Source organism: Salmo salar, chromosome ssa15 (genome assembly GCF_905237065.1).
Source record: "Salmo salar chromosome ssa15, Ssal_v3.1, whole genome shotgun sequence".
Classification (NCBI taxonomy): domain Eukaryota; kingdom Metazoa; phylum Chordata; class Actinopteri; order Salmoniformes; family Salmonidae; genus Salmo; species Salmo salar.
This window is the reverse complement of record NC_059456.1, coordinates 83894094-84117684: the sequence shown is the minus strand read 5'-3', so window position 1 is coordinate 84117684 and position 223591 is coordinate 83894094. Positions and strand designations below refer to the sequence as shown.

At 43.2% G+C, this 223591-nt stretch overlaps 6 protein-coding genes and 1 pseudogene across 15 annotated transcripts; 5 read left to right on the top strand and 2 right to left on the bottom strand.

The window, feature by feature from the left end:
- Nucleotides 1–6927: 6927 nt before the first annotated feature.
- On the bottom strand, nt 6928–13356 carry ilrun (inflammation and lipid regulator with UBA-like and NBR1-like domains). Its single transcript, XM_014146393.2, has 5 exons — nt 12964–13356; nt 11406–11560; nt 10990–11187; nt 9315–9628; nt 6928–9170 (listed from the first exon to the last, which is right to left on the bottom strand). Exons 1-5 carry the CDS (start codon nt 13119–13121, stop codon nt 9135–9137), a joined length of 861 nt encoding a protein of 286 aa, XP_014001868.1. The 5' UTR covers nt 13122–13356; the 3' UTR covers nt 6928–9134.
- A 1453-nt stretch (nt 13357–14809) lies between these two features.
- LOC106572348 (U1 small nuclear ribonucleoprotein C) lies at nt 14810–18232 on the top strand. Its single transcript, XM_014146394.2, has 6 exons — nt 14810–15098; nt 15774–15816; nt 15962–16070; nt 16198–16287; nt 17161–17268; nt 17452–18232. Exons 1-6 carry the CDS (start codon nt 15091–15093, stop codon nt 17562–17564), a joined length of 471 nt encoding a protein of 156 aa, XP_014001869.1. The 5' UTR covers nt 14810–15090; the 3' UTR covers nt 17565–18232.
- A 167-nt stretch (nt 18233–18399) lies between these two features.
- LOC106572346 (UHRF1-binding protein 1) lies at nt 18400–80161 on the top strand. Its single transcript, XM_014146391.2, has 21 exons — nt 18400–18598; nt 42316–42478; nt 44706–44744; nt 44922–45013; nt 45190–45379; nt 50219–50359; nt 50571–50741; nt 55237–55420; nt 55764–55850; nt 61922–62092; nt 62309–62445; nt 63532–63673; nt 63876–64069; nt 64415–65688; nt 65838–66001; nt 66295–66443; nt 73603–73753; nt 75577–75833; nt 76020–76128; nt 76265–76353; nt 76959–80161. Exons 1-21 carry the CDS (start codon nt 18555–18557, stop codon nt 77073–77075), a joined length of 4065 nt encoding a protein of 1354 aa, XP_014001866.2. The 5' UTR covers nt 18400–18554; the 3' UTR covers nt 77076–80161.
- Nucleotides 80162–80329: 168 nt separating this feature from the next.
- On the bottom strand, nt 80330–82152 carry taf11 (TAF11 RNA polymerase II, TATA box binding protein (TBP)-associated factor). The gene is given in 5 exon segments (NM_001141392.2): nt 80330–80877; nt 81014–81110; nt 81225–81312; nt 81418–81548; nt 81686–82152. Coding segments are annotated over 5 exon segments (612 nt in total). The 5' UTR covers nt 81851–82152; the 3' UTR covers nt 80330–80746.
- Nucleotides 82153–83375: 1223 nt separating this feature from the next.
- On the top strand, nt 83376–201996 carry LOC106572349 (ankyrin repeat and SAM domain-containing protein 1A). Of its 10 annotated transcripts, none has more exons than XM_014146400.2 (26): nt 83378–83836; nt 121063–121143; nt 121323–121479; nt 122516–122581; nt 132259–132555; nt 133525–133600; nt 133747–133848; nt 133989–134075; nt 134238–134407; nt 136658–136720; nt 137081–137207; nt 138479–138525; nt 139738–139855; nt 145966–146492; nt 169731–169775; nt 172056–172125; nt 176612–176727; nt 191202–191300; nt 191434–191580; nt 191753–192169; nt 192305–192376; nt 192507–192593; nt 193054–193191; nt 195910–196092; nt 197562–197662; nt 197817–198605. In XM_014146400.2, the coding sequence occupies exons 1-26, from the start codon at nt 83661–83663 to the stop codon at nt 197887–197889; spliced, it is 3642 nt and encodes a 1213-aa protein (XP_014001875.1). In that variant the 5' UTR covers nt 83378–83660; the 3' UTR covers nt 197890–198605. The 10 variants fall into 10 exon arrangements, with proteins under 10 accessions (XP_045552126.1, XP_014001872.1, XP_014001871.1 ...); XM_045696171.1 differs by lacking the exon at nt 197817–198605 and adding an exon at nt 198612–201996 and having other exon boundaries at nt 83379–83836; XM_014146404.2 differs by lacking the exon at nt 197817–198605 and adding an exon at nt 200090–201996 and having other exon boundaries at nt 83380–83836.
- A 300-nt stretch (nt 201997–202296) lies between these two features.
- LOC106572370 (major histocompatibility complex class I-related gene protein-like) lies at nt 202297–206945 on the top strand (annotated as a pseudogene).
- A 2210-nt stretch (nt 206946–209155) lies between these two features.
- Nucleotides 209156–219615, top strand: LOC106572351 (specifically androgen-regulated gene protein). Its single transcript, XM_014146407.2, has 4 exons — nt 209156–209330; nt 215674–215859; nt 217130–217307; nt 217481–219615. Exons 2-4 carry the CDS (start codon nt 215755–215757, stop codon nt 219115–219117), a joined length of 1920 nt encoding a protein of 639 aa, XP_014001882.1. The 5' UTR covers nt 209156–209330; nt 215674–215754; the 3' UTR covers nt 219118–219615.
- The last annotated feature ends 3976 nt before the right edge of the window (nt 219616–223591 follow it).

Sequence of the window (223591 nt, the reverse complement as noted above, 5' to 3'; positions counted from 1 at the left end):
GGCTAGTGACTTCTCCAAAAGCTAATTAGAGTCAGGAGTCAGCTAACCTGGAGTCCAATCAATGAGATGATATGGGGATGTTGGTTAAAGCTGCCTTGCCCCATCAAAAACACTCGCAAAATTTGAGTTTGCTATTCACAAGAAGCATTGCCTGATGTGAACCATGCCTCGAACAAAAGAGATCTCAGAAGACCTGAGATTAAGAATTGTTGACTTGCATAAAGCTGGAAAGGGTTACACAAGTATCTCTAAAAGCCTTAATGTTCATCAGTCCATGGTAAGACAAATTGAATATAAAAAAGTTCAGCACTGTTGCTACTCTGCCTAGGAGTGGCCGTCCTGCACAGATGACTGCAAGAGCACAGCGCAGAATGCTCAATGAGGTTAAGAGGAATCCTAGAATGTCAGCTAAAGACTTACAGAAATCTCTGGAACATGCTAAAATCTCTGTTGGCGAGTCTACAATACGTAAAACACTAAGCAAGAATGGTGTTCATGGGAGGACACCACGGAAGAAGCCACTGCTGTCCAAAAAAACCCATTGCTGCACATCTGAAGTTTGCAAAAATGCACCTGGATGTTCCACAGCGCTACTGGCAAAATATTCTGTGGACAGATTCAACTATAGTTGAGTTATTTGGAAGGAACACAGAACACAATGTGAGGAGAAATAAAACGCACAGCACACCAGCATCAAAACCTCATTCCAACTGTAAAGTATGGTGGAGGGAGCATCATGGTTTGGGGCTGCTTTGCTGCCTCAGGGCCTGGACAGCTTGCTATGTGTCAGCATGTGTAAAAGAGGCGAAGTCAGGTGCAGGAGAGTAGCGTGATGTATACAGGCGCACTTTATTAAAGTTCCAAAACGAGAGCACAACATAAATCAAATGTGCTCAAAAACACGGAACATAACAAAAGTAAAGGGCGTAAAAAGACACCACAGCAACATAAAACAATTACATACAAAACATGGTGGGAAACAGAGGGTTAAATACAAGTAGCTTAATTTGGGAAATGAAAACCAGTTGTGTAAGGAAACAAGACAAGACAAATGGATATATGAAAAATGGAGCGGCGATGGCTAGAAAGCCGGTGACGTCGATCGCGGAAAGCCCCCCGAACAAGGAGAGGAAGCGACTTCGGCGGAAGTCGGGACACTATGATCGACAGAAAAATGAATTCCCAAGATTATCAAGACATTTTGCAGGAGAATGTAAGGCTATCTGTCTGCCAATTAAATCTCAATAGAAGTTGAGTGATGCAACAGGATAATGACCCAAAACACAGAAGTAAATCAACAACAGAATGTCTTCAACAGAAGAAAATACACCTTCTGGAGTGGCCCAGTCAGAGTCCTGACCTCAACCCAATTGAGATGCTGTGGCATGACCTCAAGAGATCAGTTCACACCAGACATCCCAAGAATATTGTTGAACTGAAACAGTTTTGTAAAGAGGAATGGTCCAAAATTCCTCCTGACCGTTGTGCAGGTCTGATCCGCAACTACAGAAAACATTTGGTTGAGGTTACTGCTGCCAAAGGACTGTCAGACAGTTATTAAATCCAAGGGTTCACATACTTTTTCCACCCTGCATTGTGAATGTTTACACGGTGTGTTCAATAAAGACATGAAAACTTATAATTTTTTGTGTGTTATTAGTTTAAGCAGACTGTGTTTGTCTCTTGTTGTAATCTAGATGAAGATCATATCAATTGTATGCAGAAATCCAGGTATTCCCAAAGGGTTCACATACTTTTTCTTGCCACTGTAAGTATTCAGACCCCTTACTCAATACTTTGTTGAAGCACCTTTGGAAGCGAATACAGCATTGAGTCTTCTTGGGTATGACTCTACAAGCTTGGCACACCTGTATTTGGGGAGTTTCTCACATTCTTCTCTGCAGATCCTCTCAAGCTCTGTCAGGTTGGATGGGGAGCGTCGCTACACCGCTATTTTCAGGTCTCTCCAGAGATATTCGATCGGGTTCAAGTCCGGGTTCTGGTTGGGCCACTCAAGGACATTCAGACTTGTCCCGAAGCCACTCATGCGTTGTCTTGGCTGTGTGCTTAGGGTCATTGTCCTGTTGGAAGGTGAACCTTGGCCCCAGTCTGAGGTCCTGAGTGTTCTTGAGCAGGTTTTCATCATGGATCTCTCTGTACTTTGCTCCGTTCATCTTTCCCTCGATCCTGACTAGTCTCCCAGTCCCTACCACTGAAAAACATTCCCACGGCATGATGCCGCCACCACCATGCTTCACCGTAGGGATGGTATTGGCCAGTTGATGAGCGGTGCCAGGTTTCCTCCAGACATGACCAGTTGTAAAAAAGTAAAAATACTTTTAAGGACTACTTAAGTTGATTTTGGGGTATGTGTACTTAACTATTTATATTTTTGCCAACTTTTACTTTGCTACATTCCTAAAGAAAATAATGTACTTTTTACTCCATACATTTTCCCTGACATCCAAAAGTACTCGTTACATATTGAATGCTTAGCAGGACAGGAAAATGGTCCAATTCACGCACTTGTCAACAGAACATCCTTGGTCATCCTTACTGCCACTGATCTGGCGGACACACTAAACACAAATGCTTCGTTTGTAAATTATGTCTTAGTGTTGTAGTATGCCCCTGGCTATCCGTCAATAAAAAATAAAAATACAAATCAAAAATGTGCCGTCTGGTTTGCTTAATATAAGGATTTTGAAATGGTTTATACTTTTCTTTTGATACTTAAGTACATTTTAGCAATTCCATATACTTTTGATACTGAAGTATATTTAAAATCAAATACATTTAGACTTTTACTCAAGTAGTATTTTACTGGGTGACTATCACTTTTACTTGAGTCATTTTCTATTAAGATATCTTTACTTTTACTCAAGTATGACAATTGAGTACTTTTTCCACAACTGGACGTGACGCTTGGCATTCAGGCCAAAGAGTTTAATCTTGGTTTCATCAGACCAGAGAATCTTGTTTCTCATGGTCTGAGAGTTCTTCAGGTGCCTTTCGGCAATCTCCAAGTGGGCTGTCATGTGCCTTTTACTGTGGACTGGCTTCCGTTTGGCCACTCTACCATAAAGGCCTATTTGGTGGAGTGCTGCAGAGATGGTAGTCCTTCTGGAAGGTTCTCCCATCTACACAGAGGAACTCTTGAGCTCTGTAAGAGTGACCAAAGGGTTCTTGGTCACCTCTATGACCAAGGCCCTTCTTCCCCGATTGCTCAGTTTGGCCGGGCGGCCAGCTCTAGGAAGAGTCTTAGTGGTTCCAAACTTCTTCCATTTTAGAATGATTGAGGCCACTGTGTTCTTGGGTACCTTCAATGTTGCAGACATTTTTTGTACCCTACCCCAGATCTGTGCCTCGACACAATCCTGTCTCAGAGCTCTACAGACAATTATTTTGATCTCATAGCTTGTTTTTTTCGTTAGACTTGCACAATTAACTGTGGGACACTATATAGACAGGTGTGTGCCTTTCCAAATAATGTCCAATCAGTTGAATTTACCACAGCTGGTCTCTAATCAAGTTGTAGAACATCTCAAGGATGATCAATGGAAACAGGATGCACCTGAGCTCAATTTCAAGTCTCAAAGCAAAGGGTCTGAATACTTATGTAAATAAGGTATTTCTGTTTGTGTTTTGACATTTTGTTTTGTCATGTGTGTAGATTTATGAGGGGGGAAAATTATTTAATCAATTTTAGAATAAGTCTGTAACGTAACAAAATGTGAAAAGAATTAAGGAGTCTGAATGCTTTCCGAATGCACCGTATTCAATTCCAGCCATTACAATGAACTTTTCCTCCTATAGCTCCTTCTACCAGCCTCCCCTGTCACACACAAACACTGTCTGATCAGTCTGATAATTGACTGGGACTGGGCCCTGGACTTGAGGTTAGAGAGGCTGACCAGAAATATTGCTGGTTCTATTTATCTAGGTGATAAATAAAAATGAGAAGCTGGCTTTTGCTAAACATACATGAGGTGTTTAAGGTGTTAAACAATGGTTATTCTCTTCACTTTGAGGCGAAGACATTACAAAACACATTGGTTAACATCGTGATAGTAGGACTAGCACAACAGAAAATGAAAGCAAAGCAATTTTATGCCAGAAACCAACTCACAAGGTATAGATCCAGGAATTCCCTAAATGTGTTTAAAACACACTTTCTTTATATACTCAAACTGTCTTTGTGGCATCTAAGATAATTCATTGCACCATTTTCTATTGTCTGATGTGGTCACTAGCCAAACTATGTTTTCTCATGACAACAGTTTGCAGTGAAGTTGAGGAGGATCTGCAACTTTCTGATGAACTGTTGTTAAAAGTGATGTCGCTAGGATAAAATGGCATTAGGAAATGCAGACTTCCACAGGGAAGTTTAAGATGCAAATTCACCTCTTTCCCAATCTGTAAATCTTCCTGGAACTTCTACCAATCTTCCATCTACCACAATCATGCCATTCAAATCTACTTGGAAAGTTGTCATGAGTTGAAAGTGTCATAGTACCAGGGTATGCTTTTATTTGGAAAGGGGGCCAACTTTAGGTCAAACTATTTTGAAGGGATACAGAGATGACAAGCACACGCTTTAGAGTTGTTTGAGCAGTCTGGTGAGGTTGAGAACTAACTAACCAGTCAGGGTTAGGGGTAAGTTACAGCCAGTGTTCTTGATTAACATACATGTTCAGAGCCAGGGGACAGAGGTATAACACAAGAGGCTAAAGCTTAGCCCACAGAATCACAATGACAAATTAATTGAGGGACTTGTGTGTTCAATCAGGCTATGTGTGTGTGAGAGCTGTACTGAAAAGACGGAGACATTTATGAAATGTCTGTCACAGAAAAGGTGATATCCCTCATTTAAATGTTCAGAGAAATTGTATAACAGCAATATTGTAAGAGAGCGAGCGCAAATATTTGCTTAAACAAAAGAGCAATGTTTGTGCAGCGCTGTTGAAATATTCTAAAGAGCTACCATGTGCCAACGCAATTGGATGAATCATCAGAGTAAGTTAATAGACACATCTAACATCTCAGTGTTGTTTTGATGCCAATGACAGATTATGCCCCTTGCCTATAGCAATTAAAATATGTAAAAACCTGTCATTGAATTTGTTTCAATGGCCCCCACCCTGCAACAGCATATACTTTATTTTTGTAATATATTTTCATTGAAGAGTTGAAAGTGCAGAAGAGTAACCCTGTTACACTAACTAGGTAAATCAACATTGTTTCTACGTCATTTCAACAACAACAAAAAATCTATGTGATGATGTTTAATCAATGTGGGGAAATTATTGGATTTGCAAAAACTCATCAATGTAAGGAAATGTTGTATTTTTAGTCATTACCTTGCTTCATAAATTTGAAGAGCACATGCAATTGATCTAAGATTTTTCCAAATGCCTTCAGGGGAAAAGTGTAACATAGCTGATCTGCCTATGACAGGAGGTGTGGTTCTGGACAATGATACTGCTGTCACATTGACAAAGTACAGTCAATCATCCCTGGGTGCAAATGAGTTTTCTGCCGTTTGTTGCCCAACTGCCCCAATGTAATGAAGTAAATAGTAAATATTTGAAAAATGTAATCATGCAAGCCAGGTTTTCAAAGTCAATCACTGGTTGCAGATGGAAGGTGCAGAAGAGTAACAACACTGTTACACTAACGGATTGAATCAACGTTGTTTCTACATCTTTTCAACAACAAATAAATAGATGTGATGACGTTTAATCAACGTGGCAAAATTATTGGATTTGCAAAAAGTAAACAATGTCAGGGAATTTTGTCGAAATTTCACGGAAATCAAAACTAACCGTTGAACTGGGTGGGTAACCTCTTCCATCCACTCAACCCTTGATCCAACCTACTATTACATAATATCATAGTAAGTAACTCATCTTGTCTTCAAACGTATTTTCACTGTCATTATCACGCTCTGCAATAGCCTTCTCCCCTGCTATCTCAGGTGGATGAGCTCGAAGATATTTACATAATGCTCAAGGTCGCCAACATTCAAATGAGCAGCGTTCCCTGAGGCTGTGTCCTCAGCAGATAAACAGAAACTAGTGAACTGTAGCGTTTTGGCAAGTTAGCCCCGCAGACCTAGTGACTGTAACCAAAAACCTCTTTAACTGAAAAAGCACTTTGGTTGAAACACCCACCCACCCTGTCCATCAATTATGCCCTGGGGGTTTGACACAGACGACTGTATGTGGAAGCTATCCCCCTTTTCTTCAGTCAGAGCTCTACACTATCCATGCCTTATACCTATGCAGCTTTACCTTATAATGACGTTTATATCCTGGTCTAATTGGATATGTATTGGCTATTCATAAAATTGGCTGACTTTTCAGACAAATTTTACCATGCCAAAAACATGTAGATCAATGCTACCTGAGATTCAATCACCCACAAGGTGACTGACTGATGGCTGGGATTAATTTATGAATGAGGCTCTGTTACATTTGGTGCAGGGAAAATAATCCATTATTGTGGAGTGGGAACCTGAACAAAAACCAGTGACTGTCGTCATAACCTGAGTTTAGGACCTTTGATTTGGACACCTTATTGACATTAGTAGAGGAAAATGTACAGTTGATGAATGCAAGTTATTCATTCTCAAGTTGCTTGGTAAATATTACAGGCATCCATTTCCACTACCTGTACACAGTAAATAAACGTTTTTTGTCCTCATGTGTCCAGTGCATGATTAAAGCTAATCAGTTGAAGAAATTCATCTGGAGAGAAATGTATTACTGTAGTAACTGCAAAAATACTCAAAGCAAGATAAGTTAACATTCCAGTTCTTTTAAAATCATAAAACTGAAAATTAACTCTAAAATAAAATAAAAACATTTACTGAGTCTATAAATCTAAAGTATGTGCAAAATAAAGACCACGGAGAAACGCCCTGCATTTTGTTTTCAGTGATAATTTAATCATACAAACGTTCGTTCAAACATACAGGAAAAAGGCTTTGCTCTGACTCTGTCTCGTATATGTTCTGCTGTAGAATTCCAAAAGTCATCCATTCACCATTCTGACCCCTGAAAACTTCACAGAAAGAAAAATCTATCATACCCCCTAAAAAAAAAAGCTATGTATCACTCAATACGTGACATCCGACTGTAAACAAAAAACATACGAATGTGGGATGTGTCCCTTATGGTTCCCTATATAGTAAGGAAACTATAAAGGGAATAGGGGGAAATTTGAGACACAACCAAGGAGATTAATGGGCAGTGTATACCTGTTACGACGAGGAGAAACATTTGTCATTACCTTGCTTCATAAATTTGAAGAGCACATGCACTTGATCGAAGATATTACTAAATGCTTTCAGGGCATAACTGTAACATAGGCAGATTAGCTATGACAGGAGGTGTGGTTCTGGACAATGACACTGCTGTGACATTGTCAAAGTAGAGGCAATCATCCCTGGGGGCAAATGAGTTTGCTGCCGTTTGTTGCCCAACTGCCCCAATGTAATGAAGTAAATAGTAAATATTTGAAAAATGTAATCTTGCAAGCCAGGTTTTCAAAGTCAATCACTGGTTGCAGATGGAAAGATAACAAAACCGAGGAGGACCACAGATGTAGCCTACCACCAGGCATGTAGTGTCCCAGGCATGTAGCCTACCAGGCATGTAGCCTACCAGGCATGTAGTGTTCCAGGCATGTAGCCTACCAGGCATGTAGCCTACCAGGCATGTAGCCTACCAGGCATGAAACTGAAGCATAAAGACAACTGGCCATCATAAGGAGCAATAGTAAAATATCTCCCGTTTGGGCTAGAGGCCAAACTACTCAGTGCATAGAGATTAGCCAGTTAGTGCAAGTAATTTAAAACATTCTTTAAAATATAGTCTTTTGAGGGACTAATGAATTGAAGGCCTGTATACTTGAATAAATGATTGGGTTTAACATTGTCTGAGCAAGAGGACACTAATTGTAATTTCAGAATGTTCTCTCAAGAACAGATTCATTTTCCTGGGCTTTGGAATAAACAATAATTAACAAAAATAGCTAGAAAATCTGAAAACCTTAAATGAAGCTGTGTCTTCAAGGCAAATGTAAAAGATCTTTGGGCAGATAAAACAAAAATGCTTCAAAACAACATAGCTCTACATTCAGCAAATACATTCAACTCAAGATTACAAAACCAAGAAACGACACTGCTTTGCAACATGTGGACTTTTGCAATCTCACAGAACAAAATGATGAAGCCCTATTAAAACAAATTGAACCTACAGGATGGTGATATAATCTACTTTCCAAGTATTGATCCTGACATGGAGGGTCCTTTGAGTAAATGTTAGTTTATGGTTATTTTTTTAACCAATTGGTAAGTGGGAAACTGCAATTTTGATTAAGACCTCCCTCTAGTGGATGGATATACTGTAGCTCAACTTCAGAGTAACAGAACCAACCAACAATCAAAAGTGAAGCTACAGCAAATGGGATTTGCATGTGAATAAGCTGTTCTTACTTTGTTGTTACCAGAAAAACATAAAAAACAATACATGCTTATCAGGCTGCTAAATTTGCTGAATTATTCTCCTGTCCCTAAAAAGTATACACTGTGAAATTAGGATTTTAAAAAGTATGAAAAGAAGAGAGGTTACTTTTTTAAAAGTCAGCTTAGGAACTAGAGGATCAGTACGCAAAATAAATGGCTTTTCCTCCCTAGTCTGTCTCTTTCAGGTTGCATAAACCACGCAAACACACATACCCACGCACATGCACACTCCGACGCAAACACACACTCCTCCTTTCATCAGTGTAGTCTCAACAGCATTCGGACACGACAACTAAATAACAAAAAAAAAATACTTGTATCTCATCTCTTTAAAAAAAGATTTGTAGCACTCATTTTTAACTTAGCATTCACACATGCATACACTGGATGTGGGATCTTGTTGGTTGAGTCGTATGCTGGGAGAACAGAGCAGCTTTGTCTTCTGGTTTCCGTGTGTGTTGCGTAAAGTGGAGGGGGAACTTTGCATAAGTGTTTGTATGAATCTCAGGATACTCCACCAGCCACAAGTAAAGACTCCTCCTTCAATAGATGGTGTGAATCCAGGAACACAGTGCTACCTGGATGTGACGATGTTTCCCATGTTTTAAGACTGCCCAAAAGGATAGGGTTCGCGAATACCCTGTGGGTAAAAGATAAAGAAACATTTTGTGGATCTAGATTTTTTTTATAAATACAAAGTTGTGATTGTACTGATGAGCTATGGTATAATTGAACAATGAAGGGTATCCCTAAAAAGTTTGCAGTTGCTTCACATAGGCCTTACCTGACTGTAAGTCACTAGGTTGCTTTGGAGCCCGTTTGTTGCTATATTCACAGAGTTGTGTGACAGTCCATTTTGCTCTTGCTGCATTCGGTCCGGGCCACCCTCCCAGACGTCCGCAGGGTCCTTGAGGCCGCTGTCGTCACGGTGACCGTTATCGTGGCCACCGGCGTGTTTCTGTGGCGAGGCGAAGGGGTTGTAGTCTCCCTCCACGTTGCGGGCAGGCTGGGTGTTGAACTCGGCCTGGAAGGAGGACATCTGCTGCGTCACGCCCAGGAGGCCTCCCACCTCCACGCTGACGATTACCCAGATCACATCTACAGTGGGGAGAGACATTAACACTCCACATTTTTCATTGGTAGAATTGGTGCTCTGAACTTTAAAGCAGCAGAAAATAAGATTGAGATACAGCCTATATGAATTCTATCTACTTTTAAAGCACATGTTATGCCCTAGAAACTAATATGTAACACTGTAAAGACATTAGATTATTATAAAAGCTAAAATGTTGATACAAATCCCTGTTATTGAAATTACAAAGTCATTTGTGGAATATTAGGTTTCTGTGCCCCCAAATGTTTGGATATACTGGTAAAGTTAGCTTGCCAATTAGGTAACATGACTGAACAAAGTGTAAGCAAATGGTTAACGACGCGCAAGTAGTTTTACAACGGCCCACAACATGGTTTATGAATGTAAAATGCATTCCCGCCATAGGAAGATAAAAAATGTTGCGCCTGTAATATGGGTCAGATCTTTTGACCTGGGGTACGTTTGTTAAATCACTTTTTGCCATCTACTCCGATTACAGAGCACTCTCGTTTAAGTGTGCCTGAGTGAAAAATAACTGATTAATTTACGAAAGCGCAACACGTTAAATATGACAGGTGTCAGTAAACATCGGCAAAAATGTTTTTAAATAAATTGCTGCCAGCAGCACAGTTACAGTCACTAAAGCTCTAGATAACATGAAAACAGTCTAACCAGCTCTGCTAAGGCGAGTAAATTGGTCAGAGTGGGGTGATCTCTCATTTGTGTCTGGAAGTAGCTACCAAGCTAGCCAACTTTAGCCAGATAAATTTGGCCATTGACTGCCGTTGTGAGGTCAGAATGCTCGGATCAACCCTACTCATCGGCCAGTGTCCAGTGTGCGCTCTGAATGCTCCGAGAACGAAATGCTCTGAATTTACAAACAAACAATCTGAATACGCTCAACGTACGAACGGCACAGAGCGCACTGACACACTGGAGGCAATTTACACACGCACCACTGGTTGATCTATCAGCAAGCCGTTTTCACTATAGTAATGGTGCTTTTTTTCCTAGGGCACTCGGAAACAACAGTACAGCGAAGCCTTATCATTACAACAATTATTATCTGGGAGATTTTTTTCCTAGTTGCACAGTGCTCCCAAAATTGTTATCCTGGTCACACAGCAAAATATTTTGTCACACTTCAGAGCCCTGATTAGACCTTCAATATATTCGAGTGATGTAAACGCTAACTTTGGTGTATTCAACATTAGACTGCGGTAACACTTTACATTAAAGTATACTTTATAAAAGATGTATAAAAGCTTTAAACGATAAATTAGTTTACAGATTATTATAATTGTTTAAATTGTTAACAACAGTTGTGTGCTTATCATTAAGCTGGTTGACAAATGAAGTTTCTCACCCCCATAGAAGAGTCCGGTGGCTGTGCACATCCTCCACTGGCCCTGGTACATGCCAGGGGAAAGGGGGCTGCGCATCTGCACGCTGACATCAGCCATCTCCTGGGGGTTTAATGAGCGCACCATCACCATGTTCACATGACCAAACTGGTCCCCTCCAACATACTTCAGACATACCCCAGGGGGCCAAGACTCGGCTCCTGCAAGAGACAAATAAACAAAACATGCACGATGAAATTAATAAACAATAACCTCAACTGCCAGCTCCAGTAACGATCAGTAGCTTGTTTGGGATGCTGTTTACTACTAGGATGGAACTTCACAGCCTGAAAGCTAACAGTAAGGCCTTGTCAACACTGTTGTCAACACTGTCTATGACTGTGTGCAGCTCCTAAAGGTTTTTTTCACTACAACCAACCTGTGTTCTGTATCCTCCACGTCTTAGTGAATGGCGTGTCAGGGGGAACAGACTCCCCCTCCCCGATCGTCACATCCCCAACAAAAGACATGCATGGTGCGTTGATGTTGGGGCTTTCAAAGTCATAGTAGGCGCCGATGGCTGCTTGTAAGTTCCTATAGGAGACGTAACAATTTAGGGAAAGGAATAAATATCAGTTAGTAGAACACAACAATCCCCAGAGGATAAAAAGAGGGGGAAACTAGAAGCAAAAATCAGTATCATATTTTTACCAAAAGAAGGCCTGCTTATTGAACTGGCCAATTTATGGATGACCTATGCTCCTTATGGAATAAATTGGTTTAAGTCAAGTCAGTATGTCAAATATGAATCTCAGCAGTGAAACTTGTATTGCCTCTTGGATCCCTCCCGTGACACATGGATATAATGACAGGGAGTCAAGCCTACTTAAGCCACCACCCCTAAAGGCCTTTACTAACAAGCTGGTCAACAGGAATTAAACCAAATATTCCAAATATTTCTGAAATTCTCTGACATAAGAGGGTTTTCAAACATTCCTTCCTCATACAATTTGGACAGATGTCTGAGTGGACATTGACCTTTTGAATTATGCATGTTCTTCAGAGCAACACTACAGAAATCTGAATGTGCAACAACATACCTACTGTCATACTGTAGCTGTGAGTGCAGCGGTTCTAATTATAGACAGCTCATTCTGCAAGCGCAATTACATTAAAAAACTAATTGTGACACGTTTCCACTGCAGAACACAGATGTGTGGGGGCAAAGCTTCCACCTGTAACATTGTTGCCCATGAAACTTGGGCATGTTCCCTGATCTAAAGGAGGGTCTTGGAACCTTGTCGTGAGGCAGGCCGTGGTCTTGTAAAGGTCCTTGCTATCAGAGATCCTTGGAATGTCCCTACTCCATTGAAGTTTACATTTACAATTGTAAAGGGTAGTGTTAAGGGTAGTGTTAAGGGTAGTGTTTAGGGTAGGTACGTCCCAAGTATCCCGTATAGCACTAGCGGTCTTGTAATGACTGGGCACTTTCATGTGGAAAGAAATTCATAGTTGAAAAAGAAAAGCAGAATGGACAAACGAACCTCGTTGGTTGAAGCCTTCTGTAGTAGTTAGTTAGCTAGCTAGCTATGATTACTCTTGCTAATTATACTAGGCTCAGTTAATTCAAGAAGACCCTCTCCAGACATTAGAATTAGTCTGACCATAACACAACTGAACACTGGAAAATAAAGATATGTAACTGACACGTTCCCCTGTATAAAATGATAGAAAATAGACCCAGATCTGTCAATGATTTTTCAACCAAGGAAGGACTATACTGGCTGTAGCCAATTAGCTAGTATGCAATCCAAATGACAACCCAATTTAATTACATTTTCCATTTAAGAATATACACAAGACAATACAGTTTTGTCTCGTTGAATTGTAAATAAAAACAAAGTCACAAATAAATAAACAGTGCTGACTATCCGTCATGCAACTAACAAAATCCTAGTATTAGCAATCACAGAGAGGCCACAATTCCCCGAACTCACCAATTGGTCATGTCCAAGAAGAAGGCGCATCCAGCCGGGTTCAGTTGAAACCCAAGCATTCTCTGAAACTCGGCTATGAGGATGTCCTTATCGGTAGTGCCCATGCAGCTAAATTTCTGCATTAACTCCGGGTCCAGGTCCAAATCCATGCCCTCCATCGTGGATTTCCCTGGACATAGACAGGGTTCCTTTCCTAATTTAGTCCGAGGCCTCAACCTGTCATAACAAACTCAACAACAACCCAAATGCGCATGTCATTGACAATTATGCGACTACGTCAACCCATGGCCTGTTCAAGATGGTCGATGTAGCAAGATAATCTGCAACAAAAACATCTGAGTTCAGGTCTCAGACTGTCCGCTATTTATTTTATTACACATAATAGATTATTTAATCTGTAAATGGCTTTAATATCAAACAACATGTGGTGAACACATACACATTGTATTTTGTAATCGAATCCACGCAGCGCCTAGTTCAGGCCGACCTTCTTGAACTAGGCCACAGTTGGCGTTCATAAATTCACTATGGAGTGCGCTCTGGGCCGTTCGTAAATTTAGAGCGTTGTCAGATTGTTCGTAAATTCAGATCGTTTCGCTCTCAGGTCGAGCGTTCTGACCTCACAAAGCAGTCAAGCTATCTAGCTTGCTAGATACAATACTTTCTAACACGTGGATGCGTTCGTAAATTCACTCTGGCTGTTTAATCCGATTTCAAATCTGTGCTAGAGCGCAGAATAATTGATGAATTTACAACATGCAACACCCGTTGAATATGACCGGTGTCAGTCAACAACGGCAAAAAAAAGTTATTAAATTGTTGCCAGCAGCGCAGTTACCAATGATCTAGATAACATGAAAACAGCCTAAATAGTTCTGCTAGGGCGAATAAAATGGTAAGAGTGAAAGGTTCTCTCATTTGTGTCTGGAAGTAGCTAGCCAATTTTAGTAAATTAGCTTCGGTGCTTGAATGCCGTTGTAAGGTCAGAACGCTCGGATCAACCCTACTCCTCTGCAAGAGCTTCCGCAGTGTGCACTGTGCTCCAAGAGCGAAATTCTCTGAATTTACGAATGGATAATCCAGCTACACTCAATTTACGAACGTCCCAGAGCTCTCTCCATAGTGAATTTATGAGCACACCCCTGGGAGAATACTCACTCTGACCATTTTACTTGGGTGAGTGCTATCTGGAATGCTTGAAACATCCCTACCAGTGGCGGTTGTCGTTTAAGATTCAAATCAAATCAAATTGTATTTGTCACATGCCCCGAATACAATAGGTGTAGACCTAACCGTGAAATGCTTACTTTCAAAACCTTAACCAACAATGCAGTTCAATAAATAGAGTTCAGAAAAAAGTAACACTATAAAATAACAATACAGAGTCAATGAGTGGGGATACAGGTTAGCAGTGGCGGTTCTAGACCATTTCAACTGGGGGGGGGGGGGCAAGCTGGAGCCAGTTGTACTGTTAGAGGGGCCAGTTACATTAGACGTTATTGTTGTCATATTGTTTTCTTCACTGCATCTGAGGAGCCTGCAGTGGTCCCCATTTAGACTTGGCCATTGTACTTGCCCTATCAGAGCTGGTTATACGTTTTCATGTTGTCTCGAGGGTTAATGGCTAACTGTGTAACTGGCACCAATTTTTTTTTTTTTTGCTTATGTTTACTGACACGTGTCATAACAACCGGGTTCAAGGTCGTTCGTAAATACATACATTATTTTGCGCTCTGGTACCCACAAACCAGAGTCTTCTGAAATCAGAAAAGAGTGCCAGAGGGAATTTACTAACGCACCCGCGTATATTGTAGTTGTGCTAAGATGATCAGATTTCAGGATTGTTTTGCACTGGAAAGGGAATTATTAGAAATGCACGCAGCCTTCACAAGATAATTCCAAATGGCCAATACAGTAATGTATAAAACATTGTTGAGTCAGTCAGTGCCCTGCTGGTATAGTTTGTATTATTTGCAACACCTGTAGTGGGGGTGGTGGCGCTGCAGTTATTATGAGGACTCTCATTATGGCGCACCTCTTTCCTTGAAAAGAGTCGTCGTTTACTTAGGCTTCCGGTAAAGGGCCGTTTTTAACATATTTCAGTGCTTGTTAGCAAGGCTGCTCAAAATGCCGAAGTAAGTATTTATCTTTTGTCTCTCAGTAGAGCATTTATTCTCTTTTGAAGGTATTTGACCTTAATGAAGACTGAACATGTATATCTAATTTAACGAATCGAAGTTATAGTAGTTTATTCAACCGGCCTCATATTTCAGCTACCTTTGTTGGGGTCGTCACTAGTTACCACAGCCTCAAAGTCATAAACCCCGCCTATTTCTACAATATCACGTTTTCAAATTGTCACGTGCAGAATTACCGTGAAATGTATTTTTTTCAAGGTCTAAACCCAACAATTCAGTAATCAATAACAATGTAATACTACAAATAAAAATAGATCAAAAACACACGTGAAATAAGAACTCGAGAAAGTATTTATACTATTATATACATGGTCAGACCATTACCATATGTACAATGTTCAGGGATACTGGAGTGATCTCTTCTTACAATTTGATCTTAAACATATCCAAAACCACACTGCTAACCTTATGCCTAACCTTAAGATTAAAAAGCATGTTTTGGTTTTCACGATTTGACGATCTAGTCAATGTTTTACTTTGGCTGTGTTAACTCTGTTGGCTGGGAAGGAAGTGATAACCAGCAGCAATAGCATCATTGTTTATTTGTTTTTATACTATCTGGTTCTGCCTACACAAATTGATCTACCACTCAATATGTCTGTTTATCATCAGGTTTTATTGTGATTACTGTGATACCTACCTTACTCATGACTCGGTAAGTCTGCATAACATTGCTAGTGGAATTGTTTCCTGATTGCATGTGGTTGATTCTGTCATTAAGCTGAATGTGATGAGTTTTTTTCTTCTTTTACCCTATAAGTTATGTTGGTCAACATTGATGAATGTTCTGTGTTTGGCAGCCCTCTGTGAGGAAAACACACTGCAGTGGCCGCAAACACAAAGAAAATGTAAAAGACTACTACCAGAAATGGATGGAAGAACAAGCGCAGAGCCTCATTGACAAAACAAGTGAGTAACACACAAAAAGACTGACCTGTCTTTGTTACCTTGTGTTAAGCCAATACCGTCTTAGGTGAATGGGGGCCTGAAGGCTAATATGTCAGGAGCTCTAACTTTGTCATTGTGTTTCTCTTAGCTGCTGCCTTCCAACAAGGGAAGATGCCCCCAACACCATTCCCAGGAGCCCCACCTACAGGGGGTGCCATGATCCCTCCACCAAACCTCAGTAAGTGCATTAAGGCCATGTATACTGAACAAAAATATAAAACGCAACGTGTAAAGTGTTGGTTTCATGAGCTGAAATAAAAGATCCCAGAAATATTCCACATGCACAAAAAACTCTCAAATTGTGTGCATTTGTTTACATCCATGTTGGTAAGCATTTCTCCTTTGCCAAGCTAACCCATCCACCTGACAGGTGTGGCATATCAGGAGGCTGATTAAACAGCATGATCATTACACAGGTGCACCTTGTGCTGGGGACAATAAAAGGCCTAAAATGTGCCGTTTTGTCATACAACACAATGCTACAATGTCTCAAGTTTTGAGGGAGCGTGCAATTGGCATGCTGACTCCAAGAATGTCTACCAGAGCTGTTGCCAGATAATGTAATATTAATTTCTCTACCATAAGTTGCCTCCGTCGTTTCAGAGAATTTGGTAGTACATCCAACCGGCCTTGCAACCGCAGACCACGTGTAACCACGCCAACCCAGGACCTCCACATCTGGCTTCTTCACCTGTGGAATTGTCTGAGGGGGGGTGGGGGTGCTGTGGATTATTTCTGTCTCTAATGAAGCCCTTTTCATGGGGGAAAATAATTTTGATTGGCAGGGCCTGGCTACAGAATGGGGGAGCCCAATTTTATTTAAATTGACTGATTTCCTTATGAACTGTAACTCAGTAAAATCTTTGAAATTGTTGCATGTTGCACATTTTTGTTCAGTATGTTTGTTAGGATGCGAAGATCGCATCCAAGAGCAACCGAAAGTCCTTTCTTGGAAAGCAAATCTTACAACCCATTTACTTTATATAACAATATTTTTGCTCTAATGGTCTGAGTTTCCTGGTGGTAATTGTTGTTAATGTGTCACCAATAGATGGCCCCCCACGTCCAGGGATGCTACCAACACCCCAGATGGGTGGTCCTCCAATGATGCCCATGATGGGCGGAATGGGACCACCACCTGGAATGATGGGTGGACCAGGTAGGATAACCTCAACTCTTATTTCTGTGATATACATATTCGTCACTTGTTTGAATCGATGTATACTTCAGTTTTCCAATATTGTGGAGGAAACATACCACTATCTAAAACTAAATACTATAATCTGAACAAATAAATGATTGAAACCACCACCTGTAAATGCTTTCTTTCCTACATTCTCAGGTATGCGACCTCCAATGGGTGGCCGAATGCAGATGATGCCTGGACATCACATGATGCGGCCTCCCGGTCACCCAATGATGATGCGGCCAATGATGGCACGGCCAGACCGATAAACTCTCCCGACTCCCTAAAACACACCATGGGTTTGTTCCACATGATCAGTAAATCTCTTATTTTCTCACTTATAAAATCGGTTAGATTAGGGAAATCTATTGTTGAATAAGGTGGTCTCAAATATAAAATGTTTGTCTCTGACAAGTGCCACAGTCGCTCACATGTAGCTATTTGATCGTATAATTATTGGTAACTTTGCGTCAAACTTCTACTAAGTAGATTTGAAGGTAAGGAGCTTTACTGATCCTGTCAAACTAACCTTTTGGCAAATCCCTCCCCACTCTACAACTGGTTCTTGGACTTCACTTTACATAATGTGTTGGTTATCTTGCCTTTGCTGTACTATCCATTTTCCCTGGATGGATTTCATTTTTATTATTCTACAGATTTTATAATGTTCCCTCTGCTTATTCCCATTTCCCTGCTCATTGTTATTTTGGTGTCTTGGCAAGTGCCCAAGACAAAACGGGAAGTTATGAAAATGTTGTTGAATGTGTTTTATCATTCACCTAGAGGTGTATTATAAGGTCTCCCATTTGATTTGGTTTTATTTTGTTGGTAGTACCAGTCAGATGAGCCAGCAGTTTCTTTTTTACAATTTTATGAGCCGTTACTATTGGCTTTGAATTTGTTGTATTACGGTCTATTAAACGAAAAAGCAAAGTTCTCTCTGTTTGGACGTTAATGTTTTAATCTCTGAACAACACCGCTGTCATTTGTATACGTATCTCTTCATAAATTCAGCAGGAGGCGCTAGAATGCAATATTTGTGACCCAGGCACCTGAACCCAAGGCAGCATGTTTTTTGTTCGCTATGTCTTATGGGAAAAATACTTTTAGACAAATGACTGTGCAATCGTAATGAATGAGAGAAGGCAGCCAGCTGGGCATTTCACTGAAGATAAGAGGGCGTGGAATGTGAAGAGATGCAAATAAGCTAGCTACAAATAAACAATTTAGCTAGCGATCTTATTCTCCCCAATACCGCTATGGCAGGAATAATAAAAAAACAAATCTTGAAACATTTGTCCAGGTAAGAAAGATTGCTTGCTAGCTCGGCTAACGTTAACATCTTTGCTTTGACTGGCTAGCTACTAACTAGGTATGTCAACCAGAGGTGGCCAAATAACTTGCAACATATTCATTATTTGTAACAGCCCACTATGTATTTTGTGCTTTATACGTCTGCTGGCAAACTCGCTAGCTGGTAGTGCAAGGCTGATTGATGCATGCCAACAGACGTTTTAGCTATTGGAAGAAGAGAAACGAGAGATTTGTCAGTCACCTTGCATAATTAAGCAATATTGCTGACTGTAAAGAAATGAAACCAGTATTGATAATGGTACCATTTCTCCGGAGTATGACTGTAAATAAGAGATGAATGTTATGTTTACCTTCAAGTTCTCTGCTTGGAACATAACACTGTCAGTCAACCAATAGACGTTGCTTTTATGTAGACTTTTCAGGACCTGTCAGCACTGTGCCTAACGATCCGACAGCAGTACAGCCACAGTCTAAGCTCCTGAACGGGGTTTAAACAATTGTCAAGCCTCTGATATCCTTGGTAAGCAATTGAGTAAGTGGAAATTCTCCTTATAGAGAAATTAAGCTCAGGTAACTTCAGGACTATTACTACACAAATGTTCCTTGTTTGAGTCAGAAAATAGTCTCAGAATCAGACTGAGTCCTTGTAGTTGGTCAAACCACACTGGGTGCTTGTGAGGACACATGCCGACTGGGTGTCATTCCAAGTTGGTGCTGAATGGCTGCCAGCCCTTCATTCAGTGTAATTTGTCATCACCTTATTACAGTGGTTAGACTAACATGGCTTTACATCTCACAAGGATCTCATGTGATAGAATTAACATCAATCAGTGAGGGCTGGGGATTCCCAGGGACCTCACAATACAATATTATCACGATTCTTAGGTGTCGATACCCCTTACCAAAAAACAGGCTTCTGGCAAACCTTTGGCCAGTTTGCTGCAAGCCCATATCTTCTCATGCAAATTAGTTTTGTGGCAACTTGTGAACTTCTGACTAACAATTCTGGGAAACATACTGTTTGCTGCAAACTATGTCAGAATATGGAAATTAGATCCGTTTTTGTGTTACTGTGTGTTATAATTAAAATGTATCCACATAGGGGTGCAACTTTGGTTTTAGAAGTGTGGGAGGACAATTATTATAATACCGCTTTTTAAAATCCAGTCAGAGCCGACCGCTTGGAGGCGTCCGCATGGTCCTAAAGCACACCGTAGCCTCGTTTTGTGTCACATTCCAATGATAGAACTGGGGGGTACAAAAATGCAATTTCAGAATGTGTGGGGGGGGAGGACACGTCCCCAGTGAAAGTTGTGCCCCTGTATCTATATAAACCAAATCTCAACTTTAAATGAACTTGCTTCTCACAGATCTAAATATACTAAACAACATGTATTCAATGTCTTAACAGAAGTAAATCCAATACAGCTTGAAATCAGAATGCTAATGAAGAAAAGAGCAGACTGGATATTTCCCAAATAAATTGTTTATTTAATATTTGTATGTAGCTACAACATTAACATGAGGGATGTGGCCTTATGTAGCAAAATTTGAAAGTGTTTTTTTACATTGGATAAAACCAGACACACAGAGCTAGAAAATTGAATATCATACACTGCAGTTGAGGAACAATGGGAAAGTAATTCTGCTTTGAAAGTTGATAAACTTGAAACCCCACTTTTGAGAAAATGCACCTTGAATGTTTTGGTACACCGACTGGAGAGTTCTTTGTCTACACCCATTCAGCATCGTTCACACCCTCTTAATAAGCCTTAGTCACACCTAGGGTTGCACATTTTGGGGAATATTCAGAGGTGGAAACTTTCCTTTGGAATTAACAGGAATATGGAAATATATGCAAATTCATATTAATACCATTTAAATGTAGATGTTTTTTGCATTGGATATATTTACCATATCATATGGAGACAAACAAACCTTTATAATAAGTAGACAAAATTGCAAATGATTAAATCCTTCCAATAAATAAATAAAACAAACATTTAGTTATGAATTGAACTTTAATTAAATGAGTTGACTCTTCACATGGGATGATTTTACTGAACAACAAAAGGGAATATTGAATGATCCCCAATGATCCATCGCATCTCCCAAAAACGTTTTCAACATACATCTGTAAAATGATAGTCTAGAAACTAAAGCTTTGGTTGTGTTCCTCTCAGGCTTCCATGTCTTCTCCCTGGACCTCCTCAATGTCCACCTCTTGAACATCAAACTCTGAGGCCTCATCTTCACTGTCACTTTCCAACCTTGTTGAGGATGGTTCGTTGTCAGGCTCAAAAAGCCTCAAATTTGCCCGGATGGCCACCAATTTTTAAACCCTTGTATTGGTCAGCTTGTTGTGTGCTTTGGTGTGTGTGTTCCCAAACAAGGACCAGTTGCGCTCTGAGGTGGCTGATGTTGGTGGGATTTGGAGGATGATGGAGGCAACAGGGGAAAGAGCCTCAGATCCACAAAGTCCCTTCCACCAGGTGGCTGATGTAATATGGCAGTAGTGCCAACATATCTCATCTCCATCCCAAAGCCCTTGCTTGGAAGTGTACTTCACCAGACTGCCAAGAACCCTGTCCTCATCCAGGCCAAGGTGGCAAGACACAGTAGTGATGACACCATAGGCCTTGTTGATCTTTGCACCAGACAGGATGCTCTTGCCAGCATACTTGGGGTCCAACATGTACACTGCAGCGTGTATGGGCTTCAGGCAGAAGTCTTCATGCTTTTTGATGTATTTCAGAACTGTAGTTTCCTCTGCTTGGCGCAACAGTGAAGTGGGCAGGGCAGTACGGATTTCTCCTCTTACATCTGCAACAGTCATAACATCAGACAGGATGGCATTGTCTCCCTCAATCCGTGCAATGGCTACTGCTATAGGTTTCAGGAGTTTCAGGCTGCTTACCACTCTCTCCCAAAATACATAATCCAGGAGGATCCTGATGATGGGGCTGTCCGTATCGGCAGACTGTGATATGGCCATTTCTTGGAGAGACTCCTTCCCCTCCAGGAGACTGTCAAACATGATGACAACACCATCCCAACGGGTGTTGCTGGGCAGCTTCAATGTGGTGCTCTTATTCTTCTCACTTTGCTTGGTGAGGTAGATTGCTGCTATAACTTGATGACCCTTCACATACCTAACCATTTCCTTGGCTCTCTTGTAGAGTGTATCCATTGTTTTCAGTACCATGCTGTCCTTGAGGATCAGATTCAATGCATGAGCAGCACAGCCAATGGGTGTGATGTGAGGGTAGGACTTCTCTACTTTAGACCAAGCAGCCTTCATGTTTGCAGCATTGTCTGTCACCAGTGCAAATACCTTCTGTGGTCCAAGGTCATTGATGACTGCCTTCAGCTCATCTGCAATGTAGTGACTGGTGTGTCCCTTGTGTCTGTGCTCTTGTAGAATACTGGTTGAGGGGTGGAGATGTAGTTAATTATTCCTTGCCCACGAACATTCGACCACCCATCAGAGATGATTGCAATACAGTCTGCTTTCTCTATGATTTGCTTGACCTTCACTTGAACTCTGTTGAACTCTGCATCCAGCAAATGAGTAGATAAAGCATGTCTGGTTGGAGGGGTGTATGCTGGGCGAAGAACATTCAGAAATCTCTTCCAATACACATTGCCTGTGAGCATCAGAGGTGAACCAGTTGCATACACAGATCGAGCAAAACATTCATCAGCATCTCTGACTACGTTCCTCCATTGAGTCAAAAAAACGTCTGATTCCAGGAGGACCATGAGCTGTTGCTATCGATAAGGTGTCTGATTCATCATTTTCACCTCGAATAGAAGTAGAGGGACTTTTGTCAGAGGTTGCTTGTTGTGAGCGATGCAGGGACTTTATGTACTTGGCCAGATGAGTCGGCATCTTTGTTGCATTCTTCACATATGATTTGGCACAGTATTTGCAAATGTACATAGCTTTTCCTTCTACATTAGCTGTAGTGAAATGTCTCCACATCAGATAGTGCCCATGGCATTTTCCTGTAAAGATTAAATCGTTTTTTGTAAAAAATAAATACAATTCCATGTACAGATACATATTTAAGCAGTTAAATAACTCCTTTGTAAGATAAATGTTTTAAAATGAAACGTGTATGGAAACAGGTGAATTAACACTCAGTTAGCAGGCTCAAGCAAGCTAAAACCCACATGGTAGCAAAAACTAACTAGTTAACAAAAAAAATTATGTACACTACCGGTCAAAAGTTTTAGAACACCTACTCATTCAAGGGTTTCTTTATTTTTACTATTTTCTACATTGTATAACAATAGTGAAGACAAACTATGAAATAACACATTTTGAATCATGTAGTATAGAAAAAGTGTTAAACAAATCAAAATATTGTATATTTGAGTTTATTCAAGTAGCCAATCTTCGCCTTTGACAGTTTTGCACACTCTTGGCATTCTCTCAACCAGCTTCATGAAGTAGTCACCTGGAATGCATTTCAATTAACAGGTGTGCCTTGTTAAAAGGTAATTTGTGGAATTTCTTTCCTTAATGCGTTTGAGCTAATCAGTTGTGTTGTGACACAGCTCAAATAAGCAAAGAGAAATGACAGTCCATCATTACTTTAAGACATGAAGGTCAGTCTATACGGAACATTAAGAACTTTGAAAGTTTCTTCAAGTGCATTCGCAAAAACCATCAAGCGCTATGATGAAACTGGCTCTCACGAGGACTGCAACAAGATTGGAAGACCCATAGTTATCTCTGCTGCAGAGGATACGTTCATTAGAGTTACCAGCCTCAGAAATTGCAGCCCAAATAAATTCTTCAGAGTTCAAGTGACAGACACATCTCAACATCAACTGTTCAGAGACTGTGTGAATCAGGCCTTCATGGTCAAATTGATGCAAAGAAACCACTACTAAAGGACTTCAATAAGATGAAAAGACATGCTTGGGTCAAGAAACACGAGCAATGGGCATTAGACCGGTGGAAATTTGTCCTTTGGTTTGGAGTCCAAATTGGAGATTTTTGGTTCCAACCTCTGTGTCTTTGTGAGATGCGTTGTGGGTGAACGGATGATCTCTGCATGTGTATTTCCCACCTTAAAGCATAGAGGAGGAGGTCTGATGGTACTTTGCTGGCGACACCGATTTATTTCGAATTCAAGGAACACTTAACCTGCATGGTTACCACAACATTCTGCAGTGATACGCCATCCCATCTGGTTTTCGCTTAGTGGGACTATCATTTGTTTTTCAACAAGACAATGACCCACACACCTCCAGGCTGTGTAAGGGCTATTTTACCAAGAAGGAGAGCGATGGAGTGCTGCATCAGATGACCTGACCTCCACAATCCCCCTACCTCAACCAAGTTGAGAAGGTTTTGTATGAGTCAAACCACAGAGTGAAGGAAAAGCAGCCAACAAGTGCTCAGCATATGTGGGAACTCCAAGAGTGTGGGAAAAGCATTCCAGGTGAAACTGGTTGAGAGAATGCCAAGAATGTGCAAAGCTGTCATCAAGGCAAAGGATGGCTATTTGAAGAATCTGAAATGTATATATATATATATATATATATATATATATATATATATATTTTTTTTTTTTCTCCCTTTAACACTTTTGGTTACTACATAATTCCATGTGTTATTTCATAGTGTTGATGTCTTCACTATTATTCTACAATGTAGAAAATAGTAAAAATAAAGAAAAAACGTTTGAATGAGTCAGTGTTCTAAAACATTTGACCGGTAGTATATGTCATAAAATATATTCACCCCACCCAGTATTGTAATCAAAACTTACCAGAAACCATGTAGTCCTTGGCTCAGACAGTGTAGTAGTGTGGGCTCAATAGCATCTCTTTAGTGTGCAAGATCTTGAAGATCAGCTGTACATGTGATGGATGAGTGTACATGTTATGGAAGAATGCACTGTGCATGCAGAGGGTTGCAATTCCATTGAATTGGGGATAGTTTAACCAAAATATGCTACAAGACCTAGAATTGCCTTATGTGTATTCCACAAAAAAGGTTCACTGTTATAAGCTAATGATTTTTGATGAATTTAAGCAAAATTCCCCAAATTCCCAAGCTTAACTTCCCATGAAAAAATTCCGTAAATTTACCAGAACTTTTCCAACCCTTTGCAACCCTAGTCCCACCCATCTCTTTAAGGAATCACATGTGAGGCCATGTGGTAAAATCTAAGTTTGTCACATGCACAAATAAACAGAAGGTGTAAACGGTACAGTGATTATACTTGCATAGTGGCAATATCCAAAAACAGAAAGTGTCCAGATAAAAAATATTTTATCGTTATTAGATTACGCTTACCTGACACAATTGTCTAAATTGATGGGTCATGTGCAGGAAATGCTTTAACCACCCCTCACCCACATCTAGCTAAGTGAATGGGTCACTATTGTCTAGACATGTACACATGTACACAAAATACAATAGAATCGAGGGCCGTTATCACCCCCAGACACACCTGCTAATTTGATGGGTCATGTAATAATCCAGCCAAAGTGTAGTCTTTTGTTTAGACATGTAGCTAGCTAGCTAGACAATGAACTGACGTAACCCCAACTCATACCACTACCAATACAAACATTGTCAGTTGTATTATGAATCTGCAGTTTGCTAAAGCTAACAAACTAGGTTCAATGTCAACTAGCTAACATTAGGCTATAACTAGCAATGCAAATACATTTCTGATTCGAATAATATTACTACACAGATCATACACGTAATGTTAGCTAGTGATCCAGCAAGCTAATGTTTGCTAGATGACTAAAAGTATGCTTTAACTTGCAATAAAAATGACTGACAAAATTAGAAACTTATATATGGAAAAATGTAGCTAGACTCTTACCTGTATACATGAACGCTACACGGCAGACAGGAACCATTTTTAACTCCGGTTCACACTGACCGTAGCGTGTGCAGAATGTAGCCCATCACTTTTTCCTACTGATCTGTCGATAGCACCTGCTAAATTCAAGGAATCAATGTTGTTGAGAAAAGTAGCAAAAAATGTCACGTTATATCTTTCAAAAACGGCGCGGTAGAAAGGACTGTCAACACATACTGTGAACAGCTCATGTTATATACAGAAGCGAGCTACATAGCAGACCAATCCAAACTCATCTCCCGGCATGTCCAGCCCATACATTTTCTTAGCCAATTATGGCTAGTGGGAAGGTTCCTGTCTTTTTCCATGGCTAAACCAACTAGGCTCGTAATTTAACCATTTTATTTGTATTTATGGATGAAATATGTTTGTTATTAAGGCACAAACGTTCACATGTTCCTGAAGGCATTTCTGCCAAAAACACATTTAGAAAAAAACAACATTTTGCTCCTGTGAAATAGTGTGACATACGACTAGTTTCCTGAAACGAGTCACAAATGTGAACACTTTGGGGATGTTGATCTTAGGCTGTTTAAAGGGGCATATACAGAATTGACATGAGCCAAGTGATTACTGAGCAATATATTTCAACCAATGGATGTTTAAAAGATAAGATAATTGACAATAAATAATTAAACCAACAAAAACTAAATTGAACCCAGTTCAGAACTATTGCCTTTTTGAGTGTATGTTGGAGATGGCGGCCCTGTGGCATCCCTTCATCCAATGCTTGTTGAATGGATGCACTGAAATGATCAGAAAACAAAAACAAGATATTGAAACATTTTATATTTTGGCATCTTAAAAGGTAGACTCAGCGGCTAATTGGCGGGTGGGTTTGGCTTTTGAAAAACTGGGTCAGCTGTTACAAAGTTACCTCGATGTTGCTATGCTTCTCACTGGAACTGGCATTCTTTATATGTTTCAGCAAGGAAATAAAGTTTCTGCCTTGTATAAATGTGTGGCCACAGTATACAAGATTTTTTTCCAGCCCTCAACACAATTGATTCAAACTAATCAACTAATTATGATATTCAACCTAGATTGGGGACTTCAAAAGAAAACGCAACATAAAATTGAGTTATGCCTAATATGGAAATGTATATTATGTTTCCAAAATGAATAATTGTTAACTGACATCTCAAAGCCATGCATGCACAAAGCCTTGCCCTGGTGCACATTTCTCTGTCCTCAGTTTGATTAAAGGCCTCAATCTGTCTTTTTGCCTTGTAACTGATGGCTTCTAGAAAGAGAGAAGGAACAACACATGATCAAGATGAGCTAGCTACTAGTTTACAGCAATGAAAGATCGAATTGTTACAAAGAATGGGCTACATTTCTGAGAATAATACATTCATTTGCTTACCTTTTCAAGCTCGAAGACGATTCACTCAAAAGTGTTATGAGTGGGTGCATTATAAACATCTTTCCAGGGTGTTGATGCATCCTCCTCCCAATACAACCTCTTTCAACACCATGGGTAGGGGAAGGGTATCCATCTGCAAAAGTTAAGTTTTGCTTTGATGTCAAGTCAGCTCCTATTGTTGCTACCTTAGCTGTTGTGCTAGCTAATATGCTACTGAACAGTGACACCAGCATATTAACATGCATATTGGTATTAAAAGACAACAACGTATTCACCTAAAAATGTAAGTGTTTAGGGAAATCATTAGTTAGCTAGCTATTACATTAATTGCGCAAAAATATAATAGCTAATATCATGTCTAGATAAGCGCCAGCCAGTCAGTGACACAAACATATTGAAGCTGGTATCAACAAAATGTGTTTCTCTATCCCATAAAACATGACATTGCTAACTAGGCATCAATTAGCTAACACAATTTTAAAATGTCCGGTGAGTGTTTAACTTATTACAACTTTGGTAGAAAGCTAGCTAGATGGCTTGGTTTCCATTTTCCAACATATTTTTCTAATCCCCTTGATTGGTCGTCAACGGTGACTGGTCTTGGAACTTATGTGTTCCCAAGAAACGGCTTCTGGTAAACTGTTTGCCGCAAGTGGCAATAAATATTGTTGCCACAGATTCAAATAGAATCTTGAGAGAATTCTTTGCTAGAAAAAAAGACTCTGGGTGAACTGTTTGTCTCTAGTGGCAATAAATATTATGGTTGCCAAAGGCTTGTTGCAGATTCACCACTCGTGGCAAACATTTACAAACTACTGGCAACATTTTGTGGCACACTATTTCGTTTGCAGCAAGTTTGCCACAAACTTGGGGGAAGTTTGCCGCAACAAATTCATTTTTGTACAGGACAATATGTATTGCAATTCTCACGATTCTATATGTATTGTGATTTGATACTGTGATTTTCATTGCAATTTGATTTCAACATATTGTTCACCATAAGGCTCCTGAGTGGCGCAGCGGTCTAAGGCACTGCATCTCAGTGCTAGAGGCGTCACTATAGACGGCATTGATCGGGAGTCCCATCGGACGGTGCACAATTGGCCCAGCGTCGTCAGCGCTTGGGGAGGGTTTAGCTGGGGTAGGCCATCATTGTAAAATAACAATTTGTTCTTAATTGACTTGCCTAGTTAATTAAAGGTTAAATAAATTAAAGTCTGCTAAAGAGAGACAAGAGAGAACATGAGAAAACAAGTTTGATCTGTCAGGTAAATAAAAGTGCTGAAAACAAAGTAGCTCCCTATTTAAAAAGAAGATTGAGAACAAGCTATGATGCAAAAATAATGGAGTTTTGGTGAAGGTACAGGTACAGCCAATCAGTGCAAAAAATTATATTGCGATATTGTCAAAACAATACGATATATTGTCAAAAATAATATCCCGATATGTAACTATCGATTTCCCTCTCCCCATCACTACAAAAGTATTTGCTGCTGCTATGCTATTTTGAGAAGATGGTCCAATTGTTTGTCTTTTAGTTGTTGATGTCACAGTGTGTCTAACTGTTTTCTCCCTGCCATACAGAGGAGCTAAAGCTGGGCATGCATCAGTATGGTGATTTGGGTATCAGACTTTCTGTGTAAGATTAGATTGGGGCAGGGGTATTCAAGTCCGGAGCCTGCTGGTTTTCGTATCTACCTGATAGGCCGCATCCCACTTACTGAAGCCATTACGCAGGCTTATGAAGTCACTTGTCTTTAAATGTAGTCTACAGCTGCACTCCTTTGAATGTTGAGTTATGTAAAAGCGTTAAGCTTTTATTTGCAGCAATATCGGTTTGTGCCTAAGTCTCTGACTGTTCTGTGTTTTTTAATGCCTGGCAAATTGGCAATCACTGTCAGTAAGGGCATGGTTTTTTGTGTTGAAATGTGATGAGCTCATTCAGCTGTATGGGGAAAAGGCTAAGACTGGAGAGTGTGGTGTTTTTGTTCATAAGACATTGGCCTATTTCCAGTGTGTCAGTTTGACACATTTTGGCTTTGCTCTGTTTGTCCGTTGTGGTGACTGTTGAATAAATTAGAAAGATTGCGTACTAGATGGGAGGAGGTGAATGAGCCAATTCGCAATGGCATTGAGAACATCTAGCCTCTGGATTGCATGCTGACAAATGTAACGCTTAAACATCCTTACCTTCTCTCTCCGTTATGGGACAGAATAAATAAGGATAATTTAAGGGCATGGTCTATTCATTGCTACTGCCAGGGCTTTGGTGATTATAGGACATTTTATTCAGACTTGTGTAGCTTAGTGATTTATTTAATCAAAGAAGCAACGTTGTTTTCGACTAGCTTATTTTTGTGGGGAAATCTCTTCTGTTCTCTTTGAATGCTCTTTTTGGGAGTGCATTAGTATGACCCATGGCCTGCATTGGGCTAATGTATGACTGTTTTCTTCCCCCTCCTTGCATACACATTTATAATAAAGGCTTGTCAGAAAACATACCTCTCTTGGAGTGTTAACACCTCACAAAGAGACTACTGTGTGTAATGGTTAGCGTGGCTGGCTGTTTCAGTCCTGTACGTGTGAGGAAGATGCAGATGCCATGTTTGAGCTTGTCTTTGGTCACTCAGTCCCATTATACCCACTCCGCAACTCACCTGCCTCTGGCTTCAAAACTCCTTCACTCCAGTAGCGTTGTTGATGTGGCCCTGCTTTGTTGGTAGTGTTGGGAATTGCCAGGGACCTTACGATACAATATTATCATGATACTTTGATGCCGATACAATATGTATTGCAATTCTCACGATTCTATACATATTGCGATTCAATTTTGCGATTTGATGTTCCAAACCAAGGTAACACGCACACATTTAATCAACCTATCAAATTGTGTGGAAAATATGGAATTTGGAGATTGTTTGCACATTGGGAAAATGTCGGCGAGACATTAGAATAAAATGTTGATGTCTGGCCGACGTATAAACGATGTAGAACTGCAGAATTTACAATGTAGGCATTCTACATACATCTGCAAGACGTCTTGACAATGAGCAACGCTGTCTTAACGGCATCTTCCAGATTAGTATCCTCGTACCTATGTTGGGCAGACGTATGTGTGCTATCTGGGAACATATTGCTTATGTCTGCTGCGGAGAGAGGAGAGGACACTATTTGTTGGCCAAGCAGAGTGGAGGTCAACATCACTGCAGAATATTCTGTCATGTTCAATTTCACCCACTCAATCCCTTCCCTCTCTCACGCAATCTTGGTTCTTCCACTTGGCAGAATGACAATAGAACCAAATCACCAGGCTCACCCAAGCGCAGGACACGTCACTGCTAGAGACAGGCTCTGTGACTGAGATGACCAGGAGCTCAGGAGCCCTGTCTGCTCTGAATAACAGATAAGACTGGGAGATAACGTCTTGGCCTATTCTACCAAATCTAGGCCCTATGTTGTGGCAGAAGGCTGATGGAAATAGAACTTTAATAAAGTCAATCTGAGAAAAATGCTACTGAAATTCTATCTACACATTTCCTGCTTCACGTGCTACACTCTGGACCATTGCTCCTCTCCCTTCTGGAACAGCTACAAGGCTCTCCCCCACCCTCCCTTTAGCAAATCGGATCACGCCTCCATTCTGCTCCTCCCCCACCTATAGGCAGAAACTTAAGCAGGAAGCACCCGTGGTAAGGACTGTTCAACATTGGTCTAACTAATCAGAATCCATGCTTCAAGATTGTTTTGATCACGTGGACTGGGAAATATTCCGGTTCACCTCTGAGAATAGTATCGACGCATACACTGACTTTGTGACTGTGTTCATCGGGAAGTGCATAGAGGATGTTGTTCCCACTGTGACAATTAGAACTTATCCAATCCAAAAACCGTGGATAGATGTCAGCATTCGCACAAAGCTAAAGGCACGAACCCCCACATTTAACCACAGCAAGGTGACTGGGAACATGGATGTGTACAGCAGGGTTGGGCGATATGGACAAAATAGCATATTACAATTTTTTTGAAGGTATTTTATGTTTTTGAATAATAAATGTTCTAAATATGCTTTCTGAGTATCTCATGACCCTAGGGTGGCAACACAAATTATAAGTGATTTCAATGGGGCTTTCTCCATTTATATTATTCAATCCAACTCTAAACAAAAATCATTTTCAGCATTTTCATAAATTTCTGCATTTCTTTCACTTTTATCATAACTTCCATACTGTGTCACGCAGCATGGTTTGGGCAAAAAATGTAGGCGTAGTTAATTGGTGTTGGAATCATGGAAATATAATGATTATTCTAATTCTATAGTTGGAATATAGTGGGCAGCACCTTGAATACATTGTTTGACATGACAACGAATGAATAAGCCAGTGAGGAATTATTGACAGGGTAGGAACCAAAGTGCTGGTCAGTGTTTCCAGGTGACCCTAATTAGATGTTACATTTCATGCTTTCTTACTTCATGTAGCTAGCAAGCTAACCAACATATTCATGCTTCGCCTATTCCTCTCTGACAAGATACCTTTGCACAAACATGCTTATATAGGCCTATACCAGCACTGGTACCAGGCAGTATAAGCTAACTAGCTACGTTTGCTCTGACTCTTAGTACATTTAGCCAGCTAACTAGCGATTAGCATTAGCGGCTAACACATTATTTTAGCAACACCTGGCTAAAAAAAGACAAACTATTAAACAGTAGTGTTCAGACTGTCACGTCTGCTCCCGCTCTTCCCTTCCCCAGGCGCTTGAGGGCGCCAGATGACATTTCATCACGCACTCCTGCCATCCATCACACACACCTGCCTTCCCTCGTCACACGCATTCAGCGTTATTGGACTCACTTATCTCCTGTTTATTTCCTCCCCTATATTTGACAGTTCCCCAGCTCTGTTCCCCGCTGCTGCATTGATTGTTTTTTTTGTCTTAGTTTCTGTTTGCTGACGCTGTGCTTGTCTTGTTATATGTCCGTTATTTATGAAATGTTACTCCCCGTACCTGCTTCGTCTCTCCAGCATCAACTCAGAATGCAGCAGCCTAACATACGAAGCATCGGGGAGTACTGGCGTTCTGGTTGGAGTGGTGGCAGCGGCTCTGGGTCGCCACCGATGGAACCGGGGAAGCCTAGCCAGCTCATCGGGCTTTCACGTCCTAGCTGGCTCGAGAGGTTTCCTTGCCCCGGTTGGCTCGGATGGCGTCCATCCCACGTCGGCCTTAGCCGGATCGTCAGTTCTTGTTCGCCCAGCCGGTCCAGGAGTTTTTGTTTGTCTTTTGTTTTGTTGGTGACGTCGGGGTGGATTCTGCCACTGATGGAACCGGGGTGCCTAAGCCAGCCCGTCAGGCTTTCACGCCCTGGCTGGCTCGAGAGGTTTTCCTGGGTCGGTGGCTTCCAATCCCACGACACACTCCTCTGGATTATCGGGCTCCCCTTCTGCTGCGGTATCGACAGGCGTCTTGCCTCAGCCGGATCGTCAGACTCTCATGCCTCGGCCGGCTCGCCAGGCTCTCACACTCCTGCCGGTTCGCTGGGCTTTCACGCCCCAACTGGCTTGCCCATGTCTCGGCCGGTTCGCCCAGGTGGGACACCAGGTGGCATCCCAAGAGGGAGGGGTACTGTCATGTCTGCTCCCGCTCTTCCCTTCCCCAGGCACTTGAGGGAGCCAGATGACATTTCATCATGCACTCCTGCCATCCATCACACACACCTGCCTTCCCTCGTCACACGCATTCAGCGTTATTGGACTCACTTATATCCTGTTTATTTCCTCCCCTATATTTGACAGTTCCCCAGCTCTGTTCCCCGCTGCTGCATTGATTGTTTTTTTTGTCTTAGTTTCTGTTTGCTGACGCTGTGCTTGTCTTGTTATATGTCCGTTATTTATTATATGTTACTCCCCGTACCTGCTTCGTCTCTCTCCTACTCATGTAACACAGAAAATAAGATACACAAACTAATAGTGTAATTATAGAACACTTGTGGAAAGCAGCATGTCACCAACATTGTTGCATCATTTGATCTTGCAGAGTGAATGGCAAGAAAGTGCTTGTAACTCTGGTCGAGAAACTGCTCTCTCCTTGAGTGACGGGGCAAGGCTTGGTGTGGTTAGCGGCATGCAGGAGAAGGAGAGAGGACTCAAGTAGCAAACAAGTAAAATATAAAAACAGACATTATACATGCCGGAGTTGCTTATCACATTTAACAAACCAAACATATACCATTATAGAAGGTAAAGTAAAAACTCCAACCGTTCTGTGCATAAATACCGGTGTATATAGTCAAATACGGTATAAAACCCAGCCCTAGTCTACAAACCAGCAATGACCACCATAAGGCAATCAGAGGCAAAACAACCGTAAGGGGACAAAGTGGAGTCACAATTCAATGGCTCAGACACGACGTACAGTGCATTCAGAAAGTATTCAGACCCCTTGACGTTACAGCCTTATTCTAAAATTGATTAAATTATACATTTTTCTCATCCATCTATGCACAATACCCCATAATGACCAAGGGAAAATAGGTTTTTAGAAATGTTTGCAAATGTATTAAAAAATAAACTGAAATACCTTATTTACATAAGTATTCAGAACCTTTGCTATGAGACTTGAATTGGAGCTCAGGTGCATCCTGTTTCTATTGATCATCCTTGAGATGTTTCTACAACTTGATCGGAGTCCACCTGTGGTAAATTCAATTCATTGGACCTGATTTTGAAAGGCACACACCTGTGTATATAAGGTCCCATAGTTGACAGTGCATGTCAGAGCAAAAACCAAGCCACTATGCAGAAATCGCTCTGCGATTTCCTGGTTGCTAAAATTGTAATATACTGCTCAAAAAAATAAAGGGAACACTTAAACAACACAATGTAACTCCAAGTCAATCACACTTCTGTGAAATCAAACTGTCCACTTAGGAAGCAACACTGATTGACAATAAATTTCACGTTGTTGTGCAAATGGAATAGACAACAGGTGGAAGTTATAGGCAATTAGCAAGACACCCCCAATAAAGGAGTGGTTCTGCAGGTGGTAACCACAGACCACTTCTCAGTTCCTATGCTTCCTGGCTGATGTTTTGGTCACTTTTGAATGCTGGCGGTGCTTTCACTCTAGTGGTAGCATGAGACGGAGTCTACAACCCACACAAGTGGCTCAGGTAGTGCAGCTCATCCAGGATGGCACATAAATGCGAGCTGTGGCAAGAAGGTTTGCTGTGTCTGTCAGCGTAGTGTCCAGAGCATGGAGGCGCTACCAGGAGACAGGCCAGTACATTAGGAGACGTGGAGGAGGCCGTAGGAGGGCAACAACCCAGCAGCAGGACCGCTACCTCCGCCTTTGTGCAAGGAGGAGCAGGAGGAGCACTGCCAGAGCCCTGCAAAATGACCTCCAGCAGGCCACAAATGTGCATGCGTCTGCTCAAACGGTCAGAAACAGACTCCATGAGGGTGGTATGAGGGCCCGACGTCCACAGGTGGGGGTTGTGCTTACAGCCCAACACTGTGCAGGACATTTGGCATTTGCCAGAGAACACCAAGATTGGCAAATTCACCACTGGCGCCCTGTGCTCTTCACAGATGAAAGCAGGTTCACACTGAGCACATGTGACAGACGTGACAGTCTGGAGACGCTGTGGAGAACGTTCTGCTGCCTGCAACATCCTCCAGCATGACCGGTTTGGCTGTGGGTCAGTCATGGTGTGGGGTGGCATTTCTTTGGGGGGCCGCACAGCCCTCCATGTGCTCGCCAGAGGTAGCCTGACTGCCATTGGGTACCGAGATGAGATCCTCAGACCCCTTGTGAGACCATATGCTGGTGCGGTTGGCCCTGGGTTCCTCCTAATGCAAGACAATGCTAGACCTCATGTGGCTGGAGTGTGTCAGCAGTTCCTGCAAGAGGAAGGCATTGATGCTATGGACTGGCCCGCCCGTTCCCCAGACCTGAATCCAATTGAGCACATCTGGGACATCATGTCTCGCTCCATCCACCAACGCCACGTTGCACCACAGACTGTCCAGGAGTTGGCGGATGCTTTAGTCCAGGTCTGGGAGGAGATCCCTCAGGAGACCATCCGCCACCTCATCAGGAGCATGCCCAGGCGTTGTAGGGAGGTCATACAGGCACGTGGAGGCCACACACACTACTGAGCCTCATTTTGACTTGTTTTAAGGACATTACATCAAAGTTGGATCAGCCTGTAGTGTGGTTTTCCACTTTCATTTTGAGTGTGACTCCAAATCCAGACCTCCATGGGTTGATAAATTGGATTTCCATTGATTATTTTTGTGTGATTTTGTTGTCAGCACATTCAACTATGTAAAGAAAAAAGTATTTAATAAGATTATTTCATTCATTCAGATCTAGGATGTGTTATTTTAGTGTTCCCTTTATTTTTTTGAGCAGTGTAGTTCGCCTAATTTCAGTTTACAGTTGAAGTCGGAAGTTTACATACACTTAGGTTGGAGTCATTAAAACTAGTTTTTCAACCACTCCACAAATTTCATGTTAACAAACTATAGTTTTGGCAAGTCGGTTAGGACATCTACTTCATGCATGACACAAGTAATTTTTCCAACAATTGTTTACAGACAGATTATTTCACTTATAATTATTTCACTTATAATTCACTATCACAATTCCAGTGGGTCAGAAGTTTACATACACTAAGTTGACAGTGCCTTTAAACAGCTTGGAAAATTCCAGAAAATTGTCATGACTTTAGAAGCTTCTGAAAGGCTAATTGACATGATTTGAGTCAATTGGAGGTGTACCTGTGGATGCATTTCAAGGCCTACCTTCAAACTCAGCATCTCTTTGCTTGACATCACAGGAAAATCAAAAGAAATCAGCCAAGACCTCAGAAAGAAATTATAGACCTCCACAAGTCTGGTTCATCCTTGGGAGCAATTTTCAAACACCTGAAGGTACCACGTTCATCTGTACAAACAATAGTATGCAAGTATAAACACCATGGGACCACGCAGCCGTCATACCGCTCAGGAAGGAGACGCTTTCTGTCTCCTAAAGATGAACGTACTTTGGTACGAAAAGTGCAAATCAATGCCAGAACAACAGCAAAGGACCTTGTGACGATGCTGGAGGAAACAGGTACAAAAGTATCTATATCCACATTAAAACGAGTCTTATATCGACATAACCTGAAAGGCTGCTCAGCAAGGAAGAAGCCACTGCTCCAACACCACCATAAAAAAAGCCAGACTACAGTTTGCAACTGCACATGGGGACAAAGATCGTACTTTTTGGAGAAATGTCCTTTGGTCTGATGAAACAAAAATAGAACTGTTTGGCCATAATGACCATCGTTATGTTTGGAGGAAAAAGGGGGAGGCTTGCAAGCCGAAGAACACCATCCCAACCATGAAGCACAGGGGTGGCAGCATCATGTTGTGGGGGTGCTTTGCTGCAGGAGGGACTGGTGCACTTCACAAAATAGATGGCATTATGAGGTAGGAAAATTATGTGGCTATATTGAAGCAACATCTCAAGATATCAGTCAGGAAGTTAAAGCTTGGTCGCAAAGGGGTCTTCCAAATGGACAATGACCCCAAACATGCTTTCAAAGTTGGGGCAAAATGGCTTAAGGATAACAAAGTCAAATTTGTGGGCAGAACTGAAAAAGCGTGTGCGAGCAAGGAGGCCTACAAACCTGACTCAGTTACACTAGCTCTGTCAGGAGGAATGGGCCATAATTCACCCAATTTATTGTGGGAAGCTTATGGAAGGCTACCTGAAACATTTGACCCAAGTTAAACAATTTAAAGGCAATGCTACCAAATACTAATTGAGTGTATGTAAACTTCTGACCCACTGGGAATGTGATGAAAGAAATAAAAGCTGAAATAAATCATTCTCTCTACTATTATTCTGACATTTCATATTCTTAATGATCCTAACTGACCTAAGACAGGGAATTTGTACTAGGGTTAAATGTCAGGGATTGTGAAACCTGAGTTCAAATGTATTTGGCTAAGGTGTATGTAAACTTCCGACTTCAACTCTACTATATAGTATATGTGTAAAATTCATTTTTGATTTAGAATGGACCATTATCATGCAGCTGTATCGAAACAGGGGCAGCGGGAAAAAATACATGTCATCTATGCACTTAATTAGTGAATGGAGGACGCTTTTCCCAGTGTTTTTTTCTCTTCATGCCAGCCAGATAGTCTATACTGCTGTTGTAAGTATAAGCAATGTGCTTAATATTAGGGAAGTTGAGAAATAAATATAGTAGGCCTAGCCTATAGAAAGCTGATGGGATCTTTGTATTTTTATTAGTGGCCATCACTCTGTTTTCTCCCGCAATTACATAGCCTATGGAAATGTTGCGCAACCTGAGCTCACGGGCTCTCATGAAGTGTTTGATTAGATTTTCGATTACATTTGCATTGATGTCAGAGTGATTAGCGGGACAATAGAGTGCGGAGTACCAGGCAGTTAGCAAGTTTGGTAGGCTACTAATGACCAGCAGCAGCATCAGAGCTTGGAGAAGCCTAATTACTGACTAAACGGTCTTGTGGTATTTGACTGCCTTCATGACTCGTGACCACCGGTGTGGCAGTAATATGGTCACCGCAACGGTCTTTTTGTTCTGTATCTATGTTCTGTATCCCAGTTGTTTGTTCTAAATGTTGCATTGCCATACTGGCTGACAACGTTCTTATTCCTTGCTTTCTAGCTAGCCAACTATGGCTGACTTAGTCACATCAAAAAGTGCAGCCAGAAAAACAGCTAAGTAGCTGCATTTGCATTTGTTTAAGCTGTTTTCTAGAGACAATTATATGGATACATCTATAACAATGAGCTAATGAAGTGTGATTTCGCCTGGCACAGAAAAATTGCTCACTCGTCAGGACACTGTTTTTCAGAGGTGCTAGCCAACAACACAGCTAACACAATTACTTCAAACTGAAGCTGGAAAGACTGCAAGCTAGATGCACTTCGTTTCGTTTACCTTTGTATATATTCATAAAAATGATGCCAGCTGATTCATGATTTCGACTGGTTGAGAAACGCTGCCTGCCTGCCTGTCTTGTCTCGCGCCGACACCTTCATTTCTATGGGACAGCTGGAGATTGAATATTAATATTGAAACAATGTTGCAAATGTCAGAGACACAGACAGCAAGGTTTATTTATACAAATCTCCGCTGTTGAAACGAAATGTTAGTCTAAAAGAAATGTGAGATAATGTCCAGATGCTTTTTCTAGTGGAGATCAAGTGTATAACTTCCCTGCCTGGGATGATGAGACAGTGGATTGCGCAGTTAGATGGAACAGAGTAAATAGGCATTTTAACATTATAGATGTAGCCGTTGGTAACTTGTGGAATAGACAACCGGCTGGAATGCAGTTTTAACCAATCAGCATTCAGGATTAGACCCACCCTTTGTATAAATGTGTATATTCTGTATTCTAGTCATGGCTCATTCTATATAACTACTGCTATACACAACTACTCTATTCATATACTGTCCATACTGCCTATGCACATCATTATGTATGTGTGTGTGTGTATACTCTATATGTATATACAGTGCCTTCGGAAAGTATTCAGAGCTCTTGACTTTTTCCACATTTTGTTACATTACAGCCTTATTTTATAATATAACAGTTAGGTTAAGTAAACAATCCTCAGAAATCTACAAACAATACCCCATAATGACAAAGCGAAAACAGGTTTTTAGAAGATTTATTACAAATAAAAACCAGAAATACCTTATTTACATAAGTATTCAGACCCTTTGCTATGAGACTTGAAATTAAGCTCAGGTGCATCCTGTTTTCATTGATCATCCTTGAAATGTTTCTACAACTTGATTGGAGTCCACCTGTGGTAATTTCAATTGATTGGACATGATTTGGAAAGGCACACACCTTTGTATATAAGGTCCTACAGTTGACATTGCATGTCAAAGCAAAAACCAAGCCATGAGGTCAAAGAAATTGTCTGTAGAGCTCTGAGACAGGATTGGGGAAGGGTATCAAAAAATGTCTGCATCATTGAAGGTCTCCAAGAACACAGTGGCCTCCATCGTTCTTAAATGGAAGAAGTTTGGAACCACCAAGACTCTTCTTAGAGCTGGCCGCCTGGCCAAACTGTGCAATCGAAGGAGAATGGCTTTGGTCAGGGAGGTGACCATAAACCCAATGGTCACTCGGACAGAGCTTTAAAGTCTCTCTGTGGAGATGGGAGAATATTCCAGAAGGACACCTATCTCTGCAGCACTCCACCAAGCAGGCCTTTATGGTAGAGTGGCCAGATAGAAGCACTCCTCAGTAAAAGGTACATTACAGCCCGTTTGGAGTTTGCCAAAAGGCACCTAAAGGACTCTCAGACCATGAGAAACAAGATTCTCTGGTCTGATGAAACCAAGATTGAACTCTTTGTCTTGAATGCCAAGCGTCACGTCTGGAGGAAACCTGGCACCATCCTTACGGTGAAGCATGGTGGTGGTGCCATCATGCTGTGGGGATGTTTTTCAAAGGCACAGACTGAGAGACTAGTCAGGATCGAGGGAAAGATGAACGGAGCAAAGTACAGAGAGATCCTTGATGAAAACCTGCTCCAGAGCGCTCAGGACCGCCGATTGGGGTGAAGTGAAACTTTCCAACGGGACAATGACCCTAAGCACACAGCCAAGACAATGCAGGAGTGGCTTCGGGACACGTCTCTGAATGTCCTTGAGTGGCCCAGCCAGAGCCCGGACTTGAACCAGATCGAACATCTCTGGAGAGACCTGAAAATAACTATGCAGCAACGCTCCCTTTCCAATCTGACAGAGCTTGAGAGGATCTGCTGAGAAGAATGGGAGAAACTCCCATATTACAGGTGTGGCAAGCTTGTAGTGTCATACCGAAGAAGACTCGAGGCTGTAATCGCTGCCAAAAGTGCTTCTACAAAGTACTGAGTAAAGGGTCTGAATACTTATGTAAATGCTATATTTAATTTTTATGTTTTTAATAAATGTGCAAACATTTCTAAAAACCTGTTTTTGCTTTGTCATTTTGGGGTATTGTGTGGAGATTGAGGGGGGAAAAACAATTTAATAAATGTTAGAATAAGACTAATGCTGGCCCATGTTGACACCAATGCTTCCCACAGTTGTGCCAAGTTGGCTGGATGTCCTTTGGGTGGTGAACCATTCTTTACACACACAGGGAATATGTTGAGCGTGAAAAACCAGTGCGCCTGGCACCTACTACCATACCCCGTTCAAAGGCACTTACATTTTTTTGTCTGGACCATTCTCCCTCTAAATGGCACACAAACCATGTCTCAATTGGCTCAAGGCTTAAAAATCCTTCTTTAAATTGTCTCCTCCCCTTCATCTACGCTGATTGAAGTGGATTTAACAAGTGACATCAGTAAGGAATCATAGCTTTCATCTGGTCAGTCTGTCATGGAAAGAGCTGGTGTTCTTAATGTTTTGTATATTTAGTGTATATTTATATTCCAGACTCTGAAATTTCTCTTTCTGAAATTGCTCGTTCAACAATCCAACAAGTAACAATCTTAGCATAGCCTATTTCATACTGTCTGGAAGATGGTTTGAAAATCAAGCCAGGCCATTATGGGTTGCATAAACCCTAGAATTTTTGTACCTCTTAAACCATGCTAATCCCCCCAAAATAGCTGTAGCCTAGTTTGAATTAGTACCATGATAGTCTGTGTGGTGTTCCAGACTACAGCCTATCAGGGTTCAAATCCATGTCAATTCAGGAAGTACACTGAAATTCCAATTCCAATTCTCCTCAGTGCTTTTTCATTGGGAAAAATGTGATTTTGGTTTACTTTCTGAATTTAGGCTACCGTAATTGAAATGGAATTGACCCTAACCCTTCAGGCTATTCTTTATTATTTTCACCGCTCTTAAAGGATAGAAATAGCATATTAAAATGCAAACGCAGTATTGTTAAAAGGGTTGAATCCCCAGCTAGGACATGTTGGATGCTGTTTTGAATGAGGAATGTCTTATTTTCTTCTCATTATTGAGCAGGGTTAGTGTACACATAAAAGCTACTGGGTATGCAGGCTTTTGCCCAGCCCTGCTTTAAAGGCTGGAACAAAACCCTGCATACGCTGTAGGTCTTCAGGAGGAGGCTTGGACACCTCTCCCTGGTGAAGGTCTATTTTCAGACGTGGACATTTCATCATGGGGTGCTAAAGTGGTCTGTAGGAGTGTTGGGTGGAGTGAAAGTGCTCCCTCAGGGAGAGAGAGGGTCCAGGCTGTGTGCACTCAGTGGAACGAGGTTCTGAGTGCATAGGCCTAGTCATAGTGGAGTAGCTTTAATCTCATTACAGCAGCCTAGTCAATGACAGACCAGTATTGCGACTGGGATAGAGATTGAGGTATGGTTGAGGGGTGGAGTGGTTCACCTGTTCACCTTATAGCTTAGCACTCATTAATGTGGGCTGGTTAACCTCGTATATCACTGTTCTTTAAAGCTGATGACTGGTAATAGTCATGCTCCTTTACTGGAAGGCTAATTCAAATCTTGTTGGACTGAGGTTGATGCTCTACTCTATGATGGTATCTCAGCTTTTCAAATGAAGCCCTCTAGTTAAAGGAATTCTGAGACTTGCTACATACCAAAGGCAGCACTAGGCTACTAGAAAAGCCCCTGACAACATCATCTTGAACCAGTGTCTCACTTGTCTCAGTAGCATTACAATATGTTACCCAGACAGTGGACTGATGAGTCAGTCCAGCACTACAGTCAGACCTCTTGTGTATTGGCATTTAGCTCTGTCACCACCTGCCAAAGCCCAAGAAACACCAGCCTTTGTGTTGGAGTCTGAAATGTCAGGTTTTAGTTAGACTGAGTGTGGAGTAAAGGTCATAATTATCCAGTCATGGTGAGTGTGGTAGATTTGAACTATAAATGGTCTGTTTGTTGCCTCATCATCTTTTCAGAATACGTTACAGCTAGCCTATCCCTCACCACTGCTGTTTCACTGTGTGAAGTTTTGCTCTGGCAAATGACTCAGCAGTTCATTTTTAGCTCTAGTGGAGGGTAAGGTCAATGAAGCCAGATGGGGAAAGTCCTATGGTGGGAATCTGGAAAAGACACGGTCTGTACTGCAGCCTGGGATTCAATTAGGCCTACAGCATGAAGCTCACAATTACATCTCATTGCCAATATTTCTGCAAAAATCCAACCTTGGTCACCCTAGCATCTAATTTTAACCTCATTTACACTGTCTCACATAGCCTCCGAACCCTCGTTAACCACACATGCATGACGTGTAAACTATTTTGGTGATCAGTCTGGTTTTAATGCCATGTTCTTATGCTATCTAAGTGACTCAAACATAACAAAATCAATGGGGGCTCCATGCTGACAGTTAGTACCGTATGTCCAGGTTTTATGGTTTCTTGAACTTACCCCTCTCTCATTCCTTTGTATGAAGGTTCACCAAGAACCTGTCTCCAGACAAGATCAACCTGAGCACACTGAAGGGCGAAGGTCAGCTGTCCAACCTGGAGCTGGATGAGGAGGTGCTGCAGAACATGCTGGACCTGCCCACCTGGTTGGCTGTCACCCGGGTCTACTGCAACAAGGCTGCAATCAGGGTGAGACAACTGTGTTATTATTTTTATTTTCGGGCTCGGGAGGCGATGGTCCAGGTATGCGTACTCTGAAACATGACCCGCCAAACCGTGCTTCTTAATACCCGCCCGCTTAACCCGGAAGCCTGCCGCACCAATGTGTCGGAGGAATCACCGTTCAACTGGCGACCGAGGTCAGCCTGCAGGCACCCGGCCCGCCACAAGGAGTCGCTAGAGCACGATAAGCCAAGTAAAGCCCCCCGGCCAAACCTTCTCCTAACCCGGACAATGCTGGGCCAATTGTGCGCCGCCCTATGGGACTCCCAATCACAGCCGGTTGTGATACAGCTCGGGATCGAATCCGGGTCTGTAGTGACGCCTCTAGCACTGCGATACAGTGCCTTAGACCGCTTGCGGCACTCAGGAGGCCCCAACTGTGTTATTCTTATAATAAACCATGTGTTTCCCCGATGGCAATGGCTGCGTACAGATAAGAAAGAGTGTTCCAGAATTATGTCACTGCATTAATTTAGTAGTTAAGGTCAGTATTTTTTCAGCAGCAGTGGAAAAGATAGTGTGGTGGGCAGCGTGGTAGTGGACGTGGCCAACTACTCAGTCTCTGACCAAAGATTTTAAAGGCCCTCCTCTTTGCTGCTGTCACGGTTTTCGTCGGTAATGGAGGACCAAAACGCAGCAGGTATGTGTAAGCTCATCTTGACGTTTATTAACTTCCCAAAATGAACACCAAAATAACAAAACAAGTGAACGAACGATATACAGACAGTCTGGCAAGGCACAAGGCTAAACACAGAACAATCTCCCACAGACAAACACACCCAACTAATATAGGACTTCCAATCAAAGGCAACACCACACAGCTGCCTTCAATTGGAAGTCCACCCCAATTAACTCTACATAGAAACACACTTACTAGACTACACATAGAAATACATAAACATAGACCATAAACGAAAAACCCGGAAATACTAAATCAAACACCCTTTTACCAAAACACCACCCCGGACCACATAAAACAAATACCCTCTGCCACGTCCTGACCAAACTACAATAACAATTAACCCTTATACTGGCCAGGACGTGACAGCTGCAGACATTTTGCTGTTTCAAAGCACATTTCTGCAATTCTACACATTTTGCCATGGGGCGGAGAGAAAATGTCCCAGTTTTAAAGCTAGTTTCCTGTAATTCTACACATTCTGTCATGGGGCTGAGAGAAAAAAACAACAGTTTTAAAGCAAATTTCCTGCAATTCTATACATTTTGCCATGGCTTATGCCGTGTTCTTGTGCTATCTGAGTGTCTCAAACATTATAACAAAATCAGTGGGGGCTCCATGCCATAACATTTTGGGAATTTTAGATTCTCTCTGACTCCTAGTTTTTATTGGTGATTGTTAGTTCTCAAAGATTATCTTATTTAAAAAATATTTAGCTCTTTTATCATTTCTACATACCTTATATCTGGCTTTAGTTGTTTAAGTTTAATTGACAATGTTTTACCATCCCAATGTTTTTCATATTTCTTGGCGGCAACTATTTAGCAGCGAGGGCCCGCCACTGCTAAATTAATATAGGGGAAACACTTGGTCATATTTGCTGATCAATGGCAGATTAACATGAAAGCAGTAAAACGTATGGTGAGTGGTTTGACAAGACCATGTCATTGGGGTTTCACAGTGTAGCCTTTAGCTACATCAATGAACGCTGCAGAGGGCATAGGCTACACACACTGGCAGCACGGCAGAGATAAGCAGCATTACTGTCTAATAACACTAAGATCAGTGGACACATCTCCAGGCCCACTGCTAGCCTCAGATAACATTTACATTTTAGTCATTTAGCAGACGCTCTTATCCAGAGCGGATAACAGCGAGAGAGCAGCATGAGGGGGAAGGACACAAAAGGCCAGAGGCTAGCACAGCACCACACCGAAGCCCTGAATGACCTGCTCAACCTGTTGTTTAGAAAGATGTGGACTGCAGATCAGATTGGAAATTAGCTGGGTTGTCTTTGTATGGCCCAGATCAGATGTCCCCTTATTAATGTTTTATCTTCAAGATGACTAATTAGAAGCCAGTCTAGGTCGGGTATAAATCTACAAGGAGAGGTCTAAAAGCACTAGCCACTCTGTGTATCTTGTACACAGTGAATGATAAACAGTCCAGTAGAACAGTGCTGAGGAAAGCGTTTGTGCCATCCTGACTGGTCCCCTGCTGTTTTGTCTCCCTCAGATACAATGGACAAAGTTGAAGACCAGCCCCATCTGCCTGGTATGAATTCTGCCCTTTGTTCTATTCCTCCACGAGTTTCTGTCCCGCTCATTCTCCCTCTCTCTCTCCGTTTTATTTCTCCTGTTGTAAAGTGTATTGATTTACTATTGTAATACTGCATCCACCCCTGCTGTGCTGAACTATGGTAACTATGCACCCTTCTTCAAACTCCCGCAGTTCCTGGACAAGGTGGAGGTGGAGATGAGAACGTGTGAGGAGCCCCGTGCACCAAATGGCCCCTCCCCTATTGCCATCACTGCTGGCCAGAGGTAAGCCTTACCTTTTCTGTCTGTTTGAAACCTTTTGAGGGAAATTTGTGATAGATCCTATTTATTTTATACTATTATATACTGTATATAACTGTTGCTCTGGACAAATATAATTTACTGTAAACCCACTGTCTTCAGTCATATTCTCATCTGTCTATTCTTGTGTCTTGCTGCAGTGAGTATGGCTTTGCTGAGAAGGTGGTGGAGGGTATGTCTGTCATCATCAACTCCATCACCATCAAGGTGCAGTCCCGTGCCTTCCACGCCTCCTTCGAGCTCTGGCAGCTCCAGGGTAACAGTCTCAACCCCAAATGGCAGAAGACTGACCTCCGCTACACCCGCATCACAGACCCCAAGAGAGGAGAGGTACACCCACAAAATTAAATGAACACTATTATTTATGCATACATCTACCCCGTGTTCAACTTCCTCACTGTCAAGCCACAGTATATATAGTACAGTTAGTACAGTATATATAGTACAGTATATATAGTACAGTATGTCCAGGTTTCATGGTACAGTATGTCCAGGTTTCATGATACAGTATGTCCAGGTTTTAAATTTTTTTATTTCACCTTTATTTAACCAGGTAGGCTAGTAGACAAGTTCTCATTTGCAACTGCGACCTGGCCAAAATAAAGCGTAGCAATTCGACACATACAACAACACAGAGTTACACATGGAATAAACAAAACATAGTCAATAGAACAAAAGAAAACAAAAAGTATATATACAGTGAGTGCAAATGAGGTAAGTTAAGTGCAAAGGAGCAAGATAAATAAATAAATACAGTATGGGGATGAGGTAGGTAGCTAGATGGGCTGTTTACAGATGGGCTATGTACAGGTGCAGTGATCTGTGAGCTGCTCTGACAGCTGGTGCTTAAAGCTATTGAGGGAGATATGAGTCTCCAGCTTCAGAGATTTTTGAAGTTCGTTGCAGTCATTGGCAGCAGAGTACTGGAAGGAAAGACGACCAAAGGAGGAATTGGCTTTGGGGGTGACCAGTGAGATATACCTGCAGGAGCGCGTGCTACAGGTGGGTGCTGCTATGGTGACCAGTGAGCTGAGATAAGGCGGGGCTTTACCTAGCAGAGACTTGTAGATAACCTGTAGCCAGTGGGTTTGACGACGAGTATGAAGCGAGGGCCAACCAATGAGAGCGTACAGGTCGCAGTGGTGAGTAGTGTATGGGGCTTTGGTGACAAAACGGATGGCACTGTGATAGACTGCATCCAGTTTGTTGAGTAGAGTGTTGGAGGCTATTTTATAGATGACATCACCGAAGTCGAGGATTGGTAGGATGGTCAGTTTTACGAGGGTATGTTTGGCAGCATGAGTGAAGGATGCTTTGTTGCGATTTAGGAAGCCGATTCTAGATGTAATTTTGGATTGGAGATGATTAACTTCTATGGGCTAGGTGGGACGCTAGCACCTGCGGGACACAGCCAGTGAAATATCAGGGCGGCAAATTCAAAAACAACAAAATGTCATAATTCAACTTTCTCAAACATACAACTAATTTACACCATTTTAAAGATACACTTCTCCTTGATGAAACCACATTGTCCGATTTCAAAAAGGCTTTACAGCGAAAGCAAAACATTAGATTATGTTAGGAGAGTACATAGACAAAAATAATCACACAGCCATTTTCCAAGCAAGGACATGTGTCAATAAAACCCAAAACACAGCTAAATGAAGCACTAAGCTGTGACGATCTTCATCAGATGACACTCCTAGGACATCATGTTACACAATACATGTATGTGTTGTTCGATAAAGTTCATATTTATATCCAAAAACAGCATTTTACATTGGCGTGTGATGTAAAGAAAATGTATTCCCACCAAAACGCCCGGTGAATGTGCACATCAATTTACAAAAATACTAATCATAAATGTTGACAAAATATATAACAATTATTTAAAGAATTATAGATGGACTACTCCTGGATGCAACCGCTGTGTCAGATTTTAAAATAACTTTACGGAGAAAGCACATTTTTCAATATTCTGAGTACATAGCTCAGCCATCACGGTGAGCTATTCAGACACTCGCCAAGTTCGGGGCAACCTAAACTCAGAATTAGTATTAGAAATATTCTCTTACCTTTGCTGATCTTCGTCAGGATGCACTCCCAGGACTGCTACTTCCACAAGAAATGTTGTTTTTGTTCCAAATAATCCATATTTATGTACAAATACCTCCGTTTTGTTTGTGCGTACAGATCACTTATCCAAAGGCATAACGCGAGCGCGGAACGAGAGACGAAAAGTCAAAATGTTCCATTACCGTACTTAGAAGCATGTCAAACGCTGTTTAAAATCAATCTTTATGGTATTTTTAACATAAAATTGCGATAATATTCCAACCGGACAATAGCATATTCATTCAAGAAGAAAAAGAAGGAACGGCATGCTCGCGTGACCGCGCATATCCAATCCCTTTGTTGCCAGGCAGACCACTCAGTGAATGAGCTCCTATACTCTGCCCAGTGACAGGAGAATGTTCAAACCACTTTCTGAAGGCTTTAGACAGCCAATGGAAGCTTTAGGATGTGCAACGTCACCCCACAGACACTGTAGCTTCGATAGAGAATCAAAAGAAGAACTACAATTCTTAGACTTTCCACTTCCTGCTTGAATTTTTCTCAGGTTTTTGCCTGCCATATGAGTTCTGTTATACTCACAGACACCATTCAAACAGTTTTAGAAACTTCAGAGTGTTTTCTATCCACATCTACTAATAATATGCATATTCTAGTTTCTGGGCCGGAGTAGTAACCTGTTTAAATTGGGTATGTTTTTCATCCGGCCGTGAAAATACTGCCCCCTAGCCCAGACAGGTTCATGTGAGCCTGGAAGGAGAGTTTACAGTCTAACCAGACACCCAGGTATTTGTAGTTGTCCACGTATTCTAAGTCAGAGCCGTCCAGAGTAGTGATGCTGGACGGGCGAGCAGGTGCGGGCAGTGATCTATTGAATAGCATGCATTTAGTTTTACCTGCGTTTAAGAGCAGTTGGAGGCGCCGGAAGGAGAGTTGTATGGCATTGAAGCTCGTCTGGAGGTTAGTTAACACAGTGTCCAAAGAGGGGCCAGAAGTATACAGAATGGTGTCGTCTGCGTAGAGGTGGATCAGAGAATCACCAGCAGCAAGAGCAACAACATTGATGTATACAGAGAAGAGAGTCGGCCCGAGAATTGAACCCTGTGGCACCCCATAGAGACTGCCAGAGCTCCGGACAACAGGCCCTCCGATTTGACACACTGAACTCTATCGGAGAAGTAGTTGGTAAACCAGGCGAGGCAATCATTTGAGAAACCAAGGCTGTCGAGTCTGCCAATAAGAATGTGGTGATTGACAGAGTCGAAAGCCTTGGCCAGGTCGATGAAGACAGCTGCACAGTAATGTCTCTTATCGATGGCGGTTATGATGTCGTTTAGGACCTTGAGCGTGGCTGAGATGCACCAATGACCAGCTCTGAAACCAGATTGCATAGCGGAGAAGGTACGGTGGGATTCGAAATGGTCGGTAATCTGTTTGTTAACTTGGCTTTCGAAGACCTTAGAAAGACAGGGTAGGATAGATATAGGTCTGTAGCAGTTTGGGTCTAGAGTGTCCAGATTGTACTCTACCATGAACTCTACCATGAAATCTGGACATACTGTACCATGAAATCTGGACATACTTTACTAACTGTACCATGAAACCTGGACATACCGTACCATGAAACCTGGACATACTGTACTAACTGTATCATGAAACCTGGACATACTGTACTAACTGTACCATGAAACCTGGACATACTGTACTAACTGTACCATGAAACCTGGCGATACTGTACCATGAAACCTGGACATACTGTACTAACTGTACCATGAAACCTGGCGATACTGTACTAACTCTACCATGAAACCTGGACATACAGTACCATGAAACCTGGCGATACTGTACTAACTCTACCATGAAACCTGGCGATACTGTACTAACTCTACCATGAAACCTGGACATACAGTACCATGAAACCTGGTGATACTGTACTAACTCTACCATGAAACCTGGACATACTGTACCATGAAACCTGGACATACTGTACTAACTGTATCATGAAACCTGGCCATACTGTACTAACTCTACCATGAAACCTGGACATACTGTACTAACTGTACCATGAAACCTGGACATACTGTACTAACTGTACCATGAAACCTGGCCATACTGTACCATGAAACCTGGACATACTGTACTAACTGTACCATGAAACCTGGCGATACTGTACCATGAAACCTGGACATACTGTACTAACTGTATCATGAAACCTGGCCATACTGTACTAACTCTACCATGAAACCTGGACATACTGTACTAACTGTACCATGAAACCTGGACATACTGTACTAACTGTACCATGAAACCTGGACATACTGTACTAACTGTACCATGAAACCTGGCCATACTGTACTAACTCTACCATGAAACCTGGACATAGAGTTAGTATAGTAAGTCAAGGTTTCATGGTACAGTAAGTCCAGGTTTCATGGTACAGTTAGTACAGTATGTCCAGGTTTCATGGTAGAGTTAGTACAGTATCTCCAGGTTTCATGGTAGAGTTAGTACAGTATGTCCAGGTTTCATGGTAGAGTTAGTACAGTATGTCCAGGTTTCATGGTAGAGTTAGTAAAGTATGTCCAGGTTTCATGGTAGAGTTAGTACAGTATGTCCAGGTTTCATGGTAGAGTTAGTACAGTATCTCCAGGTTTCATGGTAGAGTTAGTACAGTATGTCCAGGTTTCATGGTAGAGTTAGTACAGTATGTCCAGGTTTCATGGTAGAGTTAGTACAGTATCTCCAGGTTTCATGGTAGAGTTAGTACACTATGTCCAGGTTTCATGGTAGAGTTAGTACAGTATGTCCAGCCTACAGAGTCACTGTATTTGTTTTTCAGGCCAGCAATAAATCACTTAATTCGGCCAATTGTTCAGCGTTTTATTGGACATGATTTCCATCCCCTCTAATTGAGATCAGGAAATGCGGTTGCGTTATCCTTAGAAATGACCTCATTTACATGGTCTCCCTGTTTTTCTCGTAAAGAGACTTTTATGCCAGTGTACTTGTAGCTCGTCCCATACACTGGTTCCCTAATATGTATATACGTGTGTCTGTGTCTTTGTCTGTCTGTGTATGTTTTGTGCAACTCCCCAGGTTTTGACGTTTAAGGAGATCAACTGGCAGAGTCTGCGTATAGAGGCTGATGCCATAGAGAGTGAGGACCAGGACCTGGGCAGTATCCCACTACGCCTCATTACCAACCAGGGACGCATCCGCATCGCCCTGAAGCGCAGGGTAAGACTGGGCCATGGGTGGGCCAGGGAGGGTGGGGTTTACTTGATGTGACTTTTTTTTTTTAACCATGTTACACTTTCTTTCTCACATGCAACTGTTCTCAAAGTGCTTCAGAGTAAATAAACACACTGTCATTGTATGAATGTAAAATGGCTTCCTCTGTAACATGATGACTAACTAGGTTTCTCCTCTGTCTTTAATCATATCCCAGGTGAAGGACTGTAATGTACTGGCCTCTAAGCTGCTCTTCATTTTGGACGACCTGCTGTGGGTGCTGACGGACTCTCAGCTCAAAGCTGTCATCCACTACGCCAAGTCCCTGAGTGAGGCCATGGAGAAGTCTGCCCAGCAGAGGAAAAATATGGCTGCAGAGTCCCTACAGGTACCGTCCTCCCGCCTTCCTTTTATATGTGTTAACAACAGCACAGAGTCTGCAGCCTGCACTTATTTTGTACTGCAGTTCTATGTCAAATCTAGCTATATTCATTGGCGACCTGTCATTCAGGGTAGGTGGGGCAGAGCCCAACCTGTTTTGAGCCCTGCTTATTTAGCTAAAACAAGTAAAACATATGGCTATCTGCGAGCGCTATCTGTTGGCTAATCATTGGCTATCTGCGAGCGTCGCAAAACAATCATGATTTTGCTTCCCCTGCCTGCTCCAAATCAGAATTCCAAGTCGGGAACTCTGGCCTCTTTCTAGCGCTCCGACCTGAACATCACTGACGTTATGATTCAACCTTGTTATTTTTTTCTTTGTTCCCAGTTGTCTTGAAAGCACCATAAATCCAGAGAATGCCAGACTTGGATGACAAATTTGGGGGGGAGAGTTTGCGGGATTCCACCCGGAGGGACAGATCCCGGGTGGATAGCCATACCTTCTTCACTTGACGATACCGGGGAGCCGGTATCAACAATCCACTTGTCATCGATACCTGGAGGTGGTCTTGAGGAGGGCCGACCGGGCTGCTCGGGGAAGAGACAGGGGCTGATACCCCAGGGAACATTCAAAAGGGCAATAGGCCCGTGGCAGAGCAGAGAAGGGTGTTGCGTGCGTATTTTACCCACACAAGCTGCTGGCTCCAGGTTGTGGGGTTGGCGGGGGTGGAACCCAGAGGACAGGCTGGCTGAAGACCCAATGACGGTGCAGAACGCCTTCCGGAACTGGGATGAGAACTGAGGACCCCGGATGGAGATCATTGTCCCCTGGGCCGTCTCCTTGGCCGAGGGTTTTTGTGGATAGGAACAAAGTGGGTGTCCTTGAAAAACGGGTCGACCACAGTCAGGATGGCAACGTTTGCCTTAGATGGGGGGGAGAGCCGTGACAAAATCCAGGGATATGTGGGACTAAGGAGGGTGAGGGACAGGCAGAGGTTGCAGAAGGCCAACCGGAGCTTGATGAGGAGTCTTGTTCTGAGCACACACTGTGCAAGCGGCGACAAATGCGGAGACGTCAGGGACCATGGTGGGCCACCAAAAGTGTCATCGCACAAATGCTAGGCTCTGGCGGGAACCTGGGTGACAGGCCAGTCTGGAGTACTGGAGCAGACCGCGTCAGTCTGGAGGACCGCGGAGCGGCCCGCGTCAGGCACGAACATCCGGTTATCGGAACCCCCCCCCAGCTGAGTGACATTGCCAGGCATGAGGTGGGAAGGATGGTCTCGGGCTCCGGGGTAATAGCTGTGGGGCTTTTACAGCGAGACAGTGCATCCGGCTTGACATTCTTGGATCCCGGCCGATATGAGAGGGAGAAGTTGAACCGTGTGAACAGCTGAGCCCATCTATCTTGCCTGGAGTTGAGGCGTTTGTCAGTGCGGAGATACTCCAGATTTTTGTGGTCGGTCCATATGATGAACGGCAGTTCCACCCCTTCCAGCCAGTGCTTCCATTCCTTCAACGCCATCTTCACTGCAAGAAGCTCACGATTTCCTACATCGTAGTTTTTCTCCGTGGCGGTGAGGCGATGGGAGAAGAAGGCGCAGGGATGTAGCTTCAGGCCCAGGGCAGAATGCTGGGACAGGACCGCCCCACTCCTACATCCGACGCATCGGCCTCCGCCACAAACTGACGGGAAGGGTGAGGGTGAATCAGGATGGGAGCAGTGGTGAAGCAATGTTTGAGGTCCCGGAACGCCCGGTCAGCAGCAGGGGACCATGTGAACGGAACCTTGGGAGAAGTGAGTGCTGACGGGGCAAGTCAGGATGCTGTAACCCCGGATGAAGCGGCAATAGAAGTTGGCAAACCCCAGGAAACGTTGCAGCTGCACCCTGGACGAATGCTGGGGACAATCCACCACCACTCTCACCTTCCCGGGATCCATCTGGACACTCCCAGCGGAGATGATGTACCCCAGAAAGGGGATGGTGGAGTGATGGAACTCTCACTTCTCTGCCTTGATAAACAGCTGGTTCGCCAGGAGGTGTTGAAGAACCTGTCGGACATGGAGCACACGTTCTTGGGGGAGCGGGACAAGACGAGGATGTCATCAATGTAGACGAAGACGAACCGGTTCAACATGTCGCGGAGAACATAATTTACCAGAACCTGGAACACTGTAGGGGCGTTGGTGAGGCCAAATGGCATGACCAAATACTCGTAGTGGCCGCTGGCCGTGTTGAAGGCGGTCTTCTACTCATTCTCCTCCTGTATCTGCTCCAGGTGGTAGGCGTTCCGTAGATCCAGCTTGGAAAACACGGTGGCCCCCTGGAGCAGTTCGAGGCCGATGAGATGAGTGGTAGTGGGTAGCGGTTCTTCACCATTATGTCATTGAGTCCCGGGTAGTCGATGCACGGGCACAGAGAGGACGAAGGACGTATAAATCCTGCAGCTAGGGAGTCCCCAATGTAGGTGTCTATAGCCTTGGTCTCCGGTCCCGACAGCGAGTACCGTCGTCCCCCGGGCGGAGTGGTGCTAGGTAGAAGGTCAATCCCGCAGTCATATAGTCGGTGCGGCGGAAGCGAAGTGACCCGGGCCTTGTTGAACACCTCCCGAAGGTCCTCGTACTCTACGGGAATGGTGGAGAGATCCAGTGCACCTTCCGAGCCCCCAGGAAGACGTCCCAGGGCAGGTTGCGCTGACTTCAGACACTGGACGTGGTAGAACGGACTCTAGCCCATGATGGCACCAGTAGATGAGGGGATTGTGTCGCTGGAGCCAGGAGAATCCCAATACCACGGGAATCTGAGGAGACTTGATGAGCAGGAATTGAATATTCTTGCTATGATTCCCTGACACCCGTAGGTTTATGGGAGTGGTAATGAGTGACCCGGCCTGTAGAGCGCCCATCCAGCGCTCTAACATCCATGGGAGTGGAGAGGGGCTGAGTGGGGATGTTCAGTTCGGAAGCCAGGGTAGCGTCCAAAAAAACTCATCGGCCCCAGAGTCAATGAGGACCCGGAGAGTTTTAGACTGGCTTCCCCACAGCAGAATGCCATGAACAGGGGTGCGAGCAAGGGAAGCGGGAAAGTTCTCCATATGACCCACCAAAGTACTCATTCCTACCAGTGAGCCTGATCTCTTTAAAGGACAAGAGGACACAAAATGACCAAGTCCTGCAATACAGACAACTCTTAATGTAAATCCTGCATTGCCGTTCCACTGGCGATAGCCCAGCTCTACCTAGTTGCGTCGGCTCGGGAAGCGGTGACTCAGCCTTCTCCGATGACTCTGGGGGAAGGTTGGGAGGCCTCGGGTTCTCTCGGCAACGGGATCATCGGAGACTTCCGGGACAACTCGGAGGCAAGGTGGAATCCCTGGACGTGCGAGTGAAGTCGAATTTCCTCTCCCTCCGTCATTCCCGTAGTCGCCCATCGATTCGGATGGTCAAAGCGATGAGGGAATCGATATCCGTAGGTAACTCCCGAGCAACAAGCTTGTCCTTGACCTCCTCCGAGACGCTGTGCAGGAACATATCAAACAGTGCTTCCTGGTTCCAAGCACTTTCCACTGCGAATGTGTGAAAATCCACCGCATAGTCAGACACACTGCAGGAGTCTGCCGAAGCTGGATTAGCTCCCGGGCAGCTTCTCTCCCGGAGAATGGGGCATAAAAAACATTCTTCACCTCTCCCACGAACCCCTCCTCGCAATGCATGTAACCCCAAACTGTTTACACCCCATTTGTTAGAGTAAATAAAACAAATTATGATACCTGAGTGACTCAACAAAATCAATGGGGGCCCTCTTGGGGTCGAGGCCCTTTATCAGGATAAAGGTAAGACCCAGATGCAGACCATGTCGAAGGTACAGGACGGCTGACAGGCTCAGGGGCAGGCAGAGTGGTCAGGCGGGCGGGCTCAGGGTCAGGACAGGCAAGGGTCAAAACCAGGAGGACGAGAAAAGAGAGACTGGGAAAAGCAGGAGCTGATACAAAAAACGCTGGTTGACTTGACAAACAAGACGAACTGGCAACAGACAAACAGAGAACACCTGTATAAATACACAGAGGATAATGGGGAAGATGGGTGACACCTGGAGGGGGTGGAGACAATCACAAAGACAGGTGAAACAGATCAGGGTGTGACACCCTTGGGCACATAATCTGGCCATGGTAATTAGAAGATTTAGATTGCTGGTTATTATATTTTACCTACAAAGCTAACATGAGCTAGTTGATCAACTGGACATTTATGACAGGTTATAAGTAGCTCCCTAAATTCTGTCAGGGAATGACAAACTGCCCATGCATTACCACATTTCAAACTCTAACTACTCTCAACATCAGTAGCCTAAGGTAAAAGCTTGACTAATTTCAAAAATTTGTCGGGACCCATGGTCCGTATTGACCCCGTTCTGGGTCCGCCTGTTGAGTATGGCTGGTCTAGATATTATAATAGTCTTTGTGATAGTTAGAGATAATAATGGTATGATTTTGTGTTACAGACTGCACCCCCATCCCCTGGTATCCACAATCTATGGACAGACCCATCACCCCCTCCCAGCGTTGGTGTACCCAGTACCCTGGACCAGTACTTTGATCAACACGACGTCAAAGAGTCCTCCTACCACACCTTCATCTCTCGTCTAGACCTGCACATATGCAACGACAGCTCCTCAGCAGACCCCGGTTAGTCCCACAGACTATCCCACAGACACCCCAAAAATGTCAGTGCACAGAATTAGCCTATAACAAAGGCCAAATAGGGGGGTGCTTATTTTTTCCCTGTTTCACACATGTACAAGTGTGTAACCTGTACAAGTGTGTGGTACGAAATGGAAATTAGTTTTTGCATATCCTACTCCCCCTGAGACACCCTCGGAGAGTATGACCTTTTCTGCCTGAAGAGATCCAATCTATACTTTCTGGTTTTCCTAATACTCTTTAATTAAAACAATTAGGATCTTGATGCTGGAACTTAGTTGTCAGAGGTGAACAAAGCTTTTGACCTCTGACCTCTTATGTCACACAGATGAGCCTCCACCTCCAGGCTCCCAGGGTGCAATGCAGTTGACCTTCCGCAAGCTGGGTTTTGACTACTACCCCATCCACCGGCCTGGTGAGTGTACTTCAGTGTTTCCACTGCAGTCATTTATATATTGCGCTGCGCTACAGCAAAATAATATGAAACATGAACAAATATTTCTGCCGAGGCATGGCCGATTAATTAGGGCCGATTTTCAAATTTTCATAACAATCGGTAATCGGCCTTTTTGGACGCCATTACATTGCAATCCACGAGGAGACTGCGTGGCAGGCTGACCACCTGTTATGCGAGTGCAGCATCAAAAGGACCTTGTGGCTGCAAGGAGCCAAGGTAAGTTGCTAGCTAGCATTAAACGTATCTTATAAAAAACAATCAATCTTCACATAATCACTAGTTAACTACACACGGTTGATATTACTAGGCTAACTAGCTTGCATATAATCAATGCGGTGCCTGTTCATTTATCATTGAATCACAGCCTACTTCAACTTCGCCAAACGGGTGATGATTTAACCTCTCTAGGGTAGGGGGCAGTATTTGCACGGCCGGATAAAAAACGTACCCGATTTAATCTGGTTATTACTACTGCCCAGAAACTAGAATATGCATATAATTGTTTGATTTGGATAGAAAACACCCTAAAGTTTCTAAAACTGTTTGAATGGTGTCTGTGAGTATAACAGAACTCATATGGCAGGCAAAAACCTGAGAAGATTCCTTACAGGAAGTGCCCTCTCTGACCATTTCTTGGCCTTCTACACTCTCTTTATTGAAAACTGAGGATCTCTGCTGTAACGTGACACTTCCTACGGCTCCCATAGGCTCTCAGAAGGCGGCAAAACGTTGAATGATGACTTTGCAGGCCATGGCTGAAAAACAGTAGCGCATTTGGATAGTGGTCGATCAGAGAACAATGAGACTGGGGGCGCGTGCACGAGCCGACACCATGTTTTTATTTTTTCGTCTTTGAACGAAAACAGGGTTTCCCAGTCGGAATATTATCGCTTTTTTACGAGAAAAATCGCATAAAAATTGATTTTAAACAGCGGTTGACATGCTTCGAAGTACGGTAATGAAACGCGTCGGGCGCATCACCCTTCGTCACCCTTCGGATAGTGTCTTGAACGCACGAACAAAACAGAGGATATTTGAACATAACTATGGATTATTTTGAACCAAACCAACATTTGTTATTGAAGTAGAAGTCCTGGGAGTGCATTCTGACGAAGAACAGCAAAGGTAATCCAATTTTTCTTATAGTAAATCTGAGTTTGGTGAGGGCCAAACTTGGTGGGTGTCAAAATAGCTAGCCCGTGATGGCGAGCTATCTACTCAGAATATTGCAAAATGTGCTTTTGCCGAAAAGCTATTTTAAAATCGGACATAGCGATTGCATAAAGGAGTTCTGTATCTATAATTCTTAAAATAATTGTTATGTTTTTTGTGAACGTTTATCGTGAGTAATTTAGAAAATTCAACGGAAGTTTGCGGTGGGTATGCTAGTTCTGAACGTCACATGCTAATGTAAAAAGCTGGTTTTTGATATAAATATGAACTTGATTGAACAAAACATGCATGTATTGCATAACATAATGTCCTAGGAGTGTCATCTGATGAAGATCATCAAAGGTTAGTGCTGCATTTAGCTGTGGTTTGGGTTTATGTGACGTTATATTCTAGCTTGAAAAATGGGTGTCTGATTATTTCTGGCTGTGTACTCTGCTGACATAATCTAATGTTTTGCTTTCGTTGTAAAGCCTTTTTGAAATCGGACAGTGTGGTTAGATTAACGAGAGTCTTGTCTTTAAAATGGTGTAAAATAGTCATATGTTTGAGAAATTGAAGTAATAGCATTTCTAAGGTATTTGAATATCGCGCCACGTGATTCCACTGGCTGTTGAGTAGGTGGGACGATTTCGTCCCACATACCCTAGAGAGGTTAACAAAAGCACATTTGCGAAAAAAGCACAATCGTTGCACAAATGAACCTTTCTTAAAATCAATACACAGAAGTATATATTTTCTAAACTATTTAGTTAAAACTTCTCTAGCGGAACCCCTAGCCAACAGCCAATGGGATCGCATGGCGCGAAATACAAAAACGCCTAAAATACCACAATTCAATTTTCTCAAACATATGACTATTTTACACCATTTGAAAGATAAACCTCTCCTGAATCCAACCACGTTGTCCGATTTCAAAAAGGCTTTACAGCGAAAGCAAAACATTAGATTATGTTAGGATACCACCACAGCAAAAATACAACAACACAGCCATTTTCCTAGCAAGGACAGCCATTTTCCAAGCAAGGGTAGCCGTCCAAAAGCACAAAACCAGCTAAAACTATGCACTAACCTTTGACGATCTTCATCAGATGACATTCCTACGACATTATGTTAGACAATACATGCATTTTTTGTTCCATCAAGTTCATATTTATATCCAAAAAAACATTTTACATTGGCGCGTGACGTTCAGGAAATGTATTCACCCTAAAATTCCCAGTGAATGGGCACCATAATTTACAGAAATACTCATCATAAATGTTGACAAAATATGTAACAATTAATTAAATAGTATAGATGAACTATTTCTTTATGCAACCGCTTTGTCAGATTTCAAAATAACTTTACGGAGAAAGCACATTGTTCAATATTCTGAGTACTGAGCCCCAAGCTATTCAGTTAGCCGTCCAGCCACGGCATCCACAAAACGCTGAAATATGTTAAAAATATTATCTTACCTTTGCTGATCTTCGGCTGAATGCACTCGGAAGGTCTCCCACTTCCACAAGAAATGTTCATTTGTTCGATAAAGTCCATAATTTATGTCGAAATAAATCAGTTTTGATGGCGCATCCAGATCACCATTCCAAAATGCATCTATCCACCGTCGACGAAAAGTTATAAAGTTCCCTCAGTGTTTGTAGAAACATGTCAAACCATGTTCACAATCAATCTTTAGGGTGTTTTTAACGTAGAATTTCGATAATATTCCAACCGGACAATAGCAGATTCATTACAGAAGAAAAATAAAAATGGCTAGCCCTACGTGAGCGCGCACGAAGTAAGTCAATAAAAACAGGTCGACCACTTACTGTTCCGGGTATTATTCAATCAAATTGCATTGTAGAAGCCTCAAACAAGGTTCTAATGACTGTTGACATCTAGTGGAAGCCTTAGGAAGTGCAATATGACATCACAGACACTGTAGTTTAGATAGAACATCATTTGAAATGACTACAACCATGTGAGGTCAAACTTCCTGGTTGGATTTTTCTCAGGTTTTTGCCTGCCATATGAGTTCTGTTATACTCACAGACATCATTCAAACAGTTTTAGAAATTGTGTTTTCTATCCAAATCTACTAATAATATGCATATCCTACCTTCTGAGTCTGAGTAGGAGGCAGTTTAATTTGGGTACGTTTTTCATCCGGCCGTGAAAATACTGCCCCCTATAGTGAAGAGGTTAAAATAAATTCATGTTAGCAGGCAATATTAACTAGGGAAATTGTATCACTTCTCTTGCGTTTAGTGCAAGCAGAGTCATAGTGTATGCAGCAGTTTGGGCTGCCTGGCTCGTTCTGAACTGTGTGAAGACCATTTCTTCCTAACAAAGACCGTAATTAATTTGCCAGACTTTTACATAATTATGACATAACATTGAAGGTTGTGCAATGTAACAACAATATTTAGACTTAGGGTTGCCACCCGTTCGATACAATACGGAATGGTTCCGAATTTTATTGAAAGAATAAACATTTTGTTTTCAAAATTATAGTTTCCGGATTTGACCATATTAATGACCAAATGCTCGTATTTCTGTGTGTTTATTATATTATAATTAAGTCTATGATTTGATAGAGCAGTCTGACTGAGCGGTGGTAGGCGGCAGCAGGCTCGTAAGCATTCATTCAAACAGCACTTTACTAGGTTTGCCAGCAGCTTTTAGCAATGCTTGAAGCACAGCGCTGTTTATGACTTCAAGCCTATCAACTCCCGAGATTAGGCTGGCAATGCTAAAGTGCCTATAAGAACATCCAATAGTCAAAGATATATGAAATACAAATGGTATAGAAAGAAGTAGTTGACGCGTCATAATTCCTAGAATAATTTGCGGCTGAACATGAAAGGGGTTCCTTCGTTATTTTACCGTTCATGTCTTCCATAGGGAATGTCTTGATCTACTTCAAATAAGGTCTGTGTTTCATGCAGGCTTAAACAACCTAGGTGTTTTGATACTCGTGTAAATCTCGCTAGGATAAGGTAACGTTTGTCAGCATATTATAATAAATCCACTCCACAAAAAAAAAAAATGTGTTGATATTTAGCCAATATTGATCAGAGGTACCTTGTCCTATGGATATCTACACAGTTATCAAATTGGCAAGGTGGTGTAAGCCTACACGAAACACAGACCTTATTTGAAGTGAATCTAAAAATATCCTATGGAATAAATGAATGAAGGAACCACTTTTCAGATTTTGCTGGAAGGTGTCATGAGAATTACGACTCACACTTTGGTAGTCAATTCTTACCATACCCATTATTAAAATAATATTTCCTGCATATAGAAATTACAGTTTTTGTTTTCAACATTCATCACAGGTAACTTAAACTCTATTTTTTTATTACTCCTGCGTTGTCTTGGCTGTGTGCTTAGGGTAGTTTTCCCGTTGGAAGGTGACACTTCACCCCAGTCTGAGGTCCTGCCTTTGAAAAATATCCCCACAGTGTGATGCTGCCACCACCTTGTTTCACCGTAGGGATGGTGCCAGGTTTCCTCCAGACGTGACTCTTGGCATTCAGGCCAAAGAGTACAATCTTGGTTTCATCAGACACGATAATCTTGTTTCTCATGGTCTTAGAGTCCTTTAGGTGCCTTTTGGCAAACTCTTGGGGACCTTCAATACTGCAGGTATTGAAGGTCTTTTTTTTGTTACCCCTCCCCAGATCTCTACCTCGACACAATCCTGTCTCAGAGCTCTACAGACAATTCTTTTGACCTCATGGCTTGGTTTTTGCTCTGACATGCACTGTCACTGTGGGACCATATATAGACAGGTGTGTGCCTTTCCAAATCATATCCAATCAATTGAATTTACCACAGGTGGACTTCAATCAAGTTGTAGAAACATCTCAAGGATGATCAATGGAAATAGGATGCACCTGAGCTCCGTTTTTTTATACTTGTAATACGTTTGCAAACATTTCTAAAAACCTGTTTTTGCTTTGTCATTATGGGGTATTGTGTGTAGATTGAGGATTTTTTATTTTATTTAATCCATTTTAGAATAAGGCTGTAACGTAACAAAATGCTTCTCAGTCCTACTTCCAAAAATGATCCCCCCCCGCAACCTTTTCGTCCCACTGCTACAACATTTTCCAGAGGAAACACTGGTGTACTTCCCCCTTTCTGTCAAGAGACTTGTGCTCCTATTTGTTATAATTAGAGCTCATGTTTATTCACTGCTATCTAGATAGTACTCCCACTGAAACTTCAACCTCCATTCAGACTTCTAGTAAGCCTCATCGCCATTCATTCATGCAAACTAATAGCCTGGATGGGGAAGGTTGCATGCCCATTGCTATTATTCTCAGTGGAACCACAATCCCTTCCAGAACTCTGCACTTCACTTCATCGGTACTACTGGTCTGTTACACAATTACAGAAAACCCATTTTAAGAGAGAGTGGAGTGGTTTGCTTGCGCAATCATGCAAAATCCCAGATCAAATAGTAAAACAGAATCTTTGGAGAAGTTGATGTGTATAACTGGTATGTTTTTTAAATATTTTGATTAGTATGAGAAATGGGATTCTTTCAATAATAACCCTGGGGATGCACTGAACCCTATTGTATAACTCTAATGAATGACCTTTGTATGACATAACGTAGGGCTCCCAAGTGGCGCAGTGGTCTAAGGCACTGCATCTCAATGCTAGAGGCATTGTTTCCAGGCTGGAATCCAACCAGGCTGTATCACAACCGGCCGTGATTGGGAGTCCCATAGAACTTCGCACAATTGGCCCAGAATTGTCCGGGTTAGGGTTTGGCTGGGGTAGGCCGTCATTGTAAATTATAATTTGTTCTTAACTGACTTGCCTAGTTAAATAAAATAAAAATAACATTTGACCTGCAGCTGATGGCTGTCAGCACTGGGAGCGTCACTGTGGAGCAATGGAGGCCCGAGCCCAGTGGGCTTGCAGATTGCTGCAGGAGTTCCAGAGGAGGGTGGAGGCGTCAGGTATCCCTGGTCTACACTCTGAGATCCCCAACCAGGCCAAGGACTCCCCCGCCAAGAGGGCTCACGGTGAGACTCACTACCAGGTTATCTTACTGTAGTATGGATCTGATCCACCAACAGACAAACCTGTACCTAGTGATGAGAATAGCTACCTTGTGTAAGTTAAGTTATTAATAAGGAAAGAGAAAAGGTGTTGATAGATACTGAATAGGAATGTTTGATGTGGTCTTTTTGTCCTCACTGTGTCATTATCGGGCCCCAATTGGCTCTCTCTTGACACAGATGGACAGCCCAGCCCCCCTGACAGGGATCAGAGCTCCAGGAGGAACTCAATAGCAGCTCCTCTCCCGGGGAACCCTCTGAAGAGGCTCCGCTCTAGCTGTGTGGTGGTACGAATGGACGACCTCGATATCCATCAGGTGAGACTGTGCTTGCTTTCTGTTTTTAGCCAGCTAGCAAGTTGTTGTCAGAGTAGCCTACAGCCTATTGGCAGGCACAAAAAGAGGTAATGTAAAACAAACCTAAACTTTCATTACATGTTGCTATTATAAAAAAATATGCAGTTGGTTTTCTTTCAAATTAGTTTACAGTGGGGATATTTTCAACATCATTCTTATTTGCCTTTACCACAAATGGGAAGACAACAGAAATGAAATCTCTGCTGTCGCCCCCTTGTGAATGTTGCTATTTCATGGACAGGCAAAGTATCATATTACCAAAAGGTGCGCGTTGCTCCAAAAAATCGTATTCTTCCCAAGTGCAAATTGACGCGCATGAACTGTGCGGAGCGCTTAAGAGAGGAAATCCTTTTCACCTCGTCATGCTCGACTACCCTAAAACATGTCAGCTGTGATGTAGAAAACCCCTGCCACCATAAATAAAGCTCAGCAGTTTCTTATTTTCCAGCCATAGAAGAAAACAGATTTAAAATGCAGCATGACATGATTATGGGTATTTTTGGGTTGAGTTGGTAGTAGTTCCCCTTTTTCTCTGAAAATAAATAACATATTTTTTTGCATTCTATGGTGTATAGCAGGGATCCCCAATTACATTCAGCCGTGCGCCAATTTTTCCTTGAACGATGGTCGGGGGGCCGGAACATAGTTAGATCATTTGTACACTGCAAATTGACCATAAGAAAGTCAAACAGATATAGTATTTGACAAAAACAGAATTATTTCAAACCTTGATTACATTGGGACACGATCGCATATGCCTGTATTTATGCGTGTGAATACTTGGGAACAGATTTCCTAAATTAAAATCACTTTGAGCTTGGGGGTCCCAAATAAAATCACCCCCGGGCCAAATTTGGGTCGTCTATTACGGAACCCTGGTGTATAGTTAGTACTGCATTGAGTAATTAAGTTCCTCTTGAGTTCCGTTCACTGTGACAGAAAACTCATTACTTCACTCCTGCCGATTGTTACATTTTCGATGCGAGAAAAGCACTTTAGAGATCAATTTCATATGAATCATTATTGCCACACCATCCCCTCACACAGGTGTCTACAGGGGGACGCCACAGCAAGAAGACCCAGTCCTTACTATCATGTAACCGCAAGGCCCTGAACCTAGCAGACAATATACCAGCCATCCACCTGCAATTCACAGAGTATTACTTTCCTGACAACCCCGGTTTGCCTGGTATGAGCTGACCACATTGTGTATATACTGTTGTGTGTTTATAGTAAACTGGTAATATCTTAGTAAATTATTGAAACAGTATTTTCTTGCGGATCCTCCGATTTAATATTCCGTTTTTTTGTGGAACAAAACAAACCATTAGAATATTGTCTTACAACAACTGAACAAATGTTCCTCTCTCCATCCCCCTCTCATTCCCCAGTACCCAACACTAACCTGTATGCCCAGCTGAACGGCCTACAGCTGTGCCTAGACCCAGCCAGTCTGCTGTGGGTCAACCTGTTCTCGCGGGGCCTGCTGCATACCCTGGAGCAGGTCAAAGCCTTCTACCAACTCCAGGACGGCAGCAAGGCAGAGGAGCACGTGGACATCCGCATGGACGCAGCACAGATCATGGTGAGATTGAATGAATGAAACCAGGCCAAGTTGTCAGGAGGAAGAGAGCTGCATCGTTGCAGTCTGTGTCCCTTTTAAGAGCAGAGTATTGCAGCTCATTACACAACTTTTAAGTCATTGGAAATGTTGCAAACAGGTAGTGTTGCTCATGAAAATTAGATGGAAACCTTGCAAACCTGCCAAATTTTGGCCCTTCACCATTTTATAATGCGGCTTGTGTCTTTATGATGAGCTGTTTTCTCTCTAGGGGCACATCATGTAAACGTTGGAGTTTATGTTATTGTTAGGTTAATGTATCAGGTCAGTAGATGACTGTTTCTGTTCCTCGCCCCTGTCTGTCTGCAGTTGATCATTCCCCTGGAGTCATCCATCATGGACCACCAAGACAGGCCCCAGTCCCTGAACATCACTGTTCCCCAGACGGTCCTCAGCAACACCTGCCACTCCCCCCACGGCACCCGGGCCGACCTCAACACCACCTACAGCAGCTTCTCCACCTGCCACTTCTTCCAGTCCGCTCCCCCCTGCTCCTTCCCCCGAGATCAGAGCGCCTTTCTCCCCCTACCCTCTGCCTTCCTCCAGCACTCCCTGGAGATGGAGCCCCTGCCCTTTTCTGAGATGAGGCCCCTCCGGGCCAAGGACGTCTGGTCCCTAAGTCTCTCCCGCCTGTCCGTGAGCTTCGAAGGGGCACGGAAAAGCAACAAGGGCAGAGCTCACCCCTTCGTGGAGCCTTTCACCATGTCTGTGTGGATATGTCGTCCATGTGCATTTAAGGGCTGTTCCCTGGTCTCCTCTCCCAGTGAACCAGCTCCTGTAGATCCCAACCATGGATCGTCAGAGCAGGAGAACCAGCTCCCTTCCAACCCTGACCACCACAACCAGGACAGTAAAAAGGATGCTCCAGTGGCCTCTATTCACTTCCTGGCCCAGGCCATCACACCGGTCAAAGTATGGCTCAACCACTACCAGTATGTGGCCCTGCTGCGGATGAAGGACACCCTGGCCAGGCTGGGGGGCGAGCTGGGCCGGGACACCAGGGACGCTAAGCAGGCCAGGGGTCAGGAGTCTGAGCCCCCTACGATGTGCCTAGCCCTCCTAATGGACTCAGTGGAGCTGGGGCTCCTGCTACCACCTGCAGCCACAGAGCCAGAGGAGGAGGAGGCCCACACCCCAGGATCTGAAAGCCCCAGCCTGACAGACTCCAACCTCTCCCCCACTCACCAGGCTACATCGCCAGGCCCTCTTGAGGACAGTGGGATAGGAAATGGTACTGCCACCGTCAACAGCTCTCCTCCCATTGAGCAGGAACCGGATGGTGTGGTAGAGGAGGCCAGCGAGGCAGTAGAGGTCATGGAGGGCGAGACAACCCAGGAGGATGGTTCTGTCCCCTCTCCTCCCTTCTCCCCTGAACACCATCCCTCCCTTCTGTCTAGGGACCCTTCTACCTTCAGCCTGGAGGAAGAGCTGTCCAACGCCCTCACCGCCACCAAAGACGTCACCAAAGATGCCTTTAGTGCCTCCCTGGACCTGACTAAAGGGGCGTTCTCCATCACAAAAGATGCCTTCAGCTTCATGAGTCGCGGGTCGGGGATGAGCAAGCTCTTCACTACACAGGCCAAGTAGGTTTCCCAGCATGCTCTCCTGCTTTGCTGTTGTCATTACACCATATGGTTAAGGTCTATCAAGTCGATAGTGTCAACTGTATGGATGTGTGGTTTTACTGGTGTGAATGACCATAAAGGCTGTTTCCTGTTTTCTGTTTGTGTAGGGAGCAGCGCCCTGAGGAGGGATGCCCTATGGCCAGTCTGCGGCTCCAGTCCATGAAGCTGTCTCTCTCGCAGTACTCATTTGACAGCGCCATCCTGGACGGAAGCCTGCCCGACGACCACCTATCAGTGGACAGCGACACTAGCGACAACATTCTCATGGATGGTAACTCCTCATCCAAACTCCACAACATAGATGCATATTGTATCAATAGTTTATTAATTTATTCAGATCCCTGTTAGCTTTTGCAGAAGCAGCAGCTATTCTTCCTTGGGTCCAGACAAAAACATAAAACATGACAAGTAACAAAACACTGATAGACAAGAACAGTCACACAAAGACAGAACATTTGAAAAGAAACAGAATCTATCTCGCTAGTAACATGGTTTCAAAACAATAGGCTGATTAGTCTTGAATCCCACTTTTCTTTGCCCCTGTGTGTTCTGTTGTGATTTCAGAGTCAGGAGTAGAGTCCATGATGCAACCCAACAGCACCCTGGGGCCCATGGCCAGTGGAGGCAGCGCTGCCCCGGGGACAGAGGGGGGGTCATCAGCCGACCTGAGCAGCTCCCTGTCCCAGAGCATTGAGGACATCACACAGGACACAGTCAGTCCCATTTTACATACACACACTGTCCAGTGTGACATTACAGAGACCGACAGTAGAGGCATTGTCAGAAATAGGGCTGTTACGGTGACCGTATTACCACCACACTGGCAGTCACGAGTCATGACCGCAGTCAAATTCCACTTGACCGTTTAGTCATGGTAACTAGGCTTCTCCAAAACTGCGTTCTTATGCTGCTGATGGTCATTAGTAGCCTATCAAACTTGCTAACTGCCAGTTGCTAATGGCCTGGTACTCAGCGATCTATTGTCCCTCTAGTCACTCTGACATAAAGGAAAATGCAATCGAAAATCAAATCAAACACTTCATGAGAGCCCATTACTATATTTATTTCTCAACTATCCTAATATTAAGCACGTTGCTTTGCTTTACAACAGGAGTATAGCCTACATGCTGGCATTTTAATGCGCTGCAGGAAAAGCGTCCTCCATTCACTATGTATGTGCATAGATTACATTTTCTGTCCCTGCCCCTGTGGTGACAGGCACAGGATAATGGTCCATTCTAAAACAAATCAAATTTCACACATATATTATTCAGTATATGTAAAGAGAAGATTAAATTAAGAATAGTCTGATGGGTGACCATATTAGCCTATCACTTGTGAATGATGCCCAGCATCAAGAAACAGCATATGCCTTTTTTTGTGACTTTTTAAATCATAGTCACACATGTCATGTAGCCTAGCCCATAGGCCTATATGTTTTGATAAGGTTTGGCCAAGTAACTCCAAACGTAGCCTCTAGGCCGAGGACCACTGGAACATGGTTAGAGAGCACAGAGCCTAGTGAAACGTGTTCCTATAAGCACAGTCATTGCGTAATCGCATGTGAAAACAGAGTTTTGACTGGCCATTTTTTAAAAGAGGATCGTGCTTTCTCGTGCTGCTATATTTATTGCTCACTTCTTAAAATAAAGCACATTAATCCGCTTTACAACCTGGCATTCATAGGCAACGTGTGAGTTTCAAGTTTGCGGAAGCAAATTTTCACGATAAAAAGTAACCTTTATAATAAAGCATTCCAGGCATTATCTCATTTGCAGACTTATGTAAGATTTTATTTCACCTTTATTTAACCAGGTAGGCCAGTTGAGAACAAGTTCTCATTTATAACTGCGACCAGGCCAAGATAAAGCAAAGCAGTGCGACAAAAACAACAGCACAGAGTTACACATGGAATAAACAAACGTACAGTCAAAAACACAATAGAAAAATCTATGTAGTGTGTGCAAATGTAGTAAGATTAGGGAGGTAAGGCAATAGAGGTGAAATAATTACAATTTAGCATTAACACTGGAGTGATAGATGTGCAGATGATGACGGGCAAGTAGAGATACTGGGGTGCAAAATAATTAAATAAAAATATAAAAATATAGTGATGAGGTAGTTGGGTTTGCTATTTACAGATGGGCTGTGTACAGGTACAGTGATCGGTAAGCTGCTCTGACAGCTGATGCTTAAAGTTAGAGAGTGAGATATAAGTCTCCAGCTTCAGTGATTTTTGCAATTCGTTCCAGTCATTGGCAGCAGAGAACTGGAAGGAAAGGCGGCCAAAGGAGGTGTTGGCTTTGGGGATGACCAATGAAATATACCTGCTGGAGCGCGTGCTACGGGTGGGTGTTGCTATGGTGACCAGTGAGTTGAGATAAGGCGGGGCTTTACCTAGCAAAGACTGGGTTTGGCGACGAATATGTAGTGAGTGCCAGCCAACGAGAGCATGCAGGTCGCAGTGGTGGGTAGTGTTTGTGGCTTTGGTGACAAAACGGATGGCACTGTGATAGACTACATCCAATTTGTTGAGTAGAGTGTTGGAGGCTATTTTGTAAATGACATCGCCGAAGTCAAGGATAGTCAGTTTTACGAGGGTATGTTTGGCAGCATGAGTGAAGGAGGCTTTGTTGCGAAATAGGAAGCCGATTCTAGATTTATGAGATGCTTTATGTGAGTCTGGAAGGAGAGTTTACAGTCTAACCAGACACCGAGGTATTTGTAGTTGTCCTCATATTCTAAGTCAGAACCATCCAGAGTAGTGATGCTAGTCTGGCGGGCAGCTGCTTGCAGCATTCGGTTGAAGAGCATGCATTTAGTTTTACTAGCATTTAAAAGCAGTTGGAGGCCATGAAAGGAGTGTTGTATGGCATTGGAGCTTGTTTGGAGGTTTGTTAACACAGTGTCCAAAGAAGGGCCAGATGTATACAGAATGGTGTCGTCTGCGTAGAGGTGGATCAGAGAGTCACCAGCAGCAAGAGCTACATCATTGATATATACAGAGAAAAGAGTCGGCCCGAGAATTGAACCCTGTGGCACCCCCATAGAGACTGCCAGAGGTCCGATTTGACACACTGAACTCTATCTGAGAAGTAGTTGGTGAACCAGGCGAGGCAGTCATTTGAGAAATCAAGGCTATTGAGTCTGCCGATAAGAATGTGGTGATTGACAGAGTTGAAAGCCTTGGCCAGGTCAATGAAGGCGGCTGCACAGTACACTCTTTTATCGATGGCGGTTATGATATCGTTTAGGACCTTGAGCGTGGCTGAGGTGCACCCATGACCAGCTCGGAAACCAGATTGCATAGTGGAGAAGGTACGGTGGGATTCGAAATGGTCGATCTGTTTGTTAACTTGGCTTTCGAAGAATTTAGAAAGGCAGGGCAGGATGGATATAGGTCTATAATAGTTTGGGTCTAGAGTGTCTCCCCCTTTGAAGAGGGGGGTGCCCGCTGCAGCTTTCCAATCTTTGGGGATCTCAGACGATACGAAAGAGAGGTTGAACAAGCTAGTAATAGGGGTTGCCACAATTTCGGCTGATAATTTTAGAAAGAGAGGGTCCAGATTGTCTAGCCCAGCTGATTTGTAGGGATCCAGATTTTGCAGCTCTTTCAGAACATCAGCTGTCTGGATTTGGGTGAAGGAGAAGCGGGGGGGACTTGGGCAAGTTTCTGCGGGGGTGCAGAGCTGTTGTCTAGGGTAGGTGTAGCCAGGTGGAAAGCATGGCCAGCCGTAGAAAAATGCTTATTGAAATGATCGATTATCATAGATTTATCGGTGGTGACAGTGTTTTCTAGCCTCAGTGCAGTGGGGAACTGGGAGGAGGTGCTCTTATTCTCCATGGACTTTAGTGTCCCAAAACTTTTGGAATTAGTGCTGCAGGATGCAAATTTCTCTTTGAAAAAGCTAGCCTTAGCTTTCCTAACTGACTGTGTATATTGGTTCCTGACCTCCCTGAGAAGTTGCATATCGCGGGGGCTATTCAACGCTAATGCAGTACGCCACAGGATGTTTTTGTGCTGGTCAAGGGCAGTCAAGTCTGGGGTGAACCAAGGGCTATATCTGTTCTTAGTTCTACATTTTTTGAATGGGGCATGCTTATTTAAGATGGTGAGGAAAGCACTTTTAAAGAGCAACCAGGCATCCTCTACTGACGGGATGAGGTCAATATCCTTCCAGGATACCCGGGCCAGGTCGATTAGAAAGGCCTGCTCGCTGAACTGTTTTAGGGAGCGATGGACAGTGATGAGGGGTGGTCGTTTGACCGCAGACCCATTACGGACACAGGCAATGATACAGTGATCGCTGAGATCCTGGTTCAAGACAGCAGAGGTGTATTTACTGTGAGGGAAAAAAGTATTTGATCCCCTGCTGATTTTGTATGTTTGGCCACTGACAAAGAAATGATCAGTCTGTAATTTTAATGGTAGGTTTATTTGAACAGTGAGAGACAGAATAACAACAAAAAATTCCAGAAAAACGCATGTCAAAAATGTTATAAAATGATTTGCATTTTAATGAGGGAAATAAGTAATTGACCCCTCTGCAAAACTTGACTTAGTACTTGGTGGCAAAACCCTTGTTGGCAATCACAGAGGTAAGACGTTTCTTATAGTTGGCCACCAGGTTTGCACACATCTCAGGAGGGATTTTGTCCCACTCCTCTTTGCAGATCTTCTCCAAGTCATTAAGGTTTCAAGGCTGACGTTTGGCAACTCGAACCTTCAGCTCCCTCCACAGATTTTCTATGGGATTAAGGTCTGGAGACTGGCTAGGCCACTCAAGAACCTTTAATGTGAATCTTCTTGAGCCACTCCTTTGTTGACTTGGCTGTGTGTTTTGGGTCATTGCCATGCTGGAATACCCATCCACGACCCATTTTCAATGCCCTGGCTGAGGGAAGGAGGTTCTTACCCAAGATTTGATGGTACATGGCCCCGTCCATCGTCCCTTTGATGCGGTGAAGTTGTCCTGTCCCCTTTGCAGAGAAACACCCCCAAAGCATAATGTTTCCACCTCCATGTTTGACGGTGGGGATGGTGTTCTTGGGGTCATAGGCAGCATTCCTCCTCCTCCAAAGACGTCGAGTTGAGTTGATGCCAAAGAGCTCCATTTTGGTCTCATCTGACCATAACACTTTCACCCAGTTGTCCTCTGAATCATTCAGATGTTCATTGGCAAACTTCAGACGGGCATGTATATATGCTTTCTTGAGCAGGGGGAACTTGCGGGCGCTGCATGATTTCAGTCCTTCACGGCGTAGTGTGTTACCAATGGTTTTCTTGGTGACTATGGTCCCAGCTGCCTTGAGATTATTGACAAGATCCTCCCGTGTAGTTCTGGGCTGATTCCTCACTATTCTCATGATCATTGCAACTCCACGAGGTGAGATCTTGCATTGAGCCCCAGGCCGAGGGAGATTGACAGTTCTTTTGTGTTTCTTCCATTTGAGAATAATCGCACCAACTGTTGTCACCTTCTCACCAAGCTGCTTGGTCTTGTAGCCCATTCCAGCCCTGTGTAGGTCTACAATCTTGTCCCTGACATCCTTGGAGAGCCCTTTGGTCTTGGCCATGGTGGAGAGTTTGGAATCTGATTGATTGATTGTTTCTGTGGACAGGTGTCTTTTATACAGGTAACAAACTGAGATTAGGAGCACTCCCTTTAAGAGTGTGCTCCTAATCTCAGCTCGTTACCTGTATAAAAGACACCTGGGAGCCAGAAATCTTTCTAATTGAGAGGGGGTCAAATACTTTTTTCTCTCATTAAAATGCAAATCAATTTATACAATTTTTGACATGCATTTTTCTGGATTTTTTTGTTGTTATTCTGTCTCTCACTGTTCAAATAAACCTACCATTAAAATTATAGACTGATCATTTCTTTGTCAGTGGGCAAACGTACAAAATCAGCAGGGGATCAAATACTATTTCCCTCACTGTAGAGGGCAAGTTGGTCAGGATGATATCTATGAGGGTGCCCATGGTTACGGATTTAGGGTTGTACCTGGTAGGTTCCTTGAAAATTTGTGTGAGATTTAGGGCATCTAGCTTAGACTGTAGGACGGCCGGGGTGTTAAGCATATCCCAGTTTAGGTCACCTAATAGTACGAATTCTGAAGATGGATGGGGGGGCAATCAATTCACATATGGTGTCCAGGGCACAGCAGGGGGCTGAGGGGGGTCTATAACAAGCAGCAATGGTGAGAGACTTATTTCTGGAAAGGTGGATTTTTAAAAGTAGAAGCTCGAATTGTTTGGGCACGGACCTGGATAGTATGACAGAACTCTGCAGGCTATCTCTGCAGTAGATTGCAAGATAGCCTACTATTATTCATAATGTGATGAGTAGATTGGATAGTCATAATTTAGGCTAGTAATATAACTCAATCACTGTTTATAAAAAAAAGACTGTTCGATGGCTGAGCGCATATAGCGTAGAGTAGGCCTAGGCTATACCAGATACGTTTCTTCTTTCTTTGCATGGGAAAAATGTGGCTTTTTATAAACACATTTCATGCAATTCTACTACACTTCATATGACTGGAGACATTTGCAGAATGTTTTTTAATACAATAAATTGCTAGATAGCCTACTCTGCTGACACTGACAAACAGATCAATAAAGACAACGTTGTCCATATAATAGGCCTACGAGATGGGGAGACCCACATGGAATATGACGTCCATCTAAAAACAAACTTAAGTAGCACTGAATCAACAGTGATAAATAGTGAATATGTGCAATGCACACTCACTGGGGATATTGCCAAGCTCTCCACTGGTGCCAATAAGATGGGCTATACAGTTTTTCACTCAATTAAGTTGAGAATATTTATTTGAAATACAGATCAGTCTTTTCTTTGTCTTCTCTTTACAGCAATAACCATTTGCTTTCCAAACAATATTTTTCCTACGATTTGTATTTTAATTTATTTCTGTATAGACAGAAGTAGGCTAAGTAGGCTATATCATTTTGACAATTCAATTTACTTTAGGAAAAGCTTCCCCTGGCCTTATGGATGCGCTTTTTTTTTTTTTTTTTGTGGGCCAACCATAGTCTGATGGGTGAGAATATTATCAAGTGCTTGTCAAATTGTGAATGAGAGACTGATGTCTGAGTGTGCAGCCTGTGCAAGAAACAGAGCAGAGCTCAACTTTTTTCTAATTATCATTAGAGTTGGATCATGCAGCCTTAGAATGAATAACAAATCTAAACATACTGTATAGCCTAACTAACATTTGCATCACAACTAAAGTTGCATAAATAACTCTAAGTTAAGTATATAGGAGGGCCTGTTTCTTTGTTAACCGCTCAAAACAGGATAGCCGCATGTGCGCACTCCCTCGGAAATCGTTTAGAGAAAATATCCATTCTATTTTATTCAGCTATGTTCAATTGATTTTTCATACTATAAAATAATATAAAATAATGCCATGGAATTTTAAGCAAATCTCGTACGCTAAATGAACTAGTGTAGCCCACAGGCATATGCTATTCTGTTCTTCTGAAATAGGATACATTTTCTTATGTTTCTTTAGACCTGTCTAAAATAAATAATGGATATTTGTTAAATGGATTTATTAGACTTTTTAAAATGTAGATGTTCCAACGGTCTGCATCAGTGGCTTGTGTGGAAGCCAGGAGATGATAAACATGTTAATTAACGGTCAATTAACGTGAGACATGAAACCAGCAGTTATTTGCATGATAATCACTGGTTGACAAAATGTAAGGACCGCCACAGACCTAGTCAGCACTCTCACTGTATATGCATGGAAGGGATGCTCGGCAATCATACTGTACCTGTAAGTTAGGTAATGCATAATTCTTATTGTGGGTAACTACCTCTCCTGTACTGTGCTGTGCAGGCCTCTGTGTTGTTGCTGGTGCTCAGTGGTATTGCCTGCGTGGCGGACCTGAAGGGAGAGGACCTGGTGGTGGCAGTGGAGGTCCAGCATCTCACCTCCAGACAGATGGGCAACGTAAGGGTCTCTGACCTGCTGGCCAGACAAATGCCAGGTAACCTCAAGTTACGGAAAAAACGATGGTTCTATTTCATTCTGGATGACCGCCAGTGGCAGTGCTTTCACTGGATTTGGATAATAAACACTGCCTCTTGACAGTCATCCAGAATGAAATAGAACGTATCTAGCTAAAGACACTGCACCTTACTATAGCATCGGTCTAACTGAACAACTGTCACAAGCCACTGTCACTCAACATCTCCAATAATAGCTGTTATTTTTGTTAAAGAACGCTCCCAACCTACTCTTAATTTCTCTCTTCCATCGGGGGAATCACTCATACACTCATATAGTCACATAATGACTCATGTAATCATCTTACTCTCTCGATCCAATGTTACAACTGAAGACTCAATGCTACTTTTAGACAATCACGTGAACAGAACATCTACTGTCGACCCCTCAGCCATAAACCTGATGCCCCAAAAGGCCATCCAACATCACCTGGACGAACCACTTACATCTTTACGAGCATCTAGGCAACAGAAACTAGTCAACATCCTACTCAATGACGGCATGCAAGGCCAGATCCACTGTGGTGGTGACATTTCTGAAGCTTTTCCCATCTCCAACAGCATCAAGTTAGAATGTGTCTTGGGGCCCGGTGCTGTTCAACCTCTTTTTCACTGCCCTCGTCAACCACGCCACTAAGGACCTCAACAAAGGCATCTACATCAGATACAGGGATGAGGGTTCAATCTACGACCTGCACAGGCTCAGAGCAAAGACCAAAACACAAGAACATCTTGTCCGTGAGGCCCTCTTTGCTGATGACTGTGCCCTAATCGCGCAAACGGAGGCAGACCTGCAGTCTTTCGCAGACAACTTTGTTGAAGCTTGCAAGAGTTTCGGTCTTACCATCAGCTTAGAAAAAACTGTAGTCTTCAGTCAACCATCATCCCTGTCCAACCCAGTGGTCCACAGCATCCACCTAAGTGGATCTGAGCTCCAGAATGTTGACCACCTCACATATCTGGGGGGAGCACCATCTCCAAGGATGGCTCACTCAACCAATAAATAACTAGCAGAATCCAGAAAGCAAGCCAGTCATTGGGAGGCTGAGGAACAGGATACTAAATCATCACACTTTCCACAATAATGAAAATCTACAATGCAGTAGTCGTCCCAACTCTGTTGTATGGCTGTGAAACTTGGACCCTGTAAAGTCTCCAGGTCAAACAGCTGGAGACATTCCATACACAATCTTTGAGATCTATAATGGGTATCCAGTGGCAAGACAAGGTATCCTACCTGGAGATACTGCAGAAATCTAACAGCACCAGCGTTAAAGCTAAGATCATTAAGACACAGCTTCGATGGACCTGCCACACCATCAGGATGCCCCAACATCGTCTCTGAAGAAGGATCTTCTTTAGCGAGCAGCAGCAGGGGCACCAGAAGACAGGCCAACCAAAAAGCGCATCAAAGACAACCTTAAACACAACCTCAATTTCTGCCATATCCAGCCCAGCCAACTCACAGACATCACCTCTAACCGATCCACCTGGCACTCCAAAACCCACACAGCAGTAGACCACTTCGAGAGGGACAGAAACAACCATCTAACTGTAGCCAGATCAAAGCACCATTCCCACACAACCGGACCAACAACACTAGCGGAAGCACATGTCTGTCCTTCATGCTTCAGAGTCTGCGCTTCAAAACTCGGACTCCTGAGCCACTCAAGAACCCACAATTAACCGAAGTGACATGGACAAGTTGTCATTGTGGAAACCAACGGACTAGCAGGGATCCATATCCGTAGTATCCATTCTCTGACTATATAACTCACGCTTTCCTTGATGTTCTAATCTCCAGGTGGGTCCACCCTGGGCCAGAGACAGGGCTGCAGGTCAGCTCCAGTGGTGGGCATGCGAATGGAGATGGGTCCCTCTGCAGCACGGCACGGTCCCCTCTCTGCGTTGGTAGGTCACCTGGAGCTGGGTGTGCAGGGCTGTCAGGCGGAGCTCCTGGCCTCCACCCTGGCTACCCTGGGGCCATTCCTGGAGGATGAGCTCAGTGCTGATGTCCAGCCCATGAAGATCCACCTGGACAATGTCACCATCACTCTGAAGGTCAGCTGGTGGCACAAGGAGACTATGGAACTCTGTTGGGGTCAAATAACGCCATTTGACGTGCACCCTATGGTTGTTATACGTGGTAAGACCCCAACAGCGATCCATAGGAGACCGATTAAATAAATGACAGTTAGCCTGCTATCCATACCATGGAGCTAACCAGTGTTGTCCATTCCTGTTTAGGATGATGGTCCCAAGATCTACCCGACGGCCCCCCAGCCCCAACCTGCCACCTTTACCGTAGACCAGGTGGTTCTGGAGCGCTCTGATGATGGCTTGTTGAGAATCAAAGGTGACTGGAGGAGAGGACACGGACATGCCTTTGAGTATCACCATGATTACAATTATTTTGTCTCTCACTGCTTGATTGATATGGAATAACAGTTATGAGTCATCTGTTTTTTAAATATATATTGTCGGTCTTGCAGGTGGTGCAGGCCCAGACTCTGTAGGGGGTGCTGTAGTATGTTTGGAGAAACCAGACAGTTCTTGCTCTGTCCAACCAAAGCAGAACACGGTATGAGCATTCAAAAACCTAAATACTTACATTCTCTATAACCACTGACTCACTCACCCATTACAGATTATTACAGGGTTAATGAACTCAAGATAATGACTCAAGATAAACAGACAGCACAAGCTGTTAACAAAAACATGATTGTGTTAGGGTGAGTAAGGATTAGGCTAGTTCTCACCACCGTGTAAAATGAAAGCGTTGCATAGATGGTGTTTATTTATGATAGCACAGTCCCTACAATAGTTGCATTGTACTTACAGTAGCTATGGTTTTTTTTACCTTAACTGTGTGTGAAACCGTTGATTTAGAAACACATACTCATAGGGCTTAGATGGAATGCTGTAAGTTAAATGATGAATGATTAGATGAAGGTAAGTCCACAATTCCATCTACTTATACAGATCCTGTTGTAATAGTTGAAGGATCTGTTGCCAACGAGACAGTTGTAGTTCTCCTGTTCTGGTTATCTTGTTAAGGCTATGAGGGGCCAAATCAGGGCAGCAGGTATTCCAATTATAGCTGAAGAGATATCTGGCTACTTGCCCTAGCAGAGAAACGTTAGCTAGAAGTGAAAACTAATAAAGCCGATAACATTTTCCCTTCAGAGTCCGTCCCTGGTGTCCCAGCTATTGGAGGCTCAGTTGGCCCTCTCTCAAGCCCTCACTGACCGAGAACGTCTCCTCCTGGAGGTCAGGAAGTACGACCCCATGTTTGACCTGTGACCGCTTTACTCCCCCGACCAGCAGAGGGCGATATACTGACACTGCGTCAATTATTGAGTAAAGGAACTGAATGAAATGTCTGGACCCAGGCATATGACAATTTGTAAACAACAAAGATGAGCACCCAATGGTGGAATCCACCCTGGTAGTTCGAAAGCTCAAGCTCTTGTAATGAATTGTACAAACAGCATGTCACTTCCAGAGAACACATAGGGGGCCCTTGTATTAACAAGAAGCCCCACTGGAGTCACTCTTTACACTCTGAGGTACATAACAGGTACTAGTTTCATCTGACAATCTAAACGTGTTCCCTTCTGCTGTACAAAAGCATTTTTAATTTAAACCACCATAGAGAACAGTTAACTCATTGTTGGGCTGCAACTCAATGGCCATTTATCTTTGATTTGAAGAACACATGCCAAAATGTGTCTTATAAACTGGGTGGTTAGAGCCCAGAATGCTGATTGGCTGACAGCCGTGGTATATCAGACCGCATTCCACGGGTATGACAAAACATTTAATTTTTACTGCTCTAATTACGTTGATAACCAGTTTATAATAGCAATAAGGCACCTCGGGGGTTTGTGGTATATGGCCAATATACCAAGGGCTGTGTCCAGGAACTTCGCAATGCATTGTGCATAAGAACAGCCCTTAGTCGTGGTATATTGGCCATATACCACACCCCATTGTGCCTTATTGCTTAATTATATGCACTGTGTCTTTTATGCCAGAGAACAGTCAGAGTTGTAATTGAAGTCTGTTGATGATATGTTTTTCTGTACAAATCATTCACTGTCAGGCATGCTGTGTGAAGATCACTAGTGTTTTAGGAATCTTGGTGTGTGGGTTTACAAACATCCACAAAGCTTCAAAGATAAAACTGCTTGTCAATGTTAAGTAGGTCCTGTCCATAGTTGTACATAACTGTAGGTCTGTATAGTTAGGAGCTGGTATCTTAGATGCATTAATGTAACCATTGTTTAGGACCATAGTGTATTAAATAGAAGAGTAGGGAAAGAAAAGCACTTTGACTTCAAGCAGTACTGCACTGTATCCATAGAGTTCCTGTGAATGGGAGCACCAGACAAACCTGCATACCTATCCCTTTGATTGATTGGTTGTGTATCAGAGGGTAGGGCAAGCTGTCTCCACACTGTTCAGACTTTTTCAGACACCAGGTCATTCCCCAGTGTTATCTTTGCATCATAAAAAAGTATTACATTTTGTGACTGTAAAACTATATTTGTATTCTTCGTTTAATGTTCAGATGACGCATGCCTTTTGAGGAAAGGTTCCACAATAGTTGCGGTACGTTAACTCATTTAGTTTGTTACATGAGGTGTACCCTGCCCTCAGACCGGTATTACTTGATCTCCTTAACTCACTCATCTGCATGGAGAAATGCATATACTAATACCTCACTGCATGGATGAAATGTAGTGTTATTCTTTTGATATGAACTTTTACAGGCATGTAACATGAATTTTACTTTTTGCAGCTATTGTCTTTTTTAAATGATTTTCCATAAGACAGTGTAGCTACTAGCCATTTCAAACAAACACTAGTGGCACAACCATCAGATCAAAGAATAGAGATAATGAATCTTAATTGTCTATATATGCACAATATATGTATAATACTAATCCTTTTATCTACAGTTAAACTGACAGGTGCACTAATGCCAATTTGTTGATGTATTCCCATTGGGTACCTTTCTATTACTATGTAAAAGTCGTGAAGCCTTTGTACTAATTGGAATCATTTCTAGTATTATTTAATGATGTGGTTATGATTTAATTATATATTTTTGTAGCAATTCTAGGGTATGATGTGGCGGTGACTTTAAAAGTATTTAAGTTTTATTATTTGTATGTTTTTTTTGTATTTAGATTAGTATTTGGTCCTGATGAGGGAGAGGAGAGACATTGGAGTAACGTTACTTAGATCCAAGTCACATTCTGCAAAACAAATGTGAGTTGTGAGAAACTCAAATGGGTCAAGAGACTTGTGTATGTGGTACAGTGCTAACAAGTTAACTAAACAACCCTCAGTTGAGCTTTTAGCATCATTCTCCACTCTCTTAATCTCTTGAGTGGTAGCTTGAGACCTCTGGTGGTCAGAATAATATGCCACTGTTTTTCTGGTTGCCTTCCAATATGAATATGAATCCGTGTTACTTTCTAATTGTGGGAAGTAGCATGAAGCAATAGGAGGAAGTCTGTTTTGCCCATATACTGAGGGAACAGTTTTTTTTGTATTTTTTTAGGCATGTTCAAATGCCTAAAGTTATCAAATAAAAATAGTCTAATGGTTGTTTTTTTCCCGTCCTGCATGTTTTGTATTTGAAAATTCCCTCAAGGTCAGTCAGTGTAACAAAGCAGTGATTCCGTTCTCAATAATATCAGCAACCCTCAAACACATGCTGCGCCCCAATTTTCTTGCTGATATTTGCTTTTTGGCATGGCCTTGGCTGTCAGCGTGATGGGGAACGAAAATGACATCCCCCAGTTGGAAGGATGCAGTTATGTGATTGACTGTGACTAAGTGTGTCTAAAAATCAACCCTCACCCCCTCCTTAGAACAACCCTGTTAGTACCTCTCTGTCCACAGCAGGGTGCCCAGTCTGCCCCCAGCCAGCTCCCTCCTCACTGCCTGTCAAGTTACACTTCTACTGCATCCCTTATCTTGCTTGGGTTACCATGATGTATGGGGGTCCCCTACATGGGCTGCTTTCTCTTCTTCCATCTTAGTCATCAGAATGACTTTGCAAAAATATTATCATTGTTGTGGAAGGAGTGAGTGCATGCATTGTAACTGAACTGATTGTTCTTTTGCTCTATACCTTGTGGATTATTTGCACTTTTAAGTGTGGTATGTTCACTAGAAATTGCACTTGCTTAATGTGAATCACTTAGAGGATCATCCCTGATATTTTCCTGATACTAATGTTGTGGGAGGCCCTCTGACAGTATTATGTAATATTTGTGTAACACTTGTTTAGTCATCACATCATTGAATAAGACTTGGCTCTGTGAACCAAATTAGTATGCGAAATGTTTCAAAGTGATAAACTATTGAACCAACTTTGTCATTATTTGTGTGCCGTCTATATTCAGTGTGGGGTGGTGGGTGACTATTTACTCAGTATGGTTGTATTACGCATTTATTGGCCAGTGAGCAGGTTTAAAGTCAGACAAGCTCATCTTACGAGACTTTACCGGTCTTCATCTAACAAGAGAAGACAAATCATTAACAAATGTGTCCTTTTATTTATTGAAATATGGCCCACAATTATTGACTTGAGGTCTAATAAAATGCTTTAACTGAAACAACTTTTTTCCAGGAAGTACTAGAAGTGACCAGTTTTGGATACGTCCATGCTTCACCAACGGCTCAAATAATAAGATGTATTTTAGAACATTGGCACAAACATTGATGCTGTGGTCATTTTATTATTGACCATTAGTATATCCAAGAAATGCCCTCAAATGTAACACAAAGGTTGACTTTGGAGTTCCTGACAACAGTATACTGCACTTGCCTTCATGGCCAAACAAATAGACATTGGAATAGAGAATGAACATGAAAGTGGTGTGTAAGATGCCACCATCTGAAAGGTGAATACATCACCGCTCTGATCTATCTATAATCGGCAGGGCATGAGTGGCTCAGTGGAAGAGGATGTTCTTGTGCTTGGTGTTGGGGATCTGCTCTCTGCTCTTCAGCCTCCTGACAGCCTCCCTCATGTGCTTGGGCTGCAGGGGAGGCGTGTCCCCCCACTTCTCACACACATCCAGAGCTGCAGGACCAAACAGAGAAGCATGTCAGTGTAGTCAATATGCTTCAAAGCCTTCGTTGGTGAAGATACAAGACAAACGATCCAGATCTCATATCTGGCCAACTAGTCAATATTAACTCTGATGTCCCTCACTGACCTTCCTCCACTATTTCTCCAGCGAAGACCTTGGAAATACCAGACATGGCGATAACCACATTTTGAGAGACTGAGGATCCTGTAATGGACTGTATCAGCTGTATCAACCAGGTAAAGAAAAGCATACATTGAAATACAAGCATCAGTGAAATGTAATTAAAATTGAACTAATTCTGATTAAATATAATTACAGATGTGCCTAAAGGTCTTACCCTCTTGATGGCAGCTTTGGGGAAAGCAGAGCGTCTATACATCTCATAGCGGTTAAGCTGCTCCTCAGAGAAGGATGAGACCAAAACCCTGGACAACACCAGAGGGAAAAATGTTAATGTATGAATGCTTGCAACAAATAATTGTCTTAGTGCCGTTACCACACAAACACAATGTACAGTATCAGAATCTTACTGCATCTTCTGTATCTCATCCTCGTCAACCTTTTGGCGCTTCTCCTTTTTCTTCTCAGGCTCCACTTTTAGTTTTTTGGAAGCAGGTTGATCTGAGGTTCCCTCATCCTCATCATCTCCAGCCACAGAGTCCTTCAACAGGTCATGCAAAGTAAACAAAGGATTGTAGATATTGTAGAAAAGTAAGAAATTATTTACTATATCTTGAATGTGGATGTAGGACCAATGTTTCAATACACTTTTTATAGTTATTCTAATAAGCCACTTACCTGTTTGTGTTCGCGTTTGAGTGATTGTGAGGAGGGATCTTTTGATTCGGTGTCTGCATCCGAGGTCACAGGCACTTCTTCAGTGTCTTCGGTTTTAGGGCTTTCTCTAGCAGCCAATGATTTCTCCGAGTTGGATTCAGTCTTTATCCTAGCTGGGTCTGCCATAACTCATTCGAAATCTTACCACACCAATCTAATGTAGAATTATGCAACAGTCAAAACGGAAATGTTTGACTCGACAAACATCAACAAGTCAGCTAACTGCTAGCAAACAACTCCACAGCCAGCTACGCTCACTTACTATCCTCGTGACTTACTATCCTCGTGGAATTTTGTGTACCACGTTTATTGATCAAGAAAATAAAACCGTTACTTTAGCAAAATATTAGCTAAAGCGCGAAAGAGAAACGTTTTGAAGCATCATCAAAAAAACAACATGGAGAACATTCAGGCCGGAAGCTGCTGCTGAAATCAACTTCCGGCTTAAACCTTCTATTGTCCTTTACTAAGAGAGCGTTGACAACATTTTATATATATATATATATATAAGGGCACAGCAACATTTGAGAAAAGATACACACATTCCATTATATTTGGTCCAGTGCGTATTTCCATTCAACTAGTCATACTTGTTACAGTGTTTGTTTAAATGGGAAAGATGATCAGTGCTCTAAGTAATCGACGTTTTAAACTATGTCAATATGTCAATAGGCTCGATAATTAACTTTAAAATACATTTAACTCTCTGGAACCCATAAGGATATTTTTTGTTTTATGATTACTCCTCCAGCATCTCGCAAAAAAAAAAATGTCAGGAGAAAGAGCGAGTTGGCGTTGGACATGTAACCGAAAGGTCGCGTGTTCGAATACCTGAGCCGACAAGGTGAAAAATCTGTTGCTGTGCCCTTGAGTAAGGCACTTAACCCTACTTTTCTCCAGGGGTGCTGACCTACTATGGCTGACCCTGTAAAACAGCACATTTCACTGCACCTGTCCAGTGTATGTGAAAATAAAACATATTTCTTTACCTTTATTATTGCACCCCTATGGGAGGGCAGCTCTCGCTAAGCCCAGTCCAAGCTCATCTCTGTCCTGACCACCCAATGGTGGAACCAGCTTCCCCTGAAGCTTGGCCAGCAAAGTCCCTGTCCATCTTCTGAATGCACCTGAAACCCTACCTCTTCAAAGAGTATCTTAAATAATCCCCCTCCTCACCTTGAACCACCCCTCCCTTTCTAGCTCTCACTTTATTGATAGCCACTTTATTGAGGAGGTGTTTTATTTATTTAACCTTTATTTAATTAGGCAAGTCAGTTAAGAACAAATTCTAACTTACATTGACGGCCTACGCCGACCAAACCCTAACCCGTGTACTTATTATGCCTGTCATATGTGGTTGTTGTCCCAACTAGCTATTTTAAGATGAATGCACTAACTGTAAATCGCTCTGGATAAGAGCGTCTGCTAAATGACAAAAATGTAAATGTAATGACCATGTACTGTGCACTTCAGCATTTATATATTTTGTACATAGAAAATTGTTTTGGATGAATTATGTGCTTTTGTAGTTGTAGGAAAATGATTATGTTCTTCAACATTGGTAGTAGAATATAATGGAATACAATAATCACCAACTAAATACAACAATGCAAGATTATGAACAAACTGATTGATCGACGTCGTCAGATAGGGGCAGTTTTGAGGAAGTGACGCGCGCTTGAGACTGGGCGAAGGAAGTTTCATTTGGCTCTGTGGTGCTTAGCTAAAGTTTTCCCCGGAGCCACAGTCGGGGATTAGAAATTCTGTGAAATTGTAACGCTGGAGAGACTGATCCAGCTGTGGAGGGAACCATCGTTTTCCTCGGCGTTGAAAGAACGAGTACGCCTGTGAGATTAGTAGAGGACCGCAAAGGATTTTTTCTCCCGCTTTCTAACCCCCTCTTTCCCAAATCCTCTGACCCCCTTCTCGATCCGAGATGGGGAAGGAGCAGGAACTCCTAGAGGCGGCGCGCACAGGAAATCTTGCCGCCGTGGAAAAGCTTCTCTCTGGGAAACGACAATCGACTGGAAGTGGAAGTGGATCATCAGGGACTGGTGGAAGCAGCAATAGCAGTGGTCACAATGCTTCGCACCCGCTTTCCAGCCTTCTCAGGTAGGGGAGAGCAGTGGATGAATGGAAGGCAGAGCGAGATGGTTCCGACCTAGAACGGTCGGTGCTCATAAAGTGTGTTGTAAACGGCAAAGCCACATTCAGTAAACAACCCCCCTGATCAATCATTTTATTGTATTTCGGTTGCAATCACAGCAGTAGATATTCATTTGCTAATTTGCATCCATGCAGTGGACCCTTTCCATGTTTAATAATAACACATTAACGTTGCATGCGCAATGGAGTGCCTCTTTGTTAGATGATCGTCAGTGCAAAATACATAAATAAAATGCCATATGCAACAGAATCCTTGTTACATACGCAAGATATTCATATCATAATGTTACCAGTATGTCGTATTGCAAACTCTAGTCCTCCATTTAATCGTAGCTAACTAGTCAATGGTTTTGGTTTGTCTAAACATTTTGGACCGTTGTCATTGAGAAAAATTATCTACAAACGCCCAAACATAATTCTAGTATTCTGATCATATTGACGCCAGACCCATTCATTCTCATATGCCACGATTAATTTGGTTCACATAAACAGCGATAAAGGCAATGAAACACGAGCTGTCAGTGAAATAGAACATTCTTCCCCTGGCATTGTTGTTCCATGCCCTCCTGGAGCTAGTCTCTACTAGCAAGTGGGTGGAATGCAGTTTGTCGACGGCCTGGGCAGTTGCATGCTGTTTTTTACTTGATCATGCAGGGAAAAATATTGGTTTATTTTAACCACAGTCCATCTTACTCAGGGTTCTTTGTGCTGATAGAATTACATAGGCATAGTTGAAGTGAGTGCACTTGAATGCCCACTGAGGGGTGACAATGTCAGAAATAATAATGTTGGTGGCACCTCTACAGCCATTTCAGGTAAAGGTTGCATGAGAAAGGAAAACAGTGAAAACACAATGCCCTAGACCTAGGCTAACTCAAGCCCTATGAGACTGTCAGTGCCATTTCCACTGGGCTTTGAGTCATTCATTGCCCTGGGACCTGTGGTGCCCTTTATTGTCTACTCAGTAACATACTCCAAGGTGCTTTAAACCTGCCATGTTAATGGTCCTTTGCTACTTGGGAAGCTAGCAAAGGACTGTGTGCTGTTGGGTTGGTAAAGCACCTCCTGACCTTAACCTTTTACAGAAAATGCACAAGGACCAACTGCCCAACCCTACACAGTAAAGTTTAACATGGAAGAAGATTGGAGGTAACATGGTCATAACATGGGCCTCCCTCTTAAACTCTTAAAGGTTTTATGCCATGATGTGCCTTCCATCTCATGTCTTTGGCTAAGAAACCGTGTTAACCACGGAAAGGGCTTTAATTTGTTATTTTGCATTCTAGGACCAGATAAACCGATGACAATCAGGATGCTGGCAACATACAGGTGCGCAGCAGCCCTGTCAATCAACCTCCTATAAGCCTCATCAGGGTGCCTACGTCTCGTGGCTGAGACAAGTGTTTGCTAAAAGCCCCTAGGTGATGCATCGCTGTGCTACTCATGCCAGGCTGTACACTACACTGACTGTACTCTAGCTAATTACATTAAACCTTCTTAATTGGAAATTCAGGGATGTCATGATTCAGTCAAGGCTGCCTCCATCCCTGCCTCTCTGTTACTGATCTGTGGGCGGGCATGGACTGAAGAGCCCATTGTATCATCTGGTCTGGCTCGCTTAATCAATGGCTGCCAACCTTCCTCTTGGAAATGATTGGCTAGCACTTGTTGGAAATAAATAAAAACGATGGTCTAACCATTGACTGTTAAAAGCTTCACTACTGCAGCCTAATATCCCTCAGTTCTCTGAAAGCCTGTGGGCCCTTCAGCCTTTACAATATACCATTAGCATTGTCTCTAAGTATATGGGAGCTATACAGATTTATTGACATGTTTACCACAGAGAGGCTCAGGGGTAGTGTTTGCTATTGTATGTGACATTTAATTTAACACGTAATGAAAATGTCAATACGTTTAGGGGCATGAATGTGAATTACCATTCGTTTGACAACACTGTTCGTTAGGTTTTAAATGTTATCAAACTCAACCGTTTATCATTTCCAGTGACTAAGACATGAATGTCTCATGGTATGGTGGGGTATGCTCTAGAAGGAAAAGAAACACACACCTATTAAGGCGAGGTGCTGGCTAGCGGAGTAGAAAACTTGAAAATAAGGGAGAGCTGCACACTAGGGGCTCAGATGCAAAAATGTAATATCCAACGTTTGGACAGCCAAGCTGTCTTCATCAGGGTATGATCACAAACACTGAGAGATGACTCGTTTATATAGTGTCAGAAGACACACAGGTGTCTAACCATGGCCAAGTGTGGCCTAATATCATTGGTTAATTCTCAAATATAAAAATGGCATACAAAGAACAGCATACAAAAAACAAATGGATACCATACGATCATAGATTCATTTTAGACTACACAAGCTTACAAACAATTACAATGGCAAAGTCACAATAGTCACAAGAATAGCTTCAGATCAAAGTCTATGTTGAGACCGAAGGGAGCAAGGGTCTTTAAGTTAAAGATCCAGGCAGCCTCTCGTTTATACAATAAATTATCATGGTGGGGTATGCAATATCTGTCAACTTTGAACACTTTTAAATTTTAGTCATTTAGCAGACACTCTTATCCAGAGCGACTTACAGTAGTGAATACATACATTTCATACATTTTTCCCGCGTACTGGTCCCCCGTGGGAATCGAACCCACAATCCTGGCGTTGCAAACACCATGCTCTACCAACTGAGCCACACGGAACACCTTGACCTCCTGAATGTTTTGGCATTCAGGTAAAAAAATGCACTTTCTGACCGCTTCTTCCATGGGCAAACATGTATGGAAAGTTTTGTTTCAATCAAAATGGATTATGTCATAAAGTGATTGAATTCAAATGGATTTACCCTAAAGATGGTTGGTTGGCCTGTGTAGTGTGCAGCTTGCTCAACTTATTTTCATGACGGAAAAGCACTAACCTATAGGCCTAGGCCCAAATCTATGCATATTCTACTTTGATGTTGCACTACTTCCCCACCAGCTACTGTAGGTTGTAACACTGCCATCTGTTTACAGCACAGGCACAGCATAGGTAGTTGTTCTTCTTTGCATAATGCATGCAACAGTTTTTTTATTCACACATTTACTATCATCAGTGGCGACGGTGTGTTTGTGCTGAATTTTTTGCAGTTCTTTCTTTGGAATGGAGCATGTGTTGAGACTTGTTGCTTTTGTAACCAGGCAGGAGCACAGCTTCACTCTGCAGAATGTCTACTTTTCCTGAATGGAAGACTCAATTGGACAGACACAAGCCCGTCATGTTCAGAAGACCCACGTGTGCTTTGTATTACTCTGAAACAGAAAGAGAATTGAATGGACTGGCACTGGATGGTATTCCCCACAGCTATCATGGTAGGAGACAGGCAGCCCAAAGTGTCAACATTACCAGCTCCCTGCTCGGCATCAATAACAACCTTTCAGACTGAACAGCAGCGGAGCGGTGCCTGATAAGGCTTCCTTTTCACCAGGGTTGGGTTCAATGACATTTCACTGTCAATGCCAGAATAACCATGTGGTATTCAGTTCACTAGTTGAATATCAATGCACTTCCTGAATTGAATTCCATTTCAATATAATTGACCTCTGTTATTTTTGTTTGCTGATGTGTTGTTTTGACTACCACTGTGCTCGTCCTCTCTACAATAAAACATGTGATTGGGCCTAGGCCAATGGAGGTGCTTTAATCCAGTGGCTTAAGATCAACTAAAGAAGCAGAAGTGGTGAAACGAATCTGAATGTCATACATTAACTGCAAGCTATGCCTTTACAAATAGTGTACTGTACATTTACTGCGACATACTGCCATGATCTCACTTGGGCTCCATGACCCGTCTCGATCCTGGAGGTCCACAGGAAGAGCTCCTCTCCAGCACTTCCTGTACCAGGTTGTCCAAACAGCCCCAGCTGCTGTGGCTGGGCCAGGGCCAGGGTAAGTTGAGTCCATGGCAGGCCAGGGAGAGCAAGAGAGAGCCTGGCCTTCCCACTTACGGGAAGTTAACATGGAGGAGCACGAACCGAACTGACACTCACCAAGCTTAGTCAGATGAAGGGTTGGGTATTGTCTCTCAAATTAACAGCAAGCTCCTTTATCCCATTGACACAACATCTAGAACAGCCATTGCCCAGGACCAGTCTGGGCATTTTCTAGGCTCAATGTCCAAGTGAAGAAAGCTGTCAGCTGTAGAAAATACATTTTTAAATGCATTCTCTTTTCTCCAAATGGACTCTTTTAGATTTTTTTTTAGAGTACTATAAGTAGAAGTGTATCGGTGAATCGTTACATATCAGTCCCCGGTTCAAATGCGAGTGCAAGGTCCGGGGGACCCCAAACCTATCCAAATGTATCACGCATCAATCAGGAAATCAATTCAAATATTCCGAATCGCCTGTTCACTAAATTGTTTTGCTCATATTACTTGCTTTCTACCTTCTGAAAATACCTAATGTTTTAGTGTCGAACTACGCATGTAACTGTTGACAGTCATTGATCATCAAGTAATTTTGTATGCTGGACAAATAGTGCGCTGCTTCACATGCTGACCATAGCTAGATAGCTACCTAGAAGATTATTAGCAACTAGGGGTGCACATTTTGAGGAATATTCAGAGGTGGAAACTTTGTGGGAATTAATGGAAATGCACTACAGTTCAAAGGTTTGGGGTCACTTAGAAATGTCCTTGTTTTTGAAAGAAAAGCATTTTTTTTTGTCCATTAAAATAACATGAAATTGATCCGAAATACAGTGTATACATTGTTAATGTTGTAAATGACTATTGTAGTTGGAAATGTTTATTTTTTATGGAATATCTAATATCTAGGTGTACAGAGGCCCATTATCAGCAACCATCACTCCTGTGTTCCAATGGCACGTTGTTAGCTAATCCAAGTTGATCATTTTAAAATGGTAATTGAGCATTAGAAAACCCTTTTGCAATTATGTTAGCACAGCTGAAAACTGTTGTTCTGATTTAAAGAAGCAATAAAACTGGCTTTTAGACTAGTTGAGTATCTGAAGCATCAGCATTTGTGGGTTCGATTTACAGGCTGAAAATGGCCAGGAACAAAGCACTTTCTTCTGAAACTCGTCAGTCTATTCTTGTTCTGAGAAATGAAGGCTATTCCATGTGAGGAATTGCCAAGAAACGGAAGATCTCGTACAACGCTGTGTACAGCGCTCCCTTCACAGAACAGCGCAAACCTTTTCTAACCAGAATAGAAAGAGGAGTGAGAGGCCCTGGTGCACAACTGAGCAAGAGGACAAGTACATTTAGTGTCTAGTTTGAGAAACAGACACCTCACAAGTCCACAACTGGCAGCTTCATTAAGTGGTACCCGCAAAACACCATTCTCAACGTCAACAGTGAAGAGGTGACTCCGGGATGCTGGCCTTCTAAGCAGAATTGCTTAGAATCTCAGACTGGCCAATAAAAATAAAAGATTAAGATGGGCCGAAGAAGACAGACACTGGACAGAGCAATTCTGCATCTGCTCCTCCCCTCTGGTGTTTCTGTTGTCCCTTGTGTCTGTGCTCTTGTAGAATACTGGTTGAGGGGTGGAGATGATGTAGTTAATTATTCCTTACCCACGAACATTCGACCACCCATCAGAGATGATTGCAATACAGTCTGCTTTCTCTATGATTTGCTTGACCTTCACTTGAACTCTGTTGAACTCTGCATCCAGCAAATGAGTAGATAAAGCATGTCTGGTTGGAGGGCTGTCTGGTTGGAGGGGTGTATGCTGGGCGAAGAACATTCAGAAATCTCTTCCAATACACATTGCCTGTGAGCATCAGAGGTGAACCAGTTGCATACACAGCTCAAGCAAGACATTCATCAGCATCTCTGACTACGTTCCTCTATTGAGTCAAAAAAACTTCTGATTCCAGGAGGACCCTGAGCTGTTGCCATCGATAAGGTGTCTGATTCATCATTTTCAACTCGAATAGAAGTAGAGGGACTTTTGTCAGAGGTTGCTTGTTGTGAGCGGTGCAGGGACTTTATGCACTTGGCCAGATGATTCTGCATCTTTGTGGCATTCTTCACATATGATTTGGCACAGTATTTGCAAATGTACATAGCTTTTCCTTCTACATTAGCTGCAGTGAAATGTCTCCACATCAGATAGAGGCTTTTCCCTGTAAAGATTAGGAAAAAATTAGTTTAAAAAAAAAACATACAATTCCATTTACAGATAAATATTTAAGCAGTTAGACTAAACAACTCCTTTGTAAGATAAATGTTTTAAAATGAAACGTATGGAAACGAATTAACACTGAGTTAGCTGGTTCAAGCAAGCTAAAACCCACATGGTAGCAAAAACTAACTAGCAGAAATTGTTAACAAGTTAGAAATGCTTTAAACACACTTTGCTGTAGGCTACTAGTTAACAACAAATCATGTGTCATAAAATATATTCACCCCACCCAGTATTGTAATCAAAACTTACCAGAAAGCATATAGTCCCTGGCTCAGACAGTGTAGTTATGTGGGCCCAATAGCATCTCATTAGAGGGCAAGAATCGGCTATACATGTGATGGAAGAATGCAATGTGCATGCAGAGGGTTGCAATTCCATTGAATTGGGGATAGTTTAACCAAAATATGCCACTAGACCTAGAATTGCCTTGTGTATCCCACAAAAGGGGTTCACTGTTATAAGCTAACTTTGATGAATTTAAGCAAAATTCCCGGGTTTATCTTCCCCATGGAAAACTTCCCAAAAAATTCAGGAAATACACCGGAAAGTTTACCGACCCTTTGCAACCCTTTTTGGCAACATACCCTTATTTTACCAGATCCTCCTTTAGCTGGTGGATGTCTATATTTAATCCCTTATTTCTGCCAACTTTATGAACGAGTTGAAATCTATTTAAATTCCTATTGTCAGACTGCTCTACTTTGTTAAAGCAATTCAAAACTAACTTGTTGACATGTGTGGCAGATTCAAAGCCATATTAACTCATTGCAGAATATATCCATAATTATGAATGAATCATATTTATTTGACGACAATGCACCTAGTCACCCGTCAAACACCTGAACTCCTCCAACAGTTCCATTGCTTTAACTAAATAAAAATAGTAAACGATGCAAATATATTCCTATTATATACTTAACAAAAATATAAATGCAACATGTAAAGTGTTGGTCCCATGTTTTATGAGATAAAAGATCTAAGACATTTTTCATGCGCACAAAAAGCGTATTTCTCAATTTTGTGCACAAATTAGTTTGCATCCCTGTTAGTGAGCATTTCTCCTTTGCCAAGATAATCCATCCACCTGACAGGTGTGGGATATCAACAAGCTGATTAAACAGCATGATCATTAAACAGGTGCGTCTTGTGCTGGGGACGATTAAAGGACACCTTAAAATATGCAGTTTTGTCTCAACACAATGCCACAGATGTCTGAAGTTTTGAGGGAGCATGCAATTTGCATGCTGACTGCAGGAATGTCCACAAGTGCTTTTGCCAGAGAATTGCATGTTAATTTCTCTAACATAAACTGCCTCCGTTGTTTTAGAAACTTTCTCATGCATTTAAATGGCCAGACAAATAGACGGCTGATGTAGCCAGATTAATGTTGCCAATTTTGAGCTAGCTAGCTATCTAGATAACGGGTAATACATTTAGCTTACATTAGATAGTTAATCCAGAGACTCGATTTTGAGCTAGCAAGCTATCTAGATAACGATATCACGATAACGATAATGATAGATATCGATAGATATCAATTTTGAGCTAGCTAGCTATCTAGATAACGGGTACTACATTTAGCTTACATTAGATAGTTAATCCAGAGACTCGATTCGGCAGTCTCGTCCAGATCATGGCCCTGGTGAGTGATGTGAAGCTTGATACAGGCATTTGTAGTTAAGGTCTGTATGATAGTCACATTAGCAGCTAATTAGCAGTTCATTTTTGAGGGGTAAATACAGGCGAACATATTGATAGAAGTCACATTGTCCGAGAGCAATTTACACGGTTATCACATCACGCTAGCGTAAGCCTACACGAAACTCAGCACTAATTTGAAGTGTTTATTTTTTTTAAAACATGGGAAAAATTATGGATAATATGACTCGTACTACAGTGCTCTATATAGCCCACTTGTTGATTGGGGCTTTAGATGTTATTTTGATTGTTTTAAGCAAAACTACCAAAACTATTGCTGATGGTGAACCTGAACAATCAGTGCATATGGTCATTTTTAGGTATACAAGGTAATGTTGATAATTTCATAACGAGGACAACAATCGCTTTTTCTACCTGCACTGCACGCAGGGTTGCTAGGTCTAGCAAAAATGTCCAGCCCAATGACAACACAACCGGTCCCGTGGCCTGAAAACTAGGCCAAAAATGTGTGTTAGCAGCAAGAGGGGAATCGCAATATTGAAACAATAGGCATACATCACCCTTGGCTACATCACCCTTAATGACAATCTAAATACAATTGATAAAATTGCTTTGCCTCGTAATCTGCATTTCTCCCTTTATTGGTTCATCACACAATTATTTAATCTTAAGTATAGAAGTGATTGATAGTGAATGATTAAGAGTTATGTTTAAGTTTTTCCAGAAAACATTATTGTGAAATGGTGTTAACACAATGTTAAACATTGTGGAATGGTGTTAATTTTAAGTAACATTTCTCTAAAATAATTGTATTTTCAACTGGAGTATAACAGTCTAAAAGCCCCAAGCATTTGGTTTTTGGCTTCTTTTATTTCATAAAGAAATGTCTTCATCTGTGGCTGCAGCCTGATGTCCCAGTCATCCATCCCTCTGGAGCAAGATGGAAAGAAAAGAGAGAGAGGATGTCTAGTACATCGAGTTTTATTCCACTATTAATTAATCAGTCATTCCTATTACAATTTGATGGTCAGTGATGAAGTTAATCGGTTCCTCTCTGTCCTCACCTCTGCGCCACTACAGAACATTCTCTCTCTCTTCTCTGACTTCAACTTCTGGCCAATGTTAGTCTTGAGCCCTATATGTAGCAAGCTAACGTTTCATTACCATCTCAGAATCGTCCCGAAGTGCAATTTAAACTGTCTCAAAAATTGTAATGTAGGTTAAGTGTTTTGATATGCAAACATGGGTCTACTCATTGGACCTATGTCATTCACAGTAATTTGAAAGAGTAGCCTACTACTGAAATTAATAAACAGGGCTGCCAACTGAGCCAGAAATTCACGTAAAAAATATTTTAAAACTGTCTCTAAAAAGGTCAAACTTTGGAATAGTATTTTTCAGAAATGTAGGCCCATATAAATAATGAGCCTACATGTAAAACTGTAGCCTAGTTTATATGCATATCTGCTACAGCCTCATGTCCACAACGATGCTGGCATGAAGGAGGTACCAGAAAATGTAGCCAAACTTTTTAATGAGACTTTTAATAACATAAATATAGGCTGAACAACAGTCATGTTTGACAATTATAATTAACATTAACCTCCATTAGCTTGATTCTGTTGACATACTCGAGGCACGGTTTGTTCAGATCAAGTGGTCACGAGTGGAGAGAAAGGCCCGCGCCTGTTTTGCACCGCACACACACCTTGTAATCTGAGTGGAGGCAGTCAGGATTTTGTCAACTATTTAACCATATAGATAATTGTTTAAAATCTGGAGGTTTTATGTCATTTTATGAGGCATATTTAACCTTGTTTCAAAGTAGCCTAGCTAAAATCAGATCATATGTTAATGGAATTCTTTTATAAACACTTAAGTAATTGAAGCCAGCATTTTCTATTCGTTTTCAAATCAACTTTCTTTCATTATTCAGCAGGCAAAGACACAATCCTAGTCATATTAGCTACCAATGCTAGTTGTTGCATCTTTAGAGCTCCCCTCTTTCAAAATTTCTAATGGATATTTACATCTATGTCACATGGGCCGTGCGCTTTTTAGAATAGTGTGTTCCCGCTAATTGCATTTTGGAACGTTTGCGTGTAGCCGACTGCCATGTGCGCATTGCTGCGCTTATAATGTGAAGAAATAATACTTTATCAACATTTTAACCTCTATGGGCTAGGTGGGACGCTTGCGTCCCACCTACTCAACAGCCAGTTGAATCCTGTGGCGCGTTATTCAAATCCTTAGATATGCTATTACTTCAATTTTTCAAAAATATGACTATTTTACACCATTTTAAAGATAAGACTCTCGTTAATCTAACCACACTGTCCGATTTCAAAAAGGCTTTACAACGAAAGCAAAACATTAGATTATGTCAGCAGAGTACCGAGCCAGAAATAATCAGACACCCATTTTTCAAGCTAGCATATAATGTCACATAAACCCAAACCACAGCTAAATGTAGCACTAACCTTTGATGATCTTCATCAGATGACAACCCTAGGACATTATGTTATACAATACATGCATGTTTTGTTCAATCAAGTTCATATTTATATCAAAAACCAGCTTTTTACATTAGCATGTGACTAGCATGTGACTAGCATTCCCACCGAACACTGCCGGTGAATTTACTAAATTACTCACGATAAACGTTCACAAAAAGCATAACAATTATTTTAAGAATTATAGATACAGAACTCCTCTATGCACTCGATATGTCCGATTTTAAAATAGCTTTTCGGTGAAAGCACATTTTGCAATATTCTCAGTAGATAGCCCGGCATCACAGGGCTAGCTATTTAGACACCCAGCAGGTTTAGCACTCATCAAAGTCAGATTTACTATAAGAAAAATGTTCTTACCTTTGTTGTCTTTGTCAGAATGCACTCCCAGGACTTCTACTTCAATAACAAATGTTGGTTTGGTCTAAAATAATCCATTGTTATATCCAAACAGCGGCGTTTTGTTCGTGCGTTCTAGACACTATCCTAAAGGCTAAATCAGGGTTACGAGCATGGCCCAATTCGTGACAAAAGAATTCTAAATATTCCATTACCGTACTTCGAAGCATGTCAACCGCTGTTTAAAATCAATTTTTATGCCATTTTTCTCATAAAAAAGCGATAATATTCCGACCGGGAATCTGCGTTTAGATAAACAGACAAAGGAAAACAAAGCATTCGGTCAAAGCGGGCACGCGCCTAAGCCCATAGTACTCTGAGTGGCCACTTGCCAAAAGCGATAAAGTGTTTCAGCCAGAGCCTGCCTCGATATTGTTCAACGTTTTCCCGGGCTCTGAGACCCTATGGACGACGTAGGAAGTGTCACGTTATTGCACAGATCCTGAGTCTTCAATAAAAAGAGCCAAGATGAAACACTACTTCTCAGACAGGCCACTTCCTGCTTGAAATCTTCTCAGGTTTTGGCCTGCCATAGGAGTTCTGTTATACTCACAGACACCATTCAAACAGTTTTAGAAACTTTAGGGTATTTTCTATCCAAAGCCAATAATTATATGCATATTCTAGTTACTGGGCAGGAGTAGTAACCAGATTAAATCGGGTACGTTTTTTATCCAGCCGTGTCAATACTGCCCCTTATCCCCAACAGGTTTTAAGCTAAACGTTCTGATCTGATGCATTAGCCTCATTGCTTATTTATTTATATTTTTTGATGTTCAATAGTTGTATGAATTTTGTATCTATCCTCCCAGAACTGTCCCAGAGTCTGTTTGAACTGTCTTAATTTTTTTTTAGCATCCCGGAATAACAGGACACCCTTAATTTCGAGCCCTGGCTACATACCCACAGAGAAAGCACATTGTTTGATCCGCTCTCCCTCTCTCTGAAACTGTTGACTGTTTTTGTCCCATTCTGTTGGCTGTAGTAGGCAAGTGATTGGTAAGACTGGGGGTGGTCAGGATACAACGAACGAGGCAAACTAGAATTATGACGTAGAAGTATGTAGCTAGCTAGTTAATTTGTTTGTTCTCACTTTACTTGTCATGACTGCCTGCTTCAGCACTCTCTCTACACCAATGATTGTGCTCAACACCCCCCCCCCAACCACTCACTGACTCACTCGACAACATCCTGCCACACTGTCTCATAGGCAGTCAGCAGTAGCAGGTCACAGTGAAATTAATATAAATATAATTTTTAAAGAGAAATGCCATGGTGGCCACAGTGCAATTTAGAAGTATCCCATAAACCTGCGACCAATACATTTTCACCCACGACATCGTTTTCAAAGTAGCCCAATTTTGGGGAAAACCACGGACATGGCAACCATGACTGCACTGGCAAAGTGGGAGGAAAAGAGAACTTCGAAAGGGTCTTAACCATTTGATTTTGAGACAGGTTAAATCCAAAGTTGTGCAGTATATTCATTGGCTATGTCATTGCAAATAATTTAAAGGTAAATATTGATACATTACTAGCTCAAACACTTTGAATCTGCAAAAATGACAAATGAATTGCTGATGGTGATTTCAGATCAAAATTGGGGGGACAAAAAGCAAACGTTGACCCCCTTATCTGATAGTGGGGTGGTAGATGCCCAGTTTCCCTTATGGCTCAGCTCAGGCGCATGATATATATATATATATAACACACACACACAAGTCAGCTCAACGTATCGTTCCTCTATGGTATCGGAGCCCATGTATCTAGACACGTATTGAATTGTCTTGAAAGGGAAAGATCCACATCAGTCAGTCAAGGAAGCGAAATAGAATCGGCCAATTTTAGGGCTAGATGAGGGTTGGATTAAGTTGTTCAAGTAGGCCAACTAAAATAAGTAAGCAGTGCATTTAGCCTCTTTTAGTCACCATTAGTAACTTTTTAGGAAGTTTGAGTTAAGTCCTTGCCCTGAGTGACTCAGAATTTTCTTAAATCTGCATAAAAACTACATTTGACAGAATAAATGTAGGCTAAACAGAGCTTGCAGAGTGCAGACATCAGATGAACTCTAACCCGTAGCCACAGAGGAAGGGACTAGGAGGAGAGAGGTGTGCGTGCGTGTGTGCGAGCGAGCCAGGTTCAGGTTACTCAGCTGTGGAGGTCTCTTCTGCTCAAATCAGAGTGGTGATCACGATAAGCCTGTAATTGTGAAAGCCACAACGGTTTGCAGCAAGTGAATTTGCGACCTCTCAAATGTTCTTGCAGGGTTTCTGGATGGTCTCTGCGTAGTTTGGACTACCCTTGAGCTGTTATCTCCCGTCAGGATTTTTCCCTGTTAGCAGTGTTTGGGAAGCTACTCTGTAACTTGCTAGCTAACACCTCGAGACAAAATAGCCAATGCCTTGTTAGCGCATGTTAGCTTAGGCTACATTTGTTGTTCAATAACAACAAATGTGGTTGCTGTGGGATCAATGATACACATATGTAAACTGATATGCATGCCTCTTATCTTTAATTCAGCATGACTGGCTTGTCCACTTTGTGCAATTGAGTGTTCATATCTGTCTTTGGGAGAGAGGCAGTGAATCAGAGAAAAGGATGTTGTGATGAGTAATCACTCAGTCATGTCAGCCACTCAGGTGAGCATGGTGTCTCCACATACCACTCTGTCACTCTGAATTCCCAGCATCTGTGTGTCTGTGGTTTAATGTTAACAACATGACACTACCCACCCAGGCATGTGGTGAAGCAGGAAGAGAATGCTCATGAAATGGTAGTTAAATAGAGTGCCTGGCACCCAGGTATTTGTTGAATAGCTGCTGCCTGTCTGTCTCCAGTAGCTAAGAGCCAAGTTATGAGTTTGGCAAACAGCATGCAGCAAGTGTCACGTTCAGGGGATGGAAGGAGGACCTCGGAACGGTCTTTCCATGTTGTCGTTCCACCCAGGAGAGCGAAGTGGTAGCTGGGAAATCCAACACCCGTGTTGGCATTCTTGAAGTATTTGAATTAGGGGTGACACTGACCGTGTGAATGCCAGGCCATGTATGGTGTACGACCAACATGTTTGTCTTGTCAGAGAAAGCACTAGGCTAATAGATGCAGCTGACAGCCCTCCTTTATGCATGATGAATTCCACAGATGTGTGGAGGGTAGGGGAGGGGGGAAGACAGAGATACTTCTGTGAAGAGGCCTCTCTTGGCCCTGTCATGTACAGTGGTGGATTCTCTTTGCTGTGACCGTGACAATTGCTGCCGCTACACATCTCTAAATAGGTTGTTTCACTGCAGAACTGCGATTGCTGTTCATCTTTCAAAAAGCAAAAGACTGTATGTAAGAAAAAGGTTAACTTAAGTCATTGCTTTAAATGATCATCATTGTGGACTGGGAGCCTAAACAGAATATAACTTGCCCATAATTGGGTTATCAAATTTGATTTTGCAATTTGGGTGGGGGATTTTAGGGTAGTTTCCAGAAAAGATGCCTTTCCACAAAATGTTTAAATTCCATTGTTATTTTCTCAGCCCAAAATGAGAAGGCAGAAATAGAAACTAATCTTGACAGGAAAACTACTGCGCGTTAGTTCCAAATAAGAACTTGGTTCCCGACAGAAACTAGTGTTATTTATAGGCTCCCACTGCATTTACTGTGTTAAAACAAACAGAAAAGGCCTCCGCCTCTCCACGATGGGCCTGGTATTTCACAAGAGAAACAGACACCTCTAATGAACCCTTTCCCATGTGTTTGTTTGTACCACCCTTCTTTCACCCCTTACAGTGAATAGCCTCAACAGCACTGGAGGACAAATGTGTGTCTCCCTAATGTGAAATACAGAGTTGATGCATTTTAGACCCTCTGTGTGGCATGACGTGTGCATAAGTATTTGAAAAAGTGTGTTTGTAACTAGGTCCAGAGACGTACAGTAACAGTTTCATCCAGGCATGTATTTTTTATTTAACCTTTATTTAACTAGGCAAGTCAGTTAAGAACAAATTCTTATTTTCAATGACGGCCTACCAGGGAACAGTGGGTTAACAGCCTTGTTCAGGGGCAGAACGACAGATTTGTACCTTGTCAGCTCGGGGATTTGAACTTGGAACCTTTCGGTTACTAGTCCAACACACTAACCACTAGGCTACGCTGCCGCCCCGGCGACAGGTAGCCTAGTGGTTAGAGCATTGGACCAGTAACCGAAAGGGTGCTGGATCGAATCCCGAGCTGACAAGATAAAAATCTGTCGTTCTGCACCTGAACAAGGCAGTTAACCCACTGTTCCCTGGTAGGCCGTCATTGAAAATAAGAATTTGTTCTTAACTGACTTGCCTAGTTAAATAAAGGTTAAATAAAAAATTCTGAAAAAAGCTCCTGCCCCAGATACTGGGCACACACTTGTTGTTTCCACGTCATTTCAAATAAATGACGTTCAACCAACGTTGAATTGACGTCTGTGCCCAGTGGGTATGGTCTCCCCGGCCTGCCCTGGCTGGTGTCTCTCCATCTCCCTCCCTGCTGCTCTCAGCAGTCTCCTGCCCACCTGCTGGCACCGCGGCAAGACTTCTGAAAGCACCATCCCCTACTCCCAGACTTCAAACATGTTTTACTTGGAGTCAGAAGAGAAAAATGCATTTCCTCAATAATATGCACATAAGCCACCAATTATCCCTAGCTCGTTTTAACTTCTGCTTTGCTTTCACTTTCCTGCCTTTGCTAGCCCAGTCTTATTTATTTTGTCTGAGGAAGTCTTTTTTTAAAAATGAATAAATGTCAGCGCTAAAATGGTTGTCTTGAACAAACCAGCCTAATCTGTATTCTCCAGAGTCTATTTGCACTTCCCACCATCATGTTGAGGTTTCTTCAGTGTATTCTGGATGTCGGTATGATGACTAATGGTTGACATTTATTTTTTATTAGACACTTCCTTCCCTAGCCTGATCTGTTGAGATAAAGTAATTCCCCCCCCCCCACCTCTCTTTACGTACAACATACGTCTGATATGGTGTCTGTGGCCAACATCCAGCAGAGTAGGGAGGAAAGGCAGAGATATGAGGTGAAAGCTTGGGTCCTGTGAGGTTACTGTCGGCTGATACATAGGGTTTCCGTTCCATCGCTGATTCATCATTCAGGCCCGAAGGTGTTGCTCTCACATTGCAGCTTTTTATAAAGATATTACATTTTCTCTATACTCAGCCAAAGCATTAGTTGGCAAAATAACTTGGACCTTGCCGAACTAGATAATACACAAGTTCTTGAGCTATTTCAAGATGGGAGAAGTGGGTCATCGGCATCACTGGGAATTGCTGCTGCCTGGTCCGTCCGGTTGGATTGTAGCTGAAACTAAACAGCAGCTCACTATTTCAAACAAAATGTTGATAGAGGTTATACAGAACCTTCAGAAAGTATTCACACTTCTTGACTTTTTCAAAATGTTGTTGTTACAGCCTGAATAAAAAATGGATTCAATTCAGATTCTGTGTCACGGGCCTTCACACAATACCCCATAATGTCAAAGTGGAATAATGTTTTTAGAAATGTTTACAAGTTAATACAAAATTAAAAGCTTAATTGTCTTGAGCCAATAAGTATTCAACCCCTTCGTTATAGCAAGCCTAAATAAGTTCAGGAGTAAAAGTATGCTTAACAAATCACATAATGTGTTGCATGGATAATAAAGAAAAACACTATCAACCTTTGCCTTGATGTCAACTGAGTAGGTGTCAACTTTTGACTGGTTCTGTAGTTACTCCACAATACTAACCTAATAGACAATGTGAAAAGAAGGAATCCTGTACAGAATAAAAGTATTCCAAAACATGCATCCTGTTAGCAACAAGGCACTAAAATAATACTGCAAAAAATGTGGCAAAGAAATTAACTTTATGTCCTAAATACAAAATGCTATGTTTGGGGCAAACCCAACACAACCCAACACATCACTGAGAACCACTCCTCATATTTTCAAGCATGGTGGTGGCTGCATCGTGCTATGGGTTTGCTTTTCATCGGCATGGACTAGGTAGTTATTTAGGATAAAAAATAAACTCAATAGAGCTAAGCAAAGGCAAAATCCTAGAGGAAAACCTGGTTCAGTCTGCTTTCCACCAGACACTTGGAGACACATGCACCTTTCACGAGGTCAATAACCTAAAACACAAGGCCAAATATACACTGGAGTTACTTACCAAGACGACATTGAATGTTTCTGAGTTAGTTTTTTCTTAAATCTGCTTGAAAATCTTTGGTAAGACTTGAAAATGACTGTCTAGCAATGATCAACAACTAACTTGACATAGCTTGAAGAATTTTTATAAAGAATAATGGGCAAATATTTTACCATCCAGGTGTGCAAAGCTCTTAGAGAATTACACAAAGACTTACACCTGTAATTGCTGCCAAAAGTGATTCTAACATGTATTGAGACAGGGGTGTAAAGACTTTCAATACATTTTCAAACATTTCTGAAAACATGTTTTCACTTTGTCATTATGGGGTATTTTGTGTAGATGGGTAAGGGGAAAAATAACATTTAATACATTTTGAATTCAGCTTGTAACACATTCGGAATACGTCAAGGGGTATGAATACTTTCTGAAGGCACTGTAGCTTGGATCGTAAGATTGTCAGGGATGTATAGTTACTGTTGTGGCATCTGTTGGGAAATCAGTGTGGGAAACGCCAGCCTGTCTGAGGGACATGCTGAAAGAAAGAGTGAAATTCAATTTCTTATTTTACACCTCACCTCTTTCAAAATCTTTCTCTCTTCCCTTCCTTTTTGGTACCAGCATTTCTTTGTAAAGGGATGTGGTTTTTCTGGTTTTCCTTTGGCCCATTAACATGCTCTGCTGTCAGAGCGGCGTGTGGTGTAAGCGGTTTATCCTTGCCTTCTGCTGCATCACAGATGATGTGTGAAACAGACGCTCACTGAGAGCTGTTCACGTGCAATAAAGACTCAATCGTGCTGCCCAGACACAGAGGCTGAACTGTTGCAAAATATTCTGAGTTAACAACTAGCTAAAACTGTCCACTAACTATACTGAACAAAAATATAAACACAACATGCAACGATTTTACTGAGTTACAGTTCATATAAGGAAATCAGCCAATTGAAATAAATGCATTAGGCCCTAAACTATGGATTTCACATGAATGAGCAGGGGCGTGGCCATGGGGAGCCAGGCCCAGCCAATCAGAATGAGTTTTCCCCACAAAATGGCTTTATTACAGACAGAAATACTCCTCAGTTTTATCAGCTGTCCAGATGGCTGGTCTCAGACGATCCCACAGGTGAAGAAGCCGGATGTGGAGGTCCTTGGCTGCCGTGGTTACACGTGGTCTGCGGTTGTGAGGCCGTTGGATGTACTGACAAATTCTCTAAAACGACTTAGGCGGCTTATGGTACAGAAATGAACATTAAATTCTCTGGCAACAGCTCTGGTGGACGTTCCTGCAGTCAGCCTACCAATTGCACGCTCCCTCAACCTGTGGCATTGTATTGTGTGACAAAACTACACATTTTAGAGTGGCCTTTAATTGTCCCCAGGACATAGTGCACTTGTGTAATGATCATGCTGTTTAATCAATTTCTTGAAATGCCACACCTGTCAGGTTTATGGAATATTTTGGCAAAGGAGAAATGTTCACTAACAGGGATGTTTTTGTGCGTATGGACATTCTTGGGATCTTTTATTTCAGCTCATGAAACATGGGACCAACACTTTACATGTAGCGTTCATATTTTTGTTCAGTATATGATGGCTAATGAACCTATACTGCTGAAAATGTATTGATCTAATGGCAAGGATGTTCCCCTTGTCAAAATACATTTTCTTATCCTAAAAATCTCCCTGTGAGTGATAAGACTACTTGTAAAGTCAGTGCTTTGTAATTTTACTTATGTTTTTTTTGCTGTATGCAATATTATGGTAAAACAATGCGTTTTGTTCTTTCCAGGAGAAATGCAACTTTAAATGGGCAGAGATAGAAACCACAATATTAAACAAATCTTTCATGGTCTGAGCAAAATTACTTGCTAAGACCTCAGACTTGAATATAAGACCATGTCATTAGAAACGTTCGAAATATTCCCTTTCCCTTCATTTTCAGTGTTGCATCATTATTCCAGTCCCAGACATGACATGCACACTTGTCAGTCTTGCCTCAAGCTACTGGTCTTCTCGGATACCGAAATTGAGATTCAAACCGAATTGGACCCGCAAAATATTGTTTTGTGGTGATTTTTAGGACGTTGAATCAGCTTTGGCCAGCGATGACTCATTCAAGGGTTTTTCTTTTCTTTTGACTATTTTCTACATTGTAGAATAATAGTGAAGACATCAAAAATATGAAATAACACATGGAATCATGTAGTAACCAAAAAGTGTTAAACAAATCAAAATATATTTTTGATTCTTTAAAGGAGCCACCCTTTGCCTTGATGACAGCTTGGCATGCTCTTGGCATTCTCTCAACCAGCTTCATGAGGTAGGCACCTGGAATGCTTTTCCAACAATCTTGGAGTTCCCACATATGCTGAGCACTTGTTGGCTGCTTTTCCTTCACTCTGCGGTCCAACTCCTCCCAATCTAAATTGGGTTGAGGTCGGAGGATTGTGGAGGCTAGGTCGTCTGATGCAGCACTCCATCACTCTCCTTCTTGGTCAAATAGCCCTTACACAGCCTGGAGGTGTGTTTTGGGTCATTGTCCTGTTGAAAAACAAATTATAGTCCCACTAAGCCCAAACCAGATGGTATGCCGTATCGCTGCAGAATGCTGTGGTAGCCATGCTGGTTAAGTGGGCCTTGAATTCAAAATAAATCACAGACCGTGTCACCAGCAAAGCACCATCACACCTCGTCCATGCTTCACGGTGGGAACCACACATGCAGAGATCATCCGTTCACCTACTCTGCGTCTCACAAAGACACAGCGGTTGGAACCAAAAATCTAAAATTTCGACTCATCAGACAAAAGGACAGATTTCCACCAGTCAAATGTCCATTGCTCGTGTTTCGTGCCCCTAGCAGGTCTCTTCTCCGGATTGGTTTTCTTTTAGTAGTGGATTCTTTGCAGCAATTAGACCATGAAGGCCTGATTCACTCAGTCTCCTCTGAACAGTTGATGTTGAGATGTGTCTGTTACTTGAACTCTGAAGAATTTATTTGGGCTGCAATTTCTGAGGCTGGTAACTCTAATGAACTTATCCTCTGCAGCAGAGGTAACTCTGGGTCTTCCATTCCTGTGGTGGTCCTCATGAGAGCCAGTTTCATCATAGCGCTTGATGGTTTTTGCGACTGCACTTGAAGAAACTTTAAAAGTTCTTGATATTTTCCAGATTGACTGACCTTCATGTCTTAAAGTAATGATGGACTATCGTTTCTCTTTGCTTTTTGAGCTGTTCTTGGCCCTAATATGGACTTGGTCTTTTACCAAATAGGTGTACAGAAGATAGCCCTAACTTGTCACAACACAACTGATTGGCTCAAATGCATTAAGAAGGAAAGAAATTCCACAAATGAACTTTTAACAAGGCACACCTGTTAATTGAAATGCATTCCAGGTGACGACCTCATGATGCTGGTTTTTGAGAATGCCAAGAGTGTGCAAAGCTGTCATCAAATCAATGGGTGGTTACTTTTAATAACACTTTTTTTTGGTTACTACATGATTCCATATGTGTTATTTAATAGTTTTGATGTCTTCACTATTATTCTACAATGTAGAAAATAGTAAAAATAAAGAAAAACCCTTGAATGAGTAGGTGTGTCAACTTTTGACTGGTATTGTATATAAATACATATTGTTAGGCTATTTCTGTAACTCAATTCTAACTCATTATAATAGCCTAAAATTGTTAGTTCTAAATTAATAGTAGGTATAAAGCCTTTCCTGAAAATACTTAGCCAATACAGCCTGAGATTAGTTTGGATGGGTTTAATAGAAAAGTAATCTGCGCACCACAGTCTGGTGTGAATACAAGAGATGTAGCCTAGGATTATCGCCCGGATAGTTAATTAAAGGTTCATCAGGAGACGTTGTCCTGATATTTCTTATACCTATCCATGCCTTACACAATCAATAAATCGGCAGCCTTTCAACATTAGGCTACAATATTTTCTGTAGATAAGCCTAGGCTATCAGTCTAACACACACGAGCAGATTAACTTGGTCCAAAATGTTCTTTATCAACGACGACCATAAAGAATGTGTCGGTAATGCTGCATTATACTATAACTTAATTATTTTGAACGAAGCCAGGCTGTATCACATCCGGCCGTGATTGGGAGTCCCATATGGTGGCGCACAATTGGCCCAGCGTCGTCCGGCTTTGGCCAGGGTAGGCCGTCATTTTAAATACGAATTTGTTCTTAACTGACTTGCCTAATTAAATAAAGGTTAAATGTAAAAAATAATAATGTAAAAGCCACAAAACCAGAGTATGAGTGAGTAATCTTTACGCTGACATTTCAAACTTGACTAAAGTCATTCAACATTAGTTAACAAAATAGCATATGGGCCTACTAAATAAGCCAAGCCTCAACAAATAAGTAATATGTAAACTAGCACATTTTATAAATGAAACAAATACATTAAATAGCTCAGGTCTTCAAAATATGGGCCAAGCGCAGCACCAACCTTTTTCCCCTCTGTATCCACAATGTGCATATGTGAGGCCCATACAGATGTTTCGCCTGTTGATTTTTTTCCTCCCGTACTCTTTCATTCAGTTTATTCTTCACATCAGCAAAGAACTATTACATTTTTCAGAAACTCACCTTATAGCTTAGGATATCACTCTCTTCCGCTGCATCTTCTTCCTGTCCCACAACCAGCTATACCCTGTTTCACAGAGTATGCACTGCGCAGTGGATTGTGTTCATAAAGAGAATATGCCGTTTTGTCACAATGATATTTTCACACATTTGGTTTGATGAAACCAATAATTTTAATAGAATAAAATAGAAATGTGTGAAATTTGCATTTATGTTGTTTAGGAACTAAAGTCTTCAAATATTATCCGTGGCCACCGAGCTGGATTCGACCTGGGATCAGAGGGTTAACTACAACATTTTGGATCCGATCCGGGATACGACCAGGTCGAATCCGAAATGTTGTATTTCTCGGGTATTCGGATTCGGGTATATCCGTGAAGACCTCATGCTTCTGTATTCTACACCCCCTGAGCTCATTAAGTCGCTGTGTTTCAGTATAATCCACTGTAAGAGCTAGGACATCGGCAGGTAGAGAAGTGTCAGTCTCTCTAATGGGGACTGGAGGCTGTACAGTACAGGTTGGACACTCACTGCAAGGCATGCTGAGCTACTGTTTGGCAAATGGTGCATCTGGTCTCAATGCTTGGCTGGCAGCCCTCCCTCCGCTTAATTAAGCCCTATTACCCTGGCAGTGCCCTGGCCCCCGCCATGCGCCAGGCGCCCTAGGGCACTGCCGCACCGCTAATCCCTATCTGTGTGGTCGCACTGCTTAATTGGACTGAGGACAAATCTGTTTATTTGACAGCAGATCTCAGCCTCACCTGGTCTTTCCTCCCAGGAGCACAGCACCTAAATCCCTTTAGCCCCAGTGGGACTCCTGCTTTCCCTTTCCACTGCTTCATTCACCTCGCCAGCTGTTGTTTTAGCTGTCATCTTGTAGTACTGTTGAAATTGAGTTTGTTTTGACATTAGCTACTACTTTGAAAACCAGAGGGTTGTTTGGCTCACAGTACTGTAGATGCTAATGTAGTGGATCCTAAAGAGACATAGACAAATGGCAAGAAGAGGGCAGCAACAAAGGCTAAAAAAGGGATTTTCTTTAAAGTTTTTAGGAGAGTGACACCGAGGAAAAAGGCAAAGAATAGGTTCCGTGAAGATGTCTCGTGCGTCCATGAGTAGCTTCAGCAGTCCTCTCCTTATACATAAAGAATGCAAGAAAGAGGGAGAGGAATGGTATTATTATCATTTGTCCTCTTAGTGACAAGGCTTTGTGCAACGCGGAATTACAGCCTGCAGAATCCCTTTCAGACTTCAGCCTCATCAAGTTGATATTCCCTCAGGGAAATTAAGGATTAGCTCTTTCCTTTCAAAGTGGAATTCCCTCAGTCCGGTTGTTGGTTCTGAATTGCTCTAGCTATAAGAGGATGAAGTGGATTGTCAAGTGCCACTACCTCATGCCCTTGAGTTCTGCCCTACTAAGATGCTCAGGGGAGGTGGTGAGCCTTACACTAAAGCCTTGTTCACACTACAGGCCTTGATGCTCAATTTAGTTTAGTTTTTCAAATACGTTTTGGAATACTGACTGTCCAAACAGCACGTTACAAGTGACTAAATCGGATGTGTGTTCAGACAGCAGTCATTGGCTGACACAGCTACACTAGCTGTCATAGTGACAACGGGTGTGAGCACAGTGGTGTAGGCTGATTGGTGGTGGTGCTCATGTTTCCTATCACTCAGAAATTATGTAGCAAGCTAAGGTGACAACAATGCCTGCCATGGACATTTCCCAGTTGCTTTGAATGTTCAAAATCATAGTGTAAGAACACTTTTAAAGCCTTTTATTTGTAAACAATTAACAACAAGCTAGTTAGCTTCCACATCATGTTCTTGTCAAACTGTCAACAGAGTAGCTAGCAAGCAAGAAGGTATGTCAAATAACAGTCTATGGCCAGGAATCAGATTTGTATTTGACTGTATGTGGCTTGAAATATCCGATTCCATGCGGCTTCTGGCTGTTCAAACTGCAGGAAAAATAACCAATTTCAAATCGGATATGCAAAAAATATGTATTTGAGTCATTTCAAACTGCCAATGTGAACAAAGCTTTAGAGGTGGCAGGAGAAAGGCCTCTTGTCGCCACGTTTTAGGCTACATTTCACACTGCTTCCAGTCATAGCCTATATCATGCAATAGAGACAAACAGCCTTGCATGCTTGCAGTCAGACTTGCGTATGTAATCAAGCAGGCAGCACGACCAGAGCAGTTTTTTGATTTGGTTATGCATTATTTGAAGTAAATTGTTATATAAAATCTATTTCTAATCTGGGACAGCAACTAGCGAGAGGACAGTTTTTGTGTATGATGTGTTCAGTGGGCATGAAACTGTAAATGTGCACATCCAGTCAGTCCTGGGCAGTACTCTTCACTACTTAGCTGAGGTACATTGGGGGTGCGGGTGTGGCGGGATTTGCATTGGACCTCTAGAGTGATTTCCTTCCCCTAGCAAAATACTTTCCTTCCCCATCATATCCTCCTCCTCACTCACTTTGCTAGTGTAGATTTAGCCTGTACCACTGACAGAGCCACTGGTATCCTTCTCAACTATGGCTGAGTGTGAGATGCCTTTAGCAGGCCTGTAATTGGGGTTGACTGTATGGGAATGACTGGACTAATGCACAGTGAGTGCACAAAACATTTCCATGAGATAGACTGACAAGGTGAATCCAGGTGAAAGCTTTTATCCCTTATTGATGTAATTGGTTAAATCCACTTCAATCAGTGTAGATGAAGCAGAGGAGACTGGTTAAAGGATTTTTAATCCTTGAGTCAATTGAGACATGGATTGTGTGTGACATTCAGCAGGTGATTGGGCAAGACAAAAGATTCAAGTGCCTTTGAATGAGGTATGGCAGTAGACTTGTAGATGACCTGGAGCCAGTGGGTCTGGCGACAAGTATGTAGTGAGGGCCAGCCGACGAGAGCATACAGTTCGCAGTAGTGGGTGGTATAAGAGGCTTTGGTGACAAAACGGGTGGCACTGTGATAGACTGCATCCAGTTTGCTGAGTAGAGTGTTGGACGCTATTTTGTAAATGACATCGCTGAAGTCGAGGATTGGTAGGATAGTCAGTTTTACGAGGGTATGTTTGGCAGCGTGAGTGAAGGAGGCTTTGTTGCGAAATAGGAAGCCAATTCTAGATTTATTTTGGATTGGAAATGCTTAATATGAGTCTGGAAGGAGAGTTTGCAGTCTAGCCAGACACCTAGGTATTTGTAGTTGTCTACATATTCTAAGTCAGAACCGTCAAGAGTAGTGATGCTAGTTGGGCGGGTGCGGTCAGCGATCGGTTGAAGAGCATGCATTTAGTTTTACTAGCGTTTAAGAGCAGTTGGAGGCCACGGAAGGAGTGTTGTATGGCATTGAAGCTCGTTTGGAGGTTTGTTAACAGTGTCCAAAGAAGGGCCAGATGTATACAGAATGGTGTCGTCTGCGTAGAGGTGGATCAAGGAATCACCCGCAGCAAGAGCGACATCATTGATATATACAGAGAAAAGAGTCGGCCCGAGAATTGAACCCTGTGGTACCCCACAGAGACTGCCAGAGGTCCGGACAGCAGGCCCTCCGATTTGACACACTGAACTCTATCTGAGAAGTAGTTTGTGAACCAGGCGAGGCAGTCATTTGAGAAATCAAGGCTGTTGAGACTGCCGATAAGAATGCGGTGATTGACAGAGTCGAAAGCCTTGGTCGATGAAGATGGCTGCACAGTACTGTCTTTTATCGATGGCGATTATGTTATCGTTTAGTACCTTGAGCGTGGCTGAGGTGCACCCGTGACCAGCTCTGAAACCGGATTGCATAGCGGAGATGGTACGGTGGGATTCGAAATGGTTAGTGATCTGTTTGTTAACTTGGCTTTCGAAGACTTTGGAAAGGCAGGGCAGGATGGATATAGGTCTGTAACAGTTTGGGTCTGGAGTGTCAGCCCCTTTGAATCTCGGACGATACGAAAGACGGGTTGAACAGACTAGAGAGGGTCCACCACCCAAATGGTCCACCACTCAAAGGACATCCAACCAACTTGACACAACTGTGGGAAGCATTGGAGTCAACATGGGCCAGCATCCCTGTGAAACACTTTTGACACCTTGTAGAGTCCATGCCTCAACGAATTAGGGCTGTTATGAGAGAAAAAGATGGCGCAACTAATGTTTTGTACACTCAGTGTATGTGACACTATATAGGGAAGGATGAATCTTCCAGCGTCTCTTCTTTGGGCTACAGAGCCTTGGCCTGTATTGTTCTGAAAGCTAGAATGCAGACACTTATTTAACGGGACTGCTCCGACTGGGTAATTGCAGGCTGCTCTCAGAGCTATTATGGGAGATTTATTTTAGGGGGTAAAAGCGGCCATTACAAAACAAGAGGGTTCTCATCAGAGCGATGCTACTGTGGAGCTGTGCTGGGATGAAGGGAGCATTCTGTTGCCCGTGTCCTCTTTCTGCCTTGTGCCCCCCTCTCCAATGGCCATGGTGATGTCATCATGTTGTCACAGTCATCGCCCCAGCCATTAGACCTTTCTGAGATTGAACATGTCAGCATTGTTAAGTATGTAAGTGTGTGCATTGCGTGCCTGTCTTCAGTTTCTTTTTTGTTTTCAGCGTTGATGATATGGATTAATGTTACGTCACGTGAACATCAATGTTCATCTTTTAATCTGATACATTCCAGGGGTTTTATCTTAGATAGATTACATGGTTGCATGGTGCAGCAGCATCATCCTTCCCACTGTTGGTAGAATCCCTCTCTTGGTTCCATTTCAGTGCTCTCATCTCCTTTTCATTTATCTTCACGAGATCCATCCCATCTCTCCTCTCTCTCAGACCTTTGTTTTTCCAGTGCTTGGCTGGATTTTCTTTTCAAATTATTTATTTAGGAAGTGCTCAGTGTGCACAGATCCCATTGGTACTGTAGACCTGCTGCTGGCATGGCATGCTATCCTCCCAGCGCCCAGGCTTCCTTTGCCTGTTTAATTACTCCCTCTCCATTTCTCTCTTTCTATCTGCTGATTAAAAGAAACAAACCATCTCAGCTGACAGCTGAGTTCAGCCCTAAGTGTATGAGAGATCTAGACCTATATATATCCTCCAGTCCAGACCCTTCAATTCAAGCAGTGGAGGATACAATGAAGTGAGGGGTTGATAATAATATCACACAGGGGTGGCACAGGGGTGGATTTGGCACATGTGCACTTTGTCAAAAACAATACATAGATTATTTCCAGACAATACCGTTTTTCGATTGTAAAAAAAGAAAATAAAAAAAAAGGGCTTTTTGGAAGAGCATACAGGGTAAACGATAGTTGCCCAGCAAAACTCCATATTTGGTGAATAATGAAACATATTTTGACATTATTACGCTTGCAAAGGTGTGTAATGGGAAATGAATGGTAGTTAACTGGGCTAGAGAGAAGACTCGTCATATTCATTGTGTCCTCCTCTACCCAGATACTGGTTCAATGTGACCCCTGAGCACTATAATTATGCGCTTACCGAAATGAGGTGCTTTTTCACACATTTTGGATACTGTTACTTTTTCGTAACTATGGACATCCCTGAACAGAGATGTTATATTATGATAAAGAGCAGTGTTGTCCAGACTCTTTGGACCCTATAAGGTAGGGTTCCTTAACTTGCGGCCCAGGGACTGAATTTTATTTGGCCCTGCAAGTTTTCTGAGCAAAAATAAATAAAACATGACATTTTTTAGCATTTTCATTGTTGGACATAAAAGACTGTTAAAAACACCACGAAATCATCAGTATTCCCACGCATAACCCTATAGGGCAGGGTTTCCCAACTCGAGGCTCATGGGCCGATTTTATCCCGCGGGTGTTTTTATTTAAATAAAACATACAGTACCAGTCAAATGTTTGGACACACCTACTTATTCCAGGGTTTTTCTTTATTTTTACTATTTTCTACATTATTCTACACGCGCGCACACACACACACACACACACACCAGTTAATGGACTGCTGAAAGTATATTTTTTTCTCTTGCTTTATTTTCTCTTTTCAGTATTATGTCTATCTCTGATAAGCTACCCAGGAAAGGGCTGAAAATAGCCCATATTAATATATGTATCCTTAGAAATAAGGTTCATGAAATCAATAACTTGCTCATATCAGATAACATTCATATATTAGCCATTTCTGAAACTAAGAATTCATTTGATGATACAGCAGTAGCAATGTAAGGATAACAACATCTATATGTAACAGCTTAGCTTGCGTCCCTCTCCTCGCCCCTACCTGGGCTCAAACCAGGGACCCTCTGCACACATCAACAACTGCCTCCCAGGAAGCATCGTTACCCATCGCTCCACAAAAGCCACGGCCCTTGCAGAGCAAGGGAAACAACTACTTCAAGGTCTCGGAGTGAGTGACGTCACCGATTTGAAATGTTATTAGCGCGAACCCCGCTAACTTGCTAGCCATTTCACATCGGTTACATATAGAAGAGACAGAAATGCTTATGGGGGAGGTGTTGCTGTATATATTTAGAGCCATATCCCTGTAATGCTTAGAGAAGATTTTATGTCAAGTGTTATTGAAGTGTTGTGGTTGCAGGTTCACTTGTCACATCTACAGCCTTTTCTTTTGGGGTGATGCTATAGGCTACCACGTGCTAACAGTCAGTATCTAAATGATATGTGTGAAATGCTTGATAGTGTATGTGATGTAAACAGAGAGGTCGACTTTCTTGGGGAACTGAATATTGACTGGTTTTCATCAAGCTGTCCACTTAAAAGGAAGCTTGTTACTGTAACCAATGCCTGTAATCTGGTTCAGGTTATTAATCGACCTACCAGGGTGTTAAACAAACACTACATGAACAAGATTATCCACGTGTATCGATCACATTTTTACTAATACTGTAGAACTTTGTTCTAAAGCTCTATCCGTACCCATTGGATTCAGTGATCACAATAGAGTGGCTATATCCAGGAAAGCCAAAGTTGGTTAGGTTGGACTTAGGTTGGAGTCATTAAAACTCGTTTTTCAACCACTCCACAAATTTCTTGTTAACTTCTTGGGGCTATGTGGGACGCTAGCGTGCCACCCGTGGTGCACCCTATCAACAGCAGGTGCATTTCAAGAGCGGCAAATTTGAAACCAAATAAATGTCAAAATTCAAATTTTTCAAACATACAACTATCTTACACCCTTTGAAAGATAAACATCTCCTTAACCTCTATGGGCTAGCAAGCGTCCCACCTACGTAACAGCCACTTGCAGCCTGTGGCGCGATTTTCAAAACCTTAAAAATCCTATTACTTCAATTTCTCAAACATATGACTATTTTACAGCTATTTAAAGACAAGACTCTCGTTAATCTAACCACACTGTCCGATTTCAAAAAGGCTTTACAACGAAAGCAAAACATTAGATTATGTCAGCAGAGTACCAAGTCAGAAATAATCAGACACCCATTTTTCAAGCCAGCATATAATGTCACCAAAACCCAGAAGACAGCTAAATGCAGCACTCACCTTTGATGATCTTCATCAGATGACAACCCTAGGACATTGTTATACAATACATGCATGTTTTGTTCAATCAAGTTCATATTTATATCAAAAACCAGCTTTTTACATTAGCATGTGACGTTCAGAACTAGCATACCCCCCGCAAACTTCCGGGGAATTCGCTAACATTTTACTAAATTACTCACGATAAACGTTCACAAAAAGCATAACAATTATTTTAAGAATTATAGATACAGACCTCCTCTATGCACTCGATATGTCCGATTTTAAAATAGCTTTTTGGTGAAAGCACATTTTGCAATATTCTAAGTACATAGCCCAGGCATCACGGGCTCGCTATTTAGACACCCGGCAAGTTTAGCACTCACCATAATCATATTTACTATTATAAAAGTTTGATTACCTTTTGTTGTCTTCGTCAGAATGCACACCCAGGACTGCTACTTCAATAACAAATGTTGGTTTGGTCCAAAATAATCCATCGTTATATCCGAATAGCGGCGTTTTGTTCGTGCGTTCCAGACACTATCCGAAATGGTAAAGAAGTGTCGCGCGCATGGCGCAATTCGTGACAATAAAATTCTAAATATTCCATTACCGTACTTCGAAGCATGTCAACCGCTGTTTAAAATCAATACTGCCCCCTAGCCCTAACAGGTTAATCTAACCACGTTGTCCGATTTAAAAAAGGTTTTACGGCGAAAGCATAAAGTTAGATTATGTTAGGAGAGTACATTGACAATAGCTGTGTGTAATGTTTTGTCAATTCAAAGACAGGCGTCACCAAAACCATAAAACCAGCTAAAATGATGCACTAACCTTTAACAATCTCCATCAGATGACACTCCTAGGACATTATGTTAGACAATAAATGCATTTTTAGTTCTATCAAGTTCATATTTATATCCAAAAACAGCGGTTTACTATGGCGTTGATGTTCAGGAAATCGTTTCCCTCCAATAACCGGCAGTCAAGTCAGCACCACAAATTAAATAATTAAAATTAGAAAACATTGGTAAAATATTATATTGTCATTTAAAGAATTATAGATTTACATCTCTTGAACGCAATCAACTTGCCAGATTTAAAAATAACCTTACTGGGAAATCACACTTTGCAATAATCTGAGCACTGCGCCCAGAAAAATACGCTTTGCTATACAGACAAACGGCCATGTTGGAGAGATCTAAAATCGAAAATACTATGTAAATAATCCATTACCTTTGATTCTCTTCATCAGATGTCACTTCCAGGAATCCCAGGTCCATAACGAATGTAGTTTTGTTCAAAAAAGCTCATCATTTATGTCCAAAAAGCTCCGTCTTGTTAGCACATGATCTAAGCCAGCCGGACTTCTCGTCATGAACGAGGGGAAAAAATATATTTACGTTCGTTCAAACATGTCAAACGTTGTATAGCATAAATCATTAGTGCCTTTTTTAACCAGAACATGAATAATATTCAAGGTGGACGAATGCATTCTCTTTTATAACGTATTGGAACGAGGGTACCCAACATGAACTCGCGCGCCAGAGTCTAATCGGCCATCACCGTTCCAAGGCTCTTGTTCGGTCAGATCTCACAGTAAAAGACTCAAAACACTTTGTAAAGGCTGGTGACATCTAGTGGAAGCAATAGGAAGTGCCAAAACATTAATCAACCCCTGTGTGTTTCAATGGCATAGGCTTAAAGGTAATTCAACACATCAGGTATCCACTTCCTGTCAGAATCTGTCTCAGGGTTTTGCCTGCCAAATGAGTTCTGTTATACTCACAGACACCATTCAAACAGTTTTAGAAACTTTAGGGTGTTTTCTATCCATATATAATAAGTATATGCATATTCTAGTTACTGGGTAGGATTAGTAACCAGATTAAATCGGGTACGTTTTTTTATCCAGCCGTGAAAATACTGCCCCCTAGCCCCAACAGGTTAACAAACTATAGTTTTTGCAAGTCGGTTAGGACATCTACTTTGTGCATGACACAAGTCATTTTTCCAACAATTGTTTACAGACAGATTATTTCACTTATAATTCACTGTATCACAATTACAGTGGGTCAGAAGTTTACATGCACAAAGTTGACTGTGCCTTTAAACAGCTTTAGAAGCTTCTGATAGGCTAATTGACATCATTTGAGTCAATTGGAGGTGTACCTGTGGATGTATTTCAAGGCCTACCTTAAAACGCAGTGCCTCTATGCCTGACGTCCTGGGGAAATCAGCCAAGACCTCAGAAAAAAATTGTAGACCTCCACAAGTCTGGATCATCCTTGGGAGCAATTTCCAAACGCCTGAAGGTACCACGTTCATCTATACAAACGATAGTATGCAATTATAAACACCATGGGACCACACAGCCATCATGCATCTCAGGAAGGAGATGTGTTCTGTCTCCTAGAGAGGAATGTACTTTGGTGCGAAAAGTGCAAATCAATCCCAGAACGACAGCAAAGGACCTTGTGAAGATGCTAGAGGAAAAAGGTACAAAAGTATCTGTATCCACAGTAAAACGAGTCCTATGTCGACATAACCTGAAAGGCTGCTCATCAAGGAAGAAGCCACTGCTCCAAAACCGCCATAAAAAAGACTACGGTTTCCAAAGATCGTACTTTTTGGAGAAATGTCCTCTGGTTTAATGAAACAAAAATAGAACTCTTTGGCCATCATGTCTATCGCCATGTTTGGAGGAAAAAGGGGGACGCTTGTAAGCCGAAGAACACCATCTCAACCGTGAAGCACGGGGGTGGCAGCATCATGTTGTGGGGGTGTTTTGCTGCAGGAGGGACTGGTGCACTCACAAAAATAGATGGCATCATGAGGATGGAAAATTATGTGGATATATTGAAGCAACATCTCAAGACATCAGTCAGGAGGTTAAAGCCTGGTCGCAAATGGGTCTTCCAAATGGACAATGACCCCAAACATGCTTCCAAAGTTGGGGCAAAATGGCTTAAGGACAACAAAGTCAAGGTATTGGAGTGGCCATCACAAAGCCCTGACCTCAATCCTATAGAAAGTTTGTGGGCAGAACTGAAAAAGTGTGTGCGAGCAAGGAGGCCTACAAACCTGACTCAGTTACACCAGCTCTGTCAGGAGGAATGGGCCAAAATTCACCCAAATATTGTGGGAAGCTTGTTGAAGGCTACACGAAACGTTTGACCCAAGTTAAACAATTTAATGGCAATGCTACCAAATACAAATTGAGTGTATGTAAACTTCTGACCCACTGGGAATGTGATGAAAGAAATAAAAGCTGAAATAAATCATTCTGTCTACTATTATTCGGACATTTCACATTCTTAAAATAAATGGTGATCCTAACTGACCTAAAACAGGGAATTTTTACTCGGATTAAATGTCAGGAATTGTGAAAAACTGAGTTTAAATGTATTTGGCTAAGGTGTATGTAAACTTCCGACTTCAACTGTAGTCATTGGCCCAGAATTTCCACATCAGTGCATCCCAACTAATTAAAACCAGTTAGAAGGTAGGCCTACTGTATGTACAGATTATACTGGACCTATAGCCTATAGGCCTATTATTCTTTTATAAAAAAAAAATTGGCCCGCAAATTGCTGTTGACAAACAAATCGGTCAGAAAACAAATCTGTGCGGCCATAATTATTGTCCACCCCTGTTCTATGTGGTGATGTAAAAAGCCTTTACTAGTGAACGGCATTTCAAGTTTTTTCAGTTAGCCTTTAAAAAAAAATATATATATATATATATTTCACCTTTTATTTAACCAGGTAGGCAAGTTGTGAACAAGTTCTCATTTCCAATTGCGACCTGGCCAAGATAAAGCAAAGCAGTTCGACACATACAACAACACAGAGTTATACATGGAGTAAAACAAACATACAGTCAATAATACAGTAGAAAAATAAATCTATATACAATGTGAGCAAATGAGGTGAGATAAGGGAGGTAAAGGCAAAAAAGGCCATGGTGGCAAAGTAAATACAATATAGCAAGTAAAACACTGGAATGGCAGATTTGTAGTGGAAGAAAGTGCAAAGTAGAAATAGAAATAATGGGTTGCAAAGGAGCAAAATAAATAAATACAGTTGGGGAAGAGGTAGTTGTTTGGGCTAATTATAGATGGGCTATGTACAGGTGCAGTGATCTGTGAGCTGCTCTGACAGCTGGTGCTTAAAGCTAGTGAGGGAGATAAGTGTTTCCAGTTTCAGAGATTTTTGTAGTTCATTCCAGTCATTGGCAGCAGAGAACTGGAAGGAGAGACGGCCAAAGGAGGAATTGGCTTTGGGGGTGACCAGAGATATACCTGCTGGAGCGCGTGCTACAGGTGGGTGCTGCTATGGTGACCAGCGAGCTGAGATAAGGGGGGACTTTACCTAGCAGGGTCTTGTAGATGACCTGGAGCCAGTGGGTTTGGCGATGATTATGAAGCGAAGGCCAGCCAACGAGAGCGTACAGGTCGCAGTGGTGGGTAGTATATGGGGCTTTGGTGACAAAATGGATGGCACTGTGATAGACTGCATCCAGTTTATTGAGTAGGGTATTGGAGGCTATTTGACATCACCGAAATGACATCACCGAAGTCGAGGATCAGTAGGATGGTCAGTTTTACGAGGGTATGTTTGGCAGCATGAGTGAAGGATACTTTGTTGCGAAATAGGAAGCCAATTCTAGATTTAACTTTGGATTGGAGATGTTTGATGTGAGTCTGGAAGGAGAGTTTACAGTCTAACCAGACACCTAGGTATTTGTAGTTGTCCAAATTTTCTAAGTCAGAACCGTCCAGAGTAGTGATGCTGGACGAGCAGGCAGGTGCGGACAGCGATCGGTTGAATGCATTTAGTTTTACTTGTATTTAAGAGCAGTTGGAGGCGACGGAAGGAGAGTTGTATGGCATTGAAGCTCGTCTGGAGGGTTGATAACAGTGTCCAAAGAAGGGCCAGAGTATACAGAATGGTGTCGTCTGCGTAGAGGTGGATCAGAGACTCACCAGCAGCGAGAGCGACATCATTGATGTATACAGAGAAAAGAGTTGGCCCAAGAACTGAACCCTGTGGCACCCCAATAGAGACTGCCAGAGGCCGGACAACAGGCTCTCCGATTTGACACATTGAACTCTTTCAGAGAAGTAGTTGGTGAACCAGGCGAGGCAATCATTTGAGAAACCAAGGCTGTTGAGTCTGCCGATGAGGATGTGGTGATTGACAGAGTCGAAAGCCTTGGCCAGGTCAATGAATATGGCAGTACAGTATTGTTTCTTATCGATGGCGGTTACGATATCGTTTAGGACCTTGAGCGTGGCTGAGGTGCAGCCATGACCAGCTCTGAAACCAGATTTCATAGCGGAGAAGGTGCGGTGGGACTCGAAATGGTCAGTTTGTTGACTTGGCTTTCGAAGACCTTAGAAAGGCAGGGTAGGATAGATACAGGTCTGTAGCAGTTTGGGTCAAGAGTGCCCCCCCCCCCCCCTTTGAAGAGGGGGATGACCGCAGCTGCTTTCCAATCGTTGGGAATCTCAGACGACACGAAAGAGAGATTGAACAGGCTAGTAATAGGGGTTGCAACAATATCGGCAGATAATTTTAGAAAGAAAGGGTCCAGATTGTCTAACCCGGCTGATTTGTATGGGTCCAGATTTTGCAGCTCTATCAGAACATCAGCTGACTGGATTTGGGAGAAGGAGAAATGGGGAAGGCTTGGGCGAGTAGCTGTGGGGGTGCAGTGCTGTTGACCGCGGTGTGGAAAGCAAGGCCAGCCATAGAAAAATGTTTATTGAAATTCTCAATTATAGTGGATTTATATTATGACAGAGTTTCCTATCCTCAGTGCAGTGGGCAGCTGGGAAGAGGTGTTCTTATTCTCCATGGACTTTACAGTGTCCCAGAACTTTTTTGAGTTTGTGTTGCAGGAAGCAAATTTCTGCTTGAAAAAGCTAGCCTTGGCTTTTCTAACTGCCTGTGTATATTGGTTTCTAACTTCCCTGAAAAGTTGCATGTCACGGGGGCTGTTCGATGTTAATGCAGAACGCCACAGGATGTTTTTGTGTTGGTTAAGGGCAGTCAGGTCTGGAGAGAACCAAGGGCTATATCTGTTCCTGGTTCTACATTTCTTGAATGGGGCATGCTTATTTAAGATGGTTAGGAAGGCATTTAAAAAAAATAACCAGGCATCCTCTACTGACGGGATGAGGTCAGTATCCTTCCAGGATACCCGGGCCAGGTCGATTAGAAAGGCTTGCTCACTGAAGTGTTTCAGGGAGCGTTTGACAGTGATGAGTGGAGGTCGCTTGACCGCTGACCCATTACGGATGCAGCCAATGAGGCAGTGATCGCTGAGATCTTGGTTGAAAACAGCAGAGGTGTATTTAGAGGGCAAGTTGGTTCGGATGATATCTATGAGGGTGCCCGTGTTTACTGCTTTGGGGTGGTACCTGGGAGCTTTATTGATAATTTGTGTGAGATTGAGGGCACCAAGCTTAGATTGTAGGATGGCTGGGGTGTTAGGCATGTCCCAGTTTAGGTCACCTAGCAGCATGAGCTCTGAAGATAGATGGGGGGCAAACAGTTCACATATGGTGTCCAGAGCACAGCTGGGGGCAGAGGGTGGTCTATAGCAGGCGGCAACGGTGAGAGACTTGTTTTTAGAGAGGTGGATTTTTAAAAGTAGAAGTTCAAATTGTTTGGGTACAGACCTGTATAGTAGGACAGAACTCTGCAGGCCGTCTCTGCAGTAGATTGCAACACCACCCCCTTTGGCCGTTCTATCTTGTCTGAAAATGTTGTAGTTAGGGATGAAGATTTCAGAGTTTTTGGTGGTCTTCCTAAACCAGGATTCAGACATGGCTAGGACATCCAGGTTGGCAGAATGTGCTAAAGCTGTGAATAAAACAAACTTAGGGAGAAGGCTTCTAATGTTAACATGCGTGAAACCAAGGCTATTAAGGTTACAGAAGTCATCAAAAGAGAGTGCCTGGGGAATAGATGTGGAGCTAGGCACTGTAGGGCCTGGATTCACCTCTACATCACCAGAGGAACAGAGGAGGAGTAGGATAAGGGTACGGCTAAAAGCTATGAGAATTGGTCGTCTATGACGTCCAGAATAGAGAGTAAAAGGAGCAGGTTTCTGGGGGCGATTAAAATAGCTTCAAGGTATAATGTACAGACAAAGGTATGGTAGGATGTGAATACAGTGGCGGTAAGCCTAGGCATTGAGTGATGATGCGAGAGATATTGTCTGTAGAAACATCATTGAAACCAGGTGATGTCATAACGTGTGGGTGGTGGAACTGAAAGGTTGGATAAGGTATAATGAGCAGGGCTAGAGGCTCTACAGTGAAATAAGCCAATAAATACTAACCAGAACAGCAATGGACAAGGCATATTGACATTAAGGAGAGGCATGCGTAGCCGAGAGATCATAAGGGTCCAGTGAGAGTTAGATAGCTAGCCGGGCCATAGGTAGCAAGCTGGCAGAAGATGGAGGGAGGTCTGTTTTTAGCCACCTCGTGCGTTTCCGTCTGTAGATTAGTGGGGTTTCGTGTGGTAGAGGGGACCAATCCAATTGGCAGATTTTTTTTTATTTTTAGATTTCAGATCTTTTCATTCTGCTTAGTTCACCTAAAAGAGCCGGCTCCGAACAGCTCTACGTTCAGTTGCCATGATTTTGTTAAATATACATGGGGGGGGGGGGCAAAGACTGGCTTCTGCCTGGGGCCTCCAAATCACTAAGTCTACCCCTGGTGACACCAACTTTACTGCCCTCCTGCTGTGTCTTAGTGTGGGTGTGTGTACATACCAACCCCCTCCGTCCTCTGCTGCCGGGTGCTGCTGGCTTGGCACATGCTTCCTCATTCCTTTCCCTCTCACTCAGTGCTGTGGTTCAATTCCTCAGGGAACGCCTCTCACCTGGGTGTGAGCTGGCCTGGGCTGGGCTGTGAACCTGGACTGGGCTAGGATGTAAACCATGGTATACAACTTACAATGCAGCATGACTGCCAATGACACTGAGGGGCTAGGACCTGCTGTTTTGATCGGCAACATGTCACAACGTTTGCCTACTGAACTTGTCTCTCTGCTCACGCTAGCTTTAGGCTCTTCCCTCAGCTGCATTATACTGTTATATGATCTAATATTCCCTCTCTCTCTCTCTCCCCACAGTATCTGGAGGGGTCCTAATGTGAACTGTGTGGACAGCACTGGATACACTCCTCTACACCACGCAGCCCTAAACGGACACAGGTAGATCTAGGGCTAGCTCTGCTCTGTTGTCATGGGAGTTTAGATGAACTGACAAATGTGTGCCTGAGGTCAGCTAGTGGGAAATGCCATATTTGTGTGGTTAATATTGATATAGTACACTGTCAACAGCCTACATAATGTTCAACTCTTCTGACAGTGTCTGCCTGTCCGTTCCACAGTGAAGTTGTGGAGTCACTGTTACGTAACGAGGCCTTGACCAACATCGCTGACAATAAGGGCTGCTACCCCCTGCACCTGGCTGCATGGAAGGGGGACCAACGGATCGTCAGGCTGCTCATTCACCAAGGCCCCTCACACCCCAAACTCAACGAGCAGGTCTGACTTCCCCCCTGCTAAGTGTGGCTCCCTGTTTCTTCTCACTCATCTGTTCCCCTTATACCTCCAGGAATCTGTCTTCCTCTGCTCACAGCAGCAGTGGTTTTTGATCTGATCTGTGTAACAGGTCGGGTGCAGTTAACACCCCATAACCCTTCACTATTTCCCCTGTTAACTAGAGTCGGTGAACTTTAGTGTTACACCCAGTCACATGCAGTATTAAAGATGGACATCTATCCTATACAACTCATCATTCATTTACAGTGTTGACCTCACTATGCTCATTTCTATAGAATGTATTTTTAACTGGGTACACTGTGGACCGTGTTCCTCATCTCGCTCTGTCTGTGGTTTGCAAAAACCATTTGCCGTTTTTGAAAAAAAATAATAATAATTTAATACAAATGAAAGTAGGACAGGGCTTGTTCTTTCAGTGCAAGACCATACACATTAACTGCATTGCATCATGAGTTTGACTGCACTAACATTTGTCTTGAAGTGACTTGACACCAGCCAAGCGAATGTGTCATGTTTGAACTAATGGATTGTTCTGTTTGATATGTAATGTGTTAAAGTCCAGGCATGGTGTGTAGAGACTGCCCACTGCACAACCACCAGCAGCACCTTCAGTATTTACCCTGTCCTGTCTGTGATCTCATATTTAGTGTCTTTACCATTTTGGCAGAAATGACCCATTATGAGGCAATTGAACAAATTCAATTCATAGCCATAGAGCCAAGATCCTACTGATAAAGTATGACATCACTGTAGTACTTACCAGTAGTACTCCAAAGACATGTTAGTTTATTAGACTGTCACTGGAGTCATGTTATTGGAATAATCCTCTGATCCATTGCCAGCTCATTTTGTGTCATTTCTCTCAGCCATCTCTATGCCTGTTCATGACATCTGTTTGTTCATTAACTCAACTTTGTTCATATTTCTGTTCATTTATTTTGACTCAGCCTTGCAACTGACTGTCATGCATTGCCTGTGTGTGAGTGAAAACCATTGCTTCATTTTTCTTCCCTCCTAGAGCTCCTCTGTAGAGCACAAAGAGTTGAAACGCTGTGGGCCCTTTGACCTGCATATTAATGCCAAGGTGTGTACCCAGACAGACAGACAGACAGACAGACAGCTGCTCAGAAGGCTGCTGCCCTCTTATTCTCCTCCCTGCTTCCATTGTACTCACACAGCTAGTTGCACACAATCTCTTCGCCATGCATGGTTTTGATGCTTGGGTTTGATGCATAGTTTTGATGCTTGCTTAGCTTGCACTGGCAGTCTGTTGTAGAGATAAGGGGACTTGCTTTCACCTTTTCTGGGTATTTCTTGTGGGTATTTCTTGTGATTTCTTGGGGTTCTCTCTAGATACTTTCACCTGGTAACAGAAGAATTGGAAAGGTGGATTTGCAATGTTATTAGTACTACTGCTGTTGTGTTCCATAGTCAGTTTTCCTGTTTATACAGTCACGTGATGCTGAAGGACACTGATGTATGTCTCTTTGGGACTGTCCTCTCTCATTAGTTGTAAATATGAGTAAGGCAACAGTAAACATGTCTTCCCCACGAATGATGCAGCCCCCTGTTGGGCCAATTGAGATTGTGTGTGACCACAGATTATCCATTATATTGACCAGATTGAAGTAGCCGCTGTAACAATTAAAAAAATATTCTTAAAAAATGGCATTTAGCCTGGGTACCAGTCTCTTTAACTAATCCACTCCGTGTACTCCATGTCAAGTCTTTAGCAACGGCAAGGAGTGTCATTTTACCTAAAGATACTGTTACTCAGACTAGAAGGCAGTCTGGAGGAGGCAAGATCAGGTGGGACCGTTCTAGCCAATGAGAGGGCAGATATGCTTGTGAACAACAGGCATAACTCTGATATAAAGTGTTTTTTCTCAAAGTTGTCGGGATGTCACGTGTCCTACTTATATCCGTACACTCATAACAACCTAAGCATTGTGAAGCTTCTATTCCATTAAATACGCCACATGTAGCAAACAAGCCATTACATTTTTTGTTAACCAAATTTGACACTCATTGACCTCCATACAAAAAGTCCTCGCTTGGTGAGCAAAACAAACCTTTTAAAAAACACCACCTGTTGTAGAAGACAGATTTTGGGCCCAGTTATCCCTCTCACTTCACCTCTTCCTCTCTGGTGTGACAAATTTCAGTTAATTACTATAGCTCCCGCCTTGGGCCAATCAGTGTCATTTTGTAAATGCTGGATCTCTATGGCAGTGTTTCCCGACCCTGGTCCTCCAGTACCCCCAACAGTACACATTGTTATTGGAACCCTGGACAAACACACCTCATTCAACTCATTGAGGGCTTGTTGACAAGTTGAATGAGGTGTGTTTGTCCAGGGTTCCAATAACAATGTGTACTGTTGGCGGTACTGGAGGACCAGGGTTGGGAAACACTTCTCTATGGTAAGACACATTATTCACCCAAGTTTCGTAAAAATGGGGCCATTGCTGTCTGCAATATCGCGTGTGACGAACGTACGAACAGATGGACGGAGACCGATCCACAGTCTCCTCCAGATTTTATCGTGGGGAACAATTAGTCCCTTGGGGACAGAACCACAACATAGAATGGATGTGATTTCAGTGACAGGTGTTACATGTCAGTCATTTCTGACCTGTGTGTTTTCCTTGGTGTTTCTCTCTACATTTGACCTTGTTCTAGACGTGAATGTGTTCATGTTTGTCTAGGGTCATTACGTCCTACTGTATGTGTAGAAGCATCATTCACGACAGTCAAGCTCAAGTCAGAGAGTCTTTCCCCCGGAGATTTTGAATTATTTAACTTCACCATTAACACTTCATCTCGTTTACTGACAGAGGCAATGTTACCTTCACATCAAATTGAGGCTAATACCGTCACTGGAGTGTTGAGAGTTCAACGCTTGTGTTTTGAGGAAAGCATCTGGAAATCAAACTATTTTTAAAATGGTGTCACATTTCCTCAGTGCCAACTTAAGCCTCTTAGCTTTGGCTGCCTTAAAGCCACATACAGCATGTGTTTACCAAACACTGAATCATCTTACATGTCCTCTAGTGCTGTAGAAGTATTTCTCCTCTTAATGCAAACGTTTAGGATGTGGTTTAGTTGACAGACTGACCAGTTGTCGTCTGTGGGGGTTAGCTTCTCTGTTGCTTTTGGAGTACAGCAGTATGGGGTCCAGTACCTGGCCACAGCAGACCTAAATAATGGATAAGCTGTTATGAACAAATCAGAAACATGGATGGATGCAGGCTGGATGGATGCAGGATGGATGGATGCTCTTGCAGTGATGGTGACGGCATCATGTGACTGTGGATCTCTCTTTGGGTCCCCCAAAAGGGCCTTTGGGTTCCTAACATCTCAGTGTTGTTGTAACAACCAGAGAAATGTCTTCCAAGGAGAGGGTGCTTTTCTGTGTAACAGTCTCTTTGCATCAATGTCAAGCAGAGTGTGCTCTCTGCTCAGTGTGTGTGTGAGTGTCTCTCTCCCTCTCTGTTTTTCTGCTTTTGAGTCTGCACCACTGTGGAAGAGAGCAAGGGAGAGGTGGGATGTTGTCATGGTAACGGTGTCACGGCTGATTGGTCTTGCAGCAGCAATGACTGACCCAGTGGAACACGCAGCAGGAGAGAAGATAGGGGTGTGTGTCATGGAGTTAGCTAGCTAGAGATGGGAGGGGTAGTTGTGGGTATGGGTTTATGGAGGAAGAGGGGGCTGTAAGTGCAGGCTCTCCCCCTCAGGGAAGCACCGTAGCTCAGCCTGGACAAAGCTCAAACAGCCCCTCTCTCTCTGTCCTCCTGGCCTTAGTGCTGCCTAGCTGCAATGTTTATTAAGCGTTGCTGCAACGTTCTCCCAGTGTTACCAATTCTAATGGGCCTGCCACTTGATGATATTCCGATAGTGCCCCAATTGATTTGATAACATTTGATTTGGAAGGAAAAGCCATTTATCATGGAAGCTTGATTGTAATATACAAATAAAATATAACACTTAGTCATCATTTCCCTGCTTATTGTTATTTCCCGTCTCCTATTTTAAAAACAATGTCTTCCATCGAACCAACCTGGTGTCTGATAGTGGTATTTTCAAGGAACGTGCGGTACTGCTCTTGAAATATGTCAAAGCTGCAAGTCTAACAGTCCTCTGTCTGCAATATAGGTCACCTGCCTAACAAAATGTACTGTACCTTCAGATGGTTGGCTGACTGCGGTAAATATGAACACAGACACAGTCATGCAACCAGCTTCCCAGCTTTATACACAGAGGGAGAATGAGATGGCAGGGGCACGAAGTTAAACACACAGTGTAATACATACTGCTTGCAGTAGGCTGACAGTGCCCTGAAAATAACACCAGAGAACCTAAAAAGGGAACAGTGTGAAATTTCAGTCAGGCTGCGATTCACACCAGGTATGAGAGCTAGTGTTGAATGACAATGCAATGTGCCTTTAAAAAAAAAAAGACTTTGCCTTCTAATCGGAAGGGCCAGCTTGTCTGAAGAGGGGAGGATATCTTTTATTATTATATTTTATTTCACCTTTATTTAACCAGGTAGGCCTGTTGAGAACAAGTTCTCATTTACAACTGCGACCTCGCCAAGATAAAGCAAAGCGGTGCGACAAAACAACAACACAGAGTTACATAAAAACAAATGTACAGTCAATAACACAATAGAAAATCTATGTACAAGTGTAGAAGAGTAAGGAGGTAAGGCAATAAATAGGCCATGGAGACGAAATAATTACAATTTAGCATTAACACTGGAGTGATGGATGTGCAGATGATGATGTGCAAGTAGAGATACTGGGGTGCAAAAGAGAAAGAGGAATATGGAAAGAGGAATATGGGGATGAGGTAGTTGGGTGTGCTATTTACAGATTGGCTGATGCTTAAAGTTAGAGAGGGAGATGTAAGACTCCAGCTTTGGTGATTTTTGCAATTCGTTCCAGTCATTGGCAGCAGAGAACCAGAAGGAAAGGCAGCCAAAGGAAGTGTTGGCTTTGGGGGTGACCAGTGAAGTATACCTGCTGGAGCATGTGCTACGGGTGGGTGTTGCTATGGTGACCAGTGAGCTGAGATAAGGTGGGGCTTTACCTAGCAGAGACTTATAGATGACCTGGAGCCAGGGGGTTTGGCAACGATATGTAGTGAGGGCCAGCCAACGAGAGCATGCAGGTCGCAGTGGTGGGTAGTATATGGGGCTTTGGTGATAAAATGTATGGCACTGTGATAGACTACATCCAATTTGCTGAGTAGATTGTTGGAGGCTATTTTGTAAATGACATCACCGAAGTCAAGGATTGGTGGGTTAGTCAGTTTTACGAGGGTATGTTTGGCAGCATAAGTGAAGGAGGCTTTGTTGCGAAATAGGAAGCCGATTCTAGATTTAATTTTGGATTGGAGATGCTTAATGTGAATCTGGAAGGAGAGTTTACAGTCTAACCAGACACCTAGGTATTTGTAGTTGTCCACATATTCAAAGTCAGAACCGTCCAGAGTTGTGATACTAGTCGGGCGGGAGGGTGCGGGCAGCAATCGGTTGAAGAGCATGCACTTAGTTTTACTAGCGTTTAAGAGCAGTTGGAGGCCACAGAAGGAGTGTTGTATGGCATTGAAGCTCGTTTGGAGGTATTTTAGCACAGTGTCCAAAGAAGGGCTGGATGTATACAGAATGGTGTCGTCTGCGTAGAGATGGATCAGAGAATCACCAGCAGCAAGAGCGACATCATTGATATATACAGAGAAAAGAGTCGGCCGGAGAATTGAACCCTGTGGCACCCCCATAGAGACTGCCAGAGGTCCGATTTGACACACTGAACTCTATCTGAGAAGTAGTTGGTGAACCAGGCGAGGCAATCATTTGAGAAGCCAAGGCTATTGAGTCTGCCGATAAGAATGTGGTGATTGACAGAGTCAAGCCTTGGCCAGGTCGATGAAGACGGCTGCACAGTACACTCTTTTATCGATGGCGGTTATGATATCGTTTAGGACCTTGAGCGTGGCTGAGGTGCACCCGTGACCAGCTCCGAAACCAGATTGCATAGTGGAGAAGGTATGGTGGGATTCGAAATGGTCGATCTGTTTGTTAACTTGGCTTTCGAAGAATTTAGAAAGGCAGGGCAGGATGGATATAGGTCTATAACAGTTTGGGTCTAGAGTGTCTTCCCCCTTTGAAGAGGGGGATGACCGCTGCAGCTTTCCAATCTTTGAGGATCTCAGAGGCTACGGAAGAGAGGTTGAACAGGCTGGTAATAGGGGTTGAAGCCGGCGCTGCAGGCACACTGCCCCACAGTCTGTTAGCATTCTCACTGGCTTCAGCTTAGCACCTGTGTCCGTCTGTCTACTGCCACACATCACATCCGACACCAGCCCTTTTTCTCCATCATACCTCCTTTAACATTCCTACATACATCCATGCAAGCTAGAGCCCCTGAGAAGGGCATCTGTCCATGTTGATGGACAGGTTTCTTTTCCTTCATCCTTTATGCATAATCACATCCAGCATATGCCTGGTTTTCTGCTGTAGATAGAGTTGTTGCTTGTGGCCAGTGGAGGAGAAGAGAGAGATGCTGGAGAAAGCTACTATCTACTTGCCTGATGATTTAACCTATTCGCCACATACTTCAGTATGAGCCTGCCATCGTTGAAGTCGTTTGTGGTGATGTCAAAATGAAGGGTGTTGTACAAAACAAAGTCATCAGCGATTGGATCATCTCTAACAAATCAAAGTAGCAAAGCCAGTGACGAAATTTCAAAACGCTGCTTTACCCACTTGAGTTCTGTCTCTGGAGAAGAAACTAACGTCCGTGGGTGTTGCGTAGCTGTTGGCCGAATCAAGGAGTTTGGGTTGCCTGGCTACCCAATCTGCTGTCTTCAGTTTCCAGGCATTTGAGATGAGCTTGCCTCTGTGTGGACATGTGAGAAACAGGGATTTACAAATATGTGTGCATACTACGAGTAGTCGCGTGCAGCGTTTGGGCAACCCTGTGGCCACAACAGCTGCTTGCCCCTCTGTCCCTCGCCCCACCCCCCTTAACCAGAGGGCAGAGCATGACGTAACCCCTCCTATTCCTCGCTCCGCCAGCCCAGCGAGCACATTACATGCCAGAGGTCACTAGTCTCTCCTCGTTACCGTCTCAGCCAGTAGCCCTACAGTACATAGTCGGACTGCAGCACGTTTCTTCTCTTCCGGAACTGGAACATTCTAGTGTGAGTGTGATTGGCATCACAACAGTGCAGAAGTTAGGCCTAATCTCCAGATGTTCCTGGTTAGTGTTCTGTTCAGCTTTAATCTGAGAAAGCACTTTGATCTGAGTGTGTTTGACACGCACTGGAGTCTAGATTAAGATGAAGGCCCATTTATCATGCTATTTAAAAAAAAATAATTTTTTTAACTAGGCAAGTCAGTTAAGAACAAATTCTTATTTTATTGCAACCTTTTGGTTACTAGTCCAACACTCTAACCACTAGGCTACCTGCCGCCTATTGTGCAATCTACCACTGTTGTTCACACGGGCTTCATACTGTGTACTATCCTGGATTACATCATAGTGTACTAATCCTTCTCTTGATTGTAGCTGCCATCACATCAGTCAACTCCGCAATGTGGGTGACCAGGACAGGAGTGTGTGTGGCCATCTACTTTCTTATGTTAGCATTTGAACAGCTGTTGGTTTGCAGGCTCACGTGGACCCCTGTGCAGTAGGCTAGTGTGGAGTGGAGGAGGCGTCATGGGGAAGGTCTGATTCATGCTGCTCACCCTACGCTTTGCTCTACTGCGGCCTGGAGAGGCCAGCCGTGGCTAATATGATCAGATGTTGTCAGACTCAAAGCCACGGAACGAACATCACTGGCCACACCACTGAGACAGAGAGGAGGGGATCCTCTGGAGTCTCAGACTTCATTGGTGATGATGTGGTTTTTGGTGTCTTAAAACTAGACACTGATCATGTGAAGATGATATGGCAAATCTGTCTCACTTTTTGCCGTAAATCTTTAGGAAGTCTTGGTTTTTACAGGTAGAATTAAATCGGCCATAATCCGAGCAGTTAGCCAGCGCACATAGAGGTTGAAGCTGGTTTCTATTTGGATATTGTTATTGCAGATTTATCCAGGCTGTGCAAGTAAACCTGTATACCCAAGGCTATTAAACATGTTCCTCTGAAGTAGCCTGCATCTAACAGTTGAGAGTTGAATCTATTAAAAAGCTTGTGATGACAAAACAGTTGATGGTGCGTCACAGATGCGAGACGCCATGCTCCTTTGTGGGTGGTTGTGCCATGCTCCTTTGTGTGTGGTTGTGCCATGCTCCTTTGTGTGTGGTCGTGCCATGCTCCTGCATCAAACGGGGAGAGAGAAACAGAGACGGAGAGTGAGAGTGAGAGGGAGACTGAGAGAGAAACAAATCCCAAACCTTAATTTAGACCAAAAACACAGAGGATAAGCAGGAAAAAACAATTAGTCAAATCCCAAACCTTAACTGACAAAACCCTAGCAGACTTGTGGTTTATTTCCCTAACAGAGGCTTTTTGTTTTGGAGTGTTCTTCTGCTCTGTGGTCTTTGTTTGTTTAGTGCAGCTCACACAGGGTCAGACCAAGCCACTCTCAGCCGGCCACTCTCTCCCCCCGTCTCTCTCTCTCTCTCTCTCTCCGTCTTTCCAGAAAGGCAGGTGTTGTTTGGTATTCCCTCGGATTGTCATTTTTTATTTCTCCTCCTTTCTTTCAGCACAAGCTGTAACCTGTCGTTGCCAGTGTAGTATGACACCTCTCTTTTCTCTCTCTCTGTCTCTGTCTCTCTCTCTCTCTCTCTCTCTCTCGCTCTCAGTACCTTGATAAATACAGGAGTAGTTACCTACTGATCTTTGTGTTAGTCAGAGGGGAGGGACCAACACCTGTCCTGGGTGCCCTGTAACCTCCCCCCTACCCCTGTCTCCATGATCCTGCCTCTGATGGCAGAATAAAGACTCAGCTGGCACCTCCTCCTCCAGGGAGCAACCCAACCTAGCACACAGTGTGTGGGTATTCTCCTGCCAGCTGTCAGCTGCTCCTAGGTGTCTGTGGCATGACTGGCATGACTGGCACTCAGGGCATGTTGCAGACTGGCATTGTTGCCACACCCTGGTACACAATTGTTGTTGACTGGCACAGAGTAGCTAGCCTTGGGGACTGGCACAGAGTAGCTAGCCTTGGGGACTGGCACAGAGTAGCTAGCCTTGGGGGAGTTTATAGTTGGTCTTTTACAACAGTTATTCATTCATTACCTTTAGGTTTCTATTGTGTTTACAAACTGTCAAACCTGAACTTTTGTACACAGCATACTGCTGGTGTTGTCAGCCACTTGAGTTGACACAGGAATGTCCTGTGTGTTATCTAGTGTTCCCAGTCTGCCCTTCTAGGAACATGACCTAGCATCAAATACCCTTTGTGATGAATCTGAGAGACAATATAGTGTCACTACATATAAAATGTTCTGAGTTGGATATACATTGGTTATTAAGACCATTATTTTGTCTCCGCTGATGTTTCATTCTGTAGTGTACTCCCTCTTCTGGCTGCTGGTGGTAGTGCTTGGTAATAACAAGTAAGGAATGGAGATTTGAACACAAGTCTACTTTACTGAATATGCTGCTGACATAGGCTAGATATGACGTTTGTGATTATGTTACAATGTGAACATATGTCTGATCCTCTCCCAAAGTATTCTGATATTATCTCTGATATTCTCTCCATATGATATAGAGATTACATTTGGCTACAGAATATGCTGCAACTCACTCAGCGTCAACCTTATTGCTTGTGTTGTGGGCACTTTTTGAGTGTAAAAGCTGTGTTTGTAATGCTATTGATTTAATGTTCTAGTGAACATATAGTTTTGATCCTTGCTCTCTGCGCTTTGAGAATTTCTATTTAAAAAATGTATATATATATTCCATCCATTTCACTCATAGGCTGTATCCCTGTGCTGTCAGAACTTTGACCTCAGGATTGCCATCATCTCTGTTACTAGACAAGCCAGTTCCTCAGCCACTGTTCTGCTTTCAGGACCATAGATTGTATTGACGTATGAGCCTTGTCCCTCCAGCACGATCTCGCTGGGTCACCCTGGTAACGAATGGCTCCTCTGCATGTGAAGCACTGCATGGATCATACTCACTACACTTGTCTGTCACCACAACACTCAACTCCCTCACACTGGCTGTCACCCCTATCTCTGTCTGCACGAAGCAGTTACTTAAACAACCAAGCAACACATGACATATTATCATCACAGAAGTGTCTTTCCTAAATATGGTGGCCTTTACTAAATGTCAACAGATTGTCCTTTCGTCACATTTACAGCAGGCCATGCCCTGTAAGAAGCAGTTGTTAGACAGTTCTACTCAACATGGACTGTTCCCAGTCATGACTTCAGTTCCCACTCCCCAGCATTCTCCCAGCATCCCTTTCTCTCAGCTAGCCAGCTCTTTCCTTGGGCCTCGTCATCCTGATTGGTGCTCTTCTGTGACCTTTAGACATATTGGCTAATATGGTGGTTGCTAAGCACCGATTTGCTTATCCAAAGTGACACAATCATGAGTCATCAATCACTGCTTTCTGGAAGCTGGACCATGACTCACTTAATGCTCCCTCCCTTCCTTATTTCCTCCCTATTTCCCAATATCCACCCCTACCTCCTTTCTCTACCTCCTCTATGTGGATGCTCACCCCCTGCCTCCCATCCCTCCCCATTTCCTTTCTGGTCCCCCTTCCTCCCCCCTCCAACAGAACAATGACAACGAGACCCCTCTCCACTGTGCCGCCCAGTATGGCCACACCCAGGTGGTGCGTCTGCTGCTGGAGGAGCTGACCGACCCCACCATGAGGAACAACAAGTTTGAGACGCCGCTGGACCTGGCGGCACTCTACGGCCGGCTAGAGGTGGTCAAGCTGCTGCTCACCGCCCACCCCAACCTGCTCAGCTGCAACACCAAGAAACACACGCCGCTGCACCTGGCCTCACGTAACGGACACCTGGCCGTGGTGGAGGTGCTGCTGGGCGCTGGCATGGACATCAACTATGAGGTGAGGACTGAGGAGAACACTGGGTCTGTTGTCTCTCCTGTCTGTTCAATGATCAGGTTCAGTGTGGTGTTGTGAGAGTGTAGTTATGTGGATATATAGAGACTGAATGTGTCCATAATGTTATGTTGTGTACACACCATTGCAGCATTTAGGCCTACAAACTCATTGGCTCTTGACTCAAACCTCTTGAGCTCTTTATTTAGACTAAAGAACCAGTGTTTTATTTTATGAATCCTTTATTTAACCAGGAAAAGCCCATTGAGACCCAGAGTCTCTTTTTCAAGGGAGACCTGGCCAAGAAGGCAGCAACAATCAATACGTTACATCATTAAAATATACAACAACACAACATGATCCAGCCTAAAAAAAAACATTTACATTCCTCCGTAACAGAGTTTCCCATCAATATTTCACTGTTTAAGGGGGCTTTTGGCCCTCTTCTTCTTATACCAGACTGTGCCATCCATCAGTCGTGTCCTACCTCCACTTCCCTCATCTCTGCTCTGTAGCAGGTCTGGGCCACCAAGAATCCTTCAGGTCTTGCTTCCTGCAGTTTCCATTAGCATGGCGCAGCGAGCTGGAAAATAATCTACTTTGATTCCTCAACCAAATAATTCTCCATAGCAAAACATACAGGGATGGTGGCCAGCAGGGGATATATAACCAAAGCCAAACTTCTATTTCACGCTGATCAAACCTGTCCTGTGTGTTCAGGAAGTATCCTGCTGGTTTAGCTTTAAGCTGTATGCCCTAGCTGACCAAGATGAGAGGAATCAGAATCAAAGCTTTGTGGCGGTCTAGATAGCAGGGATACCTGTTCCTCTCAGCAGGGAGGGTTTGGGTTAGGGATCTGACCTCTGCTGGTCTGTATGTTGCTGGTCTGGAGTCTACTCTGATGTCGCTACATGTTTTGTTATTGCTCAGCCACAGCGTTGTTTTGATGATGGTCTGTTTGTTGTCTCTCTGCAGACGGAGAAGGGCAGCGCCCTCCATGAAGCAGCTCTCTTTGGGAAAACTGACGTGGTGCTGAAACTTCTGAGGGAAGGTCAGACACTCCATTTAGTCAACATGCTGATGAGACACAACACGTTTCTACCCGCTGAATAATGCAGATATAACCCCCTGCTCGTCTCTCTCTCCTCCCCTAATCCCCTGCTCTGTCCTCTGCGTCTCTTCCCCATCCTGCTCCAGGGGTTAATGTCAACATGGTGGACAACAAGGGCCTGACTGCGCTGGACACTGTCAGAGAGATGCCCTCTCAGACGAGCCGGCAGATAGCAGCTCTAATTCTGGGTAAGAAATACAGACATAATGCTTCCCTATGGGATTATAAAGAAAGATGACCTTACCTTAACCACAAACTGATTTCCCAAAATGTTTTATCTGACTAGTGATATTATTTGAATGACCTTTTCTTCCTTGTCTTTCTGCAGGTCATATGTCAGGAAATCCCCCTGTTTTGGACTTGCCTCCTCCCCCACTCCCTCCACCTAATGAGAGCCCTAGTCCGAGGAAAAAAGGTATGTCGTATCTATACAGAAAACCTAAAGTTAAGTGAGGCATTAGAGGATATGGTGTTAACACGTAACCACCAGCCAAGGCTCTCTACCTGTGTGATGCTGTGCATTGCCACCTGTATTTGTATGTGTATCAATATGTGTGTTAAAATGTGTGTGTTGTAGGTGAGATGGAGGTGGTGAGTGCACTGCTCTCGGGGCTGGCCCCGGGGCCTGAGGAAGAGAGCCCGTATGAGGCTCTGTTTGAGGCCACCTCCTGTCACTCTCTAGACAGCCTGGCCAGCGGGAAGTCCTCCGACAGGGACTCTGGACGGCCTGACAGTGAAGCCGGAAAGGTTGGTCTGGAACTCTGCCTTCCACCACAGAAACACCCAACATGTGACTCAAGAAGTTTGCGTGGCTGGGTAGCTAAAATCTTTTTTTTCCACTAGAGGGCAATAGTTCTCTACATTTAATTGTTGTTGCGTGGACTGGATTTAGAAATTATGACAACATATCTCTTTAACACTAGAAAAGCCTGGGACAATGACGAGTCTTTTGGACGTCAACATTCTAACAGTCTAATAAATACATTTCATATAATAATTTGGTTGTGTTTATGAAGGTCTTAGGTAACATTACACTACGAAAGAAAATGTATTTCAAAGTACACAGTAGCATTTTCATTAGTTTATGTAACTGTAGGCTATATGTACAAATAAACTACTAAAATGCCACAATTCAAGTGTTAAAATCCATGAAATAAAACAATTCTGAAAGATCATTCATTATTAATTTGTTACGGAACATTATGAAACTAAGAAAATGCATTTCAAAAGAACAGAATGGCATATTTTGAGTGTAAATATATTACTGTGCTTTGAATGTTGCGAGTGCATGTAGGGAGTTTATGGAATCGCCATCATTCTGCCAAAAAGACCCGAGGCGGTGTGGTATATGGCCAATATACCACGGCTAATGGCTGTTCTTACGCATAGTGCAACGCGGAGTGCCTGGATGCAGCCCTTAGCTGTGGTATATTGGCCATGTACCACAACCCCCTGAGATGCCGTATTGCTGTTATAAATTGTTACCAACATAATTAGAACTGTAAACAAGTCATTTTGCGTCACACCTGTGGTATATTGTCTGATATACCACAACTTTCAACCAATCAGCAACGAGGGGCCAAACTACCCTGTTTATTATTTGAAATATTAGACCTCAAGGGTTCATTTCTAAGAGTGATTTGGAAACTGCAGAATCTGCTAGACATCAAAATGTCTTACCTGCTTGTGACTCTGTAGAAGTTTGAAAAAGTAACTTTTTGAAGCTCCGTTTCCCTGCGCAGTTAATCAGACTCTTCATATATTGATACTATTTTCACCCATCAGACTATTGCCAATGTAATCTTGTCTTAAGTTAACTCTTAAGCTAGTTATATGTGTGAAATTAGTTTCGATATACACTCACCGGCCAGTGTATTAGGTACACCACCCCATTCACAAAAATGGATCGCTCCTACAGACAGTGAGTCACTTGGCCGTGGCTTGCTATATAAATTAGGCAGACAGGCATCGAGGCATTCAGTTACTGTTGGATTCAACATTTGAATGGAAAAACGAGTGACCTAAGCGACTTTGAGCGTGGTATGATTGTCGAGTCCAGGCGTGCCGGATCCAGTATCTCAGAAATGACCTCGACAAACAAAAAAACAAACAGCCAGCGGCATTCCTGTTGGTGAAAACAGCTTGTTGATGGGAGAACTCCAAGGAGAATGGCAAGAATGGTGCAAGCTAACAGGCGGACCACAAACAGACAAATAGCTGTTCAGTAGAACAGTGGTGACTTAGAACGAACAACTCGTCGATCCTTGTCACGGATGGGCTATTGCAGCAGACTACCACACCGGGTTACACTCCTATCAGCTAAAATCAAGAAGTGGCTCCAGTGGGCATGTGATCAGCAACACTGGACAATTGAGGAGTGGAAAACATCACCTGGAACATGACAGCGAGTTCAGTTTACTTGAGTGGCCAATCCAGTCCCCAGACCTCAACCCAATACAGGCTCTTTCGGATGAGATGGAACAGGCTGTTCACAGCTTGAATGTACCTCCGTCCAAGCTGCAGCAACTGCGTGATGCCATCGCGGCTGCATGGAGGCAAAGGGGTGTCCAACCCGGTACTAGATGGGTGTACCCAATAAACTGGCCAGGTGTAGTTTTGATGGGCCATTATCAGCTGTGCAGGCTGACTGCCAGTGAATGAGGGTAGGCAGAAAAAAATGACATGTCCTCTTAAAACGGCTTATAAAGCAAATTCTGCTTGTGATATCAAGATTAAAATAATTACAGTGTGTTATATAGACTTGTTTAGGAAAAGTCAAGAACGTGGGCGGGGGGAGGACAAGACTAAAATGTATAATTAGAAAAGTACATTCGTTTTGTGTCCACATGACATGCTCTGAGCTTTTCTAGTGTTAAAGCAAAAATCTGTTTGAATTCAAGGCTTCAGTTGTACCGACCTTCTACAGTAATTCAAGATATGTGTCAAGCTAATGTCTGAGCACAGTCAGTGATTTCGTTCTCTGTTTGTCAATTACAGAAAGACCGGCTGGCTCACCAATCCCAACCTACCCCAGGCCATGTAGAGGAGCTTAGCTCAGAGGTCAGAATCTATGGTCATTAAAGCTCCGTTTTGAAGGACCATGTTGTAATGGTTGGGTTAAATGCGGAAGACGCATTCGGTTGAAGGCATTCAGTTGTGCAACTGACTAGGTATCCCCTTCCCCTTTCCTTTCCATTACCTTTGGCCAAAGCAATCAATTAGTTCCTGCTAGGACTGTGTGGAAACCGTGAGATCTAGTACAACCATGAGAGGGCACTGTGGAGTGACTTATCGCCCTGTAGGAGTCCTCAACGTCACAGGACAGTCTGAGATTAATGCTACACAAGCCTAACAGAGGTGGTATGGGTGTTCTGTACTGTGCTGACCCTGTCTCCCATCTCTCCCATCTCTCCCTCACAGGCCCTATTCACTAACAGCAGCATCGATGAGAGGGGGGAGACAGAGGAGGAGGATCACACGTATGAACTGCTGCTGTCCGCCCAGACCAAAGTCCCCCAGTCCGCACTGGACCCCCCATCCCAGAAAGGTACACACTTACAGGGGGTGTAGAAAGGGATTTGGATTGGATCAAGGATGATATTCAAATCCCTTCATGATTCCTAATTGATGGAAAATGATGTGTGATAAAACACTGCTCCCTCAGCCTGAAGAATAAGGAGCGCTTGCAACCTCTCCCCCACTCCACCCACATGCCCCCTCCCCGTGCCCCCTCCCCGTGCCCCCTCCCCATGCCTCCTCCCCATGCCCCCTCCCTGGTGCTTTGCAAGTGTGACCCCTCATTCCTAGCAGCATTACACCAGGGATGGAATGAAGAGGGGGTCAGTTTCCCAACCGCTCCCTAAACCCCTCTTGCTTCCACTCTGTCTGGTTGTAACCCTTTACTCAAATACAGCTAAGATTTAACCTCAACAGCATCAGTAGGAAAGGGCTTGGAATATGCTAATGTTGATATCCTACTCAGGATGGTCATAGCTGTATCAGAGGACTCCTTCCCCTTAGCTTTGGCTTTTGAATGACACTGCGTTTCATTGGATTAAATGGGATTTAATTAACAGCACATTGGAGTCCCTGTCTGTTGATATAAATGTTTTTAAACCGTCCCCCAGGCTTTCTGTTCTGTCACATTCCTAATGAATGAATTGTGTGTCACTAAACAGTGTCATAGAAATGAATGTGGAGACTGATTGCTGATGTAATCACTTTTATGTTGATGAATGACTAGATGTCCAGTCCTTGACTTGCGTTCCTCTGTTCTGTTGTTAAGATGTTTCATGGGTTGGTTTGAGGAAGGCTTGTCTTTGCTGGCTGCTTAATTGTCTGCTCTTCTCTCTGTTTTAAAAGTCTGTCTGAGTGTCTGTCTGAGTGTCTGTCTGAGTGTCTGTCTGAGTGTCTGTCTGAGTGTCTGTCTGAGTGTCTGTCTGAGTGTCTGTCTGAGTGTCTGTCTGAGTGTCTGTCTGAGTGTCTGTCTGTGTGTCTGTCTGTGTGTCTGTCTGTGTGTCTGTCTGAGTGTGTGTGTGTCTGTCTGAGTGTGTGTCTGTCTGTCTGAGTGTGTGTCTGTCTGTCTGAGTGTCTGTCTGTCTGAGTGTGTGTCTGTCTGAGTGTGTGTCTGGCCATTGTCTCCAATACAACCCATAATACCATGTGCATAAAACATGAGCTTTATTATGCTTCCCTTTCCTATTCACTTTGCATAATATCATCCCTGGCAGTCTTGAGATTGAATAGAAATGAAATAAGATAATTGTACTACCTTACGCATGATGACCTAACTAACTGCTGTCTATCCTGTCTCCCCAGATGGGAATGCTACAGTCAAACAGTCTTCCAACAGTCTCCTACCTCAGGTATGACCTGCATCTCCTCTCCTTTCCTCCTCTCATCCATCCATCCCCTCATCCCTCCATCTCTCCCTTCATCCCACCATGCCTGTCATCTGACTCATCTGTGCTCTGGAACGCTGTGTGATGAATAAGATGTTATTTACCACTAGTAGCTACATATCAGGGCGGCAGGTAGCCTAGCTGTTAGAGCGTTACGCCAGTAACAGAAAAGCCGTTAAGGGGAAAAACCTGCCGATGTGGCCTTGAGCAAAGCACTTAACCCTAATTGATAATGGCAGACCCTGGCCGTGACCCCACACTCTAAGGGTGTCTCAGGGAGAGTAGGATATGCAAAAAACACATTTCCAATTCATAATTATGATAATGAACTTTTCTCCTGAGTCACACACTGCTTCCACAGAGAAAGACATGGACAAAGAGTAAAATAAAAGGTCCCTGGGCTCCTCCACATTTTGCTTTAACATGGAAATCGAACCATAGCGTCTGACCTTTTTCCCTAAACATGTATTTTTCCACCATGGTACTGCTCCACCATGTGAGGATAAATATCTTACATACAGGTACTTCATCAGGAAATATGTCTCCCTGACTGAGGTCCTCTGTCAATCTCTGTGTCTCTGTTTAGTGACTTTGTAGCCAACCCTGGCCACCGGGACTCCTGGAGATTTACAGCCTCTCCCTTCACTCCTCTCCTCCCTCTCTCCACCTCTCTTTCCTCTCCATCTCTTTTAATTCCCCTTCTCCTATCCCTGTCTCATCTTATGTAACCGGAGGGCCCTATAAAGCTGTCTTTTCTATTTATTATCCTATCATATCTATTTCTACTACCTTTTTATTATACAGTTAGCTGCCATAGGGTTTTATTTGCATTGCTCTCCCCCCTCCTCCCATAACTTCATCTCAAATCTGGGTTTTTTCTGAGGTTCTTATTTGGAGCAACTTTTTAAATGAGTCTGTGCTGGCTGACTGACTGGTGTCCTCTGTGTTCTAATCAGCAGCCAGCCATTTGAGGCTATCATCCATATTAGGAATGATGATGCACGGCAACGTGGAAGCGATCACTGGGGCGCTTTCTTAATTTAATATCATAGTGTGGGGCTAATTCGGGCTGTGCTAATCGTCTGCTATGCTGTGATGGCAGCAGTGAGTGTGGTGGTGGTTTTAGTTGGGATTGACAGCTGTTAGTGTACTCATCTCTCCCCTGGTCTCCTCCAGCAGCAGAAGCCCACTGCCCCTAGTGACCTCAGACCACCAGGCGAGACGGGCAACACCCTGAAGCTCCCCGGACCTCCTGTGGTTGGACCTGGACGGACGGGACTCCGCTCCACTGCTGGTGAGTTCCACCCTCCACATGCTCTACCTACTGGATGGCAGTCCTGGTGGGAGAGATGTGCTTGTTTCTAAGCTCCACATTGACCATAGATGCCGTAAAGGGCAATGTTCCCTCTAAGCTGCGTGTGTGCGTGGGCACACAGCTTCCACGGGACTGCCAAGCATAAGAAATATCAGCCTGCAGAGAAGCACGAGATTGAACTTCACTTAACTTTCTAGTTTTCCCCTTTAGTTAACACTATCAACGTGTCCCTCTATTGTGGGAATTGCCAATATAAGCCAATTTCAATGCAACATACCGAAACAAAATGGACTATGCAAGACTTACTATGCAAAACTAACTATGCAAGAGATTTTCTTGTTGGCACCGGAGTAGGATTCTATTGCATTGACAGGCAAGACTCAGCCCATACTATACAGACCAGTGCAGCATAACCAATCAGAGCTGCACTATACCTATATGCAAATAGACCATTGCCATATATGGATCTGTGCCATTCCTTTGAACTGGACCGTGTTTACAGCATGAGTGGTGGTGAGTAGATGTGTTTGTTTTGAGATCAAAGTGAGAGCTGCATGTAGCCACGTGTGAACATTTGTTCATATTCTTTGCTAGTAAGTGGGTTTTTAGCCTAGTTATAGCGCATTTCTAGTCAGTAATGGGGGAGCGGTTGCTTCCTACAAGACCACAAAACATGTCATTTCTTGCCATCTTTGAAAAGTGAGTCAGATAAAGAGCATTTATTTTTCTGTCTTAAAGGGGCAGTGTTGTATTTTGAGACAAGCTTGAATAAGCGAAGTAGGCAGAGGGTAGCAATTTGTCTCATTCTCTGTAATAATGGTATCGTAGTAATAATGAACTTTATTTTGTAAAGTGTTTTCTTGCATCAAACAACACATTTTCAGTCACCTCCTTGTCGAATGACAAGTGGATAAACCGGTTAATGTCAAACCCTGCATAAGTCTCAGGGAATGTAGGCCTACATTAAATACCACACATTGGCTGCTACTGTAGGCTGAATGATAGAACAACTATTTCCCTGTTCAAATGTATTGGGATAAATTTTCTCCATTATTTTTGATAGTGGGCCACTATGATAGGCCTACGTTATGATCAAATAGCCACAGTAGCCTACTGTTACAACTGTAACTTAAAGCGTGTACAGCCTAAGTGTTCACAATAAACGCGCGCCAGAAGTTGCACAGAATTTTCACAATGTTCAAGTTTGCGCTCAGCAGAAAAAATGGAAATGCCATGGAAACGTGTGGAGGAAAGATCCCGAATGTCCTCATTGCCCCCCAGCAAAATGATCCTACATTTAGGCTGTTGTTTATATGTGTATTTCACACTATGTTGAGGTAAAAATTGGAGGATAATGCTGTATGGATGTCAAACCCAATACATGTTCATGTTATTTTCACCAATCAACTGCATTACATTTAAAAATGACTTTGACTACCACCACCGATTTCGCTAGGCTATCAGTTTACACGAACACAAACCTGAAAAGGGACAACTTCTAAATCTTATGCAGCAAAAACACATTGTGGGCCTGTTACAATACAAAAATCATGATGGATTTGACAAACATCCTTATTGTTAGATCAGATTTGTTAAATGTGCTCCAATCCAACATCCTTCTATCCCAGATGTCTCACTGCTATACTCTAGTTACAGCTACTGGGTCATGAGCAGCTCTGTGCTCTTCTCTGACTCTGAGGAGCCAAGAAATCTGCTTGAGAAACACGCCAGACTTGGCCGAACATAACCCGTGCATGTCGCTGTAATGTAAGAAATGCATTAGCATCTGACTGCAGAGTGAGATTGGTAGGGTTGGATTAGTGCTGTCTGGGAATGTATGATTGGCATTCTAGAGGCTCAGCAGCTCTGGTTCTGGATTAGGCTTGTTTAGATCAGGCTGAATTGACATTCTCTGGCAAGCCAGCTGAAGAAAACTAATCTGGTTTGTTACATGGAACAGAATTCTTGGTCAGATTTGACCATACAGTGTATTATTATCTAAGAACCCCCAGCCTACTTACAGTAATACACTACTAGAAATGCAACGTTGTACACTTTATGCATTGGTTGGAGATTGGACAATCTTTATCTTATCCTCTTCCATTTTGCTGTCTAGTTCTTTGTTTATCTTGCTGCGTTTGCCCGTTCTCTGATACGAACACCATAGCAGGCTCATGCATATCCAAGCAGGGCATAATCATGCAAACACAGACACATAGCGACACATAGCTAAGCATGCTGTGTCTGTGATAGAGATGTGTGCTGTTTGGGGACTGTGTCTGTGATAGAGATGTGTGCTGTTTGGGGACTGTGTCTGTGATAGAGATGTGTGCTGTTTGGGGACTCTAATATAAACAGGAATGCCCAGTCCCTCTCCATTACCATCTGAAAGCAGCTGCCTCTCAGGGATTGGGATTAGGGCCCTGCTCACACTCCCTGCTACTCTTAACCCCCGCCCCATCACATCTCTCTCCCATCGTGTGTGTGTGTGTGTGTGTGTGTGTGTGTGTGTGTGTGTGTGTGTGTGTGTGTGTGTGTGTGTGTGTGTGTGTGTGTGTGTGTGTGTGTGTGTGTGTGTGTGTGTGTGTGTGTGTGTGTGTGTGATGGAAACATGCCTTGTCAGCAGCAGCAGAGAGGAGGCAGAGCACCTGTCACACACACTCTGCCTTCCTCAGAAGGAAGGAATCACAGAGGATGCCCAACAGATTCCACATGCCTCCTGTTTCACAGGCAACTAACCACACAGTGCACTACTCTCACCCACAGTCAATTGGGTGCAGAAGAGATTTCACATACTAAATAGTGATAAGGTTATCTGCCATAGACATAATATCTTATGACTATCAGGTTATGTGGCCTTGGCCAGAGTGAACTCATACAGGAGAGGCTAGCATCACTAGATAGATGATAGCCTGCTAAATTCTCAGTGCATATCTATTTGCTAGCTTGACTGTAGTGAGAACCACAGCTGTGTTTAGTGGTTTCTGCCTGCTGTGGGGACCTGTGGAGAGTGGAGCACACTGCCCATCCTGGCCTTGCACTTGGCCAATAGTGAATGACTAGAATTGGGATGTTCTCGAGCACCCAAACAAACGAATCAATGTGTGTGTCAGTTTAACATCAACAATGTCCATTCCAAAGTGCTGTCCTCAGTGTCTATCACATATACACAGGTTCCCCACTAACATATAACGTCAATTTAATCATTTAGACTTTTTTCAATGAAGATTCTAAATGTCATTCTAACACATGACATACAGAGCTAAAAATGTTCTCAAATCTGAGAACAGAAAAGCAATTTCCCCAGGGGCTGTAAATAAATTGGCATACATACTGTCTCTGTGGTATCAGTGCAACAGTAACTGTAGAATTAACATGACATCACTGCTCACAAAGCCACCAAATGAAACACACACACACACACACACACACACACACACACACACACACACACACACACACACACACACACACACACACACACACACACACACACACACACGTGTTCTGTAACCAGTGTCCTCATCCCTCCATAAAAGCAGTGTAAATATCCGTATGTCTCTCATTGGGTTACTGAGTACCTCAGTGTTTCCAGCCCCGGTCGGACCGTTGAATCATGGGTGTAGTAGTCTGGGTCCTGGAGGTGTAACACACTGGGGGATTGTTGAAGGGAGCCATAGCGATTCGCTCATTGGTCATTCACGCTCTCCAGCTGCCAAGGACAGGTTGGGTGTTTGGCTGTGGTCTCTCCATATGTTTACACACACACACACACATATATCTTTCCAAATTGAGTAGTAGGCAGCTGAGCGTAGATGGGCACAGGCCGTTGGTACTCTGCCTCACTGCAAATGGCCTGTAAGCTAAACAGTGCATAGAGCATAGTGTACCAGCTCCTAGTTGAACTGTATTCATCACGACCAAGCTGACATACAGGGTGGAGTAACTCTTACTGTTTCCCCTGGACAGATATTCATCTCTAACAGAGCTCTTTTTAGAGTTGAATATATTGTTTTGAGAGCTGTTTGAATGGTATTGGCAACCCTATGTCCTGTTGAGAGAGAGCTTCATTAGAATGCTTGGAGCAACTGCAGTCTTTTTGTAGCTGTCTTCTGCTCTGAAGGACAAACTAAAACACACTGAAGGGGCCACTGCCCCGCTGTGACGTCACTGACACTGTCCCAGTTTCCCTGTCACCAAACACCACGACCCTCTCACCGGAATTGGCAATGAGGACACACACACACAGGGCAGCACGACACAACAGCCCCCCTACCCAATTTCCAACACACACACACACACACACACACACACACACACACACACACACACACACACACACACACACACACACACACACATTAACCATGTGTCAGAAGCCTAATTATCAGGATTGTGGCTGAGAGTCAGACAGAGGGGATGGAGTGATCCCAGAGTTACAATCCCAGAGATGCAGTCAGCGGCTAGTGAGTTGGTACAGGCAGGCGGAGAGCTCACACAGCTACAGCACTACATAGCTTTGGTTTACACAGCTCCGGCTCAGGGAGAAGTACAAGAAGGGAGGGACAGAGGGGGAGCTTGACAGGCAGAAGGGGAACAGAGGCACAACCTGGCTCAACTCTCATCCGGTGGTCGATTTGATGGTGGAAAAACAGGCTTGGGTGTCAGTGTCTCCTTCGAGGGGGAGAGAAAGAGGGCCTGTTGTTGTGAGGGGAAAAGCGTATTGTTTTCAACTGGATCGGCTGTACAGGATCTGTAAGCAGGGATTGTTTTCATGCTATAGCTCGAAGCAGAAGTAAGTTTCTGTTTGTGTGTGTGTGTGTGTGTGTGTGTGTGTGTGTGTGTGTGTGTGTGTGTGTGTGTGTGTGTGTGTGTGTGTGTGTGTGTGTGTGTGTGTGTGTGTGTGTGTGTGTGTGTGTGTGTGTGTGTGTGTGTGTGTGTGTGTGTGTGTGTGTGTGTGTGTGTGTGTGTGTGTGTGTGTGTGTGTGTGTGTGTGTGCGTGCGTGCAGTATGCTTGTTGTCTTGCTCCCATCCGGTTTCTTCCATTGCTGATTTCCTGTGGGGATTCCTCAGTGCTGTATCATTTCTGTGGAACCTGACCTCAAACAGGGGCTGCTGCTGGTTATCTCAAAGGGAGTGAGACACACACAGAGACAGGCTGGGATGGAGGAGTGGGGAAAAAATGGCAGAGCATTGAGTAATGTAACAAACTTCCAAACATCCAGAGAGATGGCTGCAAGCTGGGATTGGAATTATCTGTCTTCCAGTGCTTCGGACAGCATTCTGTAGGTCCGTCTCTCCTTCTCTCTCATGCCCAAACAATCACAGATCTGTTTCTGGGGCTGTGGGGGCGGTGTTATTAGTCCTGCTAGATATCTACCTTCAGTCTCAGTCCAGCCTCCTGCCTGCCTTGACTCACTACTCCTTACTCATTACTCCCTGCTCTTTAGTCTCTCCTCCTAACTCTCCTGATCTCCTCTCATCTCTACAGATAACTCCCTGCTCTTTAGTCTCTCCTCCTAACTTTCCTGGTCTCCTCTCATCTCTACAGATAACTCCCTGCTCTTTACTCTCTCCTCCTAACTCTCCTGGTCTCCTCTCATCTCTACAGATAACTCCCTGCTCTTTAGTCTCTCCTCCTAACTCTCCTGGTCTCATCATCTCTACAGATAACTCCCTGCTCTTTAGTCTCTCCTCCTAACTCTCCTGGTCTCCTCTCATCTCTACAGATAACTCCCTGCTCTTTAGTCTCTCCTCCTAAATCTCCTGGTCTCCTCTCATCTCTACAGATAACTCCCTGCTCTTTAGTCTCTCCTCCTAACTCTCCTGGTCTCCTCTCATCTCTACAGATAACTCCCTGCTCTTTACTCTCTCCTCCTAACTCTCCTGGTCTCCTCTCATCTCTACAGATAACTCCCTGCTCTTTAGTCTCTCCTCCTAACTCTCCTGGTCTCCTCTCATCTCTACAGATAACTCCCTGCTCTTTACTCTCTCCTCCTAACTCTCCTGGTCTCCTCTCATCTCTGCAGATAACTCCCTGCTCTTTAGTCTCTCCTCCTAAATCTCCTGGTCTCCTCTCATCTCTGCAGATAACTCCCTACTCGGCCAGGACCTAGTCGCAGTACCTGAAGTGTTCACAGGCCTCTTGCACGGATCCTCGCCTGTGTTTGACTGTCAGGTGGAGCCCCTCAGCAGGCTGCCAGGTGGGGTACTGACACAGTCCAGCCAGGGCCAACAGCCGGCGCCAGCTCCAGCGGTACCCACCAAAACAACAGAAGCTCCGCCTCTGCCTCCTCCAAACATCAACATGGCTGCCATCCTGACAGACTGTGACCCCAAAGCCATCTATGCCACAGTGTCTAAGGGGGTGCCCAGGGACAGAGACAGAGACAGGATGAGGGACTTTGGGTCTGGGGCTGTGCCTGCTGGCAGGATGCGTCCCCCTGGGGACCTGAAGCTGGCCCGCAGCCTCTCCAAGTCGGACTCGGACCTGCTGGTATCGCCGCCTAGCGAGGAAGAAGGAGGGCTGGGCAGCCGGAGTGAGTCCGTCTCCAACTGCAGCGCAGCCAAGAAGCGGCTGGAGAAGTCGCCCTCTTTCACCTCTGAATGGGACGAGGTAAGACCCTTGCTTCACTGTTCCGTTGGACTTATGTTATAATATGGTGTTCTGTATTCATAGTTTATACACTCACCTGGGTGAGTTCTCCGGGATGACTTCTATACCATCACCATATAGTGTTACAGGTGAAAGGAGACTACATGGTCACATTATAGCCCTCCTCATGGGGCTGTTGTCTAGTTATCGAGGGGTTAACCTGTACAGTAGAATGACATCATGGAGCTGTTGTCTAGTTATCGAGGGGTTAACCTGTACAGTAGAATGACATCATGGAGCTGTTGTCTAGTTATCGAGGGGTTAACCTGTACAGTAGAATGACATCATGGGGCTGTTGTCTAGTTATCGAGGGGTTAACCTGTACATTAGAATGACATCATGGAGCTGTTGTCTAGTTATCGAGGGGTTAACCTGTACAGTAGAATGACATCATGGAGCTGTTGTCTAGTTATCGAGGGGTTAACCTGTACAGTAGAATGACATCATGGAGCTGTTGTCTAGTTATCGAGGGGTTAACCTGTACAGTAGAATGACATCATGGAGCTGTTGTCTAGTTATCGAGGGGTTAACCTGTACAGTAGAATGACATCATGGAGCTGAGAGACTCGGGAACATTAGGCCTGCATGAGTGAGATCCACACACACACACCCCTCTCTTTAGCCAGGTTTTCACATTCATATCTGCTGTTTTTCTGCCCCTAAACTCTGTATTAACCCTGCTGAAATAGGAGCCTAACCCGGTCTATCACTGCAGTGAAAAGATAATATTCAAAATTGTATATATTCAGAGGGCGAGAGAGCGAGGGCGAGAGGGCGAGGGAGAGGGGGAGAGGGAGAGAGAGACTTTTCATTCAGTATTCTAAAATAGAGCCATTTGGAATAAGTGTTATCCGCAACATTGTGTACGTGTGTAACTGCACCAGTATGGTATTTTGAGATGCAATCTGCATGGATTTTTAAATCTTCCACTATTTACATCCTTTGTCTGCGAACTGGCATGACTCGATTCCCCTATTATGTCTGTGGCAGAATCAGCCATGATGCATTTGTGATGCCGAGCAGAGTGAGTCAGCCAGGGGCTCAAGTAACAGGCTTTCCACAGTGACCAGATCACGTTGCTCTGCGGTCAGTCGGTGTACCTTTACACAACCCTATACCAACAGGCACTGGGAGTCGTGATAATGGGAGAGATGGGGGTCGATATCCTGGTTTCTCTTCTCTGTGGTTAGTATGCAGGTGGCCAGAGCAGAGTCTGCCTGTGTGCCCGACCTTGAGTGTCCTACACAGAAGTATGCTTTTAGATGACCCCTCTCCCTGACCTCTCCAAGAGGGGTGGTGGAGCAGGAGAGAATTGTGTTTTTGTTCCATCAGCCAAAATGATTGATAATCAACCTAGAGTGGAGCCTTTTGTGCCCCACCTTCACCTCAGCTGAGAGGAATGATAACAAGAGCTAGGCTCTGGCTGTATCCAAATTAGCACTTTATTCCCTATATAGTGCAATACTTTTGGCCAAGGCTCTGTATAGGCCTAGGGAATAGGGTGTCATTTCAGACACACAGCTCAGACTCGGCCCCAGTAGTATAGTTGTGATGACAGCTGTAGAGAGGAAGTGGAGGGACAGTCAGTGAGTGTCCACTCAGGGAACTGAACCACAGATCATTATCTCAATAGCCTGTTTATTTGAGCCATTGATGCCTCTCCTCAACACACTCAGCTATTTTATCTACAAAAGGCTATTACATTCAATGCAAAGGGAATGTATTTATTTATATACAATTTATTGGCATGGGAAACATGTTTCTATTGCTGAAGCAAGTTGAATAGATGATAAACGATCAAATTAACAGCGAAAAGTTTTAAAATAATAGAGACATTTCAAATGTTATATTATTGTCTATGTGCAGTGTTGTAACAATGTGCAAATAGTTGAAGTATGAAAGGGAAAGCAAATACCACTCTGTCGTATTCCATCTGTCGTATTCCATCTCTAATAGATATGGGAGTTAAGTCAAAGCTTTCCTTCATTTTGTGTCAGTCACAGTGGTCAGGTATTCTGCCACTGTGTACTCTCTGTTTAGGGCCAAATAGCATTCCAGTTTGCTTTGTTTTTTGTTTAGTTCTTTCCAATATATATTTTAGTTGTCTCGTGAATTGTGTTGCTGTCCTGGGGCTCTGTGGGGTCTGTTTGTGTTTGTGAACAGAGCCCCAGGACCAGCTTGTTTAGGGGACTCTTCTCCAGGTTCATCTCTCTGTAGGTGAGGGCTTTGTTATGGAAGGTTTGGGAATCGCTGACCTTTTAGGGGATTGTCTTATCTGGATTTTGATAATTTGCTGGTATCGTCCCAATTCTGCTCTGCATTCATTATTTGGTGTTTTATGTTGTACACAGAGAATGCTTTTCCAGAATTCCACATGCAGAGTCTCAATTTGGTGTTTGTCCCATTTTGTGAATTGTTGGTTGTTGAGCGGTCTCCAGACCTCACAACTGTTGAGGGCAATGGGTTCTATAACTGATTCTATAAGTATTTTTTTGCCACATCCTATTTGGGATGTTGGATTTTATGTTCCTTTTGATGGCAAAGGCCCTTCTTTCCTTGTCTCTCAGATGGTTCACAGCTTTGTGGAAGTTACCTGTGGTGCTGATGTTTAGGCCGAGGTAGGTATAGTTTTCGGTGTTCTCTAGGGCAACGGTGTCTAGGTGGAATTTGTATTTGTTGTCCTGGCAACTGGACCTTTTTTGGAACACCATTCATTTTGTCTTACTGAGATTCCCTGTCAGGGCCCAGGTCTGACAGAATCTGTGCAGCAGATCAACGTGCTAATGTAGGCCCTCCTTGTTTGGAGATAGAAGCACCAGATCTTCAGCTAACAGTAGACATTTGACCTCATATTCTAGTAGGGTGAGGCTGGGTGCTGCAGACTGTTCTAGTGACCTTGCCAGTTTGTTGATATATACTGTATGTTGAAGAGGCTGCGGCTCAAGCTGCATCCCTGTCTCACCCCACGACACTGAGGAATGAAATCTGCATTTTTTTTGACAATTTTAACCACACACTTGTTATTTGTGTACATGGATTTTATAAGGTTTTTCCTCAGCACCACTTTCCATCAATGTGTATAGCAGATCCTCATTCCAAATTGAGTCAAAAGCTTTTTTGAAATCAACAAAGCATGAGAAGACTTTGCGTTTGTTTTGTTTGTTTGTTAGTTAGGGTGTGCAGGGTGAAATATGTGGTCTGCCGTACAGAAATGTGTTAAAAAAGCCAATTTGACATTTGCTCAGGAAATGTAGGTGTCTGCTGTTAATAATAATGCAGAGGATTTTCCCAAGGTTCATTTTGATCTCACGGTCAAATTTGTCTCCACTTTTTGGGATTTGGGTGATCAGCCAGAGCTGAGGACGATGTTAAAGAGTTTAAGTATAGCCAATTGGAATTTGTGGTCTGTGTATTTTATTTCATTTTGGATACTTGTACCTAGCATCGAGCATGGTGGCGACACAGCAGAGGCTCAGAGAGAATGCCACCGAATCGCTTGTTCACAGTCTCTAGTAGAGTACATTTCCAAGTTAACCCAACGGTCTGTGTTGACATCTTTGTTGAGTAGGAGTTTCAATGCCATGACAGAGGGTATCACGTCCGCTGCAGACACAGTTGAGCTTTTTTCTCGAGTCAGTTGTTTGAATGGAGCTAGGAGTTTTCATGTTTACAAGTTTCAAACATGTTCTCATGCCATTGAAATGGCAGCAGCGTTATGAGAACCAGCACGTCCTTGAGCATGCAATACGGCTTTCCTCAGTACGAAATGCTCGTCGACCCACTGTACTGTCAGACTAATAATGCTCATGGGGCTGACATCGCTGGTCCAAATGTCCGTCGTGAAGCTAATAGCAGTGACGCCCATAGCAAGTAACGTTAGCTCATGGATGTGAGTTTCAACAATACTTTGTAACTCCGGCAGGGCAACATCTGAAAAATAGCGCCTATTTGGTAGTGTGTACCGGTGCTCAACCAGTCGGCGAAAGCCAACATCACCCACGACAGAAAACGGTTGATTGTCAAGGGCAAGGAATTCCATTATGGTGTTAATGGATTTCACCTTTTCAGTTGTCTCGCTGCAATATTCTTACTCTTTCAAATGACTGCTCGACTTGTTGACTGCTCGATCCACACAGCATCCATTGTGGGCTAGGTTAGGAATGCTGTGTTGCATGTGTAGCGCTATATTTTTCGTGGGGTCATTACGTCATCTACCTACGTTTATAGGGTGTGCAGGGTGAAATATGTACGTCAGCTTTGACATCGGTTTTACACGTCGGCGTTAAACTAGACATCGGGCCGATGCCAATGTTGCCATTTTTAGCTAATATTGGCTAATTCCGAAATGCTTACCGATATATTGTGCATCCCTACTATCAACACCACAGACCTTTTTGGGTTGGAGGGTTTGTATTCTGTCCTGTAGTTCATTCAATGTAATTGGAGAGTCCAGTGGGCTCTGGTAGTCTTTTTAATAGCTGGTTCTAAGATTTGTAATTGATCATGTGTATGTTTTTGCTGTTTGGTCTTTGTTATAGGGCGAAAAAGATTAGAGAAGTGGGTTATCCATACAGTGGGGGGGGGAGTATTTGATCCCCTGCTGATTTTGTACGTTTGCCCACTGACAAAGAAAGGATCAGTCTATAATTTTAATGGTAGGTTTATTTGAACAGTGAGAGACAGAATAACAACAACAATATCCAGAAAAATGCATGTCAAAAATGTTATAAATTGATTTGCATTTTAATGAGGGAAATAAGTATTTGACCCCTTCTCAATCAGAAAGATTTCTGGCTCCCAGGTGTCTTTTATACAGGTAACGAACTGAGATTAGGAGCACACTCTTTAAAGGGAGTGCTCCTAACCGCAGCTTGTTACCTGTAAAAAAGACACCTGTCCACAGAAGCAATCAATCAATCAGATTCCAAACTCTCCACCATGGCCAAGACCAAAGAGCTCTCCAAGGATGTCAGGGACAAGATTGTAGACCTACACAAGGCTGGAATGGGCTACAAGACCATCGCCAAGCAGCTTGGTGAGAAGGTGACAACATTTGGTGCGATTATTCGCAAATGGAAGAAACACAAAATAACTGTCAATATCCCTCGGCCTGGGGCTCCATGCAAGATCTCACCTCGTGGAGTTGCAATGATCATGAGAACGGTGAGGAATCAGCCCAGAACTACACGGGAGGATCTTGTCAATGATCTCAAGGCAGCTGGGACCATAGTCACCAAGAAAACAATTGGTAACACACTACGCCGTGAAGGACTGAAATCCTGCAGCGTCCGCAAGGTCCCCCTGCTCAAGAATACATATACATGCCCATCTGAAGTTTGCCAATGAACATCTGAATGACTCAGAGGACAACTCAACTCGCCGTGTTTGGAGGAGGAGGAATGCTGCCTATGACCCCAAGAACACCATCTCCACCGTCAAACATGGAGGTGGAAACATTATGCTTTGGGGGTGTTTTTCTGCTAAGGGGACAGGACAACTTCACCGCATCAAAGGGATGATGGACGGGGCCATGTACCGTCAAATCTTGGGTAAGAACCTCCTTCCCTCAGCCAGGGCATTGAAAATGGGTCGTGGATGGGTATTCCAGCATGACAATGACCCAAAACACACGGCCAAGGCAACAAAGGAGTGGCTCAAGAAGAAGCACATTAAGGTCCTGGAGTGGCCTAGCCAGTCTCTAGACCTTAATCCCATAGAAAATCTGTGGAGGGAGCTGAAGGTTCGAGTTGCCAAACGTCAGCCTCGAAACCTTAATGACTTGGAGAAGATCTGCAAAGAGGAGTGGGACAAAATCCCTCCTGAGATGTGTGCAAACCTGGTGGCCAACTACAAGAAACGTCTGACCTCTGTGATTGCCAACAAGGGTTTTGCCACCAAGTACTAAGTCATGTTTTGCAGAGGGGTCAAATACTTATTTCCCTCATTAAAATGCAAATCATTTTATAACATTTTTGACATGCGGTTTTCTGGATTTCTTTGTTGTTATTCTGTCTCTCACTGTTCAAATAAACCTACTATTAAAATGATAGACTGATCATTTCTTTTTAACTGGGCAAACGTACAAAATCAGCAGGGGATCAAATACTTTTTCCCCCCACTGTACGTCTCCATTTTGGATAGATAGGTCTTCATGTTGTTGTATGTTTAGTGTGTTCCAGTTTTCACAGAAGTTGTTAGATTCTATGGATTCTTCAATTACATTGGGCCGGTTTCTGACGTGCTGTTGCTTCTTTTTTCTTAGTGTATTTCTGTACTGTTTTAGTGTTTCACCATAGTGAAGGCGTAGGCTCAAGTCTGTTTTTGGTTGGACAGGTTTCTCATTTATTTCTTAGGTTTTTGCATTCTTCATCAAACCATTTGTCATTGTTGTTAATTTTCTTAGATTGTCTGCATAGAAATGTTTTGATTTGGTAGCGAAGTTGAAAGGTCAAATATACTGTTTAGGCTTTCTACTGACAAGTTTACACCTTCACTGTTGCAGTGAAACATTTTGACCCGGTAGATTTCTAGACTACTTTCCTTCCATCTATAGCATGTCTTAATAGTATGCCGTTTGTTCGGCTTTGATGTCTCATCATTCAGCATTGTTCTGTTCAAGTAGACTGTGGGGGGGGGTGGTCTCTGCTGTGTTGACTATTACACTCTGACAATGGGAGAGAGAGGAGGAGAAGATAAACTGAAGAGAACAGACTGTTTCACTTTTGTATCGAGACTCCAGTCATAACATTCTGTTTGTACAACTGTAAGACATATTAAACGTATTCATTCACCACTTAAATTACTTTCATGAAGCTACTGTTCAAATGTTATGCTGTGAACTTCATGAATACGTCTGTATCGCAGCCGTCGTTCAGAGTTCACCTTCTAAATAGATACATCGTTTTCCAATATCGAATTACTTCAAATCAAAAACAGTTCATTAGAAGTTGCAGAGAATGAACTTTGTCCCATTACTTCAAAGTGCTCTGTCATTCCAGTCCCCTCCTGCAGGCACAGTGTTAGTGTTATCAGTGTGGGTCTTCTCTCTGTTGTAGAGCATTCAGTCCCAACTGGGTATCGGGGTCACCAGACTGGAACAGCTTGCCGACTTGAATCTTTAGTTCCCCTGCTGAAACGTTCAGCAATATGAGACTACTTTATACCCTCCTGGTGATACTGTAGCTACTGGGACTAGCCTACATTATGAGTGACACAGGAGCCAGACCCAACTCTGTACGCTGTAATCACCCACAGCTTGATTGAACACCTCACCTCATGAAGTCCTGGAGCTGGAAGATGGGATTCGGCCTTTCCTAGAGGCTGCCTGTGGATTAAGTCATGATGCAGTTGTGTGACGATAGGAAGAGGAGACGCCACACCACAGCAGGTCCCTACTGATCAGAGCAGCACCAGCTATAATCCTGCAGATGTTATTTCCTGGTCGGCTCTCCCTTATTATACAGTCTAATGTCTACTCTCTACAGTTAGTTATTTAGATCTGAATTGACTGAGCTTAAGAAGAATGTCACGTTGCCAATCACAACGAAAAGGTAAGGCAAGGATGTATTGTAAACTGAACATTTTATGTATGTTTTGTGTAAATTGAAATCTCGTTACACTGCTCTCCTTAAATGTCCGTCAATGAGAATAGCCTCAATGCATCTGGTTGCATAATGTAGGAGTTGAACCTAAGCAGCAAAGGAAAGCAGAGGGTTATCCGCTTGGAGACTAGTGTTCCCTTGCCTGTGGCAGGATCTAGTCACAGAGCAGCTAAGGATCCTGGTACTAAACACCTCCCTCTGCAACTGGATCCTGGACTTTCTGATGGGCCTCCCCAGGTAGTGAGGGTAGGTAGCAACACATCTGCCACGCTGATCCTCAACACTGGAGCTTCACAGGGGTGCGTGCTCAGTCCCCTCCATTACTCCCTGTTCACCCACGACTGCATGGCCAGGCACGACTCCAACATCATCATTAAGTTTGTAGATGACACAACAGTGTAAGAGGTCAGAGACCTGGCCGGGTGGTGTCAGAATAACAACCTATCCCTCAACGTAATCAAGATAAAGGAGATGATTGTGGCCTACAGGAAAAGGAGGACCTAGCACGCCCCCATTCTCATTGATGGGGCTGTAGTAGAGCAGGTTGAGAGCTTCAAGTTCCTTGGTGTCCACATCACCAACAAACTAGAATGGTCTAAACACACCAAGACAGTCGTGAAGAAGGCACGACAAAACCTATTCCCTCTCAGGAGACTGAAAAGATTTGGCATGGGTCCTCAGATCCTCAAAAGGTTCTACAGCTGCAACATCGAGGGCATCCTAACTGGTTGCATCACTGCCTGGTACGGCAACTGCTCGACCTCCGACCACAAGGCACTACAGAGGGTAGTGCGAACGGCCCAGTACATCACTGGGGCTAAGCTGCCTGCCACCCAAGACCTCTACATCAGGCCGTGTCAGAGGAAGGCCCAAAAAATTGTCAAAGACCCCAGCCACCCCAGTCATAGACTGTTCTCTCTGCTACCGCATGGCAAGCGGTACCGGAGCACTTAGTCTTGGACCAAAAGGCTCCTCAACAGCTTTTACCCCCATGCCATAAGACTCCTGAAAAGGTAATCAAATAGCTACCCCGACTATTTGCATTGTGTCCCGCCCATCTTAATCTTTTCTTTTTATTGACAAGTCTGATTGAAGGCTTTTTCTTTGCATCTCTGCCTAGAAGGCCAGCATCCCGGAGTCGCCTCTTCACTGTAGACGTTGAGACTGGTGTTTTGCGGGTACTATTTAATGAAGCTGCCAGTTGAGGACTTGTGAGGCGTCTGTTTCTCAAACTAGACACTCTAATGTACTTGTTCTCTTGCGCAGTTGTGCACCAGGGCCTCCAGCTCCTCTTTCTATTCTGGTTAGAGCCAGTTTGCGCTGCTCAATTGGTAATTTCTCGCATGGAATAGCTTTCATTTCTCAGAACAAGAATAGACTGACGAGTTTCAGAAGAAAGTGCTTTGTTTCTGGCCATTTTGAGCCTGTAATCAAACCCAGTAATGCTGATGCTCCAGATACTCAACTAGTCTAAAGAAGGCCAGGTGTATTGCTTCTTTAATCAGAACAACAGTTTTCAGCTGTGCTAACATAATTGCAAAAGGGTTTACTAATGATCAATTAGCCTTGTAAAATGATTAACTTGGATTAGCTAACACAACGTGCCATTGGAACACAGGAGTGATGGTTGCTGATAATGGGCCTCTGTATGCATATGTAGATATTCCATTAAAAATCAGTTGTTTCCAGCTACAATAATCATTTACATCATTAACAATGTCTACACTGTATTTCTGATCAATTTGATGTTTTTTTTAATGAACAAAGAATGTGCTTTTCTTTCAAAAACAAGGATATTTCTAAGTGAACCCAAGCTTTTGAATGGTAGTATACATGTACGTATTACCTCAATTAGCCCTACTAACCGGTGCCCCCGCACATTGACTCTGTACCGGTACCACCTGTATATAGCCTCGCTACTGTTATTTTCACTGTCATTTCACATTTGTTTGCTTCATATTTGAACGTTTAAAAGACAATCTTTTTTTTTTCTTCACACACCTTTCATGTAAAGGTTTGACGGTTACCAGAGATCTCAGTTTCTACATCGCCCATTATTGCCACCTTGTCTGTATTCACAGGCTCCCTGTCGCTCTCTCTGTCACCCCCTCAGCCTGAAGGTTGTCAGGTAGGATCACTTATTGCGGTGTAGCAGCCCGGAGAGTTGACAGTTTGCTCAACAACCTAGCCGAGGTGAATGCTAATGCAGAAACCCTGAGCTGCAGTGTTCAAGATAACAGCCGAACGTTGCCTTTCAACCCATCACTCGGATTAGCATGTAGCCTGTCCGTGATGCGTATGTGTGTGTAAGAGAGAGTACGGTATGCAAGTTATTTCCTTTGGCAAGAAAAAGTTCATTTTCAGATTTCTTTTTATGTCCTCGTTTTCATGACTATTCTATTTCTTCTTTTTTTTGTCTATTGAATAGTTAATAGGGCTGTAATGCTCAGTCACCCAGGAGGGGTTTCCCTGGGTTACATTATACCAGATTCATCACCCATTGGACAGTTTTCTTAAAGGTCTAATACAGTTTTTATCTCAACATCAAATCATTTCTGGGTAACAATTGAATACCTTACTGGATTGTTTTCAATGAAAATGGCCCAAAATTTATTTTATTTGATTTATTTCACCTTTATTTAACCAGGTAGGCTAGTTGAGAACAAGTTCTCATTTGCAACTGCGACCTGGCCAAGATAAAGCATTGCAATTCGACACATACAACAACACAGAGTTACACATGGAATAATCAAAACATACAGTCAATAATACAGTAGGACAAAAGAAAACAAAAAGTCTATATACAGTGAGTGCAAATGAGGTAAGTTAAGGCAGTAAATAGGCCATGGTGGCGAAGTAATTACAATATAGCATTTAAACACTGGAATGGTAGATGTGCAGAAGATGAATGTGCAAGTAGAGATACTAGGGTGCAAAGGAGCAAGATAAATAAATAAATACATTATGGGGATGAGGTAGGTAGATGGATGGGCTGTTTACAGATGGGCTATGTACAGGTGCAGTGATCTGTGAGCTGCTCTGACAGCTGGTGCTTAAAGCTAGTGAGGGAGATATGAGTCTCCAGCTTCAGAGATTTTTGCAGTTCATTCCAGTCATTGGCAGCAGAGAACTGGAAGGAAAGACGACTAAAGGAGGAATTGGCTTTGGGGGTGACCAGTGAGATAAACCTGCAGGAGCGCGTGCTGCGAGTGGGTGCTGCTATGGTGACCAGTGAGCTGAGATAAGGCGGGGCTTTACCTAACAGAGACTTGTAGCCAGTGGGTTTGGCGACGAGTATGAAGTGAGGGCCAACCAACGAGAGTGTACAGGTCGCAATGGTGGGTAGTGTATGGGGCTTTGGTGACAAAACGGAGGGCACTGTGATAGACTGCATCCAGTTTGTTGAGTAGAGTGTTGGAGGCTATTTTCTAGATGACATCACCGAAGTCGAGGATCGGTAGGATGGTCAATTTTACGAGGGTATGTTTGGCAGCATGAGTGAAGGATGCTTTGTTGTGATATAGGAAGCCGATTCTATATTTAATTTTGGATTGGAGATGCTTAATGTGTGTCTGGAAGCAGAGTTTACAGTCTAACCAGACACCCAGGTATTTGTAGTTGTCCACGTATTCTAAGTCGGAGCCATCCAGGGTAGTGATGCTGGACGGGTGAGCAGGTGCGGGCAGTGATCGATTGAATAGCATGCATTTAGTTTTACTTGCATTTAAGAGCAGTTAGAGGCCACGGAAGGAGAGTTGTATGGCATTGAAGCTCGTCTGGAGGTCAGTTAACACAGTGTCCAAAGAGGGGCCAGAAGTATACAGAATGGTGTCGTCTGCGTAGAGGTGGATCAGAGAATCACCAGCAGCAAGAGCGACATCATTGATGTATACAGAGAAGAGAGTCGGCCCGAGAATTGAACCCTGTGGCACACCCATAGAGACTGCCAGAGGTCCGGACAACAGGCCCTCCGATTTGACACACTGAACTCTATCAGAGAAGTAGTTGGTAAACCAGGCGAGGCAATCATTTGAGAAACCAAGGCTGTCGAGTCTGCCAATAAGAATGTGGTGATTGACAGAGTTGAAAGCCTTGGCCAGGTCGATGAATACGGCTGCACAGTAATGTCTCTTATAGATGTCGGTTATGATGTCATTTAGGACCTTGAGCGTGGCTGAGGTGCACCCATGACCAGCTCTGAAACCATATTGCATTTGCGGAGAAGGTACGGTTGGATTCGAAATGGTCGGTAATCTGTTTGTTAACTTGGCTTTCGAAGACCTTAGAAAGACAGGGTAGGATAGATATAGGTCTGTAGCAGTTTGGGTCTAGAGTGTCACCCCCTTGGAATAGGGGGATGACTGCGACAGCTTTCCAATCTTTGGGAATCTCAGACGATACGAAAGTGAGGTTGAACAGGCTAGTAATAGGGGTTGCAACAATTTTGGCAGATAATTTTAGAAAGAGAGGGTCCAGATTGTCTAGCCCGGCTGATTTGTATGGGTCCAGCTTTTGCAGCTCTTTCAGAACATCAGCTATTTGGATTTGGGTGAAGGAAAAATGTGGGGGCTTTGGCGGGTTGCTGTGGAGGGTGCTGGGCAGTTGACCGGGGTAGGAGTAGCCAGGTGGAAAGCATGGTCAGCCGTAGAGAAATGCTTATTGAAATTCTCAATTATAGTGGTTTTATCGGTGGTAACAGTGTTTCCTAGCCTCAGAGCAGTGGGCAGCTGGGAGGAGGTGCTCTTATTCTCCATGGACTTTACAGTGTCCCAGAACTTTTTTGAGTTCATCCTACAGGATGCAAATTTCTGTTTGAAAAAGCTAGCCTTAGCTTTTCTAACTGCCTGTGTATATTTCTTCCTAACTTCCCTGAAAAGTTGCATATCACGGGGGCTATTCGATGCTAATGCAGAATGCCACAGGATGTTTTTGTGCTGGTCAAGGGCAGACAGGTCTGGAGTGAACCAAGGACTATATCTATTCCTAGTTCTACATTTTTTGAATGGGGCATGCTTATTTAACCTCTATGGGCTAGGTGGGACGCTTGCGAAAATCGTCCCACCTACGTAACAGCCAGTGTAATCCCGTGGCGCGATATTCAAATACCTTAGAAATGCTATTACTTCAATTTCTCAAACATATGACTATTTTACACCATTTTAAAGACAAGACTCTCGTTAATCTAACCAAACTGTCCGATTTCAAAAAGGCTTGACAACGAAAGCCGAACATTAGATTATGTCAGCAGATTACCCAGCCAGAAATAATCAGACACCCATTTTTCAAGCTAGCATATAATGTCACATAAACCCAAACCACAGCTAAATGCAGCACTAACCTTTGATGATCTTCATCAGATGACAATCCTAGGACATTATGTTATACAATACATGCATGTTTTGTTCAATCAAGTTCATATTTATATCAAAAAACAGCTTTTTACATTAGCATGTGACTAGCATGTGACTAGCATTCCCACGGAGCACTTCCGGTGAATTTACTAAATTACTCACGATAAACGTTCACAAAAAAACATAACAATTATTTTAAGAATTATAGATACAGAACTCCTTTATGCACTCGCTATGTCCGATTTTAAAATAGCTTTTCGGTGAAAGCACATTTTGCAATATTCTGAGTAGATAGCCCGGCCATCACAGGCTAGCTATTTTGACACCCACCAAGTGTGGTACTCACCAAACTCCGATTTACTATTAGAAAAGTTTGATTACCTTTGCTGTTCTTCGTCAGAATGCACTCCCAGGACTTCTACTTCAATAACAAATGTTGGTAAAAAAGCGATAATATTCCGACCGGGAGTCGTTGTTTTCGTTCAAAGAGAGAGAAAGTAAACATGGTGTCGGCTCGTGCACGTGCCTCCAGTCTCATTGTCCTCAGATCGACCACTATCCAAATGCGCTAATGTTTTTCAGCCATGGCCTGCAAAGCCACAATTCATCGTTCTGGCGCCTTCTGAGAGCCTATGGGAGCGTTAGAAAATGTCACGTTATGCCAGAGATCCCCTGTTTTGGTTAGAGATGATCAAGAAGGCCAAGAAATAGTCAGAGAGAGCGCTTCCTGTTTGGAATCTTCTCAGGTTTTGGCCTGCCAAATGAATTCTGTTATACTCACAGACACCATTCAAACAGTTTTAGAAACTTTAGGGTGTTTTCTATCCAAATCAAACAATTATATGCATATTCTAGTTAATGGGCAGGAGTAGTAACCAGATTAAATCGGTACGTTTTTTATCCGGCCGTGCAAATACTGCCCCCTATCCCCAACAGGTTAAGATGGTGAGGAAGGCACTTTTTAAAGAATAGCCAGGCATCCTCTACTGACGGGATGAGGTCAATGTCATTCCAGGATACCCCGGCCAGGTTGATTAGAAAGGCCTGCTCGCAGAAGTGTTTTAGGGAGCGTTTGACAGTGATGAGGGGTGGTCGTAGACCCATTACGGATGCAGGCAATGAGGCAGTGATCGCTGAGATCTTGGTTGAAAACAGCAGAGGTGTATTTGGAGGGCGAGTTAGTTTGGATGACATCTATGAGGGTGCCCGTGTTTACGGATTTGGGGTTGTACCTGGTAGGTTCATTGATAATTTGTGTGAGATTGAGGGCATCAAGCTTAGATTGTAGGATGGCCGGGGTGTTAAGCATGTCCCAGTTTAGGTCACCTAGCAGCACGAGCTCAGAAGATAGATGGGGGGCAATCAATTCACATATGATATCGAGGGCACAGCTGGGGGCAGAGGGTGGTCTATAGCAAGCGGCAACAGTGAGAGACTTGTTTCTGGAAAGGTGCAGTTTTAGTAGGAGCTCAAATTGTAAGACTCTCCCTAAGACATTCGGGTAGGGAGAGTGTGCTAAAGCAGTGAGTGAAACAAACTTAGGGAGTAGGCTTCTAATGTTAACATGCATGAAACCAAGGCTTTTACGGTTAAAGAAGTCAACAAATGAGAGCACCTGGGGAGTGGGAGTGGAGCTAGGCACTGCAGAACCTGGATTAACCTCTACATCACCAGAGGAGAAGCAGGATAAGGGTACGGCTAAAGGCTATACGAACTGGCCGTCTAGCACGTTCGGAACAGAGAGTAAAAGGAGCAGGTTTCTGGGCACGATAGCATAGATTCAAGGCATTGTGTACAGACAAAGGTAAGGTAGGATGTGAGTACATTGGAGGTAAACCTAGGCATTGAGTAATGATGAGAGAGATATAGTCTCTAGAGACGTTTAAACCAGGTGATGTCATCGCATATGTAGGAGGTGGAACAACATGGTTGGTTAAGGCATATTGACCAGGGCTAGAGGCTACAGTAAAATAAGACAGTAATCACTAACCAGGACAGTAATGGACGAGGCATATTGATATTAGAGAGAGGCATGCGTAGCCAAGTGAACATATGGGTCCAGTGAGTGGTTGGGATGACTGGGGACACGGTGATTCAGTCAGTTAGCAGGCCGATGCTAACAGTTAGTAGGCTGGGGTTAAACAAGCTAGCAGTTAGCAGACCGGGGCTGGCAAGTTAGCAGACCGGGTTAGCAAGCAAGCAGCAAAAGCAAGCAAAATAAACAAATTGCTTCTTAGCAAAGAGCAATTTCTCAAGCTGAAACTCTTTTCTCACACTGTTTTCAAGAAAACCTCAAGTACTCGGTCTGCATCATTGATGGAATGTTTATAACAAATGAAAGCAATATTAAGCAAAAGTATGTTTTCTAACTTTCCCCATCCTTTGTTTTAGTTATTTAGAAGCCTGTGAATATCCTCTGTAAATAGGTCAGTTTTTAAAGTGTAGCCCTTCTCTATTTTCTCTATCCCTCTCTTAGCTGTCTCTCACTCCCTACTGTTGCTGTAAGGAGCAGCCAGCCTGGCTGCGGGCGGCCATCTTGCTGGTCACGGCTGGCTGCTCTGGAACACTCTACTGAGCTGTGTGACAGCGTGTGGACGAGGGGGTCCCAGGGCACCAAAAAAAGCTATTTCATTGTGTGTCTGGGTCTGCTGACTCCTCCTTTTCTCACACCCTCTTCTCTTTACACACACAGCCTGCCTTTACAGACGAGGAGATTTGACTTGCATGAGGTCTTGGCCTGCGCTTCTGCATTTAAGTGTGTGTGTGTGTGTGTGTGTGTGTGTGTGTGTGTGTGTGTGTGTGTGTGTGTGTGTGTGTGTGTGTGTGTGTGTGTGTGTGTGTGTGTGTGTGTGTGTGTGTGTGTGTGTGTGTGTGTGTTTAAAGCCCATGCTAATGCAGGTTTGTCTCAGTCTTAGGATCATACTAAACATGACAATCCAGGGGATACATTGTGTGGGCCAGTTAGAGTAGACCCACAGATGGGAGGGGATAGAGAGAGAAGAAGAAAGAGAACGGGAGGGCGACGCATAGACAGACTGAGAAGAAAGGGTAGTCATCTAACAGCCCACTTCACTTTTGCTTCGTTTTTTGTCCTGCTCCCCACGGATCCCATGGCCACTATGAAGCCAGCTTTTGTGAGTATATTGATTCTCTTTACACAGTGTCTTTCAATTTTCCATTAATAGAAATTATGTTGTAGCCTACCTCTCTTTCTTTTAGGATATTTTTCCATTAATATTAATAATATTGTAACATTTTCTTTTCCATCTTATTAAAACTAAGCCAAGGATGTTTTCCTACTTTAGCCAACCTCATTGATCAAGACTTCTGCTTAATCTTCTGTGGCATTTTAGTCTCCACAGGCTGGTTTTTGAGAGTATATATATGTTGCTATGATCTTTTTCTGTATCTGTTAGCATGATTAATGTAAACTCTGTTTGCATGGAGAGGGTTAAGCTCTTTTCCCAGATTCTCCCTCTGAGAGAGGAGATGGCTAGAGACCCTGTAGAAATAAGAGCGGTAAATCCCCATGCTGTGGGTTAGGACCTGCTGCTGGGATCAAACCAAACTCTGTGTGGTGTGTCATCGCCTGGGGTGACCAACAGAGGGTCACTCTGGGGCATTTGGTGGAGACTATTGATTATGCTGTGTACCAGTGTCAGTGTAGATCCCGTGGCACCTGTTCAGAGGGTGTTGTGTTAGTGTTTAGGCCCTCTGAATGGCCTCTCCAGGCCCTGCTCTCGGTGCCAGCTTGCCAATGTGAGCCTCGGCTCCTTGGTCTGGGCAAGCTTTCCATGTGGAAGACCTTTATTTTACCTCCAACACACTCTTGCCAGCTGGCCCTGGGTCACAGTGCCTCAGGGCTCTTTCTGTCTTTGTCTCTCTCTCTATCACTCTCTCTCCATTTCCATCTCCCTCCCGCTTTCTGATTTTTTTTATCTGCATCACCCCAACCCCACCTGGTAGCTAACCCACTCCTTCCTCAGCTGTTGACCTTTAACACCCCCCTGACCTCTGACCTCTTCTCATCCTATCAGGTCGATGGTGCCCATGGACACTAGAGAGCCCCTCTCACAATGGATGTGTCTGTAGGACCTATATATGGATTAAAACCTTCTCTCTTGTCTCAGCTCTGTGTTTGGTTGTGTTTGGTTATGAGTATCTATCCCAGTGAGAAGCTTCCTTGGCTGTGTATGTAGGCCTATAGGCTGTACCTTGAGGAACCACCAGGCCGTTATATCCTCTGCTCAGATCAGGATGTATTTACTTAGTCTCACAGTATATTAGACCTGTCTGTCACAGCCAGCCAACTGCAGCCTTGAAAGCTGATTCTTATGTTGGATGAGGGGTGCCAAAATATCAAAGTTGAATGGTGCTAGCACCGCATAGTGTGTGTGTGTTTTTGTGTGTGTTTGGTGCATGTGCGTGTCTGTGTGTCAGAGCACAGCTTGGTGTGTGTATACAGCTGTGTGATGTACAGTACTCAATCATTTCTTCCTATTGACACCTTTCGGGTCCAATATGCTCGAAGGAGGTGTATTCAGGGTATTGTCCTGAGTCACAGGCTGGTAGACTATTACAGAGAGGTACAGGGTTTGGCAGTCAGGTTCTGGAGGGGGAGATAGAATCCAGACATCTCCTCCATGAAAGAATGTAGCATAACATTACTGTAGCATTTTCCCCTGAGAGCCACAGCTCCTAGCCAGATTACCAGACAGCAGCGTATAGCACAGCCACTCAGACAGACAGAGGATGCTGGCTGGGCTGTATTGTCCAAAACTGCTCATTACCGGGAACTGATGACACTCAAGGGTTTTATTCTGCAGGCAAACGGAGAGCCTATAGATCTGAATGAAGCCACAGTCCTGTCATCTTTATCTGGGCAGGCCACACTTAGAGCTTTGTGTAACCACTTTACAGGAGACCTAGCATTCCTCCACAGGGTGATAATTGTCCCAACTCATCAATCTCTCCGTTTAATTGCAACATCAGGTTTGGAAGGGAAGCAATGCAATGTCATTTATGGACACTAGAGTGAGCTAAATTATATTTTACACAAGCTTTAAATAGATATTTAGAAAAGAATGCCCTCATCCTGTGAGAATACCAGTATTCAGGAAGGTATCCTTATTGACCTTTTTGTCTTTTATTCAGCATGATTTATGGTTATGACATCCATTGTTCTCATAGTTAGTTTATTTCTTTCTCATTCCCAACGCTCCTCCACCCCGAGAGAGTTCTATATAATAAACCTGTCCTGTTTGAAAATAAACATCCCTGCTCATGAGTGTCTAACACACGTTCGGAAAGTATTCAGACCCCTTGACTTTTTCCAAATCTTACAGCCTTATTCTAAAATTCATTAAATGAAAACAATCCTCGGCAATCTATACACAATACCCCATAATGACAAAGCGAAAACAGGTTTTTAGAAAACATAAATGCCTTATTTACGTAAGTATTCAGACCCCTTGCTATGAGACTCGAAATTGAGATCAGGTGCAACCTGTTTCCATTGATCATCCTTGATGTTTCTACAACTTGAGTGGAGTCTTCCTTTGGTAAATTCAATTGATTGAACATGATTTGGAAAGGCACACACCTGTCTATATAAGATCCCACAGTTGACAGTGCATGTCAGATCAAAAACCAACCCTAGAGCTCTGAGACAGGATTTTGTCGAGGCACAGATCTGGGGCAGGGTACCAAAACATTTCTGCAGCATTGAAGGTCCCCAAGAACACAGTGGCCTCCATCATTCTTAAATGGAAGAAGTTTGGAACCACCAAGACTCTTCCTAGAGCTGTCCGCCCGGCCAAACTGAGCAATCGGGGGAGACAGGCCTTGGTCAGGGAGGTGACCAGGAACCCGATGGTCACTCTGGCAGAGCTCCAGAGTTCCTCTGTGGAGATGGGAGAACCTTCCAGAGGGACAACCATCTCTGCAGCACTCCACCAATCAGGCCTTCATGGTAGAGTGGCCAGATGGAAGCCACTCCTCAGTAAAAGGCACATGACCGCCCGCTTGGAGATTGCCAGAAGGCACCTAAAGACTCTTAGACCATAAGAAACAAGATTCTCTGGTCTGATGAAACCAAGATTGAACTCTTTGTCCTGAATGCCAAGTGTCACATCTGGAGGAAACCTGGCACCATCCCTACGGTGAAGCATGATGGTGGCAGCATCATGCTGTGGGGATGTTTTTCAGCGGAAGGGGCTGGGAGACTAGTCAAGATCGAGGCAAAGATGAACGGGGCAAAGTACAGAGATCCTTGATGAAAACCTGCTCCACAGCGCTCAGGACCTCAGACCGGGGTGAAGGTTCACCTTCTAACAGGACAACGACCCTAATCACACAGCTAAGACAATGCGTGAGTGGCTTTGGGACAAGTCTGAATGTCCTTGAGTGGCCCAGCCAGAGTCCGGACTTGAACCCGATCGAACATCTCTGGAGAGACCTGAAAATAGCTGTGCGGCAATGCTCCCCATCAAATCTGACAGAGCTTGAGAGGATCTGCGGAGAAGAATGGGAGAAACTCCCCAAATACAGGTGTGCCAAGCTTGTAGCGTCATACCCAAGAAGACTCAAGGCTGTAATCGCTCCCAAAGGCACTTCAACAAAGTACTGAGTAAAGGGTCTGAATTCTTATATAAATGTGATATTTCCGTTTTTCTACAAACCTGTTTTTGCTTTGTCATTATGGGGTATTGTGTGTAGATTGATGAGGGTAAAAAACATTTTTTTTAATGCATTTTAGAATAAGGCTGTAACGTATCAAAATGTGGAAAAAGTCAAGGGGTCTGAATACTTTTCAAAGGCACTGTACATAGCCTATCTATCTATAATGGGGGAGGGATCTGTCATTCCATGGTGTTTTCATTGTAAAGAGAACCGTGCCAGTGCCATGGAGTGGACTAGTTAATGAGGAGGGAGGGGCAGAGAGAAAAGAGTGGGATCAAAAAGCTCAGTGAACCCCCCTATTCCACAGATGGTTCAGGCTAAACCCTCTTGTCCCCTTTCTTTTGAGCATGCATGTGCCTCATCCTTAGTGAGCACACAGAGAGGAGAGCCAGTATGGAGGCTGCCAGTTAAGACTGATATGGAGAACCAGCAGATGGTGATGGGAAAGGTAGTTTAGTCCCATCTGTTTCAAATTAGGCTACCTGAATGAGCCAGCCAGCGTGCCAGCCAGCTTGTTGCTTGCTGTCATAGAAGTCCCATTTGCAACCTGCCGCATGTTTTTACAGGTTAAAATGTGTTTATGCATGTTATGCTATGTTCATTTCTGTTGGTGAGCAAGTTTCAAGTTATTGTCACGTGCACAAGTACAGTGAAATGCCTTTCTTACTTGCTCTTTCCCAACAATACAGTTATCAATATCAGTAGTACTATAAAGTAAAGTAGAACAAAAACACGAGAAGTAAGTAAGCTATATACAGGATCAGTTCCAGGGTCAGTGCCAGTAAGCTACAGTACCAGTCAAAAGTTTGGACACACCTACTCATTCCAGGATTTTTCTCTATTTTTTATATTTTCTACATTGTAGAATAATAGTGAAGACATCAAAACTATGAAATAACACATGTAATCATGTAGTAACCAAAAAAGTGTTAAACAAATAAAAATATATTTGAGATTCTTCAAAGTAGCCACCCTTTTCCTTGATGACAGCTTTGCACACTCTTGGCATTCTCTCAACCAGCTTCATGAGGTACAGTAGTTACCTGGAATGCATTTCAATTAATAGGTGTGCCTTGTTAAAAGTTCATTTGTGGAATTTCTGTCCTTCTTAATGCGTTTGAGCCAATCAGTTGTGTTGTGACAAGGTAGGGGTGGTATACAGAAGATAGCCCTATTTGGTAAAAGACCAAGTTCATATTATGGCAAGAACAGCTCAAATAAGCAAAGAGAAACGACAGTCCATCATTACTTTAAGACATGAAGTTCAGTCAATCTGGAAAATTTCAAGAACTTTGAACGTTTCTTCAAGTGCAGTCGCAAAAACCATCAAGCCCTATGATGAAACTGGCTCTCGTGAGGACCGCCACAGGAAAGGAAGACCCAGAGTTACCTCTGCTTCAGAGGACAAGTTCATTAGAGTTTCCAGCCTCGGAAATTGCAGCCCAAGTAAATACTCCAGAGTTCAAGTAACAGACACATCTCAACATCAACTGTTCAGAGGAGACTGCATGAATGAGGCCTTGATGGTTGAATTGCTGCAAAGAAATCACTACTAAAGGACACCAATAATAATAAGAAGAGACTTGCTTTGGCCAAGACACACGAGCAATGGACATTAAACCGGTGGAAATCTGTCCTTTGGTCTGATCAGTCCAAATTTTTGGTTCCAACCGCTGTGTCTTTGTGAAACGGATGATCTCCGCATGTGTGGGTCCCACCATGAAGCATGGAGGAGGAGATGTAATGGTGTGGGGGTGCTTTGCTGGTGACACTGTCAGTGATTTATTTAGAATTCAAGGCACACTTAACCAGCATGGCTACCGCAGCATTCTGCAGTGATACGCCATCCCATCTGGTTTGCGCTTAGTGGGACTATAATTTGTTTTTCAACAGAACAATGACCCAACACACCTGCAGGCTGTGTAAGGGCTATTTGACCAAGAAGGAGAGTAATGAAGTGCGGCATCAGATGACCTAGCCTCCACAATCACCCGACCTCAACCTAAATGAGATGGTTTGGGATGAGTTGGACCACAGAGTGAAGGAAAAGAAGCCAACAAGTGCTCAGCATATTTGGGAACTCCTTCAAGACTGTTGGAAAAGCATTCCAGGTGAAGCTGGTTGAGAGAATGCCACAAATTAACTTAACAAGGCACACCTGTTAATTGAAATGCATTCCAGGTAACTACCTCTTGAAGCTGGTTGAGAGAATGCCAAGGGTGTGCGACGCTGTCATCAAGGCAAAGGGTGGTTACTTTCAAGAGTCTCAAATATAAAATATTTTATGTTAGTACATGATTTTATATGTGTTATTTCATAGTTTTGATGGCTTCCCTATTATTCTACAATGTAGACAATAGTAAAAAATAAAAAAATAAATAAATGGAATGAGTAGGTGTGTCCAAACTTGACTGGTACTGTATATACAGGATCAGTTCCAGTGTCCGTTCCAATACAATATTTGCAATGTGCAGGGATACTGGAGTGATAGAGGTAGATATTTATAGGGGTAAGTTGATTATGCATCAGGATGTATGATAAACAGAGTAGCAGCAGCATATATGATGATTGTATGTGAGTGTGTGTGTGTGTGTGTGTGTGTGTGTGTGTGTGTGTGTGTGTGTGTGTAGAGTCAGTATGAATGTGTGTGTGTGTGTGTGTGTGTGTGAGTGAGTGTGTAGAGTCCTGTGAGTGAGTGAGTGAGTGTGTAGAGTCCTGTGTGTGTGTGAGTGAGTGTGTAGAGTCCTGTGAGTGAGTGAGTGTGTAGAGTCCTGTGAGTGTGCATAGTGTCAGTGAAAAATGTTAATAGAAGGGTCAAGGAAGATTTCCGGGCCTACCTTCAGCTCCAGTATTGTTCTAAATGGCAGAAAAGATATGAAACAGTTTTTGACACCTGGAGGGTAAAACCCTCAGTAAAACGAGAGCCATCTCTGATGGTACTGCATGGAGAGGTGTGTGGGTGTTTCTAATAGAGCTGTGTGACTCATCCAGGTCCTGATCTGTCTAGGGTGACGCTGAGGCTGCTTCTGGAGTGTGCTGCTCCTCAGTGTAGGGAGACGTAAAAGTCTGAGATCGGATAGAGCATGAAATGGATCAAATTCTTTTTTATCTTTTCACACCGTGCATCGAAATGAAAATGAAGTGTCTTTCTTGCAGGATTAACTTTGAAAGTGAATAAGGGGAAAGGAAACTTCAAAAGAGTAATACACACGCACTACCACACACTTCAGCTCTTTAAATGATCAGCCGGATGGCTGCATGATGCTAGTTCATAGTTTACAAAAAAAAAAAAAATAATTCTGCAATGATCTAATATGCATTAAGATCTGGGCATCGCTTATCAACAAAGTATTCTCACAATTGCAGTTTGGTTCTTGATGCAGGATGTTCTCCTTTTCAATGAGGCTGTTTGTCATGGCCATATGGAATTTTGTTTTATGTTTTCCATTTTGAATGTTCTTCTAATGTAGGAAGTCAGGTCTGGTCTCACACATTTTGCTCTGCTGGGCCAAAAAATGAGAATGTGGAAATGAAAACCAAACAACAACCTGACTCTCTCCCAGCAGATGCCTCCCACACTACCTCCTCGGAGATCTCAGTCCTCTGAAAGTGTAAGAGAGCACGTCCTTCATATATCTCCGTTGGTGTTTTTTTTTTTTTGTCCTGTGGTACTCTTCTCTTTCTGGTGTGTGTCTTTCCACTTCTTCTTGGTCCTTATTGATGGAGGTGAATACGATTGTTCATTTCTGGGAATAACCTTTTTGTGAGATTCTTGTTACTCTAACAATCTAACCGTTTAGTCTGTTGTTCACTGCTTTGTCTGTAAGGCAAGACCCCTACCTAAGTAGGCTCCATTGCTTGACATTTCATAGTGAACTTCTTTTATTGCTAGCTACCTCTTCCCATGATGATTAAACCGTGATCACTCTGAACGCTAATATACACTATCTTTTTTGCTGGGAAATATACATTGACACTTGGTGAGCAGTCAGTCTAACTGACTAAGGTGTCCAGTTAAAGTCATTTCCAAGGTAGCCCTCTCATGTGGAATTGGGACTAATGCATTTCATTCTCCTCCTTTCAAATGTAAGGTTACATAATAAGAGTCCAGGCCTGTTCTTTGTGCATTGACCTGAGAAACTGGCAATCACATTTCATTATTCTGGTCCGATGTGTATAATGTGGGATTACTTCCCATCTCTTCCTTTTAGTTCTAGTGGTTGAGAATGGTAGATAGTATTATTAAGTTTTTAACAAGAGTTTATATAAGGCTTCCTGTTCCCCTAGTGCCTCCAGGCAGCAGCATGCAGTGTCTACCAGAGGCAGGGCACTACATTGTGACCATTGTACTTGCATATGCGCCTAAATATTTTCCTCTGCGACCTGGAATTTTAATTTAGGAGCACCAGTGCGCCTCGAAAAATGAAGGATTCTAGCTTTAATATCTCAAGTATTTGCCATTGTGCTCCTAAATTTCTTTGCGTGCGCCGACATATTTTAACTTAGCCGCGCAGGTGCTCCTTGTAGAAAAGGTCAGCGTAGAGCCGAGAGGTCAAATCAGACATGCTGACGCAGATTGGCCCATAGCTAGTCTCTGCACTGCATCTAACCTCTCACCTGGATAGAGACGAGGCTTTTTCATAAACTATAAAGTGCTCTAGGTAGTGAAATTCCATTGCTTTTAGAGTTTTAGCCTTTTTCTTTACAACTGTGCAAAAGCACTGTTGACATTTACATCAAAACCCTACAATTATTCCTGTGTGAAATGACGTCTCTCCTTGAAAATGATCACTGATTCAGCGTCAGTCATGTGGAACAGCCATCTGTTCCATACTATGAAAAGGGGCCTCATGTAAACAATAGAGCCTGTCTCTCATGACGGAGCACATTTGTCCTGCAAGTGGAGACTGAAGTGTTCGGGGGACACAGTGATAGTGGCTGACAGCAGTGTTTGTTGGTCGTCTGTCTCTGCCCTGGGTCCACAGAACTAGAATGAGGGATTCTATTTCTCATGTTGGGTCGGCCTGTCTGGTGTGTGACATTTTTAATCTTTCTGCTCTACGGCCTGTTGGTACTGCTGCTTCGCTGCTGAATGAGTGTGAGGGAGATGGGTTTGGGACAGGTGTATGTGTTGTGTGTGTGTGTTTCCGTTCTTATGTGGATTCATGGTGAATTATACCTCATCAGAGTACCTGGGCATCATCTATAGATGGATGAGATGGGGGAGGAGTGTTCTGTATGTGTTAGAGGCATGCTTCGTTGGGGTATAATCAATAACAAGTCCTCATGGGTTTGGATCGATTGCCATATTTCTGTCGTATATTTAGAAAGGAGAAATAAGGAAACATAGAGGTCCCTGAAGTAGGGAAATAATAGCTACATCATATGCAGCCCCAGTTCTTTTTCTCTAACCAAATGTGTGTTCTTTCCTGTTGAAGTCTGATTCAGTTTGACATCAGGTACTGTAAATGAATTAATGTAAGAATGGCTCACTGGCTGCTGCTGTAATATCGAGCCTAGCTACATTGTTACAATGTTTTGACTGCAGGCGGCTAAGGCTCAGAAGAAAGAAATGTTGAAATTAAATGAATTAGACTACCCTGCAGTCCCTCTAAAAATGAAGTTGTAACATGAACCTCAGATGTGTAGTCATTTTTGATCAATTCTTAATAACATTTCTATGTATTGGTTAGCCCATTCTCTTCTCACAGCCCCCAGGTCTCAGACAAATCTGGTCAGTGAGATTCTACATTATTTAAGGGTTCATTTAGGGTTACTGTACTGCAGTGTGGGATTCAATGCATGTGGGTAACTCTTGTCCCCTTGGTGGTGAGAGGTGTGGCAGCCATCTTGTCTTTCCCTCTGACACTCTGCTCTGTTCCTCTCCTCAGATTGAGAAGATCATGACGCTGATTGGCGCAGGCATTGATTTCTCCAGAGACCAGCAGTTCGCTACCCCAGGTACTGTAAGATGACAGTCCCCTGAACCAAAGCATTTTACGTAACTTATCATGCAGTATTATCATAGCATATGCAATGCATCCACTTACTCTGCTTGGTGAACATGGTACAGGTTACATTTCCCCTGTCACTTTCATTTAAGAACATCCCAACCTGATGTCAACTTTTATTTCCCTGGTCTACTATTGAAACTCTCTCTTTCTGGTTAAGACTCCCATGATCCATCTTTCCAAAGTCCAGCTTTGTATTATCTTTCCTATAGTCAGTTCTGCGTGTGGTTGGGTATAAATAGAATAAATACATTTGATCGTTTCTTTCCTCTAGATTTTTAACGTCCTTTACCATCTTGTGTAATACATTCCATCCCAGTTAGAATGGTGTGCTCTGTGATTACAACAATGTGTCCCTGGTGCTATAAGGTAAAACCTTTTCATTACACGCCTGGCTATTTAGGCCGTACATTTTTTTCCAGAATGTTCCATTTCATTGCTTTCTGTTTTCTCCAAAGCCATGTCCATTAGTCTTAATAAAGTATGTAATTCAGTTGGCCTTGTTGTTCACGCCTTGGCATCCTATTTGTGCTTGTGTGTGTCTTTTAGGCATTCTGTTAGTGGACCCACCACCACCACTTCATGTGTATGCTGTTTGGGCTTTGTAATGGTCCCTGGAGACCAGTCATTTGAGCCATGTGAATAGCTTACAGCCGGGGAACTGAAAGATACTGTAATACATGAATCATGATACCCACACTGGCGGCATAGAGGGAAGGGGCATAGCTAGTCTGAATGCATTCAACCAAAATGTGTCTTCCGCATTTAAACACCAACCCCTCGGAATCAGAGAGCATGTGGGAAATGATGAATGGGTTGATGTTAGTGATGACTGAGTCGGACACACAAATGTACCATCCGGGTGGCAGCTGGCTCTTTGAATAGCACAAGAGGGACCTGTTATAATAGTGGCTGACCAGAGATGACATTAGTACCAGTGAAGGACATGGCCATATTTTGAATGTAGATTAATAGTTGAGTTTAATCAGCCATTGTTCTAAACGACTTTCAACAATTCCCAGTGTGTTCTATGTAACCTAAGTAGAAGGTTTACTGTGAGGACATGAATCCATTGGCTCACACTGTGGCTGTCCTTGGTTTAAGGCTGTCTCAGACACTGTTTTCTGACCCAGATTGGTACACCACTTTTGCCAAAATGTCTTCACTGGGGGTCTGACACTGTACCCCCCACTCGCTGGTTTTGCCCTCGTTTCCTTTGTGGCTGTAGGACAATATGGTTAAACTTGGAAGGGACCGAGTGTATTTCCGTAAATTGGATTTACTATAGACCCATATTAACAGGTATCTGTGCAGTCCCAGGATTATGGGCACTGAATATACCACCTATGTTAGCCTAAAGTACAGTCTGCTACTCTCCTGTTAAGCTGGCCTGTCCTTTAGCTCTGATGGATAGTCACTCAGGGACCAGGGGACTGTGGTAGTGAACCAGAACCATGGCCTCCATTCCTGTCAGCCTCCATCCTCCTCCTCCTCCTCCTCCTCTCCACAACATGCTGCTTCTTTACAGTCACAGAAGGAAGATGAACCAGCCTTGAACATTAAGCCGACGGCTATGTTCCAAAACCGTTGGCCATCTCGTTATTGCATTCTGGCAGTTTTTCGCTTGTTTGTTGTGGTCTGCATTTGGAGTGAGCTGTTAAAATATTAAGAGGCATGTATTTCAGGGAATGAGCTCATTTTACCTTGCAAACTTGCAATAAGGCAAGCCCACTGCAGTAAAGCTGTTGCCCTGGACGGCTTCTGCTGCGCTCCTGCTGTTTGGGTTGTTAACCTTCCTCTGTGAGCCTAAATCAACTAAAGCATATTTTCCACCAGCCACACCCCTTAGCGCCATCTCAATGAGTTGACTGTCATGGGCTCATGGGACCTGCTGCTAGGAAAGGCTTCTTTGAGAAAGGCTGTCTTTCTGTTGCACACCATGTGAAAAGACACTGTTCTCTCTTCTGATTGAATTCAGTGTATTCCTTCTCCACGGTGGTGGTGGTAGATAGCGGCGGAGCTGTGAAGTTCCCCACTGCTGGTCCCTATAGAACCTGTCCCAAGACCCTGTCCTATTCTTCTCTGCTGGCAGATGGAGAGATATAGAAAGAAAAAAGAAAGAGATGGTGATCAAAAGATCAGGGACTAACAGAGAACAAGTGAAAGCAGTGACAGGGTTCCCTGTAGCTGAAAGGAATGGCAGCAGCTCACACTCACAGACAATGAACAGCAGCCCTGTGGTGTCTCAGAGAAAGAGAGAAGGAGAGAGGGGAGGGGAAAGGGAAGAGGAGGGAGTAATCGAGGAAGAGCAAGCGAGTTGGAAGTCAGAGTGAGCGAGAAAGAGAGAGCGAGAGAGAGAGAAAGAGAGAGCGAGAGGGAGAGAGAGAGGAATTGCAGGCAGTTGTTCTGTGAACAGTCCAGACAATGGAAGGACACCACCCCGAGCAGCTCTAGGATTGTGTGTGCACCGTCCGTTTGCATGAGCACCTTGAGTGGTGTATGTGAGTTAAAGCAGAAGAGAGCTGCGTGCCGTTAGACTCGAGGAGTGACAAACAGACTGTGTGCCTGAAGAGCTGCGGTCTCAAAGCTTCATGCCGGAAGCATAGGAGTTTAACCTGGAGACTTGCACCTGGTCTTAAAAGCCGCATGAAGTAGTGGACTCTGGATACTTGCTAGATTTGTTCCTAATCTGAAGTGTACTGGCTGTGGACAGGACTGAAGTGTGTGTGTGTGCTGTGAGGACTAACGTGTGTGTGTGTGTGTGTACAGTATGTTCTGTGTAGAATGACAGGATCAGAACTCTGACAGGACAGGATCAGAACTCTGGGTACACTCTGACAGGACAGGATCAGGGGTTGTAGTACACTCTGACAGGACAGGATCAGGGGTTGTAGTACACTCTGACAGGACAGGATCAGGGGTTGTAGTAGCGTTTCTATAGGTTAACAACATTGATTGTAATATAGATTGTTTTGCATTAGATATCTCTGTGTTGATGACTTAAATCTACTGTATCTATAACATAATTTTGGCACAGAAATAATTGATTCTCAAGATTGGCCTGGAAGCAGTGAGTGCCCTATTTAAATATTGAAATGATTTGCAGTTCATTTGAAGGATACTAGACCAACTGTTTGAGTGGTGATGGCAGATGGCTGCACAGGGGGACAGATTATTTTTGCTGGAAAGTTCTAATATTCAGCTTTGAGTTAAATGAGTGATGATGATCCCAAGTCATGCAAGCTTGTGACCATTTACAGCCTAAATCGTTAGGATTAACTCAAAAGTGCATGTTTTGAGTTAGCTTTGATCAGAATTAGTTACTTCATGTATTAGATTAAATTGTTTACAGGTCCAGAGTGAATGCCCCATCTCAGCACTTACCCATCCCACTCTAGTGTTTTCTGTTTCAGGAGTCACATGTAGACATTGAGTTAATTCTAAGCACAGCTAGAAACCTTGATCGATTCATCATAGCCATCTAAAGCTAATTACTGTCACTCTGTTTTCAATTATCACCGCTGTCTGTCGTTCCTCTCTGCCACGCTGGGTTTCCTGATTCACACATGTAAATCAGGTGGGAGACTCCTGCCTGGTGTGTGTGTGTGTGTGTGTGTGTGTGTGTGTGTGTGTGTGTGTGTGTGTGTGTGTGTGTGTGTGTGTGTGTGTGTGTGTGTGTGTGTGTGTGTGTGTGTGTGTGTGTGTGTGTGTGTGTGTGTGTGTGTGTGTGTGTGTGTGTGTGTGTGTGTGTGCGCGCGCGCGCGCGAGTGTGATCTGCTGACCGTGTGGAGAAGTGGTGAGAAACTGGGATGGGCCACGGATGAACTGTCTTAATCATTCGTCTCCTGCTGCTCCGTGCGAGTTCTAAAGAACTTTTCACTGGGAGACAAACCCCCCAACTGCTGTGATATGCTTCTCTCTCGTTTCAGAGATCCTCTCCCTCATTAACAACTGGAGAAAATTAGCGCGAGGAGGAATCAGCAAGCTTGCAACTTTAGACAGAATAGCCTATTTCCTGTTTCAAGGGAACTCATCTTGTGTAAATAAAATCTAGTATATGGACCATTGACAGTGTTACATGTGTGGCTGTTCTCGACCCTGTTGAATTATTTCTGTTTTGAGCTGGTAACCAGAGCAGAGTGGACAGAGCACTCTAGGTGTTAACTAGGAGAGGGGACCAGAAGTCCCTCGCCCCCTGAGACCCAGTGGTCTTTAACTCGATCCCAGGTGAAAGTGGTTTGGCCCCCGCTGTTGTGCGGGAGCCACCGCCTGCCCTCGTGGTGCCACCGTCACGCTGTCTCCCCTGCCCTCGTGGTGCTGGTGCGCTCGGTTCTGCTGGCCCAGGATGATGTGGCAGTGCCATGTGTCGTCGTCGGAGTGCCGCTGCTACCGGCTCAAAGGCTTCTCCCTGCTCAAGCGCTTCCCTCTGTCTGCAGGTGGGGCGGCTGGGCGGCTGCTGGACCAGCCAGTGGGAGACTGGCTGGAACACGTGGGGCTGCCGCAGTACGAGAGCAAGCTGCTGCTCAATGGCTTTGACGACCTGCACTACATGGTGAGTCAATCTCACACACACACACAAACACACCCCTCCTTCCTCTCTCGCTGTCTCTCTCTCGCTCTCTCCTTATCCTCTTAAATTGTACCTACCTCTCACTCCTTTGGGGGCTAATCTGGGGCTGTCTCACCCCCGCCTTCCTATCTCACTGCCTCTTTCTCTCATCTTCTGGAACTCTGTCTATTATTTTGTTCTGCCAGCCTACCTCCTTTCAAAGTCAGTCAGACCTCAGAGAGTCAGTCTCCTCTTCTTCCTTCAGTGGGTATTAATCAAGTATCGATGCAGCCATCCATTAGCCTTAGCAGATCCCATTAGCTTTCCCTGTAAATTCCAATTTACTGAATCCCCCCTGAGATCCCTGCCTCCCCCTTTCATTCAATCACACATTCCTGATTCTCCTCTGTGCAATAAGACACAGGTCCTCAAGGGGTCCTGTCCTTCCTCGTGTGATGTCTTTGTCAGAAATCTCATTCACGTCAGGAACTTTTTGAAGAATTGCCGTTTCTTCATTCACACAGGTTAAAGCCTACATTGCATGATTGATTGCATCATTGTGTTTCATGATTTAAGCTTTATGTTGAAAAGAATTGAAAAGGGTGTTTATGTATGTGATGTCACCAAATATTCCATGCAATTTTCCTCATTGGGTAATTGAATACAGTTAATCAAATTCCCTGCTCAGATTACATGTGCTGTACAGTGTTGAGGCATGCATGCATCATCTCATTGGAAAGGTCACCTTTTAGCATTGCCCTTCTGACAGGACTGTAGCAGTTGGTTGGTTTGATGCTTGGAGGTTGACGTATTGGGTCCCCCCCTCTCAGTGGCTGTCTGATTAGATGATGTTCACATGGTTGGTGACATTGGCATCGAATCCCCTTAATGTGATGTTCCTGTTTACTAAATTACTCTGTAAACGAAATTAACGAAAGCGTTTAAAGATGAAAATACCAGTGAACCCCCTAGGCTCCCTCTCCCTCTCTCTCACACTGTTTCTAACACACACACACACACACACACTGACAGTCAGTCACAACTGCTGTGAATAAATTACTGTTAAATATTTCCAAGGAAAGTGCAGTGATTAATAAAGAGCCGCAGCCAAGAGCACACCACAGCACTGCAGATGGAGCAGTTAGAGTTTCAAAGGGTATATTACTGGAAACTTTACCAGTAAACTACCAGAGGGTATATTACTGGAAACTTTACCAGTAAACTACCATAATTTTGATATCTTTCAAGGATTTTATATAATCTATCACAAGACATCTAGTGGCCCTTTTGGGTACTTGAGATTATCACAGGTGTCTGTAATTATCTCTAGCCCACTGTGTGGCCGTATCACAAGTAAAATATTTGAAATAATGAAATAACATGATTTTAAGTAAAACATACATTGACAAAGCGGTAAAACATTATCCTAAATATAAACCATCAACTCCGTGAATACCATTATTTTTTATACACACTTTTATTTATTTCACTATGTCAATATGTATTTGTTGTCAATGTTTTGGCATCAAACTGGGGGCAGTTGCGAAATAAGTCAATAGTTGGAAGAGTTGCAGAGTTAATAGAAAATAATGCCATTGTTAAGATTTTTTCATTAATTAGGCTATTTTCTATTGAACCATATGGTTTATCTACTAGAAACTCATGGACAATATGGAGACATAAACAATGAATACTATATATGAATATATATTTTTTTAAGTTATTCAATTATACATTACCAAAGTTATGATAGATTGCCATAGATTTTCTGTTAATTACCAAAATTACAGAAAATTCCTGTAACTTTGGTAAATTATTGGTAGCTTTGCAACCCAAGTCAGGGTTGAGCGAGGGGGACAAGGAAAGGCTTAACACTCGAGGTATCTAGGCTCTGTGCCGAACAGAAAGCTGCACAGTACACACAAAACCTATTCAGCCTGTTCACAAGTCCAACACATTTACATTTTACATTTACGTCATTTAGCAGACGCTCTTATCCAGTGTTATCACGCAGCTGTCAGCAGTTATGTGTTTGATGCCATTATTACTGTTGGGAGCCCCATTGTGCCTAACTCTCACCTTACAGCTACTCAGCCAACACTTCCACAGTCTCACATTCTTTCACTCACAATCAGTTGACTGCCTGAGTACCAGCTGCTGCCTCACCATAATTGAACTGTATGCCAATAACCGGTGGGTTGCTGTTATTGTGGTGTTACCAGGCTGACAAGGGTTATCCAGCCCCCGATGTGCTGCGTTGTTGTTTTCCAGCCATGTTGGTTTTTAGCAGCTTCAGTAATGATTGATGGAGGAGAGGATGGAGGTCCCTGCTGGCCAGGCAGAAGAGTAGGCCGTTGGGCCGGGAGCTGTAAATTAGAGAGCCATGTTGTGTCAGAATGAAGATGTCCCTCCTCACCTAGGCTTAACGCTCTATCCTACACACACCCACCTTCCCTGAAACATTCACCTCTCAAAAGAGTTAGTGCCTGTGTTCGTCTGTGTGTGTGTGTGGGCTTGTGAGAGAATATTTAGAGGCTACTTCCCTTAAAATATCTACAGTCACAGGTGCTGAATGAAATCAAATTTCAAATCAAATTTATTTATATAGCCCTTCTTACATCGGCTGATATCTCAAAGTGCTGTACAGAAACCCAGCCTAAAACCCCAAACAGCAAGCAATGCAGGTGTAGAAGCACGGTGCCTAGGAAAAACTCCCTAGAAAGGCCAAAACCTAGGAAGAAACCTAGAGAGGAACCAGGCTATGAGGGGTGGCCAGTCCTCTTCTGGCTGTGTCGGGTGGAGATTATAACAGCACATGGCCAAGATGTTCAAATGTTCATAAATGACCAGCATGGTCAAATAATAATAATCATAGTAGTTGTCTAGGGTGCAACAAGTCAGTAACACAAGAGTAAGTGTCAATTGGCTTTTTCATAGCCGATCTTTGAGAGTATCTCTACCGCTCCTGCTGTCTCTAGAGAGTTGAAAACAGCAGGTCTGGGACAGGTAGCACGTCCGGTGAACAGGTCAGGGTTCCAGCAGGTCTGGGACAGCAGGTCTGGGACAGGTAGAACGTCCGGTGAACAGGTCAGGGTTCCATAGCCGCAGGCAGAACAGTTGGAACTGGAGCAGCAGCACGGCCAGGTGAACTGGGGACAGCAAGGAGTCATCAAGCCAGGTAGTCCTGAGGCATGGTCCTAGGGCTCAGGTCCTCCGAGAGAGAGAAAGAAAGAAGGAGAAAGAGAGAATTAGAGAGAGCATATTTAAATTCACACAGGACACCGGAAAAGACAAGAGAAATACTCCAGATGTGTTTGTATCCTCCCTCAGTGGTTTAGATGTACCCTTGTACAACAGACACTAACTAGACTTTGTGTTTAATTAACGCCAATCTGATGTATTTTCCAGCTTTGCGGTGTACTTTGGAAAAAAAGTCACCCGTGGCTTCAACAGAACCTTGGAGACAGCAGCCTGACCAGGAGCAGCTTGGCCTGGGTTTATGATCCTGACCTGCCCCTGGCCTTGTCTATACTGCCACTTTGGTTTAATGGCTGAATGGACCAGCTGTGTCAGAGTGGATACGCTACATGAAAATGCACCTGCTATGATTATCTTTAATGAACTACTACATCATGGGTGCATACTCTGCATACGCCAGCGAATTGCAGATCATTCTCCAGTGGGATTTTAAAGGGCTGAGTCGTTTACATTTTCTCTCACCTCCTGATTGGTTTATTTCTCTGGGTTTCTGCACAATCCATGATCAGCCTTTTGAAATTCTAACGCACAGACAGACAAGTTTGTATAGAGTGTCTAGATTCTGGAGCTTGCGAGAAGGACATGGGGTTGGGAAAGGCTAACTGTCTCTCTCTTTCACATCAGTACCTGTGTTAAATGCTCTGACGTGAAGCTCTGATCTCCCTCTCCCTTCATTCTCTCCCTCCTCTTTCCCTCAATCCTCTCCAAAGGATGGCACTGCCAATTTTCTACCTCTTTATTAGGCTCAGATACCACCTGCTTTTCCCAGGGATTTGGATAAAAGCAGTAACCTTTTTGTAGCATTTCTTCTTGTCAGATATTTCAGTAAATGGTGACCTTTTTAGAGTTCTCAATTTGTTCCAGATCCCCAACCCCCCCCAAAACACCCACAGGAATCTGTACAGTCTTTCAAATGTGCGTGGACTGGTTTGTAATCGATCAAGCATTTCCAGCTTGAGACACATAGAAACAAGTGTAATATTTTGGCCCAGGGATGTGACAGCACTGGGCCTACAACAAGTGCCAGGCATGCTAAGCACCAGTGACTCTACATCCCTCCCTATGCGCTATGAATATCGGATGTGCACAAATCATCAGGGAGGGAGGGAGGGAGGGAGGGAGGGAGAGAGGGAGGGAGAGAGAGGGAGGGAGAGAGGGAGAGAGAGAGAATATCTATCTGCTCGTGCCAACTGTACTGGACCTATATCTGTTGCCGAATTTGGAAGGAAGATGATGGTCCTTGCCAAAAGTAATTAAAACTGTGCTTACCAGACAGCTGAACCCCTTTATATTAATCTCCTGGTCCATTACCAGTAGGTTTTGAAAGCTGCATAAGCTCCTCATATACCCTTCTCATTAATAAACTTTCACAGCACTAAGTCACTCTGCCACATGTCTGTCAATGGGGTACAAAAACAGACTCCACACACACATTTTTTTTTGTGTGTGATTAAGACCTCTATTCCAGCTACCTGACAACTCTCAGCTTTTAGGTTCAGCTGCTCAAAGAGTCTGCTGTCAGAAAATAATTAAAATACATTTTAATCAGTTTCCCCCCATCTTCAATTCATATTGACTGCACAAAAATGCATGTGAAATTAAATGATGGCTATCTGAGAGCAACCCATCTGAAGATTTTACCCATGGTTTTGGGGGGAGTCAGTGTTGTGTCTTAATGTATGTTGTACAGAGCTGCCTTTAAGTTTCCTAATTAAACTCAATTTATTCCAGCAGTCTGAGTACTGTGATCTCTCCTTGGCCCTCGAGCTGCTCCCAGCACCAGATCAATACGATAACAGTGATTGTGTTGTCGGATACGAGTGAAGGAAAGCCCTTTAAAAAAATGATGAGATGTGTTTCTATATCAGATCATGACTCCGTATTCCTGCTTCCTCAAACAGGAAGAACCCGTGACTCGCTTCTGTTGAGAAATGATCATCAGAATCAGAGATTATGCTTTGCTAACACTGATTGGAATATGGGGCAGCAGCGTAGCCTAGTGGTTAGAGCGTTGGACTAGTAACCGAAAGTTTGCCAGATCGAATCCCCGAGCTGGCAAAGTACAAATCTGTCGTTCTGCCCCTGAACAAGGCAGTTAACCCACTGTTCCTAGGCCGTCATTGTAAATAAGAATTTGTTCTTAACTGACTTGCCTAGTTAAATAAAGGTAAAAAATTAAAATAAAATATAAAATAAAATAATGTTCTGAGACTCTGCCGATAACATCAACAAGCTAACCACCTTCGTCACTGGCATCATAAGGAAATGCATCTGCGACGTTGTCCCCACAGTGAAGGTTCGCTGCTTTCCCAATCAAAAACTCTGGATTAAAACAGATTGGCACTAAAATAAATGACAGGGCTACCACACATGGGGCCATCGCAGACCACCCTGATGCTATGGCTGAGGACCGGAACAAGTACAAGGAGTCCCACTATGACCTCCGCAGAGTCATCAAACGAGCAAAAGGACAATGTAGGAATAAATTGGAATCCTATTACACAGGCTCTGACGCCCAACGCATGTGGCAGGGTCTACAGTCCATTAAGGATTACAAAGGAAGACCCAGCCGTGATCTACCAAACGAACTCAACACATTTGATGCACGCTTCGACAATAAGAACCGTGCGTGAGGGCCCCCACCGATCCAGGTGATCTCGCTCTCTTAGGCTCGCAAGGCCGTGGGGCTGGATGGTATTCCAGGGCGCATTCTCAGAGCATGCACAGGCATATTCAGTCATTTTCAACCTTTCCTTGTCCCAGTCTGAAATCCCTACAGTTGACCACCATCATCCCTGTTCCTAAGAACTCGAAGGCTTCATGTCACAATGACTACCGCCCTGGAGCACAGACATCCGTAATCATGAGGTGTTTTGAGAGGCTGGTTATGGCACACGCTAACTCCACCATTTCAGACACCCTATACCCACTCCAATTTGCAAACCGCCCCAACAGATCCATAGATGACACAATCTCAATTGCTCTCCACACTGCCCTCACCCACCTAGATAAGATACTGTACCTATGTGAAAATGCTGTTCATTGACTACAGCTCAGCGTTCAACACCATTGTCCCCTCCAAGCTCATCACCAAGCTCAGGACCCTGGGACTGAACACCTCCCTCTGCAACTGGATCTTGGACTTTCTGACGAGCTGACCCTACGTAGTTAGGGTAGGCAACATCACATCCGCCATGCTGACCCTCAACACGGGCGCCCCACAGGCGTGTATGCTTAGTCCCCTCCTGTACTCCCTGTTCACCCATGACTGCGTGGCTATGCACGACTCCAACACTATCATCAAGTTTGCTGATGACATGACGGTGGTAGGCCTGATCATCGGCGATGATGAGACAGCCTACAGGGAGGAGGTCCATGACCTGGCAGTGTGGTGCAGGGACAACAACCTCTCCCTCAACATCAGTAAGACCAAGGAGCTGATCGTGGAGAAGGCAAGACAGCACCTCTTCCTCCTCAGGAGGTTGAAAAAGTTTGGCACGAGCCCTCAAATTTTCCAAAAGTTCTACAGCTGCGCCATTGAGAGCATCTTGTCTGGTTGCATCACTGCTTGGTATGGCAACAGCACCGTCCTCGATCGCATGGCGCTACAGAGGGTGGAGCGGACAGCCCAGTACATCACTGGGGCCAAGCTCCCTGCCATCCAGGACCTCAATATCAGTGGGTGTGAAAGGAAGGCCCAGAAAATTGTTAAACTCCAGCCACCCAAGCCATAGACTGTTCTCTCTGCTGCCACACGGCAAGCGGTAACGGTGCATCAAGTCTGACACCAACAGGCTCCTTAACAGTTTCTATCCCCAAGCCATAAGACTGCTAAATAGCTAACAGAATGTCTACACAGACCATCTGAGTTGACCCTTGTATTTATTTTGATCTTTGCACTGCCTCTATGCACACTCACAGGACTCTGCACACTGACACGCCAACACACACATAACATGCATACACATTTATACTGACTCTACGCACACACACTCACATACAATCTTAATTTATCTGCTGCTACTCTGTTTATCTTATATCCTGTTGCGTAGTCACCTTACCCCCATACATATCTACCTCTATCACTCCAGGATCCCTGCACATTGTAAATATGGTATTGAAACTGACCCTGTATATAGCTTCTTACTTTCTCATGTTCCTTTTATTTGTATTTCTCTTGTGTTTCTACCTTTGTATTTTTTTTGTGCTACATTGATATTGATTAGTGCATTGTTGTGTTTGGAGCTGGCAAGAAAGACATTTCACTGTATTTGTGCACGTGACATTGAAACTTGAATCTATATTGACCCAGAGAGAGAACGAGTGGAAGAAGCAAGCATCCATCTGTACTCTGCACGCGGTCAGCTGGACTGGTAATGCCTGTCGCAAGAAACTGACATCTCTTCCTTCTACATAAATGACTACTCTAACTTCAAAAGCATCCTACTAGTGGCAGGCGGTACTGTGATAGAAACGAGACTGAGTTAGCATTCACAACATCTCTTATCTTCGTTGAGGCTCCCGCTCTGTTGGTGAGACTTCACAGCAGTAGAGTGTGTGTTCATCAAGGCAGCCAGGGAAAATGTATTTCCTTGAAGTCTCTGAGATCAGCGGAGAAGTCGCAGGCACACAGTGGCGGTAATGATTGCCCAGGGAAGAGGCTCAGACTGCTGCTCGGCTTGTAATCAAACATCACAATGATGCCAATGAGCAATATTAGAGGAGAGGAGCAGCCAGCCAGTCCTTCCTCTGTTAATACGCCAGCCTGTGTGATCCTCACAGTCCAGTCTCTCTCTTCTATTCTGTTTGGTTTGGCTCAAAGTAGTCACGTAATGAACACACCACAGCCTCTAATGGGAATAATATTTCCATTACCTATTCATCTGAGGCAGTGGTGTGTGTGAGTTATAGTGAGAATAAATTACAGAGAGAGGACAGACTAACTTCCGCGCCCGGTAAACTCAGAGATAGCGGAGGAAGGACCTAATAGATTTTTACATTGTTGTGTGCGTTGAGCCATTTAAAAAGGACTAGCTTTAAGTTGGAAGGGAATTTCTTGATTGAGGTCCATTTGTCAAAACATTTTCACAATCTACACACACACCCCCTCCAGCCCGCCACTCACTTTTTTCTTCGGTTGGCATAACATAGGTGGGTATGATCCATTAGCCAGGCTAACTGCCTCAGTCCCCCAGGCTCATGGCACAAGACTGTCTGCACCAGTCGTTTTCCAGACTGAGCATGTCCCCTTCAGTCCTTGGTGCTGTAGTCAGCTCTATGTAATGTATTCTCACTATATTCTGCAAAGAGGTCAAAGTCCATGAGAGATTCTCCCAGAGTTCCCAGTCGTCGGAGTCTGATTAAGACTGTATCACATGTTCTCTTGCAGTTTGTGGCCTTGGTGGGTTGACCAATGAACGCTTATACAGCAGGGATAGGTTGGGGTGAATGTTGCATTTTGTCTCATATCAGACAGTTAGAGAATTTCCTCCACTCAATTGCCTTTCATCAGAAATTGGATAATCCATTTCAAGTTTCCTTTGTCATTGAGGCAAGGGCCCTTCTCTAGTCTCTGTGGTAACTGGTGTAGATGTGGGGGGTTGTCAGAAGGCGTTTAGTGTGAGTGTCAGGATCAGAGAGATGCAGTCAGCCAGCGATGAGGGATCTACAGTATGTGTGTCTGTGTTGGTCCTGGAAATCACTCTGTCGACATGGACGGCAGCCTCTGACGCCATTAGTGAAGGACACTAAATCTTCCAAACATAGTCTCCAATAGAGAAAAACCTTATGAATGTCTTATGAATGCTACTACACTGTTGAATAACTCCCCTTTACATCTTGGATCCTCATATGATGGCCTGATTGGGAAAATATACTGATTTGTATAATTTACCGGTGCCTTGCACCATGTTGCCTCGTACCTCTCACTGACTCCCCAGCCCGGCCCAGCAGTAAAAATGTAGCAGTATGTGTTCCATAGTGGTCTTTTGATATACCTGTTGCGTAACGTAATTGAATCCTGGTGCTGACGGATGGATGGGGCTGATGTGAATGGTAGCTACTCCCCCGTTAGTATTCCATACACAGAAAGAGCCATTGATCAGCTATAGCCTCATCTGCACCAGCAGCAGTAGTACCATCTGTGCTCCAAACTCTAAACACTCCAAGAAAATGTGGGCAGCTGTACTCTGGCTTCATTCCCCTCATCATTGTATTGTTCAGCTCTAAATCATCAGCTGGAGAGATGAATGAAGTGATCTGATAAGGTGTGAGTGTAGAAGTCCCCAGAGCTGTCATTCCACTATGAGTTATTAGAGGAATAAAGGAAACACAATGAGCCTTTGTCTCAATGTTTTATTTCCTCTTCTCATTTCTCTGTATCTCTCTCTTTCTCTGTAACTCTCTCTTTCTCTGTATCTCTCTCTTTCTGTATCTCTTTCTCTGTATCGCTCTCTCTGTATCTCGCTCTCTCTGTATCTCGCGCTCTCGCTCTCTCTCTCGCTCTCTCTCTCTGTCGCTCTCTGTCTCTCTCTGTCTCTCTCTCTCTCTCTCTCTCTGTATCTTTGTGTCTCTCTCTCTCTCTCTCTCTCTCTCTCTCTCTCTCTGTGTGTGTCTCTCTGTGTACCTCTCTCTCTTGTGTGTGTATCTCTCACTCGCTCTGTGTGTGTCTCTCTCTCTGTCTGTATCTTTCTCTGTCTGTGTGCATCTCTCTGTGTGTATCTCTCTCTCTCTGTATTTATCTTGCTCTGTATCTCTATCTCTCTCGCTCTGTATCTCTATCTCTCTCGCTCTGTATCTCTGTATCTCATTTCAATTCAAGGGGCTTTACTGGCATGGGAAACATATGTTTACATTGTCAAAGCAAGTGAAGTAGATAATATACAAAAGTGATATAAACAATAAATATTAACAGTAAACATTACACTCACAGAAGTTCCAAAAGAATAAAGACATTACAAATGTCATTATGTGTATATATACAGTGTTGTAACGATGTACAAATGGTTAAAGTACAAAAGGGAAAATAAATAAGCATAAATATGGGTTGTATTTATAATGGTGTTTGTTCTTCACTGGTTGACCTTTTCTTGTGGCAACAGGTCACAAATCTTGCTGCTGTGATGGCACACTGGTATTTCACCCAGTAGATATGGGAGTTTATCAAAATCGGGGTTTGTTTTCAGATTTTTTGTGGATCTGTGTAATCTGAGGGAAATATGTCTCTCTAATATGGTCATACATTGGGCAGGAGGTTAGGAAGTGCAGCTCAGTTTCCACCTTATTTTGTGGGCAGTGTGCACATAGCCTGTCTTCTCTTGACAGCCAGGTCTGCCTTTCTCAATAGCAAGGCTATGCACACTGAGTCTGTACATAGTCAAAGCTTTCTTTAGGTTTTGGTCAGTCACAGTGGTCAGGTATTCTGCCACTGTCTACTCTCTGTTTAGGGCCAAATAGCATTCTAATTTGCTCTGTTTTTTTGTTAATTATTTCCAATGTGTTAAGTAATTATCTTTTGTTTTCTCATGATTTGGTTGGGTTTTATTGTGTTGCTGTACTGGGGCTCTGTGGGTTGTGTTTGTGAACAGAGCCCCAGGACCAGCTTGCTTAGGGCACTCTTTTCCAGGTTCATCTCTCTGTAGGTGATGGCTTTGTTATGGAAGGTTTGGGAATCGCTTCCTTTTGAGTGGTTGTAGAATTGAACTCCTCTTTTCTGGATTTTGATAGTTAGCGGGTATCGGCCTAATTCTGCTCTGCGTGCATTATTTGGTGTTCTACGTTGAACACGGAGGATATTTTTGCAGAATTCTGCATGCAGATTCTCAATTTGGTGTTTGTCCCATTTTGTGAGTTCTTGGTTGGTGAGCGGACCCCAGACCTCACAACCATAAAGGGCAATGTGCTCTATAACTGATTCAAGTGCTTTTAGCCAGATCCTAATTGGTATGTCGAATTTTATGTTCCTTTTGATGGCATAGAATGCCCTTCTTGCCTTGGGTCTCAGATCGTTCACAGCTTTGTGGAAGTTGGCCTAAACATCAGCACCACAGCTAAGGTATGTATAGTTTTTTTGTGTGTTCAAGGGCAACAGTGTCTAGATGGAATTTGTATTTGTGGTCCTGGTGACTGGACCTTTTTTTGGAACACTATTATTTTGGCCTTACTGAGATTTACTGTCAGGGCCCAGGTCTGAGAGAATCTGTGCAGAATATCTAGGTGCTGCTGTAGGCCCTCCTTGGTTGGTGACAGAAGCACCAGATCATCAGTAGACATTTGACTTCAGATTCTAGTAGGGTGAGGCCGGGTTCTGCAGGTTTTTCTAGTGCCCTCGCCAATTCGTTGATATATATGTTGAAGAGGGTGGGGGTTAAGCTGCATCCCTGTCTCACCCCATGGCCCTGTGGGAAGAAATGTTTGTTTTTTACTATTTTAACCGCACACCACTTTCCATCAATTGTATAGCAGACCCTCAAGCCAAATTGAGTCAAAGGCTTTTTTGAAATCAACAAAGTATGAGAAGGCTTTGCCTTTGTTTTGGTTTGTTTGTTTGTCAATTAGGGTGTGCAGGGTGAATACGTGGTCTGTCGTATGATAATTTGGTTAAAAGTCAATTTGCCATTTGCTCAGTACATTGTTTTCACTGAGGAAATGTACGAGTCTGCTGTTAATGATAATGCAGAGGATTTTCCCAAGGTTGCTGTTGATGCATATCCCACAGTAGTTATTGGGGTCAAATTTGTCTCCACTTTTGTGGATTGGGGTGATCAGTCCTTGGTTGCAAATATTGGGGAAGGTGCCAGAGCTAAGGATGATGTTAAAGAGTTTTAGTATAGCCCATTGGAATTTGTTGTCTGTATATTTGATCATTTCATTGAGGACACCATCAACACCACAGGCCTTTTTGGGTTGGAGGGTTTTTATTTTGGCCTGTAGCTCATTCAAGATAATTGGAGAATCCAGTGGCTTCTGGTAGTCTTTAATAGTTGAGTCTAAGATTTGTATTTGATCATGTGTATGTTTTTGCTGTTAGTTCTTTGTTATAGTGACAAAAAGATTGGAGAAGTGGTTTACCCATACATCTCCATTTTGGATAGATAATTCTTCGTGTTGTTTGTTTAGTGTTTTCCAATTTTACCAGAAGTGGTTAGAGTCTATGGATTCTTCAATTACATTGAGCTGATTTCTGACGTGCTGTTCCTTCTTTTTGATATTGTATTTCTGTATTGTTTTAGTGATTCACCACAGTGAAGGCGTAGACTCAGGTTTTCCGGGTCTCTATGTTTTTGGATGGACAGGTTTCTCAATTTCTTTATTAGATTTTTGCATTCTTCATCAAACCATTTGTCATTGTTGTTCATTTTCTTCGGTTATCTATTTGAGATTTTTAGATTTGATAGGGAAGCTGAGAGGTCAAATATACTGTTAAGATTTTATACTGTCAAGTTTACACCTTCACTATTACAGTGGAACGTTTTGTCCAGGAAGTTGTCTAAAAGGAATTTAATTTGTTGTTGCTTAACTGTTGTTTGGTAAGTTTCCAAACTACATTCCTTCAATCTATAGCATTTCTTAATATTACTCAGTTCCTTTGGCTTTGATGCCTCATGATTGAGTATGGCTCTGTTCAAGTTGACTGTGAATTTGCTGTGGTCTGATTGCCCACTGACACTCCTATCTCTCTCTCTCTCTCTCTCTCTCTCTCTCTCTCTCTCTCTCTCTCTCTCTCTCTCTCTCTCTCTCTCTCTGTCTCTCTCTGTCTGTCTCTCTCTGTCTGTGTGAATCTCTCTCTCTCTCTCTCTCTGTGAATCTCTCTCTCTGTATCTACCCTCTTCCCATAAACACATACATAATCCTAACAGAGTGGAAAATACCCGAATGCTCAGGTTAATACAGTAGAGCCAAAAGAAAGTACACACACACACACACACACACACACACACACACACACACACACACACACACACACACACACACACACACACACACACACACACACAAAATCCCTGGGTATCTGCCATGGCTGAGCCACAGTCCTCATTTCACCCCTGTATAGATTACGCTGTGTAACACACTGATGCCCCCTCCCTCCTATCCAGCTCCATCTCACGCCCTTTGCCCTTGCAGGAAAGCAGCTTGTCAGCTCCTGAACCTCCACCCCACTGACAGGGCTCATGCACAACACTGTTGCAGGGTCCATGGAGCTTCACACACTTTTCTACTAAGTGTGTGCCAGCAGCACCTTCCAAGTCTACAATGCTCATACACAAGCAGACTTCTAGCTAGTTGGTCATTTGAGTAATGGCTAGTAATTCCTCTTTCATTTGACCACGTCAGGCCCACGGAAGGACCCATCGAGTGACCCTGATGAATGACACTCGGTGGAGGGAGGCTAACCTTCCTTTGTGGTCAAAGTCATTTAGTGCTGCCTGCGGTTGTCGACTCAGTAGGACTCAGCTCTTCCCACCTTGCTCCTCCCTGTCCCCCTCCTGAAGTTCCCTGATTGATCCATTGATTAGCCACCTGTTGCTCCCGCTGGCTGTCTCAGCCTTGGAGATGGTATTGTGTGGAACTGTAGATCTTTTGTTTAGTTTTTTTTAACCTTTATTTAACTAGGCAATTCAGTTAAGAACAAATTCTTATTTACAATGACGGCCTAGGAACAGTGGGTTAACTGCCTTATTCAGGGGCAGAACGACAGATTCTTTACCTTGTCAGTTTGGGGATTCGACCTAGAAACCTTTCGGTTACTGGCCCAACGCTCTAACCACTAGGCTACCTGCCGCATGAGCAAGGTTTGACCCTTGCTCATGCTCCCTGGTGCTTGTCCCCCTCCCTCCCCTTTCCTCTCTCATCCACTTAAATTACATTTACTAGAGTGATTTATTGACATTCATTTCAGTGCTGTAGTCAGCTGTATGTTCTCTCTATGGGAGAAGGGAGAAGTGCTTGACACTCCAAAGAAATGGACCCCTTATTTTTGCAATGGCAGCATTAGGGGAGGCAGCTCACTAACCAACCACGTGGGTGTGTCTTTGTCTGGGTCTGGTTAGCCTTTTAACACTAAAATGCTGTGTTAGATTTCTATTGAAAATATGAGAAAACCACCTCCATTGAATTACTGTCCAGTTTAAACAGCTAAGCCTGTTACGGCAACATTGAAGCCATGTTAGTATGGTCACTGTGATGTCATTTTAACCCAACCTGTCCTCTGTCTGTTACAGGGCAGTAATGTGATGGAGGAACAGGACCTGAGCGAGATAGGCATCACTGACCCAGGACATCGGAGGAAGATCCTGCATGCAGCTCGGTCCCTGCCAAAGGTGAGCCTAGTCTCTCCAAACTCCTGACTTTAATGAGTTCCCCTACGGCCCCATGAAGTAGCTCTAGCGAGTGTCATCAGCCCTGACTATGTGGGGAGTGGAGTGATCAGTGTGTGACTGTCTCCCCCTGCAGGTGAAGGCCCTGGGCTGTGACGGCAGCATCTCTCTCACCTCCTGGCTGGACCTCCTGGGCCTGCAGGAGTACCTCCACAACTTCCTGTCCAGCGGATACCGCAGCCTCGACTGTGTCAAGAACCTGTGGGAGCTGGAGATTGTCAACGTGAGTGTGTCTCTCTGAAATCTACTTTGAGAGAGCACATTTTGAAATAGTCATTTCATTTTTTAATAGTAAATATATTGAAATGGCAATATGCTCGATGAGTTACTGTGGACTTAACTTGAAATGTGTGTTGGGGTTTGTTCAGCGGTTAGGACTGTTTTGTATCTTCCAGGTACTGAAAATCACCCTGCTGGGACACAGAAAACGCATCATCGCCTCGCTGGCAGAAAGGCCCTATGAGGAACCTCCTGTCAAGCCCCCCCGCCTGTCCCAGATCAGGTGTCAGGACCTGGTATCACAGACCTCCTCTCCCATCAGTCACATGGACTCCTACGCGGGTCGTTCCATGGACCCCCTCCTGCCGTTGGGGGAGCCTGGGAGGAGGAAGGGGCCTGACCCAGCTTACGATGTGGACCCCCACCGGCCCCGAAGTGGAAGACACCGCTCACATGAGAGGTATGAGGAGCGGCATCGGGAGCCCCGTCTGACCCTGCGACCCCCCAGCCTGGCAGCCCCTTACACCCCTGTACAAAACTGGCACCACCAGCCTGAGAAGCTCATCTTTGAGTCCTGTGACTATGAAGCCAATGTAAGGGACACCTTTTCCTGCAGTAACTCACTAATGGCTTTCATTAATATATATGGTCTCCCACTCTATGTACTACTATATTAATGTTTCTCTGTCTCTCTCTCTCACTCTCACACTCTCTCACTCAAAATCCAGTACCTGGGATCTATGCTCATTAAGGAGCTACGTGGGACAGAGTCCACCCAGGACGCCTGTGCCAAAATGAGGGTAGGTCATGCCTTTAACTACTACTCTAGTCTCTTCATGTTTAGAGAGACATCATTCTCTATCTCTGCTGAAAGGACCCAGACTAATTTCCTCCTCTCTCTCTCTCTCTCTCTCTCCCTCTCTCCCCCAGAGGTCGACAGAGCAGATGAGGAAGGTCCCCACCATCGTCCTCTCCATCACATACAAAGGGGTGAAGTTCATTGACGCAGCCAATAAGGTTGGTTGGCTGGGTGCCCCTTTTTCACCTTGGACCTGACCATACGGCGATATCTGAAAACTAGAACACACACACACACACACACACACACACACACACACACACACACACACACACACACACACACACACACACACACCTGTCCCAGCCAGGGAGACTAGACACCAGGGGAGGAAGAGGCTGCCCAGCATCACATTGATCCAGCCCCACCCTCTCCCTCCTTCATACTAAATGTCACCCCTGTCTGTTAAGTGTGTCTGTTAAGTGTATCATAGACATGACCGATAGGCCTTTTTTGAGGGGTCACAAGGGTAGAAACTTCTGTGTCGCCATTGCAATTAAGAACATTTTGACATGTTCTTTCATAATGGAGATGTGAATGTGATATTTATTGATGTCTCTGTGACTATACATACAGTATACTTATTGTAGTGTCTTGTTGGACTCTCCTCCCATACAGAACATCATAGCTGAGCATGAGATCCGGAACATCTCGTGTGCGGCCCAGGACCCAGAGGATCTGTGCACGTTTGCCTACATCACCAAGGACCTGCAGACCAACCACCACTACTGCCATGTGTTCAGCACAGTGGACGTGGTGAGAATACATGCCTAAACAATCATCCCACTCTAACCCAATCACTCCAGCGTGCAGTGACGTGACTTGACTTCATTGTACGTTATACTATCGCATTCGTTTCAGAATATGTCCAAACTAAGACATGATATTGCCACAGTACATATACAAATATCTTTCAGCTGTAGATGCAGGTCCATACAGAATGGTCTGTGATGTCCTCTCCTCTGTCCTCATGTTGGTTCTTTCCCAGCCACCTTTTTTAATCCTCAGAGGAGATGTGACTCTGATTGGCAGCAACACAGCATCTCTGTTATCTTTACTCTCTAGACCAGCTTATCTACCTGTGAGGTTTCACACTTCAGCAACGCTTGATTGCCTTTTTCCAACTGTCATGGCGCTATGTGGCCATCACTAAACTGCCAACCTCCACCACACCGTTCCTCCTGAGAACTGATCGTTTGTCTAAACCAGGGTTCCCCAATAGGCGGGCAACCATGTTTTCTGAGTGAATTGTTTTGGGGGGTACTTTAAAAAAATTATGTTGGACATTAAGGACTGTAAAATCACCAGGAATTCAGCTCAAAGTGATTTTAATTTAGAAAATCTGTCCCAAGTATTCCCACGCATAAATAGAGAGGCATATTTGATCATATGTAATCAAGGTTTGAAGTATGTTCTGGCCACAAACCATCTGCTCAAGACAAAATTGGCCCGTGACGGTGACCGTATTACCGCCACACTGGTGGTCACGGCTCATGATGGCAGTCAAATTCCACATAAACGTTTAGCCACAGTAATTAGGCTTCTCCAAGCTCTGATGCTGCTGCTAGTCATTAGTAGCCTACCAAACTTGCTAACCGCCTGGTATTCAGCACTCTATTGTCCCGCTAATCACTCTGACATCATTGCAAATGTAATCGAACATCTAATCAAACACTTCATGAGAGCCCATGAGCTCATGTTGTGCAACATTTCTATACGCTATGCAATTGCATGAGAAAACAGAGTGATGGCCTCTATTAAAAAGAGGAGGATCGCATCAGCTTTCCATAGGCTAGGCCTACTATATTTATTTCTCAACTTTCCTAATATTAAGCACGTTTGGTTCTATTTACAACAGGAGTATAGCCCACCAGGCTGGCATGAAAATGAACCATCCTTTTGCTATTTAAGTGCATAGATGACATGTATTTTTTCCACTTCTGTTTCGAGACAGGTGCATGATAATGGTCCATTCGAAATCAAACCAAATTTCACACGTATATTATTCAGTATATGTAAAGACAAGATTAAATTAAGAATAGTCTGATGAGTGACAATATTAGCCTATCACTTGTGAATTGTATATTATCACTTGTGAATGATGCCCAGCTTAAGGCAATAAACAGTGAATCCTGTGCAAAGAACAAAGCAGAGCTCATGCCTTTTTTCAAATCATAATGCCACGGAATTCTAAGCAAATCTTGTCTGCTAAATGAACTAGTGTAGCCCACAGCCATTTGGCATAGCCAGATCAGGACCTAACATAAGGACAGTTCACCTTTCTGAGAGGTCTGCTGTTGGCCCTGTGGCTTGTGTTGTACTCAATAGGGCTGTGAACTGAATGGCCTCAGGGGTAATGCAGTAGGCTGATGACTATCTGAGATGAGGTGAGGTGGGGGGGTGTAATAGCCGGAGATGTGATCAGAGCTTTTAAACAGTATTGACCAGGCTGCTATCGGACGCCACAGGCTCATTTTTCACCAGCCCACACAATGGGACGGATCCCAGATCAAAGGAAATAAACAAAGAGAAAGTTCCTCGGAGACAGAGACTAATAATCAGCCTTCTGTTTTTCTCAAGCTGGAGTTGTTTTGTTACTTAACTTTACAAGAATATGTTTAACAGAGCCAATCAGGTGGTGTCTCACTGGACTGGGTTGAGCTTCCCATGGTGCTCTATGTGTCAGCGACAAAGAGTATCAGAGGAAGCCATTAAAATCCATCTTTCTCAATGCAAAACAAATCCAGGGCTTTTTGGGTGTACAAATAAATACACACATGGACCCCACCCAATGTGTTTGTCTCTGGTCCCAAGTGCATGTTCACCTTCAGCTGCACCTTTCCACTATGTAGAATCTGAGTGTTTTAATGTGGTGCAGCTCCAGCCTCAGTGGGTTGCAGTAGCATGTGTTTGCAGTCAGGGGGGAACTGCTTGCTCTCGCTACACTTCCTCTCTACCTGACTGCTTTCTCTGCCATTGAGTTAAGTCTGTTTACAAAGTTGCACAGGCAAATCAACTTTAGAGTAAAGTATTCGATGCCATTGTATGACTGAGCATCTCTCCTGGGTCTTTGGAGGAGACTGAGCTGAGCTGAGATTGTGGCTTGTTGTGTCTCATCCACTCAATGTGTATGCTTTTAAATACTGTACATACTTAGCCCCTGACTTGTCTTACCTAGGAATTATAGATGCACCGTATGCCTGTGTTTACTTTCATAATGACTAAGACTCAGTCTGCTGTAGAGTGATGCAGCAGCATTATATTCAGGACCAGGTCTGTCTGTCTGTTGACATGTAACTTAACATAGCAGGTGTAAAAGAAACACCCGAGCGGGGTCCCCACATCCGTTTTTCAGGGGAAAAGGAAGCTAGGTTGAACATACTGTATCCCTGAGAACCGGATGTTTCTGCTTTCCCCCAACCCTACTGAGGAGTAGAATACTGAGCAGGATTCTCTCTCCTCCCCCTCTGGTAGAACCTGACCTATGAGATTATCCTGACACTGGGACAAGCTTTTGAGGTGGCCTATCAGCTGGCTCTCCAGGCCCAGAGGACCAAACAGCACCAGGGCATCCCAGCAGGACCTGGGACAGAGGTCATCGAGACCAAATCCAGCCGGCCCGTTCCTAAACCACGGGGCAGCGTAAGAAAATTAGGGGTGAGTTTGTCACACGCAAACATTTACATTTTATTAATTTAGCAGGCGCTCTTATCCAGAGCAACTTACAGGAGCAGTTAGGCTTAAGTGCCTTGCTCAAGGGCACATCAGCCGATTTTTCACCTAGTCGCCTCGGGATTCCAACCAGTAACCTTTCGGTAACTGGCCCCACGCTCTTAACCACTAGGCTACCTGCCGACACACGCACACAAAATTCTCTCATTGTGAATACATTGTGAAAATCTGCCAGTAGCAACACCCCATTAGCATTAAAACATTAACGGATGGAATGCTACTTAATGATAATGTTACGATCGCACAGCTGGGAACATTCATTAGATATAACAACCAGAATGTGTGTTCGCACACAATCTCATCCTGCCTTTAATGGGAATGGTGTGATTTTTGCTTGGCATGAAAACCACACAAAGACAGTTATGTAGTGATGTTATTGTAGTGGAGCGGGGGATGATTCACCACAGCATGGGCACATCACTCCCATCCCTCTCATCGGTACACACACCTGAAATCACACACATCTCATGTCCCCCACTAACCAGGGTCTTGTAAGAATCTGTCCCTACCTCCTCCCTGTCCCTCTCTGTCTCTCTGTCTCTCTCTCTCTCTCTTTCTCTCTCTCTCTCTCTCTCTCTCTCTCTCTCTCTCTTCTCTCTCTCTCGTTGTCCATTCACTTCCTGGCTGTCCTGTCTGTCTCTCCCAGGGCTCTCCTCCCCAGCTGGACACTCACTACTGCTGTTACTGTCACACCTGCACCACCCACCGTCCCTCCTTTCTTCCACTGCACCACTCTGCCAGCCCTGCCGCTCAGGTGCTGCTCTTTCTCCCTCTCCTCATCCTTTCTCTCTCTCTGCATCCTTCTATCATCTACCCTTTCTATATAATGTTACCACTTTGGCTTGATTCCCCCCCCCAATCACCAATACAGTTTTCACATTGTCTCTCCTCACCTTCAATCCATCCACATTACTCATTTATCTCTCCTCTTCACACCTCATTTTCTCTGTTTTTGTCTCAACGGGGTTCCCAACCTGGAATCACATTATTATTTTTTCTTTCAAAAGATGACATTTTGAAACACCATCAACTCTGTTGATTACTGTGTTGTTCTTTACTAGACCCCTTGATAGTTGTAAGACCCTTGGGAGCCCCCTAGTGGTATGAACATTCCAGGTTGGTAATCACACTTTTGATTTGGTGATGATGATGTGCTTTAGCTTTTCCCTCAGGGGTTCTTCTGTTCATATTTTGTTAATCACACTTACTTAGTACAATGAGTCATCATTTCCTCTGATGATTTCTCTGATTTCACAACGCTTTCAGGGAAAGGAAATGATCATCTCAGAATGACTAACGTAGCTCAGCACACCGATTTTTCATTTGTTGGCTCTCTCACCCTAAGTCTGACTTGTATCCTGTCTGACCCCCCTCTGTGTCCCCTACCCCTACAGGTGGACCCGTTGGAGCTGGTGGGGGATTCCCAGTCCCAGGGCAGTGCCACGTGGCTGGTGGACCCCGTCCCCAAGGACTCCAAGAGGACAATCAGCACTAAGTACGAGACCACCATATTCTGAGTAGATCTGCCTCCTCACCTCACCTCTCCTGACCTTTTACCTTGGATCTGACCTCCTAATCTACTGTACCTTTCCTCCTCTCCTTCTCCTTCTGTGTGCCTTTCAATGTGACTCTGCCTGTCTCCGCTCCAGGCCTGACCCCTGCTCTCCTGTCTCCCTACACCTCCTTTCCTCTCCTCTGCCACTGTTGGACCCTGCTGTCTGAGAAGTTCACCCCCATCCCTACCCCACTTAGTCTACCACGTCTACCTTCTGCTCTCCTCGCCACTGTGCTGTCTCCCCCCAACCACAGCTCTGACTGTGGGGACTAACTGTTACTGGACCGCTCTCCTAACTTGAACACGTACCTCTTGCTTCCCTTTAATTAATAAGTCCTGCCAACTACTGGGCCCTGAATCCTTCCAACCTTCTCTATGATTGTGAAGCAATCATCAACCGTTCCCCAGGCATTTACTGTAGTTCCTCTTACCTTTGTGACCAAGAAGCATGAGACCTTATCCTTCTACAACCTTCCCTCTGTTTCGTTTTCTCATGAACCCTGTGCTTCCTCACATTCACATTGGCACTGCATTAGCCCTGCTTTCAATTTTGTAATGTATGGTGCTGTTATTTGTAGCATTTACCAATGCTAGTAGGCTCAGTGGCATTATCTGACCGATCCAGTACAGTAGCTGTGAAGTGTGTAAGACAGCTAATGTAATCCACAAGTCACTGACTAAGTTTGTTCAGTGGTAGCAATCTCCATTCTACCTACAGTACCTTCCCACTTCTCACCACTCTAATTTACCTCTTACTCACAAACTACTATCCCCCAAAATCTCTTAGAACAATCCTTCATGTTTCCTTCTATACATCCCTCCTTTCTTTTTCATTCATTTTACTCATCAATCTTGTTTTCTCCTCTGGGTGCTTTTCCTGCTCTACCAGGCGACGGCCACTGTGAGATGCTCTTGAAGAACTTTCCCTCCTTGTTTTCTGAACAATAATCTCCTGACTCCAGTGCTTAAAAAAAAAATTATGATTCTCTACAGCCAAGGATCAACTACCTGGATGAACATTGTTTTCTAGAAGAATCTGTAAGGCTGTTCCATTGTTGTAACTCTACACACATTAGTAGGAACATTGCCTGTTTCCCTGCAAGGGGATGGATGACAACCTTGTTGCACAGGACTAAACCCTAAACCCATCCCCCCCTGGGATTGGTCCATTTGGGTTAACAGTGGGAAGGGCACGTACATACGTGTCCTGTCAGACTGATTTACACTCTTTGTGTGGGTTTACCGGAAACTGTCTGGGGAAAACTGTCCCTCTGTGTCAGGCTGCCAAAGGAGGCTAGGGTCCAGCTCTGTGATAGGAGATCTCTATTGGGAACTAATGGAGTTAACATTGACAGGGCCTTTTGTTAGGGAACGACAGTGGGCAGGATAGGACACAGAGGCTCACACAGAATATAGTGTCCTACGTAGAGGTGCTTACTGTTATAGACAGACAGCCTAGTGGGACATCTATTTGAGCATGCCTTTCTCTGTTTATGACTGAGATGACTTTGATTTAATATCTAGTGCAATCCTAATTTGGAGTGTCATGAGCACTTTTTGTGAGTGCTTGGATGCTGGGGAAATATTGTGTGCATCCAAGATGATATGAAGAGAAATTGAATTGACTGTTCATTTAATAGAGTAGGAACCAAAGAGATGCCGAAATGGGTGAATTCTGCTCTAGCCACCCGTAATAGACCTGGGTGATGGTCTTAGGGTAATAACTCAGCCTAGCTGGTACATCAGTCAATATAGAGCTGATTAGTGCCAGTAACCTTAATGACGAGGACGAGAGCTCATCATATCTCTCAGTGGAGAGGAGAGGTTATATGAAGTACGTAAAAACAAATATATATACCATTGTTCACAATCCAAGCATGTCTTAATGGACTGAAAGAGGAAGGCATTAGGTTGGCAAGGCACTGATTCTACATAGACATAATACAAGTACATCATTACTTACTGTTGGTGTGCTAGGTTCAGTGCATTAAGTGTTCAAATCACTGTTCACATCCATCTAAAATTCAAACTCATCGCCATATTCCAAATAGTGTTAAGACCCAATCAACCCACTGTTGAAACTTAAACCCAGCGGAATGGGGGCTTTCCTTTCCTTCTTTTCCTTTTCAGAACTCATGCCTTCTTGATGTTCATGTTGTCATTAATGGATGTCTGTCTGTGTTTGATTTAGAATCCACGCTGCCTCAGTCAATATTCAGAGTGCTAACATTGAAGCGGCAGTTGATCATTATCTAGAAAAATCCATCATTTTTATATCTTCTCCATTTAGTTTTCAGTTGGCTCCGTCATGTTTATACATTATTTTAACCCCAGTGCTGTGTTGGTGTGTATCTCCATTCCATGTAGCTGACTACCATGACCAGACACCCAGCCAGAGTGAGAGATCAGGGGTGCCCAGACAAATGGTATTTTGTTGTGGGGCAGGATGCCCTTTTGGAATCAAGAGAAAGGCCAGGCCCACTTTCCATGCACCCCTCCACCCACTGGGGGTCGTGCTTGCATACACCAGGAAGGCCCTACCTGCTCTCTGCCGCCCCCGGCCCTCTCCTCATCCTCCACTTCTTCAGCTCCAGGGGTCAGCGCTGTAGCTCTGTAGCAGACAGACAGGAAGTCAGCTATTGGCTTCTTCCACCCTGTCCTGTCCTTTGAGCACTGTGACGGACTGCCCCCAGGCAGTAAACCGAATCAACCAACACCCTCACTGCATCCACTTACATATACTGAACAATGGACTCAATATGTCAAAACTTGGTCAGTTATCTAGAGATCACAAAGGTGGGTGTTTGTTTGGTACGTGTCCCTCTTTCATTGTGAAGCACTCAACTTCAACATCCCACCTTGGTACAACATGGTACAACTTAAACATAAACATGGTACAAATGAAGCATGTTTATCCTTTACAGGCCTGTGAATGCTGTTCAGACAGACAGTGTATTCTATTTATGGGTACGAGAGTGACAAGTTCCCAGTTGTTGTTTTTTGCCAGACATTTTGTGACTTGTTTATCCATTCCATGAGAGGTGAAGATGGTTGCCTCCTCTAGATTGGTGCCTCAAACAACTCCTCCTCAGAGAGGCCTTTCCCATACACTTAAATGTGTCTTCACTGAGGGCTACGCTAAGCTACTCTTTACTCTGACAGTGATAGTAATCAACATAAATTATAGATTTTGAGCAGAGAAAATCGAGATCCTACCTGACTATTTCAATGCAATACCTATGGGAAATGAGAGCTACATTTGGGAAGAATTGGGTAAAATGATTACAATGTGAGATGCAGCAGTACACTCACAGACTCTCTCCTGTCCATCCATCCAAGCACCAGGTCAGCGACATCAAAGCATCTCTTCCTTATTTTCATCTCCTCATTCATACAGAACTGTGATAAATAATGGAATAGTGTGCGGGAGGAATTTTGGACGGCTGTTAAACTGACACTACAGATCATATTTAAACAGGGTGAATGGCTTTTATTTGATAAAAATAATAATAATGTATTGTCTTTTTGTACGTTTTAACTGTCCTGATGCTGGATACTATATGACCAGGCTGGTGTTAGGAGATAGTCCTACTGATTGCATTTTATTCCCCCTCACTTTATTTCTGAATTAATTTTGAACTAGTCAAACCACAAAACCAGTCATGTAAGATTTTAGGTACAATAATGTACCAAGCATTTTCTCCCCATACGCTATCTCTCCTGGTACTTAGACTGTTTTGGGTACTCTGTGAATGCTGAGTCTGTTTTGGGTACTCTGTGAATGCTGAGTCTGTTGGTATGTTGACTAGTTATGGTACACTCAATATGGTACACTGGCTTCAGCTGGTTGATAGCACCTGCAGCCATCAACTTGGTCCCATCTTCGCGTTTGCACATTTACTAAGGATCATTGGTAGTACAATGCGACTATTCTGATGATATTGATGATGACTATGATGATGAGAACAATATTGGATTGTAAATTAATCTCTAGCAGTCTGTATTTTGATACTTGAATGATTTTGCTTTTATAGATATCTATATATATGTATGTAATTTTTTGCCACATTTGTCGTAAAGAGAAAAAGGACTGCGTCTTATAAAGTTCAACATATCATGATACCCAACGATTGAAAACAAACAGAAAGAACTTAGAGCGACCGCACTAAAGAAACAAAGAAAAAGATTGTAAATAATCTTGGGCTTCCAGTCTTTTTATGATTTATTATTTTTCATAATTGTACAACTAATAAATGAAGAAATGATGAACCAGATTCCTGTTTTCTTTCTTTCATGACAATCGTTCAGCCATGAAGAGTTGCATAGTACTATCCTTTACATTTGCGTAGTCCCAGACAGACAAAAGGTAATGGTGATGATACTGTAATATGACAAACCAACATGAACAAGTCTGGGCAAGGAAAACAGACAGGCTTGACCGTGCATCCTTTGAAGCAGCTGATATTGAGCTGTTTCAAAAGATGCACCAAAATGAATTCCTCATTGGACTTAGTTTGTAGTGTTAACTGAGGGCCGGGATAGTCGATAACAAATATATTTCATGTTTCAATAAAATGACGGTGAGGAGGAGAGCAGAAGAAGAGCTCGACAATTGGTTGGGAATGGGACAGGTTTACATTTTTACAGATAGGGTTTGTTTAATTGCTTTATACTTTTAATTTGCAGCTGTAATAGCTAAGCTGTGTCATTCTCGTCAGGTGTTTAGGAGCATAAAGCCAATACACAGGTAAAAGAGTTTGTCTGTGTAACGTTAAGATGTAAGAGGTGTAAGGAAAAGGTGTTTTTCAAGCCACAGGTACAAGAAGTAAAATATTTTTAAGGAGCTTCGTGACAGTCTATACCAGGGGGTCCTGGCACTACACAGCTGATTCAAATAACCAATTCATCAAGGTTTGATTATTTGGATCAGCTGTGAAGTGCTAGGGCAAAAACCAAAATGTGCACCCAAGGGGGGGCCCAGGATCGAGTTTGGGAAACCCTGGCCTCTACACCTGCTGGAGGATTTTTAAATGAAGCATTAAACCTGCATGTTATTTCTCATATCTTTCAACTGTTAATGCAGGTAAGGTCTTTTGATTTGTCATAAGTAGATTAATTGGTGGAAAAAGTACACAATTGTCATACTTAGTAAAGATACCTTAATAGAAAATGACACAAGTAAAAGTGAGTCACCCAGTAAAATACTACATGAGTGAAAGTCTAAAAGTATTCAGTTTTAAGTATATTTAAGTATCAAAAGTAAATGTAATTGCAAAAATATACTTAAGTATCAAAAGTAAAAATATTAATTATTTTAAATTCCTTATATTAGGCAAAACAGACATCACCATTTTCTTGTTTTTTTATTTACCAGGGGTATAATCCAACACTAAAACAACATTTAATGAGTCTGCCAGATTAGAGGCCAGGGATGTTCTCTTGATAAGTGTGTGAATTGAAACATTTTCCTGTCCTGCTAAGCATTCAGAATGTACTGAGTACTTTTGGGTGTCACGGAAAATGTATGGAGTAAAAAGTACATTATTTTCATTAGGAATGTAGTGAGGTAAAAGTGAAGGAAGTCAAATATAAATAGTAAAGTAAAGTACAGATGCCCCCAAAAAACTACTTAAGCAGTACTTTAAAGTATTTTTACTTAAGTACTTTACACCACTGAGTATATTGTTGCAATTTAGAGTCCACTGCTAATAGTTACTAATGGCTTTCTAACCTCACAGGTAAAGGTTCCCACTCTCTTTTGGTGTTAGCAACACACATACTTGGAGAGACATACAGTTGAAATTGGAAGTTTACATTCACTTAGGTTGGAGTCATTAAAACTTGTTTTTCAACCATTCCACAAATTTCTTGTTAACAAACTATAGCTTTGGCAAATCGGTTAGGACATCTACTTTGTGCATGACACAAGTCATTTTTCCGACAATTGTTTACAGATTATTTCACTTATAATTCACTATCACAATTCCAGTGGGTCAGAAGTTTACATACACTAAATTGACAGTGCCTTTAAACGGCTTGGAAAATTCCAGAAAAGGATGTCATGGCTTTAGAAGCTTCTGATAGGCTAATTGACATAATTTGAGTCAATTGGAGGTGTACCTGTGGATGTATTTCAAGGCCTACCTTCAAACTCAGTGCCTCTTTGCTTGACATCAATGGAAAATCAAAAGAAATCAGCCAAGACCTCAGAAAAATTATTGTAGACCTCCACAAGTCTGGTTCATCTTTGGGAGTAATTTCCAAATGCCTGAAGGTACCATGTTCATCTGTACAAACAATAGTACGCAAGAATAAACACTATGGGTCCACGCAGCCGTCATACCGCCCAGGAAGGAGACGCGTTCTGTCTCCTAGAGATGAACGTACTTTGGTGCGGAAAGTGCAAATCAATCCCAGAACCACAGCAAGGGACCTTGTGAAGATGCTGGAGGAAACAGGTACAAAAGTGTCTATATCCACTGTAAAATGTGTCCTATACTGACATAACCTGAAAGGCCAATCAGCAAGGAAGAAGCTACTGCTCCAAAATTGCCATAAAAAAAGCCAGACTACAGTTTACAACAGCACATGGGGACAAAGAATGTACTTTTGGAGAAATGTCCTCTGGTCTGATGAAACAAAAATATAACTGTTTGGCCATAATGACCATCGTTATGTTTGGAGGAAAAAGGGGGAGGCTTGCAAGCCGAAGAACACCATCCCAACCGTGAAGCACGGGTGTAGCAGCATCATGTTGTGGGGGTGCTTTGCTGCAGGAGGGACTGGTGCACTTCACAAAATAGATGGCATCATGAGGTAGGAAAAATATGTGGATATATGGAAGCAACATCTCAAGACATTAGTCAGGAAGTTAAAGCTTGGTCGCTAATGGGTCTTCCAAATGGACAATGACCCCAAGCATACTTCCAAAGTTGTGGCAAAATGGCTTAAGGACAACAAAGTCAAGGTATTGGAGTGGCCATCAAAAAGCCCTGACCTCAATCCTATAGAAAATGTGTGGGCAGAACTGAAAAAGCGTGTGCAAGCAAGGAGGTCTACAAACCTGGCTCAGTTACACCAGCTCTGTCAGGAGGAATGGGCCAAAATTCACCCAACTTATTGTGGAAGGCTGCCCGAAACATTTGACCCAAATTAAACAATTTAAAGGCAATGCTACCAAATACTAGTTGAGTGTATTTGACCCACTGGGAATGTGATGAAAGAAATAAAAGCTGAAATCAATCATTCTCTCTACTATTATTCTGACATTTTACATTCTTAAAATAAACTGGTGACCCTAACTGACCTAAGAAAGGACATTTTTAATGGATATATTGTCAGGAAATATATGTATTTGGCTAAGGTGTATGTAAACTTCCGACTTCAACTGTACTTTCCTGAATTCTGTGTTGTGTCGCTATTCAAATGCATGGATATGTGTCTCTAAGACAGATGGGAACTCAGATGAAGCGTTTGAAACATTAGCTCAGAATACGTTTTGGGGCGTGTTCCTCAGCATGAGGAAGCAGTTGTCTTTCTTACAGCACCGCTTTAATAAGGATCAAACCCTTATTTTTTTTTAATTCGCCTAAAATGACATACCCAAATCTAACTGCCTGTAGTGAAATGAATGTAGGAGACACAGCAGGGATTCAAACTGTAGAACCCAGTTCCTGCATTTGAATATAAAAATGGATTTTATCAAAGAAAAACTATGCTACATTTTATCTCTGGGACCCTCAGGATGACAAATCAGAGCAAGATTACTGAATGTAAGTACATTATTTACCTTCAGAGGTGAATGTATCAAACCAGTTGCCGTGATAACATTTTTGTTGTTGTTGTGCACTCTCCTCAAACAATAGCATGGTATTTTCACTGTAACAGCTACTGTAAATTGGACACTTCAGTTAGATTAACATGAATTTAAGCTTTCTGCCAATATAAGACAAGTCTATGTCCTGGAAAGTTGGCTGTTACTTACAATGTCATTCTAGTCACATTAGCGCACGTTAGCAACAACCGTCCCGGTTTAGGGACACGTAGAGGGGAACTACACATCAGGTGAGCAAACTGTAATAAACAGATTTGTCTTAGTTTCCGACTAGCCGGAAATCTAGAACTTTGGCCTCAAATATTTGTTCTTTACCTTTACTCCCTAAATTATTACAGGAATATTTGTTAATCAGAGACGTGGTTGTGAATTGAGGGACAACGACAAGCAGGGCCAAATCATGATAAAGGAATCTTTCAATGGAATTGATGGTGCTCTGAACTTCAACAAACTGCAGTACCATCCTAAGTGGCCCGAACTTGTGTTTAATCAACATAGGACACAGTACATTCAAATGGGCCTTGGAAAAGGTTCGCCTCCCCATTTGCATTAAAACATTAAAAGATTACCTGAAAAAAGAGGAGATGCATGTGATGAGAAGAGGTTTGTGGACATACCATTGTCTGTTGTTATTCCATGTTTAAAAAAACATTAGGAATACAACAGGAGCAAATCTACAGTGGATCCATTGATACACATTTCTTCCTCTTCCTCAGTGCATCCCAGAGTTAGAATCATTCAACAACAAAAAAGAAGAAAACAAACCTAGATTCTGGAGGGGACAAGCTTTTGGTTTCTACCCATGCCACATCAACCTAACCCTGCTGAGAAATGGCCAGCCAGTGGCAGAGCATGATCTCATAGGGGGGCAGCTGCTGCCCAATGGAGACAGGCTGTACCAGCTGAGGATGATTCTGACAATCAGTGCCCAGGAGCTGAGAGAGAGAGAGACATCATTACACCTCTACTGCCACTCATCTGTCTGGACAACAAGTTGGATGTCAGTTGGGGTAAAACGAAAAACCAAGGGGTGCCCAGAGATATCATCAGATTATGTGCTATTTAGCAACCACTATGGTCCACCTCTAGCCTAGTTCACCTCTGTTAGAGGTTACAAATTACAACGTTGTTCCAATAATAAATACAAGTATTGTAATACTGTTTGTATTTATTGACAGATCCTGGTATTAGGCCCAGATGGCGTTTCCATCCTTGCAGTCGTCCCGGTAGTGGCAATGGTATTCATTCTGATTGGGGGCCTATCCTTTATTATCTTTGGCATGTGGAAGTGGAAACGCACAGGTGAGATGGGGTTACAGATGCAGAAAAAGTGTTTGGATAGGGTTCATTTCTGTACTTGTAGTGATGTTTATTAGTTGAACTAATACAATGATTTCTGCAATAAGGCTGCCCTCTTCAGGTGGTGAATGGTCTAACATGGACATATCTTCACGTTTATAGGATGACTATCTTTAATGTTTAACATCTTTATCAACAATGTAATTAGTGGCCGATAGAACACGTCCCATTGGTGACCTACCTGTGTCAATGTGTTGTTCTAGGCTTTCCTCCATTTTGTGGACCTACTTACTTTGCTGCCAAAGGTACTGGAAAGTATGTTAGAATTTATGTTTACTTTGTCCCTATTGTATCATTGTGGCTTGTACTCAATCATTCCTGTCTGATACTACTCATATCGTAAGGAGAAGAATGCAATGTTTTTTCATTTCTCTTCCAGAGATAGAACAGAGCAACTCATCTTTAGAGATGGAATCAACAGTCTTGATACAGCTGTACTCAAACCACCATCATACCATATTATGGTAATACCACCTCGGCTGGAGATGAAAAGAAGTGAACGATGGTCACCTTTTTTCAAAAAGGAAAATGAAGAAATCCAGAAGTAATAGAACAAGCCAGCTTTGCACTGTTCTGTTGTTATTTAATGAGACTTGTTATATGGCCAATAGTAATTGGCTAAACTGTGTAAGTGAATTGTGTATACACTCCTCTACATATTTATTTGGACAGTGAAGCTGAAACTTTTAATTTGGCTCTATACTTTGAGATCAAATGTTTCACGAGGCGACAATACAGACTGTCACCTTTTATTTGAGGGTATTTTCATCCATACTGTATGTTCTACCGTTTAGAAATGAAAGCACTTTATGTATCTAGTCCTCCTTTTTGAAGTTGTCATAAGTGTTTGGGCAACTTTACTTATGTGTATTAAAGTAGCCAAAATTGTAGTATTTGATCCCATATTCCCATAGTAGTACGCAGTGACTACATTAAGCTTGTGACTCTACAAACTTGTTAGGTGCATTTGCAGTTTGTTTTGGTTGTGTTTCAGATTATGCTGTGCCCAATAAAAATGAATGGTAAATAGTGTGTGGAAATACGTGCTATTATGGAACAGCAGGGTGCACCATGAGACATGTCAATTAAACATCTAAAATATGTTATTCATTATTTGATACACAAAATACAACAACAACAAAAAATCATATGTATAGTACATGTTTTTGTTTCTATTAGCCTATTTGCTGGTAATTTGTTTAACATTATTTATGTTAAACAATGGGCAAAATTATCAGCCTTGTAGTGTGTAGTAATATGCTTCATAACCTTGTATCAAACATGAGTGTGGCTGCTTGTCAAGTCAGGTGCTTTCAGAACTAGGGATTCATAGCTCTAAAATTGATCCACTTATAGAAGCACCAGTCTTCACTCTAGTTAATTAGTGACTGGCTGGCTGGGCCTAATGTCAACATGGCTAACAATACCATACCACTCTTTCCCCGAAGAGATCTCTCTGTTTACCATGGCTTTATTAAAGCACTCTTGCAAAATGCTTGATATGTGTTTGTTGATACTTAATGATAAGTGGAAATTCAGGTTGCACAATGCCAAGACAAGCATTGATTTTCAATATTTGAGGAACAGGTATGCAAGCACATAACATATACCTCACTCCTCATACCAGACTCATTAACAGGGACCTCTATTCATGGACGAAACTGCATCATTAACTATCAGTGTCTATTTCGGGTAGAGCCAGGACAACAGTCATCATCATCATGCAAATATGAGATGGCATCACTGTTTGTTCAAATGGAAATACTATGCAAAGCTAGGATTTCCATAGATATGCTAAAGACGTCAACCTGCTTTCAGTCTCAGAAAAGGACATGTCATCACAAGAATTGATAAAATCGGCATGCTATTTTTGGAATGACAGCAATGTGAGTGAGATATGTAATGGAAAATTCATTGCAGTTCATGTGTGTTGCAGAGAATCTATATTGCATCAAATTATATGTGCGTGCAATAAAAATCTATATAATTCATAGAACAATTTCAACAATGATTTGAGCAAGATATAAGAAAATTACAATTATGAATCCAGGTTCCCAATTAAAAATGGTATTATAGTTTTTGTTCATTAACCCTGTAATACAGAATCACAATTCGATTTGAAATGTGGGGGTGTTCCTCTGTTACCCCATTGGCTCTTCCGGAAACACGGTAGATCAAACATGTGTTGATTGGCTACAAAGATATTAGGGGGAGGGACAAAGTGAGCCTCGCCCGCTCACCTGGAATTCAACAACGACTGCCAGTCTTTGGCACTGCTTTAGTAAAGGCTTATTGCATAGTTTCACAGAAAACTGGTATTGTATTTCACTGGGTTTGGGTTTGGATAATTGTGACGATAGCACGTTTCTTTGAGTGCAAATGCACTTTGTGGACAGGGAATTCTACTGCTCTCAGGTACGTTTCACTTTTTATACTTTTATTCTCTTTTGAAGTATTTTTCCTCTAAGAAACTGTTTTTATGCTTTCAAGCATGAATTGACACATCAAATGAAATTGTATTTGTCACATGCTTTGTAAACAACAGGTGTATGTTTCGTTAGAATCCTATGCGATATGTAGATTATACACAGTCTGAGGATACACTAGTATTGGTAATGGAACAGGAAAACAATATTTTACTGTACAGTTGTTTTTATATTATTACGACCAAAGTTCAACTATTGGCCCCGTTGTGGATGAGCCTATCTATACGGAGGCGTAAAAGAGCCTAGGCTACTATATATAATATGTTTTACACGGCTGTCATGATATCAGGGGCCTGCCATGGTATATATCTCTCTCATCAAGAAGACTGACAGACACAGATGTTCGTTCACACTGTTGTGGTCATGTTATCTTATGGTTCACTGCTATGGTTGAGACACCACCCTGGAAGACAACATAAAAGCACTGAGTTGCCTTTCAGTTGGTTAATTATGGGAGAGATAGAATCAAACAGGTGTACTGTGGGAAAGTTTTCCACAAGAAAGATGATTGACACAATTCAACATCATAATCACTGTTATGTCATATGGGGTCCAGACCAAAAGGCAAGCTCTAGTGTGGACTATAAATTAGTGATATGTGCCAATGCGTACTTGAGATTTCAATGTTTGACAATCAATAAAACTATTCCCAAAGCCTGGACATTGACATTTTAATGGTGCAGACTAACTGAGTGCCAACTGCCAAGCTAAACATTAATGGAATATTTCTTCATGCATGTACTCTGTGCAGGTTGGGAGTTGCACAACATGGTGTGAATGTCTGTTATGAACCTTTATTTACTGTAAATGATTAACTAGTTCTTTACTTAACCATTACATATCCAGGTTAGTCTTATTGAGATCAAATATATTTTTGAAGAGATACCTGGTCCAACCAAGACAGCAGCAGGGGGGGAACAATGTTTCTGCTCAGCCTGTCCTTCGTGTCACAGGACACATACTTCACATTTCTCTCTCTGGCCTCTTTTATCACCACAATAAGATCACTGTCACTCATTGAAATGGAACCTAAGGCAATCCCCTTCCTGAATCCCAGGGCTTTCCAGCAGTTCAAAGTGCATGGAAGAGCAGGCCAGACAGTGGACACCGTGCTACCCCTTTCATTTACAGTGCACCTGATCAGCTTTCTCTATTTCCCCTTCTGCTTTGTAATTTACCTGAAATGCACAGAGGTACAGTCTTAGAAAAAAAGCTGCTATCTAGTGAACCCTTTGAAGGACTTTTTGGGTCGATGGACAACCCTTTTCTCCAGAGGATTCTATACTGAACAAAAATATAAACAAAACATGTAAAGTGTTGGTCCCATGTTTCATGAGCTGAAATAAAAGATCCCAGAAATGCTCCATATGCACAAAAAGCTTATTTCTCTCAAATTCTGTGCACAAATTTGTTACATCCCTGTTGGTGAGGATTTCTCCTTTGCCAAGCTAATCCATCCACCTGACAGGAGTGGCATATCAACAAGCTTTTTAAACAGCATGATCATTACTCAAGTGCACCTTGTGCTGGGGACAATAAAAGTCCACTCTAAAATATGCAGTTTTGTCACACAACACAATGCCAAAGATGTCTCAAGTTTTGAGGGAGCATGCAATTGGCATGCTGATGCAGGAATGTCCACCAGAGCTGTTGCCAGATAAATTAATGTTAATTGCTCTTATAAGCCGCCTCCAACGTCGTTTTAGAGAATTTGGCAGTGCGTCCAACCGTCCTCACAACCGCAAACTACGTGCATGGCATTGTGTGGGCGAGTGGTTTGCTGATGTCAACGTTGTGAACAGAGTGGCACATGGTGGCATTGTGGTTATGGTATGGGCAGGCATGAGCCACGGACAATGAACACAATTGCATTTTAATCTTTGGCAATTTGAATGCACAGAGATACCGTGACGAGATCCTGAGGCCCATTGTCGTGCCATTCATCTGCCGCCATCACCTCATGTTTCAGCATGATAATGCACGGCCCAATGTTGCAAGGATCTGTACACCATTCCTGGAAGCTGAAAATGTCCCAGTTCTTCTATGGCCTTTATACTCACCAGACATGTCACCCATTGAGCATGTTTGGGATGTTCTGGATCGACGTGTACAACCGCGTGTTCGAGTTCCCGCCAATATCCAGAAACTTTGCACAGCAATTAAAGAGGAGTGGGACAACATTACATAGGCCACAATCAGCCTTATCAACTCTATGTGAAAGAGATGTGTCTTGCTGCATGAGGAAAATGGTGGTCACACCAGATACTGACTGGTTTTCTGATCCACACCCCTACCTTTTCTTTAAGGTATCTGTGACCAATAGATGCATCACTGTATTCCCAGTCATGTGAAATCCATAGATTAGGGCCTAATGAATTTATTTCAATTGACTGATTTCCTTATATGAACTGTAACTCAGTAAAAGCTTTGAAATTGTTGCATGTTGTGTTTATATTGGTTAAATAAAGGTGAAATAAATAAAATTAAATAAATAAATATTGCCCTTGACAATCAACCGTTCTCTGTCATGGATGATGTTGGCTTTTGCCGACTGGTCGAGCACCTCGAGCCCTGGTACACACTACCAAGTAGGCGCTATTTTTCAGATGTTGCCCTACCGGAGTTACACAGTATTGTTGAAACCCACATCCATGAGCTACTTGCTATGGGTGTCACTGCTATTAGCTTCACGACTGACATTTGGACCAGCGATGTCAGCCCCATGAGCATGTGGAGTCTGACAGCAAAGTGGGTCGACGAGGATTTCATACTGAGGAAAGCCGTATTGCATGCTCAAGAATGTGATGGTTCTCATACTGCTGCTGCCATTTCAATGGCATTTGAGACTTTGAAACTTTGAAACATGAACACACTCCTAGCTCCATTCAAACAACTGACTCGAGAAAAAAGCTCAACTGTGTCTGCAGCAGACGTGATACCCTCTGTCATGGCATTGAAACTCCTGCTCAACAAAGATGTCAACACAGACCGTTGGGGTTAAAACTTACAAAAGTACTTTACAAGAGGCTGGATAAATGATTAGACTGTATTAGGGATTTAAATTAGTGATGTACCGATATGACATTTTTGGCCGATACACAATATTTTCCTTGCCCCAAAAAATCCCGATACCGATATTTAACATTTCAGCGGCCTTTTAAGCATTCTAGTACAGTTAAATAGTTGACACACACACACACCAAAAAGTTATTTTGTTGGCATTTACGTATGTCCCCATTACCAGTAAAATATAATCAAAACCTATTTATTTCACTTACTTGCTGTGCTGTTTCGTTGTTCATTTGTTCAGTCTCAACCAGGATTTCATCATAGATGTAAAGCAGTGAAGTTTCAGCTCTGTCTGTCTGTGGCCTCTTCCTCAGTGCACACTGTCACTGTGTCCATTTCCATCTTGTTCAACTGTGTCTAACATTTCACGTAAACCCTGTTTCTTGTCTGCATCGAAGTAGCGGTCCTTGTACCTAGCATCGAGCATGATGGCAACACAGTAAAGAGGCACAGAGAGAATGCCACCGAATCGCATGTTCACGTGGAGCTAAAATCCTCTGGTGACACAGAAATGTAAAGCTGTGTATCGTCTGCATAGCAGAGAAAATCAATGTTGTACTTACTGATAAAGCTGCCAAGGGGTAACATATACCAACTGAACAGTACCGGACCCAAAATCGAACCTTGTGGAATGCCACATGTGATATGAATTTTCTCTGAGTTGTGTTCACCAAGGGTCACAAAAAAAACTCTCGACCGTTCTAAACCAATTTAGAACTGGACCGGAGAGGCCAACCCACCTCTCCAGTCTGTCCAGAAGCACATCATGGTCAACAGTGTCGAATGCAGCACTTAAATCCAAGAGTACAAGGACAGAGAGCTGTTTGGTATCTGTGTTGGCTCTAAGATCATTTACCACTTTAACTAAGGCTGTCTCTGCTGTGGTGGCCCAAAAAACAGATTGGAATTTTTCAAAAATACAGTTGACACTGTATTTAGCTGTTTGAAAACCAATTTCTTGAATGGAATGTTGGAGATTGTCCGAAATTTGCTAAGAGCTGAAGAATCTAGATTCCTTTTTTTAGTGCAGTGGGAAAGTGCCTGTGAACAGGGAGTGATTAACAATAGCTTGCACTTCTTCAGATTTGCAATTAAAAACTGTTTTGAAGAAGGTGGTTGGATAGGATCGAGAAGGCAGGTACAAGGTTGTGATATCACTTTCCTGAGTATTTCTGTGTCAACCAGGGAAAATAAATCTATAGTGTCTTTGCATGGTAGGCTAGGGCACATATCATCAAACCAAAAACGGTCCCCCTATGGGGACAGCCGAAGAACCCTTTTGGAACCCTTTTTTCTAAGAGTGTACGTCAGAGCATAGGGCAACAGCCAGAGCGGTTAGTTAAATGACAAAACATGTTTTCTAGGAAGCAGGCAAAGTCACATTCCTAGGTGTATTAAAGCTTTGAGGTTGGTGTAGTGAGGCTGTCTCTCCCACTACAACCCTGTAGGTGTGTAGGCTGGGACTCACTGGGAGGTGCAAGCCTGGTTGCCGTCTCTGTTCAGCTATTTTGTACTCTGTGTCCTTGACAGGAGTGGAATGTTAGCTAAAACGACTGGTATCCAGACTAGGGAGGGGCAGATTCTGGAACATTTTCTCTCTGTCTTTTGCTCATAGTATTTTTATGTCTCGTTTGGGTGGGGCAGGAAGTAGGTCTACATTTGAGCACTAGACTAAATGGGAAGGAGGGTGCCCTGGGATACTGTGTGAACTAGAAAGCCCACTATTTGTTGTTGCCAACACCGTACTGTGTGGCCTATATTGACCCACATGTTTTGCTACTGTCAACATGCCCATATTTCCATTGTTATTGACTTGCTAAAGCTGCAGGTAGACTCAGATACATGTCATTCTGAAAAGCAAAGGAAAATTCTGTTTATTGGAACCCTCCAGGTGAAGGGCTGAAAGGAAAACTCCTTAAAGAAACTGACATTTCACTTGCAACTCCCTTGTTAAATAACTTCACAGCTACAGAACAGAGCATTTTGTTCAGTTGGACCTTATGACGTCTAAATGTGACATCGTTGGGTGGGGCGATACTCTATACAGAGTGTCAGGATATATTTGGCAATTGCTTATATTTGTGTAATCAAAATGACATAGGCCTAAGTGTCCCAACCCTAACCCCATGCAATTCAGCAGCATTGAGTGCCTTTTTCATGGATCAGCCATAGTCTGGGTGTTTCAGTGGAAATCGAATTAATGATGGACCGATGACGCATTTTACAATGACTTCAATGGAAATTCACTATCATTACTGTTCCTCTATGCTTCTGTATGTGTAATCAAATGATAGAGGGTAATAAAACACAGTTGCCATTGACACTGGCACTGAACCATCTGAACGTGTTGAACTACAGTATAGGCCTATGCCTGGATAGAAATTCATGAAAGCAAACCGAATAGGAACTGATAGTAAAATGTCATTTGACATGTTTTGTTCTAATAAAACTGCCCAAAAATCCCTGCTATGCATATTTGTCACCACTAGTACATCTACAGTATTTTAACTACAGTGTAAGCCTAGATGTCAACAGGTTGTTGGTGGCATGGCATGGTGTGGCATGTTGGTGATTGGGTTCACACAGTGCCACTTGATACGGTTTAGTAGCTTCAGTGAGTATGTAGCCGGGTTACGAACCTCATGGGGTTAAAGATTTTATTCCTCTTCGATCCCTGTGAAGCAGAAGGCCACAACAAGACCCCGCAATATGCCGGTCGCTCCTTTGCAGTTTAAAGATATAGCATGAATCAAAGGCTAATAATAACCTGTCCTTTGCTCACTGCTTGAGCTTTGTCCACGGCTTTGTCAGTGTATCCCACTATTGGATAAGGGCACATAGAGACTAAATAGGGAGACAGTATTGGTGATGTAATAATTCTGCCTGTAAGCTGCTGGCTGGCGTACTATTGTCCCTCTTGTACACTGATATACTGTACTGTATTAGAGATGTGTAACAGGATGCCTGTTTGTTGTAGAACTCTACCATGATATCACTGATCAAATGTTAGTGCTAAGAAAAGACATGGTTTAAAAACATGAATAAGAGTGTGTAACATACGTGTCCTAGTATTGGGCTGGGCTGTAATAGAGAAATACCACCATTTCCGCTAGGGAAGCTCTGCTGAATGGAGCATCATGATGATGTAAGGATTTTTGCCTTTCGCGTTAACTTCTTCTTTTCTCCTTCCTTCTTTTTTTCAGTTACTTCCCCATCTGGATCCATCTGTGAGTTTCAGCCAATTAGCAGAGGCCCCCTGAACCCCTGGCACCTGTCCCTGTGCCATGCCGAAGAGTGACACGTGGCCGGGCAGCGTTGCCATGGAATCCTTGATCAGTATGGACAGCACTGGGAGTTGTGACAGTGTGGTTAGCATGAACTCTGGCTTTGTGAGTGCTGCCATAACCCTAGCCTTGCCCCTTTTCACGCCAACTGTTATTAGCACTCGCTGACCAGGAAAATGTTTGAGACCCTGGTTTTACCGGTTTCTAGTTTATTTAGTTGATGTGCTGCCCTGCTGCCTTGGTGGTAAACACTTAGGGATACTTTAGAAAGGATTTAAATGACAAAAGGTCAAACATTGAAAGGCCTTTCTCACTCCCATCTTAGATTTAATATTGACTATTATAAATCGGCATGTTCAATCAATCAAATATATTTTATAAAGCCCTTTACAGATACCCAGCCTAAAACCCCAAAGAGCAAGCAATGCAGATGCATAAGCACAGTGGCTAGGAACAACTCCCTAGAACGCAGTGTACAGTAGATAGGGTTCAGAGCCACTGTCTCTCAACTTTAAGAGTCAGTGAGCTGCTGGGCTTGTTTCATGTTGAGGGTGAGAGATTGTAAGAGTCAGTGAGCTGCTGGGCTTGTTTCATGTTGAGGGTGAGAGATTGTAAGAGTCAGTGAGCTGCTGGGCTTGTTTCATGTTGGGGTGAGAGATTGTAAGAGTGAGCTGCTGGGCTTGTTTCATGTTGGGGGTGAGAGATTGTAAGAGTGAGCTGCTGGGCTTGTTTCATGTTGGGGGTGAGAGATTGTAAGAGTTAGTGAGCTGCTGGGCTTGTTTCAGGTTGTGGGTGAGAGATTCAGATGTTTGTTCAGAGAGAGAAATATAGAGAGAGAAATCAGAGAGAGAGAGAGAGACCACTTTGAGGAGAGACCACATAGTCTGTTTAGTTCAGAGCTGTTCAGAGGCCCCTCACTGAAATCCACTGCAATACATTCCTCTGGCAATGCAGTATAGGATACAAGCTAGCCAGGAGCAGTGCTGTGGTAAATTGTCTTTCCATCGGTGTTGTGTGAAAGGTAAATGTCATTTTGATCATCTGTGTCTCCAGTCTCACTGGGCCTCAATGTAATGTTCAGCCTAGCTGAAAGCAACAGGGAGACTGAATAAACCCTGACTATTAACAACTGAAAAGCAAGGCAAAATAGTTTGAAGGCCTCACCTAACATTATACAATGATATAGTGTACACAGACATTCCTGGCATACATCTCAACATAGCTATGTAATCTTGATTAAAGAGGAGCACTTGATTGCATTGGTATCTTTATTCTGAATCTGTTAACTCTCTACATTTGCAGTTGGTCTACGTTCCTGTGTTTCTTCTTTTGTGTTAATTACATGTGTATGTGTGTGTGTGTGTGGGGGGGGCAGAGTGATGACAGTCTGGAGCACCTCTCTGCTGAGGAGCGGGCGTGCCTCATGTTTCTGGAGTCCACCATTGAGTCCCTGGAGATGGAGGAGGACAGTGGCCTGTCAAATGATGAGCCAGACCCCAGCAGCCTGGCAGCCAAACCTGGCCACCTCTCTATGGGACAGACCAGACTGGAGGGTGAGTATCACCAAAAATAGTTTGTTCATTTCTATGTTGTTGTTTTATCAGGAATTTATCATGCAGGAGACTAACAAATGTTTCCAGGTTTTGGGTCATGATTGTGCGAGCCAAGCTTAGGAACTTGTGGGAATTTGACAGTAAAATAATTGCTGTTTCTGCTTGCCTTTTAGATGTATCAGAACTCCAGCATGCTGACTCAGGAAGGGATCAGAAGTCCTTTCTGAACTGCATAGTGCCTACACCACTTCGAGTGGCAAATAGCCTTGCGAGTATCCAGCTCAAAGCGACAGCTTCTGCCACCCAGCCCACTACTCCAGCTGCAGCAATTGAGCCCAGAGCCCCAGCCCCAGTAGTAGCAACCCAGCTCAATACCCCAGGGGCATTTACTGATCTCAAACCTCCAGGGGTAGTCACTGAACCCACAGTCTCAGAGGTATTCACAGACAGTAAAGCTCCAGAGATAGCAACTGTGCCTAAGTCCCCAGAGTTGATTACTGACATCAAATCTCCTGGGTTGGACACTATTACAAAAGTTCCGGAGTTGTCCACTGAGTCTAAAACTCCAGAGATAGCTGCAGACCCAAAAGCTTCTGCCTCGGACACAAGCCTTTCCTCAGCCACCTCAGATAATTCTGTGGACAGCATGCCTAAAGGAGTCTCTGTAGACAGCAAGTCTGCAAAACGTCAATCTAAGGTTCACTCTGAGCTGGATCTGAAGCTGATTCCCCCTCCCTCAGACTTCAGGGATGATGAGCCAGAGGAGGAGAGCGAACTTCTAGTGCCTGCAGAACTCAGAGTTCCACTGACCTACAGTGAGCTGGAGCAACTACGCAGGAGAGCTCCACCAGCCTCACCTGGAGCCCAACAGGCACCACCTTCTAAACCTCCTGTTGATCTGCCTCTACCTGTTAGTACCAACTCACCACCCTCCCCCTCAGAGGCCCTAACCATCCCCATTCCTGAGGCCCTGGAAACAAAGAACCCACCTGCCGTGGCCCCTAAGCCCAAGAGGCTTCCCTCCAACATCATCCAGAAGTCCCACAAGTCGGATAGTCACCCAGGCCCTCCTCTCCCCTTGCCCATTGACAGGTCGATCATTGACCCCCAGAAGGTGCGTTTGGAGGCCCTACGGAAGCTCGGGCTCCTGAAGGGTGAGGATGGAGACTCAGGCCCTGTAGTTTCACCCAAATCCCGGAAGTCATGGGCACCCTCTCCTCGCAGCCCAGCTGCCACCCAGACCCAAGCCCCAGCCCAAATCCCTACTACTTCCCCAGCCGCTACCCCTGGCCCAGTCCCAGCCACTCTCCATACCCCAATCCCAGTGCCTGCTGCAGTTGCTGTCCCAGCTACCACAGTACCAGCCCGGGCCACTACCCTTGCTCCACTTCCAGCCCCAATCCAATTCAGTGACAATGCCAAAGATCTGCTCTCGCCCCTTGCAACCCCTCCTTCACCACCCAAGCATATTCCCCCTCCCGTAAGGGTCAAATCAGCCACTCTGGAGCGCTCCAGCATGGGCCAGAGAAGCTACATGGCCAGCAATGCCTCCCTCAGGGCAAACCAGGCTCCCAGTGTCCCTTTGTCCCCCAGAGACCAGCGTAACTCTAGACCCCGCCCGGCCTCCCTAGGAACTGGGAAAGACTTCATGAATGTTCAGGGTGAGGCCTGCCACCCCCAACCAGGTCATGGGGAGTCTCAGAACAAGCTGCCCCGCTCCCATGGTATCAGTGTGCTGATCTGCCCCAACAGCAAGAGTGGAGAAGACCGACGAGAGGCCTTGAAGAAGCTAGGACTGCTGAGCGACTGAGGGAAGGGAGAGGGGAAATGGAACTGCACCATTATGGAATCCATATGAGGGGTGAGGTCTGAGGAGGAGGAATGTTCTTAATATGGATTCTGTATAACTAAGCCCTCCTCTAGTTTTTAGTCACTGGGACACTGAAACTTATGGGAATATTACTCTCTCCATAAGGCCTTCTTTGAAGCAACATGCAGAGAGCACTATTTGTTTGATGAAGGATTGCTTGGCTTTACCGAAACCTGTATATTTATAGAGGGGAGTGTCTTTTTGCCTTCTTGCTGCACAGAAATGTTGTATGTACCCCAAGACTGGCTTTCATGAATAACATGATTACAGTATCATACTACTATGAGATACTACTCTAACAACAGTTTGCAGTACAATGAGTATGTATGTACATTCCTCGTGAAATGTGTTAGGCTGTTTGTGAATCTAAATTGACATATTCAGTAATTTGATCATTGTCTATTTTCTAAATAGAATATAATACACTTTATGTAAGGATGTTTGTGTGTCATTAACTCGTTCATAATATATACAAAAATATGTGGACACCCCTTCAAATTAGTGGATTTCGCTATTTCAGCCACACCATTTTCTGTTGACAGGTGTATAAAATCCAAAACACAGCCATGCAATCTCCATGGACAAACATTGGGAGTAAAATGGTCTCACTGAAGACTTTCAACGTAATAGGATGCCACCTTTCTAACAAGTCAGTTCGTCAAATTTCTGCCCTGCTACAGCTGCCCCGGTCAACTGTAAGTGCTGTTATTGTGAAGTGGAAATGTCTAGGAGCAACAACGGCTCAGATGCAACGTGGTAGGCCAAACAAGCTCACAGAACAGGACCACGAGTGGGTCTCTCCTCGGTTGCAACACTCCCTACCGAGTTCCAAACTGTCTCTGGAAGCAACATCAGCACAATAACTATTCATCAGGAGCTTCGTTAAATGAGTTTCCATGGCCGAGCAGCCGCACACAAGCCTAAGATCACCATGCGCAATGCCAAGTGTCGGCTTGAGTGGTGTAAAGCCAGCCGCCATTGGACTCTGGAGCAGTGGATATGCGTTCTCTGGAGTGGTGAATCACTCGTCACCATATGGCAGTCCGACGGACAAATCTGGGTTTGGCGGATGCCAGGAGAACGCTACCTGCCTGAATGCATAGTGCCTACTGTAAAGTTTGGTGGAGGAGGAATAATGCTCTGCAGCTGTTTTTCATGGTTCGGGCTAGGACCCTTAGTTCCAGTAAAGGGAAATCTTAAAGCTACAGCATACAATGACATTCTAGACGATTCTGTGCTTCCAACTTTGTGGCAACAGTTTCGGGAAGGCCCTTTCCTGTTTCAGCATGACAATGCCCCTGTGCACAAAGTGAGGTCCAAATCAGTCTGGAAGAACTTGACTGGCCTCAACCCCATCGAACAGCTTTGGGAGGAATTGGAAAGCTGACTGTTAACCAGGGCTAATTGCCCAACATCAGTGCCCGACCTCACTAATGCTCTTGTGGCTGAATGAAACCAAGTCTCCGCAGCGATATTTGAACATCTAGTGGAAAGCCTTCCCAGGAGAGTACAGGTTGTTATAGCAGCAAAGGGGGACCAACTCCATATTACTGCCCATGATTTTGGAATGAGATGTTCGACAAGCAAGTGTCCACATACTTTTGGTTATGTAGTGTATGTTGTGCTCTTATATAGAACAATGCACAACCCTTTGCGCTGTGTTTTCAAATGGAGAATAAACCTGATGGTATTTTTACAGTTAGGTATGTGCCTTTATAACTTCTCCTTTCACATATCCTTTGACAAGAACATTGACAGCATTGGTTGGACTTCATTTCCTAAAGTTCCTCTAATTCCTCAATGTTTTTGGAACCATGCTAACCAGTGAAAAAATGATCTGATTCGCTCATATTATTTTGTTTGGTGTAGTGATTGGCAGTTGTAAAGGAACCAAATTAGAAGGCAGAGAAAATGTACTACTACATAGCCTACAGTACAGTAGATAGAAGCTTCAGTAGCCAGCCAGTCAGTGATAGAAATCTGAAATGTGGTTTGTGTGGTTTTAGGTGTGACGCACATGAAAACCCATTATACAAACTGGTTGTTGAGCAGCAATATAGGTCTGTCTAGTTGAGATAGAGAGCTGGTTCCTCTTTTGTGGTTCCTAAAATTGTATCCCCTTTTAAAATACCATCAGGTTGGGTTCATATGGTTTCTAATCATTGTCTGTCAAAAATCATCATACTCAAGTCAAAATGATGAAGTATAGCATTTAGAATTGAAGTGGCTCATTAAGGTCTAGATTTAATCAGATCAAGCATTAACCGGCGATAGTCTACACCCGCATAGATGTTGTTTGGAGGTGTCGGGGGTAACGGTTGGAGCTGTCAAATTGGTGAGCAGTTGTTCTTGACCATTGTCACGAAGCCACACCCGTCCCACTCGTGTTAGAAGTTTACAGTGAGAAACTAGGCTAAATAGAAATAATGTTGCTCAAATTGTACAATTATTAAACAAAATAATGAGGATTTCTATTAGCCTAATTGAAGTGTAGATTATATCTCACATTCCAGTGTTAGAACTTGTAAACAAAGCTGAATGGGATTTATATTAATGCGACTCCGTGCATCCAATGGCAATGTCCGCTATAGGTACAATGCCCGGAGCTGCTTGTGGATTTGACAGCTCTAATGCAGTTCCACCTCCGACACCAAGAAAACATCAGCTATGCAGATGTTTGCTAAAGCGGATCTGACTGAAACGGGTGTTCCCAATGGCAGGACTTACTAAACCATGTCAATGGTTTGTTTTGGAAAGAGAATAGACCTTGATACCCTTTGTATATGACCTCTTCAATTTAGACAACACTTTAACGTTATGAGTGGGGTATAATGCTTTTAATATAATGAAATGGTTGGTCCAATGAATTTTTGTTGTGAAACAAAAGGTGACATGTAGGCTACAGATAGAACAGCACATTGTTGATACGGGCCCTTCAAAGTAAAGGAATGTTATGTCTATTTATCTGTCAGCTGCATTGGGCTTTGCCTACTGTGAGTGTCCCCAATACAGGCCCTGGTTTGTCATGTCAACACGTATACGGTCAACAAATTGGTGTCACGGCTGCAGTGTCAGCAGTTTTATCTGATGACACAAAAGTGGAGGAACCTGTTAATTAGCTCATATTAACCCTTGTGTGCTGCAACGACCTTTCTATTCTATTGATCACTGTTTAACCCTTGTGTAGCCTTAACATTCTGTATACTCCCCTTGTCCTAAGGGTAAAAAATGACCCGCCTTCACTAAACCCCTAAAATAAAGCAGCTAAGTTGAATTTTAAACCCCAAATCTATTTTGCATGAAGAAACAACCTGTCATTCATCAAACTTTGTGAATATCTTGGTTTTCCCTCTTCACATTGCAGAAAGACGGCATTTAACCAGTGGACACCACTCGTTTTTATTACAACACACCTGTCAATTGTTTTCTTTACTAAAGTAGAGGTTTATTATTATTGCTAAAGGTACTGCAAAGGTGTAAACACATTTTTTAGCACGAGATAGCACTAGTATAGCCTAAGAAAGTAGCAGAAGGGAAACAAAAAGTCTTGAACGTTTTTGGCAACATAGTGACATATTCTTATATATTCTTATATACAATGAGGAATTCAACTACAAAGTACTAGTCTTCTCCCATTCTTTAACCATTGCCCCCACCCACAAGGTGTATAAACAACAATAAATACAAATAAAATAAGATAATAGATACAAAAACGTGAACAAGAAAGTTTTAGTTTTGTCTGAGTTCAATCAGTAGCACACAATCTCAATTTCTCATTGTGTGTGTGTGTGTGTGTCTTTGTGGTTTTTGTGGTGTGTAAATTATTTTATAATTACCGGGTCAAAAATGACCCTAAGACAATCTTTGTACCCTGGTGGTGTACAGCTTTCATGGAAATATGAACAAAAGCGATGTTTCACTTTTTCTAATGTTGGGGTCACTCTAGGAAAGTAAGCAAATTTCAAGTTGAAAAAATATCATTTAGGGGACTTTGTCTGCTGTTAAACATGGTGAGGGGTAATTTTTTTAACTTTTTTTTTTTAACCTTTAAGACAACACAAGTGTTAGTATGACTTGATTTAAGATTTTATCATTTAGAGACATTATACATGGTTTAAAAACTTGTTGTACTTCTACAGCACTGGATGTAATTTCAGCACAGTTTTGGATTAAATTGATGCTCAAATTATTTTCTTGTCTTTTTCCATTCCAGTTTCAAGGGTGAGTCAGAAAGACCAGTACACAAACCTAATACACAAAATAATACCTGACACACCCCTTATCTGCTGTAATTGTTTTTAAGAGATGGTTATTGTCTAGCCCCGTTTATGCCTGGTGCTAACATGGGTCCTTTGTCCTGATCTTGTGTACATTCTGATTGTTCCCACATTTCCAGAAATGTGTTGTCTACACA

Coding starts and splice junctions, on each gene's coding strand:
- ilrun (XM_014146393.2), bottom strand. CDS start 13,121: ATGGAGGGCATGGATTTGGACCTGGACCCGGAGTTAATGCAGAAATTT. Junction 11,561..12,963: donor TTCTTGGACATGACCAATTG/GTGAGTTCGGGG, acceptor CGTCTCCTATAG/GAACTTACAAGCAGCCATCG. Junction 9,171..9,314: donor ACCTAGTGACTTACAGTCAG/GTAAGGCCTATG, acceptor TTTTACCCACAG/GGTATTCGCGAACCCTATCC.
- LOC106572348 (XM_014146394.2), top strand. Junction 15,817..15,961: donor CCTACCTTACTCATGACTCG/GTAAGTCTGCAT, acceptor TGTGTTTGGCAG/CCCTCTGTGAGGAAAACACA. Junction 16,288..17,160: donor GATCCCTCCACCAAACCTCA/GTAAGTGCATTA, acceptor TGTCACCAATAG/ATGGCCCCCCACGTCCAGGG.
- LOC106572346 (XM_014146391.2), top strand. CDS start 18,555: ATGGCAGGAATAATAAAAAAACAAATCTTGAAACATTTGTCCAG. Junction 50,360..50,570: donor GCATCGCCCTGAAGCGCAGG/GTAAGACTGGGC, acceptor ATCATATCCCAG/GTGAAGGACTGTAATGTACT. Junction 66,002..66,294: donor CGACAACATTCTCATGGATG/GTAACTCCTCAT, acceptor TTGTGATTTCAG/AGTCAGGAGTAGAGTCCATG.
- LOC106572349 (XM_014146396.2), top strand. CDS start 83,661: ATGGGGAAGGAGCAGGAACTCCTAGAGGCGGCGCGCACAGGAAATCTT. Junction 169,776..172,055: donor GATCTCAGTCCTCTGAAAGT/GTAAGAGAGCAC, acceptor TCCTCTCCTCAG/ATTGAGAAGATCATGACGCT. Junction 172,126..176,611: donor CCAGCAGTTCGCTACCCCAG/GTACTGTAAGAT, acceptor CTCTGTCTGCAG/GTGGGGCGGCTGGGCGGCTG.
- LOC106572351 (XM_014146407.2), top strand. CDS start 215,755: ATGCCGAAGAGTGACACGTGGCCGGGCAGCGTTGCCATGGAATCCTTG. Junction 215,860..217,129: donor TTAGCATGAACTCTGGCTTT/GTGAGTGCTGCC, acceptor TGGGGGGGGCAG/AGTGATGACAGTCTGGAGCA. Junction 217,308..217,480: donor GGGACAGACCAGACTGGAGG/GTGAGTATCACC, acceptor CTTGCCTTTTAG/ATGTATCAGAACTCCAGCAT.